General features: G+C 45.0%; 1 protein-coding gene and 2 long non-coding RNA genes across 7 annotated transcripts; 2 read left to right on the plus strand and 1 right to left on the minus strand.

The window, feature by feature from the left end:
• Nucleotides 1-83,773: 83,773 nt before the first annotated feature.
• Nucleotides 83,774-118,907, minus strand: AKR1D1 (aldo-keto reductase family 1 member D1). The gene is made up of 9 exons (XM_021539204.1): nt 118,581-118,907; nt 102,177-102,344; nt 97,809-97,925; nt 93,352-93,429; nt 90,554-90,676; nt 88,728-88,837; nt 88,088-88,253; nt 87,230-87,312; nt 83,774-83,939 (listed from the first exon to the last, which is right to left on the minus strand). The coding sequence occupies exons 1-9, from the start codon at nt 118,671-118,673 to the stop codon at nt 83,897-83,899; spliced, it is 981 nt and encodes a 326-aa protein (XP_021394879.1). The 5' UTR covers nt 118,674-118,907; the 3' UTR covers nt 83,774-83,896.
• On the plus strand, nt 117,853-201,143 carry LOC110475224 (uncharacterized). Of its 5 annotated transcripts, XR_004147677.1 has the most exons (6): nt 117,853-117,897; nt 120,267-120,405; nt 121,622-121,751; nt 175,217-175,307; nt 193,696-193,952; nt 201,123-201,143. It is a non-coding gene; the product is annotated as an uncharacterized LOC110475224 (long non-coding RNA). The 5 variants fall into 5 exon arrangements; XR_004147680.1 differs by lacking the exons at nt 193,696-193,952; nt 201,123-201,143 and adding an exon at nt 187,238-187,295; XR_004147679.2 differs by lacking the exons at nt 193,696-193,952; nt 201,123-201,143 and adding an exon at nt 177,885-178,408 and having other exon boundaries at nt 120,267-120,941.
• Nucleotides 201,144-201,259: 116 nt separating this feature from the next.
• On the plus strand, nt 201,260-216,194 carry LOC144246294 (uncharacterized). Its single transcript, XR_013339961.1, has 5 exons — nt 201,260-201,310; nt 201,731-201,936; nt 209,743-209,866; nt 212,307-212,412; nt 216,040-216,194. It is a non-coding gene; the product is annotated as an uncharacterized LOC144246294 (long non-coding RNA).
• Nucleotides 216,195-229,885: the final 13,691 nt, after the last annotated feature.

The raw sequence follows: 229,885 nt of genomic DNA on the forward strand, positions 1-229,885 counted from the left end.
GCTTCGTGCACAGATGAGGGCAGCGGCAGCCGCAGGCTCCGAAGCGCGGCTTCGGCAGAAAGACGCCCGGGGGAGCGGCACTTCCCTCCGGACAGCTCCGGACAGCCCTAGCCTGCGTCCTGAGCGGACTGCATCGTAGCGAAAAGCTCTGCCAGTGTGTCTCGCAGGGAAAAAGCTTACCAGCACAGCGGACTTATCCCGATCTTGCCCAGAAACATGGACTTGCCTCACACTCCAAAGACACTGCTCTTTCCTGGGCAGGCTAGAAAATGCTCTCAGATGGCCGTGCTCTCTGCCTGCTCCTGCCCAGCTCGTAGATGTAAGCGCGCACATCCCACCCTGGCATTCAGTGCACAGTGAAGGCAATTGCAAAATGCAGCAGCTGCTCATTCCCAAACACAAGACGCCGTTAATGCTCTTGCTTCCCGAGAAATTCAGCGCTGCCCTTCTTTTCTGCAGCTGCCACCGAGGTCTCTGCATCTCGGAGCCTCAGGGGACGAGCAGGAATTTCCCAGCAGGGACTGCATCAGGGCGAAGTCAAAACGCAGGAAAGTAGTCCTGGAACACCTGCCATAAGCATGCCGGCAGTGAATTGAAGGGGCAGGGAGCTGCAGCCACTGTCCTTTAGCAGGCCGAAGAATGCGCACTCAAGCCGCCTTCGTTCTTCGCCTCGTACAAGCCACCGCTCTCTGCGGCTCCCGGAGGCGAAGAAGCGGCTGCTTCGTGCACAGATGAGGGCAGCGGCAGCCGCAGGCTGCGAAGCGCGGCTTCGGCAGAAAGACGCCCGGGGGAGCGGCACTTCCCTCCGGACAGCTCCGGACAGCCCTAGCCTGCGTCCTGAGCGGACTGCATCGTAGCGAAAAGCTCTGCCAGTGTGTCTCGCAGGGAAAAAGCTTACCAGCACAGCGGACTTATCCCGATCTTGCCCAGAAACATGGACTTGCCTCACACTCCAAAGACACTGCTCTTTCCTGGGCAGGCTAGAAAATGCTCTCAGATGGCCGTGCTCTCTGCCTGCTCCTGCCCAGCTCGTAGATGTAAGCGCGCACATCCCACCCTGGCATTCAGTGCACAGTGAAGGCAATTGCAAAATGCAGCAGCTGCTCATTCCCAAACACAAGACGCCGTTAATGCTCTTGCTTCCCGAGAAATTCAGCGCTGCCCTTCTTTTCTGCAGCTGCCACCGAGGTCTCTGCATCTCGGAGCCTCAGGGGACGAGCAGGAATTTCCCAGCAGGGACTGCATCAGGGCGAAGTCAAAACGCAGGAAAGTAGTCCTGGAACACCTGCCATAAGCATGCCGGCAGTGAATTGAAGGGGCAGGGAGCTGCAGCCACTGTCCTTTAGCAGGCCGAAGAATGCGCACTCAAGCCGGCTTCGTTCTTCGCCTCGTACAAGCCACCGCTCTCTGCGGCTCCCGGAGGCGAAGAAGCGGCTGCTTCGTGCACAGATGAGGGCAGCGGCAGCCGCAGGCTCCGAAGCGCGGCTTCGGCAGAAAGACGCCCGGGGGAGCGGCACTTCCCTCCGGACAGCTCCGGACAGCCCTAGCCTGCGTCCTGAGCGGACTGCATCGTAGCGAAAAGCTCTGCCAGTGTGTCTCGCAGGGAAAAAGCTTACCAGCACAGCGGACTTATCCCGATCTTGCCCAGAAACATGGACTTGCCTCACACTCCAAAGACACTGCTCTTTCCTGGGCAGGCTAGAAAATGCTCTCAGATGGCCGTGCTCTCTGCCTGCTCCTGCCCAGCTCGTAGATGTAAGCGCGCACATCCCACCCTGGCATTCAGTGCACAGTGAAGGCAATTGCAAAATGCAGCAGCTGCTCATTCCCAAACACAAGACGCCGTTAATGCTCTTGCTTCCCGAGAAATTCAGCGCTGCCCTTCTTTTCTGCAGCTGCCACCGAGGTCTCTGCATCTCGGAGCCTCAGGGGACGAGCAGGAATTTCCCAGCAGGGACTGCATCAGGGCGAAGTCAAAACGCAGGAAAGTAGTCCTGGAACACCTGCCATAAGCATGCCGGCAGTGAATTGAAGGGGCAGGGAGCTGCAGCCACTGTCCTTTAGCAGGCCGAAGAATGCGCACTCAAGCCGCCTTCGTTCTTCGCCTCGTACAAGCCACCGCTCTCTGCGGCTCCCGGAGGCGAAGAAGCGGCTGCTTCGTGCACAGATGAGGGCAGCGGCAGCCGCAGGCTCCGAAGCGCGGCTTCGGCAGAAAGACGCCCGGGGGAGCGGCACTTCCCTCCGGACAGCTCCGGACAGCCCTAGCCTGCGTCCTGAGCGGACTGCATCGTAGCGAAAAGCTCTGCCAGTGTGTCTCGCAGGGAAAAAGCTTACCAGCACAGCGGACTTATCCCGATCTTGCCCAGAAACATGGACTTGCCTCACACTCCAAAGACACTGCTCTTTCCTGGGCAGGCTAGAAAATGCTCTCAGATGGCCGTGCTCTCTGCCTGCTCCTGCCCAGCTCGTAGATGTAAGCGCGCACATCCCACCCTGGCATTCAGTGCACAGTGAAGGCAATTGCAAAATGCAGCAGCTGCTCATTCCCAAACACAAGACGCCGTTAATGCTCTTGCTTCCCGAGAAATTCAGCGCTGCCCTTCTTTTCTGCAGCTGCCACCGAGGTCTCTGCATCTCGGAGCCTCAGGGGACGAGCAGGAATTTCCCAGCAGGGACTGCATCAGGGCGAAGTCAAAACGCAGGAAAGTAGTCCTGGAACACCTGCCATAAGCATGCCGGCAGTGAATTGAAGGGGCAGGGAGCTGCAGCCACTGTCCTTTAGCAGGCCGAAGAATGCGCACTCAAGCCGCCTTCGTTCTTCGCCTCGTACAAGCCACCGCTCTCTGCGGCTCCCGGAGGCGAAGAAGCGGCTGCTTCGTGCACAGATGAGGGCAGCGGCAGCCGCAGGCTCCGAAGCGCGGCTTCGGCAGAAAGACGCCCGGGGGAGCGGCACTTCCCTCCGGACAGCTCCGGACAGCCCTAGCCTGCGTCCTGAGCGGACTGCATCGTAGCGAAAAGCTCTGCCAGTGTGTCTCGCAGGGAAAAAGCTTACCAGCACAGCGGACTTATCCCGATCTTGCCCAGAAACATGGACTTGCCTCACACTCCAAAGACACTGCTCTTTCCTGGGCAGGCTAGAAAATGCTCTCAGATGGCCGTGCTCTCTGCCTGCTCCTGCCCAGCTCGTAGATGTAAGCGCGCACATCCCACCCTGGCATTCAGTGCACAGTGAAGGCAATTGCAAAATGCAGCAGCTGCTCATTCCCAAACACAAGACGCCGTTAATGCTCTTGCTTCCCGAGAAATTCAGCGCTGCCCTTCTTTTCTGCAGCTGCCACCGAGGTCTCTGCATCTCGGAGCCTCAGGGGACGAGCAGGAATTTCCCAGCAGGGACTGCATCAGGGCGAAGTCAAAACGCAGGAAAGTAGTCCTGGAACACCTGCCATAAGCATGCCGGCAGTGAATTGAAGGGGCAGGGAGCTGCAGCCACTGTCCTTTAGCAGGCCGAAGAATGCGCACTCAAGCCGGCTTCGTTCTTCGCCTCGTACAAGCCACCGCTCTCTGCGGCTCCCGGAGGCGAAGAAGCGGCTGCTTCGTGCACAGATGAGGGCAGCGGCAGCCGCAGGCTCCGAAGCGCGGCTTCGGCAGAAAGACGCCCGGGGGAGCGGCACTTCCCTCCGGACAGCTCCGGACAGCCCTAGCCTGCGTCCTGAGCGGACTGCATCGTAGCGAAAAGCTCTGCCAGTGTGTCTCGCAGGGAAAAAGCTTACCAGCACAGCGGACTTATCCCGATCTTGCCCAGAAACATGGACTTGCCTCACACTCCAAAGACACTGCTCTTTCCTGGGCAGGCTAGAAAATGCTCTCAGATGGCCGTGCTCTCTGCCTGCTCCTGCCCAGCTCGTAGATGTAAGCGCGCACATCCCACCCTGGCATTCAGTGCACAGTGAAGGCAATTGCAAAATGCAGCAGCTGCTCATTCCCAAACACAAGACGCCGTTAATGCTCTTGCTTCCCGAGAAATTCAGCGCTGCCCTTCTTTTCTGCAGCTGCCACCGAGGTCTCTGCATCTCGGAGCCTCAGGGGACGAGCAGGAATTTCCCAGCAGGGACTGCATCAGGGCGAAGTCAAAACGCAGGAAAGTAGTCCTGGAACACCTGCCATAAGCATGCCGGCAGTGAATTGAAGGGGCAGGGAGCTGCAGCCACTGTCCTTTAGCAGGCCGAAGAATGCGCACTCAAGCCGCCTTCGTTCTTCGCCTCGTACAAGCCACCGCTCTCTGCGGCTCCCGGAGGCGAAGAAGCGGCTGCTTCGTGCACAGATGAGGGCAGCGGCAGCCGCAGGCTCCGAAGCGCGGCTTCGGCAGAAAGACGCCCGGGGGAGCGGCACTTCCCTCCGGACAGCTCCGGACAGCCCTAGCCTGCGTCCTGAGCGGACTGCATCGTAGCGAAAAGCTCTGCCAGTGTGTCTCGCAGGGAAAAAGCTTACCAGCACAGCGGACTTATCCCGATCTTGCCCAGAAACATGGACTTGCCTCACACTCCAAAGACACTGCTCTTTCCTGGGCAGGCTAGAAAATGCTCTCAGATGGCCGTGCTCTCTGCCTGCTCCTGCCCAGCTCGTAGATGTAAGCGCGCACATCCCACCCTGGCATTCAGTGCACAGTGAAGGCAATTGCAAAATGCAGCAGCTGCTCATTCCCAAACACAAGACGCCGTTAATGCTCTTGCTTCCCGAGAAATTCAGCGCTGCCCTTCTTTCCTGCAGCTGCCACCGAGGTCTCTGCATCTCGGAGCCTCAGGGGACGAGCAGGAATTTCCCAGCAGGGACTGCATCAGGGCGAAGTCAAAACGCAGGAAAGTAGTCCTGGAACACCTGCCATAAGCATGCCGGCAGTGAATTGAAGGGGCAGGGAGCTGCAGCCACTGTCCTTTAGCAGGCCGAAGAATGCGCACTCAAGCCGCCTTCGTTCTTCGCCTCGTACAAGCCACCGCTCTCTGCGGCTCCCGGAGGCGAAGAAGCGGCTGCTTCGTGCACAGATGAGGGCAGCGGCAGCCGCAGGCTCCGAAGCGCGGCTTCGGCAGAAAGACGCCCGGGGGAGCGGCACTTCCCTCCGGACAGCTCCGGACAGCCCTAGCCTGCGTCCTGAGCGGACTGCATCGTAGCGAAAAGCTCTGCCAGTGTGTCTCGCAGGGAAAAAGCTTACCAGCACAGCGGACTTATCCCGATCTTGCCCAGAAACATGGACTTGCCTCACACTCCAAAGACACTGCTCTTTCCTGGGCAGGCTAGAAAATGCTCTCAGATGGCCGTGCTCTCTGCCTGCTCCTGCCCAGCTCGTAGATGTAAGCGCGCACATCCCACCCTGGCATTCAGTGCACAGTGAAGGCAATTGCAAAATGCAGCAGCTGCTCATTCCCAAACACAAGACGCCGTTAATGCTCTTGCTTCCCGAGAAATTCAGCGCTGCCCTTCTTTTCTGCAGCTGCCACCGAGGTCTCTGCATCTCGGAGCCTCAGGGGACGAGCAGGAATTTCCCAGCAGGGACTGCATCAGGGCGAAGTCAAAACGCAGGAAAGTAGTCCTGGAACACCTGCCATAAGCATGCCGGCAGTGAATTGAAGGGGCAGGGAGCTGCAGCCACTGTCCTTTAGCAGGCCGAAGAATGCGCACTCAAGCCGCCTTCGTTCTTCGCCTCGTACAAGCCACCGCTCTCTGCGGCTCCCGGAGGCGAAGAAGCGGCTGCTTCGTGCACAGATGAGGGCAGCGGCAGCCGCAGGCTCCGAAGCGCGGCTTCGGCAGAAAGACGCCCGGGGGAGCGGCACTTCCCTCCGGACAGCTCCGGACAGCCCTAGCCTGCGTCCTGAGCGGACTGCATCGTAGCGAAAAGCTCTGCCAGTGTGTCTCGCAGGGAAAAAGCTTACCAGCACAGCGGACTTATCCCGATCTTGCCCAGAAACATGGACTTGCCTCACACTCCAAAGACACTGCTCTTTCCTGGGCAGGCTAGAAAATGCTCTCAGATGGCCGTGCTCTCTGCCTGCTCCTGCCCAGCTCGTAGATGTAAGCGCGCACATCCCACCCTGGCATTCAGTGCACAGTGAAGGCAATTGCAAAATGCAGCAGCTGCTCATTCCCAAACACAAGACGCCGTTAATGCTCTTGCTTCCCGAGAAATTCAGCGCTGCCCTTCTTTTCTGCAGCTGCCACCGAGGTCTCTGCATCTCGGAGCCTCAGGGGACGAGCAGGAATTTCCCAGCAGGGACTGCATCAGGGCGAAGTCAAAACGCAGGAAAGTAGTCCTGGAACACCTGCCATAAGCATGCCGGCAGTGAATTGAAGGGGCAGGGAGCTGCAGCCACTGTCCTTTAGCAGGCCGAAGAATGCGCACTCAAGCCGGCTTCGTTCTTCGCCTCGTACAAGCCACCGCTCTCTGCGGCTCCCGGAGGCGAAGAAGCGGCTGCTTCGTGCACAGATGAGGGCAGCGGCAGCCGCAGGCTCCGAAGCGCGGCTTCGGCAGAAAGACGCCCGGGGGAGCGGCACTTCCCTCCGGACAGCTCCGGACAGCCCTAGCCTGCGTCCTGAGCGGACTGCATCGTAGCGAAAAGCTCTGCCAGTGTGTCTCGCAGGGAAAAAGCTTACCAGCACAGCGGACTTATCCCGATCTTGCCCAGAAACATGGACTTGCCTCACACTCCAAAGACACTGCTCTTTCCTGGGCAGGCTAGAAAATGCTCTCAGATGGCCGTGCTCTCTGCCTGCTCCTGCCCAGCTCGTAGATGTAAGCGCGCACATCCCACCCTGGCATTCAGTGCACAGTGAAGGCAATTGCAAAATGCAGCAGCTGCTCATTCCCAAACACAAGACGCCGTTAATGCTCTTGCTTCCCGAGAAATTCAGCGCTGCCCTTCTTTTCTGCAGCTGCCACCGAGGTCTCTGCATCTCGGAGCCTCAGGGGACGAGCAGGAATTTCCCAGCAGGGACTGCATCAGGGCGAAGTCAAAACGCAGGAAAGTAGTCCTGGAACACCTGCCATAAGCATGCCGGCAGTGAATTGAAGGGGCAGGGAGCTGCAGCCACTGTCCTTTAGCAGGCCGAAGAATGCGCACTCAAGCCGCCTTCGTTCTTCGCCTCGTACAAGCCACCGCTCTCTGCGGCTCCCGGAGGCGAAGAAGCGGCTGCTTCGTGCACAGATGAGGGCAGCGGCAGCCGCAGGCTCCGAAGCGCGGCTTCGGCAGAAAGACGCCCGGGGGAGCGGCACTTCCCTCCGGACAGCTCCGGACAGCCCTAGCCTGCGTCCTGAGCGGACTGCATCGTAGCGAAAAGCTCTGCCAGTGTGTCTCGCAGGGAAAAAGCTTACCAGCACAGCGGACTTATCCCGATCTTGCCCAGAAACATGGACTTGCCTCACACTCCAAAGACACTGCTCTTTCCTGGGCAGGCTAGAAAATGCTCTCAGATGGCCGTGCTCTCTGCCTGCTCCTGCCCAGCTCGTAGATGTAAGCGCGCACATCCCACCCTGGCATTCAGTGCACAGTGAAGGCAATTGCAAAATGCAGCAGCTGCTCATTCCCAAACACAAGACGCCGTTAATGCTCTTGCTTCCCGAGAAATTCAGCGCTGCCCTTCTTTCCTGCAGCTGCCACCGAGGTCTCTGCATCTCGGAGCCTCAGGGGACGAGCAGGAATTTCCCAGCAGGGACTGCATCAGGGCGAAGTCAAAACGCAGGAAAGTAGTCCTGGAACACCTGCCATAAGCATGCCGGCAGTGAATTGAAGGGGCAGGGAGCTGCAGCCACTGTCCTTTAGCAGGCCGAAGAATGCGCACTCAAGCCGCCTTCGTTCTTCGCCTCGTACAAGCCACCGCTCTCTGCGGCTCCCGGAGGCGAAGAAGCGGCTGCTTCGTGCACAGATGAGGGCAGCGGCAGCCGCAGGCTCCGAAGCGCGGCTTCGGCAGAAAGACGCCCGGGGGAGCGGCACTTCCCTCCGGACAGCTCCGGACAGCCCTAGCCTGCGTCCTGAGCGGACTGCATCGTAGCGAAAAGCTCTGCCAGTGTGTCTCGCAGGGAAAAAGCTTACCAGCACAGCGGACTTATCCCGATCTTGCCCAGAAACATGGACTTGCCTCACACTCCAAAGACACTGCTCTTTCCTGGGCAGGCTAGAAAATGCTCTCAGATGGCCGTGCTCTCTGCCTGCTCCTGCCCAGCTCGTAGATGTAAGCGCGCACATCCCACCCTGGCATTCAGTGCACAGTGAAGGCAATTGCAAAATGCAGCAGCTGCTCATTCCCAAACACAAGACGCCGTTAATGCTCTTGCTTCCCGAGAAATTCAGCGCTGCCCTTCTTTTCTGCAGCTGCCACCGAGGTCTCTGCATCTCGGAGCCTCAGGGGACGAGCAGGAATTTCCCAGCAGGGACTGCATCAGGGCGAAGTCAAAACGCAGGAAAGTAGTCCTGGAACACCTGCCATAAGCATGCCGGCAGTGAATTGAAGGGGCAGGGAGCTGCAGCCACTGTCCTTTAGCAGGCCGAAGAATGCGCACTCAAGCCGCCTTCGTTCTTCGCCTCGTACAAGCCACCGCTCTCTGCGGCTCCCGGAGGCGAAGAAGCGGCTGCTTCGTGCACAGATGAGGGCAGCGGCAGCCGCAGGCTCCGAAGCGCGGCTTCGGCAGAAAGACGCCCGGGGGAGCGGCACTTCCCTCCGGACAGCTCCGGACAGCCCTAGCCTGCGTCCTGAGCGGACTGCATCGTAGCGAAAAGCTCTGCCAGTGTGTCTCGCAGGGAAAAAGCTTACCAGCACAGCGGACTTATCCCGATCTTGCCCAGAAACATGGACTTGCCTCACACTCCAAAGACACTGCTCTTTCCTGGGCAGGCTAGAAAATGCTCTCAGATGGCCGTGCTCTCTGCCTGCTCCTGCCCAGCTCGTAGATGTAAGCGCGCACATCCCACCCTGGCATTCAGTGCACAGTGAAGGCAATTGCAAAATGCAGCAGCTGCTCATTCCCAAACACAAGACGCCGTTAATGCTCTTGCTTCCCGAGAAATTCAGCGCTGCCCTTCTTTTCTGCAGCTGCCACCGAGGTCTCTGCATCTCGGAGCCTCAGGGGACGAGCAGGAATTTCCCAGCAGGGACTGCATCAGGGCGAAGTCAAAACGCAGGAAAGTAGTCCTGGAACACCTGCCATAAGCATGCCGGCAGTGAATTGAAGGGGCAGGGAGCTGCAGCCACTGTCCTTTAGCAGGCCGAAGAATGCGCACTCAAGCCGCCTTCGTTCTTCGCCTCGTACAAGCCACCGCTCTCTGCGGCTCCCGGAGGCGAAGAAGCGGCTGCTTCGTGCACAGATGAGGGCAGCGGCAGCCGCAGGCTCCGAAGCGCGGCTTCGGCAGAAAGACGCCCGGGGGAGCGGCACTTCCCTCCGGACAGCTCCGGACAGCCCTAGCCTGCGTCCTGAGCGGACTGCATCGTAGCGAAAAGCTCTGCCAGTGTGTCTCGCAGGGAAAAAGCTTACCAGCACAGCGGACTTATCCCGATCTTGCCCAGAAACATGGACTTGCCTCACACTCCAAAGACACTGCTCTTTCCTGGGCAGGCTAGAAAATGCTCTCAGATGGCCGTGCTCTCTGCCTGCTCCTGCCCAGCTCGTAGATGTAAGCGCGCACATCCCACCCTGGCATTCAGTGCACAGTGAAGGCAATTGCAAAATGCAGCAGCTGCTCATTCCCAAACACAAGACGCCGTTAATGCTCTTGCTTCCCGAGAAATTCAGCGCTGCCCTTCTTTTCTGCAGCTGCCACCGAGGTCTCTGCATCTCGGAGCCTCAGGGGACGAGCAGGAATTTCCCAGCAGGGACTGCATCAGGGCGAAGTCAAAACGCAGGAAAGTAGTCCTGGAACACCTGCCATAAGCATGCCGGCAGTGAATTGAAGGGGCAGGGAGCTGCAGCCACTGTCCTTTAGCAGGCCGAAGAATGCGCACTCAAGCCGCCTTCGTTCTTCGCCTCGTACAAGCCACCGCTCTCTGCGGCTCCCGGAGGCGAAGAAGCGGCTGCTTCGTGCACAGATGAGGGCAGCGGCAGCCGCAGGCTCCGAAGCGCGGCTTCGGCAGAAAGACGCCCGGGGGAGCGGCACTTCCCTCCGGACAGCTCCGGACAGCCCTAGCCTGCGTCCTGAGCGGACTGCATCGTAGCGAAAAGCTCTGCCAGTGTGTCTCGCAGGGAAAAAGCTTACCAGCACAGCGGACTTATCCCGATCTTGCCCAGAAACATGGACTTGCCTCACACTCCAAAGACACTGCTCTTTCCTGGGCAGGCTAGAAAATGCTCTCAGATGGCCGTGCTCTCTGCCTGCTCCTGCCCAGCTCGTAGATGTAAGCGCGCACATCCCACCCTGGCATTCAGTGCACAGTGAAGGCAATTGCAAAATGCAGCAGCTGCTCATTCCCAAACACAAGACGCCGTTAATGCTCTTGCTTCCCGAGAAATTCAGCGCTGCCCTTCTTTTCTGCAGCTGCCACCGAGGTCTCTGCATCTCGGAGCCTCAGGGGACGAGCAGGAATTTCCCAGCAGGGACTGCATCAGGGCGAAGTCAAAACGCAGGAAAGTAGTCCTGGAACACCTGCCATAAGCATGCCGGCAGTGAATTGAAGGGGCAGGGAGCTGCAGCCACTGTCCTTTAGCAGGCCGAAGAATGCGCACTCAAGCCGCCTTCGTTCTTCGCCTCGTACAAGCCACCGCTCTCTGCGGCTCCCGGAGGCGAAGAAGCGGCTGCTTCGTGCACAGATGAGGGCAGCGGCAGCCGCAGGCTCCGAAGCGCGGCTTCGGCAGAAAGACGCCCGGGGGAGCGGCACTTCCCTCCGGACAGCTCCGGACAGCCCTAGCCTGCGTCCTGAGCGGACTGCATCGTAGCGAAAAGCTCTGCCAGTGTGTCTCGCAGGGAAAAAGCTTACCAGCACAGCGGACTTATCCCGATCTTGCCCAGAAACATGGACTTGCCTCACACTCCAAAGACACTGCTCTTTCCTGGGCAGGCTAGAAAATGCTCTCAGATGGCCGTGCTCTCTGCCTGCTCCTGCCCAGCTCGTAGATGTAAGCGCGCACATCCCACCCTGGCATTCAGTGCACAGTGAAGGCAATTGCAAAATGCAGCAGCTGCTCATTCCCAAACACAAGACGCCGTTAATGCTCTTGCTTCCCGAGAAATTCAGCGCTGCCCTTCTTTTCTGCAGCTGCCACCGAGGTCTCTGCATCTCGGAGCCTCAGGGGACGAGCAGGAATTTCCCAGCAGGGACTGCATCAGGGCGAAGTCAAAACGCAGGAAAGTAGTCCTGGAACACCTGCCATAAGCATGCCGGCAGTGAATTGAAGGGGCAGGGAGCTGCAGCCACTGTCCTTTAGCAGGCCGAAGAATGCGCACTCAAGCCGCCTTCGTTCTTCGCCTCGTACAAGCCACCGCTCTCTGCGGCTCCCGGAGGCGAAGAAGCGGCTGCTTCGTGCACAGATGAGGGCAGCGGCAGCCGCAGGCTCCGAAGCGCGGCTTCGGCAGAAAGACGCCCGGGGGAGCGGCACTTCCCTCCGGACAGCTCCGGACAGCCCTAGCCTGCGTCCTGAGCGGACTGCATCGTAGCGAAAAGCTCTGCCAGTGTGTCTCGCAGGGAAAAAGCTTACCAGCACAGCGGACTTATCCCGATCTTGCCCAGAAACATGGACTTGCCTCACACTCCAAAGACACTGCTCTTTCCTGGGCAGGCTAGAAAATGCTCTCAGATGGCCGTGCTCTCTGCCTGCTCCTGCCCAGCTCGTAGATGTAAGCGCGCACATCCCACCCTGGCATTCAGTGCACAGTGAAGGCAATTGCAAAATGCAGCAGCTGCTCATTCCCAAACACAAGACGCCGTTAATGCTCTTGCTTCCCGAGAAATTCAGCGCTGCCCTTCTTTTCTGCAGCTGCCACCGAGGTCTCTGCATCTCGGAGCCTCAGGGGACGAGCAGGAATTTCCCAGCAGGGACTGCATCAGGGCGAAGTCAAAACGCAGGAAAGTAGTCCTGGAACACCTGCCATAAGCATGCCGGCAGTGAATTGAAGGGGCAGGGAGCTGCAGCCACTGTCCTTTAGCAGGCCGAAGAATGCGCACTCAAGCCGCCTTCGTTCTTCGCCTCGTACAAGCCACCGCTCTCTGCGGCTCCCGGAGGCGAAGAAGCGGCTGCTTCGTGCACAGATGAGGGCAGCGGCAGCCGCAGGCTCCGAAGCGCGGCTTCGGCAGAAAGACGCCCGGGGGAGCGGCACTTCCCTCCGGACAGCTCCGGACAGCCCTAGCCTGCGTCCTGAGCGGACTGCATCGTAGCGAAAAGCTCTGCCAGTGTGTCTCGCAGGGAAAAAGCTTACCAGCACAGCGGACTTATCCCGATCTTGCCCAGAAACATGGACTTGCCTCACACTCCAAAGACACTGCTCTTTCCTGGGCAGGCTAGAAAATGCTCTCAGATGGCCGTGCTCTCTGCCTGCTCCTGCCCAGCTCGTAGATGTAAGCGCGCACATCCCACCCTGGCATTCAGTGCACAGTGAAGGCAATTGCAAAATGCAGCAGCTGCTCATTCCCAAACACAAGACGCCGTTAATGCTCTTGCTTCCCGAGAAATTCAGCGCTGCCCTTCTTTTCTGCAGCTGCCACCGAGGTCTCTGCATCTCGGAGCCTCAGGGGACGAGCAGGAATTTCCCAGCAGGGACTGCATCAGGGCGAAGTCAAAACGCAGGAAAGTAGTCCTGGAACACCTGCCATAAGCATGCCGGCAGTGAATTGAAGGGGCAGGGAGCTGCAGCCACTGTCCTTTAGCAGGCCGAAGAATGCGCACTCAAGCCGCCTTCGTTCTTCGCCTCGTACAAGCCACCGCTCTCTGCGGCTCCCGGAGGCGAAGAAGCGGCTGCTTCGTGCACAGATGAGGGCAGCGGCAGCCGCAGGCTCCGAAGCGCGGCTTCGGCAGAAAGACGCCCGGGGGAGCGGCACTTCCCTCCGGACAGCTCCGGACAGCCCTAGCCTGCGTCCTGAGCGGACTGCATCGTAGCGAAAAGCTCTGCCAGTGTGTCTCGCAGGGAAAAAGCTTACCAGCACAGCGGACTTATCCCGATCTTGCCCAGAAACATGGACTTGCCTCACACTCCAAAGACACTGCTCTTTCCTGGGCAGGCTAGAAAATGCTCTCAGATGGCCGTGCTCTCTGCCTGCTCCTGCCCAGCTCGTAGATGTAAGCGCGCACATCCCACCCTGGCATTCAGTGCACAGTGAAGGCAATTGCAAAATGCAGCAGCTGCTCATTCCCAAACACAAGACGCCGTTAATGCTCTTGCTTCCCGAGAAATTCAGCGCTGCCCTTCTTTTCTGCAGCTGCCACCGAGGTCTCTGCATCTCGGAGCCTCAGGGGACGAGCAGGAATTTCCCAGCAGGGACTGCATCAGGGCGAAGTCAAAACGCAGGAAAGTAGTCCTGGAACACCTGCCATAAGCATGCCGGCAGTGAATTGAAGGGGCAGGGAGCTGCAGCCACTGTCCTTTAGCAGGCCGAAGAATGCGCGCACAAGCCGGCTTCGTTCTTCGCCTCGTACAAGCCACCGCTCTCTGCGGCTCCCGGAGGCGAAGAAGCGGCTGCTTCGTGCACAGATGAGGGCAGCGGCAGCCGCAGGCTCCGAAGCGCGGCTTCGGCAGAAAGACGCCCGGGGGAGCGGCACTTCCCTCCGGACAGCTCCGGACAGCCCTAGCCTGCGTCCTGAGCGGACTGCATCGTAGCGAAAAGCTCTGCCAGTGTGTCTCGCAGGGAAAAAGCTTACCAGCACAGCGGACTTATCCCGATCTTGCCCAGAAACATGGACTTGCCTCACACTCCAAAGACACTGCTCTTTCCTGGGCAGGCTAGAAAATGCTCTCAGATGGCCGTGCTCTCTGCCTGCTCCTGCCCAGCTCGTAGATGTAAGCGCGCACATCCCACCCTGGCATTCAGTGCACAGTGAAGGCAATTGCAAAATGCAGCAGCTGCTCATTCCCAAACACAAGACGCCGTTAATGCTCTTGCTTCCCGAGAAATTCAGCGCTGCCCTTCTTTTCTGCAGCTGCCACCGAGGTCTCTGCATCTCGGAGCCTCAGGGGACGAGCAGGAATTTCCCAGCAGGGACTGCATCAGGGCGAAGTCAAAACGCAGGAAAGTAGTCCTGGAACACCTGCCATAAGCATGCCGGCAGTGAATTGAAGGGGCAGGGAGCTGCAGCCACTGTCCTTTAGCAGGCCGAAGAATGCGCACTCAAGCCGCCTTCGTTCTTCGCCTCGTACAAGCCACCGCTCTCTGCGGCTCCCGGAGGCGAAGAAGCGGCTGCTTCGTGCACAGATGAGGGCAGCGGCAGCCGCAGGCTCCGAAGCGCGGCTTCGGCAGAAAGACGCCCGGGGGAGCGGCACTTCCCTCCGGACAGCTCCGGACAGCCCTAGCCTGCGTCCTGAGCGGACTGCATCGTAGCGAAAAGCTCTGCCAGTGTGTCTCGCAGGGAAAAAGCTTACCAGCACAGCGGACTTATCCCGATCTTGCCCAGAAACATGGACTTGCCTCACACTCCAAAGACACTGCTCTTTCCTGGGCAGGCTAGAAAATGCTCTCAGATGGCCGTGCTCTCTGCCTGCTCCTGCCCAGCTCGTAGATGTAAGCGCGCACATCCCACCCTGGCATTCAGTGCACAGTGAAGGCAATTGCAAAATGCAGCAGCTGCTCATTCCCAAACACAAGACGCCGTTAATGCTCTTGCTTCCCGAGAAATTCAGCGCTGCCCTTCTTTTCTGCAGCTGCCACCGAGGTCTCTGCATCTCGGAGCCTCAGGGGACGAGCAGGAATTTCCCAGCAGGGACTGCATCAGGGCGAAGTCAAAACGCAGGAAAGTAGTCCTGGAACACCTGCCATAAGCATGCCGGCAGTGAATTGAAGGGGCAGGGAGCTGCAGCCACTGTCCTTTAGCAGGCCGAAGAATGCGCGCACAAGCCGGCTTCGTTCTTCGCCTCGTACAAGCCACCGCTCTCTGCGGCTCCCGGAGGCGAAGAAGCGGCTGCTTCGTGCACAGATGAGGGCAGCGGCAGCCGCAGGCTCCGAAGCGCGGCTTCGGCAGAAAGACGCCCGGGGGAGCGGCACTTCCCTCCGGACAGCTCCGGACAGCCCTAGCCTGCGTCCTGAGCGGACTGCATCGTAGCGAAAAGCTCTGCCAGTGTGTCTCGCAGGGAAAAAGCTTACCAGCACAGCGGACTTATCCCGATCTTGCCCAGAAACATGGACTTGCCTCACACTCCAAAGACACTGCTCTTTCCTGGGCAGGCTAGAAAATGCTCTCAGATGGCCGTGCTCTCTGCCTGCTCCTGCCCAGCTCGTAGATGTAAGCGCGCACATCCCACCCTGGCATTCAGTGCACAGTGAAGGCAATTGCAAAATGCAGCAGCTGCTCATTCCCAAACACAAGACGCCGTTAATGCTCTTGCTTCCCGAGAAATTCAGCGCTGCCCTTCTTTTCTGCAGCTGCCACCGAGGTCTCTGCATCTCGGAGCCTCAGGGGACGAGCAGGAATTTCCCAGCAGGGACTGCATCAGGGCGAAGTCAAAACGCAGGAAAGTAGTCCTGGAACACCTGCCATAAGCATGCCGGCAGTGAATTGAAGGGGCAGGGAGCTGCAGCCACTGTCCTTTAGCAGGCCGAAGAATGCGCACTCAAGCCGCCTTCGTTCTTCGCCTCGTACAAGCCACCGCTCTCTGCGGCTCCCGGAGGCGAAGAAGCGGCTGCTTCGTGCACAGATGAGGGCAGCGGCAGCCGCAGGCTCCGAAGCGCGGCTTCGGCAGAAAGACGCCCGGGGGAGCGGCACTTCCCTCCGGACAGCTCCGGACAGCCCTAGCCTGCGTCCTGAGCGGACTGCATCGTAGCGAAAAGCTCTGCCAGTGTGTCTCGCAGGGAAAAAGCTTACCAGCACAGCGGACTTATCCCGATCTTGCCCAGAAACATGGACTTGCCTCACACTCCAAAGACACTGCTCTTTCCTGGGCAGGCTAGAAAATGCTCTCAGATGGCCGTGCTCTCTGCCTGCTCCTGCCCAGCTCGTAGATGTAAGCGCGCACATCCCACCCTGGCATTCAGTGCACAGTGAAGGCAATTGCAAAATGCAGCAGCTGCTCATTCCCAAACACAAGACGCCGTTAATGCTCTTGCTTCCCGAGAAATTCAGCGCTGCCCTTCTTTTCTGCAGCTGCCACCGAGGTCTCTGCATCTCGGAGCCTCAGGGGACGAGCAGGAATTTCCCAGCAGGGACTGCATCAGGGCGAAGTCAAAACGCAGGAAAGTAGTCCTGGAACACCTGCCATAAGCATGCCGGCAGTGAATTGAAGGGGCAGGGAGCTGCAGCCACTGTCCTTTAGCAGGCCGAAGAATGCGCACTCAAGCCGCCTTCGTTCTTCGCCTCGTACAAGCCACCGCTCTCTGCGGCTCCCGGAGGCGAAGAAGCGGCTGCTTCGTGCACAGATGAGGGCAGCGGCAGCCGCAGGCTCCGAAGCGCGGCTTCGGCAGAAAGACGCCCGGGGGAGCGGCACTTCCCTCCGGACAGCTCCGGACAGCCCTAGCCTGCGTCCTGAGCGGACTGCATCGTAGCGAAAAGCTCTGCCAGTGTGTCTCGCAGGGAAAAAGCTTACCAGCACAGCGGACTTATCCCGATCTTGCCCAGAAACATGGACTTGCCTCACACTCCAAAGACACTGCTCTTTCCTGGGCAGGCTAGAAAATGCTCTCAGATGGCCGTGCTCTCTGCCTGCTCCTGCCCAGCTCGTAGATGTAAGCGCGCACATCCCACCCTGGCATTCAGTGCACAGTGAAGGCAATTGCAAAATGCAGCAGCTGCTCATTCCCAAACACAAGACGCCGTTAATGCTCTTGCTTCCCGAGAAATTCAGCGCTGCCCTTCTTTTCTGCAGCTGCCACCGAGGTCTCTGCATCTCGGAGCCTCAGGGGACGAGCAGGAATTTCCCAGCAGGGACTGCATCAGGGCGAAGTCAAAACGCAGGAAAGTAGTCCTGGAACACCTGCCATAAGCATGCCGGCAGTGAATTGAAGGGGCAGGGAGCTGCAGCCACTGTCCTTTAGCAGGCCGAAGAATGCGCACTCAAGCCGCCTTCGTTCTTCGCCTCGTACAAGCCACCGCTCTCTGCGGCTCCCGGAGGCGAAGAAGCGGCTGCTTCGTGCACAGATGAGGGCAGCGGCAGCCGCAGGCTCCGAAGCGCGGCTTCGGCAGAAAGACGCCCGGGGGAGCGGCACTTCCCTCCGGACAGCTCCGGACAGCCCTAGCCTGCGTCCTGAGCGGACTGCATCGTAGCGAAAAGCTCTGCCAGTGTGTCTCGCAGGGAAAAAGCTTACCAGCACAGCGGACTTATCCCGATCTTGCCCAGAAACATGGACTTGCCTCACACTCCAAAGACACTGCTCTTTCCTGGGCAGGCTAGAAAATGCTCTCAGATGGCCGTGCTCTCTGCCTGCTCCTGCCCAGCTCGTAGATGTAAGCGCGCACATCCCACCCTGGCATTCAGTGCACAGTGAAGGCAATTGCAAAATGCAGCAGCTGCTCATTCCCAAACACAAGACGCCGTTAATGCTCTTGCTTCCCGAGAAATTCAGCGCTGCCCTTCTTTTCTGCAGCTGCCACCGAGGTCTCTGCATCTCGGAGCCTCAGGGGACGAGCAGGAATTTCCCAGCAGGGACTGCATCAGGGCGAAGTCAAAACGCAGGAAAGTAGTCCTGGAACACCTGCCATAAGCATGCCGGCAGTGAATTGAAGGGGCAGGGAGCTGCAGCCACTGTCCTTTAGCAGGCCGAAGAATGCGCGCTCAAGCCGCCTTCGTTCTTCGCCTCGTACAAGCCACCGCTCTCTGCGGCTCCCGGAGGCGAAGAAGCGGCTGCTTCGTGCACAGATGAGGGCAGCGGCAGCCGCAGGCTCCGAAGCGCGGCTTCGGCAGAAAGACGCCCGGGGGAGCGGCACTTCCCTCCGGACAGCTCCGGACAGCCCTAGCCTGCGTCCTGAGCGGACTGCATCGTAGCGAAAAGCTCTGCCAGTGTGTCTCGCAGGGAAAAAGCTTACCAGCACAGCGGACTTATCCCGATCTTGCCCAGAAACATGGACTTGCCTCACACTCCAAAGACACTGCTCTTTCCTGGGCAGGCTAGAAAATGCTCTCAGATGGCCGTGCTCTCTGCCTGCTCCTGCCCAGCTCGTAGATGTAAGCGCGCACATCCCACCCTGGCATTCAGTGCACAGTGAAGGCAATTGCAAAATGCAGCAGCTGCTCATTCCCAAACACAAGACGCCGTTAATGCTCTTGCTTCCCGAGAAATTCAGCGCTGCCCTTCTTTTCTGCAGCTGCCACCGAGGTCTCTGCATCTCGGAGCCTCAGGGGACGAGCAGGAATTTCCCAGCAGGGACTGCATCAGGGCGAAGTCAAAACGCAGGAAAGTAGTCCTGGAACACCTGCCATAAGCATGCCGGCAGTGAATTGAAGGGGCAGGGAGCTGCAGCCACTGTCCTTTAGCAGGCCGAAGAATGCGCACTCAAGCCGCCTTCGTTCTTCGCCTCGTACAAGCCACCGCTCTCTGCGGCTCCCGGAGGCGAAGAAGCGGCTGCTTCGTGCACAGATGAGGGCAGCGGCAGCCGCAGGCTCCGAAGCGCGGCTTCGGCAGAAAGACGCCCGGGGGAGCGGCACTTCCCTCCGGACAGCTCCGGACAGCCCTAGCCTGCGTCCTGAGCGGACTGCATCGTAGCGAAAAGCTCTGCCAGTGTGTCTCGCAGGGAAAAAGCTTACCAGCACAGCGGACTTATCCCGATCTTGCCCAGAAACATGGACTTGCCTCACACTCCAAAGACACTGCTCTTTCCTGGGCAGGCTAGAAAATGCTCTCAGATGGCCGTGCTCTCTGCCTGCTCCTGCCCAGCTCGTAGATGTAAGCGCGCACATCCCACCCTGGCATTCAGTGCACAGTGAAGGCAATTGCAAAATGCAGCAGCTGCTCATTCCCAAACACAAGACGCCGTTAATGCTCTTGCTTCCCGAGAAATTCAGCGCTGCCCTTCTTTTCTGCAGCTGCCACCGAGGTCTCTGCATCTCGGAGCCTCAGGGGACGAGCAGGAATTTCCCAGCAGGGACTGCATCAGGGCGAAGTCAAAACGCAGGAAAGTAGTCCTGGAACACCTGCCATAAGCATGCCGGCAGTGAATTGAAGGGGCAGGGAGCTGCAGCCACTGTCCTTTAGCAGGCCGAAGAATGCGCACTCAAGCCGCCTTCGTTCTTCGCCTCGTACAAGCCACCGCTCTCTGCGGCTCCCGGAGGCGAAGAAGCGGCTGCTTCGTGCACAGATGAGGGCAGCGGCAGCCGCAGGCTCCGAAGCGCGGCTTCGGCAGAAAGACGCCCGGGGGAGCGGCACTTCCCTCCGGACAGCTCCGGACAGCCCTAGCCTGCGTCCTGAGCGGACTGCATCGTAGCGAAAAGCTCTGCCAGTGTGTCTCGCAGGGAAAAAGCTTACCAGCACAGCGGACTTATCCCGATCTTGCCCAGAAACATGGACTTGCCTCACACTCCAAAGACACTGCTCTTTCCTGGGCAGGCTAGAAAATGCTCTCAGATGGCCGTGCTCTCTGCCTGCTCCTGCCCAGCTCGTAGATGTAAGCGCGCACATCCCACCCTGGCATTCAGTGCACAGTGAAGGCAATTGCAAAATGCAGCAGCTGCTCATTCCCAAACACAAGACGCCGTTAATGCTCTTGCTTCCCGAGAAATTCAGCGCTGCCCTTCTTTTCTGCAGCTGCCACCGAGGTCTCTGCATCTCGGAGCCTCAGGGGACGAGCAGGAATTTCCCAGCAGGGACTGCATCAGGGCGAAGTCAAAACGCAGGAAAGTAGTCCTGGAACACCTGCCATAAGCATGCCGGCAGTGAATTGAAGGGGCAGGGAGCTGCAGCCACTGTCCTTTAGCAGGCCGAAGAATGCGCACTCAAGCCGCCTTCGTTCTTCGCCTCGTACAAGCCACCGCTCTCTGCGGCTCCCGGAGGCGAAGAAGCGGCTGCTTCGTGCACAGATGAGGGCAGCGGCAGCCGCAGGCTCCGAAGCGCGGCTTCGGCAGAAAGACGCCCGGGGGAGCGGCACTTCCCTCCGGACAGCTCCGGACAGCCCTAGCCTGCGTCCTGAGCGGACTGCATCGTAGCGAAAAGCTCTGCCAGTGTGTCTCGCAGGGAAAAAGCTTACCAGCACAGCGGACTTATCCCGATCTTGCCCAGAAACATGGACTTGCCTCACACTCCAAAGACACTGCTCTTTCCTGGGCAGGCTAGAAAATGCTCTCAGATGGCCGTGCTCTCTGCCTGCTCCTGCCCAGCTCGTAGATGTAAGCGCGCACATCCCACCCTGGCATTCAGTGCACAGTGAAGGCAATTGCAAAATGCAGCAGCTGCTCATTCCCAAACACAAGACGCCGTTAATGCTCTTGCTTCCCGAGAAATTCAGCGCTGCCCTTCTTTTCTGCAGCTGCCACCGAGGTCTCTGCATCTCGGAGCCTCAGGGGACGAGCAGGAATTTCCCAGCAGGGACTGCATCAGGGCGAAGTCAAAACGCAGGAAAGTAGTCCTGGAACACCTGCCATAAGCATGCCGGCAGTGAATTGAAGGGGCAGGGAGCTGCAGCCACTGTCCTTTAGCAGGCCGAAGAATGCGCACTCAAGCCGCCTTCGTTCTTCGCCTCGTACAAGCCACCGCTCTCTGCGGCTCCCGGAGGCGAAGAAGCGGCTGCTTCGTGCACAGATGAGGGCAGCGGCAGCCGCAGGCTCCGAAGCGCGGCTTCGGCAGAAAGACGCCCGGGGGAGCGGCACTTCCCTCCGGACAGCTCCGGACAGCCCTAGCCTGCGTCCTGAGCGGACTGCATCGTAGCGAAAAGCTCTGCCAGTGTGTCTCGCAGGGAAAAAGCTTACCAGCACAGCGGACTTATCCCGATCTTGCCCAGAAACATGGACTTGCCTCACACTCCAAAGACACTGCTCTTTCCTGGGCAGGCTAGAAAATGCTCTCAGATGGCCGTGCTCTCTGCCTGCTCCTGCCCAGCTCGTAGATGTAAGCGCGCACATCCCACCCTGGCATTCAGTGCACAGTGAAGGCAATTGCAAAATGCAGCAGCTGCTCATTCCCAAACACAAGACGCCGTTAATGCTCTTGCTTCCCGAGAAATTCAGCGCTGCCCTTCTTTTCTGCAGCTGCCACCGAGGTCTCTGCATCTCGGAGCCTCAGGGGACGAGCAGGAATTTCCCAGCAGGGACTGCATCAGGGCGAAGTCAAAACGCAGGAAAGTAGTCCTGGAACACCTGCCATAAGCATGCCGGCAGTGAATTGAAGGGGCAGGGAGCTGCAGCCACTGTCCTTTAGCAGGCCGAAGAATGCGCACTCAAGCCGCCTTCGTTCTTCGCCTCGTACAAGCCACCGCTCTCTGCGGCTCCCGGAGGCGAAGAAGCGGCTGCTTCGTGCACAGATGAGGGCAGCGGCAGCCGCAGGCTGCGAAGCGCGGCTTCGGCAGAAAGACGCCCGGGGGAGCGGCACTTCCCTCCGGACAGCTCCGGACAGCGCTAGCCTGCGTCCTGAGCGGACTGCATCGTAGCGAAAAGCTCTGCCAGTGTGTCTCGCAGGGAAAAAACTTACCAGCACAGCGGACTTATCCCGATCTTGCCCAGAAACATGGACTTGCCTCACACTCCAAAGACACTGCTCTTTCCTGGGCAGGCTAGAAAATGCTCTCAGATGGCCGTGCTCTCTGCCTGCTCCTGCCCAGCTCGTAGATGTAAGCGCGCACATCCCACCCTGGCATTCAGTGCACAGTGAAGGCAATTGCAAAATGCAGCAGCTGCTCATTCCCAAACACAAGACGCCGTTAATGCTCTTGCTTCCCGAGAAATTCAGCGCTGCCCTTCTTTTCTGCAGCTGCCACCGAGGTCTCTGCATCTCGGAGCCTCAGGGGACGAGCAGGAATTTCCCAGCAGGGACTGCATCAGGGCGAAGTCAAAACGCAGGAAAGTAGTCCTGGAACACCTGCCATAAGCATGCCGGCAGTGAATTGAAGGGGCAGGGAGCTGCAGCCACTGTCCTTTAGCAGGCCGAAGAATGCGCGCACAAGCCGGCTTCGTTCTTCGCCTCGTACAAGCCACCGCTCTCTGCGGCTCCCGGAGGCGAAGAAGCGGCTGCTTCGTGCACAGATGAGGGCAGCGGCAGCCGCAGGCTCCGAAGCGCGGCTTCGGCAGAAAGACGCCCGGGGGAGCGGCACTTCCCTCCGGACAGCTCCGGACAGCCCTAGCCTGCGTCCTGAGCGGACTGCATCGTAGCGAAAAGCTCTGCCAGTGTGTCTCGCAGGGAAAAAGCTTACCAGCACAGCGGACTTATCCCGATCTTGCCCAGAAACATGGACTTGCCTCACACTCCAAAGACACTGCTCTTTCCTGGGCAGGCTAGAAAATGCTCTCAGATGGCCGTGCTCTCTGCCTGCTCCTGCCCAGCTCGTAGATGTAAGCGCGCACATCCCACCCTGGCATTCAGTGCACAGTGAAGGCAATTGCAAAATGCAGCAGCTGCTCATTCCCAAACACAAGACGCCGTTAATGCTCTTGCTTCCCGAGAAATTCAGCGCTGCCCTTCTTTTCTGCAGCTGCCACCGAGGTCTCTGCATCTCGGAGCCTCAGGGGACGAGCAGGAATTTCCCAGCAGGGACTGCATCAGGGCGAAGTCAAAACGCAGGAAAGTAGTCCTGGAACACCTGCCATAAGCATGCCGGCAGTGAATTGAAGGGGCAGGGAGCTGCAGCCACTGTCCTTTAGCAGGCCGAAGAATGCGCACTCAAGCCGCCTTCGTTCTTCGCCTCGTACAAGCCACCGCTCTCTGCGGCTCCCGGAGGCGAAGAAGCGGCTGCTTCGTGCACAGATGAGGGCAGCGGCAGCCGCAGGCTCCGAAGCGCGGCTTCGGCAGAAAGACGCCCGGGGGAGCGGCACTTCCCTCCGGACAGCTCCGGACAGCCCTAGCCTGCGTCCTGAGCGGACTGCATCGTAGCGAAAAGCTCTGCCAGTGTGTCTCGCAGGGAAAAAGCTTACCAGCACAGCGGACTTATCCCGATCTTGCCCAGAAACATGGACTTGCCTCACACTCCAAAGACACTGCTCTTTCCTGGGCAGGCTAGAAAATGCTCTCAGATGGCCGTGCTCTCTGCCTGCTCCTGCCCAGCTCGTAGATGTAAGCGCGCACATCCCACCCTGGCATTCAGTGCACAGTGAAGGCAATTGCAAAATGCAGCAGCTGCTCATTCCCAAACACAAGACGCCGTTAATGCTCTTGCTTCCCGAGAAATTCAGCGCTGCCCTTCTTTTCTGCAGCTGCCACCGAGGTCTCTGCATCTCGGAGCCTCAGGGGACGAGCAGGAATTTCCCAGCAGGGACTGCATCAGGGCGAAGTCAAAACGCAGGAAAGTAGTCCTGGAACACCTGCCATAAGCATGCCGGCAGTGAATTGAAGGGGCAGGGAGCTGCAGCCACTGTCCTTTAGCAGGCCGAAGAATGCGCGCACAAGCCGGCTTCGTTCTTCGCCTCGTACAAGCCACCGCTCTCTGCGGCTCCCGGAGGCGAAGAAGCGGCTGCTTCGTGCACAGATGAGGGCAGCGGCAGCCGCAGGCTCCGAAGCGCGGCTTCGGCAGAAAGACGCCCGGGGGAGCGGCACTTCCCTCCGGACAGCTCCGGACAGCCCTAGCCTGCGTCCTGAGCGGACTGCATCGTAGCGAAAAGCTCTGCCAGTGTGTCTCGCAGGGAAAAAGCTTACCAGCACAGCGGACTTATCCCGATCTTGCCCAGAAACATGGACTTGCCTCACACTCCAAAGACACTGCTCTTTCCTGGGCAGGCTAGAAAATGCTCTCAGATGGCCGTGCTCTCTGCCTGCTCCTGCCCAGCTCGTAGATGTAAGCGCGCACATCCCACCCTGGCATTCAGTGCACAGTGAAGGCAATTGCAAAATGCAGCAGCTGCTCATTCCCAAACACAAGACGCCGTTAATGCTCTTGCTTCCCGAGAAATTCAGCGCTGCCCTTCTTTTCTGCAGCTGCCACCGAGGTCTCTGCATCTCGGAGCCTCAGGGGACGAGCAGGAATTTCCCAGCAGGGACTGCATCAGGGCGAAGTCAAAACGCAGGAAAGTAGTCCTGGAACACCTGCCATAAGCATGCCGGCAGTGAATTGAAGGGGCAGGGAGCTGCAGCCACTGTCCTTTAGCAGGCCGAAGAATGCGCACTCAAGCCGCCTTCGTTCTTCGCCTCGTACAAGCCACCGCTCTCTGCGGCTCCCGGAGGCGAAGAAGCGGCTGCTTCGTGCACAGATGAGGGCAGCGGCAGCCGCAGGCTCCGAAGCGCGGCTTCGGCAGAAAGACGCCCGGGGGAGCGGCACTTCCCTCCGGACAGCTCCGGACAGCCCTAGCCTGCGTCCTGAGCGGACTGCATCGTAGCGAAAAGCTCTGCCAGTGTGTCTCGCAGGGAAAAAGCTTACCAGCACAGCGGACTTATCCCGATCTTGCCCAGAAACATGGACTTGCCTCACACTCCAAAGACACTGCTCTTTCCTGGGCAGGCTAGAAAATGCTCTCAGATGGCCGTGCTCTCTGCCTGCTCCTGCCCAGCTCGTAGATGTAAGCGCGCACATCCCACCCTGGCATTCAGTGCACAGTGAAGGCAATTGCAAAATGCAGCAGCTGCTCATTCCCAAACACAAGACGCCGTTAATGCTCTTGCTTCCCGAGAAATTCAGCGCTGCCCTTCTTTTCTGCAGCTGCCACCGAGGTCTCTGCATCTCGGAGCCTCAGGGGACGAGCAGGAATTTCCCAGCAGGGACTGCATCAGGGCGAAGTCAAAACGCAGGAAAGTAGTCCTGGAACACCTGCCATAAGCATGCCGGCAGTGAATTGAAGGGGCAGGGAGCTGCAGCCACTGTCCTTTAGCAGGCCGAAGAATGCGCACTCAAGCCGCCTTCGTTCTTCGCCTCGTACAAGCCACCGCTCTCTGCGGCTCCCGGAGGCGAAGAAGCGGCTGCTTCGTGCACAGATGAGGGCAGCGGCAGCCGCAGGCTCCGAAGCGCGGCTTCGGCAGAAAGACGCCCGGGGGAGCGGCACTTCCCTCCGGACAGCTCCGGACAGCCCTAGCCTGCGTCCTGAGCGGACTGCATCGTAGCGAAAAGCTCTGCCAGTGTGTCTCGCAGGGAAAAAGCTTACCAGCACAGCGGACTTATCCCGATCTTGCCCAGAAACATGGACTTGCCTCACACTCCAAAGACACTGCTCTTTCCTGGGCAGGCTAGAAAATGCTCTCAGATGGCCGTGCTCTCTGCCTGCTCCTGCCCAGCTCGTAGATGTAAGCGCGCACATCCCACCCTGGCATTCAGTGCACAGTGAAGGCAATTGCAAAATGCAGCAGCTGCTCATTCCCAAACACAAGACGCCGTTAATGCTCTTGCTTCCCGAGAAATTCAGCGCTGCCCTTCTTTTCTGCAGCTGCCACCGAGGTCTCTGCATCTCGGAGCCTCAGGGGACGAGCAGGAATTTCCCAGCAGGGACTGCATCAGGGCGAAGTCAAAACGCAGGAAAGTAGTCCTGGAACACCTGCCATAAGCATGCCGGCAGTGAATTGAAGGGGCAGGGAGCTGCAGCCACTGTCCTTTAGCAGGCCGAAGAATGCGCACTCAAGCCGCCTTCGTTCTTCGCCTCGTACAAGCCACCGCTCTCTGCGGCTCCCGGAGGCGAAGAAGCGGCTGCTTCGTGCACAGATGAGGGCAGCGGCAGCCGCAGGCTCCGAAGCGCGGCTTCGGCAGAAAGACGCCCGGGGGAGCGGCACTTCCCTCCGGACAGCTCCGGACAGCCCTAGCCTGCGTCCTGAGCGGACTGCATCGTAGCGAAAAGCTCTGCCAGTGTGTCTCGCAGGGAAAAAGCTTACCAGCACAGCGGACTTATCCCGATCTTGCCCAGAAACATGGACTTGCCTCACACTCCAAAGACACTGCTCTTTCCTGGGCAGGCTAGAAAATGCTCTCAGATGGCCGTGCTCTCTGCCTGCTCCTGCCCAGCTCGTAGATGTAAGCGCGCACATCCCACCCTGGCATTCAGTGCACAGTGAAGGCAATTGCAAAATGCAGCAGCTGCTCATTCCCAAACACAAGACGCCGTTAATGCTCTTGCTTCCCGAGAAATTCAGCGCTGCCCTTCTTTTCTGCAGCTGCCACCGAGGTCTCTGCATCTCGGAGCCTCAGGGGACGAGCAGGAATTTCCCAGCAGGGACTGCATCAGGGCGAAGTCAAAACGCAGGAAAGTAGTCCTGGAACACCTGCCATAAGCATGCCGGCAGTGAATTGAAGGGGCAGGGAGCTGCAGCCACTGTCCTTTAGCAGGCCGAAGAATGCGCGCACAAGCCGGCTTCGTTCTTCGCCTCGTACAAGCCACCGCTCTCTGCGGCTCCCGGAGGCGAAGAAGCGGCTGCTTCGTGCACAGATGAGGGCAGCGGCAGCCGCAGGCTCCGAAGCGCGGCTTCGGCAGAAAGACGCCCGGGGGAGCGGCACTTCCCTCCGGACAGCTCCGGACAGCCCTAGCCTGCGTCCTGAGCGGACTGCATCGTAGCGAAAAGCTCTGCCAGTGTGTCTCGCAGGGAAAAAGCTTACCAGCACAGCGGACTTATCCCGATCTTGCCCAGAAACATGGACTTGCCTCACACTCCAAAGACACTGCTCTTTCCTGGGCAGGCTAGAAAATGCTCTCAGATGGCCGTGCTCTCTGCCTGCTCCTGCCCAGCTCGTAGATGTAAGCGCGCACATCCCACCCTGGCATTCAGTGCACAGTGAAGGCAATTGCAAAATGCAGCAGCTGCTCATTCCCAAACACAAGACGCCGTTAATGCTCTTGCTTCCCGAGAAATTCAGCGCTGCCCTTCTTTTCTGCAGCTGCCACCGAGGTCTCTGCATCTCGGAGCCTCAGGGGACGAGCAGGAATTTCCCAGCAGGGACTGCATCAGGGCGAAGTCAAAACGCAGGAAAGTAGTCCTGGAACACCTGCCATAAGCATGCCGGCAGTGAATTGAAGGGGCAGGGAGCTGCAGCCACTGTCCTTTAGCAGGCCGAAGAATGCGCACTCAAGCCGCCTTCGTTCTTCGCCTCGTACAAGCCACCGCTCTCTGCGGCTCCCGGAGGCGAAGAAGCGGCTGCTTCGTGCACAGATGAGGGCAGCGGCAGCCGCAGGCTCCGAAGCGCGGCTTCGGCAGAAAGACGCCCGGGGGAGCGGCACTTCCCTCCGGACAGCTCCGGACAGCCCTAGCCTGCGTCCTGAGCGGACTGCATCGTAGCGAAAAGCTCTGCCAGTGTGTCTCGCAGGGAAAAAGCTTACCAGCACAGCGGACTTATCCCGATCTTGCCCAGAAACATGGACTTGCCTCACACTCCAAAGACACTGCTCTTTCCTGGGCAGGCTAGAAAATGCTCTCAGATGGCCGTGCTCTCTGCCTGCTCCTGCCCAGCTCGTAGATGTAAGCGCGCACATCCCACCCTGGCATTCAGTGCACAGTGAAGGCAATTGCAAAATGCAGCAGCTGCTCATTCCCAAACACAAGACGCCGTTAATGCTCTTGCTTCCCGAGAAATTCAGCGCTGCCCTTCTTTTCTGCAGCTGCCACCGAGGTCTCTGCATCTCGGAGCCTCAGGGGACGAGCAGGAATTTCCCAGCAGGGACTGCATCAGGGCGAAGTCAAAACGCAGGAAAGTAGTCCTGGAACACCTGCCATAAGCATGCCGGCAGTGAATTGAAGGGGCAGGGAGCTGCAGCCACTGTCCTTTAGCAGGCCGAAGAATGCGCACTCAAGCCGCCTTCGTTCTTCGCCTCGTACAAGCCACCGCTCTCTGCGGCTCCCGGAGGCGAAGAAGCGGCTGCTTCGTGCACAGATGAGGGCAGCGGCAGCCGCAGGCTCCGAAGCGCGGCTTCGGCAGAAAGACGCCCGGGGGAGCGGCACTTCCCTCCGGACAGCTCCGGACAGCCCTAGCCTGCGTCCTGAGCGGACTGCATCGTAGCGAAAAGCTCTGCCAGTGTGTCTCGCAGGGAAAAAGCTTACCAGCACAGCGGACTTATCCCGATCTTGCCCAGAAACATGGACTTGCCTCACACTCCAAAGACACTGCTCTTTCCTGGGCAGGCTAGAAAATGCTCTCAGATGGCCGTGCTCTCTGCCTGCTCCTGCCCAGCTCGTAGATGTAAGCGCGCACATCCCACCCTGGCATTCAGTGCACAGTGAAGGCAATTGCAAAATGCAGCAGCTGCTCATTCCCAAACACAAGACGCCGTTAATGCTCTTGCTTCCCGAGAAATTCAGCGCTGCCCTTCTTTTCTGCAGCTGCCACCGAGGTCTCTGCATCTCGGAGCCTCAGGGGACGAGCAGGAATTTCCCAGCAGGGACTGCATCAGGGCGAAGTCAAAACGCAGGAAAGTAGTCCTGGAACACCTGCCATAAGCATGCCGGCAGTGAATTGAAGGGGCAGGGAGCTGCAGCCACTGTCCTTTAGCAGGCCGAAGAATGCGCACTCAAGCCGCCTTCGTTCTTCGCCTCGTACAAGCCACCGCTCTCTGCGGCTCCCGGAGGCGAAGAAGCGGCTGCTTCGTGCACAGATGAGGGCAGCGGCAGCCGCAGGCTCCGAAGCGCGGCTTCGGCAGAAAGACGCCCGGGGGAGCGGCACTTCCCTCCGGACAGCTCCGGACAGCCCTAGCCTGCGTCCTGAGCGGACTGCATCGTAGCGAAAAGCTCTGCCAGTGTGTCTCGCAGGGAAAAAGCTTACCAGCACAGCGGACTTATCCCGATCTTGCCCAGAAACATGGACTTGCCTCACACTCCAAAGACACTGCTCTTTCCTGGGCAGGCTAGAAAATGCTCTCAGATGGCCGTGCTCTCTGCCTGCTCCTGCCCAGCTCGTAGATGTAAGCGCGCACATCCCACCCTGGCATTCAGTGCACAGTGAAGGCAATTGCAAAATGCAGCAGCTGCTCATTCCCAAACACAAGACGCCGTTAATGCTCTTGCTTCCCGAGAAATTCAGCGCTGCCCTTCTTTTCTGCAGCTGCCACCGAGGTCTCTGCATCTCGGAGCCTCAGGGGACGAGCAGGAATTTCCCAGCAGGGACTGCATCAGGGCGAAGTCAAAACGCAGGAAAGTAGTCCTGGAACACCTGCCATAAGCATGCCGGCAGTGAATTGAAGGGGCAGGGAGCTGCAGCCACTGTCCTTTAGCAGGCCGAAGAATGCGCACTCAAGCCGCCTTCGTTCTTCGCCTCGTACAAGCCACCGCTCTCTGCGGCTCCCGGAGGCGAAGAAGCGGCTGCTTCGTGCACAGATGAGGGCAGCGGCAGCCGCAGGCTCCGAAGCGCGGCTTCGGCAGAAAGACGCCCGGGGGAGCGGCACTTCCCTCCGGACAGCTCCGGACAGCCCTAGCCTGCGTCCTGAGCGGACTGCATCGTAGCGAAAAGCTCTGCCAGTGTGTCTCGCAGGGAAAAAGCTTACCAGCACAGCGGACTTATCCCGATCTTGCCCAGAAACATGGACTTGCCTCACACTCCAAAGACACTGCTCTTTCCTGGGCAGGCTAGAAAATGCTCTCAGATGGCCGTGCTCTCTGCCTGCTCCTGCCCAGCTCGTAGATGTAAGCGCGCACATCCCACCCTGGCATTCAGTGCACAGTGAAGGCAATTGCAAAATGCAGCAGCTGCTCATTCCCAAACACAAGACGCCGTTAATGCTCTTGCTTCCCGAGAAATTCAGCGCTGCCCTTCTTTTCTGCAGCTGCCACCGAGGTCTCTGCATCTCGGAGCCTCAGGGGACGAGCAGGAATTTCCCAGCAGGGACTGCATCAGGGCGAAGTCAAAACGCAGGAAAGTAGTCCTGGAACACCTGCCATAAGCATGCCGGCAGTGAATTGAAGGGGCAGGGAGCTGCAGCCACTGTCCTTTAGCAGGCCGAAGAATGCGCACTCAAGCCGCCTTCGTTCTTCGCCTCGTACAAGCCACCGCTCTCTGCGGCTCCCGGAGGCGAAGAAGCGGCTGCTTCGTGCACAGATGAGGGCAGCGGCAGCCGCAGGCTCCGAAGCGCGGCTTCGGCAGAAAGACGCCCGGGGGAGCGGCACTTCCCTCCGGACAGCTCCGGACAGCCCTAGCCTGCGTCCTGAGCGGACTGCATCGTAGCGAAAAGCTCTGCCAGTGTGTCTCGCAGGGAAAAAGCTTACCAGCACAGCGGACTTATCCCGATCTTGCCCAGAAACATGGACTTGCCTCACACTCCAAAGACACTGCTCTTTCCTGGGCAGGCTAGAAAATGCTCTCAGATGGCCGTGCTCTCTGCCTGCTCCTGCCCAGCTCGTAGATGTAAGCGCGCACATCCCACCCTGGCATTCAGTGCACAGTGAAGGCAATTGCAAAATGCAGCAGCTGCTCATTCCCAAACACAAGACGCCGTTAATGCTCTTGCTTCCCGAGAAATTCAGCGCTGCCCTTCTTTTCTGCAGCTGCCACCGAGGTCTCTGCATCTCGGAGCCTCAGGGGACGAGCAGGAATTTCCCAGCAGGGACTGCATCAGGGCGAAGTCAAAACGCAGGAAAGTAGTCCTGGAACACCTGCCATAAGCATGCCGGCAGTGAATTGAAGGGGCAGGGAGCTGCAGCCACTGTCCTTTAGCAGGCCGAAGAATGCGCACTCAAGCCGGCTTCGTTCTTCGCCTCGTACAAGCCACCGCTCTCTGCGGCTCCCGGAGGCGAAGAAGCGGCTGCTTCGTGCACAGATGAGGGCAGCGGCAGCCGCAGGCTCCGAAGCGCGGCTTCGGCAGAAAGACGCCCGGGGGAGCGGCACTTCCCTCCGGACAGCTCCGGACAGCCCTAGCCTGCGTCCTGAGCGGACTGCATCGTAGCGAAAAGCTCTGCCAGTGTGTCTCGCAGGGAAAAAGCTTACCAGCACAGCGGACTTATCCCGATCTTGCCCAGAAACATGGACTTGCCTCACACTCCAAAGACACTGCTCTTTCCTGGGCAGGCTAGAAAATGCTCTCAGATGGCCGTGCTCTCTGCCTGCTCCTGCCCAGCTCGTAGATGTAAGCGCGCACATCCCACCCTGGCATTCAGTGCACAGTGAAGGCAATTGCAAAATGCAGCAGCTGCTCATTCCCAAACACAAGACGCCGTTAATGCTCTTGCTTCCCGAGAAATTCAGCGCTGCCCTTCTTTTCTGCAGCTGCCACCGAGGTCTCTGCATCTCGGAGCCTCAGGGGACGAGCAGGAATTTCCCAGCAGGGACTGCATCAGGGCGAAGTCAAAACGCAGGAAAGTAGTCCTGGAACACCTGCCATAAGCATGCCGGCAGTGAATTGAAGGGGCAGGGAGCTGCAGCCACTGTCCTTTAGCAGGCCGAAGAATGCGCACTCAAGCCGCCTTCGTTCTTCGCCTCGTACAAGCCACCGCTCTCTGCGGCTCCCGGAGGCGAAGAAGCGGCTGCTTCGTGCACAGATGAGGGCAGCGGCAGCCGCAGGCTCCGAAGCGCGGCTTCGGCAGAAAGACGCCCGGGGGAGCGGCACTTCCCTCCGGACAGCTCCGGACAGCCCTAGCCTGCGTCCTGAGCGGACTGCATCGTAGCGAAAAGCTCTGCCAGTGTGTCTCGCAGGGAAAAAGCTTACCAGCACAGCGGACTTATCCCGATCTTGCCCAGAAACATGGACTTGCCTCACACTCCAAAGACACTGCTCTTTCCTGGGCAGGCTAGAAAATGCTCTCAGATGGCCGTGCTCTCTGCCTGCTCCTGCCCAGCTCGTAGATGTAAGCGCGCACATCCCACCCTGGCATTCAGTGCACAGTGAAGGCAATTGCAAAATGCAGCAGCTGCTCATTCCCAAACACAAGACGCCGTTAATGCTCTTGCTTCCCGAGAAATTCAGCGCTGCCCTTCTTTTCTGCAGCTGCCACCGAGGTCTCTGCATCTCGGAGCCTCAGGGGACGAGCAGGAATTTCCCAGCAGGGACTGCATCAGGGCGAAGTCAAAACGCAGGAAAGTAGTCCTGGAACACCTGCCATAAGCATGCCGGCAGTGAATTGAAGGGGCAGGGAGCTGCAGCCACTGTCCTTTAGCAGGCCGAAGAATGCGCACTCAAGCCGCCTTCGTTCTTCGCCTCGTACAAGCCACCGCTCTCTGCGGCTCCCGGAGGCGAAGAAGCGGCTGCTTCGTGCACAGATGAGGGCAGCGGCAGCCGCAGGCTCCGAAGCGCGGCTTCGGCAGAAAGACGCCCGGGGGAGCGGCACTTCCCTCCGGACAGCTCCGGACAGCCCTAGCCTGCGTCCTGAGCGGACTGCATCGTAGCGAAAAGCTCTGCCAGTGTGTCTCGCAGGGAAAAAGCTTACCAGCACAGCGGACTTATCCCGATCTTGCCCAGAAACATGGACTTGCCTCACACTCCAAAGACACTGCTCTTTCCTGGGCAGGCTAGAAAATGCTCTCAGATGGCCGTGCTCTCTGCCTGCTCCTGCCCAGCTCGTAGATGTAAGCGCGCACATCCCACCCTGGCATTCAGTGCACAGTGAAGGCAATTGCAAAATGCAGCAGCTGCTCATTCCCAAACACAAGACGCCGTTAATGCTCTTGCTTCCCGAGAAATTCAGCGCTGCCCTTCTTTTCTGCAGCTGCCACCGAGGTCTCTGCATCTCGGAGCCTCAGGGGACGAGCAGGAATTTCCCAGCAGGGACTGCATCAGGGCGAAGTCAAAACGCAGGAAAGTAGTCCTGGAACACCTGCCATAAGCATGCCGGCAGTGAATTGAAGGGGCAGGGAGCTGCAGCCACTGTCCTTTAGCAGGCCGAAGAATGCGCACTCAAGCCGCCTTCGTTCTTCGCCTCGTACAAGCCACCGCTCTCTGCGGCTCCCGGAGGCGAAGAAGCGGCTGCTTCGTGCACAGATGAGGGCAGCGGCAGCCGCAGGCTCCGAAGCGCGGCTTCGGCAGAAAGACGCCCGGGGGAGCGGCACTTCCCTCCGGACAGCTCCGGACAGCCCTAGCCTGCGTCCTGAGCGGACTGCATCGTAGCGAAAAGCTCTGCCAGTGTGTCTCGCAGGGAAAAAGCTTACCAGCACAGCGGACTTATCCCGATCTTGCCCAGAAACATGGACTTGCCTCACACTCCAAAGACACTGCTCTTTCCTGGGCAGGCTAGAAAATGCTCTCAGATGGCCGTGCTCTCTGCCTGCTCCTGCCCAGCTCGTAGATGTAAGCGCGCACATCCCACCCTGGCATTCAGTGCACAGTGAAGGCAATTGCAAAATGCAGCAGCTGCTCATTCCCAAACACAAGACGCCGTTAATGCTCTTGCTTCCCGAGAAATTCAGCGCTGCCCTTCTTTTCTGCAGCTGCCACCGAGGTCTCTGCATCTCGGAGCCTCAGGGGACGAGCAGGAATTTCCCAGCAGGGACTGCATCAGGGCGAAGTCAAAACGCAGGAAAGTAGTCCTGGAACACCTGCCATAAGCATGCCGGCAGTGAATTGAAGGGGCAGGGAGCTGCAGCCACTGTCCTTTAGCAGGCCGAAGAATGCGCACTCAAGCCGGCTTCGTTCTTCGCCTCGTACAAGCCACCGCTCTCTGCGGCTCCCGGAGGCGAAGAAGCGGCTGCTTCGTGCACAGATGAGGGCAGCGGCAGCCGCAGGCTCCGAAGCGCGGCTTCGGCAGAAAGACGCCCGGGGGAGCGGCACTTCCCTCCGGACAGCTCCGGACAGCCCTAGCCTGCGTCCTGAGCGGACTGCATCGTAGCGAAAAGCTCTGCCAGTGTGTCTCGCAGGGAAAAAGCTTACCAGCACAGCGGACTTATCCCGATCTTGCCCAGAAACATGGACTTGCCTCACACTCCAAAGACACTGCTCTTTCCTGGGCAGGCTAGAAAATGCTCTCAGATGGCCGTGCTCTCTGCCTGCTCCTGCCCAGCTCGTAGATGTAAGCGCGCACATCCCACCCTGGCATTCAGTGCACAGTGAAGGCAATTGCAAAATGCAGCAGCTGCTCATTCCCAAACACAAGACGCCGTTAATGCTCTTGCTTCCCGAGAAATTCAGCGCTGCCCTTCTTTTCTGCAGCTGCCACCGAGGTCTCTGCATCTCGGAGCCTCAGGGGACGAGCAGGAATTTCCCAGCAGGGACTGCATCAGGGCGAAGTCAAAACGCAGGAAAGTAGTCCTGGAACACCTGCCATAAGCATGCCGGCAGTGAATTGAAGGGGCAGGGAGCTGCAGCCACTGTCCTTTAGCAGGCCGAAGAATGCGCACTCAAGCCGCCTTCGTTCTTCGCCTCGTACAAGCCACCGCTCTCTGCGGCTCCCGGAGGCGAAGAAGCGGCTGCTTCGTGCACAGATGAGGGCAGCGGCAGCCGCAGGCTCCGAAGCGCGGCTTCGGCAGAAAGACGCCCGGGGGAGCGGCACTTCCCTCCGGACAGCTCCGGACAGCCCTAGCCTGCGTCCTGAGCGGACTGCATCGTAGCGAAAAGCTCTGCCAGTGTGTCTCGCAGGGAAAAAGCTTACCAGCACAGCGGACTTATCCCGATCTTGCCCAGAAACATGGACTTGCCTCACACTCCAAAGACACTGCTCTTTCCTGGGCAGGCTAGAAAATGCTCTCAGATGGCCGTGCTCTCTGCCTGCTCCTGCCCAGCTCGTAGATGTAAGCGCGCACATCCCACCCTGGCATTCAGTGCACAGTGAAGGCAATTGCAAAATGCAGCAGCTGCTCATTCCCAAACACAAGACGCCGTTAATGCTCTTGCTTCCCGAGAAATTCAGCGCTGCCCTTCTTTTCTGCAGCTGCCACCGAGGTCTCTGCATCTCGGAGCCTCAGGGGACGAGCAGGAATTTCCCAGCAGGGACTGCATCAGGGCGAAGTCAAAACGCAGGAAAGTAGTCCTGGAACACCTGCCATAAGCATGCCGGCAGTGAATTGAAGGGGCAGGGAGCTGCAGCCACTGTCCTTTAGCAGGCCGAAGAATGCGCACTCAAGCCGCCTTCGTTCTTCGCCTCGTACAAGCCACCGCTCTCTGCGGCTCCCGGAGGCGAAGAAGCGGCTGCTTCGTGCACAGATGAGGGCAGCGGCAGCCGCAGGCTCCGAAGCGCGGCTTCGGCAGAAAGACGCCCGGGGGAGCGGCACTTCCCTCCGGACAGCTCCGGACAGCCCTAGCCTGCGTCCTGAGCGGACTGCATCGTAGCGAAAAGCTCTGCCAGTGTGTCTCGCAGGGAAAAAGCTTACCAGCACAGCGGACTTATCCCGATCTTGCCCAGAAACATGGACTTGCCTCACACTCCAAAGACACTGCTCTTTCCTGGGCAGGCTAGAAAATGCTCTCAGATGGCCGTGCTCTCTGCCTGCTCCTGCCCAGCTCGTAGATGTAAGCGCGCACATCCCACCCTGGCATTCAGTGCACAGTGAAGGCAATTGCAAAATGCAGCAGCTGCTCATTCCCAAACACAAGACGCCGTTAATGCTCTTGCTTCCCGAGAAATTCAGCGCTGCCCTTCTTTTCTGCAGCTGCCACCGAGGTCTCTGCATCTCGGAGCCTCAGGGGACGAGCAGGAATTTCCCAGCAGGGACTGCATCAGGGCGAAGTCAAAACGCAGGAAAGTAGTCCTGGAACACCTGCCATAAGCATGCCGGCAGTGAATTGAAGGGGCAGGGAGCTGCAGCCACTGTCCTTTAGCAGGCCGAAGAATGCGCACTCAAGCCGGCTTCGTTCTTCGCCTCGTACAAGCCACCGCTCTCTGCGGCTCCCGGAGGCGAAGAAGCGGCTGCTTCGTGCACAGATGAGGGCAGCGGCAGCCGCAGGCTCCGAAGCGCGGCTTCGGCAGAAAGACGCCCGGGGGAGCGGCACTTCCCTCCGGACAGCTCCGGACAGCCCTAGCCTGCGTCCTGAGCGGACTGCATCGTAGCGAAAAGCTCTGCCAGTGTGTCTCGCAGGGAAAAAGCTTACCAGCACAGCGGACTTATCCCGATCTTGCCCAGAAACATGGACTTGCCTCACACTCCAAAGACACTGCTCTTTCCTGGGCAGGCTAGAAAATGCTCTCAGATGGCCGTGCTCTCTGCCTGCTCCTGCCCAGCTCGTAGATGTAAGCGCGCACATCCCACCCTGGCATTCAGTGCACAGTGAAGGCAATTGCAAAATGCAGCAGCTGCTCATTCCCAAACACAAGACGCCGTTAATGCTCTTGCTTCCCGAGAAATTCAGCGCTGCCCTTCTTTTCTGCAGCTGCCACCGAGGTCTCTGCATCTCGGAGCCTCAGGGGACGAGCAGGAATTTCCCAGCAGGGACTGCATCAGGGCGAAGTCAAAACGCAGGAAAGTAGTCCTGGAACACCTGCCATAAGCATGCCGGCAGTGAATTGAAGGGGCAGGGAGCTGCAGCCACTGTCCTTTAGCAGGCCGAAGAATGCGCGCTCAAGCCGCCTTCGTTCTTCGCCTCGTACAAGCCACCGCTCTCTGCGGCTCCCGGAGGCGAAGAAGCGGCTGCTTCGTGCACAGATGAGGGCAGCGGCAGCCGCAGGCTCCGAAGCGCGGCTTCGGCAGAAAGACGCCCGGGGGAGCGGCACTTCCCTCCGGACAGCTCCGGACAGCCCTAGCCTGCGTCCTGAGCGGACTGCATCGTAGCGAAAAGCTCTGCCAGTGTGTCTCGCAGGGAAAAAGCTTACCAGCACAGCGGACTTATCCCGATCTTGCCCAGAAACATGGACTTGCCTCACACTCCAAAGACACTGCTCTTTCCTGGGCAGGCTAGAAAATGCTCTCAGATGGCCGTGCTCTCTGCCTGCTCCTGCCCAGCTCGTAGATGTAAGCGCGCACATCCCACCCTGGCATTCAGTGCACAGTGAAGGCAATTGCAAAATGCAGCAGCTGCTCATTCCCAAACACAAGACGCCGTTAATGCTCTTGCTTCCCGAGAAATTCAGCGCTGCCCTTCTTTTCTGCAGCTGCCACCGAGGTCTCTGCATCTCGGAGCCTCAGGGGACGAGCAGGAATTTCCCAGCAGGGACTGCATCAGGGCGAAGTCAAAACGCAGGAAAGTAGTCCTGGAACACCTGCCATAAGCATGCCGGCAGTGAATTGAAGGGGCAGGGAGCTGCAGCCACTGTCCTTTAGCAGGCCGAAGAATGCGCACTCAAGCCGCCTTCGTTCTTCGCCTCGTACAAGCCACCGCTCTCTGCGGCTCCCGGAGGCGAAGAAGCGGCTGCTTCGTGCACAGATGAGGGCAGCGGCAGCCGCAGGCTCCGAAGCGCGGCTTCGGCAGAAAGACGCCCGGGGGAGCGGCACTTCCCTCCGGACAGCTCCGGACAGCCCTAGCCTGCGTCCTGAGCGGACTGCATCGTAGCGAAAAGCTCTGCCAGTGTGTCTCGCAGGGAAAAAGCTTACCAGCACAGCGGACTTATCCCGATCTTGCCCAGAAACATGGACTTGCCTCACACTCCAAAGACACTGCTCTTTCCTGGGCAGGCTAGAAAATGCTCTCAGATGGCCGTGCTCTCTGCCTGCTCCTGCCCAGCTCGTAGATGTAAGCGCGCACATCCCACCCTGGCATTCAGTGCACAGTGAAGGCAATTGCAAAATGCAGCAGCTGCTCATTCCCAAACACAAGACGCCGTTAATGCTCTTGCTTCCCGAGAAATTCAGCGCTGCCCTTCTTTTCTGCAGCTGCCACCGAGGTCTCTGCATCTCGGAGCCTCAGGGGACGAGCAGGAATTTCCCAGCAGGGACTGCATCAGGGCGAAGTCAAAACGCAGGAAAGTAGTCCTGGAACACCTGCCATAAGCATGCCGGCAGTGAATTGAAGGGGCAGGGAGCTGCAGCCACTGTCCTTTAGCAGGCCGAAGAATGCGCGCACAAGCCGGCTTCGTTCTTCGCCTCGTACAAGCCACCGCTCTCTGCGGCTCCCGGAGGCGAAGAAGCGGCTGCTTCGTGCACAGATGAGGGCAGCGGCAGCCGCAGGCTCCGAAGCGCGGCTTCGGCAGAAAGACGCCCGGGGGAGCGGCACTTCCCTCCGGACAGCTCCGGACAGCCCTAGCCTGCGTCCTGAGCGGACTGCATCGTAGCGAAAAGCTCTGCCAGTGTGTCTCGCAGGGAAAAAGCTTACCAGCACAGCGGACTTATCCCGATCTTGCCCAGAAACATGGACTTGCCTCACACTCCAAAGACACTGCTCTTTCCTGGGCAGGCTAGAAAATGCTCTCAGATGGCCGTGCTCTCTGCCTGCTCCTGCCCAGCTCGTAGATGTAAGCGCGCACATCCCACCCTGGCATTCAGTGCACAGTGAAGGCAATTGCAAAATGCAGCAGCTGCTCATTCCCAAACACAAGACGCCGTTAATGCTCTTGCTTCCCGAGAAATTCAGCGCTGCCCTTCTTTTCTGCAGCTGCCACCGAGGTCTCTGCATCTCGGAGCCTCAGGGGACGAGCAGGAATTTCCCAGCAGGGACTGCATCAGGGCGAAGTCAAAACGCAGGAAAGTAGTCCTGGAACACCTGCCATAAGCATGCCGGCAGTGAATTGAAGGGGCAGGGAGCTGCAGCCACTGTCCTTTAGCAGGCCGAAGAATGCGCACTCAAGCCGCCTTCGTTCTTCGCCTCGTACAAGCCACCGCTCTCTGCGGCTCCCGGAGGCGAAGAAGCGGCTGCTTCGTGCACAGATGAGGGCAGCGGCAGCCGCAGGCTCCGAAGCGCGGCTTCGGCAGAAAGACGCCCGGGGGAGCGGCACTTCCCTCCGGACAGCTCCGGACAGCCCTAGCCTGCGTCCTGAGCGGACTGCATCGTAGCGAAAAGCTCTGCCAGTGTGTCTCGCAGGGAAAAAGCTTACCAGCACAGCGGACTTATCCCGATCTTGCCCAGAAACATGGACTTGCCTCACACTCCAAAGACACTGCTCTTTCCTGGGCAGGCTAGAAAATGCTCTCAGATGGCCGTGCTCTCTGCCTGCTCCTGCCCAGCTCGTAGATGTAAGCGCGCACATCCCACCCTGGCATTCAGTGCACAGTGAAGGCAATTGCAAAATGCAGCAGCTGCTCATTCCCAAACACAAGACGCCGTTAATGCTCTTGCTTCCCGAGAAATTCAGCGCTGCCCTTCTTTTCTGCAGCTGCCACCGAGGTCTCTGCATCTCGGAGCCTCAGGGGACGAGCAGGAATTTCCCAGCAGGGACTGCATCAGGGCGAAGTCAAAACGCAGGAAAGTAGTCCTGGAACACCTGCCATAAGCATGCCGGCAGTGAATTGAAGGGGCAGGGAGCTGCAGCCACTGTCCTTTAGCAGGCCGAAGAATGCGCGCACAAGCCGGCTTCGTTCTTCGCCTCGTACAAGCCACCGCTCTCTGCGGCTCCCGGAGGCGAAGAAGCGGCTGCTTCGTGCACAGATGAGGGCAGCGGCAGCCGCAGGCTCCGAAGCGCGGCTTCGGCAGAAAGACGCCCGGGGGAGCGGCACTTCCCTCCGGACAGCTCCGGACAGCCCTAGCCTGCGTCCTGAGCGGACTGCATCGTAGCGAAAAGCTCTGCCAGTGTGTCTCGCAGGGAAAAAGCTTACCAGCACAGCGGACTTATCCCGATCTTGCCCAGAAACATGGACTTGCCTCACACTCCAAAGACACTGCTCTTTCCTGGGCAGGCTAGAAAATGCTCTCAGATGGCCGTGCTCTCTGCCTGCTCCTGCCCAGCTCGTAGATGTAAGCGCGCACATCCCACCCTGGCATTCAGTGCACAGTGAAGGCAATTGCAAAATGCAGCAGCTGCTCATTCCCAAACACAAGACGCCGTTAATGCTCTTGCTTCCCGAGAAATTCAGCGCTGCCCTTCTTTTCTGCAGCTGCCACCGAGGTCTCTGCATCTCGGAGCCTCAGGGGACGAGCAGGAATTTCCCAGCAGGGACTGCATCAGGGCGAAGTCAAAACGCAGGAAAGTAGTCCTGGAACACCTGCCATAAGCATGCCGGCAGTGAATTGAAGGGGCAGGGAGCTGCAGCCACTGTCCTTTAGCAGGCCGAAGAATGCGCACTCAAGCCGCCTTCGTTCTTCGCCTCGTACAAGCCACCGCTCTCTGCGGCTCCCGGAGGCGAAGAAGCGGCTGCTTCGTGCACAGATGAGGGCAGCGGCAGCCGCAGGCTCCGAAGCGCGGCTTCGGCAGAAAGACGCCCGGGGGAGCGGCACTTCCCTCCGGACAGCTCCGGACAGCCCTAGCCTGCGTCCTGAGCGGACTGCATCGTAGCGAAAAGCTCTGCCAGTGTGTCTCGCAGGGAAAAAGCTTACCAGCACAGCGGACTTATCCCGATCTTGCCCAGAAACATGGACTTGCCTCACACTCCAAAGACACTGCTCTTTCCTGGGCAGGCTAGAAAATGCTCTCAGATGGCCGTGCTCTCTGCCTGCTCCTGCCCAGCTCGTAGATGTAAGCGCGCACATCCCACCCTGGCATTCAGTGCACAGTGAAGGCAATTGCAAAATGCAGCAGCTGCTCATTCCCAAACACAAGACGCCGTTAATGCTCTTGCTTCCCGAGAAATTCAGCGCTGCCCTTCTTTTCTGCAGCTGCCACCGAGGTCTCTGCATCTCGGAGCCTCAGGGGACGAGCAGGAATTTCCCAGCAGGGACTGCATCAGGGCGAAGTCAAAACGCAGGAAAGTAGTCCTGGAACACCTGCCATAAGCATGCCGGCAGTGAATTGAAGGGGCAGGGAGCTGCAGCCACTGTCCTTTAGCAGGCCGAAGAATGCGCACTCAAGCCGCCTTCGTTCTTCGCCTCGTACAAGCCACCGCTCTCTGCGGCTCCCGGAGGCGAAGAAGCGGCTGCTTCGTGCACAGATGAGGGCAGCGGCAGCCGCAGGCTCCGAAGCGCGGCTTCGGCAGAAAGACGCCCGGGGGAGCGGCACTTCCCTCCGGACAGCTCCGGACAGCCCTAGCCTGCGTCCTGAGCGGACTGCATCGTAGCGAAAAGCTCTGCCAGTGTGTCTCGCAGGGAAAAAGCTTACCAGCACAGCGGACTTATCCCGATCTTGCCCAGAAACATGGACTTGCCTCACACTCCAAAGACACTGCTCTTTCCTGGGCAGGCTAGAAAATGCTCTCAGATGGCCGTGCTCTCTGCCTGCTCCTGCCCAGCTCGTAGATGTAAGCGCGCACATCCCACCCTGGCATTCAGTGCACAGTGAAGGCAATTGCAAAATGCAGCAGCTGCTCATTCCCAAACACAAGACGCCGTTAATGCTCTTGCTTCCCGAGAAATTCAGCGCTGCCCTTCTTTTCTGCAGCTGCCACCGAGGTCTCTGCATCTCGGAGCCTCAGGGGACGAGCAGGAATTTCCCAGCAGGGACTGCATCAGGGCGAAGTCAAAACGCAGGAAAGTAGTCCTGGAACACCTGCCATAAGCATGCCGGCAGTGAATTGAAGGGGCAGGGAGCTGCAGCCACTGTCCTTTAGCAGGCCGAAGAATGCGCACTCAAGCCGCCTTCGTTCTTCGCCTCGTACAAGCCACCGCTCTCTGCGGCTCCCGGAGGCGAAGAAGCGGCTGCTTCGTGCACAGATGAGGGCAGCGGCAGCCGCAGGCTCCGAAGCGCGGCTTCGGCAGAAAGACGCCCGGGGGAGCGGCACTTCCCTCCGGACAGCTCCGGACAGCCCTAGCCTGCGTCCTGAGCGGACTGCATCGTAGCGAAAAGCTCTGCCAGTGTGTCTCGCAGGGAAAAAGCTTACCAGCACAGCGGACTTATCCCGATCTTGCCCAGAAACATGGACTTGCCTCACACTCCAAAGACACTGCTCTTTCCTGGGCAGGCTAGAAAATGCTCTCAGATGGCCGTGCTCTCTGCCTGCTCCTGCCCAGCTCGTAGATGTAAGCGCGCACATCCCACCCTGGCATTCAGTGCACAGTGAAGGCAATTGCAAAATGCAGCAGCTGCTCATTCCCAAACACAAGACGCTGTTAATGCTCTTGCTTCCCGAGAAATTCAGCGCTGCCCTTCTTTTCTGCAGCTGCCACCGAGGTCTCTGCATCTCGGAGCCTCAGGGGACGAGCAGGAATTTCCCAGCAGGGACTGCATCAGGGCGAAGTCAAAACGCAGGAAAGTAGTCCTGGAACACCTGCCATAAGCATGCCGGCAGTGAATTGAAGGGGCAGGGAGCTGCAGCCACTGTCCTTTAGCAGGCCGAAGAATGCGCACTCAAGCCGCCTTCGTTCTTCGCCTCGTACAAGCCACCGCTCTCTGCGGCTCCCGGAGGCGAAGAAGCGGCTGCTTCGTGCACAGATGAGGGCAGCGGCAGCCGCAGGCTCCGAAGCGCGGCTTCGGCAGAAAGACGCCCGGGGGAGCGGCACTTCCCTCCGGACAGCTCCGGACAGCCCTAGCCTGCGTCCTGAGCGGACTGCATCGTAGCGAAAAGCTCTGCCAGTGTGTCTCGCAGGGAAAAAGCTTACCAGCACAGCGGACTTATCCCGATCTTGCCCAGAAACATGGACTTGCCTCACACTCCAAAGACACTGCTCTTTCCTGGGCAGGCTAGAAAATGCTCTCAGATGGCCGTGCTCTCTGCCTGCTCCTGCCCAGCTCGTAGATGTAAGCGCGCACATCCCACCCTGGCATTCAGTGCACAGTGAAGGCAATTGCAAAATGCAGCAGCTGCTCATTCCCAAACACAAGACGCCGTTAATGCTCTTGCTTCCCGAGAAATTCAGCGCTGCCCTTCTTTTCTGCAGCTGCCACCGAGGTCTCTGCATCTCGGAGCCTCAGGGGACGAGCAGGAATTTCCCAGCAGGGACTGCATCAGGGCGAAGTCAAAACGCAGGAAAGTAGTCCTGGAACACCTGCCATAAGCATGCCGGCAGTGAATTGAAGGGGCAGGGAGCTGCAGCCACTGTCCTTTAGCAGGCCGAAGAATGCGCACTCAAGCCGCCTTCGTTCTTCGCCTCGTACAAGCCACCGCTCTCTGCGGCTCCCGGAGGCGAAGAAGCGGCTGCTTCGTGCACAGATGAGGGCAGCGGCAGCCGCAGGCTCCGAAGCGCGGCTTCGGCAGAAAGACGCCCGGGGGAGCGGCACTTCCCTCCGGACAGCTCCGGACAGCCCTAGCCTGCGTCCTGAGCGGACTGCATCGTAGCGAAAAGCTCTGCCAGTGTGTCTCGCAGGGAAAAAGCTTACCAGCACAGCGGACTTATCCCGATCTTGCCCAGAAACATGGACTTGCCTCACACTCCAAAGACACTGCTCTTTCCTGGGCAGGCTAGAAAATGCTCTCAGATGGCCGTGCTCTCTGCCTGCTCCTGCCCAGCTCGTAGATGTAAGCGCGCACATCCCACCCTGGCATTCAGTGCACAGTGAAGGCAATTGCAAAATGCAGCAGCTGCTCATTCCCAAACACAAGACGCCGTTAATGCTCTTGCTTCCCGAGAAATTCAGCGCTGCCCTTCTTTTCTGCAGCTGCCACCGAGGTCTCTGCATCTCGGAGCCTCAGGGGACGAGCAGGAATTTCCCAGCAGGGACTGCATCAGGGCGAAGTCAAAACGCAGGAAAGTAGTCCTGGAACACCTGCCATAAGCATGCCGGCAGTGAATTGAAGGGGCAGGGAGCTGCAGCCACTGTCCTTTAGCAGGCCGAAGAATGCGCACTCAAGCCGCCTTCGTTCTTCGCCTCGTACAAGCCACCGCTCTCTGCGGCTCCCGGAGGCGAAGAAGCGGCTGCTTCGTGCACAGATGAGGGCAGCGGCAGCCGCAGGCTCCGAAGCGCGGCTTCGGCAGAAAGACGCCCGGGGGAGCGGCACTTCCCTCCGGACAGCTCCGGACAGCCCTAGCCTGCGTCCTGAGCGGACTGCATCGTAGCGAAAAGCTCTGCCAGTGTGTCTCGCAGGGAAAAAGCTTACCAGCACAGCGGACTTATCCCGATCTTGCCCAGAAACATGGACTTGCCTCACACTCCAAAGACACTGCTCTTTCCTGGGCAGGCTAGAAAATGCTCTCAGATGGCCGTGCTCTCTGCCTGCTCCTGCCCAGCTCGTAGATGTAAGCGCGCACATCCCACCCTGGCATTCAGTGCACAGTGAAGGCAATTGCAAAATGCAGCAGCTGCTCATTCCCAAACACAAGACGCCGTTAATGCTCTTGCTTCCCGAGAAATTCAGCGCTGCCCTTCTTTTCTGCAGCTGCCACCGAGGTCTCTGCATCTCGGAGCCTCAGGGGACGAGCAGGAATTTCCCAGCAGGGACTGCATCAGGGCGAAGTCAAAACGCAGGAAAGTAGTCCTGGAACACCTGCCATAAGCATGCCGGCAGTGAATTGAAGGGGCAGGGAGCTGCAGCCACTGTCCTTTAGCAGGCCGAAGAATGCGCACTCAAGCCGCCTTCGTTCTTCGCCTCGTACAAGCCACCGCTCTCTGCGGCTCCCGGAGGCGAAGAAGCGGCTGCTTCGTGCACAGATGAGGGCAGCGGCAGCCGCAGGCTCCGAAGCGCGGCTTCGGCAGAAAGACGCCCGGGGGAGCGGCACTTCCCTCCGGACAGCTCCGGACAGCCCTAGCCTGCGTCCTGAGCGGACTGCATCGTAGCGAAAAGCTCTGCCAGTGTGTCTCGCAGGGAAAAAGCTTACCAGCACAGCGGACTTATCCCGATCTTGCCCAGAAACATGGACTTGCCTCACACTCCAAAGACACTGCTCTTTCCTGGGCAGGCTAGAAAATGCTCTCAGATGGCCGTGCTCTCTGCCTGCTCCTGCCCAGCTCGTAGATGTAAGCGCGCACATCCCACCCTGGCATTCAGTGCACAGTGAAGGCAATTGCAAAATGCAGCAGCTGCTCATTCCCAAACACAAGACGCCGTTAATGCTCTTGCTTCCCGAGAAATTCAGCGCTGCCCTTCTTTTCTGCAGCTGCCACCGAGGTCTCTGCATCTCGGAGCCTCAGGGGACGAGCAGGAATTTCCCAGCAGGGACTGCATCAGGGCGAAGTCAAAACGCAGGAAAGTAGTCCTGGAACACCTGCCATAAGCATGCCGGCAGTGAATTGAAGGGGCAGGGAGCTGCAGCCACTGTCCTTTAGCAGGCCGAAGAATGCGCACTCAAGCCGCCTTCGTTCTTCGCCTCGTACAAGCCACCGCTCTCTGCGGCTCCCGGAGGCGAAGAAGCGGCTGCTTCGTGCACAGATGAGGGCAGCGGCAGCCGCAGGCTCCGAAGCGCGGCTTCGGCAGAAAGACGCCCGGGGGAGCGGCACTTCCCTCCGGACAGCTCCGGACAGCCCTAGCCTGCGTCCTGAGCGGACTGCATCGTAGCGAAAAGCTCTGCCAGTGTGTCTCGCAGGGAAAAAGCTTACCAGCACAGCGGACTTATCCCGATCTTGCCCAGAAACATGGACTTGCCTCACACTCCAAAGACACTGCTCTTTCCTGGGCAGGCTAGAAAATGCTCTCAGATGGCCGTGCTCTCTGCCTGCTCCTGCCCAGCTCGTAGATGTAAGCGCGCACATCCCACCCTGGCATTCAGTGCACAGTGAAGGCAATTGCAAAATGCAGCAGCTGCTCATTCCCAAACACAAGACGCCGTTAATGCTCTTGCTTCCCGAGAAATTCAGCGCTGCCCTTCTTTTCTGCAGCTGCCACCGAGGTCTCTGCATCTCGGAGCCTCAGGGGACGAGCAGGAATTTCCCAGCAGGGACTGCATCAGGGCGAAGTCAAAACGCAGGAAAGTAGTCCTGGAACACCTGCCATAAGCATGCCGGCAGTGAATTGAAGGGGCAGGGAGCTGCAGCCACTGTCCTTTAGCAGGCCGAAGAATGCGCACTCAAGCCGCCTTCGTTCTTCGCCTCGTACAAGCCACCGCTCTCTGCGGCTCCCGGAGGCGAAGAAGCGGCTGCTTCGTGCACAGATGAGGGCAGCGGCAGCCGCAGGCTCCGAAGCGCGGCTTCGGCAGAAAGACGCCCGGGGGAGCGGCACTTCCCTCCGGACAGCTCCGGACAGCCCTAGCCTGCGTCCTGAGCGGACTGCATCGTAGCGAAAAGCTCTGCCAGTGTGTCTCGCAGGGAAAAAGCTTACCAGCACAGCGGACTTATCCCGATCTTGCCCAGAAACATGGACTTGCCTCACACTCCAAAGACACTGCTCTTTCCTGGGCAGGCTAGAAAATGCTCTCAGATGGCCGTGCTCTCTGCCTGCTCCTGCCCAGCTCGTAGATGTAAGCGCGCACATCCCACCCTGGCATTCAGTGCACAGTGAAGGCAATTGCAAAATGCAGCAGCTGCTCATTCCCAAACACAAGACGCTGTTAATGCTCTTGCTTCCCGAGAAATTCAGCGCTGCCCTTCTTTTCTGCAGCTGCCACCGAGGTCTCTGCATCTCGGAGCCTCAGGGGACGAGCAGGAATTTCCCAGCAGGGACTGCATCAGGGCGAAGTCAAAACGCAGGAAAGTAGTCCTGGAACACCTGCCATAAGCATGCCGGCAGTGAATTGAAGGGGCAGGGAGCTGCAGCCACTGTCCTTTAGCAGGCCGAAGAATGCGCACTCAAGCCGCCTTCGTTCTTCGCCTCGTACAAGCCACCGCTCTCTGCGGCTCCCGGAGGCGAAGAAGCGGCTGCTTCGTGCACAGATGAGGGCAGCGGCAGCCGCAGGCTCCGAAGCGCGGCTTCGGCAGAAAGACGCCCGGGGGAGCGGCACTTCCCTCCGGACAGCTCCGGACAGCCCTAGCCTGCGTCCTGAGCGGACTGCATCGTAGCGAAAAGCTTTGCCAGTGTGTCTCGCAGGGCTTCGCAGCTTTCTAAGCTTTAACACTGTTGGTTACATATTTATGCAACTGGTGTAGGCTTTCTAGTAAATAACACTTCAGCAAGTTTTCCGGCTTTCTTTTCATTTACTGGTGCCAAGTTTGACTTCTTAGTATTTTTAAGAAACCTTTTAACAATTTTGAAAGAATTTATTGCAGCATGAATAAACTGCAAAAACCTAATGCTTGATTGAATGTGCTGAATGGCATATTATTTTCCAAAACATTCAAACTGTTAAAAATCAGCTTGAGCCCCGTAACCTGGCATGACAACTGTATGGGGGCCAGGTGAAGAAAATACAGATATTGTTCTTGGCATGACATGCTCAACAGTTGCATTATTTAACAAGGCTGTTTCTAGATTGAGTTAATAATGGACCCAGATCAATGTGGTAATGATGGGGGCTGAGGGTTTGGGGAAGGGCAGAAGTCTTTAGTTAGGGACCTGTAGGAGACAGATCTCAGGCAAGAGCTTTTTTTGATCGTTCCTGTTCTTTTTTAGTGCCTGTTGTCTGGCATGTTGAGTCGTAGGCATGATTTTCCGGAGCAACCCAAACTGTCTTTACAAGGTTATTTTTACATATAGCTTACAAATAGGAGCAATAGGGAAGGCTGACCTGGTTCTTATCCATCTGTTCTTAATAAGCTTATATTTCCCTTCCAGATGGTTTCCAGTGATGTCAGAGGGCCCATTAATTGGTGTGCCAGTGCTCAACTTAAGAAATGCTTGGGAAATGTCTACACATGATATCCCCACTCCTGGATGAAGCGTTGTCTTTACTCACTCCCAAGGAGAAGTTTTATTTTAGTGTGTGCTCTGTAAATAATTTTTTTTAGGCGGTATCTTCAGCTTTGGTCTCCTTAACTGTATTTTATTTTCAATATCATTTTCCTTTTACTAACTCCAAAGGAGGTGTTGGAAGTCACATTGGTCACTGCTTAGACAATTCGTGCACCCTTTCATTTTTGATTCTTGCAGGCTCTTTCTGACTGCATTTTGCAGATAGAGCCTTCCAACTTCCATTTTGCTTTTGTGTTAAAAATTCCTGAAGGTTTATGGGGCTTTTTTACTATGTTCTATAGTATCCACCTCAAGCGGTGATCCATTCTGCTGTCCTGAAAGCCAGCTGACCTTTGTTTCGCTTTCAGCTCAAGTAAGTTCTTCTAAGAGTCTTTTCATATCCTTTTTCCTCTTTGATTCTCATACAATATGACCTCATTTTAGCAGTGATACAACCTCTGCCTTCACATGACTTATTTGAATGAAGGTACTCACATCAATCCTAATGTCTTAAAAAATCCTTTTTTTTTTTTTTTTTTTTGGTGGATTTTGTTTGTTGGTTGGTTTGGATGGTTTTTTTTGACTGAGCAAGTCAAATTCCTTACTAACAGAGTGTCCTCTGTACATTGCCTTAGTCAGAAATGTGATTAGTTTCACTGTAGGCTACTAACTAAACTTAAACTTTGAGACAGTGCTATCAAAATACAGTTTTCCTATCAGGATCTTCTCCCCCTGCTGCTATGCCTGATCAGTCTGAGTAACTCAATGACATGTCCTGATCACTGGCTTTTCTTTTCCTTCTCAGATTGATCTTTGGGTTGTTTTTCTCTTCTTCCCCTCAACTTTCAGTTCTACTTGTTCCTGTTAACATGTGGCATCTAGGCAGTTTCCTGAGCTGAAACATAATTAATGACACTTATAAGTAAAAAAGCTGCATTATATAACTGGGAAGACAACTTGCGGGACTCTATCTAAATGCCATCAACCAACATAAAAATTAACATAATCCTCTAATGACTGTTAATTCAAGATGATTGTGAAAGCTGTTGTTCATCACAAGAGAAACAGCTCTTTGCAGTGGCATGAGCTACATGGAATGGATAGCCAGGGGATCTATTCCCACACTTGTGGAGGTTTTATTAGGGAACTTATAAATAAAAACTTGACTTTTTATTAGGCAAGTTCAGAAGTATTGACTTCTACAGGTAAAACATGGATAACAACCAAATAATTCTATTGCTAACTAACCAAGCTCAGGTGTCTGCTCAGTGCCTGTTCTGTGGGCTGGTACACTCAGAGGGCAGAAAATGGCATACCTGGGTTTGAGCACAGGCAAAAAGAAAATCCAAACCTTTTAGGACTTGTTTTTTTCCCTAAGGATTTGGAGGCTGAACAGAGTTTGGGTTTCCCTCACAAGACTACTGTTAAGCAAACTGATAATCTTTTTCTTCTCCCCCCAGTCCGTGTGCTCTCTGCATGTCTTGTGTCTTGCCTCAGAGTCTTCCCACATGCATTTTGATCTGTTCTGCAGCATCTCATAATTTCACTTATATCACTCATGAGAGGACTGTCAGAAGCCGAGACCTGAATGTTATTTTCTTAACCAAACCAGAGCCTTCCAACATTTCTTTAATTAATTTTTAAAATATGTTATGTGTGCATCTATGAGGAAAGTGCTTTCCTTTTGCAAATCCTAACTTATAGCAGAAAACAGTTGTCAGAAAGCTCTCCTATGTGTTGACAATTGGATCATTTGGATACCATTTTGGGAATTGTGGTGATGTTCTCTAATGCTGTCTGGAACAGGAGAAGAAGGTAGCAAGTATCAGAGACTGCAGAGGTGGATGGGACTGTGGGGATGCACCATCCCACCAGTCCCCAACCGTGTGTGCTTTGATGAGAAGGGAGCAGTGTCCAGGAAACAGCTTCTGATGGGAGATGGGGTTCAGCTGGAATGCACTGGGAAACTCCAAGTTGTAGGCAATTACACCTGGTTAGCAAATGAAATGTTGTTCTGCAAGTCCTTTAAGCTTTCTTTTTTTTTTTTTTTTTTTTTTTTTTTTTTTTTTTTTTTTTTTCTGATGGATAAGTCCTTTTTTTTCCCCCTGAGTCTCCAGACTACTGTGCTCCTCTATACAGTCAGAGAAGGCAATTCAGGCTGACCAGACTGGCACTCTCCAGTTTCAAGCAGATTATTGCAAGTATGAGATCAACCTCAAAGGTGAAGTATCTGTTTGCTTGATCTCTAATGCAGGTGGGACGTGGCTGGTATTGCAATGCAGCATGTCCTGCACGGGCAACGCTTGCAGGCTAGGACACAAGAGAAGTGAAAAACACTTCACTGATTTTAAGCAGTCAGTACTACAGGAGCATGGAGGGGAGTGTGGAAAGAAGGGGATTCTCTGCTAAGTAGGCACAAGGATAAGTGCAGATGTTGGTGCAAGAAGGATACACCCCACGCAGAGGGGGATGTACAGCATGGGAGCTGAGGGTGGTTTTGGGAAACCCCTGCCGGACTGACTGTGCCGGGTCCCTTGATCTTTTGGTCTGGATATCTCCCAGAAGCAAAGAGCTCCTTGAAACAAGGCAAAACAAGGTGACGATCTGTTCTTCGGCTCTCAGACAGGTCTTGATGTGCTTCTTCAGAGTTACCGCCATTGACACCGAGAGCTGAGAAGGCGCATGATAAAAGGAGAACGCAAACCAAGCGTGCCCCACAAAGGCGAGCTGCGCTTCCCTGGGTGGAGGAGTCCTCGGAGCGCTGAGGGGAGGTTTCCCGGCGCCGCCAGCCCTGCCAGAGCCGTGTTCCCGTCCCTAGGTGGCGGTGCCCGCCCGGAGGAGCCGGCCCAGCCCCGCGGCGGGGGCGGCTGAGGGCGAGCGGGGCGGGCTGACAGCAGCGTAGGATTCTCGGGGTCCCGGCCCCTATGGGCATCTGCAGCGCAGTCAGGCCGGTGCCCCGTCCCCAGAAAGTCGCGGTTTAATCGCTGCTGCCGAGCAGGAGGTGCGGCTGAATGCGGAGGGGGCCCGCAGCAGGCAGGGCTGCGGCGGGTGTGTGAGGCAGGGCGCGCTGCAGGGTTACTGCCGATCCTTTCGGCACTGCTACATCATCTGCCTCTTTTATTGCCTCCGTCCTTCTGCACTATCTGCCCATCGCCGGTGCCTGCTCCGTGGGCAGGGTGGAAAGCTGCCCCATTCAACAATCCCTGGGTTGAATACAGAGAACAAATGTCCCTCTCACGCCCAGCTCGCAGTGCCAATCACTCCCTTCCTGCTCTTCTTACCACACAATGTAGGAAAAGCTGTATCATATCAGGACAAGAGGTGTACCAGAGCCCGTCCCTATCACTGGATGATAGAGGTGCCCAAACAAAATTAGGAGCTCAAGGCAAACTTGTAGCAATGCTTTTCCAAACTCCTCTGCCTGCCTGCAGCGAATTTTGGCTTGGAGATCTCCTGCCCCAGAGTTGGTATCTATATATGTTGTAACCCTGGATGTGGTTTTATTTCTGTAATTATTCCATCACTTTTTAAATCTGTATAAAATTTTGCCCTCTGCAACATCTTGTAGCAAATATTCCCACAGCTGAATGGGATATTGCTTGAGGGAGGCTCTTCTTTGCCTTGCTTTGAACTTAGCACCTGCTAGCTTTCTTTAATAAAAGGGGTGTGGATATTCTCCCAGTGATTTCTTCATCACATCACATCACATCACACATTTTTGCGTTTTTTCCTGATTTTCCTCAATGCTCCCAGGAAACACAGCTCTGAAAGCAGGCTGCCTTTACAGATGGCTTGGGAATTTGTTGAAAATGCATTTTAATTTGAAAGTTCTGGTGTGTGAGAAGAGCTCACTTTCTGCGTACTTCTGCTGAAAAACAAATCTCAGAAAATCACCTGCTTTTCCCATCAAAACTGTCAAACCAGCCATTTCCATCTATAAGCTCACTTGGAAATAGCTCCAGAGCCTGGATTTGCACTTTCTTCTTCTGGGGAGCCTCTAAACTACCTGTGACCACTCATAGGAGGGTGAAGGGCATCAGGGAGAAAGGAGGGTGGCACTGCAGGGGTGAAGGGAGGTGAAATGCACAAGTAATCAGGTGGCACTGCAGCCACCAGTGGTCCTTGGTTGGGGGACACAGAGAGAAGAGATGGACATGAGAGAGACCCTCCAACCTGCTTTAAACTGAAAGAAGGTAAGCTTAAATTAGATGTTAGGAAGAGATTCTTTACTGTGAGGGTGGGGAGGCACTGGCACAGGTTGCCCAGAGGAACTGTGGATGCCCCATCCCTGGAAGGGTTCATGGTCAGATTGAACAGAGCTTTGAGCAGTCTGTGGAAGGTATTTCTGCTCATGGCAGGAGGACTGGAACTAGATCTTTATGGTCCCTTCCAACCCAAACTATTCTAAATTAGTTTCTAAAATTCTATTCTATTCTAAGTATTTCTAAAATTCTATTAAACACAGGGGAACCCTGATACAGCTCAGAGACAAGCTCATGATATGACTGGTTTAAATCACTGTTCTCCTTGTAACTTGTATAGATGCTAAATCCAACCTGTCTGTGACAATTGCTAACAAATATATCTCTCCTTTGTCCAGAACAAGGTGCTGCCCCTATAATGTCTGCAGATGTGGTGCCACAGTTTCAGATTCATCTGCACATTTTTGAATTTCAAGTGGATTCACAGAAACATGAGAGAGACTTCAAAGGTAAAAAAAAAAAAAAAAAAAAAAAAAAAATCTGTGTACTTACCTGTTGACATACTTAAGGGAGAACTAACTGCCATGCAGCTTTTCTTCCAAAATGCCATTGAAAACCTTTTTTTGCTTGAATGTGAAAGCAAAGAGGGAACATTTCATGGAGTACAGGCAGCATCTATTAACACTGGAAGAAGGGAAGGGGAAGGAAGTGAAACATAAAGAAAATGGAAGAAGTTTTTGTGAACTAATCAAAATGGGTGGCTCTAGTCTAAGTAGAGACTTTTTAAAGTCATGTCTCTGTCTCCTTGATATTATGACATGCTGAGCTAAGATTGTAATATGGGAGCCCTCCTTATATGTTTGTAATTAGGAATTAAAGGGCTGAAATAAGGATATAAGTATGTTGAAGGTGACGAAACTGGATAATTCAAGATGGATATGGTGTCCCCCTTGTGAACACACATTGTGGATGGTTGTTGTGTGCATTGTAATTTGACTGTAATATTAATTCTTTTTATCCTGGTGCACAGTGAGCATGACATGCTGGTGACTCTGCTTTTCCTTACTGTACCATGCAGTTAGGCATTTTCCAAGCAGAAACCTTCTTTCCTTCACCCCACACCCCAAACTGCTGTGACCATTGCCTCCAGGGAGAGGAACAGGGAGAAAAAAAGGTCAGGGGCATAGTAGCTTAATCCAGTTATGACCTGTATTTGAGTTTCTCTGGTACATACACATCCTGTGCAAAGCTTAAAAAAAGTTGTGTGCAGTGATGGTTGCTCATGATATGTTATATTTGAAGGAGGCTGTAAGCTGTGGAAGGTAGCCTTGATTAAAGGAGTAAAAAGTGTGTATGTCATTGGTGTCTAAAAGAGCTGGTGTGCATTGCCCGATAGTATCTGCTAAAACAAGTCCAAGGGAGCAACAGGTAGGTAGGATGTCTCCTCCTCAGGTCTGGGGCTGAAAGAAGCACATGGCTGCTCTGGTGACCTTGTTCAGCAGCTGGAAATAAAGAGAAGTTCATTCAAGGCAAGTGAGCTGTAAGCAGACCAGGGAATCAATACTCAGACAGTGACCAAGCACTACTTCAGCAGCTCCTTCTGGCTTTTATCATCTCATAGCTCAGCTCCATCACTGTGCTGTTGTGAGTGAGTGTGTGGAGTTCTTAGCCTTACATCTTCCCCAGTGATAAAGCTGAGCCTGAGTCATCCAGCATAACCTGGGCACCTCACTGCATGGGAGCTGCTGGATCTGGCATTCACTGGAGAGACTGCCAGGCTTCTGAAGCCTCTGCAGACTCTGGGCTTCCCCAGCCTCTGAAGCATAATCTGGTGCTGCTGTCTGGTGGGCAGCACCAGCTGCCAGGTTGTGAGGAGTGGCAGGAATTTTCCTGAGTATCCTTGGCAAGCAGCAAAACAGTGAGAGCACCTGGAATGGGGATTGAAATACAATATATCACATCAGTGGAAAACAGAAAATATGTAGTGTGAGTAAGGCAGAGTCTAGAGGCCTGGAGAAGGACTCTGCATCTTAGAGACATCTGGTTTTGTCATAGGCATTTACACCACTATAAAGGGACCCAAATGTTTGCTCTTCATCACCACTTGGAATGAGGCACAGTTAAAAAGATGCCCACAATCCTCCCCAAAAATTTCACAGGCAGCACTTCAGGCAGCCAGTGTTTTTCCTGTGCTATCATCACAAGATCACAGAGGACAGGGTTTCTTCTTTCGACACCACAAGAGCTTGTGCTGGTTGGAAGTCGGGACAGCAACCCTCTAAGGTTTGGTGGCTTTGAAGACAGATTCTGTGTGAAGGAAAGAACACCTGAAGTTTGGATAATCAGCTCCTCAGGCAATCACCACAGCAGGAGAAGGCTGCACACATACCTCCTTACTGACTGAAGCAGAAGCAGCAGGGAACAGAGGAGGGGCTGGATGTAGGAGCAGCGCAGGAGGCTAATCCCCCCTGTGTTTCACAATGACATCTGCTCTTCTGGGAAGCATTCCCAGGGAACACAAACCTCCTTTCTCATTCATAGTGAATTTAATCTTCTCTTTCAAAAATGGTCCAGAGACACATGAATCTTCATTCTGTGATAAAAATCTGTAGAAGTCCTAACACTGCAGTACGTGGCAGTAGGAAACAGAACAAGAAAAGGTATGGGGTGTTATGCTCATTATTTTCCTGACTGTGGAAAATGATGTCTGTTTATTGAGTCCTCTCCTGCTTCAGAGTGACTCATTGATCTGCTGATGTAGACTGGGTGCAGGTAGGCTGGGTGGTGGGTTTGACAGCGTTGGCAGGCTGTCACTGTGGCAGGCATGCTGCAAGGGGAGTGCACTGAGACATCCCAGTGGCCTGGGGACTGCCAGGGCAGCTTCCCACTTTCTGCTGATGACAAGTTATGTGGCTGGGATTGTTCAAAAAAGTTTGCTGGAGATGGAAAAACACCGTAATGACATTTCTAGAGTTGTGTTTTATATTCTTCTATTAAGGCTGGTACTGGTGACCAGGTGAAAAAGGGCAGGTCCAGCTGAGGCATGCATAGCCATAGAGCCTGGAGAAGACAATTTTTGTTTGCCATGCAGCCTGCTGGTGAGCTGGGAAGATCAGGGAATAAGGCTGACATCCTGTTTTTTGAATGCTGTAGCCTAGAGCAGGCAGAAGAGTGGAACTGGCAAAGCAGAGATATGAGTAAGGGGGAATTTGTGCAGTGTTGTAGGAACAGTCAAGAAAAGTAAAAGAGAAGAAAATGAGTGTTCTGGTGGGAGCAAAAGCAGATGTTGATAATCTGTTGTGGTTTAGGTGATCTTTTCCTTCTCCAATTCCTCTCCCAGTTCAGGAAAGGGATAGTTTTAATAATTTCTTAGCGTCTCAGCAGGCATTATGTGAAAAATTAGTGTCACGACATTTTAATTTTTTGTCCTGAAGAGGCCAGTATGGCCTGGCTGTGGTAAGGGGAGGTAATGCAAGGGTCATGCTTGAAGAGCTGTTGGTAATTTCTTTAGATAAGTCTAGGTTATCATAATGTTAGGCATGTTTATAGGCACATAGCCAAGCAAGGAAGGAAACGCTGACACTTAGCTGAAAGCCCAATGTGATGCCTCTTGCTGCAGAGCTGCACTATAACAATGGACATTTATTTGTAGCTTGTAAGAGAGAACAGTTTACACAGAATATAAAGACACAAGTTTTCTGAGGAAGTCCCTGAAACATGACCAGGAGGCTCTCTTGTAGAAATCCCTTGAGTTAGTCTTGGTCAAACTTGTTTCAAACAGTCAATCAGATGCTCCTTCACACACATCATGTTTCCTTCAGACTGGGACCATCCAGCACTGCCTGAAATAGGATATGAGGTACATAAATATCTCTGCACATCTGCACACTAGGTTGGGAAAAGTTGTAGTCTAACAGCTTGCACCAAGTAAATCTAAAATACGTGCCTGAGTCCTGGTCTTGTTAGTTTGCAAACCTGTAACTCCAAAACCTGCAGTTACAAGAGGAACAAGAATGGCTGAGCAGAAGAGCTTTGTAGGGGACACAGTTTTATCCATTCACACCACAGTACTGTGTATCTAAACGGTCAATGCACAGAAATGTTTGTTTATCAATTGTACCTTTAGTTTGACCTAAATGACAGCTGATGATCTCATCTGGAGGTTGAGCCTCAGTGCTCACTATTCACAGGACTATTTCTCCTTTAAAGCTCTGTCATGCTCTTCAATTTCAAATCAAAGCATGAGCTTTGGGAGACCATCAACTCATTTGGTATTGCTATAATAAGGTTTAGGTCTTGTGTGTTTTTGAAACATCAGGCAGAGTGATTATAAATAACGTTACTTTGATGACTCACTACAGTAACACCAGGACTTGTCTATGAGGATGAGTCAGTGCACAAGAAAGATAAATGTGCACTTGATATAGAGCAACAATTTCACCTTCTCTCTTCCAGCTGGACACCTGCTCTTAAATCCCAGTGCCATTGCACAGCTTGCTTAGGATTGTAGGTGTTCTCTGGGCAGAAGAAATGTGCTCCTCAGGGTCCAATAGCTCCTTCATATTAATGGACAAGCTCTCAGAGGAGGAGTTCAGAGGACACTGGGACAGGGGGGAAGGAACATGAAAAAGTGAGAGAGGGCTCTGAAAAATTCCAGGCCATGATTGCACCCCCAGTGGGTGTTGGCCAGATCCTTTGGGAGTGACCAGGGAGGTATAACCAAAAGTGTTGTGACATCTTGGTCTGTGTTGCATCGAGGTTTTTTTTTTTTCCAGCCAGTAGCAAATAGAGGCAAATTGAAACCCTACTTCAGCAGACAAGGATTACAGAATCCACAGGCTCTGGAGGACTCGAAGCCTGACACTTTGGCAACATTTCCAGCTGTTTGTGTCCACTTTACTTCATTCCCCTGGGTGGCAGCGGAGCCATTCAGATGCTGGCTGGGCCCCATGCCGTTCTTGCAGTGTGTGGGTGGTTCCCCCTTGGCAGAAGGCAAACCCTCTCCGGCGCAGCCCCAGATCCCAGGCGCATTCCTCGGGAGCCGGCCGCTCCGATTCCCTGATTTACGATGGAAAGAAAAAGAACCAAATCCAAAAGCGGGAGGGGACATGAAGAAAAGGGGTTGGGGCCCTGTGGAATTACATCTCTGTTTATAGAAAATTTATGTTTTAATTAGGAAAACCCAGCAACTGGGAAGATTTTTATTATAATGATGGCTATTATAAACCTGGCGTTTATACTTGGGGTGCATTCAAATTTTGTTTTGTAAGTCTGGTCTTATATAAGCCGTTTTTAAAGCTATCAGATTCTGTGACCTTTTTTAGGAAAAAGCCAGCAGACCATTTTAAGTTCCAGTTGTACATATGCTGCTTTTTGGTAGAACAACGTGAGCTGGGGGAATGTTTTCTTTACTGTTTGGCTTTTTGCAACTGTAATGTTCTCATTCACAATGGTGAAGGCCAAACTATTTTTTTTTTTTTTTTCATGAAATCTGAGAGGTTGATTAACCACAGCCAGAGGGAGTGTGTGGACTGTTTCCCTAGGGTATGGAAGACCTACATCTAATCCTATCCTTGAACTGAACCTAAAGCTGTCTGTTTTGGGTACCTACCACTATCATTTCACAAAAGGAGAGAGAACAGGACAGGATCACTTGGGCTCAAGGAAAGTAACCAGAGATGCCAGTCCAGATCTGAAGTTTTCCAAGGAAGAAAACAGCACAAAAACAGAATGTTCCTGGAAAAAAAAAAAAGAAGTGGTTCCAGTTGGCATGAACATTTTCTACAAATTCAGAAAAAGCATTTCGTCAAAACCCTGGTGGGTTGGCTCTTTGTTTTTCAGGTGTACTGTGTAGTTTTACACTTTTTCTTGTGTCTAACTTGGTCACAATTGAACAGAACATGAAAAATTAATAGATGGGTTTGATTTAAAGGCCAGTGATGGAATAAGTATAACTGGTTAAATTAATTTTACTCCTCTAGATAGAGAGAGGAACTGAAAATGTTTCAATACATCTAAACAAGTGACCCCTTCAGTTCTCCTCTGAAAACATATATACTGCATTTGTAGAAAATCTGTAGAAACATTGCTGGCCAATATTTTGTCAGAAAAACTGTGGTCTGAGACCAAAATTTAGTGTTATTGGTGTTGAAACTTAGAGTTCAGGGCTGCAGAAGAGCATGAGAGAGCAATATATGACCCGAGATATATTTTCTTTATCCTTGGATGAGATGTGACTAGCATCTAGCATATTCTTTTAATTCTCTTCTTCCACATCAAGACAATCTTGTATTTCTGCATTAGGTCCTGTTGTACTAGCAAAGTTTCTTTTAAATATATTTTAAGCACAGCGTTTTCATGTAGGTAGAAAGAGTACATGGAAAAGAGAAGTCTGGGCAGGAGGTGAATGAGTGGTTCCTGTTCCAAGTATGAATCCCTCTGATATGCCTGCTGTCTGTAAGCAGAATTTTGACTGAAGGATCTCTGTGAGACTCATGGGGGACTATGGAAGAGTCACTAGGGCGTAGGATGTGTCTGCTTCAAAATTCTTGGGGTGTTTCCAGACTGCAGGTGCTTCCCATTGTGTGGGTCTGATCCTAGATCTTTTGTAAGCAATAAAGCAAGAAAAATCAATTATGAAAGCTGCGAGATCAGCCCCATGTGTTGATGCCTTAAAACAAACTCGAGCAGAAACACCTGGCAAGGATGGTTTTGGAGATACCTGGGAAGGAAAGAGAAGAAGGTGCTTATGGAGGAGTTGACTGCCAAAATGCTGATAATGGGCATTTGTTACTTTGGTTAGGCACTTTCTTACCCATGTTTTTTAATGATTCTTAGGAAGCTGCTTTGCTAGAGATGCCACTTGTTCACATCAATGCTGTTCATCCAGCAAAGACCACTACAGCATGTTTGTAAGTGAAGTTCTTGTTGGAGATTTTGTTCAGGGAAACCATGACTAATATTGCCTTCTGACTAGGCCTGAAACTTCAGACTTTTGAACAGATGTGTAGATAATGAAAGAAATCCTTCCATCTTTGCAATCTTTGAGAAGCACCAGATTTACCTGGCATATATCTTGGAGGATACACATTCATTCTGATAAAGATGATGTCAGATGTAACAATGTCTTGCCTGAAAATAACACTTCAAGGTTCATCTTTTTTGAGCTCCATGCTGCATATAAGAACCTCGTATCTGACATTCAGCTGTACTGCAGCTCTTTCTCTCACAGGAAGGAAACTTAAGTATAACTTATGGAATGACTGGGTCCACTATGAGAGTTGTTTTCCTTCTAAACAGGCTGGTAGTAGTTAAATCATAATAAATAATATATCCCTCACAACGTTGTGATGATTTGGATACAAGTGCAATGTAGATTTAAATGTGCCTTGTGGTTAATTTATAAAACTAATTGCTTCCATGTAAGGTATGGTACATAAGTAGATGTTTTGTAGGACATACTTGGGGAAATTAATATAGAAATGGGGGAAGTGGAGTACAAAAAGCATGTTTGAGGGGTGACTCTCTGGACTTGTTTTTCCATGGAGAGACGATCATCAGCATCTTGTCAGTGTAGGAAAAGTAGACAATAGGCTCTGAGCTGTTTTTGTCCTGTGGTTTGGCAGCTTTTAATTTTGTGGCAAGAAAAGGCTTTTAGATCATATCCTAAACAACTGTTACATCATGTTCCCTAATTTCTCTGCTGGTCCCATTTGGTTATCTTGCAATAGGAATCATAAGGGCTTCAACTCAGATGGAAAAAAAAATTCCTGGATAACAAAGAAGAAAATGACTCATTGATCTTCCCAGTTTGCCCTGGGTATTGATCATGTCCTGAAGCCAGAATGATGAGACCCACATAACGTGTCTGAGAGAATGGGGAGATGCCACAGCCGCTACTGCAGTCCAGTCATACCACAAATCAAAACAACAGTAATCTCTCACTCTTCTAGGAAAGAGTGAAATTGTTATTTTGAGCTGTCAGTATCCTCCTGAACTGCAGGCTGGGCTGGGATCTTACCTTAAGGTGCTTAGACAACCTCCCTCTCAAAATTTGAAGGATGAGTGCAAAACCTTCCATGGATTCACAGCAGGATATCACAGTGGAGCTCTGTCTGGTGTTGCCACACATGTGTGCAGCAGCCTGCTGTGTGCCTGGCCCTCCCATGTAGTGGGCAGTGTTGGAATGTTAAACTGGATCTGCTGTGGAGCAGTGCAGGTGCCATTGCAGGCAGCTGTTACTTAGCTTTTTCTCACAGTGAAGGAACAGGAAGTTAGGACTGAGGTAACAGTGACTTCTCCTGTACTTGCCTGAGGGTTGGTCATGGGCCAGCTGGAAGCAGCTCCCTAGAGTTCTGCCCTGGTGCCAGCCCATACACTCAGCCATCCCTCATGGACAGCCCTGGCTCCTGTGGGTGTAGGAGCACTTCAGCAGGGCACCACAGCTGCTTTGAGTCATTTTCACTCTGCTAGGAATGAGGTCTCCCACTCTTGCCCAGAGCTGAGTTTGGGGTCATAACGTTGGAAACACCTGAGTGTGGCTCCATTGTGGCTGGCCACTGGGAAACACTCTGAGGAGTTCTGCAGCCTCTGCAGGTGGGAAACCCTGGGAATGTAGGAAATTGATACTAGAAAACATCGTAGGAAGATCATAACTAATGCTGGGGATGGAGTTGACTTTGTTTCCTGATTGCTCTTAGGACTTCTCACCCTGTTTTTCTGTGTGAAGTCTGCCTGTTCCAATGATGACATTCAGTGCCAGACCAGAGTTTCCCTGTGCTTAGGTGAAGAAAAGCAGGGATATGGCAGCTGCTGAAGTTAGATCCCCACCATGCCATGACACCAGCAGTGAGGCAGTTCATGGTGAGCTGAATGGTGGCACACAGCAGAGTCCCACCAGGGCTGTGGAGCCAGCTCCTGCAGCAGTGAGCAGTGAGACACAGGGGCTTTGTGAGAGCTGGCTGCTGGCACGGCCACCTCCTTCCCACCCTGCAGGCTGGCACTGGTGGTGGCAGTTTTGGATTACCCTGCTGCTGCCTGGCACTTCTCTGGGGGACTGAGAAGTGCCTCACTGATGTTTGCTGCAGCTGGGATGGATGAGAGATTTTTCTGCCATCTAAACTTTCAGCTCTTTTCATGTTTTCTGTAGGAAATTCCTAAAATCAATTAGTCCCTGTGTGGCAAGTACATTTCTCTCCCTCTCAGGATTTTCATAGAGGTGCACAGAGAGAAATGAAAGAGAAAACAATATCTATTTCTGCTCCTTGTTTTTCCTATGTGGAATGTGTTTGGAGAATTGTTTACCTGGAGTGAGTGCTTGATTGGATTCTGGTGAGGATTGTTTGAGCCTGATGGCCAATCCAACCCACCTGGGGCCGGACTCAAGAGAGGGTCACAAGTTATGTCAGATAGAGTCAGAGAAAGTAGTATGTAGTTTTAGTATCCTCCTTTTATATAGTATAGTGATGTATTTTAGCATAGTTATAATAAAGAAATAATTCAGCCTTCTGAATTGAGTCAGACATCGTCATTTCTTCCCATTGGGTTCACCTGCATTTACAATATCCCTGGTCTGCACTGTTCCCTTTGATTTAATTCCACTGTCTTATATTTTTGAGGGGAGTTGGGGCATTTGAGCAGAAACTGAAGGTTTTTCTTATGCAAACTAGTGAGCTCATCAGGAGCTTCATGGACATAATGGTGAGGATCTTGTTTGGCATTTCTAAGGGTGGGGCTTCTTTGAAATCAGTAGGGTAAAAATGCATTGGAAGGGGTGATATTTACTGGACAACTCTTCCAGTTGTTGGTAAGTTTGTTCTTTTAACTTTCCAATAATCAGCATAACAAATCCAAATTTGTAACAAAGCCCATCTGTCCTGCTAGGTGATGTTGGGGTTTGCTGGAGTGTAGGTGCTTTGTGTTGTACTGTTACTAAATCTCCTGCTCCTCCCCCTAAAGTGTTCCTGTCTGGCTGGCTAGCCAAGAGTTCAGTTCTGTGCAGTGACAGCCTGGGGACCCCATTTCACTGATTGAGTAGTTTCTGACCGAGGGCTGGAGGTGCGTGTATGGGTGACTGAGATGGACTCGTCCCATTACTGGGTACAGATATTTTCTCTGCAACACAGAACACCCCTAAGGGTTTTTAGCTAACTGCTTCCTGTCACTGACTGTGCACACACACACACACCACACACACACACACACACACACACACACTAGTCTGCTGTTAAGTCTTTATGGAATTCACTTTTCAGATTCTCAGTTCAACAAAAACACTCTGCTTTGACAGGCTTGTAACAGCAAACACTTTTAGTGAAAGCACACGTATGCAAACAACTCCCTTCGTACTCTGTTGTTAAACCTAGTAAGTCAAAATCCAGCCACCTCATTTCATGTTTTTCTGAAGGTGAGGAGGGAGGTGATTGTACTTTGATTTCCCAAAATGCTATTGTATAGAGCATTTTGCGTCTTTGAATGGACTGAATGCACTATCTTGCTGTTTGCATCTTCCTTGCTGTCTGACAAGCTTTCCCATGAGGGGTATCATGCCATTAGAGCACACTGTCCCTTTACAAGGTCAAGTCCCAAAGGCATTATTACAAATTTACTGTTATATATTGATTCAATTATTGTGTGACAAAGGTAAAAAGTGACTTCTGTTCTTTGTGGTGGAGAAGGAAATGAAAGAGGTAGACTTTGACCATTAAAGAGGAGTGAATACCTGCTGGGCATGCATAGATGGCGCAGCTAGCTGCACTGTATTTACTGAGAGAGAATTTGGTGTCTGACAAGTAGGTAAAATGTTGTTTAACTACCAGGAAAACTCCATCTATCCTAAAATGATTACTTATTTACCCACCCCACAAATAACTCACTGTGTCCCTATACACAAAGACATTACTGTGATAAATGTAACTGTTTTCAATACATAGGATTTACAGTTATTTTTTCTCATGGGAAAAAATAGCTTTTGGTTTCTGTAGGTCTAGGTAAGCTTTCTGCAGGTTTAGATAAGGTTTATAGAAAATGCTCCAGTTTAGTATTGGTGTCTCATATCATGTGCTTCTTTTCTGGCACCAAGTATGGGTTGGAAGTTCAAAAAGCACCTTCAAAAAATTTAAAATTCAAGGGAAATATTTCTGGGAAAAAAAAAAAAAGAGAAGAAACATACTTAAAGAACTAGAACACAAAGCAGAAAGAAAACCGTGGCCTATATGTGGATTTCAGAATTCCCTTTTCACTCTGTGAATTGTCTTAATTATTTTTTTTTGTAAAACATGCCTCAATCTCAAAGCCACACAATCATTAGTCCTCAAGTCATCTTTTATAGTGAAGTGTCAGTCATAGCAAGATTAAGGTAGTTTATATTATCCCTTTTTAATTTAATTATTATTCATTATCAAATATTCTGTTGTTTAAAACAGAATTGCCGCTCCGATCCGTATTTTTCTCTTGGATGGGGTTAGCTGTTCAGGGTGAAATTAAGCTGCACCAGTTGAGTTTTGTACTTTACAACAGGAAAGAGCAACACTAAATCCCCTCAAACTTTTGCCCTCTCAAAATGGCTAGCAGGTTAGAAAGCTGACTCAAATGTTGGGTTTGATCCAGAAAGCTGACTCAGGTGGAATAGCTGAAGGTCAAAGCCTTTGCCAGGATGCCACCTGCATGAACAGCACCAATTAGATGTTCTGTCTTGTGTGAATTACTCAACTCATTTGCTGGTATTAAAATGTAGATGTTGAGATGGCTATCACTGATACCACCAGCATGGGAAGTTCATTGAATATAAAGGCTGGATCTGCAAAATTGAAATTTACAGCAGCAAATTTTAGATTTCCAACAACCCTCCCTATTTTTCAGGAAATAAGAAATCAAGTTTTTTAAAGCTGAAATAGAATAGGAAAAAAGTTCTCATGAAGCAGCCAGAAACATTTATTTGTGTGGCTCCTTGACACTTATTATTTACAGCTGGTCCCCTCCAAAGCACCCTGGAGACAGCAGATACCTAAATGTGAGCTGGACTCTGAGGTACATCAAGCACATTCATAATTGTGTCATTGTGGCTGTTTTATATGAGTTTGCTTTGCCATCAGATACTGTAATATGAGCACAAAACACCACCTATTTTCAGAAGGTACAGGGTGTGTAAAGACAAGCACCTGAGATAAGCAAGGCAATCTAAATGTCAATATTTAGAAAATGCATCTCCATCAAATACGCCAGCATAATATTGTTCTTTAAAGTTCACCCCTCAGTCTCTACTGTTGTTCAGGTTGGTTCATTGTTCAGAAGTCCTTGAATATTCCATAGACCAGAGGCTGAGATTCAACTGACCATTGCACAGAAAGGCGTGCAGGGTCTAAATAAATCTCAAATGCTTTTATATAGCAAAGATCTAATCATGCCTGCTTTCCTTTGGCACATACTGGAAATTTTCTTTCTCATCCCACTGGTTCCAGTAAGTCTCTCTGTTCTTGGTGTAAATATTTTCTGTACCCTATTTATTTCTTTTACAGTTTACAAATGTATTGTCTTTACACAGCTTTTACTGCATCAGAGTTATTATCAGAAGGAAAGGGAAGGATATTTCAATAGACACTAAAATAAGTGTTGGGTTTTTTTTCAAATTTGAACATATTGCATAGACACTGCTATTTACTAAATTACTATGAGTTAATTCTAAAAAAAATTTATTTGAATAAATTCTGGAACTACTTTATTTTTATAGTAGCTTACTATGAACACTAAGTACATAAGCATGTGAAATTCTTCAGCCCTGACAGGACAACTCTTTTAGCTGAAGAAATTGATCATTCAGTTTTTCATTTTTTCCCCATTCTTCTTACCAACCATTTAACAACATGCAGACCTTAATAAATGCCAGAGACAAACATCTGTCCTTAAATAGCAGCAATTTCTTCTGCCAATAAAATTGGTTTTCTTCCCCTATATTGAGCCATGAGTTGGCAACACAAGGGCTGGGCAAGCAGGAGGCAGCACACAGAGAGACCCCCATTTATTGAGGCTGGGGATTACCATCTGGTTTTCTGCTCCTGCTACAAAATGAGTCCTAATAATAGTAGGGGGGGTGGTGTGTGCTCCAAACACAGAAAGAACACAACGTCCTTTCTCTAGCTGATCAGGTCTTTTAATTTTTTTAAAATAGTATATTAGAATACTCAATCCCTTTTTAGAAGGATGTATGTTCTTTGCCTCTTTAATTGCTCTTATTTTGCAAAGTTGAGTGAGAACAAGTCCTATGGCTTATGTCACACTCATCTGGATATTATTTCCTAATTCTTCTGACAAAAAAATTAGTGAGTGCCCCCCTAGTGAAAGAATTGATGAGGATTCCCAGTTCACTGTGCATTTATTGAATTAATGGCTATGTTTAATTTGGGTTTTTTAGTTTGGACAAGATCTTCTAAAGTGATACTACTGGTCTGAATTCTGTGTGCTATTGAAATGATGGCTCTGGCTACTTCAGTTGCCAGTTGTTTCAGCTGCTTAGCAAGTGTGACAATGGTCCATCAGATCCTTGGTGTCCCTGAAGGGTCTTGAAAACGTAGTGGTTCTTGCCTGTCGGCCATACCAGACATGGTTTAGTACTTGCTGATCTTTCTAGTTGCAATATCCTTTAAAAGAAAACGAGGTTATTTTTGTGTTTCAAAAAGCCTAGCCTGTAGTGCACCTAGTCTATCTTCCATAGACATGTTTTGGATTTTAGCATCTTAGCAGAGAGCTCTTCCTTTTATTTTAGCTGCTCTCTAATCACTAGAATTGGGAACTTTCTTACCTCTTGTCTTCCCTCCTTTCCAGTCACCACAGTTTTATTTTCTGACTATTAAAAATGCTAATTTTATTAGATTAATTCTAAGACTTTGTATGCAATGATAGGTACTTATCTTTCTGAACAGTTTTGAGTAAACTTGTATTAGGTAAATACACCTATTATGTGAATGTTGGCATATATTAACACAAACTTTTCTTCTAATGAAGCCTGATCAATTTTGATTTGCATTTTTATTAGTGAAAAATACATTTACTGATAGACTGTTAGGATTTTACATTTCTGTGTCAATGAACCTGAGAGTACATTAGAACTCAGGTTAAATGTTGAGATACAGGCATAAGTAAGAACATATTTCCTTTAAAGCCTTGAAGGGGTGGGTGACTATCCTAACATGAGTAAGGGGACTATGACATACTTGGCCTGGTTTGGGAAACAGAAGGTATTTGCTTGTAGCTCAGGATCATCCAAAACATATTTTCCACCCAGGCACTCCGTCATCTTTCCCATAGAATGGTGAGGGAAGAAATTTGCATTTGTAACTGTGGACCAACTCCCACAATGCAGCCACATCATCTAATTTTCTTGATCAGAGGCAGAGCCAAACCCATTGCTCTCTTCCTCAGTGGGGCAGGAGCTCTGGTTGCAGCCATCCCTGTCCATAGCAGTCTGGTAGTAGCAACATTTTTCTGGGGAAAACTCTGTGTGCAAGCAGGGCTGTCCAAGTGGAAACAAAGCTGCTCAGCCATGAGGTGTGGAGCTGGGTGCAGGGAACCAACCCTTCGGGCCTGGGGGCTGTATTAATGAAATAGCCAAGGAGGGCATACAGAAAACACCTTCCTCAGTGCTTCTTTCTGTACAGGCTCCCCACTACCTCCCCAGGGTACCTCTACCATCCTAAAGCAGCAGAAATGAGTACACCAAAGGATTGTCCTGCTGTAGTGTGTTTTGTAGGAAAAGAAGGATAAGACAAAACAGACTACAATAATTGCAAAATATCCCTGCTCTGAAATGAGGCAAACTGCCAGAGAGCTCTTATGCAAAAAAAAAAAAAAAAAAAAAAAAAAAAAAAAAAAAAAAAATTCTGGGGATTCAGCTCTCCCACACATAAACAACTCCCTTTCAAAGTCAGAGTCCAGGGCAAACAGGCACACAATTCATATACATTCTGCTCCCTGCTGCTCTTGTCCAGCAAACTTTAGAAATCAAGTATGTTCCACCCAATCAGTGTCAACATAATTTCTGTCACAGACACCACCAAACAGTGCAAGCTTGAAATTTAGCAGAATTTAGCAGAATCTGGTTTGAGTAATTAGTTACTCTTTCCCAGTTCTGTCTTCCCATGCAGGAGGGAAGGAATTGTTATCAGAAGGTGATGCTTGCCAGAACACAGGGTGACCTCTGACAAGGAGGACTTCAGCTCCATTAAACATCCCCACGCCCTCTGAACAGAAAACTCAGTGTTCTGTATTCTTATGGCTTGGAACAAGCAAATATTTCCTCACGAGCAAATATTTCCTCCTGTACATTTCTAAAGTGACCTCTCTTGCACAACAGCAGTATGCATGCAGGCAGTTCACTCTAATTATTGCTTTATAGCATTTTGCATCTGCTTCTGTGAAGTCACTGAAGTTGCTAGTATGTTTTCTTGAGTTGTTTTAATTTTAAACAACTTGTTTCTGTGTCTGTCTGTCAACAGCTGCACTCTTCATTTTACACAATTTGAATGCATTCGTTTTCTACATTGTGTCTTGATATTGCGGCTCAGCTCCAAACTATAACCAACAGCAATCCTTTGACAAGGCTGTCTGTTAGGCTTTCAGGTTTTCTCCCAGATTCATAGAATTTGTTATTGAATAACAAATAATACAATTTCAGCCCTCACAGAAATGTAAGAACTGCTGGTGGAAGTTTTACAAGGTTTTCTCAGTGTGCCAATGAGCCCTCCATCCACAGCCAGAAGCAGGCTGGAACACATGGCTGAGATGTTTGAATCCTTGGAGTTAACTGGTGTCACCCACTCCACCAAGGTGGGTCAGTCTCTTCTCCCAGGTAATAAGCAATAGCACAAGAGGAAAGGACCACAAGTTGTACCAGAGAATGTTTAAATTGGATATTAGGAAAAATTTTTTCACTGAAAAGGTTGTGTAGCACTGCAACAGGCTGCCTGGGGAGGTGGAGGCATTTAAGAGTTGTGTAGATATGGCACTTAGAGACATGGTTTAGTGGTGGACTTAGCACTGCTGCTTTAACTGTTGGACTCAGTGGTCTCAGAGGTTGTTTCCAACCTTACTGATTCTATTGTGGGTTCCATCTCATTTGTAGTAAAATAATGGGATTCCAAAAAACCCTCAGCATAAAAGTATAGTACTTTAAAAAGTGTAGTTTAAGTTTTATAGTTCCAAATTAAATGCATTTTCTATGAAAGGTTTCAGTCACTTTTAAAAATAACAGATTTGTATCCAATGAAAAAACTGTTGTCTAATATATCTCTGAGGCAATCTCTCTTGAATTTCGGATGTTCATGTTCATAGATCTTGTCTCTATTTCTTTCTTTCTGTGGTTCATCAGTGTGTTTTCTTAAGTGTGAATTTGTTAGATTTAGTGTTTTTTTTCCTTTCTAAGTTGTACCAGTAATAATCTCAGATGGTGTTACAGTGCTGCAAGCCCAGGCAGACTGGCAGGCAATAACGGTGACCTGCTGAGGCTGGTGGAGGTGCTCAAATGGGTGAGGACACCTGTGCGCTCCATTATTCTTCTGTTGGTGTTTCAGAACATTCAAGTCACCAATTAAGCAATTAGATGCATATCAGTGTTTGCTTGGTCTTAATCTTCCTGATAAAATACCTGGGCAGTACCAGTTTGGACAGAACTCAGGGATTAAGTAGCTCAAGTGAAAAAGCTGAAGTTGATATAACTGAGGCAGTGACATTCTTTCAGGTTGCTCTGTGTGACTTCTGTTATTGCTGACAGCAGCAGCCAGCACTGTTACTGTGCTCTAAGCAATAAGGCACACTAAGCAAAACTCCAGTGATGTTACTTTGCTTCATAATTTTCAGCCACAAAAAGGACACAGGCACCACAGTTTTATGATTGTGCTTTGGTAACGTATGACTTTGAGACTGCTAAAGAGCAAAGGTGTGAGTTGCCTTGTGTTGGTGAGATTCCATACTGTTCATGACCAGGGGGTGACAATCCTGCCCTGTCCCTGACAGGTGATGTGTCCAGGCCATGTCTCTGGGGCAGAGAGGGTTAAGCCACTTTGAACAAAGACTTGATTCATGTCTTCTCTTCCTTGAAGGGAATGAGAGAAAGAAACAAAAGTAAGATACAGAAAAAGCTGTTGTCAAACAAGCCCATTGCTGTTCTCTGAGAAACAAGTATGTGAGGATTCATTTTTAGAGGCGTGCTGAAGCAGTGGGGCACTGGAGGGTGGCCACAGCCACTCTTCCTCCAGGGGCTGTCATTGCCCTGCCAGTGCCAAGGACTAAAATTGCCTGGCTTCTTAGAAGAGGACGTGGTCCTGACTGTGTGCCACAAGAAAATGTCTGCTGTACAAAACCACAAGCTATTTCCCACTCCAAAGCAAAATCTTTAATCGTAGCTGCTGCTGCTGTAATTGGGGGATGGCTCCTGACTCTTCTGTCAGCATATTGAGGGGCTGGGAGGTGTCTGCCATCTCAGACAGGTGTTTGTCTGTGTAAATGAACATTCTTTACATGGCTGACTGAAAGGCCAGTTTTCAGCTGACAATTGAAAAGTTGAAATAAGCAAATGCATCTAGGGAAAACAGCTAATTCTATGGTTCATAGCAGTTTTGGCAGATTTTACCACAGACAATGAGTCTATTGATTCTGCACTCCTTGACCGTCAAGAAAGTAGTTATTACAGATTTTTTTTGGCATTGATTTATTAAGGGATGGTTATTTAGTATTTGGACATCCAGAAAAGCAAGGGACTGCACTTCCTGAAGCTGGAGGAATGGTATGAAACTGCAATATATTGCTCTCACATGGTAGCCAATGTGTGCATCTTAGCATACTGCTCCAGCAGTTTCTTGCAAGTGCACCAGAATGTGCTGCTAAATGGAAGTCTAGAAATAGTAATTATAGATTTCAAATAGTCCCAGGTAAGACCACAAAAAAAGAATTTGGAACATAGGGAACTGTGGACTTTTATGTTTCCTTGTATATATAGATATATAAGTATTTTGAAATCTGTTAAATGAAATCACACTCCATTAGGCAAATTCTCTGAGAATACAGAGGAATATATATGTCTTTGAAAAAATGTGTTTGTGAGCTTGCTACATCACAGCTTTTTAAATTACTTATATTCTGAAAGTGCTAAACCCCATAAACTTTAAATTAGACTTTTCAAAACAGAATTCAACCATTTCAATCCAATTGCAACATGTTTTATTTGCCTACACGAACTGAAACATAAAATGATGACAACAATTATTCCTGGAAGGTATTAAAAAGTTGATCTGTATGCATAAATTGAATTATGGCTCTGGCAAATATGCACTATAAGCAAACAGACACAGTATAAACACTTCATACTCCTCTAACATCTACTGCCAAGGTCCTCTAATCATTTTAACTCAGTGCAGACTGTTGCTGTGAGATAGACTGCCTGTATTCGATTACATATGCACAAAAATAGGAAGATTAAAGAAACAGTGAAGGGGACAAAAGAGATTTCTTGAAAAACTCAGGGAGGCAAGGCCAGAAGAGAAGGTAGTGAAGATGGCACCAGCTGCAGTCTCGAGGACTGGCTGTTCAAATTCCTGAGTGACACAGAGAAACCATAGAGGAACCCAGCTGCCAAGAACTCTAAAGGCATTTCAACATCACATTTGTGAAGTGCAATTTTGCAAAAGACTTATAAACTGACCACACTGGGCAGGTTTTCCTGGGGTTAGGAAAAGACATGGTCTTGCCATGAAAACGACTGCTCTGCCAGACCTGATGTTCTGCTACAAAGCATAGTTTTTAATTTATAATTGATGTTATACTGTTCCTTGGATATTAGAGTTGTTAAATAACAACAATAACCACAAACAAGCAGCTTTCCAACATGGAAAATTTCAATATTTGCACAGAGCAAGGCTTGCTGCAGTGAAAATCAATGTTAGAATACCAGGAAGGAAGCAACCCAGCAATAGTGTGTGTTGTGCCCTCCAGCCACCCCAGGGACAGAGTATGTATTTTGTCACTATGCCAGTTACAAGTCAGCACTGAAAACTCGCTGCCCATCCACAACTGTGTGCTTCTAGAAAGTAACAATTTAAAAATCTAATGGGAAAGTGTATCATAAAGTGGGGTTGCTGTTTTCACCCAGATGAATGCTCTGGGGGTAAATGCATTCAAGACTTGGAGATGCATCCATCTTGCAGTAATGAGGAACCACTCAGCCTAGTGGCCTGGACTGTCAAAGCCTCTTTGTTTCTCTAAAAGTTACTGTGTCATGCAACTCAGTGTTGGTCATGTTGCTGGACTCCAGGACTTGATCAGAAAATAGGGAATATTGCCCAGACATTGAATTTTAATAACATGATGGTCAGTTTGTTAAGAATAAGGCAAATGACCTAACACAACTTTTTACTTTCAGTGTGTATGAGGTTTAGCCAGGGTCCATGTGCTGTTTGTAGCAAATGTAGAGTGCACTGTGAAGATCCTGAGCTGGGGAAGAGGTTTTAACTCCATTTTTCCCTATGTCTTTGGAGCCTTTCTCTCTAGGACATCTTTTACAAACCATGTCCAAAGTGCCTGCTATATGAAAAAGAAGGGAGATCCTTGGAAACCATATTCAGATGGCCTGAACCAAGCTAAAAGTGGAGAGAATGAACAGACAGCCTAGGTAGGTGATGAAGCATATGTTCTACAAATCCAGACTGCCTTAAGCTAAAGCAAACAAAGCAAGCTGGGGAAAGTTACAATGGTTTAGATTTCCTAAGTACAACAATTTTTATTTAATGTTTGAAACAATTTTCCCTTAAGGGATGTCCTTTAATTTTAAGTTGAGAAGGCTGACAACTCATCCTATGAAAATTTTTTCCTTTTGCTGGAAAGCATTAATTTTTTGGCTAATCCAAAATATTATTTTCCCCTCTCATTTTCATCACCCACCTTTCAGTATGACTCCCTCACCATTTCAGCCCAGTGCTTGCTTGTTATTTAGAAAAGAAGTAGATTTTCCATAATCATTCTCTTATTATTTTTGCTAAATAACCTGATCTGATGTGGCAGTTTGTATGCTTTAGAATTATAGCTTTCTCAAGTGCTCAGATGACATGAAATGGAAATGATGCCTAACTCAAGCTGCTCAGCGCCAAGACACGGTTCTGGAAAGAGAATGGACATCTCCTCGAGACCTAATTCCTCCTGTGCTAGTAAGCTGTAAATGACCAGTTCAGAAATCTGCACTCCAACAGCTCAGAAAGTTTCCCAATGTCCCCAGGAAAACCTGGTCTGTGGTAAAAGACCTGGCACCTTTGTATGTTATTTGATGGGAAGAGGAGAGAGTCAGTGCATCCTGACTGGGAGGATCGTGTCCCTGTTGGTCAGAACAAGAGGCAGAGACTGTAATGGGCAGTAAAAAAAGATTTGCTTTACACTTAGATAAAATGTTTTGTACCAGTAAGGACAATTCAGCTCTGCTACAGATTGCTGGGGAGTGAGGATCCCATTCAGGAAAGTCTTTATGAATACCTGTCAAAATGGTATGGCTGCTTCATCCTGGGGTTGGATGTCTTTCTCTGGTTCTGTCCAGAGTTTTCTCTGTATTTTTTCTGATTCATAAAATATTTGTTAGCTGTTTTGTCCTCTTCTGCCATAACTTATTTATAGTGGTAAAATTCAGACTCACTTCTGAAGCAATTTTCCACCATTTCCTCTGAAATAGTATTCCCTGCCTGTTAGCATTCTAAGCCTCTAGTCAGAGGAAAAAAATAACAGCTGGAAGATCACCAATCTAAGATCATATCCACAGGCAGAAGAAATCCTCAGAAGTTGTAAGCACCCTGAGGATCACCTGAAACTATGGCTTTCAAAGAGTTTAGCAGGACTATGCCTTCACATCTCATCTTTGTAACCATCCCAAATTAGCTATGTGCCACCTTTTCCATTTCTGGAAGCATGTAAGTTCCAGCCATGCTCAAACCTATCCCACTGTCCACACACAGAGTCTCCAAAGCCTTGCATTGATTAGCAATTCTCATGAAGGTGGAAACTCCCTGTGATGCCTGATCCAGGAGTTTGCTGGTGGGCATAAGGTCCATGCACAGGGACTCATGAGTGCCAATGACACAAGTGACACTGAGTTCACATGGCGGTGGGGGTCAGTGCAGGCAGGGCAATGACACTGGTTGCAGCCCTGAGAGGAACATTAGAGTATTTTGCTCTTCTGACACCAGCAAAATGAATGACTGTGGTAAAGTTTGATATCCATTTGTGCCTATTGCTGGGAACAGGAAGAGGAGCAAGTAAATAAGACTGGATGTGTTATGGCTAGCTGTCTTTCGTTCTGTTTGATCATTTGAAAAGACAGATGACTGCTTACTTTAGGCTATTAGGCATGTTTGTTATACATAGGGATTAATGGACTTACAGTTATTCTTTAAAAAAAAAACTTGCTAGAATTACAGTGAGTATTAATTAAAATTCTTTGACTGTTCTGAATGAAGATAGCAGTTAAGTATCAAGGCACTGGGTAAATGCATTGTGCTAGTATAATGTTTCCTTATATTAAAGGACAACACAAACCTACAGAAGAGAAATGTGGGTAAATAATGTGTTATTCAGTGACAAATTTAAGCATAGACACATACATAAATAAAATTTCATAACTTTATGATGATTTATTACCAAAGCCAAAATATTTCCAGAGGAGTAGTTTTCCACTAGAGGAGAAAAGTCTATGGAGATGTAGCAACATAGTGACAACTTTTACATATTGTTTGGAAGAGGAAAATTTTATTAAAACATGAAAGGCCAAGGAATTTTATTCTGTGGATTGCTAGAAATCCAGAAAACAATTAACTGTGGGCAAATCCTAAGGAATTACTTTTCTCTGAACTTGTTTAGAGAAATTTATTCACAGACAATTCACATTGAACATCACACTGAGTAACCAGCAAAATACATTTTTTAATGGTGATTACTTATGACATAGAAAAATAAACCAGTTTGAAAAAAAAAAAAAGGTTATTGCTTTGCAAACTCTGTTTTGTGTAGCTCCTTCTGTCAAACCTTTGTGGGGAGACTGATCCCAGCAGGAAAGCAATCTTCTGGAAATTACAGCAAAGTGGAGTGTTTCCCAGATGGGTGGAAAGTTCTCTCTTAATGCATAATAGTAGCTCCAAATAGATGAGAGCCATGCTTGTAGGATCCTGGGAGTGCTCTTTGGGTTTCCTTCTATAAACAGTAGGCATTAAAGACAAGCAAAGTTTAACTTTCCTGATAAACTGAAGCACTGAGCTCAGTTGCTCAGAAGGCTGCAAGAGTTCTCTAGCAGAGGCTGTTGTCATTTCTCTAAACTGAAAAAGCTGTGAAAGCACAGGTTTAACAGAGCTCCTGAAACCTTGTGCTAGGACACCTGCAAAAATGACAAGGATGTCAGATATTTTAAGGTGAAAAAAGGGTGGAAACCAAGATGTTCTACAGTCTTGCTTAATGCTCTGCTCTGCTTATTGACTGGAGAAGTGAGAAGTTCTTACTAACTGGAGAAGTTAAAAGGTAGTGGAATTTCTTTTTGTTCTTCTCACTGAGTTTCTGAAAGGCCAAATACTTAGGCTGTGGATTTTTAGAGGGAAAACCTTGATGTTTTTCTCAAGGTAAAGCAAGGTAAATTGGAAATAAGAGCCTTCCTGCAACCAAAACATGCATGTTTAAATTTACTCTGAAAGTAGGCTGAGCCTTACAACTCTCTGAACTTTCTTCTGACAGTCGTGCCCCTTGGGGGCTCTCTGAGGTCCTACTGCCCACCACAGCCCCAGATGCAGTCTTAGCATCACAAAACCTGTGGGATCATATGTCAGCCCTGCAGTGATTGCGCCTACAACATCCAAGGCCCTCACCCTGCAAATAGAGATTGTAAGAGATCTCCTTCCACCTGCTGTCCTACATTTGGGAGGATAACTCACAAAATTGTATGTGAATGGCCTAGTGCAAAGCATGAATTTAAGCCCCCTGGGACCAACATGTAGGAGGAATTTGGAGTGTTAAATGTCATTTATCTCAATCTTCTCTTTTTGCTTTTTCTTGCCTGAGGTCTGAGGAAACTGCAAATATAGACATCCCAGCCCCAGAGGCAAGGGATGTGTGTGTGGTCCTCCTGTACTGTGCAGCTGAATTCTTCCACTGTCTCTTGGTTCTGTGTGGGCATATCCAGGCCCTTGCCCAGGTGTTGGGGTGCCACTACCCATGAGCACGAGCTGCTCCCAAAGGCAGGGGCAGCAGAGCTGTGCACAAGTTGCTTTCCTGCAGAGCTGCCTGGTGAGCCAGTCGCTGACCCAGGCACATTCGCTGCTATAAGCTTCAGCTTCCTTGGCTTGGGAAATACGGGAAAGGCAAGGGGGGAGGGAGGAGTTACTTCACAGCAATTCCTGCAAAGACTGTGATTCAGTTATTTGGTCTTCTAAGAACGCCCTAGCCAGATGACTAAGGCAGATCTGCAGGCTGATGACCCAGAAACTGTAGAGCTAAATTTCACATGTAGTGGAAAGGAAAAGTAAGTTAAAAGCCACATACAAACTGTTATCTTCCTACTTTCAGTGGTTTGCCTCCCAGTACAAGCCCTGGCCAAAGATATAGCACAGAGATTTGCTCAGAGGCATATCTCTTTTTTTCTACCTCTTCCTCATCTCAGGAATCTGGGCTATCTGAGGTTACCTACACCTGTGACTTTTGAAATCAGCAGCAATTAAGCTCACCACAGCTGCTGGGTCTCTCAGATGGGAGGACTGGGGTGGGACATTTCCTTTTCTTGTTGAAGTTAGGTGCTGAGGTGGAGGCTGCTGGGTTTACTACACCTTTTCTTTCCCTCAGGTAAGATATTTTTCCTTGCAGGGCAGGTGGAAAGGAAAAAGAGGAGTGTTAAGTGTAATAAATCTGTTTTGGTAGCTTGGGCTACTGAGCTCCTGCTGGGGAGGCAGGAACCTGTCTCTATCAGAGCATGGGTCTGTGAGATGGCTGCAGCAACTTCTGAGGAATTGAAGACAAACTGGATAAAGGTGCTTCTTTTTGTTGCTTCAGGTTTGTTTGTGAAAGACCTTTCTGCGAGCAGAAAGCATAAAGCTACACTGCAAAGTGTGAAGCCATCTACTGCAGTCTAACTGGTTAAACTGTGCCTAATACCAACCTCATGCTAAGATAAAGCAAAGGGCTTCAGTGTTTTTTTTGAATTTTTACATTTCTTTTGACTGCAGTGAAATTCCCTGGGAGGTTGTCTGTGGTGCCACTGTTGGATTTGGGCTGCTGGGTTGCTCTCAACCTGTGATTCCTCAGTGAAGCATTGTACTTCTTGGGGTGCTCTGGGTGCCTATGGACCTGGTGTGCCTCATCCCAGCACTTGCTTGTGGGAACATGTGGCAGGACTCTGTAGAGGGCAGGATTCCCAGCCTCTGTGTGTGCATACCTGCAGGAGCCTGCAATCATAAATACACTCCAACTCTTGGTTGAAAATCTCCAAAAGTCTCTGTTTTCTGGTCTTCCTTTTGGAACACTAGCATTTTTTTAAAAAAAGGTGCTTTAATGAAATACAGCTTGAAAGTATTAAGCCCCAAGAAGCACATGACCCTAGCACTACAAAAATCCCTTTTGAGTCCTCAGTCATGTAATCCTGTGTGCAGCATGCAGGGCAAGATGGGAAAGTTCTTCTCTTCTCATCACATTCCTCTGTCCGGGTGACTAGGCAGTATCTGACGTGGAAGTGTTGTGCACTGGCCATTACAGGAGCCACTACCTTCAAAACCCAATACCCTTCTTTGAGCCTTTAATAAGTGTAGCCATGATTTCCAGAAAGTGGCCCTGCATAGTTAAAAATTAATTCAAAAAATGAATTTTTATGAAAATGAAAATGTTATGCTATTTGATTTTTTTTCTTTTTTTTTTTGCTAATTCCTCAAATACATGAATATTTCCTCATTCCTGTACCATGATATGGGCTATAAATGTAGAGGCTTGCAGCTCCCTTATTATATGGTTTGCAACAGGAGAATATTTGTTTCTCTCCATACCACACTAAACAGGTCAGTCTCCATAATCCATCAACTGGATTGATCATTGCTAATCCAATCCCCACCACCATTTTTACCCTTTTCCAGTCTTGATTCTGCCAGAAAATGAATTTTGTGGGGCATGTCATACCTTTATTCCACACAAAGTTCATAAACCTTCACAAGATCAAAATTACTAAAAAGCAGCATTTTTGCATGTGTTTCCTAGTGCTTTCTCTCTCCTAATTAGTTTTGGTTTGTAATTTCTCATAACTAGCACAGTGTATCCACACTTCCATCATAGATGCTACTGGAAAGACGTATTTCACACACTATACTGTTTTTAAATGCTGGGTGAGTAACCTTTCCCTGGAGGTGGGCCATGTCAAGGCTTCTTTCCTCAATGAACAGGAAGAATCCAGAAAAAATGAAGGCAAGCATCCAAGTAATCTTTGCAGGGAGTGAGAGTGTGTAAAGGGAACCCTCACTCAGCAGTCATGTTTGATTTAGTTGTTTATACATGTGGCAAAAAAGAAACTTGTGAGAGTGGAGAGAACAAGAATGGATGTGTTTAGCTGCAAAGAGGGTCAAGGAATAAGATTTGGAGGAGGCAAAGTCACAAAATGTCAATCACTGATGTCTGTGGAGTGCTGGAACTATTGGGTGAGGATGTGCAAATCAGTTATTTCTGTAGTAGCTCTGCAGCCTGCTAGGGCATGTGTTTGCTTGAGGGATGCTGCAGGGCTTGCTGTCACTGTAGTAATAAATGCCAGAAATGCAGTGAAATTCACATTTACTCATATTGTGATGGAATTGATACTCATATCATCCTTTCCAACTCAGAGGATCCTCTCTGATGACAAAACTGGTGTTGTGTCCAAAAGAAACAGCAAAGAGAGCAACTCGCATAACTCTGGCATGAGCCATAGTACAAAGGGGGAAAGGTTTGATCCCTGATTTGTGTTTTCCTATCACCAGTGACCAGGGTGAGGTCTGGACTGTGAGTGCCCTCCTTCCCAAGAAAGTACATTATGTTTCTCAGCTATTTCTCCCTTTTACCCTGATGAGTGGCTTGTGCAAAGTTGAAAAGTTTGGTGTAGATGGAGCCAGATGCTTTCCATGAGACTGTAGTGCTTGGTAAGTGGATAAGGTGAGGTATGTAGGTTTAAACCCCCATAAAGATTTGAACCTGACTTCCTGTGTCATTTTTCAGTGTTCTGAGTGCTGAGGAAAGGGAATTACAGGGCCCCCTTCCTCCTATCATGCACTCTGAAATTGCTTTTATGGCCTCAAACTCTTGCACACTCAAAGACAAATTCTGGAAACAGAAGTCTGTGAGCCAAGTAACTTGATGGTCTTGGGCCTGGAGAGGTGTAGATTGCCAAGGAAGTTAATGACTCCTGGTATGCTCTAAATGCCACGACTAGAATAAAATTAGTAGCCTAAATCAGTGCTTAACTTTTCTGCTTTTTTCTCCCACTCTCTTCTGGAAGGACTGTACTTCACAGGGGACCAGAGTGATAGCATGTTGAATGTAGGTGTCGATTTCTGATCCACAGAGAAGAAACTTTCTGAATGTTGGAGGTTCCTCTTTGAAGTGCCTCAAGTACAGATCAATATAGCTAATAATATGTAAATGCAATCTCCTCATAATCCTTTAGGGAAAAAAAAAAAAAAAGCAGGACTGCAGTCCCACCACAGTGGAAAAGCAGGGACTGACTGCAAGGTATGCTGCCAAACAGCTGGTTTGGGCTGTTCTGGACTGTCCAGATCCATCACTGCTGAACATGTGGGATGGTGGGATCACTTTTCTGGGAAACCTCCCTGTTTCACACCCAGGGCAGGGTGTCACCCTGTAGGTAGAAGCTGAGGTAGTGGCATGAGGAACAAAGTAATTTTCTGAAGAGGTCACAAAGGCAAAATACCCTTAGCTAGCTTTCCCAAGGGTCTGTCCTCGCTTGGGAGAGCAATACTGGTCTGGTTAATTGGGGCAAGAGAAAACTTGGGATGAGTTTCCTTGCAGTAAGGGCATGGGGCCTCCGGTTTGTGCATCTGTACCTTGTGTCAGCAGTCACTACTGATTTTTGTGTGCTGCAATGTCAGCAGGATCCTACCCAATGTCCTCAGCAGCCTGCCCTAGCATGGACTTTTGTTATGTGTGAGGTTACTCTGAGACATATTCTGGGTCATCATGAGCTCTCGTTTATCTTTAAACTGAGTGTACATTTGTCCTGGTGCAGAATTTTGCCTTTGCTGTGTTCAGTGATCTTAGACTGATCTGAGACCTCCACCCAGGTAGCTCTGCAGTCTACAGAGCAGAAGCTCAGCTGCTTCCTCCAGTGGAGCCCCTGGTGTCCATGTGTAAGTGTTTATACACACGTGTTGTCTTCCTTTCCAGCTCCTTCTTTCTGTCCTCTTTTTCCATTTGGTTCTGCTTTGCATTTTATTTGCAATGTGTTGTCCTGTTGTGAGTATTGCTCATGCATGTTGAGTTAGGGTTCCCCAAGGAGTCTGTCTGGCACTGGGAAATTAAGTTTTTTTGGCTTTTGCACTCTCAAAGCCCTTTATTATAAGCTGGAGTTTTTGCTCCGGGGTAGTAGGATGTTGGGAAGAGCTGAAATATGGCACTGCTGAGAATCAATTAGTGTAAAAAGTGCACTAGTACCCAACTACGTGCTGATTACTCTGCCCCCAAAGGCAAATGTGTTTGCAGTTTAGGTCACAAGTGAAATAAGCCTGCTGAATCTCATTCTAACATGTCACTCTCTTTGGGACTTTCTTCTCCACACCAGTGCCTACCTCTAGACGTGTGAATTTTCTTGTTGAGACCTAGGAAAAATGTTTTGGAACAGCAGATCCCTCCCTTCCTCTTCCCTCAAAAAATAAGGAAATCATCTTGCAAATATGAAACTGATTTATTTCAAAGTGTTTTGATCTGGCAGATAGCAACAAGGAGACACTGGTTTTACTCACAGTAGAAAGGTTGTCATCTCATCTTAAATCTTCAGATTTGACTTACTCTACACAAAGGATCTGAGCTTATCCTCACTGCTTGCTGTGGAGATTTGAGAAATGTCTTGCACATCCCAGGCATGTGATTTCTTTTCCTTTAAGAGTCCCTGTAACACTGGCTTTGCTTCCACACTTAATTCACACACCAAATTGATGAATCAACTCTGATTCTAGTTACAAGGTGATCTTAATTAGTTAAGGAATGTACCAGCCTCTCTGCTGTTGAATACCATTGCACTTCCCAGAAAAGTGGTAATGGTTAAACATTCTGCCAGTCTGGAGGTGAGCAGCTTTTGGGCTTTGTTGGATTCCAGAAAAGAATGAAATGAAGAAGCATCATTAAATGAGGACCCTGCTGCATGCAGCCAATGGCATTGGCTTTTATGGTCACCTATCCTCTCTGACTGCTTGCAAAACTCACTATCTGCCCTCAGTTATCATTACACTTAGACCAGCAGGAGAGATCTCACTTTTTCACCCAGGCTTTACTGGCAGGCAACAGGTGAAAACTACAGGAGGTACTTTCTTCCCTTCCCCGTTTCCATTGCTGTCTACCCAAAATTGCATCCTAATTCTGGCTGATGGCTTGATATTGCCACTTGCACTTTCCTCCACACTCTTGTAAAATCTGTTGGCAGCTTTGTGGTACGAAAATGTGATATAAATCCAAGGGGCATTTTTTAATGTAAGACTGCAAAAATGTACACGGTGTCCATCCCACTTTGCTTCTTACTATTTTCCCTATTTCTCTTGCACAGTTTAAGAGAAGATTGGATGCATGTCCTTTCTGGAACAGATTCCTATTCCAGATGCTTAGTCTTGGGGGAGAGGAAGCTCTGCCTCCCCAAGGGGGAACAAATTCCTCTCCTGGTGCAGCACAGGGTGGGGTGGTGTCAGCACACTGCACGATATCCGTGCCAGTGCTTTCCAGTTGCTTCACCAGCTGAACGTGAACATGCACATGCCCATGGCTGCTGCATCCAAAGCCCTGTGCTCTGCCCTGAGCTTGTGTAACAGCAGGGAATGCCAGCTAAGCCTGGCCTCTAATCGACTGTGGTGGCAAATGCTATGCTGCTGGGGATGTTAGCACATCACCTGGGCTTCTGCTGACCACACTAGCTCTTAGTTTGCAAAAGAATCTAAAGTGCTGCATCGTTTTCTCTGTGCTATAAAGCAACTTGTGCATAGCTGAAGCAAACATCTTTTGGTCTGGATTTCACTTCACTTTGCAGCTACACATAAAAGAGTCACAAACAATTCAGGTTATTTACCATAAAAGTGAGTAAATTTTCCAGTACACGATTTGGTCTATTCTTGTGATGTGTGAGTCCTGTCAGAGCAGGGGGTGCTAGAACTCCCTCCGTCCATGCCAGACTTTTCCAGTTAGAGCAGGGCTGTACGTGACCATTTCAAGTGATGTGTTTCACACCAGGCAGTGAGGCCAGAATGACTCTGAAATGTGCTAGATGGAAGCAAATCATACTTGGGGCTGCAGTTGGGGCTTTTTTCTCTCCTTGTGCAGCTGCTGGTAGAATGGGTTTCCCAAGCTCCGACCTGCAGACCCGTTTATATCCCCCCATCTAAACCTTTTCTTTGTAGGGCAAGTTGAAGAGCAATGGGGACCAATGGTCTGAAACTGAGCAGACTGGGGGGGAAAAGTAGGCTATATGTCAGTAGCAGTTTCATAACTGATGGAAACTAGTATGGGAGCATTTGCCCCTGGGAAGAGGCTGAATCTTTTTTCATCAGATGCAAAGGAGGAGGATTCTATTAAAATTAGAGGGGGGAGGAATTTGATGGCATGACTTGGGCAGGAGGATCTCTTGCAATCTGTCCTGCATTATTAAATCAGTATAGGTTGAAGATTTGATTATATGGTATTTCCTGTTAGAGAGGTTTCAGCATATTGTTTTCCTTACTCACATGTACATGATCACCTGCTTTATTAGAATCTCCAGTGCTGCCTGACCTCAGGGAGGAGGATGCCTGGAGAGAGCAGTGAGCTGCAAAAGGGGCTGGTGTGAGTATCGAAGCTAAGCAGGAATTGACATTTGCAGTTGTAGACAACAAGTGCTTTGCCAAACCTGGCCTGAATGTTGGCTGTGACTGGAGAATGGCACCTGGTCAAGTTACAGTGCAAAGATTTGTACAGTGCTACTGTTAAGTAGTTGAGCCTTGTGAGCTCTATTTAGGGCTTTTGCTTATGAAGCAACTGGAATAACATGTTGGGTATGGTGGTAACTCCTCCTCTCTGGCACTTGAATTTAGACTTGGATTTTATTCAGTTTTTTGACCAGGACCTCAGCTGTTTGCAAAGGGGCAAAGCAGGACTTGTGACAGGGGTTCTGAACACCCCTGGGCACAGAGTTCCATCTGACCTTGGGATTGTCTTTAGATCTACACCAAGAGGTTTCTAATATATCTGAGGAGAAAGAAGACACATCTGCCTCACTTTTGTTTTTTATATCCCACTCTGGTCTAAGTGGGTAATAGAATAAAATGGGAATTGCCCCCAGAAAGCAGAATTCTCCTTTGTTGGCATAGATTTATGAATGGATTTATAAATTCTACATGAAGGCCACCCTCGCTGAAAGGGCCTGACTTCTCCAGTGGTGCCCCCTGAGTTCATCCAGGGATGCATTTGCACTTGACCCTGTTGGGAGCCTTCCCTGCTGCTCTTGTGAAGTGGTCATCCCTGTCCCTCTTTGTCTCAGCTCTGAGGAGCACACCATGACCATACAGAAGAGTTTCCATGAACTGCACGCTCTGGCATTTTCCTGTTCCAGTCACTCCAGGGATCATAAATAGCAATGGTAATAAATAAAAGCAGATGCTATAGAGTGAAGCTTATGCATGACACATTTTCCAATGTATGTACATTCTAGTACATGAAGTACTCTTTCTCTCTGAGTGTATGGTTTAGTTTCTTCTCTGATACCTCTCCAGTGTACTCCTTCAGTAGCAGGAAGCTGGGGTTCTTGGGCTCAGGGACGCAAAGTAGCCTTCTGCAGATGTGGGTATGGGCAGATGCACTTATAGGCTGCAAACAAGTGGTCTGAACAAGAAGTTCATGCTGAAAGAGTCGGTCTTCCTTACCCAGGTGCACATGCTTCTGCCTTCATGTTTATAACAATTTTTAAGTGAACACAAATTTTCTTGGGTTGATATCAGTTAGTGGAGCATGAAAGAAGTTTAAGGGATTTTTCATCTCATGAGATGAGGACCTCCCTAGTTGTAGCTGCAGGTTGTGTGTGCAATGCTAGACAATGCTACCCTTGAATAACAAAGTACAATGTAATACAAGTGTCATACACTGTCTTGTGTTTTACTGAGGTCCTCAGCTGAGGGGGGCAGTGTGTGTGGGAATATGAGCATGTGTGTAATGCTTTAGGGCTTGAACTAGTTCCATGTGGAGCCCGCTGGGATGTACCTATGGAATAAAGCTCACATGTGCAGCTGCAGAACACTCTGGTCAGAGTTGAATGGGTTTCGTTGCATGAAGCAGTGGACATACCTAATCCATATCAGCAAAAATATGCATGTTTATCAGATTCAGTTAGTTCACCACTCTTGACTTTCTCTTGCTCTAGCTGCAAAAGTAAATGGTACTGGTTTGGACTACGTGACCCCTCTGTGGCCTCTTCAAACTTTGCCCATTCTGTGATTCTGATTCTGCCTCACACCTACTGAAGTGGAAAGTTTTGTTTCAGATAAGTGAAGAATATTCCATTAAGTGAAACCAATTTTGATTGAACTAGCAAGCTTGTTTTTAGGTGAAGTCTCCAGTTTTATCAGCGATCAGTCTTGAACATTCAGTGTTCAGCATTAAAGCCTGCTAAGCCAAAACCAGAAATTCAAAGAATTAAATAGATGTGGTCATCAATAACAAGAAGAGGCTGACAAGACAAAAAGAAATAATTGTCATGTTTTTAATGCTGATTTGAGCAGCCTTACATGAAGACAAAGCACCAAACATTGAGTGTCTCTCAGCAAAGCCTAACAGCATTGGCTGGTTGTCCAGACCCACCTCTTTTTCAGTATTCATCACTGAAGGGGTATTCTGGATGGTCACGCCACCTGTGGAAAGGTCAGATTGGACAAGTGAGCTCCTTGGGTGAAGCAAGATATCAGATCACTGCAGTCAGCCTTGCAGTCAGCAAGCCTCTTCCTTTCAATATATATGTGGCCTTCATGGAAGGCTATTCTCCTTACTCAGAAGCTGTTCTGCTCTGAATAACTGCCCCTGCAGAGTTGGAAGCAAGCCTGTGTATTTAAGGAGAGGACAGTGAAGGACCATTTTTCAGGCATAAAGATTGAATATCTTAAGGAGAGATGGGAAAAATCAACAGGACTCTGGATGTCAACTATTCTCACTAATTAACTCAGGTGAGTATTTTAGGAAAGGGGGATGACTTCACCATGTGTGCACTGTAGAAAGGGAAGACTTTGTTCAGATGTCTAGAAAGATGCCTAGAAATAAGGGCTATGTGTGAAGAAGAGGTAGAGAGACCAGACTCTTCTACTTGGTCTTATGCCCTTAGAGCTGGCATGAACAGGTCTGGGTCTAGGGTGGTGCTCTCCCAAGCAGCTGCCATCTAAACTAGGTCTGGCTGTCCTCTAGCTCAGCCTACATGTAGATACTCTGGCAACATCTACAGTGGCAGAGAATTTACAAATAAGCTTTAGGATGATGCAGTTCAGAGGAGGAAGGGATGGTCATGGATGCATCCTAACAAAGAGACATTTCAGGCATCTTTTTAGCAACTGCACACTCAGGGAAGGTGCACAATCCAGGATCATTGTAAAGGCAAGAACAAAATCCAGGGTCAATTTCAGGTGAAAAAATAACATTGTGTTTGCCCATTATTGGCAGACTTGAGGGAGAGGTAGCTGTTTTCTGTTCTGGGTTTTCTTGTTTGTTTGAGAAGCTGATGCTAAATCACAAGCCTTGGCTTGACAAACACTTTCCATTAGCTAAATGAAAAATTTCTGAAGAGCATTCTCAGGTGCACCATGGCAGCTGGCTGCCTTGCCTTACAGCACAGCGCAACAAATACTGGCGTTTATCCAGCTGTGAATCGTTCCAGTCTGGGAAGGACACATTTCACAATATTGAAGGTAACTAACGGGAAGGCATCAAACATTTTGAATTGGTTGTGTCAAAACATTTCATTCCAATATTCAGCCAAGATCAAGTGTTTACACATTAACAGATTGAGTTGGTTGAAAAGAAATCCCAAAAAACAAAACAAGCTGCAAAACTTTGGCTTGTTTGACTTCAGTATAATTTGATGATGTCTGAGTTGCCAGTGTCATTATCTCTACTTTTAATCTACTGAGCATGCTTGCTGATCAGATCTCACATATTCAAAAGTCTGAGTCCTTTGAGTGAAAATTATTCACTTGGAGGAAGGAGTCAGTGCAGCTTGGCATAACTGGTAAGGAGAAACATCCATAGCAGAGAATGGGAACATAAGATAAATCAAGTAGATACATTAATGTAAAACTTGCCCTGCACAATGCTTCCAGATTTCTCCAAGAGGAGAAGAAACAATTTCAGATTAAGATTTTCTGATGCACTCATGTTTTTATGAAACCTCCATTTTCTTCTCAGATGCTTAACTGGCTAATTCATTCCACTGATTGCGTTATCCTGTTTGCATGGGCTTACTCATACCATCGGAACAACAGGTTTGCACACTGTACCCTTATGATAGCTGATAAGGGGAAGAAGCAGAGAAAAGCTGGATTTTTCCATTCCTGCTGGCATGTGCATCACAGCAGTCAAAGGTTTTCCAAGAAGTTGACTAACCAAAAGTCTCTCTGTATCGTGGTTTGACTTTTTCAGATACAGATTGCTGGATGAAATAAGAAATGTGTTTAGGCTGGTAATTTGTCTGATGCAGTGTCAATGCCAGACACTTCAGTGTGGTAACGCAGAGTAGGCATCTATATCTATATATATAAATCTATGTATCTGCTCCTTACGTGGCAACATCACTTTTCCAATAAGGCTTTTTTCATAGCTGAGATCAGATTGTGCTTGAACATTTTTCCCCAAGCATGGAGTTCTTGTGAAAGCTAGAGCTGCCAATGCCCCTCCTATGCATCCTGTTTTCCTTATCCTTGGTGGCCTCCTGTGACCAAATTCAGTCTAATAAAGCAAAGCATTTAACTTATTAGTATTTTAGATTGGTGGCTTAGAAAGTTCTTCCCCTGTGGGCATTTGCAGTCTTTAACTTTGCTTCTGGGAAAGGCTCTTGAATTTGCACCAAGGTTACATTTTGTGTATATAATTTTCAAAATTTAAATTATGCTATAACTCAATTTTGCTATATAAAACCAGACTGTGTCAGATGCCAAAACACACTTAAGAATCTCCTAGGCCATTTGTGAGAGTACTGCTAATTGATGGAGGGCTATTTTAAATTTTAAGAAACTAAACCTTCAGAGCACCTGGCTGAGCTTAAATGTGAAAAATGAACTCCATTATGATGCTTTAAACTTAGTGCATATTTTTGATCATATTTATGCAGCACAGTAAGTGGTTTGTTTGTTTCTTTGCAACATTTCCCTCTATCTTATGAGCAATGGTCAACATTTTAGAGTGCTATTGATGCTGTTGTCAATGCTTTTCATTTTACGCTACAACTTAGCAGGACACAGATAATCTAAGGTAAAAAGAGAAATGCTTGGAATTCAATCTCTAGCATTTGGCTACTTATTGAGTGCCCTGAAAAGGGAAAGCAAAGTTTGGTCATAAGCTGTAGATGCTTTTGAGCTGAAGGATAAACAAACAGCCTCATCCTGTGGAAGAGAGAGGTTGTTGGCTAGGTCTGAGCTTTCAGGTGAAGGAAAACTATATTGCGTGGTAAGCTTTAAGTGACAAGCAGCAAGAGATCAAGCCTTGATAGGTCTCAGAAGAGATAATTAGGAAGTGGTCTAGCAGTTTTTTCTTTCTGTTCTTCTGTTTTTCTTAGAAGAAGGTACAAATCAATTTTATTTGCTTCAGCTCCAATGTCCACACTTGTAGATAGGAATGGTGCTATGCCTTATCAGTGTCTGAGACCACTATTCCCACATAGCAGAAGGAGTTTAAGGAGATGGAGGAGAAATAGAACAGGAAGATACACTCACTTTCTACTAAGTGGGCTTTGAGAACCTGAGCTGCAGGCAATATTGTACACTTATTTTTGCAGTGGGTCTGGGAGCATATTCAGGCTGCATTCAAAGTCTCTCATGTTTAAGCCTTACCTTAGAATAGGGTTGTTTATGCAAAAGTTAATATTAAAAGGAAGTGATTTTTTTTTAATTCTCCAAAAGAACAGGAATGGTCTATGAGGATCTAAGATTTCTCCTGTACTTACATTAACAGTTCCACATAACGAACATTTTTGTTCAGGGCTTCAATTTCTTTCATCTCGTTCTCAGTGAGGGAGAAGTCAAAGATCTATTGGAAGAGATGTTAGGAATGCGTTAGCATTTCTTGTCATAATCAACCTTCATATGTTCCAGATTCCAGAAGTACGATCCCTCCTTCTCCCTGTATCTCTCCCACAAACCCATCCTTACTTGCATTTGCAGGAGTCTCGAGGACATGAATAAGCCCAGTCACATTTGCCTACACCTCTTTTGCAAGAAGTGGAAGGTAGTCTGGCAATACTGAGCCACCAGCTTTGAAAGCAGTGTATTTCCAGGGAAAGTAGGAAGCAGTGTGAGTACTGAGTGCCGCAAGGAATGCAGGAACAAATCATCTTATTTTTGGGTGGTAGTCAAACCAAATGTTTTCTAGTGGCGTGGTTGTGAACCTTTCTGTCAAAGTTGTGTGCAGCAACCCTTCTCTAGCAGAGCTGTCCCATACCTGAAGATGGGGCAGAACAATCAGTCCTTCCTGAGCTCCTGCAGCCTTGGGCTGCTGACCTACTGAGTTACCCCATCTTGCTTGTGCTGCTCACTGCAGCAGCTGGTGCTCTGAGACACACCACCAGCTGGAGCTTTAGCTGCTCCAGAGGGTCAAAAGACGTCAACATTTCCTCTATTTACTGCTCTATTATTGTCATACCTTGTTACCCTTTAGGGGTGGGGACAAGAAGCATCAAATGTGGCAAAATTTGCCATTGATCAAGTCTTACATATGTCTACAGAAAAAACAGGGAAATTACTTTCCATAGGGGCTAAGCCAGTGTAAGTGGATTTATCCATGTACTATTGGGGTATGAATTTACCTGGAAATTCTCTCTGATGCGTTGTGGATTGAAACTTTTTGGGATCACCACCACCCCTCGCTGGACGTTGAAACGCAAAGCAATCTGTGCTGCAGTCTTGTTGTACTTCTTGCCAATGGCATTCAGCAGAGGATCTTTCAGTAAAGGAGGAGAGGACACATTTACCCTGGAAAAAAGTGAGAAGAAAACAAAAAACCTCCTAATCTTTAATGTCAAAACCTTGGGGCATCTACATGTATGTGGACAGAACACTGTGCCTTTTGACAAGTAGGGTGAAAGACGAGAGAAAAGCTTTGGCTCTTAGGTTGGCGCATTGTCAAAGGCAACTTCCTGTGAGATGTCTTAACATTGACTTCGTTTCTCCTTCCTCACCTAAGCCTCACACGTTCCCTGTTCCAAACACTTGCCTTCTGTTAGAGGAGACCTAAGGCAACCTCCTATGCAGACACCTGGCATTCTTTGATGACAGCATGCAGCAGGAGTGTTGAAAGTTTACACTTACAACAGTAATATTTAGACACCGAGGTTCAAAATCACTTTAAAAAATGGGGGCAGAGGTATTTTGCATGGAGATCCAGCAGTGGAGAACTATGTTTCCCTGGATGTTGTCCCTCTATTTGAAAGTAACACGGGGACTTACCATGATTCATCCCTTGAGGTTCCCAATGGGCTGTACCCAACAATAACGATGTCATGTTGTCTGCAAAATTCTAGGAGTTTGGGTTGTGTGAAGTAGGGATGGCATTCTACCTGCAAGAGTAGCAGAGAAAGAATGACTAATCAACAGGACCAGACACAGAAGCAAAAGATATCCCAATATTTGTGAGAGCTACAGACCAGGTAATGCTTTCAGGAAAGGATAAATGTAAATTAGAGAATAGGGAAACATCCTCTGTGGTTATTATTCTAATTGTACGTTGCTGGGTGATTGATTTTTTTTTTTTTTTTTTTTTTTTTTTGGGTTTTGGTGGACAGCAGATTAATATCTGCAACCATAATTTGGCTGCAGGGAAATTTTATTGGCCTGAAGTAGAAAGGTGGCAATAAATGGGGATTATGGAGGTGAGGCAAACTCACTAGATGAGTAAACTGAGAAGGTAACCCATCTCATGTGGGTCAGCTCTCCATTTCTCTGCCTCTTGCATTCAGGATGACTAATCTGATGTTGTTTTAAGGGAAGTGTTGGCATAAACTGTCCCAGTTAAAAAGGTGGGGGGTGGGGGTATTGAAAGGGTGAGATTATGACCTTGTTGCAAGGTCTGCCCTCCCACATTGCAAACGCTCTTCCCTCTTAGGCATGGATTTTCTGGCTGTGGTCTCAGACTCTGGGAAATGGATGTCTAAAAGGTGACAGGGCAACTACTGTTTGCAGTAGCTGCTATCTGGCAAGTTTGAAGCTATCTGGCACTTCTATGCTTGCTGGCCAGCTGCCCTAAGCGGACCTTAATCTCTTGCCTGGTTTTCCTTGACCCCAGGAAGCATCAGAAATGCTCAGTGCAGTCCTAGGGGCACGCCAGAAACTTTTGCACCTGCTGGGCATGTTAATACCAGGGGAGGGTGCTGGAATTTCCTATTCTCAGAGGCAGCTTTTCCCTCCAGGCCAAACACAGAACTGAAAGCTGTGGCCAGCCTCCTTGCCGTGCCTCATGGCCATTCCAAGCCCTCCAGGCTACGTGCTGGGAGTGGGAAGTTGGTCCTGGTTGGTCCCTGGCCTCATCTCTATTACTGCTAATGTGGATATTTGTGCCAGACAAGTCAGAAGGGCTTCCCAGAGATTTCTAGGAAATGCAGAGACCTGCCAAATGACAGAGCCAAAGGTACTGGGCACTCAGATGGGTCGCTGCCACTTGTCACCTTCTCAGAGCCCCACTGCTGTAATTTAACTCGGATGTGCTTGTCATCCTCACGGGATTGTTCAGCTCAGGCCAGTCACATAACAGGGTCTCCTTTAATTAAACTTTTTCTCTAGTTCTTAGAAATGCCTTATAGGAAAAGTACAAGACAGCAAGTACAGGAAATTCAGGAGTTGCTTCTAATGGCTTTTACACTTGAGAAGCCTGGAGTGACTCAGGATCTATAGAGTTGTGCTGGTGTCAACTAAGGTAGATATGGCTTCATTGAGCACTGGTTAAATCTGAATGGTTTTCTTGAGTCTTTTTGGGCTTGAAGTAAGGTACATAGCAGAAATCTAAGATCTGCTTTGACTCAGCATTGTTATGGAGCTTTGGCACAAAGGCACCGTTTTTAAAGTTCTGGAGCAGAAACTGAGGAAAGTGATTGCTCTAGAGCCTTCCAATATTGATCTTTAGCCTAGATAGGAAGAGTAATATTTTCAAGCTAGAAATGGAAGTATGGAGGGCAGCATCTGTGGCAAAGTTCACATGTACACATCACCTTTCTCTGTGTTTGCATTCCCCAAATAGCAGTGCCACCGTGGTAGGCACTGCCCTTGGCTTGCAGTCATACCTGGTTGCTAACAGGTTTGTACTTAAGTCCTGGCTTGTTCATGATCATCTCCAGTTGCCTGCGGTTGAAATTGGATACTCCAATAGACTTTGCCAAGCCTGCATCTTTACATGCCTCCAGAGCCTGCAAAGAAAGCAAAGACAAGAGGAGTCCCATGTGTTGGCTTGATTTCTTGGAGCGTGCATTTTAGAGAGAGGTGGAAGATAGACCATTATTGAGACTCTTTGCTGCAGCAGAACTAACAACTCTAGTAGCAGGAAGGCTGGTGCTGTCCAGACTCCAAAACCAAACTCACTTCCTGTGTCAACCTGCTTTCTGGACCAAGCCCTAATGTTTGTTACCTCATGTGAGGGTAGAATTTGTCTGGAGAGCAGAAAGATTTAACCTGAGATATATATATATACTTAAATGCCAGGCAACTTTTAGGGAGTTTTGCTCACTGTATGCTGTTTTAGCAGTGCCTCAAAGCTGGAGAAGGCAAAGTGAACAAAACAGATTGCTTTCCTGATAAGTCAATTTGCTCCTTTTGATTGTAAGACAGTTTTTCATATTAAGTCTTTATCCAGTGAAATTCCCTAAATATCTGGGAAAGCACATCACAAAACCTGCACAGAAAACTTCAGTACAGTATCAAGCAGAAAAAAGAAAAACAAACCAGTGGATGGGAGACAGGCATTCTAGATATTTTGCACTTCAGACAAATCCTAGTAGCTGAGAAACTCTAATGAATACTGGATATGAATATGTTCCATGGTCTTTGTTGTCTTAATCTGCTGGGTTGTTAAGGGGAAAGGGGGTCCTTTGCTATGGTCTTCCCCTTTGCTGTCTGAAATTCTGCACACAAATAATTCAGCGACCCTTTGAGGCAGAGCAGACCCCACCATGGAGTTGGATGCCCTTCCAGGTTTTGTTATTCTTTCGGTCTTACAGGAGCAGAAAGCAGGGAGGTAAGAGGCACTGTATGTTTGATGACCTCTAGTTGGCCTCATATGCCTTCTATCACTCAGTGACAAGTCAGCAAATACAGTAGTCTGGATTAATTTTTGCCAGCTAACACCAAACAGAGAGTGAAATTATCTGGATTGAGTTTGAGCCATTTTAATTCATATTAATGCTGCTGTTTGCAGGCACTCCCCATCACCTATTTTTTTCTTGGCTTATTAGCTGAAGAGAGTGGTTTCTATAGAATGACCTTTACATTAAACACCAGCTCAAAGATAATAATGTAGCAGAGTTGGAAGAGCTCAGATGCTTTTGACATCTGAGCAACCATTCTGTGAAAAGAGGGGAATGAAGTGCAGGGAGGTAAGAGGCACTGTATGTTTGATGACCTCTAGTTGGCCTCATATGCCTTCTATCACTCAGTGACAAGTCAGCAAATACAGTAGTCTGGATTAATTTTTGCCAGCTAACACCAAACAGAGAGTGAAATTATCTGGATTGAGTTTGAGCCATTTTAATTCATATTAATGCTGCTGTTTGCAGGCACTCCCCATCACCTATTTTTTTCTTGGCTTATTAGCTGAAGAGAGTGGTTTCTATAGAATGACCTTTACATTAAACACCAGCTCAAAGATAATAATGTAGCAGAGTTGGAAGAGCTCAGATGCTTTTGACATCTGAGCAACCATTCTGTGAAAAGAGGGGAATGAAGTGCATCAGCCACATTCAAATGTAACATCAATAGCTAATGTGGAAGTCCCCCTTCCCTCTGAGACCCAGCCTGGATGGCTCATCTGCCAGGGGAAAGTTCAGGTCCTCTTTGGGCTCTCACCCCCTTCAAAATTTCACTTAGAATTTCACCATTCTTCTTCTTTATCTGCTGTACCTCAAGTAGAGCTAAACTGGGACATGACTATCCAGATCTGGACAGTGCAAGCTGAAGTGGAGCATGTAGTAGCACCTCTTATCTCTCTTGGTGTGAACTGGATATAATTAGTGATGCTATTTCATCAGACCTGGTGCAGAGGGAGAGCTGAGCAGCTCTGGCCATGAACTATAGAGGTGTCCATGGCTTTGAGATGCAGAAATGCGAGGAGATTGCTAGTCTCACTTTCTTCCTCACTGAATATCCTGAAGGCAAGTGACACTAGGCTTAGTGAGACACTGCCTAAAGTACTAGAGCACATCACAAACAAATCTAGGGTGCAATCTTTCAGGCAAATGCTACTTCCTTCCAAGTTTTCTTAGCAGAAAAGTCTTATGTTCCCATCCGATAGGTAAATTTAGAAGTGAGTGAACTTGTTCTAATAGCAAGTGATGGCAAGGTCTTGGGCTTTGTTTTTCAGGGGAGATGTTTTGAGTGGGATGTTGATTCTTCTTTTTTTTAATAGCATTTTTTTGGTTGATTGTTTGGGGTTTTTTTATGGTGAGCTTTAAAGCAAAATCTGTTTTTTCCTGCAAGTGAAACGATATTAATTTTTTCAAGATGACCTAGTCTCTTCTGAGGGCTCCAACTTTCTCTTTCTGTGAAGATCTGATAAAGGGGAAGGATTGGTAAAAACCCAATGATAGGTAGGTCTTCAAGTAGTGAATGTAGAGTGCACACTCTTAAAGAGGGAATGTGGATGTCTGATGTTTCAATAGTGTTTTGTTATAAAAATAATTAAATGACAGCAAAGAGAACATGCTTAAAGAATGCATAAGGATAGAAGTAAAATTTATCTATGGAGCTAGTAGAATTTGATCCATTTGCCCTGTCAATTTGCTTCAGTTATGTTTATGAAAACCACAAGTAAAAATGAGAATGACTATCTGTGGGTTTAAAGCATATATTGATGGATGTTGTGTTTGCTTACCTCCCAGGTGGCACATAAGTCTGTCTCGTGGTAGATAAATTTTCCATTTTCATCTTTTGGGTAGAGTGCATCTCCAGGCTGAAAAGTAAAACCATACTGCTGTGCTTTAAAGAAAAAAATTTTATTCCTTAGAGCAAAAACTTTTCCATGGGCTCTGTTTCTACTAGTAAACAACAAAAAAATTGAGTAGTTTTCTGAAACACCCTAAGTTCAGCAGGTCATTCATGCTGGGCTTACCACATCCTCATCTGCTGGCTCGTCCTTGGACACACTCCTGAACTGTCACATGAGAGTACACTCAGGAGCTCCTGGATAGCCTTGTTTTTCAGTAAACTTTTGACCTTTATGTTATGACATCCAAAAGACTCATCTCCTTCTAGAGGGCTGGGTTAGAGTACCAGCCTGTATTGTCTTCTACTTCTTTGCTCTTTGTTTTGGCCCTTCCTTTGCCTCCTGCTTGTGTCCTAGGCACTTGGGAACTGGACGGAGCTGGTACTCTCCCCAACAGCTGGAGGGTCCAGGAACTTCTGGCAGTAAGGGGCTATTGGCATAGCTAACCTCTTAAGTGCATTATCCACCTTTTTTTGGGCACTAGAAACTCTTTCTCTACTCTGTAGGCTTCAGAGATGATTTATGAGCTGATATCTCACAAGCACAGCTTTCTCTTATTTGCTGGTCATTTCATTGCTGTTGCAGGCAATGTATTAACACCTCCCTCCCTTGTGTCTGATCACAATTTCACTTTTGTGTTTTGCTGGGGTTTGGTTTTTCTTTTTTTTTTTTGAACAAAAACCCTTCGGTGATGTTTGACATTTGATCTGACTTCAAACCGCTACATTTCAAAGGCCTGGGTACAAGATGTTGATGTGGTAACTCCTTGGGAACATGCAGCTGTGACTAATATGATCAGTAACTATCACCTCCCAATTCAGTCAAGTTCAAATCCAAGGCATTTAATGGGAAAAGTAGGCCTAAGGAAAACACAGCGTCAGATTTCAGAGGGCCAAGGTCTCAGTTACAGGCATAAACCTCTCTCCTCCAAATGTGCTGATTTTCCTCAGAGAATTCCACAAAGACAACTTGTTGCTTTTGTTGCTCTGTCTTGCTGGCAAAAGAGAATATCTTGACTAGAAGGAGATAGGTAGCTGTTGGGTACATTTTTTTCTATTAGAAGGCAAAGTGTTTGCCATCATAATGTGAGGTGGAAAAGCTTTATTTGCAAAACTACCCCATGGTATTTTGGAACAAACCATTTATCCCATGATACCCCAGCATATTTTCCAAGGACTACAAGTTCAACATATTAAACAGTTGGACCTGTTTAATTTTAGTAAATGAGTCTGAATTCAGGATATTTTTACTCTGCCCCACTTCTACTTCACTCACTTTTATTCAACTTTTTTTTTATAGTAGTCAATAGGCAGCAATTATATCAGCTGATTTACCATCCTCCTATTTTCCTCTATCATTTGTGTTTTAAAAATGAACCAAGTCAGGATGACTGGTGCTTGAAGATTAACTTCTCTTGACTGAGATATGGTGTGAACTACTCTGGATTTCTATAGTGATCAATTCTTCCTCCTCCTGCCTGCAGAGAATTCTGCAAGGTGTTGAAGTGCAGTTGTCTCTGCTCAATAGTTTCCAGGCAAAACTTTCTCGACCAAGCGATCTTTTGGAAGGGCATTTCTGAATGGAAGAACTGCCTGCAGGTGGATGAAGTGCTGAGAGAGAGACAATGTTTTGATGGTGACAGGGGTCTTTGAAAAGGTCTTTCAGAAGCTGGTCACGTATTTTAGCTCTGGGTTCTCATGAGCTACACTGCACCAGTCATCCTATAAATGCTGGCATCTTCTCCTGCAGCTCTCTTGGAGATAGCTTTGTGTTTTACGCTAGATGAAAGGTATGCTTCATGCTGCTGAATGAGCACTCAAATTAATGTGGCAACATCATACAGCCACTGCCATTATGGGGGATCACATCTTATCATGTCAGGTCCAAAGTCTGGAGGCACTCCAAAAGATATCAGACAGCTTACTTGCTAGTTTAAAACCCAGCAGCTGTTAGCCACTGAGACTAAAAGTCCTGCTCCCATTATAATTTTCTCACCAACATACATGCAGGAAGACAATTCTGTATATCCCCTTGCTTTCATAAAATGGTCTTTGACAAGCAGGCTTTCTCAGGAAAGCAATTTTAATAACCTGTGAATGCCTGTTCTACAAACAGAAGGGCAACAGGAAGTCAAATAGTAATGCTAATGATCTGTTTTGGGTTATTCTTTTAAAATTACAAGATACTTACATGAGACTAAAATATCTGCTTTCCTATCAGATGACAGAAGCATTAGTTTGGGACAGATTTGCAGATAATTTAGTGCACAAGTTGATGCTTACTAATGAATCAGTCATCTGAGAAGAGCCCCCCAAAAACCTGCTGTTTTTTTACCCCTGAAATACCTATGGCGTATGAGCTCCCCAGTCACAGGGAGGGCACATGGTGGCCTGAAGGAAACCTGTTTCTGCTGGTTACTGCCTTGCTAGGGTGGAGGAGCTGAACAACACTGCTGGGGGCTAAAGGCAGGAAGGACAAAAGTCCTGAATGGGAAATCTATGTGGGGAAAAAAATACAGGGAGGTATAGGCTAATGTTCGGTGGTAAGTGAATAATTTCACCCCATGTGGTGGCCATTCTTGAGCTGTTGAAAATCAGAGGGGCTTTGCTGAGTGGCGCTCTCTGAAACCATAGTCCTCTTGCCCTGCCTGAAAGCCCTGTGACAAAGCTGGCTGGGCTCTCAGGGGCATGTTTCTTACTGTTTTCAGGGTGGTACTGTAAGTTCTATCTTAAGTATATCACTGCTTCCAACCAGGGACTGCTTTTGCTAGACTTCTGGGGAGGAAAGCACCAATGCTTGCAGACAGACTAGGGGGGAGTAGGTTTTAGAGTTACAGCTGCATGCTCCTCATCAAAGGCAAGCATCACAGGCAGGATGGGTGTATTTGTGAGAGAGAGAGCAAAGAAAGGAAACCTGTCACCACTGCAAAAGGATGGGTTTTTTTCATTTTGTATTTGACATAGAAAAGTGTATATTTTTCAGGAAGAAAGTGACTGATTTTTTTCTCTCCTCTCATGAGAACCATGAATGAATCTCTAGGTCTGCTACTCCTTTAACTACTCAAGATTGTTGATACAAGCCTCAGGGAGTCAGATGTACATTACTTTAAAGCCAGCTGTCTGTATCTTTATATTGTGAGACAATGACCTTCACTATGTGGGAGAATGAACTACTAAAGAATACAAACACAAGAAAAAGGAAACAGGAAATTGCTAGTGGTGGGAAATTTTCAGAAATGTACCCAAAAGGATTCCATACGTGTGACTGTATAAATAAAATTTTAATATCAGAGTCTAGTTACTCTTATGCACGTCTTAATAGGATATGGCTTCCTCAGGGGGGAATAAAAGGGCTGCAAGTGTAATGTGATAGCCTCATTGGTAAATTGCTTCCTATGAGATAGTTCTGGTAATTTGGAGTCTGCAGCAAAATACGATTTTAATAATCAGAGATTTATCTTTCTTGCAAAAAGAGGCCAGTTTAGAGCTCAAACCTTGTTCAGAGACAACTAATTGCCTGACCCTATTCTCTCTTACAAGAAAGATTTAATTAGTTCAAAACTACTTAAATATTTTGACTATGCATCTCTTAATTTCATTTTCTGTTATATCATGTACTTGTAGAGGAAAATTGTAAAGCAAGGTACAAATAGCTGTGAAAGCAGAAAGTTTGTGGACTTGCAAGAGGGAGGCATGCAACTATGATGTGAGCTCCCTGCATTCAAAGGGCTTGCCTACAAGTTGCCCAGAGCCAGAAGTATGGGGGAATATCAGATTTGATCATTTAAGAGTGAGAGATGGACAACCCATGTTTGGCACCAGTTGGGATCTAGCGAAGCTGAGTGCTGCACTTACAGAGATTAAGATCATAATCACAATTAGCCCAGCAACTTTAATTTGGGACAGAGTAAGGAAACCAAAATTGATGATATTTTACCTTTCCCTCTTCCCTTCTGAACTTTGCCCTTGGCCTGTTACTGCTTCGTACAAGCTCTTTCCTCCAGTGACTCTCTCATCATGGCTCAGAGGTGATTCAGACATATGTACTGCTCAGTTATGGTAATTTTTCAGAGCAGGAGCTGCTCAGCCACTGTTGGGAGACCTGTCCTTCCAGCAGAAACACTCCAAGCAACATCTCTCCTGGCCTGCTCTCACACCACCTTATATACGCTTCTCTTTGGGTGAGCAATGTGCAGAAATACATGTATGCAGTATATGTCAAAATATGTATGTTATCTGCTCAAAATGCTATTGACATCCTAGGGTGGAAGCTGCAAGGATAGGCTAGATGGAGACCTTGGTTCAAGCTAAGTTCATGCACTTTTTCCAAGCAATTATCCTTTTTACCTTGAAAGCCATTGGCAGCTCAATAATGTAGAGGTCAACATAGTCCAGCTGCAGGATCTTCAGGGTTTTCTCCAGCGTAGGACGCACCAGCTCTGGGGGGTGGCAGGTATTCCACAGCTGGGGAGGCAAGCATAGGCTTTCTTTGGGTGCCAGGAGGAACAGAGAGCCAGCTGAAGACCCCCCAACACACACTCCCTCCCTCTTGTCCTTCTGACAGAGTCCATTATGCAGAGTGCAAAGACATCATGGTCTCCATCCCTGCAAGGCAGGGCTGAGGGCCTTACCTTGTCTTCTGTCAGAGCCAGGTGCAGAGGTTAAGGCAGGAATTCTTGCCCAGGACTAATGAAGTATTGACCCAGTAAAACCATTACATATTTTTTTATTCAGGTTCTTCTGAGCTGAGCATATTGCAAACTCTTGCTCAATGAACTTGGATTCCTTTTGTTTTCCAAGCATATGCTTTCACTGAAAATCTTTGTTCCCACAAGGAATCCATGGTCAGTTTTATGCTTGAAGGCAGAAGCTCGGATCATGCAAGTTAGCTATTGAACAACCAAGCACTAAGAGAATTTTCTGGTTTTCTCCTGTGGTCAGGGAGCCTGAGAGACTGCCTGACCTAGGGAAGTTTTCTTATTCCCCAGTCCTCACAGGAAGATGTCTTTGCGTTTAGTCACTGTAATGCAGGTGTGAGTAGATAAAGCACATTCTCCTGTACCTCTTTAATTCAAACTGCTTCCTTTCAGGGTTATGCCCCAAGCTTGCTATGGAGCGTGCTCAGCTGGTGAGTGTTCAGCACTATCTCCAACTGAACTCTGTTGATGCAAGTCTCTTGCAAGAACAAAATCATGGCATGGTATTTAGTAACCCAGAGCTCTTGGTAAGCTGATTGAGTTTTGCCGATTTTAACTGCAGCAGAATTAACATACAATAGAAGGTTTTTAGTGCCATTTGAATGTGCACAATAAGTTGGGCTCTTCTTTTTTTTTTTTTCAGTATACAAAACTAACGTGTGGAGTCCCGTTGAGGTTTTTGTCACTTTTGCTGGTTGGAAAAACCAGCTTTTTTCTGGTATGGTCATTGTCTAGTCAGTTCTGCCACCAAAGCTGACAGCCCCTGCATGCCAAGGTATAGAATAAATTTTTTTTAAAGACACCAAACTTGAGAGAAGAGGGAAAAGAGGTTGATTATAGGTGTTAAAGGGCATAGCTTGTGTAAGTTTTAAGTAATTTAGATGCTTATGGGGTTTTTTTAAACTATGTTATAGTTATTCACCGAGAAAACTATCTGCTCAGTTCTTGCCCACAGAAGCAAGGGCATGTTAAGCTGTACTGAGAGCAGGACATCTGACCCTGCCCTAAGGTGACAAACCAAAGCAGCTGGAAATTCATCCTAGACCTTTCTCAGCTGTATGCTGCAAGATGTGAAGAGTTTATGATCAGCAGACAACGGTAAGAGGTTAAGGTGTACTACAGTAAGAGACAAAGGTCCTGTTCTCAAGAGTTTATGTTGTTCCACTGGATTTACTGAAAACCTTTGGGCTATGTGTCTTTTAGCATTTTACATGCAAAATGAGCTTAACTTGCATTTAAGCAAGCAAATTACTTTGTAGACCCTTCATGTCCAGGTTGTTACTGTGTTTTAGAAATTTGGTAACTTGAGATATATTGCCTAGGAGTAGTTTTTCTGAGTGCCCTTTCTAGCCCAGTTCTATTGAGCTCAGCATTTGCCTGTGAATATGCTACCCTCTAAAATCTGCAGATGTTCTGAAGAACCAGCCTTTAAAAACAGCAAACATTTGTACTATGTCAATGCATTGATGCCATGGAAACTTGAGAGCTTTATAACTGTTTTCATTATTTGTACAAGTTATTGTATTATCTACCTAAGCAGAAGCCATGTTTGAGCAGTCAAAGCTGCCAGCTGGCTTTGGCATTTTAGGACACCACATTCCCTGGAAATGTTACTTCTAGTTTAATGAAAGAAATATCCTGGGATGAAAGAGGAGACCAAAAAGGTCTTGCTGTATAAGCCAAGTGAGATGTTGGCAGTTGATATAAAACCTCTAAAATTTCTGGATGCTGAGCTGCTCTGCCTGATCAGGCCGCCAGCAGCGAGAGCCAAGCGCAAGTGCTGATGATTTCAACTGGCAGATGCAGCGCGATCACACCAGGTCACTGTTCCAGTAACGCTGCCACTCAGCAGGGCTGCTCTCATCAGTCCCTGCTGATGGATCAGCCTCCCATCCCCAGCATCTTTGCTTCAGGAAAGATCTTCATGAGGGGCTTGAGTCTGAAGGCTCTTGGGAATTTCCAGTACTTCTGATGTCAGTAAGGCAGAAAACATAACTAACTTCTGTAGTGCCTGGTGCTTCCAAGAATGGTCTGTGTATCTACCGTGCTTCCTAGAAAATGCAACAGTTCATATCCATCAGTTACTGATCAATGTCTGAAGTATCTATGGGGTTGAGATTTGCCTGTAGTTTGTAAGCTACCTAAGTTTGTGAGGTGCATTAAACTAAAGATACATAAGGCAAGGGGGATCCATTCCCACTCCTTCTGGTAAGTTCAGAGCTGCTGTGAAAGCTTTGAGTGAAACCTGTGAAAACTCTAGATTGTGATGGGTTGAATTAGTTGCAGAGTATTTTCTGTTTCTGCCTTTGAACTCTTTTAAAGATTGTAGAAATGTTATAATGGACTATCACCCTGAGAAGCTGACCTTTTGTCAAGCACAAACAGGACACGGCTGTAAGAGAACTCCATGTGTGTTTCACCTCACAGACACATGGCAGGCTGGGAGCACAGGCATTGGCTGTTGTCATACCCTGTGGCTTGCAGGACCTGCAGTTTTCCAAATGACTCAATGTTTAAGTAGTGATTCTTGACTAGGAAAATCACCTGGTGATCAGATCAGACAGCTGAATACAGAAAGGCTTAATAAATAAAGGAAGTTTGGAAATTTTACCAGGAGATGTGCTTTCATAGAGCCTAAAGGTTGATATGGGCAAATAAACTGTAGGGGAAGCAGCTGAGAAAGTTAAAATACTCAAAATTGTTAGGACATCTGGTTCTAACATTTTTGCACAACTTGGTGGTTTTGATTTGTAATATTACCAATAATTTGCAGTAATGAAACTATAAAACTGTTGAAACCAAATATATTCACTGATGCAAATCAACATATTTGGCATATGAGAGACTGAGAAATTCCCCTGCTAAAGGCAGAGAATTTGAGAACGTGAGGCTTTTCTCAGAATGGCAAGGTTGTTATCAGCAGAACCAAGCAGGAAACTTGGAAAAGAGGTGCATATTTTACAGATTGGAAATTGCTGTACTTGGAAATTAGTTTATAGCTGCTGAAAATCCACTTGGTCTGCAAACTATTCAATATGAAGCTTAGTTTTCCCAGATCATAGAACTTTGCTATATTGCTCAGGCCTCTCATCCCATGGGATCTTTCACTCTAGGAACAGCGGTGTTTATTGCAAGTCTGTTGAGTAATTTTGGATTACGTCTTATTTGGGAAAGGAGAAAGGGAAAATATTAGGCTGATAAGTTCAAAGAGGCACTGCAGGAAGGACTATTTGAGGCCATAAACTCCTTTAGAAACTGGACAGTCAGTCTTTATTCTGCAATGTGCAATGAGCTCTTTTACCTGGGTAACTCATTGGACAAGGGATTTAATTCTTTTATGAGAGAATCAAATCATAAAGTTAAGACTTGAATATATAAAATACCTCATGCATTACTCCAGCCTCATTGCTCTAGAACAGAATTGCAATGACATCTTCTCTCCAAGTAAGTTGATTCATCATCCTAGAACTTTTTAATTACAAGTGATACAGTAACTAAGGGTGTAGCTTGATGAGTAATTTTCTGGCAGTAGGCACTTGTTCTTCCATACACAGACACCGGCATGCACGTGCTTGCTCCCACCCTTTTCATTGTGTAACCTCATGGCAAACATGTGCAGGGAATTGCTCTAACAGAAAATAGCTCAGTCACAGGATCATTGTCTGGCTGGGGCTCTGTGTGTGACAACACAACGTGTGGCACACTAACAGGTTAGGCAGCACTTGAGGCTGAACATAGCTGTGGTCTTAACTTGCAGGTGCCTACAATGCTAAGCAGAAAGGATGTTGCATGGTTTCCACTGCTATCGGAGATTTAAACAGAGAACAGTGATTCCTGTGCCTCACAGCAAACCTAGCGTTCATAAAGATCTGCAGCATTCTCGTAATGCTAGGAAAGAAAAATAAAGGATGTTGGATCTGGAAGGAAACATTCCAGATGCTGACCACTGACACTCTTTCTTAAGACCATTCACAGAAATCCTGGATTTAATGTAAGTAATCTGAGTGCAGGTTCTCACCTTGCCACAGTAAAATATGTCTTCTCGCTTGATCTTTCCTTCAGCAATCTTCTCCTGGATGGCTTGTCCCACTTCATGCTCATTGAAGTAGACAAAGGCACCGTCGATGTGGCGGTAACCAGCATCAATGGCAATCTTCACCGCCTCCAGACAGGAACCTTTGGGAGTCTGGTGGGAGAAGGAAAAGAATGAACATGGTGTCGGCCTACTGCTTACCTCTCCTTCAGTGCTAGAGGGTGCCTGAGATATGTGCGAGGTTCGTGGTGTAATTCATCCTGAGTGACCATCCTTTACCTCCCAGGCAACCATGTCCCAATTTCTACATAAGAAAGGGCTGTGCACTTTTTCTCAAAACTGTTGAGCATGTGGGATTAGACTGGGAAAAGGCAGCAAAGCAAAAATTTGTCTCACTGTCTCCATGAAGGAGAAAATATTGCTCTACTATAAATATTAATCTACTTCAGGAAGTAGAATCCAATGCATTTGATATTAAAATAATTTCAGAATTTCTTATCTAGAGAGCAAGGGCTTACTTACAACACCCATTTGATAAATGCTTACTCAAGGGGAAGATGACTTTTTGGTTGAGCAGAAGTGGTCAACCACCTGCTGATCAGAGGCTCTTTGAATAGCTTGGATGTTTCAGCAGTGCAGGAATTTGGATTTGACTTATTTCTCCTCAAAGCAGCTTACAATTGCTGGTATCACAATCTGAAGGTCAGGACTATCTACTGGTATTCCCAGTTCTGAATAGCTACTTTACTGTGTGGTTAAGAAACATTACTTGCTTTAGTGTATATTCATATATATTTCACTGCTTCAGTTTAAGATGATCCCAAGAAACCTCTTAATAAGTGACATTTTTGTACTGTGTGCTGCATTTATGTTTGCTCATCATTGCCAAAATTCAGAGTAAGCTTGTTTTTTCAGAGCAGTCATATTTTCCATATTTTCCATTAGCCAATGTGGCAAGCAAAATTACATGTAGGCCAAACTAAGCAAAAAAGCACAAAACTGGTTACTGAAGTTATTTGCCTGGTCACTCAAATTGTACTGAAAACAACTTATGGTTCCTACACTTTTTATAATGAGAGAGCAGCTCTAAGTGGTGGTGGCCAAGGGCATGCAGCAATGCTATTCTCCGATCCTTTTCATGGGCATTGTTCTACTGTAACAGGGACATCTGATTCACTTTAAGAAAACATGAAGTAGAGCAAGTCAAACTGCTCTGCTGTGCTGCTACCTGTCAACAGCAAATGGCAAGAGCTGGATTCTTCTATCTGCAAGTGCAGGGCCAAGACCACAGTGCTTCTTCTTTGATGAAACCAGATGCCAGAGGCATCTGGAAATGAGGTATATGAAGAGAGGATGTCAGATTTGTTGGTTTTGACAATGCCAAGGGAAGAAGAGAAGCAAGACTGGCAGTAAGTGTTGTTGTGAAGAGCATTTTTCACCATAGCAATAGCTCTCCTTCCACTCTCTCCTAGCTATCCTTTTATAGCTGCCACTGGCCTGGCTGTCCATGAGTTTGTCATGAAAGAAACAGCTTCTCTTCTGCCATCTGCTGAACTAGAATGTGTGAAACTCATAGCTGCTATAGAATGCTTCAATGATTAAGGACACTGGTATTCCCTTCCATGCATATGAAAGCGAAGTCTTTGAAGGACTGCTGAAGACAGCTGGGGATGTCTTCATCCCTGTCTTTCAGTCCCAGAACTGTGGGCTGGTGGCAGATTATTGATTATTCTGGGATAATGGGACCATATTCCAGCCTGCTTGCTCAGTGCCCTTCTTGGCTGACTGAGTGACACAAAACAGACCAACTTCTGTTTGGGCTTGGGAGGAACTTTCTGCTCCAGCACGCAGTGCCTAAAGGTTACTTAAAATACAAAACTGCTCACATGTGCCCTGATTTATTAAAGACCTGAATGAGGGCCTAGAAGCAAAACGGCACAATTTGGCACTCTAGAGTATTTACAGCAGTGATGATGCAATACTGTGTGCTTAATTGAGGGAGACAATGTAACACTTTTTTCAGTGCTTTGCTGCTTTCATTGTGGAAGCCTCCCAACAGCACCCTCAGCCCCTTGGCAGGGCCCTTTCCTGCTTTGTTAGTGGGATGTAATGAAGACCATGACAGCTTTTCAGGCACACTCAATGGCTACTTTTCACTCGGGGCATGCCGGGCAGTGTTACAGAATTGTGAGGCATGGAGCAGTGACAACCTCCAACATGTTTTCTGCTTTGTCCCTGCCTGAACCTGCAGGAGAGGATTTGAGAAGAGGCATCAGGATGAAAGCCCTGACACGAGTATTACAAGCCTGCGGTGACTGATGACAGTAACCTCAGATCTCTGCCCCAGCAATGAGCTGCAGTTGCAAAGCTCAGGCTGACTGGCACAGAGCAATAGGGCTCAGCTGAAAGGACTGGGGACCTCAAGCCTAAGTGATTATTAGTTATCTGAAAGACAAGTGTATTTCCAAAAGTGTTATCAGTGTTTTTTCTCTCTGAAATGTGATTTTGCAAACAATGTGTCTTCTAGATTTCTTCAGCCTGTTTGAGTTTTACCATTCAAGTGTATGAAAGCAGAGCATTTAGAGGACAATGATGCATTACCATAAAATAGATTTTTGAATTCCATTTGTTGAAGAGACTGAAAATGGGATGTGAACCCAGTACTAGAATTTCCCCTCTTCACACTCTTGAGAGATTGCAAAAACACAGCTCCCTATTGTTTCCTGATGCTGTAAACTAACTCTACCAGGCAAGGAAATGTTGATTATTGGGTTGCATATTTTCTCAGTCACCAGGGCTAGTTTGGTCAGTAAGAAAAGCAGAAGGAATAGGTGAGGAATGATAGTCTCACAGGGAAGGGAACAGCACTGTTTCAGACATGGAAGGAAGGTAGAACAGAGCAAAATGCTTGCAGTTAATGTACCTGCTTTTGGCTGAATCAGTTGACTTGTGTTAGAGCTGAACTTCTGTGAATTTCTTAATTTTTTATATGGGATCTACATCTGTACAAATAATATTTTGAAAGACTCCTCCATCTCAAGGAATAGCTTTATTCTTTAGGGGCTCAGAGTGGCTTTTTTTGGATCAGGTTTTGATTACCAATGGCCGGAGATGGGTTTACATTATATATGTATGTTTTTATTGCACTAGTCCATTTCATCTGATGTGGTATATTAGTTCTGACAGATTCTGGTCTAAGGTGCTTCATATAAAAATGCAAAGCAATCTAGGGAATAGTTTTTGGAAAATATTGCCTCTATTGAACCATCCCAGATGAAGGTCTGAGACATCTGTGAGTCTGGAAACTTTATACCATATGTTTATTTTCATTCTAATGGAGAAACTATAATTTCTGGCATTTCACATATTTAATCCTTCCAAATCCTGTAGTAATGAGCTGTGGTAAACTGTGCTGATGAGTTGCACAGGCTAGTCATATTGTGGTATTGCCACTTTTCAGAAGTGTTTCTTTAGGTGTCATACCTTATTCCATTGTTTCCTGACAGACCATACCAAAGTTGGGTGACTCAAACCACCACTGCTCATCTATCTTTCCCCTGGAGAAGGCACAAACCTGGATCTTTCCCTTCCACTTCACTGCTCAGCCTGAGGTGTTTCAATCTTTTCTATCTTTCATTGGTCATAAGTAGTGACCAGATGAAAGGTTACCAACTGAAAACCAGCTTTTATTTAAGTGCAGATAGAAGTTTGTGATACGTCTATGCTGTACAAGGGTTGGCACCACTTATCACAACAGCTGATGTAACAGCACCTTCCAGGCTGCTTGGCCATGGGCAACCACCTTATTCTACTCAGAACCCCAGACCTCTTCCCCCTCTTCCTGCAGGTTATACTCACTTAGTACATTACCTAAAATGCAGTTGCCTGTGCTGCCTGCTCATCCCAGACAGGGCTTTATTCTTGCACCGTTCCTGAATGAGCAGGGCTCACTTTTAGAGTAGTACAAATACTAGATGAGGTACTGAAATGTCTCTGTGTCATGAACCTTTGTGCTTTGTTAATAGTAATTCAGGACTCTCTAGCTTTGGCCTTAGACAAATCTCTGCTTCTTTATTACTTTTTATTTAAGCATAGATAAGAGGTGTTCTTTACCCTAATAATTAATGCTTCAGTTTCTGATCAGCATGCCTTGCAACTATGCTACTTTGATCAAGGGCTTGTTTTAGCATGGGAGTTTTATAACCACGTGTGCACTGTAAGTCAGATATTTATCTTCAGTGCTTTTGCAGACAGTCACTAATTTTTGCCAAAGAACCATATTAAAGTTGTCACACATTTTATGATAAAAGAATAAGTGGTTGACTAGGAGGACTTGCTCAATCACCAATAAATTTCTTCAATAGCATCTGTGTTAGTTTTAAGATCATAAACTTTAAGGAAACAAGAGACACAATTACTCCCTCAATCAATAGCTTGTAAACTGGCTGATTTACCATCATGCATGACAGATTTAACTGGTTTCTGTTTCCTTCAGGCATCATGATAAATAAATCCAACAGAAGGCCTGGGGGAGCAGACTCAGATATGCACCTTCACTGAAAGAAAGGAAGCAGCAGTTTGGCCCCTTCTCCACAGATGAATTAGCCAACTGGCCAGTTACCATTTTCTGTGAGTCTGAAAAAGCAATGTGCTTCATCAGTTCTGTCTGTCTGAAAGGGTCTGCTCTCTTTTTCCTCTGAGGCCATAAACTTCCCTAATTTCTAATATTTATTCCAGACACCTTCTGTCACATCCCATTTTGTCAAAAATTGTTCTCCCTACCGTAGCAAATGGTTCAGCTTCAATTTCTTTCATGAGTGCACATGACCAAGCCGTGGGAGAATATTTTTGTGCAGGCATATACCCCATGAATTTTTCTCTTCCCACTCAAGTAGAATGGTATTTTCTCAGCAGTGTTAGTGGTTGTCTGACTTATTATTGTTATTTAGTGCCACAGTTCAGCTGCCCGCCAAATTTTCTGCTTTTTCTATAGCATCTTTTTCTGGTCAGCAACTTCCATTGGCTTTCCAGCTGATTAAGAGAGCTATCTCCAAATACAAAGCTAACAGGACACATTGGCAGTAGATTATAATCTTGAAAAACCATATGAACTACTACTCTAGTAATTGTTTTTATGTCTTAACATCAGTATCATCATTTATTCTTTATTAGTACATACAGTAAAGGAAAACAGTCTGACTCAGGCTCCCAGATTCTGCTCTGCCCTGTTTTACAGGAGTTGCACAAGTATCAGCAGCACATGAGAGCAGAGGAAGCAGCACTTCAGGGACAAAGCCCTTTACCTTAGTCCTGAGCATCTCACCTGTTTAGTGCAATGCTTTGCAGTCTCTTAGCTGGGAATAATAATCCTGGGGGGAAAAGCCTGAAGTGTTAGGAGACACAGGCCATCTTCTGGAAAAATCTGAGTTTAGCTGCAGCGGAATTACACAAGATATCCAAGCCATGGGCCAAGTGCTCCAGTCCAAACCTGTAATTTAGAATGTGGAGCCGCTGTTTAGGAATCTTAGTCAGCTAAATACAGGAAGGAGAAAGTAGGTACATTCCTGGGCTCAGAGCCTCCTTCATCAGAGCTCAGCACTCACACACAGATTCTTATGCAAGTTTCTAGAAGCCCAATTGCTTATTTCCATTTGCCTGTTTTCTGGACAAACTGGCAAAAAGGATTGGCTTAAGATGTTAGGAACATAGAGCATAGAAAGCATGTGTTCTGAAGACCTTGCAGGAAAGCCCAGGTTGAGTTTACAAAGCCAGAGGATATGAGCCACACAAGGGTACATTCTTAGAATTGTTTAATCTTGTAAAAGAGAAGCTGTACTGTACACCTCTTTCTTGGAAAATGCAACCGCCAGCACATCCCTCTCTCTCGTACACAGGAAAAATTGGCTTTCACTGCCCGGAAGCATTGGCAGCCACCATCCAGGAAGAAAAACCCAGCAAAGGGTTCTCTGCAAAAGCAGGTAGAGCTGGGAAGGGAGGAAGAGAACACACCTAAGAGCCACAGGATGCTGTGCCGGCCCAGAACTTCACTTTATAGTGAAGTTCTATACTTTTCATGTACTGTGTTGCCTTGGAAGGTGGAGGACGGCAAATAAGAGCAGAGAAGATGGAGAGAATGGTGTCACTTGTGGCTTTGTGTCACACCATGAATGAAGGTGGAAAAGGGGTGCCTTTCTCCTCTAACTTGATGTTCTATCAGTGGCCTGAAGTGTGGGGTTTGTCCATACAACAAAAATTATAACTGCAGATTTAGCATTTCTAGAATTCCTGTGACATTGTTATTGTAGGATTTAGCCAAAGCTGTCTTCAGGAAAGCCTTATTATTATAGCTGGCAGAGGGTGCTGAAGTTATTTTTAACACTTGATTACAGAATCCTCAGTTTTAGGAAGGCTGCCACTTTTCACTTGACACAAAGTCAGTTAATGCAAGGCGAAGCTAAAGAGCTGCCATACCTTTCTGCTGGCAGCTAGAGGATTAAAGCAAACCAAGAATATGATGTGCACACCTGGGTCCCTGTGCTGACAGTGCTAGGTGGGTGGACTGGGAAAGTTTCCTGAAGAGCTAGAGGACACAACAGCCAGCTGGCTGGCCCTGGAAAGCATGGATCTATCTGGGAGGGTGGGTGCTATCAAAATACCCTTCAGACAAGCCATGCAATCAAAGGGATGTGTGAGGTACAAGTCGAAGATAAAGCACCAGCTTGTGCAATAAAGGAGAAGAAAAGGCTGCCAGTAGCTCTTCTGCTTCATTCCCTAGAGTTAAAGGGGAGAGGTTTCTGGCTCCAGTTCGAAGAAGTATTTGCAAAGGCAAATGTAAAACTTGGGGAATTCCACCACCTAGTTAGCTGAACCAACAAGAGTTGGCTTCAAAGCCTAGAGAGGCATTTTCTGCACAGTGCTTTCAAGTTTTGACAAATCTGGCCTCCTAGGTCAACCAAAGAGACAATCCAGATGTTAGTTTCCCACATGAGCTGCAAGAACATGCTTACACTGTTTTTTGGAGAACTGTGGGGAATCAGGGACACATAGGAGTGCACAGCCATATTTAACGTATGGAGTCAGTCAGGGACATTTTAAAAATGGAGCTTTGCCTGGAAAATTGGGCTCTAAATGTTCTTGCCAAAAAGCATATCTTTCAGTTGTGGTAATCCCGATTACTCACTCGTAGGGGTTCAGTTTTTCCCCTCTTCAACAATGCCAGTGATTCCCTGTCTCATCTTCTGTAAAACCATCTTCTTAACTTTTATTTAAATAGATGGGCTTTCCCTGTGGCTTTTAAAAAAACAAAACAAAACAAAAAAAACAGCATATTTAGAAACCCATAGGAAAAGAGAAAAATAAAAGTACTATTTTTTGGGTGTCAATATTTGGCTTAGTATTATTGCACTGGTAACAGCTAACTTTGTAGTTTTTGGAAGAGGGGTATATTGAAACAGCTAGTGCTTGTCACTGCAGCACGCAGCTATGGAATGGAAAAGGTCTGTTTTCTGTTTGGTTACTTTTCAAAGAAGGATCCCTGGTGACTGGTTTTGAGTAGTGCTACTGTCCTAAAAGCTTATCTGGAATAAACCACTATTAGTTTTGTATCTGGACTGATTAAACATGATTCTACCCTGTGTCATAGACACGTAGTTTAGTGGGTCATTCTGGGACCTGATATCCACCATCCAAAAGTTGTCCTGACTCCCAGACAAAGTTGTCACCTTCTAAAGGCCCCCTTGTTCCAGGAGCATTTTCCAGTGGAGCACTCTTGCCGTGTCCAAGTCTGCACGTGTTGGTACCGTGTTTGGGAGCCAAATGACACAGTGCCAGGGTGGCTGCAAGAGCCAGCCCCTCTGCTTGGATGAGGCAGGCATCACTGCACAAGGCCAGGCAATTATCTAGCTGTCAATGGATTCATTAGTGCAAGTCCTCAGCTCTGCATGGGGATACCTCTCTTGGTCCTGGAGCAGTCTGAAAATGTTTTCATTTTCATAGCAGCTGAGATGTCATCATAGGTTAGAGGAACTATCATTCTAAGGAGAAGGGTTTTTGTTTTAGGCATGCTGGGCTGGCCAGGGGGTGAGGAAGAAGTTGTTCTGAGCACGATCTGCTACTTACAGCAAACTAAAAAATTCATAATTTTCCAGGGCCAGCAATTTTGTGTCCATTTTGCTCACAAGTCCTCCCTTGGTTAATGAACTTTGTAGCTAGAAGTTACTCTTTCATTCACACTCATCTATCAAAGCTGGACTCTTCCTCATTAGGAATTTTACATGTTGACCACTTCAGTAAACACAGCTTTTGATCTACTACACATGATTAGATACTAATTGTGTCCACAACTGGAAACAGAAGCCATTAGCACAAAGTAGAGACTAGTAATACTATCGATTTGTTTTCTATTAAGCTTCAGGTTTCATGAAAATGAAGAACCAGAGAGATGTCATCACAGAAGATACATGGAGGTAAAAGAGCATTTTGCAAATTCAGGAATGTCTTAGAGCCATGGGTTTGGTGCAAATCAAAGTAACAAAGGAACAAAGCTCATATCTCCAAAAAAGTTGCATACAAGAATCTTTCCTCCAGGTTGACAAAAGTGGGGTAAGTAATTTTATCAAATCCAAATATAAAATCTGATTTAAGTATTGTTCTTCTACAAAAGCTAGGAGTTTCTGAGTCTGCCACATTTCAGGGAAAAAAGCACCAACTTCTTCTAATTCCTGATTTTTCTAATTATATGACTTAGGTTTCCTTTCTTAATGAGATAAAGATGCAATCTTGCATTTTTGTAATCCAAAACTGTTCCATTGTATAACACAAGATTACAGGGAGCTAGCAGGAACTGAGGCATCAAGAGGCAGTCACAAGCAGAGGAGGAGAGATCAAGGCTAAACATGAAGAAGGAAGTGTTAAAGACAAAGAAATGGAGGAAGACTGCTCCAGTGGCAGAACAGAAAAGTTGTACGGTTGAGGAAAAAAAGGAGAATGCAAGATAAATCAGAGGTAGCAAACTTGCCACTTGAGCATATAAGAAAGGGAATTCTAAAATTTGTCACACAACAGTAAGCTTTTAGCAAAAGTCATTGATGAAATCAGAACTTGTTCTAAGACTGTTTTGATTTAGTTTAACCTTTTGGTGTGTAACCTCGCCTCTTTGTTAAAAGGAGTTTGATCTGTGAAAGCACACTTTCATGTGTGAAACCACTTATTCCTTGGAATATTTGCCACGTCTGTAGCAAACAGCAGGGATGAATTAAGGTAATACTAGAACCCAATCACTGCAGCTTCTTGACTCCTTGCACAAGCTCCTGCCCAAGAGACAAGTTGGTCTGTTGCCTGCTAAAAGCTGATGCCCACTGCTGCACCTCCTCAAGGCATCTGGGCACCAAATATCAAGAATCCTGCCTTTGTCTGCTCTTGGCAACTGAGTCTTGCCAGTAACTGACTTAGCTAAGGAATAAAATCTGAGCAATTAATCAATGAGGGTATCACTCAACACCAGGATACCAACCACTGAAGGAAGGCATGCCATCTGCAGTCTGTGCAAGCAGAATTGCCTCAGTATGTCTGAGTCCTTCAAGCACAAAACTAACTGAGTCACGACTCTGTGAGTGATCTGGCTGCAGATATTGGGTTTCGGGATAAATATTGTTCAGTGTGAAGGCTAGGCTAAGAGTTTACTAACAGGAGGCAAGGAGCCTTCCAGGACATGTAGCAGATCAGGCAGAGTAATTTTTCTGAGCTGCAGTAATGTGTCTCCTTCCCTTCAGCCCTGACTCAAGTGTAGAAATCACCACTTGAACATATAATTTTAGAATATCCTCAGAGACCAAGGGAGCATGAGGCTACCCTCTGAAACACCTCAGAAATCCCAGCCCCGAGAGATCTCATGTTGCTATGTGTCAACCAGTCGTGGCTGTGCTGCTCCAAAGCGCTCCCTGAAGACAAGAAGAACTAGTACTGCATGAAGTAATGCTGCTGCTTAAAAAGCAAAGAGCTTCTGAAAGCCAGTGATGGCTACCAAAAGTGACTGTGAAAGGACACAATGTCTTTTGGAAATGCTGGTTAAGAGATATAACTCAATATTTTTTTTAAAAATTACTTTGTTTCAGGAATTTTATTTACTTCTTAAGTTCAAGGCATAAATATGAGGTTTTGTAACCAAATATCCCAGCTGATTCCCCCAGATCTGTTCAAATCAGGTTCCAAATATTTTACCTCTGAAAAAAATTGTTTCCTGGCCTACATCTCTGGTAATTTCATGAGGGTTCATAAAGATCACTCCATTAGAGAGGTAACTTCATTAGAGAGCTAACTTCATACTCAGTACTTTCTGAGTTCAAACACATATTCATGTGTAATCATTTACATTTAAAAGACCGAGATATTTTCTTTATATATTTATTTTAATAGCATGTCATGGGAAATAAGATAAGGCTGCAAGAACATTTGGATGTTAGAACAGTTCCTGCTCTTGTCACTGCCTCTCATCTCTTTCAAGAAAAAATCCAGAAGCCAAGTTTACCTCAGGAGGAAGACAATTGTCTGAGTCAAAGTAGGAGAAATTTGCAGGTAAGAAATCAAGAAGCTGAAGCCTTTAAGCTCAACAGTCTCTGCAGAGGTCTCAGGTGTCACTTCTCCCAGGAACGTTCAATACATGATTCATTTTGTAGCTTTGGGTCAGGGCAGGTGACTTTCTTTACAAGTCGCCTGAAGTCATTGCTGTTTCCAGACAATCCTGTTTCAGAAGCCAGTGGTGGCTTTCTAGGAGGAGAACTGGGAGGATTAAGTTGTGTGTAATTCCTTCCTTACTGCAGCTCAGAGATCCAGATCCCATCAAGGGGACAAATCACTTACTACCTCTTTTGACTTAACAGCAGCCTATGACAGATCCAAGGGCAGGCAGCCTGTAGCAGGGGTACAGCCAGCACTGTTCAGAATGATTGAAAAAGTTTATGCATATACATCCATGTGTGAGGAACTTCTTGGCATAAGTGATCCTATGAGAGCATTGGAGGCTGTTAGACCTGTACAATGAAAAATTACTCTGTTCAGATTCTAGCTTGGGTGTAAAAAGTAATTCAGAGTGCCAAAACAGTGTTTTTACTTATCCAAACCAGATTTTTTTAACTTGGTCACTCAGACTGGATCTGGGAGCCCTGGATGAACTTTTCCTCTCCCTGATTCAAACCAGCAATTTCTTCTTAAACAAAACCCAGACTGTTTGGGCACTCACAAGGGTTACTTTGTGGTAGTTAAAGATTTGGGGAAATGGGTCTCTCTTCCTCCTGGCTGGATGCCATACCAAGTTCTTCAGCATCCAGCACTGTGGGGCTGGTGGGCATTGCGCTTTCCCATAGGCAGGGTGCTCCTCCTGCTCCAGCCTGTGCTTGTTTCTTCTTGCTTCTCTCTAGCTATCACCTACCCCACAAGCACATTATTTCCCTGAGCTGTCTGATACGAATTTAATCCCCAGAGGCTGAGAGGAGGATTGGATCTGGTTTCCCACCGCCCATGTGGATTCCCTTACCAGCGGGCTATTCAGGGAAAGTCAACTGCTACCTCCAAGTGCTTTAATAATTCTATGATTCCTCAGCTTGTACTGCCAGTGCCCAAAATGAAATGCTTTGCCATTTGTTTTGCCTGAAACTATTCCACAAAACTGCTTCCAATTTATGAATGGATTTGGCTACCTCAGAACCTCATTTTTAGCTAAGTCGCAACTTGCCAACAGCCCTCACCCAGTGCTATTCTTGAGCGCTTTGCCCGATCTTATGTTTCAGAAGCAGCGCCTGTGTACAGTGCGGTTGCTACAACCTTCTCTCCAAGTCCTGTCCTCCCTCAGTCAAAACAGGAAGGCAGGAGAGGAGCTGTGGCCAAGGCCCCTTGACCTTCCAGGGAAACAGCAAGTATTTATATGGAGACACTGGATGGATGATTTTAGCTGTGTTGACAGGGATGAGTTATAAAGTGAAGAAGGCATAAGTGCAGTTTTAATGAGGCATAGGATTTCCAGGATTTAGGAGTGTTTTTAGCACCTTTCCGCTCTAAGACTCTTGTCCCCACACATCATCTGCTTCCAGATGGGTACCAGTACCATTCAATGGGCTGTGCTGGGAGCTAAGAATCAGTGCTGGGAGGTGGTGGGTGCTTGCCATGGACTGGTCTGGTTCTCCTGTAGCCAGGGGCTCATCCAGAGGCCTGTCCTCCTCTGCCACCCTCCCCTGTGGGACTGCCCTCTCCCTCCTCCCACCACCTATTTAATACCCTGGAGAATTGGGTCAACGGCTTGGGGGCCCTCAGGGAGGGGGAGCTGGGCACGGTGCATCAGCTGAAGCCTTGGCAGAGCCGCTCCTGCACTCACAGGACTTTGCCGGAAGGATCCACAGAGCCAAACAGAGGTAGAATTGGCCTCAAATTTTAAAGCTGTCTGGAGTGCATTGGTAGTCCTGATTCACAGTTCCCACTGTGGTTCCCACCCAAACCCATGAGGAGAAGGAGTATTTGGGGAAGGGAAGAAAGAAAAGGGAAGGAGTCAGTGATTGACATTTCCATTTTTTCATTTGTGTCCATCCTTGGTAGGATAAACAGCCTAATTTTTTTATGTAGGTAAGAATCTAGTACAAATTATACATTTCCTTCCTTGCATGAAGAAGAATGCGAAACCAACCTCAACACACTGAAATATACCTGCAAAAAAAAAAATTAAGCTTAACAGTTCTTCAATTATTGCATTCCTTTGTTTTTTTCAAATAAGTACAGGAGATATGAATTAACCCTGTAAAAATTTTTATGTGATTCTCTTGATAAATAACCCAAGTTTATGACTAATTCTATTGTGACCCAGTGAAGTCTCCTTCCTGTTAGCAGATGAACTGATAGCCAATGGATTCATTATACTTTCTTGCTGTGGTAGGAAAGCAAAAAGAAACCCCCAATGTTGTAGTTTTCAGCCTCAAAGAATTAGCTGAATTGTCATCCCAACCTGTACCCAGTCAGAAGAAAGGGTCTCTTACATCTAGGGGGAAAGAGCATTCAATTAAAATTAGTCTGATTATCAAACAGACCTTTTCCACAGTGGTCCAGCTCTGCTCCTGTTGAGTGATGTACTGCTTTGAGTCAGTAAACTCTTACAGGGGACTTTCTGTCAATAGATGTATTTTTTGTTGAGTATTTCACAACCAGAGGAGCATGACTTATCTCCCAAAATTGTCTTTGAGAGAACAATTAAGTTATTTAAGAGGAGCAAGGCAAGCTGCTGACACATTTCAGTTTTGAAGACACTGCTGTTCAGTTTACACAGACAAAGCCTGAAACGTGAAAGCTGGCCTTGTGCCTTTGTTTTCTTCTAACTGACTGCCGGAGAAGCAGATTTCCCTGTTCCATGGCTAACTAGATCTGCCTGGTTGGCTTAACCAGCGAGCACATTCCTGCACTTCAGGAAGAACACTCTGGGCTCATTACGAGCTACTGGGCTACAGCCTGACACTAAGAAAACAGATTTGTTTTGGACAAACTGCTCTGACATGGAGGTGCCAGGGTGAATAACCTTTGGGGAAAAAAATATCAAAACAAACTAGCATGAAATCAAAAACCTGCCTCCAAGAGCAAGATGAATAATCTGACAAGTGAATGGCTCTGTATTTTATATCAAAGCACAAAATAGCTAGAAGTTGCAGGGATCTGACTCATGAGCAGAAATAGAGTGCTGGGGCTGGCTTGAGCTGTCACTACCACCAGCTGCCTGCCCCCACCGCTGGAGAATGGGTGGCTCAGATGCTGCTTCTTAAGCAATTCAGCCACAAAAGGCTACAGCTAAGCATTATAAGGGAAACGTGTCAGCACTAGTCTATAGCCTCACTCCTCAAGATAAACCTTGAAACGGTCCTGGGTTACCACAAAGCCTTTCAGCTGCTGAGGCAGGAGGAACAGGACAGACACCTCGCCAGGCATCCCATTGGAAGTTGCAACAGGCACAAGTCAGCACTCGGCAAAGCAGCTTGTCCCAGCCAAGCAGCACTCTGCTGCCACAGCAAGGAGTTGACAGAAGCCCCCACTTCATACCCCCCTTATCAGCAAAGCAGCCCTTTTGCGGGCAAATTTTAAGCCGTGACCTATTTAAACATCCTGCCCCATCACCAACCAGCAGCACAATACTGCAACAAATCCCACAGCACACTGCTGCCGCTGCGCTTCCCCAGCTGCTCTCTGTGACAAGTTCTTCGACTCAAATAGCAGTCCTAATCCTAGCATAAAGCCCCAGCCCAGCTCCACCAGATAAACACACATTGTTTCACCTGGTCTTCTGCGAAAATGAGACCGTGGCAAGTGCCTTATCACTGCTATTTTCTCTACCTCTTCTCAGCTCCTCCTCCCACCCATAACTTTCTAACGTGTTTAACGTGTGGAAGGAGAAAGCTCAGAAAATCAAACTCCTACAAAAGCAGGGGGGAAGGAGAAAGGGTGGTTGGATATGTGCACCCATCCCCACTGAGGGTACAGTTACACAGCGGCTTCATTTGCTCTAAATTGGAGTTGCTGTAGCAATGCCTGCCCTGCCTGCATTATCCTGTCCTCCCTACCTTGTGTTAGCATAAATCAAAGGATGTATATGCGAAAAGCAAAATGCCACTACCTGGGGCTGATTTGGCTAAAAACCACCCCTACCTAAAATTGATTCATTTTGGCTCATTGAGCTTCATGTAAAGGCTCGCTGTACACCTCGAACCAAGGGAGGGCAAAGGAAAGAAGTGTCAGGATTTTGCAGAATTGGGGGGGGGGGGGGGAAGTGGAGAAGAAGCACATCTGTTGCTCTGTTGATTTTGGGACAGCTGAATTTCTGCAGAATGAATTCTTAGCAGGGTAACAGCAGTGCCGAGAAGCTGCCTCCATAAGGGGAATCCCATCCAGCTCCCTTCTCAGCTCCATCAGTTTACTTCCACTCTGGGCTCCCTGCCTGATGTCACTGTATTGTGCCACGGTTTGTCCGGGCTTCAGGCAGGAAGTGCAGCGAGGTAGGAGCTCTTGTGCTGGCAGCTGCATTTTTTGTAACTTAAAACTAGGGGAAAAATTGCAACTTGAGGGTTGGGGGCATGATGTACACGTCTGGAAAAAGATGCTTCCAGTTCACTCAGAGCTATTTTGACACTGAATTATGCAACATTCTGCTTTGCTATATCAAAACTGTTAGAGACCTTAATTTTGTTTCACTAACCATTATTCAAATACACTCGCTGAAAATATCTCCTGAAAGTTTAGAGATGTGGGGGACGATGCCCAGGCTCTGAAGTCATTAATTCCTATCGATTCTCCCCACGTAAATCGGCATCGTTAACCAGTGAGATCTGCAGTCCTGGGGACATCTTACACCCCTTCTGCAGCACTCATGCATTGCCCGCAGTAGCGTTTGTTGAAAATTCAACACCATTATTGATGCACCATGGTACATTTAGTGGTTGGTAAATGGCTTTAATCAAGACTTTTCTTTACAAAGGTACTTTTAAATACCTTGTGATATGTGGAGTCATACAACACACATTGCATCGCAGCTATTACACAAGAAGAGTTCTGGCCACGATGCCTCTTTTCCAACTCTTCAAACAAACAAAAAAGATTAAAGATCAGGCGGGTTAGGAGAGCTTTTAAAGGCAGTGGCTACCGCATTGCCTTTGCGCTCCCAGAGGTCCTCAGAGGAAAGAAGCATCAGGTGTGCTTCCCCATCCTCCACGGGTGCAGCCGACCGGCACGGTCAGACGGGATGCCTGCCCGGCGCAAAACCGAAGGATGCAGAATATTTGAGAGTGGTTTGGCCGCTAGCAGTCAGCTGTGGGAGCCACAGGAATCAGGATGCAGGAATTTGGGTCTTTGTTTCAGGAACATTACTTGGAAAGTATCGGGGGCAGCCGCAGGGCGGTCCGAAATCCTTCATCTTATCTACGCTCGGCGCAGGGAGCAAGGCAGGGGAGCCGATGGCACCGTCCCTTCTGGCTCCGGGAAGCCGAGGGCTCCCGGCCGCCTTGCCGGGGGTCCCATCCCTTCCCGACCCGGGCATTGCACGGCACCGTCCCGACTCCGGGTCCCCCGCGCCCCTGCCCGTGCGCCCAGAAGCGCGGGGCGGTGGGCGACAGCGGAGCCGCAGCACACCGCAAGCTGGGCGGGATTTTTTTTTTCTTATTTCTTCCCACCTTTTCCTCATCTGCGGGCCGCGCACTGCCCGCACTGCTCACGGTAGAGCCGAGTCTTTAACTTCGCCCGGGGAAAGGAGCAATGAGAAAAGTAGCCGGGAGGGGCGGAAAGGAGGAGGGCACCCGCGGCTCGGGGGGCTGCAGCGAGGGCAGCCCGCACCTGCCCCGCCAGCGGTGCGGGGCGTCCCGGCGCTCCCGGACTTACTTTCTGCGGGTCGGCGTAGGTGCCCAGCCCCAGGAGCGGGATGCTGTTGCCATCGCTCAGCGGAATGCGGTGGCTCTCGGCGGTGAGGTTCATCGTGCTGGCAGGTAGGGCCGCCCCAGACCTGGGGCTGATTCCGCAGGGGGCGGGAGCCGCCGCTTCGCAGCCAACCGCAGCCCCTGGCACCGGTGCCCACCGACGGCTGGACGGAGCGCACCGGCGTTGGCTCTGGGGGGACCGAGGGACGGACTGCCCTCTCCCGCCGCCGGGGAGCGCCTTTTTGGGGGGCTGAGCCACGTGTGCCCGCGGCTGCCCTGCACCGCGCCCCGCCGCGCACCGCCCCGGCCCCGCCCCGGCCCCGCGGCCACCGGCTCCCCGCGCACCGCCCCGCGCGGTGACGGCCCCGCCGCGACCCCCGCGGGGCTCCGGCGGGGCTGCGCGCACGGCAGGGGCTGCTCCGTGCCGGCCTCAAAGCGGGCCCGTGGACCACCAGCGGCTGGAGTGGCTTGGGGCGTTGCTGCCCAGTGGCCAGGGAGCCCGCGTGGGCTGCCCTACCTGGAGATGCCGGCAGCAGGGCACCGGCTTCCCGTGGTTTGGGGTGGCAGGTCTTGGAAGTTTCCCCACAGAGGTGTAGAACAGTTTCCACCTCTCTATTCCAGTGATTGAAACCCACTACTGTAGAGGCAAGGAGGGTAGGACTGGTGAGTAGTTTCTCTGCCTCAGTGTGAGTTCCAAATTGCAGTGAATGGACTCAAGTTCCTCACGGTCTGGTTCTGCTCCGCAGTTTAAAAAATGTATGTATTTCCTAATGCTGATAGCCCAGAAGGAGACAATATCCTTTATAAAATTCATCACGCAGCTCTTACTGTCTTTTCTGGTCCTCATAAAAAACTCGGGGCCGCCTGCTTTGTGACATCTGTGCTGAGTTCTCCCCATTTGATCTGGAGGTGAATGGTCTTTTATGCCTTCCTAGATCAACCTGCAATTAAGCCCTCAGGGGACATTATTTCTGAGCCATAACAATGCTCTTTGCCTGGCAGTTTACTTTATCTCCTCTAATACCCTACTTGGCTTTCTGTGCATGATAATAGTTCATCAGGTTATGCAATTCCAAGAGGGGTTAATAGATCCATAATGAGAAGTTATCTCTGAAAGTTCTTTAAATCAATAGGTGTGCACTAGCTTGCACTCGGGGAAAGGGTTATTTGCTGCTAGGGCTGGGAACATACCTGGAGAATACCCTACCATGAGACCCTTTTAGTGTTACTGGCTAGATACCTGCAAGGGTCTCCTTAGAAGATGGGGAAAATGCCACTTCCACATTTAGCAATGTTCCAAGAAGTTCAGGACTAAGTGCAAGCCAAGTAGATCCCAACACAAAAAATTCTAGTTAGGATGTCCTGAAGGACAAAGGTGGTGTGTGTAAAATGCTCCTTGGAAAGTGGACTGAGTGTGACTGAGGTTGTCTGAGAGCCTGTGCTTTATGTGGACAGCACAGTGCAAAGAGCTACCTTTAAGGTGCCTGGGCTCCATCTCAAGGGGGAGAAGCTGACTGTAGTTACTGCTCATCCTCCTAGACCTGTCTGTGTGTTGCTGGGATCTGTGGGTACCCACAGGAGGAAGGAAAACCAGTGACAACCTCCATGCTCCCCTGTTCCCGTGAAGCTGATTATCTCTTTCTTGTTACAGGAGCTGCTCTGATCTCCTGTCTCTGTGCCAAGCACACTCTGCAGGAGGACAAGTTGATGCCAGCTGCGTGTCTAAGCAATAGCCATCATCCTGTTGTATTTCCAACAGAGGAGGAAACACATGGAGAGATGGAAATGGGGTGAGTAGAGGAGTCTAATGTGGCAGAGGACATTCAGAAACCTACTTATTTCCAGTTCCATGCTAGCATTCCATGAAGAGGCTCTGCTGCCCAGTGGCTGATTCCTATCCCTTAACTTCTATGCTCCAAGTCCACTCCACAACCTGCTTTTCCATAATTCCTCTCAATCCAGCATCTTTTGGGGAGTTTTAAGGTACGGTTTTGACTCATTAGCTTTGGGCTCAGAGCACATCCAGTTTACTCATGTGCTCTGGCAAGAGAGCAACACACGCCCGGAGCTGCGCGTGATCCTGAGCTGAGCAGAGCACGGCTGTGCTGCGGTGCCTGTCCTGGGGAGTAGAGCAAGTGCAAGGAGCCCCTCTGGCAGGAGTACACAAGCCTGATACGTGATAGCCTTCGACGACAACTGTGAAAGAAGGATTGATGGACTTGCCATAATGCACAGAACGGGGAGCTTGGGCAGGAGAAAGACTTGTGCTTCTAGGAACAGGCAGGCAAAGTGGTCCATCACCGGCAAGGCAAGCCAGCCACACCAGGTAGGTACTCCTGCCCTGCCACAGGCACAAGCCCTCAGCACCCATCAGGTGGCTTCACTTCCAGCTGCACTGCTAGTCTGGTCCTTACAAAACTAGCCAATGTGCTTGCCCAAGAAGTTGGAGAGAGGCAGAGGGTTTTACAAGTCCTTCCCTCCACTCCTGCACCTTAACTGACAGAAAATACCATGAACACCCCTTACACATGAGACTTTTAAAGTCCCACAGATAGCTGCTCTAGCTCCCTACCCTACTGTTCCAATGCCTTTGCAGATTTTATATGAAACTCCAGAAAACAGGGAAATGCATTTTCCCCCCTTTACATCCAAGTTACTAACTAAAAAAAAAAAGCTTATTTCATAGAAGCTAGAAATACTAGCAGGTTTTCAGTTGATAATGAATATCCTTTAAAGAACAAAGGAAGCCAAATAATGGAGCCTGGAGCCTGTCACATGTAATTCTTGTTAGCAATAATATCTGTTAGCTGTTCAGGGAAGCACAGCTTTCAATTTCAGACTATAAATTACTTAACCAGACTTTTTACGAGGATATGGTATCTAGCAACTCTGACTGCAAAACAATGTAAGTTTCTAGAGGCAGAGCATTGGCTGCTGGTCATTGTCGATCAGTAACAATTCAGGAGCTTTTATAAGATGCAGATGTGATCTCAATTCTTTCTCTAGGAAACAAAACCAACGAAGATTCAGTCTGGCCTGACTAGCAAGCAATGAGCACTGCCATCCTATCCACTCAAGTTTACCTTCTCTAGTGAAGCTCTTAAATCACACAAAAACACCTTCAGAAGCAACTAAGGTAGGTTTGTGATTCATGTCTTGATGGTGCAGGATTTTAGAATTGCGTTAGTCATCTCAGACCTAAGTAAAGAGCAGGGATTTCAAAAACAACATCTTATATGTGTTCTGTTCCCCACCCCCTGAATCTCCACACAAATAAAATAGATTAAAAAAATAAAAAGAAAAATTAGATCTAAGTTTTTCGCAGGAAAAGTGGGTCAGACATTTGAGGATTCTAGCTGTTAAAAACTTGCTGAAATCTCAGGTAAAGAAAGTACTGAACGGCCTCCTTACCTGGGCAAAGCTGGTAAGGGATCTTTTAAAGTAAAGAGGTCACTTTTTTACTCATTTTATCTCAAATTGCTAAGTATCCTGGGAACAGAAGAAAATGTGTGAAACCTTTAAATATAGAATCCCCAGTTCTTGGAAGGAAGGAGAAAGAGTCATTGATTGAGAAGGACTGGCCTAGTCATCATTCAGCTTTCATGTTGCCCCCCTCCCTTTTTTTTTTTTTTTTAATTTGTTTTGGACAGGAGAATATGTTAAAAATAGAATTCTTCTGAATCTTCTTGATCTAGGTGTGTTACACATTGTAGATTAGATCAGTGATGTTCTAGAGGTGGGTGACCTGTAGTGCCTAAAAATGAACTTTTTTTAAAAAGGAAAATTGAAAATACTTTTATAATACTTGTATTTTATAATACTTGTATATGTAAGTGCATACTGCTATAGTTTCTATTCTCTCTATGAGTCGTGCTCCATTCTGTGTAATTGTCTGCTAGAATGCATACTCTGCATGTGTTTTTAGTTAAAATTTCTTAAAACAAGGTCTTAAAGTCTGCATATTTTCAGCCTAGTCCTTTAATAACTCACATAAAATAGCATGTGTCCATCCTGCATGTGGAATATCTACTGATTTATTTTCAGCTATTTTGCTTAGAGATTTTGGTAGCATGTGTAAAGACTAATATTTATTTTCTATTTTGCCATTACCTGTAATAAACTAACACACATAAAGGAAAACTTCTAGCTTCATTCTTAAACTCCAAGAAATAAGGTCTGTGTATCCTTAGTAGAGGGCCTATACATGAAGTGAGTTGCTTTTTTAGCTACTTCTGCCACAAATTATATGAGCTGACCTGGAGAACTCTTCTCTAGTTTAAAAAAAACCCTTGTATTTTCACAAATTATCACAATAATCATCACATATATCCCAATATACTTCTCAAAGGCACCTGATGAGTGGTACCTTACACTGCCTGCATGATTCCTTCATTTAGTGACCAAGGGATTCCTCATATGGAAGCATTTGTGATCTTTTCCCTTTGGTGATGTTTGTTAAACAATAAGGCTGATCACTGCCAGGATAACAGCCTGGGCTTTGTTGGGAAGTGTGATGTAATGGGCATTCCTAGCAGTTTTTATGCAAACACCTTTTTTTTCCCTAGCTCCCACTGGTGCATGTAAACTACTTGGCAAACAATGAAATGCTTAAGTGACGTGTTCTTTTTTTTTATTCCAATAACTTCTATGTCTGCTAAGGTCTAGTTCTTGGTAAATTCTTCTTTGAAAGACCAAAGATTGCTTTCAAACTTTCAAGACCTATAGCTTGGCAGTGATATATATACACTTTTAGTGAAACTCTCTTCACTGCAAGTCCTGCAAAGCAGTATCTGTCCTCCAAAGACCTCACCTGGCCTTACTTTTCTAGCACTGGTACAGTACTTCTGCTGGATCCCTGAGGAGAGCATGAGGACAGGAAGAAAATGTGCCTACCACTTGTGTCTGTGGAGAGATTTAGAAAAATACTTAATGGCTGGGTCACTTATCCCTTCTGCTTCCTATAAATGCTCTGTGGCTACAGCTGTGATAAAAGGGAAATTCTGATATGTCCTTGATGCTGTTCCATTGCTTCTAGTAACACTGGAAAAGTGAAGCCACTGCAAGCCTTTGATCGCTCCTGGGGTACAAGGAGAATGCCAGCAGCTGCTCCAGATTATGCTCCCACCACTCCTGTGGCTGTGGGGATGTGCTCACGCTGCATCAAGGCACAGGGGCTTCCCCAGGGACCAGCCTCCTGTGGCCATCCTGGTCCATCACTGTTCCCATGCCACCTTGGGACAGGTGCAGGGCCCCGGGCTGTGGTATCCCCTGGAATGGCACTGCCACATCCCTTGTGCTGGGTGCTGTGGGGTGCTCCTCTGGGGGAATGGCTGTACAAATAGCCAGAGCCTGCTCAGCAGTTTAACTCCCCCTCTGGTTTGGGTTGTAGCCACTGGGTTGAAGTCACTGGGTGGTGGATACTGTACCAGAAGCAGTGGCCACACAGCAGAGGAAGCAAAATCTCACAACACAGGAGCCAAATTAGCCAAGCTGTTTATACACCACCACCGTGTTTCCCATGGCACAGCAGGAGAGGGGCCAACACTAGCAGTACAACCCCTAAAATGCACCCTTTTCCCTTTTGGTGTCCACTTTAGGAGCTTGAGTTGCTCCATTAGCATCCAGGGATCGTTACATACGGGCTGAAAATCCCTGTACAGGGTGAGGAACTCCTTTGGAGGATCAGAAACTTCAGGGAAAGGGAAAGAGATGCTCAGTTTGAAAAAGTAACCCTCCTAATCCTTTGGAAAGGTAATGCTCTAGTCCTTTACCAGTGTCATTTTTACAGACACTGTATCATGAGCTTGCTCCCTTTTGGGCACTATCTTCATGCTCCGGCTGGTGTTAGCAGCAAACTGAGTCAGAAACCAGCTTTATTTCCTCCCCCTGACACTGTTTACTGATTTATCACTTTCTTCTAGCAACAGTGTCTTAGTTTTTGCTCCTGACTGTCTGCTCTGGCACGTGACCAGCCTGGGAGCTGGTAAGCGCTGCCTCTCAGATCCTCAGCCAAAGGTCACTAGCTGCATGGTGGCCTCTGGATTCCTCAGATACCAACCCTTGTCATGTGGGGAGGCATTAACCTTTGGCCCTGAGTAAGTGTCTTCATAGCTCACCTCAGTTAGTCTGGCCTGCTATTTGAGCCTAGTCTAGTATAAACCCCTCTCCTTTGCCATCCTGCAAATCTAAGCCCTGTCTTGATGATTTCCAGCATGCCATCCACCTGATGCTGGTGGGAGATACCCTGTGTGAGTAAGCAGTGGCAGAAGGGGCAGCTTGGGAAGAGCTGACTGTGCGTTCACAGCCCCTCCTGCATCTCAAGGGAGCAGTGGTGGTGGCTCCCTCTGTGTAAACTCTCTTCCTCACCCAGAATAGGGATAGCTACTGTGGGAGGATACTGCCTGTATCATACAACTAAGGTATTTTGAGAGTCCCTTACTTCAAATCAGGCTCTTGGGACTCATCACCAGATCTTAGCATGTTCCAAAAATGTGAGATATCTCTTGCCTCTTTTTAATGCAGAGCTTGGTCACGGGTTCACCTCAGTGCACCACCACTACACCTGCCAACTCCCATGATTACTTGACATGTAACCTCTCACAGCTCCCTTGGGTCAGTCTCAGGGCTGTACAGGCGTTCTTAGTTCAGCTCTGATGAATGATCATTTTACTTCCTTGCACTGGGTAAACAGCTGTTTTCCATGTTACCTGCTTTAGGAGCCTCACTGGCATGTTGTTTCTTTCCTTGCCTCCAGCAACAAGCAGACACAAGTGACTAATTGCAGCAGGGCTGCACCAGCACCTTCTTACAGTCGGGACAGCATGAAAAACACACATCATTTTCATACCACATGTTAATTGGCTGCAAGATAAAATAACAGGGAGCAGGCATTTGCAGTCTCTTTTCCTTATCTTTTACTATTCAAGAGAATGAAAGCAGCACAGGCTTGGAGATGAGGGTCCCAAAGTGTCCAGTCCCCTTTGGCCACAGTACTTCCAGCTTCAAGTCCCTACTGGAGAATCTCTCCCTTTGAAGTACATCTCACTTGGGCAGGAGCCAGTGTCAGGAGGAGGAAACTATTAGCTGGTAAAGAGAATCCCACAGGTAAAGTCTGACCTCCTGCTGGTTTCTTTGCTTGTAGATATTTCCTGTGGATGCATTAAAAACAGATTGGTATTGTGGGTTTTGCTGGTCCCACCTGCTAGTGGGCAATGCTCTGTGTCAAAAAGAACAGGGAATTTAGGAGAATAGGCTTTAAAACATCACATTGATGTGTTTTAGCCTGCCTGCATGTTTTTTAAATTGTGCCTGGGTGCTTTAAAAGGCCAGAAAAGCTCATCTTTGCGTGGGTTAGTCCTTGTCCTGGAGCTGGCAGCCCAGGAGGAGGGCAGTGATGGTGGGAGCAGAGAGGTGCTGCAAAAGGATGAGAAGCCCCACTTGAGCACCCATTCTTTATGAGCAGAGGTTCTAGCAGGGCTGGTGGGATTTACAGGTGTGTGCAGCTCTTCATCCCACATTTTGTACCAAGGTGCTGCACACAGACCAAAGGGCATGTTTTACCTTTCTGCTTTGCAGACAGAAGATTTTTTTCCCCATCTTCTGCTTTCCTTTTCCCAAACTGCCACTGAATTTTTGATGTTCATATGTACTTTGGCAGATTGAGAAATCTGCTGATGTGCTGTGAGATGAGTTTATCATATTCTGCCAAGCTCTACCAGCCTATCACTTCCCTGCCACCTTTTGAAGCTTTTGAAACTTCATTGTAAGGTCCACTCAAGCCTGTGCCCAAATATCTGCATTTAATTAAAGCCTCATCCTTCTGCCCTACCACTTTTCCATGCCTTTTGTCATCTTGTGCAACAAGGCAATATGATGTTAACGTCCTCTCTCCAAGACATTTTGTAGCATCTCTGCAAATCAAATGGTGGTGATCCAGTTTGGGATTAGGAAATAGAAAGAAGTGAACAATTCTTTGTTTGCATAAGACTGGAAGAACTGTTGGGGCAGAGCTGAGGCTAGAACCCAGAATAAATCATAGGATTGCCTGTCATAACAAGAAGGGGAGCTTGCAGCAGCTTCTTGTTGTGAGATGATTTTTTAAATCTCCTATAATTGGTTTAGTAAACACCAATAGATGGGAAACAAAACAGAATGTTCTCTTCCAGCTTTCGTAGGCTGCGTGGTATCTCTCACAGCCATATGGGATTAATGGTGGCTGTAGGATAGGATTGTATCATAAAACTTTTATTAAATGTTTTAAAGCCAATTAAAGAGACACTGCCAATTTAAGCTTTCTAAGATTTTACAAAGTAAATTTTTTCCATTGTAGTCAAAGTGTCTTTGAAGTGCTAGATAACTGAAATTTTTAACCATTTTAGAAGTAAATTGCTATATATTCTCTGCTGATGCTGAGCCAATACTGTGACAGAAATTCAACTAGTTATGCACAGTACTGCTGTGGGCAGACAAGGAATAAAATGCTCCTAAGCAGAAATTCATTTTTTGTATCTTCCTTCATTTACAGGAGTATTTTAAATCTTAATTGAAGCCTCAATAAGTAACATATTGGCCAGGAAAGTTTGGGTTATCCTACTAATTTGATGATGTGTCTTTCAGGTATGCCTTTCTTAAAACCTTCAAGTCTCCAAACAGAGAAGTGAGACCTTTTCTGAGTGTTATACTGATTATTAGAAAATCCATATGTCTGAATACATTAAAAACCGAGCTTTCATTTCAGGTATATAATTCCCCTTATCGTAAGGTGTAAAATGTCCTTTTTTTCCCCATGGAAAACCTTCAGCCTACATTTCAACGAGCAAGCAGCCCATGACAGGAAAAGAATCTGCAGGGCTCAGTGTCTAGGGCAGAAAGGAAATGGGTGGATGTAGATACAGCCACACTTTGCTTTCGTTGGTAGCTTGTACTTGCATTCATGTGAGAAATAAGGATCTTTTGGTGGAGCTCAGGGTGCACTTGGGTTTCTGGGCTGCAAGTTCACACTGCTGGGTCATGTCCAGCCTTTCACCCTCCAGTACCCCGAAGTCCTCCTCAGGGCTGCTCCCTATCCCTTCATCCACCAAAGGATCCCTTCACCCTTTGTTCATACCAGGGGTAATTCCTTTTCAGTGGTCACTATGATTAATACCCCAGGATCCTTGATCTTTAGATGAGCCCATCAGGGCACACCTTGGCCTGTTGTAGCATCCTCTGAGAGACAAAAGCATCTCTTTGTTACCTTTGTGCCTTGGACGTACTCTCCCTCTGTCTGGGAGCAGCAGCAGAGGCTGGGGCAGCAGTACCTTCCCCCCCTCCCCAATCCATGTGCGGGGTGCTCTTGGTGCTCATCCTCAGCTCCGCGTGTTGCAGAAGGCTGACGCGTCCCTGCAGCGTGCCTGGGCATTTCCTGCACACTTGCAGGGCTGATGTGTGTGCTTTGGGGACCCTGTCAAGGCTGGAGGTGAGCAGGGCTTGGCACAATGTCACCTTCCTAGTCTCACAGCTCATTGCTCACCCGCAGCTGGGACCTGACAGGCTTTTTTTTTTTGTCTCTGTTTTGTATAAATCTTCGTCACTGTAGCACTTCATCTGATGTGACTAACACGCATGGTTTTTCTCTGCTCTCTCCCCTGAGGAAGGTGGGGGGAGAATTAGTGTGGGCAGTGCAGTATTTCTGCTTCGGTCTGGTTATTTTAGAAACAAACTTAAAAACATATGTTCATTTCAGTTCGTTTATGTGACAGAGACAAGGTCGAAGAGATATGCCTGGAAAGTGTAGCTGAAACCTCCCTAAGAGCTGGGCTGTGTTCAGGGATCATGTTACACAGAGTTTATTGCAGGCTGGTATTTAAATTCACTATAGCCTGCCCCATTATTGTGTTTTAAAGGTCCCTTTCTTTCACAAGTTTCTTCATTTTGTCTCCTTCCTTGTAGATTTTCCATTTATTGTTCTTTTCAGGACAATTTCGTTTTTTGAAATATTCTCTGTTCTGTGGGAATCATAATCTGTACTATAGAAACATATTTGTATAAATCTTGATAGCTCAAATTTTCTCCTCACCTAGGTCCTCACTGTATTGCATGTTGTGTCCTTGCTCCACAATTCCCACTTTAATTTTCAGTACTGGTGAGACAGGCTGCACCCTTGAAATACTTGCCTGTTAATAAGACAACAATTGGGATTGGTAGGACATGGTGATGGAAGATTTCCTGATGAAAAAGTGAGGATTGGCAAGTCTGTTTTTCATTTTTCATCAAAGCAAAAGCAGAGTTTTGTAAATGATGGTGGGAAGAAACCCGAGAAGGGGAGATTTTAGGAGATGAAAGCCTGTCTGCTGGAGAGGGAGGTGCGGGGGCAACTGACTTCAAGCCTCAGCTCAGCTCGACCTGGATGTAGACCTGAAGCCCCTGCCTCTCTGAGATTGCTGGCTGGGGCTGCTCCCCTCCTGACCAATGTTTAAAGATGTAGAAAGTGAGAAGAAAAAGGAGAAAACAAATAGTGATTAACTTAATCATGGGAGGAGAGCACCAGAGTGTGATGTAGGAGACAGAAGTTCAAGCCTTTGCTGAAATCTGTCACAAAAAGCAATTAAACTTTCTCCTTCATGTTCTCTCCTCCAGTGCTATAATCCCTGCCAAAGCTCATCCTGCTTCTCACCAACCAGACTTTCCTTGGGGCTGGGACTTAGAGCTGCTCAAGTCCTCCTTCTGGGAAAAAGGTCCCATAAAGTGCTTCCCAACACTTGCAAGAATGCAAACAGGATTTGAAGAAGATGGTTCTCATTTGATTATACTTCTAAGCAACATCTTCTAGTCTTTTGCACAAGTATAGTTCAAAGTTTGTATTAAAGGGGGAGGGGAGGGGAGGCAGATTGGGCTTTTTGGAGAGGTTTTGGTAAAGTCTTGCATTTTGTTACTGTAGTGATGCCATGGAAACGTGATTTGTGAGTCCAGGGAGAATCTAAATTGTGAAGGAAAAAGCTGTGATTTTTTGGTAGGAGTTTTGAGCACTCCTTTTGACTTTTCCTCCAAGTGATATTGGTGGGGATGTAGTTAATTTTAGTGGGAACAGGATCAGTGTATAAACCATGATAAGTCTTGACTAAATGAAAACTGGGACATGTCTACTGAACTGCTTTTGAAATGTCTGGATGCAAATAAAAGGGATCAGAGGCCTGTTTGTAGCTCAGAGAATGTATTTGTCTCTGGACTAATAAATTTTCCCAAATTTTCTTTAAAAAGTTAGTTACATGAGAGGTCAGTCCCATTTGTAAACAAAGCTGTCTGGATTTATTGTTAAGCAAAAGCATCAGGGACTTTTGCAGTATTTTCCTCTGTGGCTGAGTGCTGGCACAGATGCTTTTTAGAGAGCTTAGTGCATATGATTGCTTTTTATTAGAAAATAAACAGAAAATACATGCCAATCAGTAGCTTCAAAAGGTCCTTGCTGCCATATCAGTGTAAGAGCTGTGCAAGAGCCTCCTGGTGAAATGGGAAAGCAGACAAATTGATTTCAGGCACTGTGGTAGAAAATTGAAGCTCTGGCCAGCTTAGTGAAAAGTTTATGGACCTTCTGGGGAGCCTGTGCTACGTTTGTCCAACCTACACTGATTTTTTTTTCACTGATCCTTTGGAACCAGGTGAAAATCAGTCTTTTGAGCATTCAGACCAAACAGAAGAGAGAAGGACACTGAGGATGTGAAATCTTGTGCAGATACCTGCAAAAACCAAAGCAGCTGTTTGCTGTGTTGCACTGGCAGGAGTGCTGTATAGAGCAGGAGGAGTTGTTGCCTCACAAAGTTTTAGGTAAGGGCATCCTACTCACTCTCTCCCTGCCCTGTGGCTGATGTTGACAGTGCTGCCTAGTTCTGTTCACATTATCTGCCCAAACTGGAGGTCTGTGAGGTGTGTGGGCAGCTGCATGAGCTCAGCAGCTGCTAGAAGTGGGATTGCCTCTCCAGCTATCCCTAATTGTTTTGCCATGGCAGTGCCAAGTTCAGCATGGGCTAAGATTCTGCTTTTTGGGCAGAGCCTGTAGCAGTGGTCACATCATTTAAGTGTAGTGTCTGAAGTGCTTCATATCCCATGCCTATGCCTCCTTCACTTTTTATATAACGTGGCTTGTGTGTGGTGTCGTTTTACTAGAACAAGGCTTCTTGGGCACTGCTGTAACCAGAGATGCCCTGACCTTACTGTCACATGCTGGCTATTTCTTGTGCCAAAACAAAAAGGTGAGAAAATAGAAACTAAAGGGATTAGAGCAATTGCCATGCATCTATTTGCATTTCTCTCTCCTGAGCCTGTAAATAATCTAGTTTGTGGCAATGTTTCTGTTTGGGGTTTCTGCCTCATTTCTGCTTGGCAAATGGCTTTGGAGAGGCTTGGGAGGTTTTATTTGCTTTTTCAAGGGAGAGAGAAAAAAAGATAAGGGGGGGGTTTGACTGAGGCTGTTGTGAGGTCAGTGAAGCTGCAGCACACTAGCTGGGAGCACAGCTCACTCTTTACGTGTGCTTAGGGAGGCAGCCAGGTTCCCAGGCAGGACAGACAGCTAGTTGGGAAGAAAAGGACAGCCCAAAAGGTTATGTGGTCACATGGCTAGGTTGTCCTTAGGCTGGCCTTCAACCACTGTCCCCATCACCATTCCTAGGCAAGGCAGTCTCTCGAGGCTTGTGAAAAAAAACAGCTACACCCTTTTAATTGAAGCTGTGTGTTTAAGCAGGTTTCTAGTAAGCTAGTGCATGTACCTGTACTCTTATTTTAGCATGAAGTGGGGGTTTTTTGTTTGTTTTGGTTTGGGTTTGCTTTGTTTTGTTTGACTTTTATGTTATTTTAGCTTAAGAAAAGCAATTAAGTGCAGACTGCAATTAATGTACCATTTTCATACTTCCTCCAAGAAATGTATGATATAGTATTTAAACTTGTAGAAAATCATGGTAGACAAAGCTTGATAAACTTTGGTTCCTTTCCAGAGAGTTGAAGAGGAAAAGATTTTTCCTGGACCTGTTTTTTCAAAGTGTACTCCAGGCAGTCTCTGCTGTGCTTTACTGAACCCAGGCTCCTTCCTACTATGTCAGTGTGTGGTGCCTTATAGCAGCTCCCAAGACTTTAGCCTGTGACCTCTTAAAAAACAAATGCATGCTTCTCTGTGAAGAAACTCAAGAATGAGAGCATGAAAATTTCTGTCATTTGAAATTTCATTTCAGTGTTCAAATTTTAGAAATGTATTTCTATTAAGTATTTGTTGACGCTGGATGAAACATGACGAACAGGAACATGAGGTTATTGTATGGGAGAGTGACTTCTTGTGTGTCCTACCAGAAGAGGAGACCTCATAATAGCCCAAAAGATCTTCTGGAATCCCTGATTGAAGGGACACAGCTTTTGTGATGGCCACCTCTTGGTTCTAAGGGAGCTCATTTCTCTGAAAGGCAGAGCTCTTTTCTTGCCCACTCTGCCTCTGAACTAAGAAGCATGAAACCTAAAGGATGCTGCATAACTTCCTGAGTTTTGTGTTATGCATGGGTGGCTGAGCATTGTTCATGCCCAGCATTCAGATAAGAGGGGAGACTTTGCATGTGACATGTCCCCTCTGAATTGTCCCACAGCTGCCTGTCCCACTGGACCACCTCGACGGCTGAATGAACAGCAGCTGTTCATTAACAGGGAACAGAGATCCGGTGCTGGCCATAGGAAGTAAAAGCCCTAGAGCACACTGCAGTAGCCTTGTTCTCCCTTTACAAAGCTGCTCTCTGTTAAACTGCAGTATCAACCCTCACTGGCGTACAAATGCCCTTCGTTAGGGTTTGCATGCTGTGTTATATGAGTCCGCAGTTAAAAAGCAAATGAACAAAACCTGCTTGTGGTGATTTACTGTAATGGCACTGGAAGTCAGTTTAATCAGTGAAAAAAAAAATGATGGAGGTGATTATGCTCAACTGTAGTGTTGGAAGGAGCAGGACAGCCGGGCGCTGAGGTGGTGACTTCACCGGAGACTGTGGAGGAGATGGATTATTTGCAAAATCTCAGCCTGACATGGCTCTCCCAGAATACAGCCTGCTCCTAAGACACGCATTCAAATATGTTTAATAAGGTGTTAGAACAGAACCTGAAATGTTCGTTCACATTCCCCTGTTGTGGATCATTTCAGTGACCATCTGGTGCCCCTCTTTTTTTTTTTTTTTTTTTAAGACTCTCTTGCATCCTGCACATTACTTTCTGTTTACCCTTTGGGGCCCTGCTTGGCAGAGTGCCATGGAATGTGCTTGGTGTCCTGTCCTTTCCTAACGCAGCAAAACACCGAAGACGGTGTGTAACAATAAGCTGCTGTGTTTCCGCTCCCACCTCACCAGGAGAGCCTCATCTTACCAGCTGCAAGAGCAGCCTTTGCTTGGAAGGTGGGAGAAGGATGTGAGAGTTTGTACAAACAGTACTTTAATTCCCAGGGAGATTTTTAACACTTATTTTGGTGACTTGCTCAGATTTGCATACTTTAGTAGAGACAGCAGCCTGGTATCCAAGTGGTAGGAGAAAGATCTAGTCAAATAAAAAAATAATTCCTTTCATGGGTCCAAGAGTTAGTCTCTAATACCATGACCTGAAAGACTTCCCAGCTGAGCCATAATTTTCTGTGTGTTAGTGCTACAATAGCAAACCTACCTGGGGCTTGTAGTGTGCAAATTCAGTTAATTTTCTTAGCTGGAAGACAAGCAGTAACTCTACCCTTTCTGAACTGACCAGCGTGGGAGTCTGTATTTTAACCTTAAGAAGAGCTAGCAGCCTTGAGGAACACCACTAGGAAGTGGAACTCAAGCAATTACACTGAACAAACAATGAATTGCATAAATTTCTAGTGTGCCTGTTTGTGTGGACACAATTGAGAGAGGGAAAGGAAGAGGAAGGATGCACCTGACACCAACCATACTCAGCTTAGAAGGGAATGCAGAGGAGACCATGGTTACAGACTGATTTAGGAGTTCATTGAGTCAATTGAAGGAACCTGGTATAAGTGGCTGTGGGTTGATATTTTTCACATGGCAGCAGCCCACCTGTGGGTACATTAAGCTGGCCAAGCTACGTTGCCTCCTGAAGCTGACTCAGGCTGAGACAGCTGAGCCCATTTACACCAGCACCACTGCATCTCTGACCCAGCTTCTGCCAGGAGAGGTATTTTGTTGGGGGGATGAGGCTGAGATGATTCCCAGGCCCTGGACAGACCTTGCTGTGCTGGCACAACACTGCTCTCTGAATCCTTTGACAAGATAAAACAGCTGAACTGTTTTACTTTTAGTTTGTTTAAGTGGCCTTTTGCAGTGGTGTGAGTACACTGAACATTTTAGTTGTCCTTCTCTGGATATCTTTTGCTTTGTCATGTTGGTGATGTTCTAACTCAGTTTGTTTAGCCAACACATTTTGGTAAGCACTATGTTGAACTCTGTTCCAGGAGGCCTCTTTGGTTCAGGTGTCTCCACAGCTTCTCTAGTAAGCTAGTTAGGATTTTTCTGGTCAACAAGAATGCATTTGCATTTGTTCACTATTGCTCCCCTATCCTTATCTCTGTTTGTATTATGTTACAACTCAGCGTGTTCTCAGCGTGCACTCGTCCCATGTTGGTGGGGTGCCCAAAAGTTGACACTTCTGTAAGCTTGTAGTCTGTGTGTGGTACAAAAAGTACCAGAGAGAGCTGCTAAGGATTTCTATAAAGATCTCAATGTTGTACTTCATTCTCCTAAATGAAATTCCTGCTGTACATCCTCCTACACACTGAAGTAAGGAATCTGTGTGAAAGTGTCTTCACTCTATGTGTGTTTATTGTCAAAGTCCTTCAGGCTTTGTTTGACTATTTTGATGTGTCCAGTTTCTTATCTGATGCTTTCTGGTTACCTTTCCAATTCAGGAGCAAAGTCCAAAGCAAGACTGGCATAGGATCATGGAGGGTGGAGCTGGCAGAGAAATAGTTTAGCTCTGCTCCCTTTTTGAGTGGAAAATTGTCCTTGTAAAATAACCCCAGCTGGGGTCTGAAAGAGAAACAGTTTCTTCATCTTCCTTAAGTGCTATTGTCACAGTACCAGAGGAATATATCTCATTTTAAATACGAGGAGCATGACTGTTCTTTCTGTGACTCTTAGGTATCACAGACAGGTGATGGGGCTGGGGCACGTGTTCAGAAGGAGAATCAACTGCAGGCAGATGTCTCTCATGACTGTTTTCATGACCTGTCCTTAAGGATGTCCAGGGTTCAAGGTCCTACCCCCAGGTGCTCTGCTCCATCATCCCTACTGGCCCTCTTCTGAACCTCTCTTCCCATGGTTTAAATATTATCACTTTTTGCTCTAACCCCCAACACTCCATTGTGTATACTTTATATATGCTCTAATGCAGAATGTTTAAATTCCTGAGAGAACACACAAGAAAACTAACTCATGCCATAGAAGGTGACTCAGAGGCCTTTCTGGCCAAAGACAAAAAACTCTGCTCTTACCATCCCTGGACAGCTTAGAAGCACCTAAGATTGTCCAGACTGATATTATTTAATAGGTGGCAAGGCTTGGACACTGTGAGAATGGAAGGAATCTGAGAAGGTTTATTACAAACAAATTTTGTTTTCTTGGTAGGTGCTTATGATCTGCAATCCATCCAGAGCAGGAGTAGCCATGATTCTGTAGCCTCACTCAGGTCAGGGTGAGCAATTATGAGTGTCTGACCAGAGTCAACCGTGGAATACCTGAGCACAGCAAGACAGCAGGAGATCTTGTGGTGATTATTAATGGAACACTTGTGACTGCGTCTGGGCAATTTACATGATGAGTAATGTAAACACAGAGGTTATTGAATGGGGAGTGAAAACTATCAGGCAGCAGGTTAGTGGTCGTTGCTTTAACTAGGGACCAGAAAGGAAATCCTCTCTGGGGTCATTAACTCTATTGTCCTGACACTCTGCTAGAGCAGAACTTACCTCACCTCTCAACTGTCCTTCTATCTCAGCTTGAAATGTCTGAAGTGATGGTGAGGATTTTGTTCTGTGAGCTATGACATAAGCTGCAAGTGAGCGTCAGTCTCAGAAGATGATTGCATTTCTCAGAGAAGTTTCCTTGAGAATCTTTTCTGGTAGCTAATCAACACACTTCAAGCTGATTTTTCCATGCTGCAGAAAAACCAAAGCTGCAGAAAAACCAGTGGCTTTGAATAGTGTTCCACAGCTGTTGCTTTGATTTTTGAAAATTCATTAAGAACAACAATGACAACAATAACAACAAAAAATCATTCTAGTGAGCTGAATAAAGCTGAATTGGCAAATCCCAGATACCCAGAAGAAACAGTGTCCTGTTTGTAAGGAAAGAGTGTGGTTACTGTGGTCAGACAGCTGGGCTACAGGCCAGGCCATGCCTCCAAAACATATTTTATCTAACCTCATGTCACAGGCAGGATGTGGGGAATGTAAGATTTTCTCTTCTGAAAGGTAAGGGCCATTCACAGGGAGCATACACAGCTGCTTTGCCTTACACCCATTGAACCTCTACTTCTTCATTAGGGTATCAGAGGAAATTTCTAGGCCTGCTGGGATCAGGATTGAGGCAGATCCACCTTGGTGGCTTTCCCCAGGCAGTCAAAAAGGCCAAGACAGGCTGCAACCAGGCCTGAATGGACCCATTCTCTTCAGCCAGCTGTGAGCACTTAAGGTATGTCTCACCTAAGTACGGGGTGTGATTGTAGCACAAAAATAATGGGTGCAGCTAATGTGGTCCAGCAGCTATAAGACTGTAGAGTTCCTAGAGAGTCCTTGCTTCTTCCCTGGCTGCCGGTGTTGCATAGTGTGGCTGCAAGAAGCCATCAGGTCTATAGGAGCACCTCTGTTTGGTTGGCTGAAGCTAAGGGGATGTCTAGTGGTGGTATTTTAGGGTCCAGATTTCCCTTTAACTAGAGGCATCTAATTTTTCCACTAAGAAAACGGATGCATCTTCCTTGAAAGTGATGGGCAGAGTCAGAAATGAGATTAGTGATGTCTTGTGTCATTTTTCCCTTGTGAAAGAAACTGTGAAATTTAATTACTGGATACAGGCAAAGCTCATCTCAGTCTCTGTATGGCAAACCCTGTGATGGTAGTGGGGCTTCAATGGACAAAACTGGTGTGGAACTGATGCAGTCTTCCCGACAGGGCTGATGGGTTTCATTCTGCCTCTCTCTCTCTGCAAGTGGAGACCCCAGAAAATAACCACAAGGAATTTAAGCCTTGTTGTTTGAATTTTTTTAATGTGAATACCAAGAATATGTGAAGCATTCATGACTTAGACAATGCAGTGAGACCCTGCTGTGTGACACAGACATGCAGAAGTCAGCTGCTGGTTTCTCAATGCAGTGCATTGATTTTTGCAGTAATATATCACCACCTCTTGGACAATAACTGGGGCCTTGGTGTCAGGTAAAACTAAAAGAGACAAAACTGTCTCTCTAGAGGCTCATGTGCTGCTGTGGCTAAAGAGAATGTATATAACTATAGGTAGCAGTGTGAGACAACCCAGTAAATAAATACTGAAGGGAGATTAAAGGAGGATCATCAATATCATCCTATTTTCTTTTAGAATTTACAAAGATTTGCCTCAGTAAAAATTTTATGGTTGATGGTAAGCTTGCTCTGAGAGAATGTACTCACACAAAGACAACTCTCTGGCAAAATTATTTTTGAGACTGTGCCAATAGCAGTTAGAGAAACTCAGGTGCAGTTCCCAAAGGGCTGCTTCTCCCTGATGGGGATCATTGCAACAGGTAGACATTGCTAAACTGCCTCCTTTTATTTTCCTCAGTCTAGGAAAGGCATGGTTTTCTCCATAAAAGTGAACTAATTACTTATTTTTTAGACTATTTAACCAAATGCAGTGTATACATGCCCCCCTGGAATGTGCTCTGGAATTGCTGCTGCTGCAATCACAGCAAGGAATGATTTTGCTGCTCCTGTTATCAAAATTTTCTTGTGGCACATTATTAGACAGAGCTGTTTTCTGTTCTTGGATGGGTTTTTTAATGCACTGTGAAACTTTGCTCTAGCACCTTTGCCAGTTTTCTTTTTGGAAACCCAGATTAATTTATTTGAATGTTTCTTTGCTATTTCTCAACAATCCTTCACCTTTTTTGTTTCTTTCTCTCTCTCCTGTCACAAAGTCTTTTTCACCTCCTCAAACCAGTGACCAGCAGACTATGAACCTCTTGCCCTTAACCATTTAATCCATTTGGACCAGACTTTTCTCTGCCTGTATTGTGTGTTCAAGTCATAACCTTGATTTCAGAGCAACCCCCAGTGATGCAATAGTTCTGGTGCTGAGCAAGGAGGTCAGGCATAGCTCAGACACCTACCTTTTCTTCAGACAAGCTTTCATGCTCCTGCACTTGAAGATGGATAAAATTCCCCATGTGAAGTAGTGGTTTCCTTTTCTACAGATTCACAATGAAATGTGGTTGGGTTTGTTTTAGTTTGTTTCTTAAAGTTCCTTTCTTCTCATGTCCCAGATGTTTCCAACTGATTATCTTTTCATGTCTTTAAATTTAACTTGTTCCTCTTTAATTCTTTACATATTCTTCCTTATTTAACATTTTTGCTAAGATGTGTACTACATGTACTGAAATCCAAGAGGAGCAGTTCTGTGGATGGAGGTAGTATTTTCGCCCAGTGAGATTCTCCCTGTCCCTGCTATACAGGTGTAAGTAGTTTAATTGCCTTTTTTGTTTGGTTGCTCAGAGGGTTTTTTTTGTTTTGTTTCGTTTTTGGAAGGAGGCAGGGGGATCAGGTAAGGTGGTTGTAGATTCACAAGATTTAATTTTACTTTTTGCTGTTCTGTGACTTTTCCAAGGCTTGTGAGGCACCGAAGTGCTGTGTGATGGGAAAAATTACCACAAGCCTTTTTATTCACATCAACATGTTCTGCAAGCACTGTCTTTCCATTGTGACATCCTCTCTTGTGGCCTCGCCTCGCTCATCTCCATCACCTGTCCCTACCCTGGGCAGTGCTGCAAACTGCAAATCCCTGGAGGAAAGGGTATCCCTCTTATTTGGAAGAAGGCTTCTATTGTCTGGTCTTGGAGTGAGTTTAGAAGTCTGCTGTTGCTTTTGTGAAGGACTTTGTCATTCCCTGCTTTGTGAAACATCAGTCTGGATTTCACAGCTCTTTCGTAGAGCATCGCTGCTTTCCCTGACAGACAGATCCGATTCAGATTTGCACTTGCAGCATCTGAGCGAGCGAGGGTGGTACTTGTGAGCACGATGGAAATCTTTTCTCCTTTCTTGTGACGTGTCAGCACAGTGGGCAGGCAGCGTGTGCCATGGCTGTGTCTGCAGGTGATGCTCCTCGGGACATCCGTCCCTGGGCTGCGTTCCCTGTGCTGCTGCATCCCTGGCTGCCCATCCCTTCTCCGGTGGAGCAACAGTGCCAACTGCTGGCTGCTGCTCCTGGCCTGCCATCCCTAAACTTCATCCTGGTGCCAGTGCCGCCTAAAGCACATCAGTGTCCCCTCTGCTGACCGTCTGGCTACTTAGCAATGAGATCTCCGTTTGTTAGTCCTTTTTTCCATACCAAACAATATTCTGTTGAGCTCAGGTAAGCCTCAGGTTACCTTTGCTGGAGGCATTTCTAATTGTTTCATGTTGGTTTAAAGCTGTGTGTCTCTTCTGATCTCCCAGGGCTGGCAGTTTCTGCTCGGGGTGCCATCAAGTGCTGCCTGAAAATTCTTTAATCATTCAGTTGTGGCATCAATTTGCCAGCTATGTATTTGGGACGCTCTTATTGTTACAGCCACAATGAATTCTGGGGAAAACAAGTTGGTGATTTATGTATTTCTGCACAGAGTACACATAGCACTTTTACTCAGTAAAGAAAAAAATAATAAAAGAAAGAAAAGGAGAGGGTAAGAAAAAGGAGATCATCTACAGCTGTACATATAAGCATGGTTTTATTCGAATTTCAGTGAAATGTTTTAATAGAAAAAATAGTTTGTGCTTGTGTTTTGTTTTTGTTTTCCTAAGAGGAATAGCAAATGGAAAAGGCAAGTTTGTTTCTTTAAATGTTTCCTGTGAGAAGGGGGTTACAATGTTTGCAGGAGGCAACGGTAGAGAGGACACATATATGGGCAGCAGGAAACTGGGGAAGAAAAAAAGTATAAAAGGAAACAATTAAGAGAACTTTTCAGGAGAAAAACAGTGAATGGCTAAAGCAATAAACCTGGCAGAGATGATCAGGGGAATTTTGCAGAGAAAAAAAAAAAAAAAAAAGGGAGGGATAGGAGGCAGCCAAACTAAAAGTGAGTTTGATGAGTCAGGGTTTCTGTGGGTTTCTTGCATCTCCCAAAAGGCCATTTTTTTACTTCCTCTCAGCCACAAATGTTCTTCATTATTTTTGGAACCGAACACGAAAGGAAAACTAATAAATCAGCTATTCTTAAACATAAGTGACAAGTCCAGGCTGAGGCACAGGTGGACCACAACCACAGGAGGTCTCTTAAATCAAAGTTGCAGAACTTTGGATAGCCCACAGGTTTAGCACCGCTTACAGCCCTCTGTTACTCTTTCAATTGTGTAGTGGTTTAGGTTTGGATAGGGAAATCTAAACCAGGCCAAAAGAATAAATAAATAAATAAATAAAGCAGCATTTTGATGCTGCCTTGATAGACAGGACCATCAAAACTCCTCCTGCACAACTGAAACCCCAGTAAAGAATTTCTTCTTCTTAGCTAATCTAAACCCACATCTTTCAGTATGTACTGGTTTGTTCCAATGACAATGTCTTGACTTTTTACTACTGATGTAAATACTTAGCCTGAATGTAATTCCATCATTTACTATTTTATTTAATTAAACAAAATAGTTTTTCCTAGGAGATGTGGTTGCAATTTTCAAGTGTCTTGTTCTAACCGTGCACTGATTTTACTTTCACATAGACAGGTGTGAAACTGTAAACTCTGAAGCAGTTTATTTCTCTGAATAAAGGGAGCAGACTCCATGGTTTCTTATCACCAGCATGCCTTTGCCACTGAGATAACCAGCCTCTTACTGAAAATATATTGTTATATGTATAATACCATATTATTAGGGAAAATAATGGGAACAGGGCTGAAAAAGCTGAGCAGACCTGATGGAGAGAGGAGGATGAAAAGGAGTGTAGTTCTGCACTCAGAGGTGGGATGTCACTCCCTGAACCAGCCATGGGTTTTCCCTACGGTGGGGTGGGATACGTTGGGGACAGGTGAGGTGGCTGTCTCTGTCCCTGCAGGCCGAGCAAGGGCAGTGGCGCTGGGAGCCACGATGCCACTAGATGTCCCTTGTCACCTGAGTGAAGTAGGCAGCTCGTCCCCATCTCTGCACTTCGGGCATGTGCGATGTAGTGTTTTAAAGAAGCCTGGTTTTTAAGTGTTAAATAGGGAGAAAAGATGAGTCTGTATTTAAAAAATAAGTCTTGTATCAGCCTGTCATGGATAGCAAGGAGAAAGTTATGTCTTCAGCCACTTTAATTTTTATTGGAAGATAAGGTGGATTTTGTTTTGAAGAGGTATTTATGGGGCAGTTTAATATTTCCTGGGGGAGAAGTCATGCTAGGAAATGCTGGTTTGGTGACCTAACACTGTGGTTTCAGCTAACTTTCCCTGCTGCCACAAGACTGTCTGGTGCAAGGTGGGGGCTTGGCAGCCTGCATCAGCTGGGTTGGTGGCGGGGGAAATGTGGGAATCTGTGGTATTGATGATTCCAAGATTGTAGAAAGTCTGTCTTTCTGCCCCGCTGCCAAAGAAGAAGCCATAATTCGTCTGTGCTGGTTTCAAGGTTGTTTATTCTGTTTATCTCTAACATGTTCTGCTGCCCTGCCACAGGTCTGTCCTGCAGGGCAGCGTGTGGGGCTCTGCCCTCAGTGGGATGTTACAAACATTAAATACCAGAAACTCCCTGGGCTGGATTTACAATAACGTGCCAATATCTGTCACCTACGTTGGACAGTGTGTCCCCAGCCTGAACCAACAGAAAAATGCCAACACCACAGTGAAACATGGAGGGCATGAAGAAGGAGAAAAAGGACAAAATGCCCAATTTCCTCCATCTTGTCCCCTTTGAACCCCTAATCCAGAATCCTAAAATTTTACTTTTGCACCCATGCCACACTTAATTATTACTCATATCAAACAGAGCTGGTAATTCATCCTGTAAGATTGAAAACTCTTTTCCATGGACAGAGATCACAGACAGTGTCTCTGGGGGCTCTGTCCAGGGGGGTTCCTGACACCCTGCCAGGGTGCCAGGCCTTCCAGGGCAGCCAGAGGGAAGCCCTGGATTCCCACAGGAGAAGACCTGTGGGATTTCCTTGTGTCTTCTTAGTGACTCTGCCATTTTAGGCATGCTGATGTGGCAGAAGGCCAAAAGAGGTCACTTCTGTGAAGAACTCAGCCCCTCCACCTCAGTGGTGCAGCCATACACCCAAAGGCTCAGTGTGCCCCTGCAGAGGGGGGGAAAGGCTGGTGGAAGAGGAAGCAGCTGCTGAGGGAGGTGGACTATGTAGTCATGTAGAGTGAAAGGCAAGGGTGTCTAAAGAGGTCACAGGGAAAGCTCCCAAAGCTCCTTACACCTGGCCCCTCAAAAACCTCTTCTCACACTTCCCAGCTCCTGTGTCACTCAGCACACACAGCTTGACAGCTGGGTTTGAAGAGTGGCCTCCAACAACAGGAGAGCGCCGATCTCTTAGCAGTCCTTCAAGAGTTAATTCCTCCCTGTGCCCTAGGCATTTGGCCATGTTTTCTCCACGGTGGAAGCTGTGTTTCCATATGTCCCTGCCTCCCATGGCTGGCACCTCGGTGTGGGCATCTGTGCTGCTCTGCACGCCTGTGCCCTTGTGAAGGCTGCCCTTTGCACACACCATGGCTGCGTGAGCAGTGGGAGAGATGCCCCTAAGCTCCCTGCAAGCAGCTACAGGGCTTTACCTGCCCAGCCAGTGCTATGGACTTTGCTGTCTGACTGTCTGTGTCTGTCACCTGTTTCTCAGGGCGTGCTGCTGTTGCTGTGCGTGGCTGCATGAATCAAGTGTTGAGTATTCAGAGTCATATCTGCATGCCTGAATGGCAGAAATTAAACATTTGCTGCTTTCTACTTCATTTAAACCCCTGGGAGCCGGTAGGGCTCATCCTCCTCATGCACCAATGTATCCATGTGTGCTTAGCAATCAGGGGTTTCTTCACTGGTAATGTGTGAGCAAATCTCTTGATAACAGAGGGACTACACACAGATTATTGTGATCATAATTTGGCCAACATAGCCTTTATTACTAATGGTGATGCTGGAGATGGAAAACCCAGTTTGATTCTCAGATCCCTGCTGAAAAGTAATAAAATAAAGAGGAACAAAATCAGTGTGTGAATTTGCTACCAAACCTTTGAAAAACACAAAAGTGGAACCCTGCCAATGCTATTGCTGGCAATTTTTCATAGTGGAGTCTCATTTTGAGGTAGGATTAGAAGTGGAAGTGCATTTTTGTCTCTGACATTAGTATCATGTTATGGTGTACAAATGGAGGGTTTACAATTATTTGACATTTGTTGTATTGTAATTATTGTGTGCCCCTCTTGCACCTACAGAGTGAGTAATTTTAAATATCATCTGATAATAGAGTAATTAGAAAACAACTTCAGCAATCATAAGAAAAAGGCGTCAATTTTATTAACACAAAGAACAGACAAAGGAAGCACTTCAATGGAAGCGCTCTGTTAAAAATGGAGCCATGTTTCTTTTTGCTTTGTCAAAAAGATAGATGAAGGCAGGCTGGCTTTGTGTAGTCTTTTTTTCATCCCTGGGCAATGGCAGAACTTCCAGGTAAATTCTGTTGTCAGAAAATTCTATGACAGTAGCTGAGAATGATATAATATCCTGCATACTCATTTCAATGACGAGAAAAAAAATTTCTAACCCATAGCTTGGATTTTGAATATCAGAAAGAGCCTTCACTACCAAGAAATGAGCCTTCAGTACTAAGAATACAGAAAAAGCAACTAATATTTATTTAAACATAAGAAGAGCCACTTGATATAACCAGTAGCAAATAAAAAAGGAATGTAAATGTAATTTTTAATTATTTATTTCACTCTCTCTCTCTTTTTCATGTTAATATATCCTTGGCTCTAGTTCAGAATGACATGCTAATTATGAATGTAAGAAAACCTAACTTTTTATTGTGCTAATTAAACTGTGTGTCACACAGACATTTGGGGAGAATTTCCCATGCTTTCTTGTGTGAATGGAAGGAAAGAGCAGCAGTGCTCACTTAAAACTGGAATTTTTTTCCTACTACCTTGCAAAAAAGGCATCATTGTATTTTGATTAATCCATGCTTGGTCCACCTTGGATGTTTCTATGGAAACAGAATTTTTTTCCTTGATGGAAATCGTTAGGCTCAGGAAAGCTCCTCACTGCACAGAACCATTTGAGCTACTTCTTGGAAATTTAATGTGCATAAACAGAACGCCCAAATTCCTCCTTGGTGTTATTGTTGTCAATGCTAATACAGAACTGTTTTCTTAAGGATACACAGTGGTGCCTTTTCACTCCACAAGAAAATAGGGTAAGAGTGGTATTATTTCCATTGCAAAAGAGCACTTTTCCTGGTCCAGAAAGAATTAGCCTGCAAACTGTCCAAAATTAAATTTTATTAATTCTGATGTGTGTTTATTACTTAGTACTGAATCCAAATATTTTGGCTTGATGGCTGTTAAAATTTAATTCATTTTGTTTTGCAGATTGGCAATAATTTACACATATTATTCTTGTGTACCTCAATTTTGGATATGGAATTTTGTTGGGGTTTGGTTTCCTTCGGTTTTGGTTTTTTCCTCACAAAGAAAATACACACCCTTACTGGATGCTACTGTGATATTTGGAATACGTTTTGAAAATCAACCAACAGAGGGAGCATTTGTGTGTTATTATTAATTTAACCAAATGGTTGGAAACATGACTCTCATTTTCCCCATCATTTCTGGACAGCATATTTATTGTGTAAAATTACAGGATTTCTTGGCCATTAAAGTATCTTGGTTTGGAGTGTTTCAGTTTTAAAAAAGTCTAATCTTGAGTTTAGCTGACAGTGCAAGTAGCTATTTTAAATTGATTGTCAGGTTTATATTTTTTTGTTTCATCTCTGTTCATCATGGCAAGGAATCTGCCAAATGGAATAAGGAAAATCACTTTGAAAGCAACCACACTTTTCAAACTTCTTCCAGAGACATACTAAAACCAGAAATTAAATGTCAACCATAGAAAGCAGAAGCCTCAGTATTTCTTGGTACCTCTTTTATGTGCTCACTCTTAGAATGTGAATAATAAGGCTGATGGTGATGTGTACAGCATTAGAATGTGGATGATGATGATAATAATAACAATGATGATAAAAATGTTGTGCACCGGTATTCTCCCAAAATCTTTCCTCTTCAGCTTTTAGCCACTCTTGCTGCACTTCTCTGTTGTCCTCAAAAGGAGTGAAGCAATTGCTGCTCTTTGCAGTGTCTCAGCAGATCAGAGCCAGGAGCCCAGCTGAATGATGTGGGAGGCTGTGGAACACTTTAGAACTATGAAATAACTGGGAGGCACGAAGACTTGGCTGCAGAAAATGGAGAGAGACTTGATGCAGCATCAGAGCTGAGCATCCCTCTTGACTGGGAAATGTGACAATGCCCAAAACGGGTCTGTAGTCAGGGTCTGGTGGTGACGTGGCACCAGGTTGACTTTGAAGAACTGTGCTGCCCAAACCCAGGGTTCCTTTGAAGAAGACAATAGCTCTCCTTTACAGGTGAGGCTGCTTTAATGAGTGTTCATTTTGAACCTCAAGGGAATGATGTGTTAGATACTCTGAATTAGTAAGGTCTTTCAGTTAGGAAGACTTTTTTTTCGCCTTCATACTGCTTTCCCTGATGATTAAATTAGGATGCAACTCTTTGCCTAAGCCCTGGGAATGAGCAAATCCAGGAACCTGTAGTGTCTCTGCCTCTTGGGGACAGGAATACACAGAATTATTTTAATGGCATTAACAGCACCTTATAATTAAGTGGAGAGCAGTACAGTTGCAGCACTGCCATGTGCAGTAGAGGGAGAACCCTATTTATATGCCAGCAGGCTATTCTGGGAGTGCTAACACTGGGAGTGAGCAGCTGTGAGAAAAACAGAGAATAAGTGCTAGTACACTCTGAAATGGAAATCACAGCACAGCGCCATATGTGTTGACTAAGTAGTCCCGCCAGCGCCCTCGTTTCCGGGCTCTGAAGTGATAGCTTCCAACTTGCTTGATGAATTTTCACAAAATTGCTATTCCAAGCAGCAGTCTCCAGAAATGTAGCCATTCCTTTTATATAGCACATGGAATAACACGAGTCTGCAAACTTCAGTCTAACACTGCTGGAAGACCAGGCAAGAACTGAAATATTTGCCTTCCTCACTGCAGAGCTCATCAACCCACGTACATATCACCCCCTGGGAAAGCAGTTTCCTGATCCTGAGGTTCTCCTGTGAGCCCCACACAGTTGGATTCCTGTGTGCAGGACTCACGCATTCCAATGTTTACCTTCACCTCTTAAAGCTTTAAAGCAAACATGAGAACAGAATATGAATTCCCTTGGCAAGGCTGCTTTTCTACATGGTTTGGTTATTTATTTGCCTACCGTGACACTGGTTGGTCTCAATAGTTTCTTTTCAATTTTGTTCTCAGGCTCCTTAAAGATTTGAGAAGGTCCTGTGGGACCGTGTTTGTGCAATGCGAGTAACTTGTGCCAAGCTGTGGCACCTGTATGCAGCAAAGGTCAAGCCAGAATTGTGATAGTGGAAACCTGGGGTGGATTTCCTAAAATTTGTGAAAACCCAGTCTATTAAAAGCAGTCAGGTATCTGTTATAGCCTCATCCCTCAAATCCCTCTGCACTTAACATTGTAAAGCACTGAAAATCCAGTGGTTCCTGAACACTCTGGCTCCATCACAGGTGTTAAGTCCTTCTCAGCATGGCAGCTCCAGGCACCACTTGGAGTCACTTACTGCAGCTATGTGTTCATCCTAGCATGGTCTTCCAGACCCAGAGGTCTGTGCCACAGCTGTGACCCCACTTCTGTTCCCTCCTTCCTCCCAGCTACAAATCCTCGTGGAATTCCTCCTCAGATCCGGCATTGCTTCCAGGACATCTAAGTTCTCTGCCCTTGCTGTATGTGTGTTGCTCTGCTGGCACACCTGGTGGTGTCTCAAAAATGCAATCATGCTTTCTGGTATTTCCCACTGCTCCCTGCCCAAAAAGCCTGGGACCACACGGGCATTCTCACTTCCTGCATGCTCAAGACCTGGAGTGACCTAGGCCAGGTGGTGTGTGATAGTTTCAGTGCTCCCCACCTAAAATCTTCTTTAATGTTCATTTTCTATCTCAGATTTTTGTACTTGTGTGTAACAGCAACCTGTGACTCTAATATCAGATGTTTTCCAAGTAAGTTTTTAACTTAACTCTGGAAGTTTTGCAGTTTATTAGCTTCTCAGAAAATTTATGCATTTGTCTTATGGGAAATACCAGGTAGATGCCAGAGGAACTCACTCTGCCAATTTATTATTCTGGATTATTCAAAAGAAAGAAAAAAGCAGTTTGTGGTTTGGTTGCAGAATAAGGTGTGAGTCAAATACAGAGTCTCAGCAAATCTGAGATTTATATAGACAAATCCACCTCTGTGTGCCTCACTGAAAATCTTGAGGATGCAAGTACACAGTAAAATATGTAACAAATCTGAGGCTCTAACAGTGCTGTGAGCAACCCTAGAGCTTTCCAATTCTGTAATCACTGTAGCCATCCAACTCCCACTGGCTGTCAAGGTTGTGTCTCTCTATGACTCTTTAAAGGTCATGCTTGAAGATTAAACACAAGAGGTTGCTCGCTGGTGTTGATGAACAGGAATAATTTGCTGTCATGATGCAACAGCAGCTGTGCATGAGAAAATTGTCAGTGGGAAGGTGCCCTGGATTAAGTTAAACATAGGTTTCAGGGCCAAAACGTTGTAGGACTCCGCAGCTTCTGCTTTCATCTTAATTGACTTCTTATTTGGGATTGTCCTCTTCCAGCTGTAAGTTCAGAGATCATGGAAGTCCAGGGTGAAAAGGAGGGCGCTGAAACGAGCTCCTGACCAAAATTCCTCTCGTGGCTCAGATTCCTCTCACCTCGCTGCGGGTAAAGGGTGCTGATGCGACAGCAATGACTCCCATGATGGAACACAGTTCAGAGAGCAGAATTTTAGCCACATGCACACAGTTGTGTGTGTGTGGTTAATCATGAATGAGTGGAGCGTGTTTTGGAAATGTTGCATAATGTAATTACTCGCTTCTGAGCTGCAAACTCCTCGAGGAAATTACTATTGTATTGAATGTACGTGTGAAACCGTACAGCCACTGTATATAATTATGTGTTCAGGCAAAAAATAGGTCAGTCAATAATTTGATCTAAGTTCTTCTTATGGGCCATCAAATTAGTCAGAAACATACTTGCTGAACTTTAAAGTGTAGTTATTTTAGGACCCATGGGATTTGAATGCTCTGAGTCAAGGGAACAAGCTTCATAACTTTTTTTATTGACAACAGTTAAATATCCTTTCCTAGCACCTTTAAATGCAATAATGCTTTTGCATGCCTGAAATACAAGAAATCTAAACATTTTCTAAACATTCATAATTTGAAAATTGGCTACTTAAAAGAGCTGTGAGCTAAGTACAAAAATGGCTTCAAACAGAAGAACTGAGACCAGGAGTGATGTTTGGAACCATCATTCTTCAAAAATTGTTGCCATGCCTGAGGAAGGGAAATAGCCAAGAGAACTTTTGGTAACACTGCTTGAAAATACAGTGTGTGTGAAGAAAAGAGACATTGTAACCAGAAACCCTTCAAAATTTACATGTAATATACATATTTATCAAGTGGTCTTTGATCTGCTTTATTCCAAGCTTTCTTGAGAGTTGTCCTATTCCATATTCAGAATTTTTGACCTTGTTTTGCCACATGGGTTTAAGTGTAAGTACTGACACCTGGGAAGGTTCCAGAAGTACACAGGTCCAGAGCCTTATATGTCCCTTAACCATCTCACACATGGTTACTTCTGTACTTTCTCATGCATTGTAAGCTGTGCTGTAACTGGGGCCTTTCACAGCCTCAAGGACCACCTGTGAAAATACCTAATGGGCCTAATGATGCCATTGACCAGCCCCACCTGGACCCTCCAACCACACCATGGCCTGGGGTCAGCTCAGTTCAGCCTGGAGCTGCTGCTCCTTTCCTGGGTTCCTGTGGGGTTCTGTTCTTCTGCTGCCCCTCCTAGGTGGCTCTTGGCTCATCCTTGGTTGTGCTGTAGACCACCAATGGATCCATTACCAGTTCTCCATGTTCAGCACTGTGGGTCTCTGCCCCTCAGTGAGGCCCTGGATGGTGGGATGTGACCTTCTCCTGCTTAATCCCTGCTGTGAGGAAGCCAGGCCCATGTCCTTCTGCTGGTGAGGCTGATTCCCCATCTGGTTTCCTCCAGGAAGATGATGAGATTGTTGTTACCTGGATGCAGGTCAGTAGCTATTTTTATGCCTTGCATCTGAAAAAAATTAAGGCAATATTGTCTATTCTAACTTCCAACCCATATTGTTTTAAATTCATGCTTGTTTATCATAACTTTTGTGTTTTACTATGTTTTGCTATTATTTGCTGCCTCCTTTGATGATGTGAGAATTTTCATGTAGTTGTGATGGACATTTAACAGGTTAGCTCTGTACCATCTGAAAGACCATAAAATAAGGGGTTTAATTCATTTTAAGTAAATCTTATTTCTTTTGTAGCCCTAAAATTTCAGACTTCAAAACTATGTTCTATGTCTATCTTTAGTTTCAAAAAATGTTGTAATTTAACTTGAATTCCAGGTTTTATTTTGCTTCTCATTAAGCTGGAGAATGTTATTGTGTGCCTGTAACGGGCATTTTTGATCTCAAGACAGTCACAAGCCACATGAGGGTAAATAGTCTTTCATGCAAAGCATTCCTGTTTGCAATTGACAAAAAAACCCGACAAAACCAAACCAAAACAAAAAAGCCCCAAAACAATCACCTTTTTTTGTAGAAGGCCACAAAATAAAGGAGGGATTGTCAGAGGCTCTTGGCAGGATGAAGCAAACCTTTGCAGCCTACACAACTTCCTTGACTGAAGGTACAATGCTTAGGTAGATGGTTTTGCAGGCTTGAGATGTGACCACACACACTTCTGCAAACCTGGCTTGTTCAGGGCTCCAGACAGAGCCAGCTCTGGAGTGAAATTGCTGGATCCTGCTGGATGTGGTACTTGCTGGAGGTGCAAACCTCTGTCTCAAAGCCCCCGTGGTGAATTGAAATGCACCTTTTGCGTGGTTTTCTTTTGGAGGATTTGTGAGGTAGAGCAAAGATTTCTCTGGGTGGGGGGAAATCAATCAGCTCTGTGGAGATCTGGAGAAAGAAGCCTCCTGACAAAAGGTCTAAGTCTGCTTCATGGTGTGCCCCCTGCCTTGTGGGGCTGTTGTGTCTGAGCACTTTCAGCCCGCACAGAGTTTGTGCTCCTCAGCTGTCCTGTAAACTGGAGATAAATTTTTTGTGTATGTCAGCCTTTTATGTACTTAGTGATCCTTGAAATTACGTGTGTGGTAGGTCTTGTCGGTATTGTGACAGAATGGGGTGTCCCAAGGGCTGACGGGGCCCCACCTCTCTCATGGTGGGGGAGAGAGGAGCACACCCAAAAACTGGTGTAGGATGAGCTCACTGCAGAACTCAAGGCCTGTGCAGACCATGTAGCTGCTAACAGTGACAAAGTGTGATTGCATTATGTACTCTGATGTTTCAAGGACATACGTTTTCCCCCCTCCTTTGTGGTTCATCATGGGCTTGGCAAGAGGCAGACCTCCCAGCTGAAGGCTATTTTCCTATCTAACTTCTGGTATCTCCTCCAAAGCCTAAGAACCCAAGGGCAATTCATATTAAAGGTCACTAAGATTTTTCTGAATAGAAATTTATTTTTATGTGACTGCTGAAGTAGGGAAAAAGCAGAGTAAAATCTCTCAAAATCTCTGATTCTTAAATCCTGTGTTTATCAACATTGCTCACGTGTGACATGTGGTTTGGTTTCTTGAGTCAAAGGACCCCTTTGTAAATGAAACTGTTTCCATAAGAGCTAAAGATCCTTTTGTGGTTTTGTTTGTGATTTTTTTTTCAAATAAGGAAAAGTTGATTGAATTTCTCACATTATCTATGTACTCTTTCTGGCACTGATAGAACATTGCTAAGATATAAAAATGTGTGACTAGACCCCAGGCATGGCCTGGCTGGCACTGACTTCGGTGACAGCAGCAGCACAAGCAGCCCTGCTGCTCTACCTGTGCTCTGTCCCTTGTCTGTTTGGGAATTTTGGCCAGTGCAGGGCATGAGGTGGAATAAAAGCACTGATGTGCTGAGGAACAGTGTGTACAGGGACAATGAGTGTGCTGGGAATTGCTGAATCTGATATTGCTCCAAAAAGAAACAATAGCCAAGCTACAACCTCAACTCCTGTATGCAAAGAGGGTTCAGCTTTGGTGGTGGAGTGGTCAGAACCATTTATCTGGCAGCAGGTAAACAGTGTTTGTGCTCTTGCCTCTGTTAACACAAAGAGATGCAGAAATGCTCCCACTGCTGAAGGCTGGGTAAATTATTATGCTGGCTGATGAGGAGTTTGCACTCCAATTCCAGTGCTAAGTCTCTGGGAAAATCAGTTTAGTTTCATCTTAGACCTATTTACTGCCACCACACTTGGACTGAATATCTTTCAGGGACACTTAAGAATATTTGTGTTCAATAAAATGGCACAAGTAATGGATTTTTGAAAGTATAATACATTGGTTTGAGGCTTTCAGTGGCTCCCATGCCTTATGACAGTCTTCTACATAAAGCATTCATAAAATAAAATCTGGTGTAATTAATTTCCCACATGTTACCAATAGCGTGAAACCACAGTCATCCAAAATACAAAATATTTCTTATAGCATGCACAATTCCCACTTTGTCCTGTGATTTAGATCTCCCTTCTTTTTAACTATAATAACTATCCATCACTCTGAATTATTTCTTGTTAATGATGTGTTTGTTTCTTTGATTAAAGGGTTTAATGTCAATGTATGTTACAGTCGCTGTTTATCTCAGACTTCCTAATCACCACAAAAACCACCACAATGTCTGGTCAAGTAAATCCCATTTTGACCTTTTTTCCCCTGAAGGAATGCATTTTCAATTAAATTGTTCTTTTAAAATGTTGGACTACATTTATGTGGCTTATCATTCTCCCTAGCATAAAATAGTTTCTAGCAGTCCTCAGATTACCAGTTTGCCATGTGTTCTTCCTTCAGCCTAAAGCAGGGTTTTCAACACCAGTTTGTTCTTGATAATGTCACTGGGCATGAGGCTAAAGGCAGGCAAGTTTGTCATTGTAGTGTGCAAGTCTCCCAAAACAGAGATTCTGCAACTTGAAAGCAGCTCTCCTGTTCATTTTATGGTCTCTCTGCACCTCCCAAACTCAGATCTGCTCTGGCAATGCAGGGCTGACCCTCTGAAAAATGTCACAGTTATCTGCTTTTCCACTCGAGCTTGTCTACAGGGAAAAATAGCGCTGCTTAACATCTCCAGCTCTCCAGAGATGTGTGTACGTGATCTGCATCCTCTTTTCTGGCATGTAACTATGGAGGGCATCAAGGGGAACTCTTTTCATGTTAAGCAGAGGGCAAGGAGGTTGGTGCCACTTCTGGGTTCCTTAGTGAGCACTTGTAGCAATGTCTCCATATTCAGCATGGGAGTCAGCAGCTTTATAAGTGGGACCAGGACAGAGAGAATGGGTGGATTTTTAGGCATGTCTAAAGCTAATTTAACCTGAAACTTGCTTGGGTATTTGTAGCAGCCCATTCATCACAATCTGCAATGCTTACCAAAGGTGACAGATCAACATCTGGCATACTGGTGGTGATACCCCCAATTTTTGTGGTTAAATTGCTTTTAGTGCCGATCTTGCTAGCATAAAAATTACTTGGACAGGTCACAGTGAAATGCAGTTGAGATCTACTTTCTCATATAACATGGAAAAAATCATCTTCCACAATTCACTTATGAAATTTGCTGTAAATGTACTTATTCTTGGATTAGCTGCATACTCCAGTGTACTGATACCAGATGGAAAAAGCCAGGTATGTTAAACTGTTATCATTTTGCCTATTGGTCTGCTCAATCAGGTTATAAGCATAAAGCGAAATGTAAATAGGGCCCATGCTCCTAACAGCAGAGTGTCTGGACCTCAAATTCCTGCCAGAACTGGCCAGCATTCATTGGATAATCCATAATTCAGAAATCAAATTATTTTCTATCCATTTAATGGATAGAAAAACACTTGGTAATTTGCTTCTAGCTACTTTTTATTTGCTCTATATAGAAATTATCTTTACAAGAGTGGGCTTGCAAGGCTTGTTTCCCACTCTCATCGTTATCAGGGGATGGTGTGGCAGGTATAAAAGGGTATAACTGTGCAGGCCTCTGCTCAGAGGGGCCAGAGACTTCTCTTTGGCAGAGAGGCAAGAATATCTCTAATTGTCATTTTCAGGCAGCAAGCTCTTCTCCCTCTGTAGTTTTCCATATCAAAAGCACATGGATCAGTTATTCAGCGAGCATTTATCTCTATTTACTAATATGAGAGGTGTTTTTACTCTATTTTTGCTCATCTTCTTTTTAATTTTTTATTTTTTCCTGAAAGTATTGTGCAGAAAAAACCCTCTGCACATTTCTGTCCTGTCTCCTCAGCATTCACCACCTCTAGAGTCCTGCCCTCTACAGATCCCATCCTGACTCTCCCAAGTTATCTGCACTACAGCCCCTCACTGCTTCCCTGCCATGATAATTTTTTATTCTAATAATAACCTTCACTGAATTTCAGCTGGCCTGGGTTAGATACCATTGGTGGAAAGTTGAACTTTTTTAAATTACAGAATTTTTGCTCTTTCTTTGGCAAAGGCACAGTAAATCATGTCAGTTTTCCTTTCTCCAGTTTGAGTAACTCAGCCTTCATTTACCATCCTCACTCAATAAAACACTTCAGGGGCCTGAGTTTTCCCACATGTCTTCTCCCTAAAAGCCACATAGAGAATTGTGAGCCTATGGATCACCCAGGCAGCTTGGAACACCACTTGTAAATGGCATCTCCAGGGAGATGGTAGGAGCATCCTGCTTCCCTGGGGTCATTCAGAGTTGTTCTCCCAGCTTTTTCCCAAACTTTTGCAGTGTACCTTCTTTGGACTAGACTTTGGAGTCCCAGTGATCATGTTCTATGTCTGCTCAGCTCCAGGAGAAGCAATACTGCAATGCTTTCCATCTGTGCCCCTTTGTGTCCCCTCTTTCTTCATCCTTCTGGGAAGGACCCATGCACTGAAGAGCTGTTCTGCTTCCTTACTCCCAGATATACTGGGATGAGTCCTAGCTGCCACTGGCACCTACGTGATACTACTCCCTGCAACAGTTACTGCTCCTCCCATGTGGCTGCTTGAAAAAACAAACAAAATAAAATAATTAGATATTGTAGGTAATGGAAGGGTTAAATCCTTTTGGCCTCTCTCCAGTCGGTGTTCATTTACAGCTCAGCCCATTTGCCAGGGTCAGTGTGTCTAAATTCTGATTAAGCTTTCCAGAGACATCTGCATCTGGACTCAGTTTAGGTATGAGAACCATTGCTAAGTACTGTCTTCTGCATGGTAATCGCAGTCTCCATGATAACATTCTTCAAATGATACAAGTGGGATCTTGATTTTTGTTTTGTGGTGGGTTTCTTTGGTGTGGGCATGTGTTTTGGATGGTTGGTTATTAGGTTTGGTTGTTTTTGTTTAAGGTTTTTTGTGTTTTTGCTTGGTTGGTGTTTGTTTGTGTTTGGGGATGTTTGGTTTGTTTGGTTTCTTATTTTGGGGGGTTCTTTGTTTGGGATCTTTTGGGGTTTGGTTGGGTTGTTGGTTTGTTTGGGTTTTGTTGGGGGTTTTTTTTAGTTTGGTTTAGAGTTATTTTATTACACCTTAAAAATTGATATTTATTGATTATAAGTAGACGAGTTCTTTGAAATTAGAACAGACCTAGCAACAACTTTATGTTCATTGTTCAAGTTGCCCAGGGTCAGCGCTTACTATATGCTGTGGTTCATGCTCACTGGAGCTCTACAAGTCTGGGTAAATTCTGCCTGAATCTGTTCTTCTTACACTAAACGTGAATGTTCTGTGCACAGTCAGCAAGGCTGGTATTGCATGAGAAATTTAAGCTCTTTGTGACTATACTATATACACAAACTGTATATACCCTAACCAAAAAACTTGAGACTCACTGCTGTAATTTTGTTACAATCAGTAACAATTCTTTCTTGCTCTTATAGCATATTGTTCTATAAGGTACATGCAGGATATTAAGATGGAAACAATATTGCAGTTTTCTTTTTTCTTCTCTCTCCAAGTCTTTGTTATCCACCATCACATTTTTTAATAGGTGATCTATAGGAGAAGTTTCTATTTTTTTTTACAGCTCTGTAATAAAAGTCAGTTATTAATTTGTTGATTTGGAAGGAATTGACATGTTCATATTTCACAATTATCAGGACTTCTATGGTGATGGTGAGGTCATTGCTTTCCAGATATGAATTCCAAGGGTATTGGATTCACATTTCAGGTTCTGTTCTCAATTCTTGCCTGGTATTTTGCAGAAGTTCAGGACTGGATTAAAAAGTTTCTATGGTTGCTAATAACTCAGCTCTCTGAAGATAATGATATTCGTTGTCCACAATTTCACTTTCACAGGAATCCAAGATGGAATCTGAATTCCTGAGATTTCTGAAAGATCTCATAAAAGCTCTCTTGTTTGCCTAGCTTGGGAAAGATTTGGCAATAATTTCATTCCCTTTGCTGAAGCTTCCCAGCTTACAGCTTCTCTCCCTGCAGAAGTTCTAGTAGCATTGCAGAACAAAACCTTGCACAAACCAATGGCTCTCCAGCATAAATCAATTCCAAGGCAACCAGTTACTTTGTCAACATCAGTAAATCTTCTCTGGGTTTACCTTCCAACTTTTTGGATATACTGCAAGATATATTATCATTCAACCTATTGCTAGGAGTTCATAAATCCTAAATTTTCTGATAGGAAATAGGCTGCCAACACTCCATCCCTAAAGGTCCAGCTAGTTGTGGAGCTGGCCATGTATTCCCAACAGATGTGTATGTGACAAACTCGTGTACACAGACAGAAGCACTCATTGCTCATGCACAAGGGAATGTCTTCTCCAAAATGTAGTGCATGCTGAATACAGAAAAGCTCCTGTTTATATACTACATTTTACATACATATTTATTGATTTTCCCGGAGTAAACACATGCATGATAATAATTTCCCTGAAATTATTAACGTATTTCCCTTCCCCTTTAAGCATGTGTTTTGCTGTCCTGGGGGTCTCTCTGGTGGTCCCTGGGGGTTGATGCCAAAGTGATACCTGACTGCCCAGTGAACTGGTGAAAGTTGGCACAACTGGGCTGGTTACTTTCCAGTCCTTCTTCCTACAGAATGGACATTGTGCAGTTTCATAGGCCAGTGGTTTTTGAAGAAAAAGCATTGTGTTACCTCACCAGGTGCAGGCAATTTTTCATCTGGCAACAGTGTCTCCAGTCTCAGGTCTGGATTTCCTGAACCTGCTGTTTGTGTCTCAGGAGCACAGCTGTGTGCATCCTGGCTGCCAGCTCACTTACCTTCCTCTCTGGCTGCCTGGCCTGATGCTCACCAGAGATCACACACTGACAAGTGCACCAAGTGCACCCTTGCTTGCTGCAGTTGCAGGTGCTCCTGTGGTGAAGATAGGATGAAGTGAAGCCAGACAAGATGCCAGCCTGGCTTACACATGACTGTCTTCCTCTACCCCTCTTATCCCTCTTTATAGTAAGCATATTTTCCTACAAAACATCTTGCACCCTCCCTTCTTTCATGTTCACTTCCTCTGTTAAAAATCCTTTTATAAATCCCTGGAATGCGGACTTCCCCTCTGTTCCATAACGGGTCTCGCGCTTCCGTAGGTGGTGCTTCCATAGGTGGTTCCATAGCCCCTGCCTCGTGCAGGTTGTCCTCCCAGCACTGGAGTTAAGGCTCCCTTGAAGCAGCCCAGAGAGGGACCAAGGCTGGGGCTTCTCTTTGTGTTATCAGGTTCCTGAGGTTTCCTCTGTGCTCCTTTGGTGTGCATGGAAATGAGCCTTTCATTGCACAGATTAAAGGCTTCGTTATTTGTTGTGACTGGTTGAGATGCCTCCTTGGAGGTATTGAATTGTGCAGTAACTTCATAGCAATTAGCATGTTCCTCATGATAAAAGTATCTGAATTCACCCTAACTATTCTTTTTCTGTTGTAAACTAATTTTAGATTATTTGAGAAAGTGTTTCCTCGACTGGGTGCTTGCTAGCTCAAAGCAGAGGGATTTGCCTGTAGTACTGCAAACTGTGACATAATGTAGTCTTAGTCTTGCTTTGCTGTTATAAGAGATTTTCTGTAGATAAGCAAAAAAAAAAAACAAACTTACTGAAAGGTAAAGTACATAAATGTTGGCTTTGTCTGTTAAAATTTTGCATAAGGAATCTTCCCTTCCTGGCTGAACTGCTGCACCTTGCGCTTACTCATATAATTAACAAGCATAACAGAAAAGTTCAGAAGTAATTAGGTAAGTAATGAAGCAGTTGTTTCAGTAAGGGTTGCAATTAAAGCCAAACTAGATTCTTGATTTCACAGCCTGCTTCCCAAGAAGCCTGAAGGCAAAGTTTCCCATCAACTGAGAATGGCATCAGGCATCTGGTAGAACCACAGTCCCTATACCGGCAAAACCAGGGATTTTTCTGTCCATCTTCATTACTGCAATACTTTGTACTACCCCTCTGCAGTGTGGCATCTTTTACTTATCCAGCATTTTGTGAGTTCTTTGGGTATTTTTTAAGGTACTGCTTTTCCTTCAGCAAAAGATCTATTCTGCTGCACAGTATAACACTGATATCCCATGTAGAGCCAGATGACTTCTTGGAACTTTCTCTCTTGTTCTTCGTCAGGATCGTTGCTGTCCTGTTATTTCAAAACGGTGACATCAAAAAATGTGGACTTTTTGCATATGCTGCAGGGGTTTTGATGGTATTGATCCATGGCATTTTGTCCTCTTCAGATTTTGGCAATGAGCTGTAGTCAACTGAGATGAGGCCTGAGCTTGTAGGTGGAGAATAGTCCTTAATTTTTGTCCTTAGGTGGCACCAGACTGGCACCAGGACTTTGTGAAGAAATGTGACTCATGACTCTCCCAGCATTGTTAGGAAAGGCATTGACTTGCTTATTCTTTTCTCCAGAGCTTCACAGCTATTGCTTACACTTCAAGTTTGCAGTGAGTTTGTACATTATTCTGAAATAATTGGCTTGCTGAGATCAGAGAAGCGCTAGCAGATATGCAAGCGAAACCCATATTGTGACATTTGGTTTTTATTTCAGTGGCCATCTGAGAAAAGCAGTTCTGCCTAATTATATCAGTAAATCTCTCTGCCTTAATTTTTAATTTTTTTTTTTTTTTTTTTTTTTTTTTTTTTTTTTTTACTTTAGAGGATGCTACCAGGGACTAAGTGCAAGAAATTGTCCTAGTTGCTGTGTGAAAGAGGACAACTTTTTTTGTGTCTTCTGGTTTATACTTTTTAATCTTTTAGCAGTAGGTATGTGAAATGTGATTAAGGCTTTTTCCTTCTTGGCAAATAAATAAAGTTTAAAATAAACATGTAGAATGACTGGAGTGGATAGCATCTCAGGAAGGATTTCTACAGAAGCTGACTTCTCACAATAAATTTCTTCAGTCTAATAGTGATTCAGCATGTCCTGCAGTCTTTCTTTAAAGCCTGAGGAACACTCTTGTTTGCGCTGTATTTTTGAATAATTTCAGTTGTCTAGAGTCAGGTTTGAAAAGCTAACAAAAATGCTTTCTTGATGGGCTAAGTAAGATTTCAGTTGGCCTTAGCTCAATACACTTGAAAAATCTCTTTTTATTTAAGCTGTTTCTTACAACACTTCTCAGTTTCTGATAATCCAAGACCAATACTACAGAGTAGACAGGAATTAATAATGAGAAATCCTGCAAGAGTACTTGAATTTGATACAGAAAAGATCTTTTGGTGGTACAGGATGGGTTGCCAAACTGCAGGCTGCAGGCACCTTTAACATTTCCAAGTTTGAAAGATGAGTATCTACAAATACTCATCCTGCAGTAGAAATGCAGACTTCCCTTAGGTAATAAAGCAAAAACAATTATTATATTGATTGCCATGATCCTGGATTTAAACAACATCTAGCTACCAAAACCCAGTAGCTTCTGCAATGACTTCTACTGATGAAGGTCTAATTGCCTTTCCATAATGAATAATACAGCATTATCTTCATGCAGGAGGTTGCATGCTGACAGACTGACATTCTTCTGATTCTGGTGGGGCAGATGTCTTTGGTACTGACCAGAAAAACAGCCCTGATGCTGTGAAGGTGGAGGCACTAGTGTGCGTGGTGGTTGACCTGTTCTTCCCTTTCATTGAGAAGAGACACAAGCACGCTCAGGAGGGAACTAATCAGAGAATTTATTTTCTCATATTACCTCTGTGCCAAGTAGAGCTTCAGCCCAGTGCATGAAGGAGCCTGACAGGGTGAGGTGCCCATCAGATGCCAGGGCCATGGTTATACATATATTTGGTCTCTTTAGATAAATCTCATACTGTGCTATTGTCCATATGTGGTGTTCTCAGCCTACTTAGGTTGGACCTTTAGGTCATGCTGCCCCTGAGGCTGGCAGTTCCTAGTCCCAGGTAGTGTTTGCTGTCCTAAGCAAGTCATGCAGCTGTCAGTGCCTCGCATTTCCTGCGTGACTCTGAAGACTAAAGCAATTCTTGCTCCTTACCCCCTAAATGGCCATTTCTAAGGTTTGTTGTGCTGCATTAATTGCTAATATCTTTCTGTCTTGTGGAGTAACTGCACTGCTGCTCTTATTTTCCACTGTGAATCATGCTCAAAGTATCTCCTTTGGAAGGAGTCAGTAGAAGGCCTCCTGCACAGACTTGTCTTGGCAGTGCCAAGAATCTGATGTCTTAATTTCTGCTCAACAACAACAACAACAAAAAGTTATGAAGGGAAGCTGCCAATAAAGAAAGGAAACAAAAACTAAAAGAAGTAATTTATTTCCACATCTCCGTGAGCATGCAGAGGTTAGCCACGACTGCTGGCAACTTGACCCCAACCTTCCAGAGGGTCATCACTGTGGTTTGTAGTAGGTCATGTGAGAAGTTTCTCACTTGGTCCAGACTTGCAGGGCACTTTCCACATCTGTGGTCTCAAGCTGGTGAAAATGTGCTGGTAAAATTGTGGAGAGAGGTAAATCTTCTCAGTGGGTGGCCCTCTATGCACGGAGACATCAAATGAGTCAGTAGAGTGCTAAAAATAACCAATGGTGATGTCTGAAGATCTTGGAAAGTAGGTCAACAATGCTCACATGTAAGAATTGTGGACGCTGCTGACAAGGATCAAGGGCAAGCTTCACAGATATTGAAGTGCAGGGGAGAGTGTGTAGCAGATCACAGTGTTTTATCCAGTCATTCTTGTGTGTAGCCAAAGTGAGTCACGTGTGGACTTAGCCTTAAGCATGTTCTGAAGTATTTTGTTAAAAGAAGTCTGGCTTCTTTTCAACAGTGTGGTTTTTTCCTCACTTGTCTTTTCCTGAAGCAGAAATAGGAAGTACGAACAATCTCTTGGTAGTTCTTAATTATTTAGCAGAGAGGAATGCAGGTCAACGAAGAGAAGTGAAATTTTTGTTGACGTGAACCATTCAGGTCACAGTCTCTACTACCTCCCTTGTGCTTAATTTTAATTTGTAGTGTGTTGTCTAGATTTGTGTCTTGTGGAATTGGCATGGCCTTTCTGGGCAAAATGTATTAGCAGAGATAAGATAAACCTAGAAAAACTCTTTAAAGATATCTCACTTGATTAATCTGCTTTCTGACTAAAAGATCTTCAGTTGAAAAGCAAATCAGTCAGGTGTTGTGATGTACAGGTAATAATTCCTTATGTCTGCTCTTGGTCTTCTTCATTGGCTGTGACAAGAGGAGCTCAAATCGGATAAAAGTGATTTTTGGATGTTTTACTTGCCACTCATTTAACGTGAGTTGACGGCTGTTTGGATTATTAATTTGTTTGTGTAAATAGATGAGAAATTGCATCTCATTGTGGGAAAGCTTAAAACCTCATATAAATGTAGTTTTAATTGGTAAAAGACAATCTAAGGAAAAGAAGAAAGAAAATTAAGAAAATATTAAGTAAACATCATGCAAAAAATCAGAACCAGGTGAAGATAGCTGAATGATATGCAATATAAAGGACAGTTTGCATATAACATAACAGTGTGAATAAATCCATCAGAAAGCCACAACAGAAGATAAACACGTACACTCAGGTTTTTCGTATTTTTCTAAAAGAAACATGTTTTAATGAATAATTGAAAACTGGTTCTTTAGGATATGTCCACAAAGGGAGACAACACTTCAGAAACATTCAGTTGTTTATTTAATAAGTGAAATAATTCAGGTTCAGAATCAGGAAAATTGTTCACATGTAATGAAATATTTAAATAACTTAGGAGCAAAGGACTCAGTCCTATATGTGCATAGCTTTAATATATATATATATATATATATATATATATATATATATATATATATATATAATGCCATTGAGATCATCACCTTAAATAAAACCACTGCAGAGAACCAAAAATAAAAAGAAAGCATCATAGCCTCATAAAAAATAGAGTCAATGAACAGAAGAAAAAAGCACACCAGCTTGTCAAATTGAGAAGGAAGAAAATCAACTTATAATCAATGTGAATGAGCTAATGGATAAAGCAGAATTATTACTTAGAAAAACAGATTTGCTAAAGAGCTTACTGCAGTAATATGACATATCTGAACCCTCTGGATCATTGGTGGACACAGAACAAATATTTAATATAAATTATTGCAGTTCAAGAGAAATTATCTCTGGGTAAAGCTGCTTCCAGAAACATGTGAGGTAGGAAAGAAAAAGTAATGTACAAATCCTGTTTAGACACCATTAGTATATATGTGCATATTTAAAATGAAAGTACCTGTGTACTCATAACAATATGCTCTTTTTGAAAGCATATAAAATACCTGTAAAAATTTGTCTTTATTTTGCTTATTTTTGTAATTGTTCCAAGCCAGCCATTGAGATGATGGAGTTTCACATGAGATGTGAATATATGTTTGATCTTAGAACCAAGCTGGATGAATAAGCATTTGTACATACTTGTGTATGTCAATTTTAATCAGACATACCTGAGTTACTTCAAGTGTTCTTTCTTTCATCAGTTCCTCAGTATTCAGAGGTGTATCTGTCAATTATTTTAAATCCATTTAATCACTTTTTTAATATAAACTGTGACAGTGAAATCAAGGATGGAGCTTAGGTTTGTGCACCTGGTATGCAGTGTGATGTGGTTAATTGTGGCTGCAGAATACACAATTTAATTTGATTTGATTTAGAGATGACATCTCTATCTGAGGAGAATAGCAAGTTTGATATGAGAATTACATTCAAGGTCCATGTCATATTCTGCAACTATCACTATAGGTCTTGTTGTTTCTTAGCATGTTGTCTCTTTTCTAGTGTTTAGCTCAGGTTTTTTTACCACCCTGGAGTCCTTAGCCATTATTTTAAGAAAAGAGTAAATTATGGAAAAAGAGAAGAGGAAATGAGCTCTGTCTGATCACTCAACCCTAAAGAAGTTTATGTCTGGTGAAGAATAGTATGTCTGTCACCCTTTTGTGGTTTATTTTTTGCAGGGTGGGGGTGGTGTTTATGTGGGGTATTTTGTCAAATTTTGTGTTTATTTTTGTCAAATCTAGAGATTTCAAAGGGGCTGCACATTTCACGTGGTCTTAAACTGTGATGATAAATCAGTGCAAGGAGAAGTATGTCAACCACCAAGTTAATAGTTGCCAGAGATTTGAATGTATTTTATGTTGGAAGTGACAGGAATGCCACAGCTTAAAAGCCTTCTGTATGGCAAACAGTCATTTCCTATGTGAAGTGATAATCATATTTTAGTCCCAGATCATCTTCAAAACAGGATTAAATTAAAACTTTTTTTTGTCAAAGAGACTAAATCCATGGCATTAAATTCAACATACCAAGATTATCCTTGTAAAATAAACAGTAACAACAATGAAAAAAAAATCTCTAGTAAGAAATTGATCACTGAAGGGTTTTCCTCAAGCTTTGGGGTAAAGACTAACTGCCTAAAATTTCCAAAATTTTATGGAACCCTAATGATTGAAAAGTGGGTATAGGGGATTTAGTGATGTTCAGGATAACACCAGGTTTTGAGGTTTAAAATGTTCAGTGAAAAGCAACATGTAAAGCTTCATTCATTGTTAAAATGTGCATTCAGTTGGAGCTGTGTACTTTGAGCAGACATACTACAACCCCTTAAGCCATATTGATGAGATAATGCTGAAGTTCTTACAGAAGTGGGAGCATGTTTTAAAAATAAAAATGTTGGTTTATTGCTGAAAATATTTTTAAATGAATTCCATTATATTAATGAAAATTATTTAGTAATTTGGTATAGAAAAAGGTTAGAATATATTTTCTAGTGCTTGAGGCTAGACTAGATTAAATTTATTTGAAAAAAAAATATTTGTATATATGAAACATGAATTTAAAAACTTGTAGTCAAACTAACTTTGAGTTTTGAATGTGGAAAGCAAAGTCAGACAAGAAATAACACTAATTGCTAGTGTTATAAGCAGCAGAATTGAGAACAAACAGTGGTACCAGAACAGCTGCATTCATTTTGTTAGCAGGATATTTTTAATGTATTTTTAATTAACATGACCATAGTATGGGGACCTGTAGCAAATATTAATGACCTTGGAAGTGTGAGGGCCAGCACGTCGTGGCCATGGTGACAAGGCTCACCATAGCCTGCATGGGGATGTCTGGGTGTGGGATCATCCAGAAACAAAAAATGTGAGTGATACATAAGATGCTGAGAGCATCTTGATTAGCAGGTCAAGATATCCCAACCCAGCCGTAAGATTTTTTGTGAGGGACATCCCAATGAAGAAAACAAATGTCAGCCAAAATATAAGGCCTGTCTGCAGCCATGAAAAAATATAATGGGAAGATAAAAAACTGGAGATAAGACACCCCTATACAGAGAAGGAACAGTGAGGAAATCATACTGATTGGCAGAGGTGAGACACAGAGAAGAGAGGGAGAATCACAATTGCTATTCCTGAAGGGGACATATATCCAAAAATAACTTGCAAAGAGCCCTGAAGAGGTGGTGAGGGTTTGATGACTGTACACCTTGTCCTCCTACACAGCAAGTAATCATGGCCGGATACCTTGAAGATGTGTGAGCCTGGTGCTCAAATGCCAAACTTGGGCCTGTGCATCTTAGTCTTTATAGGTATAAGTGTCAGTGGGTGAAATCTGTTCTGTTTTGAAATAGATTTGCCCTCTGTCTCCTCCAAAACAGTCTGGAATTGAGATTTACTGCATTGATACCCTTGTATTGCAGCATTAATCACGTTCCTTCCATTGTGTGAATGGAAAAGGTGATGTTTTCAGGGCTTTCAGGTAGGACGGGTACCCTGTGTTTGTGCTGGGATTTAACTCCAGCCAGTAGCTGAGCCCCACACATCCACTTGCTCACTTCACCCACTGTGAGATGAGAATCAGAACAGTGAGCAAAACAATGGGCCAAAATAAAGAGAGTTTAATAGATGAAGCAAAACAAGGAATTCATTCACCACTTCCCGTGGGCAAGTGGATGTTCAACCACTTCCAGCAAAGCAGGGCTACTCTATCCCAGGCAAAACCAGGACAGTTTGAAAGCATAGCCACTGGAGAGTTAGAAAAATCTGTGATTAGTTTTCAGTCTGGCATGGCTAGGCCATAAAAGCCAAGAGAGGACAGCAGAAATTTCAGCCTGGTTTAGCCACCCAAGATACATTACCTGTCTTCAATAGTAGTGAAAGTGATAACTGAGAGGCTCATCTTCAAAATGTTTTGGACAGTAATAAAAAAATTAATATTAGAAGCTAGTTCTAAGGGAGGTTTTGGGTTTTTTTTATTCCCAAGAAAATACATCAAAAACATCAATCCATCTGAGCTAGAAAATTATGCATGAAAGTAAGAAAACAAGCTGATACATTCTAGCAAACTGGAAGTTAATCAACCCTGCCTAAGTCTTGGTTCTGATTTCGAAATGGTGTGCATTCTCCCATTCATGTAGTCCTAGGAAGCAAGCATCTTATCCATGGAGGTACAACAGTGTCTTTAACTGGGCTCTTCGTGGAATGTGAAACAGCCAGTTTTTAATCAAACTCGCTTAGGAAGGAATATTTCTGACAAAACTCAGAGAGCTTTGAGCCTCATCTAAGCTCTGCAAATTTCAGGAACTGACCTCACTGTCCTAAACTGATGGAATTTAAACAAGCCCTGAATGTTGCTTAGGTGCCCCATGCTCCAATGAGAGAAATATTTATCCCACTAGAGAGTAGCCTGTGCTGTTGTTCTGCAAAGCAAGGAAAATGGGGACAAAAACCTTTGTAACATGAATTTTTTGCAACATGAATCTTTGCCCTTTGTGATGGTGGGATTCAGATTCTATATGGAGCATATTAGATTACCTCAGCAACTGCCACAGAGATTATATAAATATTGTTCAATTAATGAAAGGAGTACTGCAATAAAGGACACAAAGAAAACCATGTATGCAAAAATGCTAAACCCAAGAACATGTACTTGTGTAGAAATAAAATTTTGCCACACCTTTAGAAGGAAACTGCTGAGAATCTCCAATTCTACCTCAGTGCAGCATTTCCTTATTTTCTTGGCATACTTTATAGCCAGATGCAATGGCAAAATCTGATGATGAAGTAAGTTAATTATCTTTAAATTACAGTGTGCAGTGTCATGATGTTATGGTAGGAGTGTGATGCAGGGTTGTGTTTTATTGCTGTTTGTCATCACATTAAATTGGCTGAGTTGGGAATTGCAGTAAGGGCATTAGCATTCACAGCCATTACTGCCTTGAACACTGTCCAGCTTTTTCACTTCCCTCTCTCTCTCCCCACTTGTTCAGTAATTCTGCTTTATGCCTTTTTTGAATGCAAAATAGATTGTATCTGATTTCCTCCCCTCTTCTGACTGCCTTTGCTGGGAACTGCTGTAGAGAGGAAAGCTGCCTTTAAGTTCTCTACCTTCTTTCAGACTTATCACTATGGGTGACCAGTAGTTTTTTGCACCTTTGAGTTTTGTTCATTTCCTATATTAGTGAGATATAAAAGCCCTTACAAACAACAAAAGTTTGAGCACTTCAATTTTCACTTCTTATTTGCATGTGTTGGAGAATCTGGGCACTCAATCTTAAAAGTTAATAATTTTACTTCCACAAATGCATATACTAATGGGGATGAGAAAAGTCAAGGGTTTCAACATATCTAGAATTGGGCTAACAAAAAAAGTTTTGATTGGGAAATTTTTAAGTAACATGTTTCATCTTTTCTGAATATTTTTATAATATATGTATCAAACTCATTTTCCATTTCAAGCGTAGATTTTATCCTCATTTTCCAGTGGTAGTGACATAGAATGGATAGAAAACCCACACTGAGGCTGGTAGAGGTCTGAATTGGACTTAGTGGAAGCTGAGTGAACCCTGAGTTGCACAGAGACTTGTGGAAGGAACCTTCTGGTTTCATCCAGCTCTACCTCCTGCTAATGGCTTGATGTGCTGGGTCAGCTTGCCATGGTCTTGTCCTGTTAAGTCCTAAGCTCAAAGACATTGACTTCGCAGCTTCTCTGAGTAACTCTACCAACAGGTGGTGGGGAAAAGTGTTTGTTAACATCCAGCTGAAATTTCTCTTGTTACAACTTGTGTCTGTTGCCTGTAGCACTGTTTTGCCACTTTTGCTGTGTACATACAAACAGGTTTCTATGCCTGCTCTGCAAACTACCATCAGTTAGTTGAAGACAGCCATAAGATCTCCCTTGAGATCCCTGTTTTCCTCCTCTTATGGCTGAACAAGCCCAGTGTCTCACTTGTTAGACCTGTGTGAGCCAGCTCCAGTGCTCCCATGTTACTGGCTTTCTCCTGGTCTCATTCCAGTTTGACAATGTCTGTCTTCTGCTGGAAATGCCAAAACTGGACATGATGCTCCATTTGTGGTCTAATGAGTGCCAAATAGAAGAGAAGGAGGATAAAATTATTTAAGTTGCTGGGTCAAGTCTTGCTAATGCAGCTTGGTAACTGGTTATTGATCTCAACCTTGAGGGCTCACAGCTAAACCACAATGGCCATATGTGCCAGAGAAGACAAAAAGATGGCCAGGGTGACTAAAACCTGTCAGTGACACTGGGGACTGACAGTTGTGTGTACTGTCCTATATAAACTACAAATAGTTTATGACTCAACCTGATGAAGATTTTCCATTGATCCAGACCCACCTCTAGCTACCAAAAATTAAGGTATCATTTCTAGGTGTTCCAAACAGATGGATTGAATCACTCCCCCAAAATGTTTCTCTCTGTGTGCAGACACCAGGGGAGAGACTTAGAAATAAGTTAAAGTTTTGCTTTTAGGCAGCTAAATTCAGATGAGATGACAATTCAGATTGGATCACACCATCAGGTGGTACTCTTGCACCCTTGGAGTAGAAAACAAATGTTCACACTGTTTCACTTAAATGTAGAAATTTCTTCCTCAGCTTCAAGCCTCAAGGTTGTATCTTTAGACTGACTGGTTGTAAGCTATGGCTACGTCTTGCCTGTGTTAGAGCATGGTAGAGTCTTTCTTGTTCATTGATGTGGTTTCCTGTGCTTCAGATAGGCTTCTAGAAGTCTCAGCAGTTATTCTTCAGGGGTTTTCCAGCTGAATCTATGTAAAATCTGGCTTGCTGCTGTACCGAAGAATGCTCCGTTTTCAATGAGATTTTGCAGCCATTAAATACTGGTAATGGGATGGGTAATTAGGATGCTGGAGGCTCTAAAGAGATGATGTCCAACACCCACCTAACCTGCTCTTGGATGTATGGTTTGAAAACCACTGGTGAAAGAAAAGCTTAGTGAAAAGCACAACTTGCTAAGCAAGGCTAGATGGCAGGGTTGAAGGAGAAGGAATTTCATCTTTTGGAGTATTTTTGCATTCCTTTTGTCCTGCAAGCAAATCAGGAGACCCTAAGTTTAGCTGAAATTGGAAAATCAGGGCTATGACATTCTCATGTCATGCACATTAACTGTAAAGTCAAAACAGTCTCAAGCTTGAAGTGATGAATCAGACTATGGAGAAAGATAATACTCTTTCCACAGAAATCTCTTCAATGCTTTGCCTGTAAAGGTCTTTACTATTACCCTGGGCTTCAAAATCTCTGATTTTCTTGGCAGTTTTCTTTCTCAGCTGTTGACTTTATTACTGTAAAACTACTTCTGTTTTCATGAAGTGCTGAGAAGACAATTTAATTAGCAGGTCAGGAATTGAGCAAATGAGACTCTAACCATAACCAACTGACAGAGAGAGATTGTACTTTATTCCATTTACAGCTATTATGAAATTTGGGAAAGAAGGGAAGGGAATGACAGATGGTTTTGTAGAGAGTGTTGATGTAGATGAGTGGATGAGTATTTCCCTAAGCTTTTTTCCCTAAACTTTGTGGGGAAGAGGGGCCACTGTCACAAACTCACTCTGAAGCTCAGGGTGCTGGCAGTCCTCACCAGTGTCCTGCTGCTGGGGAAGGACATTTCTGTTGTGCAAACACCATGACTGGCTGGCACCAGCCCTGACCCCTCTGATTTTTGGGAGAGCACAGCTTTTCCTTTTGGAGAACCTGGGAATGGCATTACATACAGCCAGCATAGAGTTTTAAGGCTTACTACACCCAAGCCTGGTTGCTTTCTAGCTCTCTTGTAAATCACATTTAACAGAAGTAAAGATGAAAGCAGATGTAAATGAGAATTTGTTTACATAGCGCAAATGTTGGTGATGTAATTACAATGAATTTAGAGTCAGAACTAAGAAGAAAACTCTTCTTTTATCCACGAATACTTTAATGAACTTAGAGGAATTTCTCTGTGTAGGAAAAAATGTTTAACCAAATTTGTTGTCTGGGATCCTTTCTGGATATAATGTTTACACCTAATTTATTCTGTGGCTTCATTTAAATGTTGTTTAATCAAAATGCTGATTTCAATCTTTTCCCAAGAGTTTGCCTCCCATCTGCCGCATCACTTTCAGAAATACTTAGTTTCACGTAGCCATGACCAAAACCCTTATCTTCTTCTTCTTCTTAGATGATAAACAATTTCTGCTAGCAGACTTTCTTCATCATAAAGAAACCCCAAATTTACTCAAAGCAAAGTACTCTTGCTAGCTTGGTACAGTCATATTCACGGCTCAAGGTAAAAAGCTTTTTTCACGTGCTGAAAATCACATTTGCATCAATGCTATAAAGTTTGCCTCCAACTGTGCAAGCCTATTTTAAATAAACTGGTATACAATGTTAGTGCTTGTTTCTGACTGGTGTGGCCGTCAGCCATGTGGTGTGGCAATGCATTATTATCCTGCCCTTGAGAAACCTATCATGTGATTTAATAAATATTCAGATTTAAGTACAACATTCTAGCAAACACAGTGTCTCCCAGAGACTATCAGAAAGCACTGAATATAGAGAGTGATTTAGTTGTTTCAGTGTTGGGTTTTTTTCTGTGTGTATTTTGGTTTTTTTTTTTTTTTTTTTTTTCTGATTACACAGTCTTCATGGAAATAAACTCATTGTTAGTTTAGCATTAATCTGTTCCTGGTACTTACTGTTTATTTGCTTCAGAAGCTCAGTCACAATATTTTATTTGCAGACTTAATTATCTCCATAGCAACTAATTGTGATTTATTAATGATAATACTGGTAGTAATTGAAACAGAGAGATAGGAGAAGCATACTTTGTACCAAACATGCTGATAAAATAACTTCCAAATAAAACATCTTTTGAATTTTTTTAAGAAACAATGGGTGAACTTAAGGCAGCAATTGTAGAGGGAGATGGGAGCTTTTCTAGACTCTTCCTGTACAACAAAATGTGCTTAGATATTTGTAAAAAAATTGTGTCATGCAGCAAGTGATCTAAAACTCATTGAAAATTTTGATTTTGGTGGTTGTGGGATTGAGCTTTTGTTTAAGTAATTTCTGAACTCATTGTCAAACAATCTTTCTAACTTTGTGAAATAAATTAAGTAGAAAATAAACCAGTTAGAATTTAATCTTGCTGTTGTGCTGAGAAACAGGAAATTAAGGATTAAGGATTGTGTTTGACTATGGAATTTATTCAATAGTCCTGAACTCACCGAGGAACAGATTTCTTTCCCACATTAAATAATCAGGCTTTACTAATTTAAAGAATTTACTCCTAGAGCCCACAAATCCAGGCTCATACATTTTCTTTAGAGAGGAAGAAGGCAGAGCTGACAAGGATTGGATTTTTACATGTAAATCCCAGGGATTACAGGAGCCCTTCCTGTCTCTGTGCTTTATATCACTCTCCCAAGTAAGTCTGCAGAGTGGGGCAGAAAGTGTAGAAAACATTTCAACAGTCACCTTGAAATGTGTTTTCCTGCTCATGTCTTGGTTGTGGGTTAGAACAAAATTCTTCTGGGGCCCTTGGAGAGGAAAGCATGAAGTTCTGAGAACACAGATATGCCAGAAAGGCTCTGATAAATCTGCCCCTGAGTTTGCAGGTCTTGTCTGATCAAGAAGGCTGCTGCTTTGATGCAGCCCCTTCTCCCGTGGGGTACTCAGCAGGTTTCCTCAGCAGTAATAGGGCAAAGCATGTGGGACTGCTGCTATGCAGTGCTCCCAGTGTGGGAGACTTGCTCTGCCTCACCTTGAGGAGTCACCACTGTGGCTTATGGCAGGGCCATGCTAACACTGAGATCCCTAACACTTGTAAGGAGAAAAAGACTCCAAACAAAAACACCAAAACCAAACCGAACACCCAAGGTGAATTAGTGATATTTCTTGTAGCAGTGAATACCCATGCCAGTGACTCTGAGCAATAAGATCCTACAATAAATATTTACTCCATATAGAAATATGTATCTATAGCCTATCCTTTTCTCATAGCTTGCCCCAAGAAGTCCCATGGATCTTTTGTGTTGTGACAAGGCCAAAGACTCAACCAAGGGGCAGAACGTGGCTTCTTTTCCAGGCTGCTGTTTTAACACACAGGAGAGGGAATCCATCCAGAGATTAGGTTGCCAGCCTTGAACTTGGAAAATTTGATTCAGTTTTCTCTTCTGCAGCTGATTACTTATAAGACCTGAGGGAAATAATTTTGAGTCAGATTCTTCAAGGTATGATGCCCATTTATTTTCCATGGAAATTGGTTAAGGTTAGATGCTAAGTACCTTGACATTTTTGTGGGGCCTTTGAATTTGTACCTGAAAAACGGAGATGGAATGATTCATATACTTGATAAATGTACTGACAGTTTTGAAGTTCTTATACCTAATAGCTACAGAAGTCATAAATTTACTTCAGGTAGAGCTACTTAGTTCCAGATGCTAATTTGACCTTTCCATCTTGTTTGAAAGGATATTTTTGGCTCGTAATGTTCTGATCAGTGGTAAATTTTATTATTGACTTCTGTGAATCCACCAACCAACTCCTTAAGGGATTTTATTCTTATTTATATTTCTTTTCCCATGATAATTGAAATAATATCTTCATCACTAGGTCCATAAATGAGCCATACAATAGAAAAATTCAGCATTTGTCACGGCAATTAAGAATTTGTCTAGATGAAAAAATACTGTACGTTGCAGATGGCACACAAGAAGCCAAGACTACATTTTCACTAGAGCTTGAGAGATTTATATTCAACCATCCTCTCAGGACTAGACACAGACTAGCCAGGATCAAGTGATGTTCTTAATACACTTCTCAGAAGGGGTTTAGTTACTTTAGTTCTTTGAGCAAGTTCATTCAGGGTCATTCTATGTGGCCTGATATTGTTCCATGAAGAGGTATTCTGAGATACTGGACAGAGTTCAGAGGTGAAAATAAGGATTGCATGTGGCCATAAGCTAATCTTGGAACTTAACTGATAGAGAGTTTCTGCCTCTCAAACACCTCAGAATGTGTTGGTTCCTTTATTCATTTGACCTCTGCTTTTTGCCACCTTTTCCTTCTGTGGTTGTCATCTTCTACCTGTCAGATGTTAATTTCTTGGCACAAACCTGCATTGTTTCTTTTCATTTCATGGTATGCAAGTACTTCAGGGAACACCATTAATATGAAAATTTACAACAGTGTTTAGAACACTTACTATTCTTTACTTGCTGCTGGAGAATCAGTAAAGGAAAAGTAGTATAAGATTATTTTTTCTCCCTATGTATTTTGGATTTTTTTAGAGGTTGATTCATGCCTCTTCTACCCAAGATGCATTGACTTAAATCAATGGACTTGTCAGAATAAAATTAAATTCCTGGTCACAGTGAGCCAAGAGGTTCTTCAACTTCATCTTCCATGAATTTTAAGAAAGGAATATTTATTTTTCTTGTGTACTTTCAGTCTAGAAAAGAACTGAAATTGTTCCTTTGCATTGTGCTGAATCAATCATAGGAAATAACTAATGGTGTCAAACTGCCTCTTAAAGGACCTGTGGTACTTTATCTCACCTTACAGATGTGAGCAGTTTTTGGGCAAGTGACAGATTGATACAGACTGGTCAGCATAGGATCCAGGCACCCAAAACGATAGCACAGTCCAAAGAGAGCAAATAAAACAAGTCAATTCTCAGAGTTCATTTTTTGTAAGAATTTTCAGCATCAAAAAAATAGAATCTCCTAATAACAGGCAGTTGTCCTAATGAAGAAATCCTGATTTAACCACTTTGTTCCTATTAACCTTGGTGCTCTTCATGTTCAGAGTTGGTCAGACTGATTTACAAGGGATGCTGTAGGACAGGGCCATGCAGTTACACCTTTTGTCTGCAAGACTGTGAGGAGAGAGAGAAATGAGCAGACCACAGGACTGATCTTATCATGACGTGATAAAAATCTGCACAAAAAAGAAAAATGCAGCTGTGCAGACTTTACCAGACTGCCTTAACATTCCACACATTCAATATTCAGAATTATTCTGTGAATAATTTATGCAAACATATTCCACTGGTACAATTGTTTCAGTAGGTATTTGCTATTTTGGGACTCGTGGTTGGTCAGCTATTTCCATGTGAAAATTACCAGTTTCTGCATGTGTGATTCTTACATGTGGCTCTTAAGAATAAATATATTTAACTATTTACTGAGCTCTTCCTATATGCAATTAAATTTAACTTTCAGCAGTGTACAGGAAAAAAAAAAAAACAGAACTAAATCCAAGCAGAGATAAGGCGCTGCAAATATTTGAGGGGGAACATAAGTACCAATGAAATGAAACAAAACTCTACAGCAGTTTTCAGTGTTATGATGCTTGAGTTGTAAAAACTGTATTTCCAAAGGTTTAGGAGTCTACCCCTAAAAGCTACACCCCAGGTCAATTTGGGGAGTGCCTGGAGCGGTGCCTGGAACCCTCCTGGCAGCTCTGAGTCATAAACTCATAGGGCAGTTGGAGTGGAAGAGACATTTAAGGATAATTTCATCCAACCCTCTGCAGTGAGCAGGGATATCTCCAGCTAGACCAGGTTCCTCCAAGCCCCCTCCAGTCTGACCTTGCATGCCCAGCAAGACTGGGTCTCTCACCCTTGCCAGCCCAGGAAGCAGAAAGCCATGGTGTGAAGTCCAAACTCTGGATCTCTGCACTGCAGCACAGAGCCCACCTGGCTGCAGGGATGAAAATAGTGATGGTGGTTTACTGTGATTTATGGAAACTTGTGAAAAAATGTATTGATTTTTCCTGCTTCCTTCCTCTCCATATATTATTCTATCCTTGCTCTTGTTCAGTTGTATCCATCTTAGGGAGAAAAAAAGCCTTGGGAAAAAAAAAAATACCAACACATCATATGGGCACAGCTTCTCATTTTTGTGCTCTATCATGTCCAGTTGCCATCCCCCCAGCTTGGAGACTTCTGTGGTGCAATTCTTTACCATGCAGCACACAGACAACAAAGCTCCCAGCACTCAGGGTGTGTGCAGGGCTGCACAAGAAAGAGACATTTATACAGCCAAGGAATTTTCAGTTTTCTCTGGATGTGAATTTAGCTGTTCCCTCCTGCTGAGTGAATGATAATGAGGCAATCGATTGCAAACAGGTGCAGCAAGGAGCTGCTCTGGGTACAGCAAAGCTTCGCGCTCTGGTGCCGTGCCTGGTGTCTGAATCTTGGTATCATTCAGACGGAGTGACAGAATAATAATTCTCTTCTCATGTTAAGGTAGAAACTTGTTAAGTTCAGTACTTTCTGGAATGAATCCCTCTCTTTTTTTTTTTTTTTTCTTTTTTTTTTTTTTCATGGGTTCTTTGCATTTGCCAAGCTTCATTTCAGGAATTCCTTGAGCAAGGAAATGCACCTTTAAGAATTATTTGTAATGAATTATTTATTCATTATCTGAAGCTTTATAGCATTTATAAACCTTTAAATACTTAGAGGTTTTTTAGCTTTTTAATTATTTGAAAATTCTATATTTTTAATTAATTTTTAAAAATTTATTTGGTCCACATTTAATCTAACCAGGTGCTGTGGTCTTTACCACTTTGCTTTGGAAAGCTAGAGCAGAAAACCCACACATGCATGTGTGCACAGCTCTTTATAATCCTGGTTTATTTAACCCATGAACAAAAAGATAACATTTGATGGATAGTTTCAGTACAGCAGCATTCCCTCTCAACAGAAGGGGAGAGAGGACCTGCTGTGGATAAGTATTGACTAGGCACAATACTACTGGAGGGAGGGGATGGCACAGTGCAGGGCACACCCTCTCACCCTCCTCTTCCTGCAATCACTGTCCTGCAGAGGGGTTTTTTTTCCTATTCCTCCTTTTTTTTTTTATTCTTTCATTTTTTTCTCTATATACGAAATGTTTTATATCTGTTCAATATAAGTTCTTTATTCCCCTTTTTTTACAACTTCTTTGTTGCACCCTGAAGCAAACCCTGCCCAGCTCTCAGGTTGTAATCCTGCACTGACCAATCTCGCTGATTCATATTGGTGCTTTTCCCTCTGAAATCATCCTCTGCATGTATTTTCAAGGCCTTTGCTGTCGCTCTGTGAGCATATTCTCAGGGACCCCCTGTGACATCCTGTTTAAGATCACCTAAAAAGAAAAGACACAATATTCGTTTGTGTCTCAATCCAGGAAACTTCTACTCACCTTTAAATATAAGCTGGAACAACTTTTCCAGTATTTGATTAATGTATTTTAAGTTGTCACTAGAATGGCATCTCTTCCTCTTCCTCTTTGAAAGGATTTTATCTGATCTTTTCACTGTTCTTTGTGCCTAGAAACATTCATAGGAAGCTCTGCTGAGAAACATGTACACATGACTCAAAAACCATCTGCTTCTCTGTCACCTGAAAGACTTCGCATAGAAAGGTAATGCATAATTTATCTTAGACATTTTTTTTTGTCACGTTTGGAAGTACATTTTTACCTTGGCTCTACAATGGGGAAGATGCTTTTCACGGACCATAAAAGCTTAAAATGCAATCTTAGTACCAGAGATAGCAATTTGAATTCTTGGCTTGGGCAGCATCTGTTCTGTACCTGGCACAGCCTTGTCCCTCTAGCTCCAGCAGTGCAACCCCAAGCCTGCAAGTTTCATCTACTTTTATAGGATGCAGTCTTCAGAAGTCTGGTCTGCCTGATACAAGTAACCAGTAGCATGAATGGGAATATAAACCACCTTAATAATTATTTTCAAGTCTTCTGTAAAGAAGTTTAAATGCAGCCCATTGCTGTAACACTGGGGCTCCACACAGCATGCAACCAGGTGACGAGGCAAGTCCCTGGGGTGAAGTGATGCACAGACAGCATCACTGCCCTTGTAGTGGCATCCTGTAAGCTCCGTGGAGCAAATACTGTGGACAAAACCTGGCAGACATAAAACTGCTTGCAGACAGAAGGATGCAGAAGTAATTTAGGCTTGACAAGCCTGCTGTCTAAAGAGAGGGTCTCCGGACTTGGTTCTCCTTCTGTCTCACTCATGATAACATTGGGAATTGATGCTAGTTCTGGCGATAAGGTTTTTAAGACTTTAGTCTGCGTTAATTACCAAAGAATACAAGTGTCTTTGAAAAAGGGATATTCGGCTATTGCGTTCTCTGAACAAGTGCAGTTGTCTTTCTCTTTCAGTACCACATCATGGATATTGACTGTGACTCCACAGATTCAAAAGAGAGGAGTTCAGTAGATATAAAAATAGTTTTATATTCCTTATTTAGGGTTTGTTGAGAAGCAGCTGCTGAGGGTACCAGACCACAGAGGGTGAATCTGAAATACAGCTTTGACTGTAGAGTTTTGACTTGTGCTTTAACTATAAACCTGAAATACATGAAGTGAAACCCTCACCTGTTGTTTGTGCCACGTGCTGAATAGTAACTTGACACAATATCATGTTTCTGAATCTGAACTTTTTATTTTGGGAACTGCTCACAGCACTGTGGGATTAGGTGTGAGGATGCCAGTGCCTACACATTACCTAGTTTTGTGTAAAATCTTTATTTATCAACTTATTTGGGCCAATGGCTGCAGTGCCTTTGCCTTTTGGCAGTGGTATTTCTGCTTTATTACTGCCTTACTATATATATCACATTGAGAAGTTCTATAAAATATGACTAAACATAAATTGTACCATTATATATTTGGAAGTTACTCTGCCACCATGCTAAATATAAAAAAGCAAATGTTTCCCTCTTAAGTTCTCTTTCTCCTTGCTATATCTTTGGACTTTTCTAGTCCAAACTGTAACATAGTAATTTGAGGTTCACCGGACTATTAAGTGTTGCTCTAAATCACTCTATCTCCTCCTACATGGTCTTAAGCAAGTTTTTATATCATTGTCAAGGTTCTTGGCTGTCATGTGTTCTGTCAAATGTGCTAATAACCACTGACAATATCACTCCTTATTCCATTATTCTACTTACAGTTTTCATGACAGTACAAAAATTATACTCTTAAGGTCTTGCATGCATATCAAAGTGCATTGCTTCCTGCCTTTTCTTTGTCATTACAAACAAATTCTCTTGTTTACTGTTCTGTCAGAAAGACTATTTCTGTTTTGGCTGCAGAACACACTGTGTCTTACTTGTTTTCTCATGAAACAGCCAGTAGGTTAGAGGGGGTACTAGCCAAAAGGGGTCTCTTTTATTGATAGAGGCATTCTGTGATGGAGCCATAGCAAAAAGTGTGAAAGGGACATGAAGCAACTCTTTACCTGACAGCAAATGCTGCCCTCAATCCCCCAAGCCCCAGACACAGACTATCATTAAGATGTAGGGACTGCTGCTGATGCTGGAAGCTGAGTGCTGTGAGGACTCCTCCTGCACTTACTGTTCTGCTAGCTCCCATTAGTTATTCCTTATCTCTGCTCTGTCTCCATACATTTCCTGGTGAAGACAATATGTTTTTTTTTTTTCCACTGAGAAATGAGCTCTAAAAATTTAGTTTTGCCAAATAGACATGGAAGGAATTGAAACGCGCTGCTTTTCCTGATGCTGGCAGCAGTTCAGTGATCGAAGTGGTGGCCTCAGTGGTGGCAGGAATGGCCACAGGAGTTGCAGGAATGGGAGCACAGAGCAGCAGGAGGCTGTACCTGTCTCATGAGCCATCACATCTTGCCTACCAAAGGACATTCAGCATTGCAAGTGAGAGAACACAAAAATTTAAAGGATTTTACAGCTAAATTGGCTTATGCCTTTTGAAATTAAGAATGTTACAGCACAGCACCAATAAATAACCTCTGAATGCCAAGACAATACCTGTGCTAGTAAAAGGCAGCCACTGTTTGTCAGTGAAGTCCATTTTTAAAAAAGTTTTAGACAGCACCTGTCTGCCTCAGCAGCAGTATATCACTGGTGTGTTTGAAATAAGAGATTTTCCAGAGATCACTTGAGCTAACAAAATGAATGTATAAAAATGAATGTATCAAAAATGAATGTATCATGTTTGTAGAATCATGTGTTGAATTTTAAGAAACCTCTGCCATGGCACAGAAGGCATAGGAAAGAAGAAAAAAAAAATCTTTAAAGCTTCTTGGAAAAAGACAAATACCAGAGAAGACCAGGAATGCAAAGAACTCAGATAAGGAGGCCCCTCTGTCTCCAAATATGTCAAGGATGATGGACTTATCCAGATAAGATAGCAGAGGACCAAAAGCGCATGCGCAGAGGAGAAGAGTTCAAAAGTTCAATGCAGAGGAAGACTATGGTTTCAGCCTCAGAAGACCATCAGAGATTCCCAAAAAGACCACCACAGAAAACCACGCATGCCCAGAAGGGCGTGGACCTATTCAGCATGAAAGGTGAAGACAGGCGGGGCCAGGGCTTGAATATGCATAGAAAAGTTGTGTAATGTATTGCATATAAAACACCTTTGTGAATAAAATTGTGGGACAAACTTCAGCTCGGGGCACAAGATTTTGGAGAGCTATCTCACTTGTGCCGGGCGCTGTCATACATACCCACTTCATAACTACATCGAGTTGTGGAGTCTATTTATTTATTCCACGTATCGCTTCATGTTTAGCCAGAAGCCTAGGGAGAAAAAGCAAAGGACAGAGGGAGACATCTTCCACCAGCTTTGAGCTCCAAACATTTACTCCTATTCCAGAATCCATCACGAGTAGCATTGCATCGTTCCTTTTGTATTTCCTTCAGCAGTCAGTGAGCCCAAGACAGCACACAGCTGCTTTGGATTAATCTGATGCTTTAGCATCTTAATTTTGGCTACTTTCAAATGATGTTACCTTGGCATGGTTTCATTCAATGACTCTAATACATCCAGACAAATACTGGTTTGGGATTTTTTTTTAAATTCAGAAGCCAAACCGAAAAAACAGGAAAAAATGTCTTAAGTCAGAATTTTCTGAAGTTTTCTTTGGCAGAATGAAACCAAAAACTTATTATGCCAAAACCTTGAATAAACCAAAATATTTCATTCCCCCAAAATTGAATGTTTGTGTTCTGATTACTCTTGCCTTTTTTTTCTTTAATTGAATGATACTTTGAACAAATAAGTCACAAAATTTTACTTGCAAATGATTGGAATTTAAATATTTGCCATCTTCAGAAGTCTATAACTTAGTATTTCTTTCAGCCAAGAATTTAGATGAATTCTACCTAAATTTACTTTTTTTCCCCAAGATTTTATTTTTCCTTTGTGTTGAATGTTTACAGAAAAATATCCCCCAGAACTTTTCTTTTTACTATTGAATTGATTCTGGAATTTTCTTCCTGCCCTGTCAGTGAGATATTCTCCTACTTTTACAGGGTTTCTTTTGACTTTGCTTTTTCCTGATGAAGAACATTTTGGTTTTGTTTCTTAATGATCTGAAAATTCCTGTCATTTGGTGTGTGAAACTATTAAGATTCTTCATCAGCCTTGCCTTGGCCTTCCCCTGTTTACTCTGTAATAGAGTTATAGGCTAAGGAGGAGTAAGGTAAATTCTGCCTGTGCCTAAAACTCTGTTTTAGAGCAGATGTTGCTGTCAATACACTTTCTTCCTAGACTTGCTTTGATTTTTCTTTTCTTTTTTTTTTCCCCCCAAACAGGGACATTCAGTTAAAACCCAAGTGTGAAACTGTGCAAGGAGAGAGGAATAAAAGGTTCATATTTATCTTGGCATGGTGCTCTTGAATCACCTCCTGCCTTGAGGATGCTTGACTCTGCCAGGGAAGCCCACAGTCCTTCAGACCAGAGTCCGTCTCTGCCCAGAAATGTTCATGTTCCTGTTTGTTTGTTCCTTGGCCCAGAAACCTGGTAATCTGGGCTTTTCCCAAAGTATATGTACTTGTGGCATAGGCCACTGTAGTGCAGCCAGTGCATTTGGAAGATGTCTGTTTTATGGTTTTATTATGGAAATAAGAATTCTCAGCAAGAATTTCCAGTGAACTTCTCTACAAAGCTGGAATCTGGGTTTATTTCAAAGCTCTGCACAACTGATATCCTTCCATCCATTTACCTTTAATCTTCTGCATGTGATAAAAGTGATATTATTTTTGGAGAATGAATGTTGTTTCAAAGGCGCATAATCAGCCCCTTTCCAACTTTGAAAACATCAGCCTTTTGAAAGAGGTTTTCTAAGTCTGCTTTGTCTGCAAAAGTGAGTTTTAAATATTCCCATAAAACCTCTTCATTTCCTGTGCCATGTGCCTGAAAACCTACTGTTAAGTTTGTTGGGAAATTGAGGTTTGAAAATAATGCTGCATTTATATATAGAGTTAAATAGGCTTGGAAATAATCCTTTTAAGGACTTTATTTACATGACCAAAAATAATCAAGATCTGATTGTTTGAGAACTATAGGCTAGAATGTCAGTAATACTTCAACAAGCAAACTAATCAACTGGTCCTCCTACTGCCTAGAACTGATGAAATAAAAGGATGCTTATTAATTCTGCTTGTAAACGCTTGGGAGCCATGCAAATTCTCACTAGTGAGAGCCAGATGGGTCCCTCAATAGTGAGATTCTTTTATAGGTTCATTGCTCATTTCTGTGGCTAATGCTTTCCTCCTGATGAGGAGATTGTCCCCACTGATCCTATTTCTGGTTGCACTGTTGTTCTCAGAGGCAACAGGAATACAAATCACAGCTGGCACATCCTTCTGGTGGCTGCACTGGGCATTGAGACTTGAGCTCACCTCTGAATGGTTGTTGCTGTCTGGGCCCTTCTTGGCAGCTCAGCAGAAGAAAAAGGGGGCCAGGATGGGTTGTTCCATTGTCACCAAAACTGCAGGAAAAACAAAAACTCTCCAACAACATTTTTAGTGTTAGAGAATCCAGGCATTACTTTATTCTGGCCAGGATGTACAATACAAATAATTTCATCCACACATTGTCCAGGTTGTGCAAAGAAAATAATTCCATCACACGTGGCTCTATTAGATTTTTCACATACCTATGCAGTCAAAACTCAGAAAAACTCATTGGTTCAGTGTTCATTGGTCCCAAGTTATGCAGTTCTTAGTATTTGGTTTCATACTGGTTATAGATCCCTTTGCCTTCTGTGTTAATTAGGCTCTCATTCCTTATCTCTTTTCCCCAACCAGCTGTCTCCAGCCATGCCAGGGGTGATGTTTAGAGTTGATGTTCATTAATGGTCATTATCTTTTTCATATCTTCTGTGCTGCTTCCAGTCTGTTGAGATGTTAAGCTCATCAGGCCTTGAATGATGAAACAGCCCCTGACTAAAATTATATAAGTGAATTTCAAACTTTGTATCATTTCCAACACCATGTGTAGACCTCTCTGAACTTGATTGCTGGGCATTTTGGTTGGATGAAGTCTTCCTCTGTAGCTTAACAAACCTAAAGTTTGCCTCGTCTCTAACACATTTTAGATGAAGTTACATCATTTATGACTTTTCATGTTTGGGGTTTTGGGGCAATTTCCTTCCATCTATGTTTATGTCCATCATAAATGTGTCAGCGTGCCTCGTGCAAAACAGCCTGGTGAAATTGGCAGATTCACCTCTTCTAGATCCTGTTACTGAATGACCTGCTGCAGATGTTTTGGGCATCTTTAAAACCCAATTTCCCAAGGACTCTTTGAATTTTTTATTCAAAGTCATTATTTTGCACTTCCAACAGCACCACAAACACCCTGGGCTGAGCATCGCCTGTGTCTGTGTGTGCTGACCTGCTCCCCATGTTCTTAATTTTGACCGTTCTCACCAGAAGCTGTGTCAGCTCGAGGTCAGTCTGGAGATAGCACTGATCACCGTCCAGCAGGTCACAGGTGAGAGATCCCAGGCGCGCTTCTGGGTCGTCTCCTCCCTGGAAAGTCCCCGAGGCGAGTTGTTTCGGTGAAGGTCAGGTTTTTATCTCGAGCTGTCCGCTCCCTCTCTTCTTGGAATTTACGGCGAGTGTGTGCTCTGCTCTTCTTTTTTTTCTTCTCCGCTGATGCAGGTTGGAGGTTGTTTGATGTTTCTTTTCGGTCTTCTTGCTGGTGCCCACACCCAGGGATGCCAGATGTGAGAACTTTGGGTTTGGTTTGGGGTTTTGTGTGGTGGTAAAGCTTCTCTTCTAACTTGTGTTCCTAAAGAAAAATTTTGCAGCCTCTTTTTGTTTGGTTTTAAGATGATTTATTGTTAGTTATCTAACAGATTAGGTTCTCGGGCTGCGGCCCTTTGGTTAGCGGCCCAGGCAGAGAAGCACACATTCTTGACACCCTGACTGTCTGGTGTCTTCTTCTTCTCTCTCCCCGCTTAGGGTTGCTGTTATTTTTTATAAGATATATTATGTATAACATGTTTACAATTATTCCCTAATACTTATAGCTTACGTTGCTAAGTGTTTTTTTATTTTAAACCAATCTGTGAGTGCCAACATCACTAAGAACATGGAGGTAAGGAAGAAGAAAGAAGAAGGATGGGTTTAGCCCACTTTCCTCCATTTTAGAACTTCTGACCCTCATGTATAAAGTAAAAACCCCCCTGTACATGTACTAAAACCCCCCTGTAACTACTAAAAAAAATTTTCCCTCTACTTTGTGACTGCATTTACTATACTATCTAGTATTTTGTGACTGCTTGTTCCACCTTCAAAGTTGGTAATTCATTTCATGGTTTAAACTCGAAATCACAGCTAAATCCAGCTGCCTGCCGGGGTCCAGACTGTGTCTGACTACGGCCTGGAACCTCTAAAAATGTCTGAGAGACATTTTGAGTTCCCACAGGAGAGAAGGCAGATTTTGGGTTACTGCCATCCCTTCAAAGGGAGGGATTTCAAGCCTGTGTGTCCCCAGTGGGTTTGAGCACTCCAAAATGTGCACTGGAGCTCCAGTGTGAGCTCTCCCAGCCTGGGCAATTGCCCTTAGGAAGAAATCCCACTGAGAAGCAGAGACTCTGGGAATCGGGTCAGCCTGATGAGCAGCAAAAGCCTGTCCAAGGATGCAAACAACCATATGGGATATGCTAGCTGAGCCCTGTGGCTATGCAGACTTCATTGCTTATCAGCAGTGGTGAGCCCTGCCCTGGACTTCAACCAGGACTGGATGTCAACCAGAACAAATCCATAGCTGGAAAGTGACAGATCTTGAGCTGGGGAGCTCAGGAGCAGCAATGTAAGGAGGGAAGCAGGAGTGTAATTACAAATCTGCAGGAGGCAGGGAAAGTGCCACCTGGATGCTGGGGAGCTTTCTTGGGAATGACAGTGAGTTCTCCTCCTTACAACCAGGCATGCTGAGATGAATTGTGCATCTCTTTTGGTTAGAAAGATCAAAACTGTGCCCCTGACCAATGTTTGACATGAATTACTGAGGATTACATGAAATTTGAAAATGCTTTGGGCAGCGGGCAATTTTGGAAACTGAGATTTTGATAAGGAGTGCATGCAGATTAGCTAAAATCAGGTGGAAACTTGGCATGGGCTTTCAGTGGTCAGTAAATTCTGGCCCCTGAGGTGGCAGAGACCCACTGTGGAGTAAGGGGTCCCAGATGAGTTTATGGCAGGAGTTTTGTGTTGCCTGGGGTATGTGGCTCTTCTACAACACATTTAAGAATCCTCTCACTTTGAGGGTAAGATTGCCAGTAATACACGTTGGATGTCGTAGACAGTTTTTAGACAAATTGCTCTGGCATTTTATGGTGACATGAGACTTCTCAAAGAATATAAATTGAGACTAATTTTCTCTGTGGAGGAAAGAGGTCAGTCTCAACAGATGCTCAAGGCTTGACACCTATTTGGGAAATGCATTCTTTGATTTTTGGTTGCTAGGGATATGTAGCTACTTATAGTGGAGAGTATAATGTTAAAAGCTGCAACAGGGAAAGAATATTCCAGCCCAAATGAAAACGTAGTAGTAACTGAGATCTAGAGATGCCTACTGAGTGACTTTCTTTTACCAAGAAGGTAACATTTGCTGTTGAGTTGCTGTTTTGTTAGACAAAAATAGCCATACTTGGCCAGATAGGAGATTTAGTAGCAGAACCTCAAAAAAGATGCTGCTAAATTAGGGAAGATCTTGTGTTATTCTGTGGAGCAGGAAATACTTCATGAGAAGCACAAGATGACAAGTTTTGGTCAGCCTCTGCTGTGGTGGTGCTGGGAAACCTGTAGGTCCCATCTCTGTGCTGCTGCAGGAGTGTGGCATGGCACATCCTATCTAACCAGGAGTATGCATCCATGCTCAGCAGGTTGCATTTGGGTTGTCCCTTCTGCTTGTTTTAAAAAAAAGTCTGCACAGCAACAAATTGCTTCCAGAGGGGGGGCATCTTAAAAGCTATAGGGTTATGGTAATATGTACATTTGTATGTGTGGGTGTGAATTTGCACAATTTGCTTCTTGTCCATCCAGGGTAAAGCTTATGAACAGCTCTAGACCAGGAGCTGTTTCTGCTCCCTCTGCAGTGTTTCTGTTCTTGTCTTACCCTGTCAGTGACTATTTTCTTGTTGCCTGCCAGAAATAGACTTGGAATGGGATTATACAACCAGATATTCACTATTGCAAATCATGCGACAGACCTTCTGTTTACTTTTCTCTTACCACATTTCTTCACCTCCATTCATGTGTGTGCAGGCAGCGTGTCTGCAAACGGTGTGGCTGCCATCCTCAGTGCCTTCTGTAAACCACTGCCTCTGTGCCACAGCTCTCAGGACCAGACTGGCTGCTGCTTCCTTGGCTGTGTCTCTTTACCAGCCCTGACAACACTCCTCTTCCACCCCAAGGCAGACTGGGAGCACAGCAGACCACCAGCATTCCAGCCATGGATCCATGGCTGTGGCTGTTGGCACTGGTGTGCCTGGCCAGGGTTTCCCTCTTACCCTGCCTACATTGCTTAGGGATACAGGAAGCTTTGAGGGCCAGGTTCATCTTCTCCTCCGGCAACACAGCACCTAACGAGTTGGTCCACTGCCGAGAACTGTCACAAGGAATGTCATAAACCACCAGGGATATAGACACAGCATTAAAAGGAGAAGCATCTTATCCTGGCATCTGAATCTTCTGTGGCAGCCCTCAGGGACTGCTTGTTGTAAAAGAAGTCTATTCCATGACAGAGTACTGTTATAAATTGAGGCGAATAATTTGATCCAGCCTTTTAAGATCAATTAATAATTTTATTAATTACAGCAAGCAATAGCAAGCAAAAAGCGCTGGGTTCAGCTGGGAGCCTGGCTCCGCCAAAAGCTGACAACCTTTCTTTCTCTTCAGTCCCTTTTTATCCAGCACAAGTGGGGGTGATGGGTTTCCTTCCACTGTGGTTATCAGTTCCAGCAGTAGTTGGTTTGACAAGTGGGGGTGATGGGTCTCCTTCCGCTGTGGTTATCAGTTCCAGCCAGTCCTGCAAGACCTTTCACAATCTTTGTTTGCAGTTACCAGCCTTGCCCAAGCCTGCAAATTCCATACCCCCCCCCCACCCTTTTATCCTAATTTCATACTTTTGATGAACAAACAAGTCAATGCAGTTTTTCACAGTACCAGTGGGACAGATCCCAGTTCTGTTTCCTCCCCTTTTTTTACTGTCAGAAGAATTCACTAGATTAGCTCAAACTCAGGGTATTTTTCTCAAGCATATTACAGGGAATTAGTAATACTGACAGACTATATTCCTAGAGAAAGACCATACAATTATCTCCAAATTCTTGGCCTGAGAACATGCTTGTAAATAAATCACAAACTGAGTGTCCTTAAAAACGTGCTCCCAGGGTGTTGCAATGATAACCATTGTGGTCAAAGGGAAGCAGTTGCAGACAAACTAAGCTGTCTGGAAAGACTGGGGAAGCATTTAATTGAGATGGCTCACCCTGTTCTGATTATATAAAGCACAAAGTGATATAATTAAATATAGAGTCTCCACAAGCACCAGTGCTGTGCTGTTTAAATTCTGATATCTGTAGAAATATGTGATAGAAGTTTGCTAATGTCACATAGGAAACTATGCAGTGAAACTTAGACCAGAAACATTAGCCTACAGGCTTTGATGGCAGATGTGTAGTAGGAAACAAAGTATCTAGTCCAGTCTGGCTGTAAAATAGGTTTATCTGGAGTCTGTAATTATTTGGTTTTGACATAAAAATTTTGATAGCCAAACCTAAATTTATTTTTCAATCTTTTATTTTAAAGAAACAAAGCAAGAAGTGCTGGGTGGCTCCACTAATGGCACACGCCACTACAAGTTCACCAGAGTATATACACTGCTTTTAAGCCTGCAAAGCATTTTGCAGTGTGCTTGAGTTAGTCCAAATAAGCAAATATCAATAAGCTGGGATCAGCAATTTCATCATCCTTCTAGGTGGTCGTTGGCTTCCTGTCCTTCTTGTGGTCCTCTGGAGGGAAGTCTTTTACTGGTGCCTGCTACATAATTTTAGTCTGGTACAAGTGTGTTAGAGATGCATATTATAATGTTGTCTTCTCACAAATATTAAACTGAATACTATATGTGCTATGTTAGAAAGTTGTATTAATATCTTTTAAGTAGTATAGCAAATCTGTATTAATCTCTTTTAAGTAGTGTGGTATATATAGTTTTTAGACTATAGCATAATATTAAAATAGAAAGTATGTGATGTAAGATACTTTTTGTAACTAGTGTAAGAAATGGAAAAGATAATAAAGAAATTCTTCACATTATCCTATTTGGATAGAGATAACAGCAACAAGCCACTAAGATTTCAAGAAAAGAATTATTGCCTCCTTATTGGGAATGCTCAGACTTTGAGAAGCCAAGAAGGTTGATTTAAAAGATGAGGGGGGGAAGCTAAAATTAAGAGAAGTACCCTAGTTTGAATCATGTGTGAGATATATGAATATGCAATAGGCTATTCCTTTTAAGGGGCAATCCTTTGTTAGCAAGGTGTGCTTTGGGGCGGATGTCCTAATTCTTTGTTTCTTATTCTCTTTTCTTGTCCTAACTTTGATTGTCCAAATTCTTATTGTCCAAATTTTTAGTAGTAATAAAATAGTAATCTATTTTATTATTACTAAACTTCTAAAATTTTAACTCAAGTGAATGGCGTTTTTTTAGAAGTGCATCAAGCTTTTTATTTTATATAAGCATTTAGTCGCTTTGCAATATCCGTTAGCTTTACCACAACTTCCTCTATTTTATTCTAAGCATCAGTCATTTTGCTGTCTCATCTCTTTACTTCTTCTATATCTTGTTCAATGTTTTATTTGGCTATTTGATCAGAAAGTTTCAAAGCTGTTCTTTGTAGGTATCCCAGCAAACGTGTCTACTTTCGACACAGCAGATAAAAGCATTTGCTGATTCCATTGCCAATTGACACAAATCACAAAAACATTTTTTCACAGTTTCAGGGGTGTCTAATGTAATCAAAATAATGAATGTGTGCATCTTTCTGCTTGCAGGGGCATCTTAGGTGACCAAAATAGTGAATATGGCTTCCCAGGCTCATCTGTCTGTCTATCTGTGGGCAAACTTTCATGTCTATCAGGCTTCAGATGTTGGGGTTTCTGTAATGATCTACTTTTTCTCAGTAAGTTGAAGTTAATTAATTCTAATTTTCATTAACTCTTCTATGCTGTAATAGACGAAGTCATATTGAAATAAAATGAACTTTTGAGGACAGTTGTCATGGTCCATTTGGGTATTTCAGATTTACAGGGCAATGTAATCTATAAATTAAGTTTTATTTTATAAGCTCATTGAGGAAGAAACACAACAAACAAGGGCTCAATTGTCTTTGCACAGAGTAGTCAGCCATGTGAATTCACTGATTTATCACATAAGTTATGAAGTTTCTAATTCATAATTTGCAGTTGATGACTTGTAACTCAATTCATGCACCACTGTACAGAACAGGTGGGATGATGCTCATCCTTTCTACTATGACATAGCACAGGAATCCGTGGTATCACACTGGGAACCACAGCAGCCCGAGTTCAACTGCTCTTGGATCAGCTCCCAAACATTTTTGCTTAAACAGATGTTTTTATTCCTTCCAGCATGGGAGTTTTGTCTGTGCCATTTCCATGACAGCAGATTCTGATGCAACTGCCAGACAAGCACCATGCAAAGACAGTGTCTGCAGGAGACAGCAATCTGCAGGTGGTAATGGCTGGATAATAATTTCTCTTCCTGTCCCTCCTACCCAGCCTCTTAGATAGTCTTCCTTTGAACTAAGGACATAGCTCCCAATATACATCAGGCTTGAGCTGTGTTAGCCAAGAACTTGACCTTACTGCTCTCTGCAAACTCCTGAAAGGAAATTGTAATGACTTGGGGATTGGCCTCCCCACTACCCCGGGTAGTAAGTGAAAAGAGGAGAAGGCCTTAAGTTGCATCAGGGAGGTTTAGACTGAGTATTAGGAAAAAAGTTCTTCACCAGAAGGCCTGACAAGCACTGGAAAGGCTGCCCAGGAAAGTGGAGAATAACCATCCTTGGAGGTATTTAATAGAAGTGTAGACCTGGCACTTAGGGATATGGTTTAGTGGTGGACTTGGCAGTGTTAGGTTAAGGATTGGATATGATGATCTTAGAGGCCTTTTCATCCTAAATTATTCTAAGGGTCAATTAAACTTTGCCAGGAGATCAGGTTGGTAAGTCTCCAAACTCTCAAAAACCATCAACTGGGTTTCATATGGCTTTGGAATCAAAGAGGATAATTTCCTCTCTTGCAGCCAGACCACAGTTCTGTCAAGGACAATGATAGCCACCATTTCACAATACCTGGTCAGACAAAAGTCCATTTTGAAGTCATTGTTGCTACAACCATATTCAGGATTGGAAAAAACACATTTTTGACTTTTTCAGTTCAAGTCTGAATACCAGGAGCAGTTTGGGGGATTTATATGCATTTATTATACATAGCAGCTAGTTGATGGCTATGTTCTGTTGATTTGCTGCTCTAAAGCTGTTCCTGTATTATTTTATCACATTACAGATAAATTGCTGCTGAGTATGTGTAGACTTACTATTTGACCAGCTGTCATCTAGTGTTTACACTTTATTATCATTTCATAAGATTGGACTTTCTCCTGAATATTCTGCCATGGGGCTCTCAGTGCTTACATCTAAAATATAGTGTCCTAATGACCTTTGTGAGAAACTGCATTGACTTGTTTGTTCATCAAAAGTATGAAATTAGGATAAAAGGGGGGGAAGTCGGGACATGGAATTTGCAGGCTTGACTGGTAACCACAAACAAAGATTGTGAAAGATTTTGCAGGACTGGCTGGAACTGATAACCGCAGTGGAAACCCATTGTTGCTGAAAACTGATAAACCGAAGTGGAAGAAGACACACCACCCCACTTGTGAAATCCATTGTTTTTGGGACTGATAACCACGGTGGAACGAGACTCATCACCCCCCACTCATGCAAGATAAAAAGGGACTGAAGAGAAGGAAAGGCTGTCAGCTTTTGGCGGAGCCAGGCTCCCAGCTGAACCCAGCGCTGTTTTGCTTGCTATCGCTTGCTGTAATTAATAAAATTATTAATTGATCTTAAAAGGCTGAATCAAATTATTCGCCTCAACTTATAACAACCTTGAGGAAGGACATCACAAAGATCACAAAATCATTGAGTTGTTGATGTTGGAAAAGACATTTAAGGTTATGAAGTCCAACCAAAAACCTAACACTGCCAAATCCACCACTAAACTAAGCTACCACGCTCTTAAAGGACATGACAATGAACTCCATGAGACTGTTTGCATTGTGTACCTTCAGCCTCCTTTGACTGACAGTGGTAAGGGCACAAGAAGCAGTTTACCCATCAGTATTGTGCCACACAATTTTCTGCTGCTGTTTTCCACCCTCTATGTCAGCATTGTTATTTGTTCAGTGAACCAGATGAGGGACTCAGTTGGGCTGAGAAATTGCCACAGTAGAGACAGACGTGACATGACACACAAAGTTTGTGCAGCAACAGCCAATTTTTATTGAGTTCAATTCCATTTAAATAGTTACCGAAAGTCTGCATGGTTAGTCCTGATTGGCTGAATAGTTGCCACCCATCTAACTGGCCAATAGCTGCCCGTGTCCCCAGTGGCCTAGATTGGTCGAGTTATATAACTACTAGTTATGTAATTAGTTATATGTTAGTTATATAATAATAATTAGGACTATTTAAACCATGAGGCCTCCAGGCCAACTGTTAGCCATCACAGAAAATAGTTGAGTGTTGAATCTAAGGGACAAATGTTGCCTCAGACTGTTAGACAGATGGACTGTGCAATGTCTTTGGCCATGATTATCACTCTCACTGGCGTCCCCTTGCACAGCTCAAGTGAAGCAGAGGAAACAAACCAGTCCTTTGTTATTTATTTTACTGTTCTTTTCTATTTGCTTACAATGGCATGGACCTGTTTTGCAATAAAGGATTAGATTTGAGATATAGAATATAACCTAATTCTCTGGGAATGTTGATTGTGACCAAGTATTATATTTGTAGCTAGCCATGCAGTGAAACCGTTTATTTTGCCTGGCAATAATCAGGTTACTGTGTCTGATTGTAGCCTGTTTTGCAGTAATTTAATTGAGCCCAAACTAGAAGTTTATCTCTAAGGATGGCAGAGTATGGTATACAGGAAAATACAACTACAGTATGTACTACTTATTCACATGTAAGCAGAGTTTTCAGCCCTGATGGCATAGGGCTGTAAGCCAGGCTTTTATTTGCAGTGCTGTGTGGAAGTGAAATAGTTTGAAGTTATTTTCAATGTCTACCTCTGTCACAATGATCCTATATGGATTGATTCTTGTTTAAAGTGCTTTGAAAATTAAAATGCTACTACTGCTGATGTCACAAATTTGTTATAACACACAATAAATTCTCACTATGTGAATGAGAGTTGTTAACACTTTCCAGTGTTACAGTTACCTGCAAAATATTTTAGTGCTCGACCATAAATGATGAATGGGTGACTACCACAACCTTGTAAAGCATTTAAAGGCGTGTCTATAGTTGCATGCAACAGGAGTTTGCCAAGTCATTAACAGGCAAGGGAGGAGCGACTGTTTGTAAAGACTCTGGAAGCTTTGGTATTTAGAATCCCCTTCCCAACCTGTGAAGTTTAGCTGGTGCCTCAGTGGACTGATGACCTTTGCAGGCATCTGGGAGTGGAGATGAATGTCATCTTTCTGCAGATGTAGACGCAACCAACACAGCTTATCAGTGATTACAGAGGGCCAATTGAAGGGCCAGGGAGTGATGCTGGGTGGGTGAGATCATCTTCTGAAATCTGTGTAGCATTCCTTGTGCAATGCTTAGATGCTGGCTTGCAGCTGTGTCCCTACACAAGAGACAGAGACATACACCCATGCCTACCCAAAACCCTTCACCATGTGCTGATTCTTCTCCATGATTCTTCTCCTCAGATCCAACCTGATTTATGCAAGGGAATCAATCTTGTGAGTGTGTGCTCCTGTTTAGCCAGTGCAGCTGATTTGCACATTGAGGCTTCAGTTGGTGCGAGGGGAGCCATTGAGAGACATCCAGCAACTAGAACTGCTCTGCAGATCTTAACTAATGGAGCAACCCTCGACAAGAAGCAGCATAAGAAGGAAAAGTAATTTTATTTTGTACAACCAGGTATCACTCAGGCACAAGCATGCTTCTTGTAGTTTTACTCATTCTTTCCTATTTGGAAGCTTGAAGGTGTGTCTGCACGTTGTCTGTACAGAAATATTTCTGGCCACAAAAAATTAGGGAAACTGGCTATTTAGTTCTCATGGTGTCTTCTGGGTTGTTCCTCCTAATGGCAGCCATGTGGTTGGCTTCTGAATGTGTCTTTAACACCTTTTAAAGTTGTCAGTGATTGAATCATTTGTCCCTCCTTTTGTCCCACCTCTGTGAGTCCTTAGATAAAACTGCTCATTTAACTCATTGTTCTTTTGTCTCTTTCTAGGTGTAGGCTGTTGTATTTAGGTTGTCCTTTGTTTTTCTCAATCTGGATGTTTCTATAAATAGGAACTGCAGATAGTTGTGCTGAGACTTTATGATCTCCTAATTTAGATGCCATTAACATGTGCTTTTCTTTCATCCCTTTTTCTTCCACTTCTTCCTGTTCTCCCACATCCACATGTTTCTACTTTTGCTCTATCCATACCAAGGCTGATATTTCTACTGAGCTCATCATAGAGTTATGTGCAGCTCTTCTGCTAAACTTGGGATCTAATGGGTCTGGGAAGGCAGAGGATTGAGAAATGTACTTGATGTTATTTGCTATTGGAAAAATTTCTTGCTGGTTACGGCAGCAACTCAGGCTTCAAAGGCAGCAATGAAATATCAACTTCTAAAATTAAAGGTAGTTCACGTGAATGTGTAGGATCACGATGAAAGAAGTTCAGTAAACCTGTGCTCTCACTCTGGTTGCACAGTTGTCTTCTCTCCTTCAAACTGTAGATTTGGGAAGGTGGTTGCTTACTTTCTCATCCCACTGCCCAAGGAGATGGCCCAGCAGGATAGACTTGCACCCAGACAAACGCAGAGATTCACTGTCATGCCAAATGACATGGTATTCCTGAAGAGGAAGGGGTTCCAGCTTCACAAAGGGATGGAAAAAGGAAATGGTGAAGAGTCATTTCTTCTAGATGAGACCCACATAGGGATCCACGACAGATGAATGTGGGCTTTCCCAAAAAAAAAATCAAAACAGTCTTTCATGATCTCACATGACTCTAAAGTGTAAAAATAAGAAAATGACCTGATCTTACAAGGAGGTTAGAGATATTACTTAATGTTTGTGAAGCACTAAGTAATATAGCAATAAATTACATGGGTGATCCTGTGAGAATGTTACTAATTGTGTATTCAGGCCAGAGTTTGAATAGGATATAGAAAATGAGGTATGAGGCCATGCAGTTAGCAATGAGGATAAAACAGGCTCATTAATAGTATGCCATCCATGTGCACAGAAAGGCTAAAGGTGCTATGGTAAAAGGTACATGTTATGCTATAATTAAAGATTTTACAGTGAATGTAAGAGTTACAAATTTAATTTGTATGGGAGACATTAAATCAGGCATTTCCTGTCCTCAGGAACACAACTTTGCAACACTTACACTTTTTGAATAGAGGCTTTTTACAGAATTCAGTAAAAATCATTTAAATATTGTGTTTCCCCTGCTTGTTTTGCCACTGTTGGCACCGAGCTCCTTCTCCCATGCTGCCTTCACCATCTGGAACAGACTAAATGGCTTTCTGAGTTGCCTTAAATCCCATCACCAAATCCTATCTTCTGGGCCTATAATTCCTGTCCTTCTTTCTCATAAGACAGCTCAGTCCCATTTCTTGGCCAAGCTTAGCTCCATTAAACTTAGAACTCTGTCAGGTCTTGCCTTTATTTTCTTTGTGTTTTTATACCACAGATACATGAAACTATAAGATGACAATACATCTGCCTACATTTATTTATGTAAAATTAGACCATCAGTGATTTAGTATGCTGAAATTTTCCATGTCAGATTAATCAGTTCAGAGAAGTATTTAGTTCAGTCTAAATTTGGTTTTAATGAAAAAGCAGCAAACCGACTATGTATGGACACTCAGACTGACTGTTCTCTTTCTAAACAAAGCTGAATTCCAGTACCCCCTTGAAGATAAAGGTAAATGAAAAGCAGAGAATCAGAATTGGATATCATCCAATATGTTTCAGTTTGGTATCATAGTTATATTATAAATACAGTCAATGGGAAATAAATATTCAACAATAAAATGGATATTAATCAAGTTCAGTACTGATACCTAACTTTCCACCATGCTCAGCTTATACCATTTCTTTGTTTAGGTGGAGCTTGAGTGACTCTAATCATACGTACCTTTGTTATTGAATGTTGTAAAATTTTCTCACTTTGCTTTTAGAGATACGGTCAAAAACAACATGGAGCATGTGCCCAGTGAGGAGTGGTTGTATCTTTGTGATGGAGGTGTGTGTTGATATTACAATTAAATCATGAACAAGTTCATCCAAGGAGACTGATTTCGCCATAGAGTTCCCCTCCCTGCAAAGATTTCAACAGCGCCTGGCTGCAGTTTCTCCGCACTGCTCCACCCTCCATTCCTTCTCCCTTAGCAGGTGCTCACCGTCGCAGATCACCTGTTTGGGGAATCACTGTGGGGTAGGTCTCTGAGCATGCCAGCCCCATTCCATCCAGGGAGCAACCACTGTATTGTACCCTTTAATTTCTGTACTGTTATCACCTCTGTTAGGTTGTGAATATGACTCCTCCGTTTCCTCCAGTTGTACCCCCAGTCCTCTGTCCATGGGGTCCCCAGTCATCTTTCCACACCTGTGGCATGATGATCTCTCTGACCAGCACATAAATAATGGCTTTCTGATACAGGGCAGAAATAACAAGTGGTGCGGGGCATGTTTTGACATGGGCATCCACAGAAAGGGGAGATGGCACTTGGTGTCCTTTGATATTTTGTTTCTGATGGGTTTTTACTCTAATTGTTCTAATGTTCTGCTCCTTTACATCATTTATCCACCTATAACTTTATAAGATATACTAGGTTATTTTGTTTTCCACTAAATTTAAAATAACAGGCATGTTGGTTCTTCTCATCACTCTGAATTTGTCAAATTGCCACCAATGTGATCTTTCTCCATGCTTTGGATAAGGCTGGTACAGTGATGCTATTATCTCCACCCTTCTCAGCCTCCATGGCTTGGCAGACATGACAAATCGAATGGTCACATCCTGTGACTTTTTCCTCTGACCACAGAACCAGTGATTGTCCAGACACTAAAAACTCTCCTAAATGTGAAATTCTCAGCCTAAAATAATACATTCATTCGTGTACCATGTGACTTCAAAATTCATTGGTATAGTATTCGCTGTGTTCTGCGTTCTTTTAAAAACACAGAAATAACATTAAGACAGCATACAGATGAAATTGAAAGAAAAGAAACCAATCCTTCCCTGCTGACAAGCTGATTTTCAGTGCTTTAAGAATTACAGAGTGAAGTAAAATGATTTTATTGCCTTCTTTCATCATTATGCCACAGTACTAATTATGCTTCTGGTGTTCTAAAATTTGTAATGTGATTTCCTGCCACTGAGTTCCTATTTCTTTATTAAAATAATTCTTTAAACACATGCTTTATGCTGCTAGTGGGGCCCTGGTAGCAGACTATCATCTTAGAATGATACCAGTGGGTAAATGTTCATCCACTGCAAAGATAGAAATGGTGGAACAATGGCTGTATAGAATAGAAACCGTAGAAAAATGATTAATATTTTTCAGAATGGTCAGCATTTGCTGCCACAGATTGAATATGAACTCACACATTTTAATATGGAAAACTGATGAAGTCTAAAGTATAAATAATAAAAGTTATGCAAACATATTTTTGCATGCATATGAGAGACTAGAATATGGAAGGCACTATACATTGCTTTGTTGCAATCACTGCTTCGCATAGACTTCAGTAAGAGTGACCTTTCTTTTCAGACACATTCCCAGCTGACTTCAGAAAGATCTAAGGAATTTCAGTCAAGAAATGAGCAAATCTCTGATAAAGATGGACCCACCACCACAGCTCTGTTAGGCTTGACATGGAACAAAGGGTCCTTGCTGTCTGGTCAGGGAAATGTTAGCAAACTGCTTGCCAACATGGGCAAGCTTCATAATGACAACCAGCTTCCAGGTGCCTGTTAGGAAGAGATGAAATGTGACTCTGTTCTTGTTAAGAATTTAGTCAAGTTATTGCCATTGAAGGACTAACCACCAAGGAGAAACTGTCCCTCATGGGAATAATGCTTGTGCTACTAAAGGGAGTGCCTTATGGCAATTTAGTCCAATGGCCAACTGCAATAAGACCTCAAAAACATATTAATGTAGTCCTTAAAGCAATGTTGTGCCTTTTCCCATAGCTTTTAGAGGCCTTTTGGTAGCTGGGAATTTCTGCACAGGTGGCACCTCTAGGACAGGAGCTGCCAAAGGTGATGGCAAAGGGTTTGGCACTGCTGGCTAGAAAGGATGTGGGGATGTGCTGGGAAGAAGTCCTTGGCCAGGCAAGAGTGATGAACTACTGCAACTCCTTTGCTCTATTTGAACAAAGAGGGGGAAAGCTAGGGACCAGAGCTGGAGGTTAACAAATGCTGAGGAAATTTAGGAAACAGGAAATTCCAGCATTAAGACTAAGGCTCTGCCATTAAGGAACACATTTGTGCCTGAATGAGGTCTCCAAACACAGGATGCCTGTCATCAGTGCACTCACCTGACAAAATTTAGTGTTGTGGGTTCCAATTGAGCAATTGCCACAGGCTTGTTTGAAGATGCTGTCAGACATCACTTTGGAGTCTCTGTTTCCACGTCCATGTTTTTCTCTCCATTCACAGATTACAGATGCAACCCCCATTAAAGCCATCGGAAATCACACCCAAATATTTGGGAACAGAAACTTAACCTCATCACTTGAAACCAATGTAGCCTTTTCCTATGATCTTTCAGCTATAATCAGGAAATTGTTTATATTTTTAATAGGTTGATGGTAGACAGTTTTATTTTTAAGGAAAAAAACCTTTTTTTCCCCTCTCAGTAATTACAAAATTTCTGGTATTGACTGAAACAGTACATAAGTGAGGCAGATCATTGCATGATCTTGTTTCAAGTGCTTTGTCTTTCCTGTCTTATCACTCTACTTAAGTTTTCAACCTTTTCTGTGTGAAGACCATTAAATTAGATAAATCATTGTAATGATTTTGGCATACAAGCAAGTGCTTAAGGCAAATTTGGATAATCAGAATAATTTCCCATTTTTCCTACATTTAAAGATATTTTGTATCTTATTGTCTGTCCTGTTACTAATTACCTTAAAAGAGGCTTTGTAATAGAAAAGGATTTTTGTCACTGAACCAGTCATTTTTCTGGCACACTGCACTGCTAGTAATGTGATTGCTTAAATAAAAATTGGTGCAGCTTTAACATCATAATATAGTCACTTATTTCTTTGTCTTTCATTCTAATAATGTAAGACATAATGAACTCTTGGTAGATATAGTAATATCCCATAAGTATTTCTACAGGATTTATGTTGTCATTTAATCTTATTTCAAAGGACAAAATATAATTCTTGCCATTTTACTCAGCTACTCATTTTGTGATTTTTTTTGTTCTCCCACAATCACTGAAAATAAATGATCAAATTAACCATTTTAACAAGCATTTGCTAGTTGTGCCTACATACCATTAATTTAAATGACTTGTGAAATCAATCAAATAATGGGGCCTAGTCTTCTGTCCCTGAATAATGACTTCAAGGAAGATCCACCTCCCTCTCTGGGAAAGAATGGATTGCTGGGAATGCTCACGGGAATAAAAGGATTTAAAGCATTGCACATAAAAGGCTGAGTAGAGGAGTCTTTGAAAATAAATGCAGGCTTCAACAAAAGATGAGAAAGAAAAGGGTAAGAGGGAGGGCTTGGTGTAGATATGGACAGTGCATACAAAAGAGGCTGCTGAGGAGAAGCATAATACCCCTAGAGAATGAGCTGTAGGTGCTGGGCTGCTGGCTGAGGAAAACACATTTTGATGAGGGGCACAGGATGTGCAGAGGCTGGCTGTGGCTGATGGGTTAATGAAGAGACCTCAAAAGGAAGCCAGTCTGGAAAATTAAGTTAATTATCTCAAAATGAAGCATTTGCATTTCCACTAGTATGCCATGAGCTGCTTTTCACAATCAAAAAAATATGAAGGTGAGAAAAAGAGTTGAGGTCCATTTACTATTTTAAAAATTACAATAATTCTTTTTCCTATATCCATATTTAGGATTAATTAAAAATAAAAGCCATCTGATTTCTCATCAATCCAGAGTGGTGAAAAGAATCACAACATTACCTCACAGTGACACAACTTTTGTCTGAATTTTTTGCACTTGTAGCAAAGTCTCACTGGAGGATTCTCTTAGAGCAGGACTGAAGTAGGCTGTAAAATTTCTAGTGAGTGTTTACATACACTTCTCCAGAAAGCAAGCAAACACAGAAATGATTAAGGAAGATGGTGAATAATCCTCCTATATTTGCATCCTTAGAGTTCAAAAGCTGTTTTAAAAATTTAAGCTATTTTCTCAGTTTTTGTTGTTTCAGTAAATTGTTGGTGGGTTAAGCATGTAATTAAAAAGGAATGCACACATGGTTAACATTTTTAATTGTGTCAGAGCTGACAACTTAATGCAGAAATGCTAGATGATCATCGCTGCCTGACCAAATTCCAGTAATGTATATTCAGCACCCACAATTATTGAAGTAACAGTTGAGTCATAAGACTTAATCATGGATATTTGGCATTACTCTCCTCTGAGACTACCTATTGGACCAGGCCAGTCATGGGTCTAACCAAGTATTGTAGTGACAGTGTTTTTCTAGGAGTGTTTGCAATGCTTTGGGAAGGTCATGTTGGAGCAATTCAATTATGTTGGTCTGGAAGAGCACAAAAATGCCACTGTCCTTTCATAATACTTTGTTGAGATTCAAATGCTGAAGTGTTTTCTGAATATAGAATACAAATTTTTAAATAAATGTAACAATTGGGACTGTGCTGACTGTGACAGATAGGATAACCCGAGGTGGGTGCAGGACATGGATGCTGAAGAACATCATCAAGGCCCTCTTCTGTAGGTTGATGCCATACTTTGACCATCCTCAGATGACATTTCAGAACCCAGAGCCATGTCCAAATGCCTGTCATCCTTTAGTCTTGCAGCCTCTGACCATAACTCCTTGGTCACCAAGTCCTTTGAGGTGAGCAGGTACAACACAGGTCAAGAGAGTATGGGGATTTTGTCCTCAGTAGTGCTATGGGTGACATCTGAGCTCTTCAAGGCTTTGATCTCCAAGACTTCTGAGAGAGAAGCCTTGATAAGATTCTTATCTTATTCTTGTATTTCCAGCCTACAGCAGCTACAACTACTTACATAAGGCTTTGCTCCACCTCTGAGTGCCACTGGGTTATCGTGCCCCTTGAAAAATTCCTCTTTTTATCAATGGGACACATTTGTTGGAAATGTCATTTCTTTGAGGCTGCAGTCTGCAATTACCTGAGTGTTTTGGCACTCAGAGGGTGTTTCCAGTGTGGTAGCAGATATTGAAATGTGGGGAAAAGAAAGATAATACAAAAAAGATGGGCTCAGCAGCAAAAGGCAGGGAAAATGAGAAAGGTTGTAGTTCTGAAATTTAGATAACTAAGTGTGGCAAGCACATTTCTCTCCCTCTCAGGATTTTCATAGAGGTGCACAGAGAGAAATGAAAGAGAAAACAATTTATATTTCTGCTCCTTTTTTTTCCTATGTGGAATGTGTTTGGAGAATTGTTTACCTGGGGTGAGTGCTTGTTTGGATTCTGGTGAGGATTGTTTGAGCCTGGTGGCCAATCCAACCCACCTAGGGCTGGACTCAAGAGAGGGTCACAAGTTGTGTGAGAGAGTCAGAAAGTAGTATGTAGTTTCAGTATCCTCCTTTTATATAGTATATTGATGTATTTTAGCATAGTTATAATAAAGAAATCATTCAGCCTTCTGAATTGAGTCAGACATCGTCATTTCTTCCCATTGGGTTCACCTGCATTTACAATAACTAAGGATAAAACAGAAGGGAGAGACACTGCTAAGTTGATTGAGGAAGGGCAGTTGGCAGCAAAGAGGAAGATATATACAGTACCCAACTGTGCAGCTTCCTTCAGGTTTTGCTGCCACTCTTCAGGGTCTGACAGCTTTGGGGGATGCCTTAACTACATCCTGGAGCTTCTTGTCATGGGAAATCCACATGAGGATTTAGGACCAATTACTCCATTGAGTTGGAATGCTGAAGAGTTCTGGTTTCATGCAACCTGTTCATCTGCTTTGTGCACACCAACATCATTTTGAGAAACCAGTAAATATGTGGTTTTATGGGTACAGTCTGACTATTTGCTTCAAAACTACCCTATGGATATGAAGTAAATTACTAAAGTTAATAGAATGTGCCTTAGAAGTGCATGAATATGTCTCTTCATGACTAAGAATTTTATTATTTTTTCTTAAGATTTTTATTGAAAGACATATGATTACTGCTTATTGTTTCCGACTTTCTGCAAAATGGAGAAAACTAAAAAGGACAGCTTTGCAATAATACAAAGAACTGCATTGATACTTTGCTTTTCTGCCTTGTTGTAAATATTTCAATCCCAAATAAGTTTTGTAGTAGCTGAAAAATGCACTAATTTTGTAAGTATAAATCTTTGAGCAATGTTATATGCTACTCTTTTTTAAAGACCAAATGAATTGAAAGATCTGCAGTCCTCAGGAAGTAAGGAAATAGTAGCCACCTGTGAAACTTGATTTCTGTATTTGCACCCTAATGGTGAATTATTTGCATGTCCTTTGTCTAAAGATTAACTTTTGTTGATTTCCTAAACCTTAAAGAATCGACTGAGCCCTCAACCTTGCAGTGTCTGAAGCTCTGCAGAACTGACATTGATAGGCCATACTGCCTTGAAAATAAGCCCTTTTTTAGCTTTAATGTGAGCAATTTTCTTTCATGTACTAGTATTGCTAAGTTTAGCTTGTGGTTGGATATCTCAAACCATGGCCAGATGAGCAGATACAGCTGGAAACAGACTTCCTGCCCTTGCTCTGTATCTGCATCCTGTGCACCAGCTGTGATCTGGAAGCTGGGAGCCAGCTGAGATGAGGGTCAGGGGTTTTCAGCAGCAGTGGAGATCCACTTTTCTGCCTCTCTAGCTCCCAGACTAGCCTGAATCTGAGCATCCCTTAGCACACACAGTTCATTTCGTTTCTCTTGGGGCCCTGTCCAAACTGCGCCCTTTGTTAATGAAATTTCATCTTTGTGAAGGATTCAGACATCTTCTGGAGTAGATCTCCTTTCACTTACCATGCATCCTACTACTACTTATGTAGTAAAACTAGCAGGGCAGATTTGGATTAGTTTGATATGTGATGCAGCTTTCAGGAAACCCCAGAATGTAGCAATGTCAGCTCTGTTGGTAATAATTATGAAGGCAGTCTTAAATGCAGGGTTTGGCTTCTCTGTTGATGATTGCACCTGTATTTTACCTCATTTGTGAAAAGTAGGGATCTGAAAGATGAATTAACACCTTTTTCTCCTTAGTGGAGAACCATTCTCTGTATTTGATTCTTTCCCAAGCCTATCTTATCAAAAAGGTCATAAAAATGGCACCAGCCAAGTGAGTTCACTGTTAACGAATATTCTTTGATGCAGTATTTCACTATGTTTTTAAGGGTGAATCTATAGCTGATCACACTTTTTTTTTTCCTTGTGAAGATAGGCTATAAAATCATATCTGGCAAAAGCGATTTTCCTGTAACTTCTTCATTTTGTGGAAGATGGTTCTCTGCACCTTTTTATGAGAACCTGGAGCTGAGCTAGACTTACCAATAAATGCAACTGAGATCTGAACTGCAGAGAAATAGCCTCACAATAAGAAGCCCATAGAAGCTGTTACAGCAAGATGAGGTATGATTTGCAGAAGCTCTGAACCTCAGTTATGTTTATCCCACAAGCTGTCGCCAGTGTGGCCACACTGTGAAAACGTGCAATCCCTAAGATGCACTGGTAGAGAACTTCTCTCTAATTTCACTGCAACATCAAAACTTAAAACTATATGTGTATGGATATTCCTGTGTCTCTGTCACTCCACTGCTTTACTGAACTAAAGTTGTGGCCCTTCAGCTTCTCTCAGCAGTTCTCTAAGCAGAAACATGGGATCAAAGAACAATTCTACCTAAGAAAGGGCTAGAGATGGTGGATTATTGAACTGCAGTGTGTGAGGTGGAGAGTGGCAGAAAGAAGCTCCTTTTTGGTACAGTTTGTCACTTCTCTTCCTCTGTTAATGCCTTTCTCCATTCATGCTTCACTGATTCTCTCTCCCACTAGGCTCAAATTCTGCCTCTCAGCCAAGGAGTATGGGGAATAAATCCTGAGTGCACACAAGGGACACTTAAGATCAGGAATCTCAGTCTGCAGGATGAACTGAGAAGATGGATAGCCTGGCTGAAGTCTGCCAAGGCTCAGAGGAGCACAGCAGCATGCCAGATCCTCCCTGTATTTCAGCATATCAGCCTGCAAAGTGTCCAGCAAGGGTAAGTGTCCAACTGCAGCACTGCTTTTGTGGTACACTATCACTATTATATTATTATAGTGGCTTTACTATAGATCTCATCTCAAAACCAGACCAGTTTCCCAAGCTAATGCAAAACAAGGCCTTGAAGACAAATAATGATGTATTTATATAGTGCATTTCTTTTTACCAGCAAACATGAAAAAAAGCACATTGATCCCAGATTACAGTGTTAGAGATGCATGAAGAACATCTGTCATTATGACAGAATCATAAGTCATCATGCTGAAGCCCTGACATGCCTTTTTTCATTGGCAAAGTAATTTTTTTAAATGGGATATAATTAAGTTGCTTAGAGCCACATATTATCTATTTTAAACCTATTATTTTTCTCATGTGAAAACTGTCAGTGAAACACACTGGTTTGGTTTTGGTTTTAAATGAAGCTAATAAAAAACCTGACCACTGTTCATCACAGCAAATCAGGGTGCTGCTAGGAACTGCCCCATGTAAAGAAATTATAAGGAAAATAAACCTGTAAGTGAAACCATGCTATAGGTGCACCAGCAAACCATCCTGACATGAAAGACAGGTAAGTAGTAAGAGGCCAACATATCTGCATCAGTAATCCTCCAGTGACTTGAATATCAAAAAGGAAATCCTACAGTGAGTGAAATCAAGGGCATATTGTAGAAGCAGTGGCCTGCTCGGGCAATCCTGACCTTGATTAACAGCTCTTCTCCCACGGGAAAGCACATACCAAAGGGTAAGTCCAGCCATAAATACCTGTGCTTTGATGTACAGCCCAGAAAACTGGGCTTTGAATGTGTGTGGGTTGAATGATAAGAGCTAGAAACATCAGCTCTGCTTTTCTTGTTTTTGTATGGTGACTTTTTCTCTCCTGCTGGCCGGTTCTAATTGATGCTAAAACTTGTACACAGAAGAAACATGTAAACACTCAAGTGAGTTTTATAAAGACGATCCCGCTTGATGACTAAGTAGTGGTCTGTTATTCTTAATCTCAAAGCATATAAGTGAGATGGGTAACAAAGCAGTGGTGTAAACATCTAGGGATAAAAGGAGAAAGAATCCCTCGCAAAATGAGTTACAACTATCCTGGAGCATAAAATGGAAGAAAGAGAGATTCTATAAATACCAAGAAGTTAGAGGAAGAGAAAGGCAGAGGTACAAATAACAAATACCCAGAGTTGAGGGAAAGGTTTTATGAATTTTGCTGCTTTCTTCACATAAGCATTAATGATAGGTACTTAACAATGCTATTTTTTTTTAACAGAATTATATATGCCAGAGTAGGGAAAAAAAAACAAGTAAAAGAATGTTTGAATAAGTGAGATGTATGCAAGTCTCTAATGCTTGCTGAAATTCACTTAATACCTACTGGGCTCTTGACTTATGTCTGAAAGTTCCTGAAGGACTGGATAAGTCACCAGGGCCTACAGCAACTATGTGCCCTAAGAAGGAAATACAGTCAGCATCATACTTAAAATTTTTGGGAATTAGCAGAAATCTGACATTATAATACACATTTTACACATTATTTTAAACCAAGCACGCACTTGGTTTAAAGCCTTGCTCTTCCTTAATTCTTCCCATCATGGCACCTGGGTTTTCAAAAAGCAAAAGAAAAATTTAGTGAGGTTTTTTTTCTTAAATTTGGCATTCAAGGCAGGCTTAGATTTCAACACAATTAAGAAGTTGTTGGCTGTTTGCAAGGTTATAATCATTCCTGCTTTTAAAAATGGGAAAGGAAGAACCTAGGGAATTACAGAGTACTCTGCCTAACATCAATACTGAGAAAGATAATGAGACAAATTATTGAGAAGTGAATTCATACACACCATGAGAAGGTGATAAGAAGCATCCAACATTAATTTGTCAAACTAATCTGAGTTCCTTCTTGAATAAGGCAACTGGTCCAAAAGATAAAGAAAAGCAGTTCAAATGACTGTATGTAAGACCCAAGATGTATCTTGACCTGAGTAAGGCTTTTAACATCATCCTGCATGCTCTTAAATGAACTGGGGAAAGCTGTTCCGTTTGAAATCACTCCTAATTCGAAAAATAAACCTAATACCTGGTGGTTGGTGGCTACACGTGATGTCTTGCACAGCTCCTAATGGGTAGGCTTCTGTCAACATTTCAGTGAGGATTTAAATGACAGAATTAGAAATAATTATACACCTATAAGCTTGGTAGGTGACAATATGTAAAGATTTGCAGAATGTGCTCAAGGAGAGAGTTAGAACTCAAAATATCCTGATCGTTTGTGAAAGTCAACATGAAAAATTTTAACAAAGGCGATCACAGAAGATGAAACATTTGGGAGGATGAAATCAAAAGCATAACCACAAAATGGCACTGCAGATAAAGATCGAGTGATTAATGAGGGCCATGAATGAGCTAACATTTTGATGTGGTTGAGGAAAAGATTCTAGATTTTCTTGAATTGTCTGCTCAAGACAGTGTATGTAGGATGCTCTTCTGGGCACTGGTGAGGTCTCAACTAAAATACCATTTTACTCTGAGGCACCATAATTTCAGAAACATGTAGATCAGCTGGAGGCAATCCAGAGATCAAAAAGGAGATTGGAAAATTGGATATATAAAGCAAGGTTGCAAGTTCTAGTTTTGTTTTAATCTTAAATAATAATAATAATAAAGGTTATATGGTGTTCAACAGTCTGAGTACATAAATGGCTGTTACAAAGAGGGTAGTTTTATGGTTTTTGATGCCCACTAAGGACACACAGAATGTTGAGGAACCTTTTTCAGCTATACTACAATAAATAAGACAGTAACCCATTCTAACTAGAAGAAAAGATTACTGCTGGAATATATTATCCAGGAAGGTTGTATAATATTTGCCATTATTGATTTTAGATACAAATCAGAGGGACTGCCACCTGCACTTATCAAGACAGTTGTGGACTTTCTTTGAAGCTAGGAGATGGCTCAGGTGCATGTTTTGTAGCAGGTGGCTGAGATGACTGGAACTGTGACAGAGCATACAAATTATTACATGGTAATCCATACCATATTTCCCCTAAGAAAGCATTTGAAAATTCCATGTGCAGTTCTGAGCATATTCAATTGCTGTTATGGAATATTGCACATGTCCTTCTTTGGTATTTTCTTTAACTTCTTTCCTTTGATTTTGTGTTGTGGGGTTTTTGCTTTGTTTTTATTTTACCTCAGGAACTTTTGGTACAGCTTTGATTAAAAATATTGAGGAATAACAAACTACATAACCTCTTGAGATTCCATCCAAATCTATACTTCTATGATTCATGTGCAAACTACTGTATTTTTCTGAGCTGTTGGAGAGCTTTGCAAGCACAAGTTAATTATTAAACTAGTTATTTTCCCAGGGCTATAATGACCTAATGATTTATGATAGTGCTCAAATGAGGAATTAAACAAACAAATCCAGAATAAACACAGATCAAATAATCTTTGCCAATGAAAAAGAACAAAATGTTGTTTTCATGCCAGTGGGTCTGCAAAACAACAGCATAGTTGTTAGTTAGCTGTTACTTGTTAGTAAAACTAACAAGTGCAGGCTTCTCAACCTGTGAGAATTTCTACTTTAGTAATTATTTTTATTCAAAGTTTTAGGACATTTTTATATTTTGGAAAATTAGAAGAATGTGAACGAGAAAAAAAATGTAGTGTTTTGAGAAGGTTGGTAAGTTTTAGGGGCTTGAATTACAACTGAGCATTTCAACATTCAAAAACCAAAATACTGCAGTCATGGTGTACCACATATATATATATGTATCTATATGTGTGTATATGTTTTTATATTTATATATATATATATATATATATATATATATATCTTAGCTAGGGGAGCACAGAGCCCTCATATACACAAGAAAATGCCAACCAGAATTACTGTGCAAGTAAAATTGCATTCTGCAATATGATATTTTTTGTGTTATCTCAAAATAAATCTCTTTAAAATCATACAAAGGAAAACTGAGCAAACCCATTTATTTTTCTATTTCATTTTTTTACTATTTAAAACCGAAGTTTTTTCCAAAAAAAATGCTCTTTGTTAGAAATTCAAACCCATATAAAACTTCTGACAAATTCTAGTCACTACTTCATATGAAAGTAACTAGCTCAAAAATGTCTTCTAGAGAAATCTGTGTTCATCAGAGTGAACTGTAGTTAACCAAAATATGACTGTAAACTGGAAGTGTTTTCAGTCACCATTGTTATTTTAATCTAGCAAAAGATGATCTTCAAAGATAGGATCAGGGTTATGACTTTCCAGAAATTTATAAATATTTAGTTTCAGTGTTCATGGTCTATACTTCAGTGAATATCTACTGGTTCTTTTGTTCTTTTGAAACTATACAGGACTTTTAGACACAAGAATAAGGAATTTCATAATGCACAAGACCTTTCCCTCATAAGAAAATGTGGCTTGCATCAGGTATATCATTAGACACCCCACCTGTGGATCCATGGAACTAAAAAACTTGCAGAATTTCAAAGACCCTGGGACAAACATGTCAGGTGTCAAGGAAAGCCTTAATCCCAAAGTACAGGGAGGGACAATTAGACAATGGGGGTTGGGGTAGATAACCTTTAAAGATCTCTCCCAAAAATCAAGATCTGTGAATCTGTGCCCCAAGAGGAGAGAGCTCGGCTGAGCTGAGCTTGCTCAGGACAGCCCAGGTGAGCTGATTTCATTGCTGGGACCTATAAATACGAAGGTGGACTCTGCTTTGCAGGCCAGGGTGTTGGTACAGCCCCACTGCACACGCCAACAGACTAAAGTGTCTTAAGCAGCTTAAATAGCTTTAAGCAGCTTTGAAGGCTTAGATACTGTAAGCTTATAAAGCAGTTTAAGCTGCTTAAACCACTCTAGGACTTTAACAAGGGCCCCACGATGCGCTCCTCGCCTGGTGACTGAAACAAAGCTCGCCCGCCATGGGCTGGAAGGATGGAGCTGCAGGGCTGCCACAGATCCAGCAAGGAATCTGCTGATATTGACATACTTTGTCAATGATGTAGTATGAAATAATGCATCATATACTTTCACCCCTTGGTTAACTCATTGTTGCTTTCTTTTCTCTTAACAACCTCACTTCCCCAGCCACTGCTGTGTCTTTTTCTCCCTATTTTCACCAATTCAGCTCAGGTTCTTTCAATATCTCTTTTCTGTCCAATTAATTCTTCCTAAGAGATCAATGGGCTTTTCTTACTGCAGTGATACCTTTTATGAAGAAAACACATCTCAATTCAGCCTATTCAATCCACAGAGCCATGCTGGGGGTAACTGATCATTTGTATCAGGGATGGTTTAACCTAAATCTAGAAATATTTTTCTCAGAAGAAGGACATGAGTTGATAGAAGCATTATGAAAAAAACCCAACCATGTAATCTCAGGAAGTACCAATGGCAGTCATTAAGTTATCACCTAGAAAATCAGGAAACCAGATGGGAAAGCATTGTTCAGAAGAAGGAATACAATGCACTGAATCTGTGTTGAAGTTTCTGGCATTTTAGAGGTTTCATAAAGGATGTAGGAGGAGGAAGTCTGGGAACAGCTGTCCCGAAAAATGGGTAAATTTATGTTTCTACACTGAATCTCTTAAGGCTGAAAGGGCTTTGTTTTTAGTTTTTACTCTGTCTGAATTTGGGATATGCTGTGCAAACCACAAGTCACATTGTTCCTACTAAAGGATGTAATACCCCCTCCCTCTTACACAGAAGACAGCAGCTGAGTGTAGGTTTGGTTTGGTTTAGTGACAATTCACTTTGAGCTCCCATGCTAGTAACCAGGGCAGTGTTGAGAATACACTGGAGCACTTGATTCAGATGTGATATCCTTGCTGCAAAGGATCCACTCAGGCCTGCATCACACCACTTTTCTTGTGTTTGAATTCCCTTCCCAGTTTCTTTACAGGTAACATTCTCCTCTTCCTTTTCATAACCTTCACCAATTTCCTGGGGATGTATCCTAATTTCTATTTCTCGGGTGTTCTCTCTCTCCCCTCAGCTTCACTGGGCCCCTATTTTTCACAGGCTTATGCAATCCCATTACATGCGCCTTTGTATATATCACACACTTCAGTCGCAATTTAGCTAATAAATGTAATTATAAAGCTTATAATACTCAAACAATGTGTTTGAAAGACTTGAAAGACTTAAGAGTGTAAGCAGGAAGAGGAATAATGGTCAGCCCTACTTACTGATCTGTTTTTTGATGATTGTCTATAGTGTGTATTGAATGCACACCATGTCAAATGTGATATAATTATATAAGCATCATTTAACACTTTCATTAGGGCTTGATTTATACCAAATGTTATTTTTTCCAGTATCCTGAAAGAATGTTTGTCTCCATTCTTATTGAAGAAAATTATTTGTAGCATGATTTATTTTTTTCAAGTCATCAATGCATTTTAATCTCTTCTCCCATTTATCTACCTATCAATAATTACTTCCTTCAAAATGTGTTCAAAACCCCCACATATGATATCAATAGGATTCACTAGCTTGGTGAGTGATTGAGTTATTTTTTTCTTAAATATTAGTTTGATATTCTCCCATTAGGTGACACCACTGGTAGTTAACAGGTATATTTGTAGTGCAGTGTGAGAACCATGGGAATGTGGTTTTCTTGGGTTCATGACTTGTGTCTTCATCATCCTCCTAGATGTCCCATCTCCTTCTCCAGTTCCTTCTCCAGCTCCAGCCAGTTTTTTAGGAAAAAGGGCAGGTTGTCTAGACTCTCTGTGGGTTTTGTGATCAGTGGATCAGCATTAGCTGCTTGGTGTCCATACAGCTCTCAGGATGGAGAAGGTGAGCTGCAATCCCCATTCCTTCAACTTCAACAGTAATTTGGGTCTTGTTCTTCTCTAGGAAGCTGCTTATTTGCAGCAACAATTAATGATGGGAATTGAAGACGGTAAGGTTAATTGTGAGTCATGGAAAGTCATCTTTTTTAGCCCTGAAAGCTATATGTAGTCATCTATTCACAACTCAAGCATTTTATTTGTCATGCATGCTATTACATCTGAGGAAACAAAGGTCCTACTCATGTTGCAAGACAGTTTGGGTAGTTTCACAACTGAATGATTTCTTTTAACATTTGTAGACCAGAAAATAGAAATCAGGCATCAGGTCATGTATGCAGGCCATGGTTTCGCAGACATTTACCCTTATGCCCAAATTTCAATTGGAACTTTATTTTCCTTGACTTCCAGGAAACATCAGGGTGTTCTAAAATTAACTCTGCTGCTTTGAGGTGACAGCAGCACTGCATGTTTGCATGGCTTGATAAACAACGGTGTGTGCTCAAGAAGTATTTTGCTGACTGTGTTAAGCGTGGTGAGGTCACACATCTGTGCTGATCCATTCACCAGTGGAGAAAGAAAGTTTTCAGTGATGCTGCTGGACTAAATCACCAAGTGCTGACAGCTGCCAGGGTTGTGTTGCTGGGCAGATCATCAGGTGGTGGCCAGCCACTGAGGGCTGCTCATGCAGCAAAAATGTACAGGACAGCAGAGTCACCCTTCCTTCCTTCCCCAAAGTCAAGGAAGGAAGGACCGTCTCCTTGATGACCTTGATTAGAGCTGATGGACAGCATGGGGCTTCCATAAGGAAGTAAGTTTTTCTTGTCCCTCTAGCTTCTTCAGCATTTTCTTCCAAACCTTCATGCTCCCACCACTGTTTAATATTTTTTTTTAATCTTGTTAAGCTGAAGTAAAACAATGGCTTATTTCAACTTCAAAAAATAAGTTTTATTTACATTTGTTCCTAGCTATTTTTTTCTTTTTTTTTTTTCAGATTTGATGGCTAGCTTCTTCAGCTAATGGATGACACAGAATATTGCCTGAATCTATTATATATCTATGAACACCAAATTCCTAGATTTCAAGACCCTCCCAATTGCTGGAAGTCATCTTAAGAGGTGAATAGAGTTTAAGATTTTAGGAAGAAAGCCCAAGTTTCCACTCTACCAATATTAATTTAATGTGTTCCCACCTGCACCCTTCATTCTGTAATTGGGCTGTGCTTCCATCTCCACCCACATCCTGCCTTGACTCATGTCCACGTGTGGATGACAGGGGCAGTGACAGGTAAGTCAGCCAGCTTGCAGGCTGAGTCACTCCAGGAAGGCAGACTGTCATCTGGCAACTAGGATGGAGAAGAAGGAAGTGTGCCAACCAAACAGGTGATCTGAGCAATGCATGGCACCCCACATGCCAAAACACAGGTTGCACAATGTTGGCTATGACAGAGAAATGTGTAAAAGAATACACAAATGCATTTCCAAAATGGCCTTCATAGTGGGAAATAAGAAATACCAAAACTCAGCCTATTTGTTTTTATGGATCACTTTAATAGCAAAGATGAATGTAGCAGTCAAGAAACAGAGCAATGGTGTGGTATAACCCTCTCAGCATTTTTGTTCACTTTTATATGGATGTCTTTTCCTCTGCATGGAGGTTCAAAAGCAGGATCACAAACACAATTTATGAGTATGGAGCAATTATGCTATTTGTTGAATTGTACACACAATAAATGGCTGTGAGTAATGTGCTATTAGCCTAAGCATTAATACCCTCACCACCTCTGATGCAGGTAACCACTGGATTTCTGCTGCTCAGGCAGATGGCAATCACATGGGAAAGTGCCAGACTCCATTGCTTCTTGCAATAGGATGATCCTTGTTTTGCTGAGTTGCTATATTCTATTTTTTTTTCTCAGAGTTTTAGAGTTATTTTAGTTGTTAATTTTTCCACAAGTCTGCAAGTGACTGCTGCCAACTCAACAATTTCACTTCTGTTCTTGTTTCAGCTTTTTTTTTTACATATCTTGCTTGGCTTAAGTGCTTGTATTGTCACTTATAGGTTAGCAACCTTTTTTTAGTCAAGCAGACTTGGGGTCACATAGCCTACCTAGGCCTTGTGTTAAAACAGTTTGAGTGTGAATGAATGTATGTGAATGTATTAAAATAGTTTGAGTACCAATATGGTGGGAGACAGACGGATCTGTACTTGTTGTTTGATGTATTTTTAAGCACCTTGCTGGCTTAAACATGTGGGTCTTGCCAGATGGCAGAAAGACTCAGAAATAGATACTGACATGAACACCCTGCAGGGGCAGATGTTCTGTATCACTAACTGGTGGTATCAGTGGTGGTCTTTGTAATGCTAAGCAGAAAGGTCTGGGAAGGATGGGCAGAACAAGTCAGGTAAGTCCAAAAAAGGGTGCATCATAAAGAAAATAAAAACTCAGAAATAAAAATTCCATAGTGCTGTGTGGTCATTGAAGGGACGTAGACCATGCTTTGCATGTAAAGCCAGTTTATAACAGTAATCACCAGTATTTATAGTACTCTAATGTCCATGCAAAACGTTCCACTGGGACCCCTTAAGTCCCTGTTACATTCTTTTGTGCCAGCAATGCCCTTGCTACATCTTCTCTTCTCAGAGGGGTCCGAGTGACCTGACACGATGTATTCACTTTTGTTCTTGCCTTGAGTTTATCTCTCCCATGGCTTCCACTGTACCAGGGCCAGGAGGTCTGAGGCATTACCCAGCTCAGCTTCTGATCTTCCACACTGCTCAGACAATGAAAAGTGTGTGGAATTACAGGAAGGAACCTGAGAGTAAACAACTCAATGATAAATAATGTCCTCTGTGAAGATGCAAAGGAAAGATGAACAGAGATGTATCAAATACCTGACACTTGAAACTGAAACTCCTGCCCCGATAGGAAACCACAGACCTTGTTTACTAAGTTACAAAAATCCTGTGCGGGTAGTTTAAACAGGAAGTGGGCTGATCAAAAGCAAAGATAGGGAAATACATACAACAGATATAATATGGATCAGCAAAGCATTTTGAATAAGTCAGCAGCAGAAAGTTAGCCCTACTTGGACATGAGATTCTGTAACATGAGATGATGTGAATCTCTTTAAAAAGAGATTTGCCATTGGTGCGCTGATGACATCAAAAAAGCAAGTTGTTGTCCAGTAGGTAGCAGCAAAATGCATTGAAAGACATTTTGGTTGTAGTAGAAATGCTGAGACCACGATGTCACTGCAGAAGTAAAATTTTAGAAGTTGTTGGGGAAAAAAAACCTAGGAAAAATGCCAAATGTTTACTAGAGCAAACATGGAGTTGCTAAAGTCTTAAAATGTGAGAATGGGTAGGTATCTCTCTGCCCTATGCTATAGGGGAGGTCATTTGCAGTGGAATACCACGCAAGATGACACAGGATTGGAGGAGAGCAGCCTCTGGACTCAGGTCCAGACAACCAGATATTCATGCAAAGTGCATCCTGAAAGAACACGTGCAATGGCATGCTTTGCTCATCACCACCTTCATTGATTATTTTTTCAGGTTGCTTGACATGGGCCTCAGGAATGCCTTGTGGAGTTCAGCACTCAGCTCTGTCACCACAGCCTCGCAGAGAGGAGTGGATGGTTGTGTCTGGGAGTCCATCTAAGTAAGAGGCTGGTGTACTTTGAACACTGGTGTGAAGCAAGGCTACACTTGATTTCTGGGGCTGCTTAGCATTATCCTACATAGCTACTGTGTAAGCATCATGAGCAGCAGCATTCTGTGGGGTAGATTGCACATCTCTTGGAAGCACAAATTGTGCTAGTAGCACTGTGTTACTGAGCCATAGACCTGAAAAAAAACTGTGAAGATACATAACCTAGCAAAAGAAGTAAGCCAGACAGGATTCAAAATCAGTTATCAAAGCAAACATCCTTGAAAGCTTAATACCAAGCATCAAAGTCATGCTAGAAAATACAAATTCTGAGAAAGCAGAGCTTGCCAGTCCTGTCCATATCCCACTTCTGACTAATTAGGAAAGAACTGACAGTAAAAATAGGAGAGTCTTCCACCACTCATTTCAGCATATGGAAATTCAAGATATTCAGTTTCAGATGAAAACAAAATACTTTTTAGAATTATTATTTACATGTAATTACAATGCTAAAATAGATCCTGGAAAACAGAGACATCAAAGATGATAGGAAAACTAGATGCCTTGAGAAAAAAGGAAGTGCCTATGAAAAAGTCTGAGTGTTGAACTCAGCACAGAGTTGAACTGCTACCACCACCTCTGCTTCCAACACAGTCAGCAGGGAGCGTAGGATATCATTGTTGTACATCCTCTGAATGGCAACCCCCAAGAATTCCCCCAGAGGTGATCCAGTGTGTGAAGAAGACCCACCTTACAGAAATGATCGTGATCAGTCCCAACTGTGTATGCTAGAAACAACAAGGAATGAATGGTGGTAAGAAATGGAAGGTGCTACCTTCTACAGCAAAAATAACATGGGGCTGCAAAGAGGATCCAATAGATTCTCTGTAAGTGCTTTTTTTGCTCTGCAAAGCAAAATTGCATTAGCTAGCTTGCCACTGGAGATAATAGTTGAGAACCTTACCAAAGGGGAGGGAAATAATGTTCTTGCTCCAAAGATGCAAAGAGTAGCTGCTGTCCAGGCAAAAGCACTGTACCAAATACTTCAAGGAGCCAAGGAAAACCTTGTGCTGAGGCATCACTTTGTAATTGCTGCAGCCATGGTGGACTGGGGAGGAAATCCACGTCAAGATTTGGCAGGTGTGGGACTCAGGTAGTCATGCCAATAGAAATTGCTTGATCCCTGATTAAAAGGAGCTTTGCCTTTCATGTATCTCCAAAGGTATCTAGAGTCTACTGATGTAATTAGCAATGATGGTTTATTTTCATTACCTAGACTGAATGAAAGGTCTTTAATCAAACTGTGTTGTATTAGAGACAGTTCCATTGTTTAGCCATAAATATTTGGCGTGCAGTCTGGTGTTGATATGCAAGGTTAGTAGTACCTATAAAATAAGTAGTCCTTTTTTTATTTGCATTATCTACCAGGTTGTTTTTTGCATATTAAGGTTGAACTTAGATCTGAGTGTGCTTTTTGAGGTGATTCCTCATTGAAATAAGGTGGCACACTGAATACATTCAGGATATATTGTTTCTGCTACAATTCCCAGTCATTTATGTAGCCAAATTTTGACTCAAAAGCACTAAATCTATGCTTCTTTAGAAATGTAAATCTCTACAGTCTGTTCCCAGCTTTCTTTTACATTTCTCATAATATCAAGCCCACACACAGCCCAGATTCCTCAATGGTAGCTGGTGAAATTTTTCCAACTTCTTGAGCTATATATATTCCTATGTCTTGAGCAGAAGCCTGTGTCTGTGTTTTGAGTGCAGACTGCTGTTATTTTAGATACCTACCTCCATAAAGGAGCACAAGTGTTTCTTACATGTCTTCATTATGGGAATTTTTTCATTACTTTCACAGAGGCTTAACCTCATTTCCAAAATGAGGTTGTTCTTGTTCTCCAAAGTTAAATAACTAAATACAGGTATAGATGTGTGTGAGAATGTGTGTGTGTGTGTGTGTGTATAAAACATTGGGAGTCTGTCCATCAAGATCCATATGTATTTATATGCATATAATGGTTGAAGTAAAGAGTTTTATTCAGGAAGGAGTCTTAAATGTGTGCCTTCTTTTTAAGCACTTACTGAAGAGAGGTTTCCTGCATTTTTACACACTTTTCTGAATAGGGGTGCATCAAATAACAGGCTTATTTTCTTAGTTTCTGAAATATCACTTCCTGGATCACCTGCTGCTTGCAAGGCTGACAGCAGCAAGGGGATATAAACCTTAGCTCACACTGCCTCACCAGTAACAGAAGGACACATTGCATGTACTCATACAACATGTTGTTCCTCAGGTGAGACCATGTGCTTTAGTAACCTGTCTTTATGGAGTGGGAACATTAACATGAAGGTCATGGGTCCCAGAACACAGCTGTGATGAAGCAAATCTACATTGTGACATTCAAATTTGTTATATAATTAGAGCATTCAATTATAGACTGAAAGACACACTTAGACTGTATTAGAATGTACTCTGATGTAAATGAGGTTAATTCCCTAACAGGCCGGGCAGTGATAAAAGGAGCAGATAAGCTCCCAGCACTAACTGGGGACAAAATTAAGCAAATGGCATTCTTGCCTGCCTTGCCCTGCTCTGCCTGGCCTCATCCTGTGCCCTGATCCTATGGCCCTGAAAGCCCCTGCCACAGCTCAAAGGTGGGCTCAAAATGCCCACCTTTTTTTGTAATCTGCTAATAAATGATTTCTCCTTTGGGTTCCAGCTGCAGCTCTGCCCTTGTGCAGGGTATCAGTCAGGTAGAGCAGCCACAAGCCCTGGGAACAGCTAGGACTCTTCAACAATTTCAGTAGTTTTCTTGGGTTAATGCTGGGTTTAGTCTCTGAAAACAATAAGTTTTGATAGGAGCCCTTGTTTCTGTAGGCTGATCTGGCTGGTTCAGCCATAGCTGATGTAAGCTGGAACATTGAGGCTTGTTTCAAAGAGAGAGGGAATGCAAGCCAAGACACAAATATGGGCCCCTATTTTCCTTTGAAAAATATGGTTAAGTTTCCATTTTCCTCTCAGGCAGCAATAAGCTACTCCTCCAAGTGAGCAAAGGGTCCTTTATATTTTGGAGATATTTGAGGAAATTGCTATGGCATTATTGTTCCATAAGTCACTTCCAAAATATTCTAGGTCTCACGCAGAGGTGGAAAGAGTCTGTGACCAGACTGCACAGTCTAGAAACAACTGAGATTAAATGCAAGGGCAGCAGGAACAATGTCCAAAACAGATAAATCAGGGTGACTGCATAGTCGCATTCTTGTTTTCACTCTGTACTAAAAGATAGGGCAAAATAAGCCTGTATAGCAAATACATGAAAAAACATATAGTGGAAGAAATATTTATGCTGTATTAGCATATTCTCTGCTCTAAATGAGTCTGGGTTAATTGCTTATCAGACCAAAATGGGATACCAGGGGAGGTAAGCTCTTAATATCACATTAGGAGAAATTAATTAAGCAGAATAAACATAATTTATTTGATTCTTCTATTTCGTATTTCAATTGCTTTATTAACAGTCTCAGTAATGTTCTTTAACAAATTCTTTATTTATTTTCTTAAGCAGACAAAAAAGAAAAATTAAAACTATCTGGAAAGAGATTAATTTTATCCTGGTTCCTCGTTCTCCTCAGCAGATGAACAACTGCAGCCTCAGCACAGATTTCTGCTACTTGAGTTAATGGAGTGCCGCTGCCAGTCACGGGTTGTCATCCTCTGAGTAAAGCCCTCCCAGAAAGAGGATTGCTGATGGGCACTGGTGAGAAACATGAACTGAGGATTTGCTTGTTGGCTGGGATGGCAGGTAATTGGATAGATGTATATTCCAGATATAAGGTAACCCACTGTGTCTCCTCCAGCCTCTCATCATCCTTGTCCTTTTTCTTTCCCCACTTCATCCTACACCTCATCTGCTCCTACAGGAAGACACAGTGGATCCCAGCTCCTGATCTCCCAATCTGATTAGCTCTTTGCTCACTCCCCAGTATGACACTTGTGCTTCCAATTTACTTGGCAGGACTGCCCTAACTCCCCAACTCCTTCTTATGATCCCATTTCTCATCTATAATAGGTTTGGTATCCAATATCTCTGTCTGAAAAATTCTTCACAGTGCATTTGAAGAACTCTGTACTCTTGATTTGAACAACTGTGTTGCTGGGACCTGAGGAAGGCAGACCCCTGCTTTTCTTTTGTAGAGTATGCTTTTACAGTTCATGTCCATCCATAGCAAATGGGACCTCCTAGGAAAGTGTTCTGTTTAAATCAAAGTCATCTTTATTAAACACGCACCAAGACTTTTCATATACCTGTCACTGACACAAAAGCTGTTTTCTATCAGTTTTTAAGTCCTTACACCAAACTTGCAATATATAGGTTTTGTCAAAGAAGACACCAGAATTTTTAACCACAGCACATTTGCCTTTACAGCCTGTCAGACACGTCAGAGATGTCCGAGTTGTTTTACACTCGCTCCCCTTGAGAATGTGCGTCAAGTAAAAAGTCCTGAATGATAAAATTTCATATTGTTTAGACAGGACAGCAGTATGAACGCATTTAATCTTATAAAAAGCATTCTAATATCTTTAGTGACCACTATACAGACTTTTATTCCTTAGAGAAAATAAGGAATGCCCTTGCAAACAAGAAAAATTAGATTGTGTTGTGCCAAGGCCTATGCTCTAAATAGTTCAAGGTGGCCAGTGTACAGCTCTGACTGTTACATAAAGCAATTTGCAAAGATCAGTGGAAATTAAACACAAAATAAAAGCTTCTTCAAGAAAACAAGATCCAGTGAAAAGCCCCAAGGACTATGCTGAAATCATTTTCAGTAAAGATAAAAAAAGTGAGACTAGACTCAGTAGTAGTCTAGCAGAGTAGTTGAGAGAAGACTCTCAGTCAGGTGTAAGAAGTATGACACTGATTATGTGGGCAATTATGATGAGATTTATTTCTGATACAGTATCTAAATATTGCCAATGCAATGTATAACTTAAGCAGGTCTGAAGGGCTATAACATAGACAGGGTCAGCTGGAAACCGTGCAGGTTTGCAGAAAGCACAATTGCAAAGCACCGATGGAGCTGCATTAGGATTTTACTCAGCTGTCCAAACCTGAGTGTTCCCATCCTCGGGCTGGATGTACCCTGCAGGTGTCCCTGCAGGGGTGGGATCTACCTGGAAGCTGCCCTGCAGCCTTGGGAGGTCACTTTGCCATTTGGCCCAGTCTCCAGGAGCATTTTGTACCCTTTTGCAGGCCCATGTGTACCAAGATCAATCACAACCATCACCACTCCCCCACCTCTGGAATGCATTAATTATGCAAGCATCCAGACAGTTCCTCCTGCAATTCCCACCTGCTGTTCTTATCTTAGGACAGATCATATTCCAAGAGTGCATGGGAGAGGGGGTTGCTGTGCATGGAGGACACACTCCAAGACCCAATTATTTTTTGGTCACCATCACAGGGGGAAAATTGATACAGTAAACTTTGCTAATAAGCAAAATCATGAGTGGTGGGCTATTCTGACTCCCTGGTGACCCACATCTTGAGCTGCAAGGATACTTAATTTGACCCAAACTGCAGAAAGATGGGTAGGCAGCAGATGCACAACAACCTGGTTTGTACTTTTCCTTCCCTCCCTGATTCTTTCCTTTTTCACATGTGTTTCCCTTTGATTTCTGTTTGAGAAAAATCTGCTTGAGATACTAAAGCTGTCTTTTGGAGAGCTGCTGTGATGCTGTTAATAAACATCCAAAATGCTGTGTTAGAGACAGCAGGGCATTGCTGCAATTACATGTTTCTGTGTGACCAACAGACAATATGCTGTCCTAAAATTTTCTAGCAATGTATTTGCTATTCAGGACCAACACCAGAGCCAGAGGCTGAATTTCCTTCCCCTGCAGCTCTTTAGTTGTCTATTTCCCTCTCCTGTATTGCCCTGCCTCTCCAGGGAAGGACGGGGCTCTGTCAACAGCTCCAGTAGAATTTCCAGCCCATCTCTGTGAACAGAATAACTCTCTTTTCTCAAATAGAAAACCCAATACTTTGTCTTTCTTACTATATCTAAGCCTCTTAAACAGTGGTATTTTTCTCACATAGGGTTTAAACAGTGTATGCAATTTGGAGTTTTAAAATTAAAGCCTGACTTTTCTGCATTCTACATATTTTTCTTCTTCTTTTTTCCTTATATTTTTTTATCTTTAACAAGGGATTTAAAAGATTTCCTGGCATCCATATTGCCACAGTAATAAACGAGCATTTGACACTTCAAACCCTATCCAAAGCTTGTTTAGCAGTATAGTTTTGTTATTAATCTAGTTCTATATGTCCAATTAATAAACAACAAAATTGAATTTAGAAACAATTTTAATTGAACAGCAATTTTATATAAATTAAAACAATCACATATATTAAATATAATCAAGCATATAAAAAAAAAAAACCTGGCAGTGATTAATTGATTAATTAAGTATGATTAAGGTTCATATAAAGCATAAGCAAAACTGACCAAGTTACAGGGAGGGCTTTTCACCCTGCCTCATGTACAAAACAAAGTAATCCAAACTAAACTTATCTACTGTATGCTAATACATATTCATTTCTTTTCAGAGGAAGGCTCGAAGTCTTCCTCACTGTCCTCTGAATAACCTTACAGGTTGCACATGCACACTAAGCTTTGTGTTATGTAAGTAAGCATTATGTTCCAAAAATAAGCCTTATTTATTTTGTAGATAAAACCACAATTTAGATTCCATACCTGGAATCGTCCCAGCTTTGTTCATCCCAAGGCCGATTCTGTTTTGGGATCTTGCTTATCTCAGTACTACATCCTGTATCCTATTTTTCACATGTAACATCTGCATAGGGGCCCATCTGCTGTGTAACATTAATAGCATATACTTTTCCTTTATTACTTTATAACAATTATTTTCTAAATTATTGATATAGCTACAATTTAGTTAGCACTAATCATATCCATTTATCACATCTAACAACGGGTTTAAAAGATTTCCTGTGATCCATATTGCCAGAGGAATAAACGAGAATTTGAAACTTCAAACCCTATCCAAAGCTTGTTTAGCAATATAGTTTTGTTACAGTAACACAGGACCTTTAATTCATTTGACCCTGGGTCTGTTTGCTTTACTGAAATTTGACCCAGCAAAGATAAATCCCCTTCTATCATTCTGCAAGACAACTCATTTTATATTTGGATACAAACCAATTCACTGCCAAAGCTGCATAATCAACTACTGCCCTAACATTCCAGTTAGTACTCATAGGGCTTAATGGAAAAAGAAATGGTGATGGTTGTATAGAAATGTACCTAATGAATATGGGGTGCTCAGTGAATATCAGAACAATTGATGGTGTATTAATGACTATGTTTACAACACTCTCTTTCCTCAAGATAGTTTATATATTTATGTAAGGGATGGCAGTCCACTGTCATTTAATTGTGCAAAATTTTTGAGTGGATACCATGAAGTTATCTTTTTTTTCCCAAAATTTATTTTTACTTGCTATTTTGGAAACTGTTCTGTAATGACAAGTTCTGGAGCAAAATCTAAAAGACAGGGCATCTTCTGTATTTGAAAGATTCCTCCATATTATTGCAAAAAAAAAAAAAAAATTATGGAAATAGCTATTCTTTTTTATATTCCATATTGTTCAATCAACATGTTTTTATCTTCCCCCTTGCTATACAATCATGTACAGATTTTATTTTGTCTCTGGTTCATTTTTAATATTTATATATACTTACTATCAAAAAGAACAGAGCAATCCGTTTTTTAAGGATGTGTTGGAGCAAATCATTACAGTAAAGTTATATTTTTTCCATGTTCAGGCTATGGAAGGCTAGCCAGGGACATCTCTTTTCAGTTAAAAATTTTAAGTCCATTGGAAAAGAATTAGGGGTTGGTCAAAAAAGGATTTTCTTCTCTTTTTTATTTTTTTTCCTCCACCTCCTTTTTGTGTTAAACATTAGAGTCCATGAAAAGCAGCCTATTACCATAAGCCATAAAGCACTGTCCTTGTTTCAGAGAAATCTGCTTGAAATGTGTGCAGCCTTTTTGATCTCCAGGCTTCTAGTCTGAGCAAACAGATGGAGTGTTTCTACCTGGGCTATTCTTTTCTTTTCCTCTTCTCCTCGAGCTAAGCCATGCTCCCTGTGCAACCCAAGTGGAAGGACTTTTAACCCAACACACAGCTCTGCCCCTGGCTGAGCAGATCACAGAAAGTTCTCAGTACTCTTCAGTCCCAGTGCACCAGCCCTTATAGACCCCAAAGCATAGGTGCACATCTGCCTCATTTCCCTGCACTGCCTAATTATATTTCCACCCTCTGCCAAGCTGGTGATGGCCACAGTTCCTGAAGAGGGAAAAATAGTGAAATATTGCTTTCACCAAGGTATATATGAGAGGTAATTGTTGGTTGCTTCTGTCTGAAGCACTCAGTTTTCAGTGGCTTGCAATATCACTAACACAGTTTCCTTTTTCCACTACCTTGTTAAATAGAAGAAACCCTCTCTTTTATTTGAAATATTGGTTTTCTTCAGCTCCCTATATTTCCTCTACAAGTCCTTAGGCATTTTTCTTAATATAACTCTGTGCCTTGGCTACTGCACCTCACAGGTAAGAAGAGTGTGGTGTAGCTGACATGACTCCTGTGTGACTCTGATCCGACACAGCCCTATAATCCTACTGGGATGTCACTGCTACATAGCAGCACAGCACTGGGGGGAAACCTTAGAGGCTGCAACAAGAATGCAGCAACATTGGGAAGAAGGCAGTGAAGTGTGGCAAAATGTGAGTAAAGGAATGGAAAGACTGAAATGGAATATTAACAGTAAATGCACTCGGGGAAAAAGAAATCAGAGGGTATATGCTTCTGCTCTCTGCAGACACTGGAAATAGATACTTACAATGATAATATATAATTGTTTTTGCTTTTGTTATACGAAGAAATTACATAAGAAAAATGAGGTAGGAAAATGAAAGGAACAGATTAACAAATGCACCTGAAACTGTGAAAGGTATCGGACTGGCATCATTCCAGTAGCAAGAGCAGGAATCATTAACTTGAGCTATTTAGCATTCCTATCAGGGCAAAACTGTAGAAAACTACAGAATGGAAAAAATTCTGCATCGGTCTGTTGGATAACTATAAGCAATTTAAAGCAATTTCTATCTTTTTTACAAATCAGTGGACAACTGATTATTCTGTTATGTAGTTTTATCATAACTACCTCCTTTTATCAGAAAATGGTGGGGGGGTTTAAGCTAATGTACATTTCTTTTACGACTCCTATTTTGGTTGTTCAATTTTTTTCTAGGGAAAAAGAGTTGTCATGTTCATCACTTGATACTGCTGTTATTCAGATCTGGTTTTACATTAATTCTTCTCAGTTTGTCACTCACCTGTGATTAATCAAGCAGAAACGAAAAAAATTAAATTATGTATTTTGTAAAGGTGAACTAAGGTTTCAGTAACTGTGAAACTGTGGGTAGGAACACTGTGACAGACTGTCAGGAATTCCAACTTGGTCTAGTTCTAGCTACTTTGGTGGAGTTATGCTGAACCATATTTTCTGAGAATCTGAATTTTCAGTATCCTTGATAAATTCTTCATAATGCAGTATAATCTCTGTAGGAATAATAACTTGGGAACATTTTGCTTTGGTCAATGTCTGAAATGAAAATTATGTTATTAGACGTGAGCTGTCTCCCAGGGCAAAAATACATCCAGTTATTACTTGACACCAGGAAAAAAATTGCAATATTCTCCTTATTTTAATCTTCTACTAGATTATGATAATGGCAAATTAGAAATTACTTCTGAGTTCCAACTTCATTTTAACGGTTAGGATATCTGTCTTCTGCACATTTAATATTATTTCCAATTACAACAATATATGAGATATTTCAGTATTTGAGGTCCCTCACAACAGGCCCATGGGACAGGAAAATGCAATTTCTGTGCAAATGCCAACAGAGCTATAGATTTTTTTCCCCAAGGAAGTATGTGATTGATACATGTGTATATATATAAAATATAGATATGTCTTTTATATACATGTGTGTGTGTGCATATCTATAAACTCGATCCAGTTGTGTTTAAGTCCAGAATGTCTCTGATGCATAAACCATAAACCTTGGTCCTATATCCTGAAATGTCAAAATGATACCCTCAAAAATATATTAAAATTCATTATACTCTAGACATATTACTGGAATATTCCTTTGGGGTATTACTTGTTTGAATAGAATTACAAGAAATAAATCAGGCAGTTATTTACTTACATATTGCCCACAGTTCCATAGATTTATGAAGAAAACAAATCTGGAATGCTGCATTGCACAACTTCGTAATGCTGCAGTTAGATTTTCCCTTGTATTTACAGACTGGCTTATTTTAAAATCTATTCAAGCACTGGAAAATCATAAATATGCAGCTCCACAGATCTGGAGGTCAGGTTCCTGTGACTGTAATATATATCTTCTTTTGGCAAAGCTCTCCAATCTAGGGTCAAACTCTGTTTGCTTTTCTCACGTTTGATTTAGGATGGAAATACACAGGAGTGAAGGAGCAGGTTTTGTCAGAGTATTGTATGGCTACACAGTGCTGACTGCTCCAAATGTGAGGAAAAATATGTACTAAGGTTGTAATCTAAGAGGGGCAGAACATGACAATGTTTGGTAGAAATATTTCTAAGAGGTCTATCAGCACCTTCATGATTTCATAGGAAATCTAACTACAATATGCATGATATATGGCTCTTTATCCCTCCTAACCAGAACTTGCTCATAACTGAAGCCTCATTTTGACTCCTCTGTTTATATTAGAAATTTTACATAAAATGAGCCAACAGATATAAAAGTAGGTATCAGCCTTAACTCCTTCAATTTCTGATCATAAATTAGAGAGCATGACTGAGAAGCTGAAAAGTGGGCATCATGGTACCCTCAATGCTCTTAGAACTCTCTTGTGAAGGGGCACAGTAGAACTGCCACTGGCGTAGTCATTGATTTTTGAAGATTCTCTTTCCTGCAGCTAACCAAAGCATGCTAATCCACTCCCCCGCCAGAAAACTGGAACACACAGGAGTTCTGTGTTCAGGGCATGACTGAACATTTGAGCAGCTGACGTGGCACCACTTCCTCGCTGGCACTGCTGCCAAAAGGGGTTGTGTATCACGTCATAACCCCAGGATGGAACTTCTGTGCAGCTGGAAATTGCATGTGGAAAAGCAAAGGCAAACCATACCTACCTCCCCGAGATATTACCCAAACAAAAAGATTTTAAAAAAGGAGATGCTCTTAGATGTTCAGCATTTGCCTAGCTCCATAAATGTCTTGAGGTAAGGGAGAGCAAAATCTGTCGGGTTTAGATATTTTCTTTCCAAAGTTCTTATATATATATAATCTACTCATTTAAATTTCATTATAATAGCCTAAGAATTAATACCATAAATAGTTCCATTATTATGTAATCCCCTAAGAATTAATACCAAAAATAGTGATGGCAGAATGAACAAATTGGAGAGAAGCTTGGGATATCTCATCTCTTATGTCTTGGGGCTGAAATGAGTCATATTGCCATGTCTGCTCTGGCAAAGAAGACTTTCATAGCTGAGAGGCCAGGTTAGAGCCTTGAAATTTCTGTGCAGCAGTCTTGAGGTCTGTCCAGACACAGATGGTTGAAGGGCTCAGAAGGTGTTATTCCAAGTAACACAGTTCTGTGTCTATAGACTGTGGCTTTCAACCAGGACTGTGACTTGTTTATCCTGTATTTTGTTGTCCCACCCACCATTCAGGGCTGTTCAAAGAAGTTGTGTAATGAAACAGAAGAGTCGGTTTGGCTCCAGCTGGTCCTGGTGCCTGTTGTCCAATGTGGGTTTGGTTTAGTTATTGGGACAACACTTGGGGCACAATGAGAGAGAAACTGAAAATACTCAGAGGATTTTGAAGAGCTGAATATTTTATTTACTAGCTAGTTACCACTGCAAATAAAAATTTTAGTACCCAAGATAAGTTTAATTTTATCTTTCTGCTAGGAAATCTGTAGCATGTTTCTTTGACTTAAATTGATAGACTCTGAATTTTCTAATAAGCTTTGCTTCTTTGAAAACCAACTGTCTATAAACAGCACCATGTGAAAACAAACCAACCCTTCTTATTTTCCCTGTAGGTATAGTCAGAATCCTATCTCCAAACAACCTTAAAGAAAGTTTTCAGTGCTACTTTTCTATTCTTGTTAGTTCAGCATAGCCAACCGTAAAGGCCTTGTTGACATTAGGCAAATGTGCAATGATGCAGCAAAATCAATTTAGTCACACTGATGCGAATCCCTCACACAGATGTAATGCCTGTATGCAAAGTAGGGCATTTCTGAACATACACAATATTTAAAATTAAGTGAAAGAGAGAGATCCTATTCCTCCCAACTGATTCCTTAATGTGATTCATACAGGTGCCCCTGAAAGCCTAATTTGAAAGAAAGGGACTTTCTGGTCAAAAATAAGGGTTCTGTTGATCAGGAAGGAATATTATGACCTTTAAATTACAAGTTACAGAAGATTAACAGATGGAATAATACTTTTAAAAATACCCATTACCTTTAAACTGAGGATATCTGACCTTAAAACCACTAGGAAAAGAAATATGTGATTGCATAACTCCATTATATGGTTACTTTTCTGAATAGAAGTGAAAATTAATATGTTTTTGGTCCTGGGCTCTTTTTAGTAATTTAATGTGATCTGCTGTCAACAAGAGGGAAAACAAACCTCTGATGTTCAATAAGACTAAGAGAACAAAATGTACCTTACTGTGGGTATTCAGTTAAAGTTCTATGGGCAAAAAAAGGCACAGCCTGTGAAGGCATTATTGAAAAACAGATGAGGTCAGCAAGGAGTACCAATAATGAGGTAATGACCATCTTCCTCTGCAGTCTTAAGAGGTTAGGGGAATTTTTTTTTTATTTATTTTATTTTTCTTAAGAAAAATGCTTCAGCAAACTGAATTTGAAGCAAAAGTTTTAGTAATTTTGTAAGCATCTTTTAGCTGTTATGGAGGAAAAAAAGTTTTAAATACTTAATGTATATAATTTATTTAACATAGGAATAAATGAAATATTGAACTCCAAATAAAATATATGTATTGAAAGCATAGTTTTTAATCAAGTTCAGGCTATGTCACAATACTTTTCTTTAAAAAGTATTTTAAATTTGGGGAAACTCTCTCCCAATCTGAATGGAACCACATTTGGAAACCTGGGGTCCTTTTTGTTATAAGTGAGTCTTTGATTTTACTTGTAGGTGAAGACTCACACTGGGGAAGTGAAAAGATATGCAGGACTTCTTTTCCATGTACATTCACCTACAACCTGACTGGTAAAGTAACATTTTCCTTCTCCACCCTCCCTCAAAAAGAGACTAGGAAATCCCTTTTCAGGAATGAAGTCAGGGCAGAATCTCATCCTGGTTAGATTAGAGTCTCCCAGTAGAGCCAGGTGACAGGGAACACTGTTTACTTCTTATATTGCCAGGAGTTGGCAGAGCTTCATTTTGTTCTAGCAACAATGTTAACAAGATCCTGAGTAGAGAAACCTAATGAGAAAGGAATCACAGAATGTGCTGAGTTGGGAAGGACCCACATGGATCATGGAGACAGGGTAAGGGAAATGCTCAGGCAGGTAGAGAGCTAGGCAATCAATTATTACTGAATTTCAAACCCTCAGGCGATACAACTGTACCCCCTGCTTTATAATTACTGAGATTCATCAACAGGAGCTGTGGCCCCCACTGGGCAATTCCCAAGTTCCTTGAAATGAGTCTAATACCCAGTGAGGTTACTTGTGCTGCTGCAGAAAGATATTTCTGGCCTTTTATGTGTCAGAAAAGAAACTGGATGTGACAGATTTGGAGCTGGCCTGTGATAATTTACGAATATGGTCTGTTGGCCTGATTATTTGGTTGAATATCTGGGTTTAGCTCATCAGAGATTAGCTTGCAGCGGCATTGTTAAATTATCAGGGCTGATCTGTGCTCATTACCCTGGGATGCCCCACTTCCATTGACACTGCACAGCCAGGGAGCACAGGGACTTGGTAGGGGAAGACGTGAAGTTTTGAACCTCAGCATCTCTACATGGGCAGGGCTAGCATCCTACTCATCCCTAGGAGAGACATAGGGTTCCAAAGGTGCATTGGGAATTAGAGATGGGACCTGTAGGTGTCTGATAAGTGGATAGAGCATTGTTAGGAGACATTAATTGGGATATGCTCATGTATATCTAGGCTGTTTCCATGTGTTTGTGGAATTTTCAATCAAAGTGAAAACCAAACTTATCTTTGGAAGAAAAAGGGGTTGTGAATACCGCAGTGATTTCCATCAGTTTTTATCTAATTCTGGGTGTTCAGAACAGGCATGCTGCCTCTCACCTTAGGCAAGTTCATTTTCCCTGAAAGGGAATCTAATGGGATGAACCCAAGGTAAATTTACAAAAGCAGAGTGTCTTCTCTGACTACAAAACTAGTAGGAAAGTGTGCAGAGGTGATATTATTCCATAGTTTGCAGTGGAGGTATGTTGCATGGAGAACTGGAAACATTACAAGGCAGCTGGCCCACTCCAGGGTGCTGGACCCAGCCTTATCTGTGGTGAGCTTCCAGCTGAAACTGGTCAAGCAAATCTCAGTTGTGAAAGTCTCAGTTTTTATTTGCCAGGCACTGGAGAAATATTTTACTGGGGTAAAGAGCATAAATAATAGGACACAAAAGAGGTTTCCAAGAAACCATCCTCCAATCTGGAAGAAAAGTTTTATGTGTGTCTGTATATGTTAGGTGAGTGAAGTATAGAAAACCGAAAGTTGAAAATCCTAGGTAATTTTTCTCACTCTCTCCTCACTGAAAGAAAAAGTAAGTGTAGCTTGATGGGTTCTTGATTGTGGAATTCCAAAAGGCAGCCTACAGATCTAAGCTATATTCTAGATCAATTCCTAATTCAACCTTCACAGTTTGGGCAGCACTATGCTCATTCATTGCCTGTTCCAGATGCTTTAGTATGTAAAATTCTCCTACTTTACTGTTGCTGGAAAGGTTAATATATTACATTTCCCTAACCATTAATGCATTCCTAATGCATTCATCTTACTTCTAGTGAACATATTTTATATTTTACAGATTTTGAAAACCAACTACACATTAAGATGTCCATTTCTTAAAAGAACACAGGCCAGTAAAGGCTATATATTCTGGGACACATCCTCCCAGTGACTGCTTCGTGTTGCTGTAATACAGTCTGGCCAGAAAGCTGCCAGGTCTATTTCTTGGATGACTACTGTGTCAAAAACATGTTTTAATGACACAGATGGAGTGCTGACTCTCCTCCCCACTTCCTTCACTCTTGCCACATAAAGGTTAAACTGGGCTGGCACACTGCAAAGCCCCATGGTTTTATTTTAGTCTGTAAAAAAACTTTGGAAAGAGACTGTTTAGTGTCACATGGCTGTTTTAAGAGGAGGAAATGCACATGCTGATGTTGATGGTAATCTGGAAAGATTTGCATCTGTTGCATTTGCAAGACCAAGTGACTGCTAGACAATCTAGAATTACAAGAAAGAGACAAACTGAACCAGGGACAAAAGGAGGAAATCAGAGCCAGCAAGTAAATTCTAAGTGAAAGGAACTTCTAGTTATGAGAACTCCATTGAGAAGTTCTTCAGTGCAGCTGGCAGTCATTTCTTTCTGCAGCTGAAGTTTCTGAATGATAACTTTTTGTGGAGGATATCACAGGAGTATAGATTACAAATGGCAAAGATCTAGATTGCAGCCACAAAGTGTGTGTCTGAACAGAAGGCAAAATGCTTATGGAATTTGCTTTAAATGGGATGTCCAGAAGAAGCAGAGGAGGTACTAAAACAAATTGTAAACAAAAGTAATGAGTAGCATAGAAAGGGAAGAGAGAAGCAGCCTCAGCTTCTGGATGTTTCCTAGCTAGTCATCTTGATTTCCAGCTATCAGCTTGTCACCATCGTCATTCTTTCTTCATTGGTTTGACTCATTCCAGTGGAACAATGGAGAGCCCAACAAGTCACTAGACAAAACCATCAGCTGTTTTCACACAAAAATGAGTACAGCATGTATTGCCCTGTGTGGGTTTGTCTACATGCCCTTTTCCAACAGCCCCAAGCCAGCTCTGCCTGTGATCCCTGGTAGCCAGGTATGGTGTAGCTGTGGCCAAAAGCTGTGCACCCAGGTCGGTATAACGGGATGCCACTTCTTTCCCCTATCCTTGTCACACTTTGCCTGAACAATGTGGTTACATTTAAAAGTTTTTTTCCTCCCTCCCTTGTCTACATGTACTGAATGGTTGGTTTTCTCAGGATGTTTTTTTTTTTCTGTTCCTCCATGCCCGTTTTGTTTCTATCCCAAGTACTCCTAATATGATGCCATAACTAACAGGAAGGCTCTACATTCAAATTTAAATAATGCAAGTCCAAACTTTCATTTTAAATCAGATGCTGTTCTGATGCCATGCAACTACAGATTTTACAGCACAGTTTGAGCAAGCTTTGCAAACATCCTAAGCAAACAAACTTTGCAGGAAACATAATCCTATTATTTTACTAATCTTTGGGACACTGCCTCATGGGGATCATCATTTTCAACACAGCCTCTACTCAGTTCTTTTACAGGGTAATCTTTGTACCATTATACAGTATTGCTATTTTCCTGTGCTGACATCTGTTAGAGAAATAGTTCATACTAGTTAAAGAAACTACCTAGTTTGATGATCTTACGACTTGCTATTACTCCTCACAAATGTACTATTTACTGATTTTCTGATCATGTTTGCTCTCAATACTAATCAACCATTCTTCAATTATTGCCTATTCCTCAATAGACCTTTTCTAATGGCATTTTTGGTAATTTTCATCTTGCAGAGCCTGTACCATCCTCCTTAACTTTAATTCCAGAATCTATTTCATCATTCACACTTGGCATGCTCTCAGCCTGCAAGGTCCTGCCACAATGGATTGTTAGCACATTGTCATATGGTGTTGAATAACCAAATCGGTGGGGGGAGGAAACTACAGGACTCTCTCCTACCACTTGATCACTCTTAGTAAAGGGACAGAGGCAGCTGGACTGGGAGGCAGAAGGTGTACTTCAGGAAGGTGCTTCTGGAGGCATTTTTTCCTTATGTGTTGGCAGGTCAGGGGTTGGGAATGTAATGGCTTGTCCCCTCCACTGATATTCTTAATCAGAGAATGACATTTCCCTCTTAACATTTCCTCATTGTAATGCCAAATCCGTTCCTCCTCCCCAGTACAACCTGTAGTATTGTTCTCCTGTTACCATGATAAATTATGCGTGTGAGACACGCTGAATCATGATGCTGCTCCTGTACACAGTTCCTTGTGCTGAAGAAATGAGTATTTTATCATGTATGGCTTTTTTTATGGTCCTATTTATT

Source organism: Lonchura striata, chromosome 5 (genome assembly GCF_046129695.1).
Source record: "Lonchura striata isolate bLonStr1 chromosome 5, bLonStr1.mat, whole genome shotgun sequence".
In the NCBI taxonomy this organism is placed as follows: Eukaryota; Metazoa; Chordata; class Aves; order Passeriformes; family Estrildidae; genus Lonchura; species Lonchura striata.

What these genes read in the sequence shown, in the direction of transcription:
- AKR1D1 (XM_021539204.1), bottom strand. Translation starts at nt 118,673, where the DNA reads ATGAACCTCACCGCCGAGAGCCACCGCATTCCGCTGAGCGATGGCAAC. An exon ending in ACATATTTTACTGTGGCAAG is followed by an intron (nt 97,926 to 102,176) that starts GTGAGAACCTGC and finishes TTGCCTCCCCAG; the next exon opens with CTGTGGAATACCTGCCACCC. An exon ending in ACAAACCTGTTAGCAACCAG is followed by an intron (nt 88,838 to 90,553) that starts GTATGACTGCAA and finishes CTACTCTTGCAG; the next exon opens with GTAGAATGCCATCCCTACTT.